The sequence below is a fragment of the Rhipicephalus microplus genome, chromosome 4 (genome assembly GCF_043290135.1).
Source record: "Rhipicephalus microplus isolate Deutch F79 chromosome 4, USDA_Rmic, whole genome shotgun sequence".
Taxonomy (NCBI): domain Eukaryota; kingdom Metazoa; phylum Arthropoda; class Arachnida; order Ixodida; family Ixodidae; genus Rhipicephalus; species Rhipicephalus microplus.
Genome location: NC_134703.1, coordinates 54,973,527 through 55,214,101, shown reverse-complemented (window position 1 = coordinate 55,214,101; position 240,575 = coordinate 54,973,527). Strand labels below are relative to the sequence as shown.

Here is a 240,575-nt window from a genome sequence, read left to right as displayed (position 1 = left end):
CGTCTTCTTTGCATTACAGTAAAGGCGTGCTGCGATGCCAGCTTGCGCACCAAAATTTTCGTATAATCTGCACGCCGACTTTAGCTTGCATATTTTGATCGTGTTATACGCGCGAAAATTCGTTCACTCAGTGTGCGGCCAGGTACGCTGCGGAGGGTGAAAGGGCGTCGCCAATTGGGTTATTTGTTCCCCGCTTGCGTGCGGTAGGGGTCCCGGCACGTGTGTTGCGGCTGTGCGGAAAGCGCGTAAAACGGCTCTTATCGAGAGCACAATGCACGCAGTTGCTGGAACGAAAGGATTAGTCACAATCATCAGATCTTACCAAATTTTGTAGTCTGTAGATCAAAATTCGCTACCACCAAATTCCGCGACAACGAATTCTTTCACATGTCCCGTCGATTTTGTTGTGGCGTGAATTGACTGTATGCATAGTGCTGAATTTGTTTCCGCAGAAAGTGCAGTGCATACTGATGTGCCCTTGATGATCAGTGCTGCTGCTCAACTCGTGTATTTCTACTACAGGTTTTTTCCCCCTTTCTTTTATGAAGAAACCTCAAGGATCAATACGTGGTTACTCATCTTCAAGCATTACTTTAATTGGAAATCATGATCTTTCATTTCGTAATTGACTGATATTTAATAAAGCAATATCATTTGAACTCTAAGCGAGTATCGGCATGAAAAAATATGTTCCAAGGCGAATTGGGATAAGGATTGGGGAAAGCGAATTGCGGGCAGCGTAGCTTCACTTTAACCAGCCAGGGCATTGCGGCAGCTTCCACGCCAGAATTCCTTTACAACGAAATCTGTATATAGCTAGATGAAACTAAAAACCACTGGCCACGAAAAACGATAACGGTGTTCATTGGCTGCTCCGTCAGTTACGTCATTATCTATACGTCGCACCAAAGCGAACGTGCCATTGGGATCGGCGTCAGCAGCATCTTTCATCACTTCGCAGCCTTGTCGCCATAGTTTCAACTTACAACTTCCACATGAGGAGGGCACGGATAGTAGAAACGCCGAAACAGCAGACAACTTTCCAATAACAATACCGACAACTTATACGTGAGAGAATTCATGTTTACCGGGCTCATGCATGGTAGTCCGGACACAAGAACAGGCCCCGGACTGCAGGTACGAAAGCGTGCGTAGCAATTGCGCACTGCGGATCCGGCAGCCTTCCGAGCTGAATGCGATCGACAACGGCGAGCCGAGGAAGTGGTGTTGCAGGTAAAGCAGCGTCAACGTGGCGAACGGCGGAAGCACGTTCGCCGGAACCGACGCCCACTTTTGGCGGGAGTTTTTCAAGGGGCACTTTCGGTTTGGCTGCGACGTCTGCTATCGCATGGGGCCACACGTTTCAGCTTCGCTGGTTAACCATCTGTACGGAGTGCTTGGGCGATGATGTTTGAGCCTCACTGAACAATTTAAAAGCAAGTATTCGACAGATAACTATAGCGCCGCGAGCTCGTACACATGTGGGAGAATCACCTACCAGCAGGTGTGTAGCCAACCCTTCTCCCCCGCGAAAAATTTCCATTTTGCTTGCGTATACACGTACATACAAAGTCATGCACGAACATAGATGAAGTGCCATTGAGACCTCCCTGCACCCCAAAAAAAATTTGGCGACGCCCCTCCCCATCTGAAATATGGAAAAGGTGCTTTACATCATATAAGAGAGGATGTGCAATTGGATAGGGAATCTGTGCCAATATTCTCTGTGTAGAACAGCGACTGCTGAGAGTAGTTTACATTTATCCTTAGGTTGTGACAAAATATTGGATAGCGCAAAAAGTGACTTGCGAGAAATCGCTTTCGACCACGATGCTGCCAGTGGGCTTACCGAGAGAACCCTGCCGGCGATACGTACCCCGTTGGTCCCGGTTTGTCACTTTCATGGAACTCCCTATCGGAAAAATTGCCATGGCGGATACTGGAAAACATAGTGGGCGTAGTGGAAATAATAGTGGGCATGGTGGAAATTATGATGGATATGGTGGGACGTAGTGGAAAATATGGTGGATATGCAGGGACATACTGGGTGGTATGGTGTACAGATGATGGGTAAAGTAGAAATGATGGTGGAAAGCAGAGGCTAGATAGTGGGCAATAATGGGACACTCTGCCCACCATTGCGATAATGCTGGGAAGCCCTAAGCATATGGTGGGTGGTGCTTATTATGGTGGGCTACATGGTGTACCAAGCTGAGAAACTCTTCCCACCATTGCGAAAATGCTGGGAAGCAGTAAGCAGATGATGGGTGGGCTTATAATGGTGGGTAATTTATATAGTGTACCAAGCTGAGATCTGTACACTACATGTTCTACCACCATGATTTCCACCAAAGGTTAGGCCTACTGACCGAGCCCGTACAATTGTGTTATCCGTGCTTCCGGGTTTCAGAATACACGATTTCGACGATTAATTATGACAATACAGCGCAGCCATGGCACCAATTAATTTAAATGAAGCATTTCTCATTGTGTATGAAGTCCGCTCGAGAAGCAACATCGATGCGACGCGATTAAAGCACTCCCAGAGAACGTGTCTTCTTACCGACAGCCGCCGGTCGCACTCGCCAGCACTTCTCTAGCTTTTGTAAGATAACTCAGACGTGGCAATTCGTATGCTTGGTGAAACAATATGATAGCGTAATGTTTCCAGCACACTGCATTCGTTTTGGCCAAGCCGTTATGTAGTTGTTGCTGCCCCGCCGCTGTGGTCTAGTGGCTAAGGTACTCGGCTGCTGACCCGCAGGGCGCGGGTTCGAATCCCGGCTGCGGCGGCTGCATTTCCGATGGAGGCGGAAATGTTGCAGGCCCGTGTGCTCAGATTTGGGTGCACGTTAAAGAACCCCAGGTGGTCTAAATTTCCGGAGCCCTCCACTACGGCGTCTCTCATAATCATATAGTGGTTTTGGGACGTTAAACCCCACATATCAATCAATGTAGTTGTTGCTTTAGCGAAAGAGCTACAGCATTGCGCTGGCACGACTGCCCTCTACATTGCGCGAAAAGCATCCCAATACTCAATCAAATAAATTAGGCGGGCGTATCTATGGAATGAGCCTAGAAGCGTCATAAAGCGTGAGCAGATGTCGCCCTTTAGAACGAGCGCGAAACGGATATTAAACTTGGCAGACCCGCCGGCAAACTGTTGCTGCTCCCTAGTCTACTTGGTTTTTTTCTTGAAGTTGTGAATTGTAAAAAAAAAAAAAATAGCACTAGTGCCATTAACACAGTGGCAATCGTTACAGGCCGCAGTTGCTTGTGTTTAATAAATGTGCAATTTTCAGTAGCAGGTGTAGATCTTGTCTATGTTGTGTAAACGACAAACATAACTTAAGTTGAACCGTAAGTTTGTATGCCAACTGAGTATTTAACACGCAATCAACGTCATGTTGGTATGGCGCAGTTTTGTCTTAAGCCGTGTAAAAAAAAATGGAGGTAACACCTGGACCGAAATCCCTTTTCTTTAAGTTGCACACTGGGACCTTGCCCGTGAAAACATGGATGCAAGAAAAAGGCTTATTCGTTCCTTGGGGTGTTGATTGCCTTCTCTGCAAAAAGCCGGAAACAATTGAACATGTTTTCCTGGACTGCTGGGATGCAGTCTTTTTCTGGGATGTTCTCCAAAGGACTTTGAAAAAGGATCTGCCTCTCGATGCCTATGGCATCAGATTTCTACCAGCATCAAATGAAGAAGGAATACCTTTCAACCTAGTTATGTTACTGGGCCTGCACGGTATATGGCAATCTAGAATGGCGGTGCGCCATGCTGATGTTAATGCACGTCCGGTTAGACAATATTTCTTTCAATCTGTCTGTTCGTTCGTGGAAACACAAAAGGTTCAACAAGAGGTGCCCGAATGGCTTCGTCAAATAGAAAGCCTTCTACAGATGAAGGAATTTCAAAAAGCCTGTTAAATATGATGCTTTTTACCTCCTTTTTTGTTTCATGTTTCTACTTTGTTTGATGTATATATGTTTGTGAATGTTGTATGTCAACAGGCAATAAAGAAAGAAAAAAAGGTATGGCGCAGTGTTTAGTGTCTTCGAATGGGAATCCGCAGGTTGCACGTTCGATCCTCCGTGGCGCCTTCTTTTTTTTTTTTAGGGAACGCGTGTTTTTTATACCAATTTTATAGAATTCTTTTTTATTTTTTGTGGCAGCTCGTCACGGTGATTCTGACTTCATTTCGCGCTCAAGCGTAGCCGGCACTGCAGCACCCACCATACCCACCATGCGCCATGATGGGCGTTTCCCACCATTCACCCACTACATTAATCCACTATAATGGTGGGTGGTTTACACCATGCCCACCATTCGTTTTTTTTTTCTGATAGGGAAGCTTAGTTAAGAGAAAATACTCGCGATCGGAGTTTTCCGGTGTAGTGCTTCCCAAGTTTTTCGCAAAGTAACTTGCCTCGGTGGGCGTGCGCCGCAAGGTCATCAGCGCGAAAACGCCCACGAGTTTAGCGAAATGCGAGCCTTCCGGCAACGTTTCGCTGATGTTATATACGCACGCAGATGCAACGCATGCAGAGTACCCATCCAACACGGGCGCGATCAGAATTTTTTATTTTACTCGTAAATAACGCAACCTTGCTTTTTTTTTTACTTTTCTGTTCCCGAGTTGCAGGCAGTAATTTTGCGTTGACCCATCCCCCCCCCCGCCCCGACTCACCAAAAGGTAGGCCACAGTTTGCCGCACTCGAGGCATATATTCATAGCACGCACGGCGCACATAAAAGACATACAAGCAATTTTAGTGGCGTCCTGCTTTGTTTAAAAAGACGATAGTCTTTCTTGGGGACCTCGACGCAGAAAATTTACTCTGTCTGTCTGTCTGTACATTTGTCTGTTTGTCCACTCTTACCGATATTCTAAACGGCACCAAATGATACTACAAACGGCCGAGCCTATCCGCAGCGCCCACCACTATTGCTCAAGCTTTAGCGTTCATACTTGTGCAATTGTCAATTAAAAAACAATTATTGCGCATATTTGACGCACCATAACAATACGTCAATATTCTGTATGTGTGTCTTTTTACTAGAAAAGACATGCGTAAGTAATTCTAAGGACCATAGCGCTCATCACGCTGCGCTCACGATGCAACGCTTGCACTAAAAGGCAATTGTTTCCAACGCTTTGCTAAGACGACACGGTGGTGGCATCTACCCGTCGCTTTGCGTTCTACATCTTATCACCACCGAGACGGGCGTGCACGCCGCACGCTTTGTTTTCCAAGATAACAGCCAGATAGCGCTCATGTCTGACGTGAGTTTGACGTGCCACGATGGTTTGTTCGCTTCCGCTGCACGCATCGAGGCACTCTAACGCAGCGCCTCCAGAATAGCATTCAGTGATTTTCTTGTGCAGAACATCAAATAAACGTTTTGCTCACTCTCTTCAGACGAAAGACTGCCGCCTTTCGACGATATTTGCAGTGTAACATGCAGATACGGGGCCCCCTCTTTTTTTTTTTTTTTGCCTAACGGAAAGCTTACACGTGAGAAAGTTTAATCACGGAATGCTAACTTGGAAAACGCCGTGAAACATTTGTAATCAAGATTTTTCTACCTGCGGCGAATATGAGGCCGCATGCACGAGTTACAATGCATGCTGCAAACAGTAACGCTCACACTGAGCATTTCGGCTGTCGAAAGCGTGCCGAATCCGATTCGCTGGTGGCGAGATCCGCCGAAAGGGCCCTCTGCTCCGATCGCTAGACTTAAACTAGGCTTAAACTAGGATGAATTTTCGCAGCGTCTGCCACCGGATCGGCTTGCGGCGAACCAATAGGAGGCGCTAGCCGAGGAATTTGAAAGAATGGTGGCCATTCTCGTTGAATTGGTGCGCAACCACCCCGTCCTATATACGATTAACGCCACGCCATAGCACAAGGACAACTTGCTCAAAAACGACTTGTGGAATAAATCAATGTCAAGGTCACGAGTGATTTACAGTAACACCGAACGATCACACTGCTTCACCCAATCATCATCACTCACTTCGTATATACACCAAGATTTATTTATTTTTTTGCCCTCGATATTAGGGCGTATATTTGTGACGGAAATACGTCAATGGAGCTGTGATGGGCCTCGGCATAAAACGTTATCGTGTTAAAAAAAATGCCACGTCAAATGCACGCTTGCGCATCGTATAATGCAGCACTCCTCAAACGTTCTGTGCGAGGAGACTACAATATTCGGCCGGATGTGCTGCCTCGGCAGGGTGGCGACGGTGGTGATGACCGTATCCGGTGATGCACGTTTTGTTGGCGGCAACACCAAGCGACAACCGCTGTGTCTCTACTTATCGTTCTCCTTAACAGTCGCAAGGGAAACATATCGTTTGTACGCGGAGCGTTAGAGAGTACAATCATGGAATTATGACGCGTTGGACACGTGAACGAGCCTGTGACATGGTATGTTTTTTTAAATATTGAGGGCATCTGCAATAAACATAAAACGAATAATTAACAAATATAAAGTTGGAAGGTGTTTCAGAAAGTGCTTAAAACGGCCGCGAGCGCGCTATGAGCTAACATGTAGTCATGTTTTACATGACACGCATGTCATGATTGTCACGTTTGGATGTGTCATTTACCTTCGCCGTCTATTCACGCCGAGTGGTACCAATTTTCGTATATGTGGAGCTAGCGAAACAGCCACGAGCGGGCTATGAGCGTAACATGTAGTCATGCTTTACAGAAGCAGAGTCATGGCCGCTTGCCACGCAAATCCGCTTGCCATGTAAATGACCAGGGGTCGGTCGATCCCCACTTGGACCCAAACATGTTTTACATCGCACGCATGTCATGACCATCATGTTTGGATGTGTCATTTACTTTCGTCGTCCATTCTCGTCATGTTATACCAAATTTGGTATATATCAAGCTAGCGAAACGGCCGTGAACTCATCATGAGCGCGGTATGTAGTCACGTTGTTACGTGACATGCATGTCATGATTATCGTGTGATATACCTTCGCCATATATTCACGTCACGTCATAACGAATTCGGTATATGTGAAGCTATCGAAACGACCATGAGCGCACCATGAGCGTATGACCTGTAATCATGACTTACATGACATGCATGCCATGATTTATACGTTTGGGTCTGTGAGTTATGTTCGCCATGCAGTCATGCCATACCATACCAGTTTTGCAACATGTGATGTGAACTAAAACACCGCAAGAGCAGCAAGACCATGAAAAGTAGATCGTGACGTAGATGTTATGATTTGATGCTGATGACCTCTGATGAATGGCGCTTACCCACAGAGGGGGATGGGCCAAGAACCGGGCGGCAGGATACTTAAATGAAACTAAAATGAAAACGAAGCCAATATGAAAAAGTAGTTTAAACATAATACTACCAAAAAACAAAAATGTTTTTGCAAGCGGTCAAACCAAAAAAAGCAAGCGGTCAAACCATCTCTTGTTTTTGATAGACATATCTACGAATTATAAACTAAAGATCCGAAAAGGTTAGGGTTCACTAGCACGGTAAACTTTTAGTTGCGTTGATGTAATCAAACACAGTGGAGCATATATCCCTGTGACAGTAACCAAATGAAGTTCCGCCAAGTGATAAAATTACTGGTAGATTTACTTGTATTCCTAGCTTTTGTAATGGGGCTACTAAAAATCTTTTTCTCGGATAACAATAACGATGACAGAATAAAAAAAAATGTTCAATTGTTTCAATTTCGTTGCACCAAATGCATAGCGGGGACGCCTTGAGCCGAGCTTTGTTAAGGTAATAATCTAGTTGTGGAACTGCACAGCGCAATCTTATAAGTGACCTCTAACTGGCGAGATACACACCACTGTTCATTCCAGCAATATCTCTAATGCTCGAAATCTTTAAATTTATCCAAATTACCTTTTCCCCATTGCAGGCAAGCATTTCGGAACCTTAGCGCTGTCACGTAAGCCGTATCTGGCAAAACTGGGATAGTGGGCCCACTCAGGGATACTGCTGCTAAAGAGTCCGCCATTTCGTTCAAATATAATCCGCGGTGGCCCGGTACCCATAGCAAATGCAGTTTTTTTACGTTTTTCGGTACTAAATGTCGAAGCGTATTCATCAGCTCTGCATTTACTGCCGCAGAAAGTGCATTACATACTGATAACGAATCTGTAATGATAACTGCTAATGATCCACTTGAGGGCAATTTGCGTAGGGCAAGAACAATGGCCAATAATTCTGGAAATAATACAGGGGTGTAGTCTGGGAGTCGAATCGAAAAGGACCAGTCCAGAGAAGGAGAGAAGATGCCAACCCCAGCCTTTTCTTTTGACACAGATGCATCAGTCGCAATGATATTGCTTATCTCTAGGTGAGCTAGATAATCTGCTAACTGTTCATTTAAGTACCTATGTGTCAATTGTTTCGTCTTATGAGGAAATATATCATCAAATTTTATGCTAAGCATTGACTTTAGGTTGTGTATTGGACCAATATGGTTAATTTTTACGTTCAGTTGCTGTAGTAGCGCTTGTGCAAATACTATTTGTGGGGTGTGTAGTCGCGACCAATGTGTTTCGAAAAATAAAGTCGGTTCTTGAATGAAATCGTAAAATGAGAGTCTTTGGTGTGAACTGTCTATCTTTAAGAATGCTTGCACAGTAAGAATTTTAAACCTATTTAGCAGAGAAGGTAGGCGAGCTTCCATATGCAACACGTTATTTGCAACAAATTTTGGTAGACCCAGACACAAACGCAACGCTTCTCTTTCCAGCAGTATTAGGGGTCTCATTTTATAAGCTGCGCTGCCAGAAAATAATACATATCCGAATTCCATGATGAGCCTCACATAAAGTTTATATATCATTATTAGCACATCTCTTCTTAAACCCGCTTAACGTTTTGCGAGCTTCCGTAGCCACCCCATGGCCCGTATTGCCTTGGAGTACACATCATCAGTGTGACTTCTCCAATTTAATGTGTCATTATATATGATGCCCAAATGTTTAAGGGAATTCGCCTGCGGAATGAGCTCATTACTGTTCATTAACAATATGTTGGTAGGCTGCAGAAAACAGAATGCAAGAAGCATACTTTTCTTTACGTTCAGGGTCATATGAATATTCTTAAGCCATCTTTCTATCATATTGAGATAATTTTGTAGACTCTGGTATAGGGATTGAAGGTCGGTATTACTTGCAAAGAAAGCGATATCGTCCGCGTACACATATAACTGAATATCCTTAGTTGATGGAATGGAGCTTAAGAAAATGTTAAATAAAACTGGCGACAGGACAGCCCCCTGTGGTACGCCACGTGTCTGCTTATATCTATTCGATGAGTACCCATCTTTAAAGCAGTAATATTCTCTCCCTCTTAAAAACTCCGACACCCACGCAGTGATGTAGTTGGGAAAGTGGTGATATTCCATCTGTTTTAATAAAATTGAATGCTCAACCCTATCGTACGCTTTAACCAAATCTAGAGTAACTAATGCACAGTATTGGTGCCGACGCCGAGCCAGTTGTATTTGGCTCTCTAAATCAACATGCGCACACCATATTGAGCAACCGGATCTAAAACCAATTTGACTTGGGTTTAATATTGCGTTATTATTAATATATTGCATTACCCGGGCATTCAAAACTCTTTCAATTAGCGTAACCAGATTTGACGTGAGTGATATCGGCCTTACATTGTCCAAGGCGAATCCTTTTTCCTGCTTTTTAAGAAGTGGAATCACTTTCGACAGCTTCCATTCCGCAGCTACCCAAGCTTTTGTCAAAGAAAAATTCACCAGATTAAGTACTTCAGTTGGAGAAATCTCGAATATTACTTTTATTGTTGCATTTGTTATCCCGTCTGGTCCAGGTGATGAAGGAGATAAGTCAGTGCCTTATTATTTCTGCCAGCTCATCTAAAGTAACCTCCTCAAGATCCTCGCCTGCCATTGGGTTCACAATGTGCAGTGGTATAGTTGACATAAATCGATCTTGGAGCCCTCTCGCAATATTTTCTACTAAATCAGAGAGTTCACGGAGGGAAAGAACAGAAGAGTCAATATTTTCAGCGGGCGGTAACATCTTTTGAGATCTTAAAAATCTGAAGAGCGCTTTTTTGTTTTAGCCCTATAAAGATAATCATGTCGTTTCATATTATAACCATCTTTTGCTGTACTTATTGTGCGTTTGAAGTCTGCTGCGGCGAATTTATAATCACACCAATTTTTCGGACATTGGTTGACCAGCAGTTGTTTTCATGCAGCTTTCCGTTTTCTATAGCTTTTCATGCACTCTTCAGTCCACCATGGACTAAAAGAACCTCTTGTGGCTGAGTTTAATTTAAAAGTTGCGTCTTTTACTGATCTTTTTAGCACTGCACACAGACTCATAGCCCTAATGTCACCTTGTATGTCCTTGCGGCGATCAGAAGTAGCCCTCAAGTCTTTTTCTAATTTTTATATTTCAGGAATGAGCGGGCCTTTTCGGCGAGGTGTATTCTTAGAAAGTTCAGTACAAAACTAATAGGCAAGTGGTCCCTGTTAGTAGCACAGTCTAAAGTTTGCCACGAACATATATTTAGAGATGAGCTTGAAAATGTCTAGTTAATTACAGATTTAGACAGACCTCGGACCAAAGTAGCAGATTGTGAATTTAAACAAGATAAATTCTTGTCAATAGCCCATTCCCACAAGCGTTTTCCGCTTAAATCTGTTTTAGAACCCCAAGCCACATGATGTGAATTGAAGTCTCCAGTGATTAATATATCCTTTCTGCAGGCAGAGAACATATCGTCTTGACTTCGTGTGTCTTGCACCCCGGCTGGGAAATAAGCATTTACAAACGAGAAGGGAGAACCGGCAGGTAATATTATGTCTACTATCAAAATTTCACAATCTGGAGTCACATAACAATGAGAGATCGTAGCTTTGTGACTAAACTTAGTTGCTATCAAGACAGCAAGCCCACCACCTCTGCTAGGTCGGTCCAATCGAAATAGCCGATAATTTTTTAGGTAAAACTTCTGGTTGGTTGAAAGCCAGGTTTCTGGCAGTGATATAATATCCGGAGAAAGTTGTGAAGAAAGGTATGATAGGTCTGTGGCTGCGGAAAATATAGATCTGCAATTCCACTGTAATATGGTTAGTGAACCTATTTTGACGACAGAACCGTCGCTGAAACTGCTTGGTCCAAAATGTCCTTTATCGAAAAGTCTTTCTTAGACATGTTCTCGAAGAATTCTTTTTTGGATAGATACTTTTTAGACTTCAAACTTTGCGAATAATTTTTAAGTGTGAATACACTTTATAAGCGACCCCAAACCATCCACCGCCGTCGGCGGCGTCCGCAGTCTTCTCTCTATCTTTAAAAGAAAGAGGACTTGGCGGGCCGCAGCGCGACGCTCTACCGAATAAGCCACGGACGCGACGCTGATATCGGTGTCAGTAACGCGCCTTATACCCCCTCCCCCTTCGCTCGCTCCTCCGCTCTCCTCGCTCGCTGCAGCTGCGCGCGCACCCCTCTCTCGCGCGCGCCCGCCTTCTCTCTCAGTCTCCCGTCGAGAGCGGGTCGTGAGGGAGAGTAAAGTTAAAATCCGTTGGCATTCACCCGTGAGTTAACGTAAACTCCCCCGTGTGATCAAATTGCGATTCCCAGGAACCATTACACCATAAAGACACCATAGTGTGAATAATAAATATAACAGTGCGAATTAATAAATACCCCTCATAGCATCACCCCATGTATTCGCACTTAACCATGTTCACCTTCGGGGAAATGCTTGGGAGTTTTTGTTTGATTAGGGAGATCGGGTTCGCTTCAGAGCCTTATGAGAGTCCATATCCATATCTGCAAATGCTCTCGAATTATCCGTAAGATCACCGTTTTCCGTTGTTTTGGAAGTCCCTGCCTCAGGAGAAACCGCTCGCTGACGTGTTGTCGCACTTTCTATTTCCGTACGCTGCGATACCGATGATGTCTGAGGATCCCAATCGTTCGTAGATGCTACACCTAGAATTTGAGATAGTTGATTGGAAACCAATTGTGCCAAGCTTTCAAAAAGGTTGTTTGCGAGGCGTTCCATTGCCTTTTCGTAGCCTTCTCTATGGCCTCTACGATAGATGTTGCGAGAGATGCATCCATGGCGGTGGTATTACGTGCTGCAACACCTGCATATCCTTTGGATCTCTCGTTCATTTCTGCAACGGCTTCTCTCCGAGAGCACCGCTTGCGTTCTACAATATCCAATATGGCAAGCTCGCTTTCTTTTGCTGCACAGTCTGCGGAGTCTGCAGGGTGCGCCCCATTACATAAGCAGCACCTCTCTTTCTCAGAGCTGCACTTGCGGCTGTCATGATTTTCACCACGCCGACGGCATGTAAGAACTGATCGGCACCCTCTGACGCTATGTCCATATTGCCAACATTTGAAACACTGCAGGTGTTTGGGGGAAAGTGGCTCTACCTTATAGATCAGTGGCTATGCCTTAATTTCGGAAGGTTGGACTGTTCCCAAAAAGGTCACTATCACCGATTCCGTTGGGGATTTTATGTTGTCAATTGTACGGGTGCACCTGTACAATGAAATTACACCCGCCACCAAAAACAAATCGAGCAATTCAGCAGGTGTCAGGCTTGTGTCTACGCCACGGACTAATCCTTTCGAGCATGCGAGGTGCGCCGGAATAAATGGGCTTACCGGATGCACTGCGAATTCGGAACATTGCAGGAGCTCACGAATGCATTCCTGATCTGCGGAACAGCACAGGATGCTTCCGCGACCAAACTGGCGGACCTCAGTGATCTCCTGGAAATGCGAAGTGGCTTTTCAAAGCTCCACTTGAATCGCCTTTGGGTTCTTCATCGGAATACTGCCCCCATCTGTAGGTACCAGCGCCACAGGGACACTTCTAGCACCACTACGTAACAAATAGTCTATCGGCCAATCCTTGGCGGGAGTGGAAGCTAATCAAGGGGAGTGCCCTTGGCCGGGGGAAGAAAATGACATCAAGATCGAATTACTTGCTTCAGCTGAGAAAGACCGATACAGTTACCGGAAAATAACGAACTCTCAAAGAACAATAAGGATACTGCCGCCCGATCCTGAGCCCGGGCAGCTTCTTCACAGTCGAGCCTCACAGTACAGGTCAGGCGTTAGGCTTGCCACGCTGTCCTCACGTTATGACTAGTCACTTACGCTTGCCATACAGTCATGTTATGCCACACCATTTTCGGTATCGATACCATTATCCAAATGGCCAGGAGAGCTAAAAGTCGTAGACGGTTAGATATAGAGATAGATTCACTAAATGTCGCCGAAGTTTGCTAAAAATGCTTCGCATTTAAGACGCCAGGACTGCGCTGAACGCGCAGCAGTGTCACAGCGAAAGCTGGAAGAGCGGCCTTACGGAGGCTCCTCTAATCACTCTTTGGGCAGCTGCTGCAAGTACACTTGCTGGGTACACACTGTGCCATATATAAGGAAGGAAGGAAAACAGTTTATTTTGATAGATAGATATGTGGGCTTTAACGTTTCAAAACGAACATATGATTAAAAACAACAACTTAATTTTGATATTTACAGATCATGAAGATCTGTAAATATAATCAAAATTAAGTGTGTGTGTGTGTGTGTGTGTGTGTGTGTGTGTGTGTGTGTGTGTGTGTGTGTGTGTGTGTGTGGCTCATACGCCATGTTTATTCCATAAGCATCTTCCTCATCTACTTCTCCTAATAATCCCTGCCTTCTTACGTCACAGGATTCCCCCTCCCCCCGAAAGATGGCACCGGTTACAAACTACAACAAATTGAAGAAGAGAGTAAACAAAACAATGGCCAAGTTCACAGTTTCCCGTCCCGACGGAGTTTCACAATCTCACTGAATCTTCAAGGCTGAGGGAGCAGTCCGGTGATTTCTATGACGACTCTGGTGGAGGAGCTTGACTGTTGCGTCCTGGATGGCATAACCACACCCTGTAAATCTGAACTGGTGATGACATCGGTTGAGTTTTTGTGAGGAACGGACAAGGTTGGGAGTGCCTGTAGCATTTGAAGTTCGGATGTCGTCGGGGTTGTATTTTTCGTCGTGAATGGTGCCATCCCAGTGCTTCTTGCTTTCGAGCATTTTGACAGACTGTGCATGACGAAGTGCCTGAGTGCTTGCGGTGTGCAAGCAGTGCTTCCGCGTCTTTCTCAGCGTTTTCTGTCGTGGTGCAGTCGGTGTAATAGCTGAGACAGGGAGTGTCTCTGGTGACTTTTCTTTGTGTGAAAGTGTCTGACGTCTTGAATTGGGTTTCGAGATCTTATTTTCCGATGTTCTTCAATTGGCGAGTGCACTTCCGTTGAATTTTGCGTTCTTCGATGCCCTCGTTGCAGTCTCTTTCGTTGTCTCCCGAGTTTGTGTACTTGGCTTTGCTTGCTTTGGTGGTGCTGCTCAGGAGATGGCTGTAGTGGCGCCCCTTCTGGAATTGGGCATTTATTTCCTTCAACGTTTGATGCGTCCTGTAGACAGCTGATGCATGGCGAAATGGTGTCTTGCTTATCGGGCATAGTTGGTAATGAGCCATAATTGCTAGCATGCTCTTCAAAAGCTTCGGTAAGGTGGTCCAGTATGAACGCTTCTGACAGACAGCTGCGAGCGAGGTTTGATGTATGTATTACTTCTGCATTGTTTCGGTTCTTGGAGCTGTGAACACTGGATGGGGATACCATAGGTGACGTGGCATTATTAGGTTCGGACTGCACAGCCTGCTGAGCCATAGAAATAAAGTCTTGTGATGAAAAACACCTTTTCGAGTCGTCATAGCGTGGTTGCGTATTTTCCCGATGCGTCGATGGTTCACCTATTGTGAACACGGTGTCCTTACGAGGCAGACGGTTAGCGTTACGAGCACCTGAGGAGTCACGTGATGTAAAAGCGGTTGGCGGCCCATGTATGCGAGACGAAGAATAGGGAGCATCAAGTGGTGGAGCAACGTCTTGTGTCATATGCTGAAGCGATGATTTTGGAAGTGCCGTCTTGCGTGTAAAACGGAGGCCCGCGCGATGGTTGTGGTTTTCCCGAAATACGCTTGGTCGCCTGTCAGTGTACTCATGTTCCACTTTGTGTTGTGGCAGTGGTCGATTCATGCTGGGCGTTCGTAAGCTTGAAGACTGCTTGTGAAATTGACAACCGAGTGCGACTGCCTGTAGATGGTTGGTTATAAGCGAGTATTTTTGAAATCGGATGGTCATTTCTTCTTTAATCTTTTTTCATGACTCGTCATATTGAAATATGTGAGTGAGGTAAAATTTGAAAGCCTCACCGGAGATGTAGTCGATAAAGTTGATGATCATCTCCCTTTCCGACCATGATGCAGCGGTAGCGTGGAGCTCGTACAGGTAGAACCAGTCCTGCACGGGTCCATCGTCCGCTGCTCCGGTGTACTTGGGGATGTCAAGATCGGCCGATGAACCTGTCATGGTGCTAGTCAGGGCGTCTTGTGGGGAACTGCGTCGATGATGAGCGACTGATGAAGGGGTAGGCAGGTCTCCATCCTGTCGACTCGTGTGACGCTATGATGAATGGGAGACGTGGCCTGGCTCATACGCCATGTTTATTCCATAAGCACTTCTTCCTTCCTCATCTACTTCTCCTAACCATCCCTGCCTTCGTACGACACACACATACACATACACACACACACACAATATATATATATATATATATATATATATATATATATATATATATATATATATATATATATATATATATATATATATATATATATATATATATATATATATATATATATATATATATGAAATAGCCAGCACAGCGACCCAAATTGGCATTTTGCGAACATATAGGGTCTATTCAAAAAGCAGTTCCAAGACCTGTCGTGGCTCTGTGGTAGAATACCTGATTGCCTCATGAAATGCTTGGATTCGATTCCTGCTGCGGCCCTGACATTTTATTTTGCAGTCGTCAGGTGAACGCTGCCAGTGTCGGTACTTTCTTGACGTTCTCGCGTTAAAATTACCAATGTCTATTATAGCCACACTAGTCTGGTGGGAAGGGTTTGACGATGTTCTCGACAGGATTGTCACATCATTAATGCCATACCTAGAGAGCCATATTCGACAAACCATCTTACCCTTCCTAATTGTGGTTTACCCCAAGTTAAGGGGTGATCACAAGAGCACGCAGACATAAGAATGAACACATAAACGCTTAAAAAGCTTGCAGTATGCAAAGAAATGCAACGCTTGAAAAATTCTATGCGTGTGTGTTCAGCTTTTAGTAGAACGTGCAAAGGTTCTATAGAAACTTCATTAAAACGTCCCTGTGCTTAGCGGTGGTCATATTTGTGCCCACCGGTACAAACATGACCCCGCCTTAATCCCAGTCACCGAGCTAACTGAAAACGGTGGCGGCCGAGATTCTCACCCGTAACCTTATAGTGTCAAAACCTTGACAAACACAGCGAGAAGTTTTTCCGCATGCAGACATGAGTCACTGTAAAGTACAAACTCAAACATAAGCACCCAGGCACGAAATTGTAACAGTGCCGCTTAGCGTCTCGAGTCACGCCAGCACGAAGCGACGATTAAAAAAAAAGAAAAAGCCGAGTAAATGGCGGGGGTTAAGCACCAAACCTCTCTTCCTGGCTACGCCCCAGGTTGGAGAGACCGATTTATCAATAGCTTGACTATCAATAAATTTTTGTGGCAAGAAAGCACTTCCTTGATGACACTAAACATTTTTATTTTTTTGCAATAACGGCAGGAGTTCCGCGAGAAAGCAGTCGAGGCCCATGTTAATTGCTCTTCCAGCATTTATTGCGAAATAAGTGACGAAAACAAAGTGTCACGGTAAAACTTTTACTCGCTCTCACACTCGCGTGTTCTTCGTAACAGGTGGCAATGTAAGGCACACACAGACACGAAAACTTTCTCTGGTGCTGAAAACAGCGCGATGTCACGGTTACACGCGATGCACACGGTTACACCAGTTGCTGTGCTCATGTGTAAAAGGCGTACATCCACACGGACACTTGTATAAATAAAAACTACAGGCATTGCATGCCTTTTTTTTTCGGTTAAAGCTTCAAGCTATCCCTGTTCCGGCTGCCGATAAATTATACACTATAAATGCTCGTGATAACTTAATAAAAGAAACAGCGGCAGCTAGTATACATGTATAAAAAGAACAATGGCGACTTCGAAGCCGTGACAGACGCTGGTATCACTGCATATAGATCACTTCAGCCACAAGATGCAGCGTGTCGTCATGTGCTGTTGATACAAAGGGTCTCTCTGCCGAATACAAGGTACGTTACAGACACTTCGCCAAAACTGCGAAGCGGTTGTACAAAATATTCCAAATAATTAGGCGTGAGGTAACTCCAACATATCAACGCCCCCACGAGCGCGAACTAAAACGGTCTGTGCGCCCGCGAAGAGAACAGCAAGAACGCCTGGTCAAAGAGAGTCCGAACTCCCCTTCGTTAAACTCTGTACATTTCAAACACAAGCACACTGTCAATATAATATATAGACTCTCAGCACATTTCATTTTTTTTTCTTTTTCTTCCATGCGTTCTCGAAACAACAGAGAAGAAACACAAGTGTTTACAGAAGGCACTTTTTTGGGACTCTTTCGATCGCGATTGGGGGAAATTTTGAGCTGCCCGCGCATGGCGATCAGCTGCCAGCGCCGCTCTGATAGGGGGAACTAGCGAGACTCGACGAGTTCCTCCTTGTGTCCACTTGCGCCGCTTCCGGGTCCGTTGTCAGGTTTGAGCTCCTTGCGAACCATGTAGCCCCGAAAGGCGGCCTGAATTTTGGTCGCCGCCACTTCCGTGTCTGACGGCTCGCTAGCACCGTTAGACGCCACCGCCGCCGACAGCTCCTCCTGGTTGGCATTGCCCGTCGCCTGCGAAGCCTCGCCTGCGAAAAGCAAGTGCAGCACAGTGAAAGGAGAATATCTTGCGAGGGCAGTTGACTAAACGATCCAGTGGCGTAAATCATAAGAGAGATGGGGGGAGGGAGGGGAAGGCGTTTAGGCTACAGGCCACTCGGTGGTGTTGCCACCTGTCCGATTTTACTCGGCCGGTCTTCTAGACAGCGGGCCGGTTTCCGGTCGATCCCCGCCGTCATTGGCCATTTTTTTTAAACACGAAAGTGTTTTATGCCGAGGTCCACCACGGCTCCGTTGACGTACTTCCGTCACGGATATGACGTTTTAAAATATGTACTGAAAGACTGCAAAGAAAGAAAAACGCAAATAAATGGTTTTGTTGCAGGGCGTCGAACAATCGAGACCTCAATCTGCAGCGCGCGGCGTTGACCTCTAGGCCACGAAGAATACGTTGTCACGAGGGCTAACGGCAAGCTATTTATATACACCACACACCGTTTAAAAATCCTCGGAGCTCCGCACTGTGATCAGTAGCAAGATGGCGCTAAGAACTCGCGCTGAGCGCGCTCTCAAGGTCGTCACCCCTAGCGTTTCTATCTGCGCCGCCTCCACGGAGCGTGGTCGCTCCCGCGCGCGAGCGTTAATCAAACTCGTGATTTGGGCGAGCACGAAGGTCACTTCGCTCGCTGCCGCGGCCGCGTTCACAGAAAGAGCACGCTACTTGTGCGTTCGTTTCGTGCGCGTTTTTTGTTTGTTTGAATAAGCACGCTTTAAATGTTTAGCTGCGACAGTGGTGAGCCTTTGCACGTCGTGTGTATACTCATCTCATGCGTGCTTTCTGTTTGATGTGCACGCTGCAAGTTTCGAGCTGGTTGTCGTTCTCCGCGTGACTTGGCAATATGTTGCTGTAACATTCACTCCTTTGTCACTGTGGCGAAACACTGCACAATAAACGTTTAATTACCTCGGTGAAGACACGTTTCACTATCGCGTTATGCCGCTTTCTATAGGAGAAGGAATCAGACACGTTTTCAGAGCAGTAAACGCCACGTCATTATAATCACGGGTATGTTCATGCTGCAGCAATTAGACTAGTTGGTACACTCAGACTGCCGTTTCTGTTTGTAAATCGGGTTTATTTGAGTCAAGAAAAGTAATGTTGCAATAAATGGAACTGCATGCCAAAGACCTGACTTGACGTCTTCTTCAACACTAATTTAATATTCTAGTAGCTCTAACCCCCTCCGTCCAAGGGCCGTTTTTTTTTTTTTTTTTGAGAAAAGGTGGCAACCTTAGGCCGCTGGGCAGCACAGGCTTGCGCATAAAAGGAGAGGGGAGGATAGGCGCCGCTCTAATCATCCAAGGCGGGGACCCTTACCTTTTCTCATGTTCATCGTTACCGATATGCATGTTCTTGCCTATAATGGCGGCGAATGATCCCTTAAGTTAAAATGAGAAAACCGCATTTGATATATTTATATGTGGAGTTTAACGCCCCAAAACCACCATATGATTATGAGAGACGCCGTAGTGGAGGGCTCCGGAAATTGAGACCACCCGGGGTTCTTTAACGTGCACCCAAGTCTGTGCACACGGGCCTACAACATTTCCGCCTCCATCGGAAATGCAGCCGCCGCATCCGGGATTCGATCCCACGACCTGCGGGTCAGCAGCCGAGTACCTTAGCCACCAGACCACCGCTGCGGGGCAAAAACCGCATTTCTCGCCTTTATTCTCGGAAAGCAGGGAACTTAAGGCAGCTCGTTCGATTTTAATGTTTTCATTCACACTCGCAAAGCTTGGCTAATTTAGGACTCGTGCAATTTTTTTTTTTGCAGGCGAAGGGCATTGCGGTGGAACTTTACCCCCCCCCCCCCGAGAACCTGCGCACGCTTACACCGGACACACGCACAGACACATACACGCACACACGTACGCAGACAGCAACAAATGTCCTCTCTTCTCTTGATATTTAACTTTACAGCATGCATATTTTGATCTCCTATATGGTCATAACTCGTACTGCACAGAACATTTAACATCCTGTTTTTCTGTAGTGGTAGCTGTGCTCAATACATTAAGTTCCGTGAACAATATTGAAAGAAACTGCCGTTCAACCAGTTTCCAAGAAGCCTCAATAGCACGATAAAATTACGTGATGTGTGAACATATACACGTTTTTATTTCAGAGCACGATTCAGAGCCGCTCAAAACAAACACACAGGTCAACGAAGGACTAATTTCAACGTATTCTGTACCTTCAATGCAAACTTTGCGGTATACGTCAAAAGGCGTACGAACTACCACCATCACGAAGCAAGAACGCGCGCGCACAGGCAACCCCACCCTGTAAGGCAAAGTACAGGTGCCAGAGCTAGGAGGATTGTGTGCATCGCAATGAGTGGGGCGACGACCCTTAAAGCGCGCCGTTCGCGCCATCTCGCTGTTGCTGATGAGAACACGCACCTCCGAGCTCTGCGTACCACCACAGAAAAATCCTGTATATAAATAGCTCGCCGTTCGTGTGATGAAGGACATACGCTCCGTGGCCGAGTTGTCCAACGCCATGCGCGGTGGAGTGCGGGTCGCAGGTTTGTATCCCCAAGTCACGCGCTCCGGAAAATTAATTTTTTTCTGAATTTTAGACTGAATGCAGCAGACTGATAATGCTAAGGCAACATAATGTGTGTCGTTCACACTGCGGTTCAGTAAGGCTTGCAAAAGGTCGAGTACCACCGACTGTATAAATCAACGCATTACCAAGTGTGCAGCAAGCTTTTGCCTGTAGATGCTACGGACGTGAAGCATATGCTACAGAACTTCTCTGTCTTTTGCAGCAAACCTCACCACCCTATCCACGCTGGTTGCCAACGCCGTCTAATTACACGTCAGTCATTTTTAGCACAGCACATGTATTTAAGAGAACCCCGGGGCCTTACCGTCATGTTGCGTCCGAGACAGCAGATTCTTTCTGGTGAGGTAACCCCGCACGCCAGCTTGAATTTTGACGACGGCCGACTCGATGTCTTCCGGCTTCGGGCTCGGACTTAACCTATCTCCGGGCGTCTCTCGCTGGGCGTCTACTTGGAGCAGCGGCACCTGTTCGCGGGGAACCTCGGGGACACTGCTGTCGTCACCAGTAGTGGTGGTCTCACCGCCGGACGGGACGTGCGACTTGTGCGTAATCAGCTGTGGAAGCTCCATGGCCTGCTCTTGTAGCGTGTGCATGCCGTGCTTCAGAGATTCGGCCGTGTCAGACGCCTTCGCCGTGACCTGTTCGGACAAGTCATGGGCCTTGCTCTTGGTGGCGTCGTATATTTCCGCCGACTTGGTCGCGACGGTAGTAGCTGCAGTCGAGACGGCGGAGCTGACGTCGCTCAGCAGATGATGGGCCTTCTCCTGGCACAAGGCAAACTCTTGCTGCGCCATCTCCTTGAGCTTTTGCAGCCGGTCCTTCTCGGAGTGAGCGGAGTCATCCGGGGAATGCTCCAACGACTCGGAGGCTCCAACAACGGACGATATCACCCGCTCGACCAGGAGCTCGGCTTCTGTCTTGGCCGAGTCGAGCACTTCCTGAGACACCGCCTTGGGCAACGTCTCGGTCGTCTCCTGTGGTCCGTCCTTGGCGGACTCGTTGAAGTTCAGCTCGCACATGGCGTCTCCCTCCTTGGCGTCGATCTTCATGGCGACCGTTTTAGCCGCGAGCACGCTCTCGCCGGCGGCGGCCGCGTTGACGTCGAGCACGGCAGTGAACACCGCGTGTTCCTTGCCGGCGTCGTGCGGCTTCGCTTCGGATCGCTTCGGCTCTTCGTGATGCGAGTGTTTCGAGTGCTTACTCGCAGATTCGGAGGGGGCGTGTCCCGAGGCGACGCCTTCGGTCGATTTTTTCTCCTCGCTCGATTCGCCGTGCTTGCCGTGGGGCCGAAGCGATTCAATTTTCTCCTTGCCCTTTTCGTGCACTTCCTTGGCGGTTTCCTTGATGAGCTCGGCCGCATGTTCGGACTTCTCCTTCAGCACTTCGGCAGCTTCCCGCGCTTTTTCCTTGGCCTTCTCCGTTCCCGGTTGCTCGTGAGAAGCCTTCTTTGCGTGCTCCGAGTGTTCGTCCTCGTGAGACTTGTGAGCACCCGAGTGCGCTTCGGATTTCGACTTGTGCGCGCCCTCCTCGTCTTTCTTCACCGATTCCGCCGACTTGTGCCCCCCATGAGTGTGCGACGACACCGCCTCCTCGGCTGCATGCTTGGCGGCTTCTTTAGCCTCGTGCGCCATCTGCTTGAACTCCTCGGCGGCTTCTTTACCGCCCTCCCCAGTCTTCTCGAGGAACTTCTCCTTGGCGGCTCCAACGTGCTTCTTCGCGGATTCCAGCGCGCTCATAGCGTCCTCCTTGGCGTGTTCCAGGGGCTTCTTCGAGTTGTCCTGGTCCGCATTCTTGGCGTTCTCACTCGTTGCAGCGCCACGCTCTGCTTCTTTACCGTGGGCACCTGCTTCATGCTTCGAGTGATGCTTCGCTTCTTCCTTAGCAGCCTGCAAGGACCAGAAAGGCAAGGCTTATTAGACGACTTCTTTCTTTTTTAGTGTGCGTAGCGTAATATCGGTACAAATACACAACTGGTATATGATCAATAATGCATTCATTTGCGCGACACATTATGGGGCTACCGAATGAAGACGACCTCATTCAATTAATTATACACCCAGACGCTTGATAACAGACAGCCGTCGCTTTTCACTCACGAGCTTCCCATTTGTGAGGGGACCCTATTTAGTTCGCATTCATGTGCAGTCGTGTAAGCAAGCGTCACTTTTGAGCAAACGTACCACACAGACACTTTTATTGTGAAAGCAATTATATGGACACTCTCGGCTGGATTTTGCCGCCGGCGTCAGCGTCGATGTCATGCACCGTATATGTATGCATGTCTATATATACGAAAACGCAAGGAAAAAAAAATTCAGACTCCGGCGCACGGTATCAAACGTGGGACCTTCAAGTCGTAAATGCGAGGCGTTAACCACTGAGCCACCGAGAGGCACCTCCTTCAACGCTCGAACGGCAAGCTATTTATATCTACCACTTACCGCTGTTGGCGGGCATCGTGGGGGAGGGGGGGGACTATCCTGTTTTCAGCATTATGAGCAAGATGGCGCAATAGCGCGCGGCGGCTCTCATCTCTCACACGTAATTTGGCCCACGGGGAGGAGGAAAGTGGGCCATCTCTCGCGTGCCCTTATCTCCCGGTGGGGAGGATCATACGTTCTGGCTGACGTTGGGGCACTGTAACAATTCTGTTGTAGTTACGGGGCGCACAAAAGTCACTGCAATCGTTGCACAGCCTTCGTTTGCGAAAAGGGCACTCTTTTCAGACACAGCGAAGTAACAACTGAGACGCTTATTCGCTTTCATCTGTACCTGTGAGTACGTTTCGTGCATAATTTGTGCGTGAGAAACACGGGGCACGTTTCGATCTACTTGCCATTCTGCGCGTGACCATCCAATTCGTTGCTATCGCGTTGAATGCTTCGCCTTTGCGGCAAAGCTGTGACTTCTTTTTTACTTCGCTTTGTTCAAAACGTTAGGTATCATCTGACATTCGATTTGGCTTTCAAGGTTTAGCTTCCTATAATAATTCCGTTCATTCGATGACGTGAATTCGAATTAATCTTAAGCACAGACGTTTTTCTAGAAGCAGCAGATGCAATTTTTGTTTTTAATTCTGGAGTTTTGCAGGATATAACCAACATATTCGTATGAGGCAGATCTTTGGAACCATTCTGACCACCTCGATCTTTACCGTGTGCGTAAATTTAAGAAAATAGCTGGTCTTGGATAAAGCAGTTGCTAAGAGCGGTTGCTGTAGCTGGGAATCGACCCTACAACCTCGCGCATTGTTTGGCAACGTCACAGCCATTGAAACCAAGACGGCGTGTAGAGGCTGGACTTTCAAACGCATACTGCAGTGGCTGCAGCGAACGATACTGGAGCATACCAAACAGACGCTCTAAGGGAGGACAAGTCACGCGATGTCAATGCAGGAATATAACCTACAAAACGGCTCGAGATGTACAGCCAGCCAAGTATTTACTTGCGTGCGCGGCCATCGACTTTTCTGTGCGCCAGCGTCATACGACGGTGGCTAGTCAAAAACAGGGCGAGGGTAAGCGCGTGCCCACAAAACACACTCATATGGACCCGTCGTCTGAATGACTGACGTGTGGGGTTTAACGTCCCAAAACCACCATATGATTATGAGAGACGCCGTAGTGGAGGGCTCCGGAAATTTCGACAACCTGGGGTTCTTTAACGTGCACCCAAATCTGAGCACACGAGCCTACAACATTTCCGCCTCCATCGGAAATGCAGCCGCCGCAGCCGGGATTCGATCCCACGACCTGCGGGTCAGCAGCCGAGTACCTTAGCCACTAGACCACCGCGGCGGGGCATCCCGTCGTCTGGTAGGCTGTTTCTTTTTTAGAAGACATCATCTAATGTCAGCGCATTTTAGGCTTATACGCACCATGATTAGGCGAATGGTTTTGTTCTTTTTTTGAAGTTACATTTGGGTGAGCGAGAGATAAGGATAAAACGTAATTCGTTTGCGGTGCGGCACTATGGGGTGACAGACGATGGGCCCAGCTGAGGGCGCTTTGTGTGCATGCGCTTACGCTCACCATAAAGGCCAGACCACACGTGCGCGTTACAGCGCTTCCGTGCGTGGTTTGCAGACGCGGCGCTACGCCCCTTCCCAAAGGTGAGAAAGGGCGCGCAACTTCGTGTAGCCGTCTACCCTCTCCCTTCATATGGGCGGAGGGCACGACGGCAAGTCTACACGTCATGGTTGGGCACGCTGCAACGCGTGCATGTAGTCAGGCCTTTATCTGGAACTTGGCTCCGTCGTATGGCCGGCGCTTATGCATAGGAAGTCACCGCTCGCGCACGCCAGTTCAAGATTTGAGCGGCTGTACAAGCCGTGGACAACTGTAGACTTCAAAGCTGCTCTAGAGTTTGTGCACAACGCTGCACAACACGGCATGCGATTTGTGTAGTGGAACTCGGCTGCACCATGGGCTGAACTGAAGTACAAAGAGAAAGCGGGAAAATTGGTAAGCACTGTGCTTCACACACACACTATCTTCTCAGGCCGTGCATGTTTATCGCTGCTGTCAGGTGATGGATTGATGACCCTGACATATAGCCTGACATCCGTTATTTTATAGATATTATGATATTCTGACAATGGTTTCTGAGCGAACACGTTGTCAGAATAGTGAAATTTTCGCTCACAAATGAACAATCTATACGGTCCTGTCAGTATTTCTTCGGGCCCTTTTTCCCGTGTACGGATAATGTTAGACGGTAACTGTACGGTACAGTCTATGCGATTTATTGAAATTAAAAAAAAAGCATAGCTCTTATGCGGGTAGCAAAGCTAAGATGACACCCAGCATACCAATTTCTCGTGCCTCCGTAAAAGCTGTGCTGCTTATTTCCACCACACATCCATATGAGGTGGAGCGCGTTTGGCAGACATTCTCAGAACATGAATGGTAGCGTACCCAAAGAAAATTGTATATAACAGTTGCATCTTACCGGTACTTAACTACGGAGCAGAAGCCTGCAGGCTTACGGAGAGGGTTCAACTGAGATGAGAACGACGACGCAAGAAATTGTAAGAATGGTAGGCATAACCTTAAGGGACATGAAGAGAGCAGAGAGGGTCAGGGAACATACTGGCGGTAACGACATCTTAGTCGAAATCGGGAAGAAATGCACATGCAGGGTGTGTAGTGCATAGGCTAGATAACCGCTGATCATTAAGAGTAACAGAGTTCCAAGAAAGACACGCGCACAAGGGGAAGGCGGAAAATCAGGTGGGCAGGCGAGATAACGAAGCCTGCGGGGGACAGCTTGGCCGCAGCAAGCATATGACCGCGTTGACTGGCGAAACATAGGCGAGGCCTTTGCCCCGCAGTAGGCGTAGTCAGGCTGATGACGATTATAATTATGATGATGTTTCTGTACAAACTGGCTCAAATGGTTGCCCTGTTCGAACAGCGTTTTCCGAAAGGCGAATGCGCCGCCATTGTCATCATCTCTCATTACTGTTATGGCGGCTTTAGAACCTTGCGTGCAACGACCTCGCATATGCTAGCACTACCACTACCCGCCGCGTGTCGTCTTCAAGCCTGGCCTCCGCAATAACGCACCGTTTCTCAGTCGGAGCTAATCTCGGAGGTCATGCCTCAGAGCGGATGCGTGTGTTGCTCACCGTAGGGGACGCTGCTCCTTTACGGCCTGCTTCCGCGGCAGCTCCTTCGGCGTCGGCGGGGGCATTCTGCGCACCTGCGGCAGCGGTACAAAGATGTGTTAGACGAACAGTAAAATCACTGTTATATTTAATTTCTCTCGACAAAATGGTTAAACCACGTTTTAGCAAAGGTATGCGTTGAATAAAGCTACAAGTTCAATGAGTGAAAAAGATTTCAAGAACATCAAAACTCTGGACAAGTTTTACCTTCGAAGGAGGCTTCACTGCAAGAACACACGCACTACCGTGAAGCAGCCACTTAAAGTGCTGCAGTGAAGCCACTTTGAAAGGAAAAAAATTAAGCAGCCAAAGCACCATTGCGGTGCTTCCCGTCTGCTGCGTCTGGTTCTCTTTACACACTTTCTGGTCGCTATTGTGTAACATTTAATGTCAAAATCAAATCACCAGTCTACTATCAAAGAAACGCACGGGGGATGAGAGACACGACAAACTCAATTCTAACTGCGCTGCGAATGTGATTCAAACCACTTGTGGTTCGTTATCGAGAACATAAATATGAGCACGCTAAAGTTATGGCGTTCCAAACCCGTCGGGAGTCGAACCAGTGGCCTTGGCACCACAGTATGACATATCACTGAAACACAAGAGTGAGTGGGTGAGAGGATCACATTTACTCTCTCAGCTTCTTCATTCACATGTACAACCAATCATTTTCAAGGCCTCCAAACTTTCATATTCCCCTTCAAGTGTAACACCGACTTGCCGGAACAAAATTTTACACGTATATTTTGACCACTACACGTATACAGGCTTACAGCCGCCTATTTACAAAGACTAATTGATTACAAATACATGCCTCTTACGGGTGATCTGCTGCCTGTATAGAAAGAAAAAAACTGAGCATTTGTTACAAGAACATGAGTCGAATTATTCCGTGCACGATTTTCCCACAGCAAGAACAGCACAAGCTGACCACAGTAATACGGAGCAACACGTCAAGCCCTTTGTCGAATCTGTTTGTGGACCTCTTAGTTGCTTCTGTTTTGCACTACTATACCTACGCTGCTCTTGATAAGCAGAAAGTTACCTTGCATCCACTTCCTCGTTTCACAGTTTTTTTATTGTCATTACTACTTGCACCGCTCAAAAGCATGGCTCGTCAGACGAGATTGAAAAAGTTAGGTTTCCATCTCTCTTGACTAGCTACGCCGAAAAGCCCCGAAAAACAGTTAGGAACACATGACTTCACGCAAAGTTAACGGTGTCGTCTATATGAACTAGAATATAGATCGCTAGTAGGGGGCGGCCAATTTTGGTAAGGCGCTGCGGGGTCTATTGGAATGAACGGCCGCAGCAACAACTAACCTATCCTTGACACATGCCTGCCACTGCAGCTCCTTGTCGCCAACAGCTGTGAAATAACAATACCCGCAGTTTCTGTGCTGGCCGCGCCGATAGATCCTAACTAGTACCAGGATTATTATGCTTAATGCCCTCTAAGAGCGGGTGCACACAAAGTCAGGCTTCGTGCCAGAAAAAATATATATTCGTACGAAAGTTTCCTGATTAGCTGATTCTTGAAAAAAAAAAGGGGGGGGGCAGGTCTACAGGCTATTACAGGATGATGTGAAACGACAATTGTATGGTTTTACGTCGCAGAACCACAATACAAAAGAATTGAAAAAACATTTTTTTAACCGAAATTCAGTATAAATTTCAGCAGTGTTTCAAGCTTTTCTTACAGTTCTGTCATGGATCCCATGCTGTGTGCAGTGCCCTGCTATTGTCTGAAGAGTTTTTTTTCTCGCGTAGTTTTTTACCAGTGTCAATTGTTGCGCAAAGTAAGCATTTCGTTCTTTGATGGCTTACAGTATAGGTTGCATCCTTTTTATGTACAGTTCGTCTTTTTCCTTGCATTGTCAGTCTCTTGCGAATACTTTTGTCATTGTATCTCCCTTCCTGTACGGGCCAACATATCGGCCTGCAGTGGCGATATGTTGGCATTGCACTGTTGGCACCATAACCTACTTAATTGGGCCATCGTGGCGGGGTGCTCACGTGGAGCGACAAGAAACACACAGACCAAGCCTTCACAGTATTCCGCCTCGCCATGCCTTCGAGAATTCGCCAGTGAAGGCGAAACGTGGAGCGCCCCTTGGGGGCTAATAATGTATCGCCGATGACGGCAAATAACCGGTTAAAGTGGCGCGCAAATAAAATAGGAAGAAAACAAATCACACGATGGCTCGCATCAAGATCAAGCAAATGAGCTTGGAGCCGCCGGAAGGAAGGATCACTGACGCTTCGGTGCACGGCATTATGCGCCGTGAGGGCAGCGATATTTATGTTTCAGTCTCAACAATGTGATACAATATATGAAAACGACCTCCCCTCCCTCAAATCTATAGGTATCACCTCCAATATACAAACGAGCAGTAAAACACATTATGTAATGAACATGGTTGAATGCGCCAGGGGCGCGAGAATTCTTTCGTCCTGGAGGAGTGGTGGGGGGTGGATTCTCACTCAACCTTTATGTGGGTTTGTGTGCGTTTTTTTTTTTTGCGCATGTGAATATAAACAAGCAAGACAATTTTGTGGAAGGTTTGAGCTCCCCCTTCAACCCTAGCTGCTCCAACAAAATTCACGGCAACGTATACCGTGCATAGAACAATGCTACCGAACATACCCCTACAAGATACCGCTCCCAACATAACCATGCACAGTTCGACAGTCGTGTTTTTTTTTTGTTTCTTCTAATCTACGGACGTATACACTATTCTATATTATTTAAAAAGGGGGTGTCATCAAATTTCGACACAGGCCTTTTGTAGGCTTTCCCTTTATGCCAGGACACTCCACACGAATGGTCGCACACGGCAAACGTTTAGAACAAATTTTAATTAATTTCCCAAGTGTGCCTAATGCTCATTCTCCCGATCGAAGTCCATCGCAAGCGCGTCCAGCACTGACGTAGCTCTACAGGGAGGGCAACTATGGTGTAAGGGCAACGAAAGTTGTAGCGACGTCCCATCAGATCTGTAGTGATCGTAGGCGTACGCAGATTTCCCTTTCACGGTGGTCGAAGTTTCATCACAGCGCTCCTCCTCCCTCCCCCCCTGAGTCGCAGCGCCCCCTTTTTGTGGTGTGGTGCTGACTTTGCGCCCCCACACTCCCCTCTCTTAAGGAGACTGCACAATATATGCTTGATATAGCTTGTATAATACAGTGTCGCATTAAAAATATCCTAGAGGTGCTCTTTATAATCAGAACACAAATTTAAAAAAAAAGCTCCGCTAACCTTTCTAGTTCGACAATTTTTCGTTAGGTCAACGCCAAAGCATAGTCACTTTTTTTTTTAGGAACAAGGGGCGGGGTTGAACTCCAGAACCAACTCTCCAATTGCGTGCACGGTCAACGTTATTGAAACGTTTAGATATAACTTACATGTAATTATAATGTTAGCGAAATACGTCATTTCATACGGCCCGCATTATTACTGACAGGTGGTTCTGCAATGACCTATGCAAAGCCACTGTAAAGATAGAAAAATCTGGAGCTGTGCCTCGATTTTAAATCTCGCGTTCTTTACCCATCATGACTAGTTCGGTACAAGATTATTCGTTTATTCCATATCTATAAAATAAAACACAAAATACTCCCCCCCTCCCCTCCCTAAAAAAAGACACCGCACTTAGAGAGCATGTTACGCAGATCAATGCAAAGAATGGCGTATTCCATAAGGAACAAACATACGATCTGTCATGTTTTGTCGATATGCAAGTCAAACAATTTTAAACAAGCGTCCAGAAAACAATATTGAAGAATCACCTTTCTATTCGTTTTTTTTTTTGTCATGAGTAAATAACTGGAAACGAAACAATCACACTAGTCCACTGCGTTTCTCGCCTAAGCCCGTATTCACTCACATTCACCGTGTCGACATTAAATATCCATAAAAAACCCAGGGGCAAACTTAACATAGCCGACACCAAGAAGAAACACATTGCAAAACGCAGCACGTATTCATCGACATAGCTGCAATTAAACTTTCTTTGCCCATAAACCTTGTTTTCTGTACGCAAGCTTGCTCAATGCAATGCTCCTTTGCAGATGTTCTTTCACGACTGCGCAGAATCACTTCCCACATGAAATATTTGCTGAGAGAAACAATTCAAACTTTTTCACGTACACAAGCCAGTTTTCGTAAAGCTACAGACGTTACAGGTGGTTACATGTACGTAATTATAATGAAACGAATGAAAATTAAAAAAAAAACGTTACGAAATGTTCAGTATAGTTGGCAAGCATATATGCCAAAATGCAGTAAATTATTACGTGCGCTCAACCAACTGAAAGGTTGACTGAGCACATGGAATAGTTCTATCATGTTTACTTTAATTACTTTTTTTTTCTGCAAACATACGTGAGGCTATGGGATGACCTGCCTGCTGATATTGTACCTTGATTACAGATATTCATGTATTGAAACTTAAATACATGGATGAAGAATTTCTCAAGTGAAATGTCATTTAACTAGCATAACTTTTGATGACCATGCCCTTCGGGTATATAACGTCTTCGTTACGAGAAATTTGACGCATCAAATAGGCAAATGATCAAATGATACGAGTACACGTGGTACTCTGTTTAAAAAAAAAAGAGGTTCCTGAGGTTTTACCAGCCATAAGTCAGATTGCAAGGTACGCGTCATTGAAAAAATGGGGGGGGGGGGGGGCTCAATTATAAAAACTCGGGGTTTGGTAACGCGCACCTAAATCTACAGGCACACGGGACGTTTTTGCGTGTTGCCCCATCGGAATACTGTCGCAGTGGTCGGAATCAAACCCAAGACTTCGATCTCGGCACTTAAGCAACAAACTGCAACTGCGGGTTTCGAAGTCCAAGAAATTGTAAATAAAAGATTCTAGATAGTAATGATGATATTCGTCGGGGTATTACGCACCAAAACAACGATAAGATTACGGGGGAGGCCATAGTTGGAGGACTCTGGAAATTTCGACCACCTATGTGGTGTTCTTTAACACTCAGCTAAATCAACGTACACGGGGCCTATAGCATATCACCTCGATCGAAACACGGTCGCCACGGGCGGCATTCGCTCCCTTGACCTTCGGGTCAGCAGTCAAGGCACAATCTAGAACACAAACTAAAGTGCATCGTACAACATCAACACATAGATACAACAGCCAACGAAAAGACAAACAACAAAGAAAATAACGCCGCGCTTCAATCGCGCAAACAAGTATGAGAAGGCAGGCACACACACGGAGAGAAGCAAAACTATCAGCAGGGGGGATCGCAACGGTTCTCAGCCAACTCACCGCCGCCCTCCCGGGTCAGATAGGAGCCCGAGTGGAAAGCCGAGGCGCAGCATCCCATGACACGAATCCGCCGCAACAGCAATCCGAGGCCGGATTATGCCGGCGCCGTGAACGGGCGGGGGTATTCAACGCGCTCGAGAAACCCAGATGGGGGCGTGAAGACCTTCGCACACCCGGGGACGGGCACTCGCACAGACAACACCGGCAAAACCAAGCACAAATCGCACGCACTAACACGTTCCACTATACGGCGGCGCGTTAAGACAAGACAAGAATAGGCAGCAAACAAGTGAGACGCAACAAAATGTCACAGGGGCACCACCACGTCCAAGGAGGTCGCGTGAAACACGGTCGACGACGAGAAAAACAGAGAACGAAAACAAAAAGAGGCAAAACGGCACAGCCCGTGCGAGCCGCGGTCGGCCAGGCACCGGGTTTTGGGTCCTCTTTCGAGCAACGGAACTGGAAGGGCGCGGAAGACGAAGAGCTATCAGCTCCTAGCGGAGTTTGCGGGGCGGAGAGAAGGGTCGAACGTCGGAAAGGAGGCGAGGAAGAGACGGTGCGAGCTCAAGGGGATCGAGACCGAATTAAAATATGTATAAAAAGGTCAAGGCGCACGCACAAACAGGCACGCGCAGCGTCTCCGTCGGGAGAGTCAATGTCATGGGGCCCTCGAAGACGTCAAGAGGCGGCAGACGGCATTAATAAAGCCGAGGCTTCAATTTCGCCTAGTCGGCCGCCGACCACACGCGGCACGCTTGAAGAAAGAGCGAGCGCTCAGAAGGGGGGCTCCGAAAACTGTATTTTCGGGGCGCACGCCCCCCTCAAGGCGCCATATTGGACCCAGACGTGAATGCGCTGCGGCCAAGGCGAGCCCGCCGAAAGCTGCGGCTTAGGCCGCAGTTTAGCGGCCCGAACCTTCGTGAACGAAAGAGAGGGAGATTGAGAGAGAGAGAGAGAAAGGTCTGCGTGCAATAAACACACGAGGGTAGGCGAAGAAGCAATTAAAAGAAGAGAATAGACAAGATGAGAAAAAAAAGAGGAGAGGGCTAAAAATAAGGCCGCCTCGTAGCTAGCGCAGGCCTGGCGGGCAGGCTTCTTCTGTCGGCGTGTGGTTCTCGAAGGCAGCAGCGGCGCAGCTGAGGCCTGGGCGCCTCTCTGCGTCCCTGGACAAGCTCAAGGCAGGCCCAACCGTCGGAGTGAAGGCGGTGCAAAACGGCCCAGCCGACGACGCAGTTCGGAGAGGAACAAACTGCCCGCGTGCGGAGGGAACCCTCCCGATGTGTACACAAGTTCGGGCCACGGCTTTACGGCGCACCATTACGACGTCGCCACAAGAGCACCACACAAGCCCTAAGCGCGATCGCCTTTCTCGTGGAATCTTGGCCGCAGGAAACTACCTTCCCACGAAGCGGCCCGTTCCTAAACCCATCGACAGCAATCGAACTTTGCGGTGGGACAAACAATGTGGCTCCGAGAGGGTGCCTGGTCTGGCAAGTCCTACCCCCCCCCCCTCCCGCCTTTTTTTTCGTGTACTTAAGCTAGTGCGCAGCTGGTAAATTATAATCACCAAGAGTGCCTTGCGTTGTGGGTTTATAACTGTTGCTCTTCGACAAAAGTTGTGGAATCTGAACGGCACATCAACATGCGCTCGGCTTTCGCTAATGCAGATGTGTACGCACGTCCACAAGTGGCTGTGGTCTGGACATGCTCGGACTATACGACTGTCCGTCGTTGCACAATTAAAGAGCAACATAGCGTATGATGTGCACACCCCTAAGCTTTTAATGTCATTTGCTCCGTACATAGGTATAGTCACGGTAGTAGAGCTGGGTGTTGAGATCCCCCAGAAAAAAATGTCCAGTTGTGCCCCTGTCACCACGTCACGTAACGTTTGCGATGTATCGGTTCAACTTGACTTTTCAAGCAATCGCAAGTGACCATCACCCTTTCATTTCGTCCATCTCGTCGCCTGCTGCACGCAATTACGCGCACGGCCTGGTAACCGCGTGGCATCTGGCTATAGCCGCAGCCAACGAACGAATGTTCCGTTCATGTTGTTTGCGCAGGGGAAACCCCTGCGCAATTAAAATGCCGGCGATTGCCGTCGCATTCACGCGCGACTCGGGCCAATTAAAAAGAGGCAGGCGTTGCTGCGGCATGCGCCGCTGTGAAAGAGAATCTCTTGACTCTCGTTTCCCTCGATGAAAAGCGCACCAAGCAGAGGAAACGCGCTACAAATGCGCTGGTCACCCGTCGGCACACGCTGTGACACGGATGGTTCGCGTGTTTGTCGAGCTGAAAAACAATGTCATCGCAGGCGCTAAAGATGACTCGCACCGATACCGGTGAAACATTCACGTTGGAATACCAACATGGCGAGAGGCGAAATTAGTGTGATGTCACGCTTAGTTTTATCAGTACATGGTATGCAGGTTACTTTGCTATTCGTGTACAGAGGCCAAATAACGTTCCAGCAACAGCGTCATCATCACACTGAAGCATGACAATGATTGATTTGTGGGGTTTAACGTCCCGAAACCACCGTATGATTATGAGAGAGGCCGTAGTGGAGGGCTCCGGAAATTTCGACCACCTGGGGTTCTTTAACGTGCGCCCAAATCTAAGGACACGGGCATAAAACATTTCCGCCTCCATCGGAAATGCAGCCGCCGCAGCCGGGATTCGATCACGCGACCTGCGGGTCAGCAGCGAAGCATGACAATCGTCATGTGATTATGCTGCTTTGACGTCACCTGACCCACTATGTTGGCGCCATGTGGTGCGTCCCTAACATCGCGTGCAAGCTGTCAATAGCTACTTGAAGGGACATTGAAGTGAAATCATAAATTAGTTTAGAATGATAGTTGATACTTTGACAACCATAGTTTCGTTGATTTCGCCATAACCGTATAGGCTTACTATTAGATACCAAAATTCAATGTCACTTTCAATTTTCCCCCGCCGAAATCTGCGGTGATCACGTCGCGGATATCAAATCTGCTTTTTTTTTCGTATTTTAGCCCCATTGCCACAACGACATTTCCTGAAGCTTGGTATGTTACGTACATGGCTTCCTAAAGACACGTGGTACTTCATCGTTAGCGATTAGGAAAGACGCAGGTCCTAGCAGACGCCGTCAAAATACACGCCACACACAGAAGACAACGAAGAGGGTCACCAGCCAGTCCGCTGTGCGTGCCGTTTTCGATCTAATATTGATGGAACGACCGAAAACGAATGCATAAACTTTTGTAGCAAGCATTCATTAATCTAGTTTTATCTTTAAAAGTCGCGTTCCACGTGATAACTGCGTCTGGAGGCACATGATTTTTTTAAGCAGGTAGAACTCGTTGATGCACGATCATTTGAGCGCCAACAGTTTCACATACCACAAAAGTCAATGCTAACACGAAAAAAAGTGACTTATTCATTTGTGTATCTAGTTAAACGAAGTGTTGTCTTTTTAACTTGACTTTCAGGCCACACCTTTGACGCGCTGAGATAACATCATTCAAAATCGAGGCACAAAACAAGAAGCAAGCTTCTCCTTAAAAATGTTCTTGCAGAAAAGCCAGCTTTTCGGATGCCTACTACGTGCGTGCAGACATGACCACATTCAAAATCAGGGCACAAAACAAGAAGCAAGATTCTCCTTACAAAGCCTCTTTTTGCAGAGAAGCCAGCTTTTAAGGTTGTACTACGTGCGTGCTTACAAGACCACTATCAAAATCGAGGCACAAAACAAAAAGCAAGCTTCACCTTACAAAGCTTCTTTTTGCAAAAAAGCCAGATTTTAAGGTGTGTACTACGTGCGTGCACACATGACCACATTCAAAATCAAGGCACAAAGCAAAAAAGCAACATTCTCCTTACCAAGCCTCTTCTTGCAGAGAAGCCAGCTTTAAAGGCGTTTACTACGTGCGTGCAGACATGACCACATTCAAAATCAAAGTTCACATTCAAATACGCTACTTACGCACACGAGAACTGTTCATAAAGCACAGCATATTAAAGCCCAACCAGATATACTTGTTTAAATTAATGAAGTATATACACAATAATAATGTCTTTAAAGAAAACAGTTATACTGAAGCGAAATTCTCCTTACAAAGCCCCTTCTTGCAGAGAAGCCAGCTTTTTAGGTGTGTACTACGTGCGTGCAGACATGACCATCTAAAGCAGCACTGATGTTGTTAACAATCATGCGTACGCGAGTGAACGCCACCCCGGAATTCGGCCGCTGCGAATTGAGTCGCAGGCCGGACTCCCAGCAGCGGCCGCATTCCTGAGTAGAAGCAATGCGAAACAGCCAGTTTTGCGCTGCTTCTACATTAAAATGCTAGCGTACATTTACGAACACGAAGTCCTTGTTCGCTAATTAAGTCCTGAAAAATTTTCAGGACGTACTGTACGAATTAATTATTTATTAAATATTGTGCGAATGTTATATGCTATAGAAAATGTTGCGCTGCGAGTGCAAATTCGAGTATAGTGACTGTAGCAATGGCGCTTTTGTGTTGCTACAAACAAGTGATCGCAACTCAGACTGCCAGCCAGTCACGCAGCTGTCATAAAAAAAAAATAATTCGGAACCCTCAACTTCAACACCGCTAAAACACTACTGGTTATCAACGCCATGTCATGCCCATATTCTATACGCTGTTGTGGTCTGTTTGCAAACCAAAAATTTAAAGAAGTAAATTCTGGGCCAAAACGACGACATAACAACGAGGCACGCCGTAAAGAGAGAGACTGGCATTTATCTCTTGTACTACATGAGTTTAGATTGATACAAATCTAGGTACACTAGTGTCTTCTTGCCCCGCCGCGGTCTTCTAGTGGTTGAAGTATACTCGGCTGCTGACCCTTAGGTAACGGGATCGAACTCCGGCTGCGGCGGCTGCGTTTTCGATGAAGGCGAACACGTTGAAGGCCCGCGCGCTGAGATTAGGGTGCTCGTTAAAGAATCCCAGGTGGTCGAAATTTCCGGAGCTCTCCACTATACGGCGTCTCTCATAATCACATGGTGATTTTCGGACGTTAAGCCCACATACCAGTCGATCAACACCTGTGTCCTTGCATTTCGCCCTCATCGAAATGCGGTCGCCGCCAGCGCGAATGAGCACCGCGCCTTTCAGACCAGCAGCTCAACGCAACACAACGCCTCTGACGCTAAGCCGCGACGGTGAATCCATTTGCAAACAGATAACTATTAAAGTGGATTGAATCGTAATGCTGTATGTTATACAGCCGGATGTCACTGACGTTTCGCCTCACCTTCGCTACAGTAGCCCACCACACAATAACAGTACAAGCCTTTTTTTTTTCTTTTACACAGAAACGTCGAAACAATGATTAGTGAGTTGCTGTAAGAATTAACAACAAAAAACAAGAATATCTGCGAATACGTACAAACGAATTCTTACCCATGTTTTCAATTTTATTTTCATCAGTATATTAGGTAGGGGAGTATTTTCATAGGCAAGCTGTATATGTCGAAGGTCTCGGCACAATGGGTGTGACGGAACGTGTATGCGCCATGTCGACACTTCTCCGCGCATTCATCGAGGAATTTCGCACCTCTATTCAAGCGATCAACAAGACTTCTCTACCCGTACTGCAACTAACGGTAAAACTTGGCTGTATCAATGGGACCTAGAAGTAAAACAGCAATCCATGCAGTAGAAGCACTCTGTTTCCCTTCACCCGAAAAGGTATGCACAATATCGACACTTCCTCGTCGAAGAATTTTGCACCTCAATTCTAGCAACCTACAAGAGTTTTCTACCCGTCTGGCGATGAGACGAGGCTGTATCAGTGGGACCCAGAAGCAAAGCAGCAATACATGCAGTACAAGCTTTAGGTGTCCCTTCCCCCGAAAAATTTTAACACCGAGCGCTCAAGGGGAAAATGGATGGCTTTTTTTTTTTTTCGGGGAGGGGGGGGGGGAGGCCACAGACCTGCTAAATTAGTGTGATCAAAACAGCAGGACACTGGCAGGCGAATACTACGCCAACGTTCTTCAAGAACGGCGATGTCATCGTGGGAAAACACCGAGGATTAGTGAAAATATTGTTAAGGTCGCTGTTTGGGCGAGTGGTTCAAACAGGGAAAGACAGCGCGAAATTCAGACATACACAATATGAAGAAAGCACGACATGAGCGCTGACTTTACTTTTTGACATGTGCGCACATATACTGTGTACCCGGGCAGTCAAAAAATATGCCGTGCCTTTTTCATCTTGTGTACATACGTCTGAACTTCGCACTGTTTTTTCCTTCTTTTTAGTGAAGAGAGGTGTCCTCATCTAGCACCAAAACACCTTCGCTCCCAGGTCTCCTTTCGCTAAGGCTGTCATTGGAAAGTAGTTTTACACTGCTGGACAACCCACCGTACAGTAACGACCTGCCCTCTATTGACTTATTTTATAATCTGAAAAAAAAAAAAATCAGGGAAGCGAAGTTTGATGAATTGAACAAGGCTGCCGCAGAATAATGACTAGGCAACCAGGAAGAAAGCTTCCTTTTTTCCCTTTTTGCAAAATTCCAGGAAAATTAAAGAAGTACATTAGTTTAAGGGAGATATGTTGTAAGATTATTTTTCCAATGTCTGGCAGTTTTTTCTTATGCGACTTCCAAAACTTCTTGATCTTTCCTCGTGCTAGGGTTGCGCCACACACACTGGAATGACGTGGCTGCTGTCACCGTCAACGCAACTGACATTGCCTACCCGTCCCTCCTTTCTCCCCGGGAAAGGTCATTGTGCTATGCCCTCCCCTGCGCGCTCTCCCTCCTAATATTTTTGCTTTCCATCTTTTCTCAAGGCACACCAGTTCCTATTGTAGTGGGTATACGCAAGACCTAGCTAGCGCCCTTAGATAGATTTTAAATAAGACACCTGAATATATCTTACACCCCGCTAGTTTCGATGTTACAGGCGGCTGCCGCTTTAAGCGATGACGTCAGGGATTCTCGAGAAGGCGAGCGGGTGCCCGGCCGTTAACTCGGGCCGCATCTTCGAGATGTTGGGGAGGAAAGCCAGCTTTGTAATGGGCCCGTCTTCTATTAGATAGCTCGCGCACACGTCTATAGCGCCACGCGGGGGCAAACTGGTAGAGCGGATAAAATAAACAGACTGAAAAAGAGGCGAACGAGGTCGTGGGTACGCGATGACGCAGCTATAGGCCACCCACTCCTCGGAAAGGCTTGAGTCAGCCGTCTGGAATCTCACGGCCCGCCGCGCAGTCTGGCACGGCGCCCACTGGCCTTCGGCTGACAATGGACTAGCAACGGTTTTTTTCGTTTAAATAAACAAAAAATACAGAACGGCGGACCACTGCGGATTGTTCTAGTAGGAACAAAGAAGAGAATTGGGGTATACAGGATAGCAAGGCGCGATACCCTTTCTCGATCTGTAAGATAGCCGTTTCCGACAGGAGTACGTTCGCAGCTAGAGTTTTTTTTTTTTCTCTCCTGTTTCCTGGTAGCGTAAACCTAAACATACCGAAAAATAAGAGTTCACCGTTTCTGCGCAATATATCTTTGACGGTGTGACCTAATAAAACTTGAGGGGACGTCCAAGTTTTAAGCGTACAACCAGGCGACGTAGTGGCTTATCGTTATCGCGGTATTAACTGTCCTAAACAAGCAAAAGCGACTGACGTTGCGGTAATGAGCGAAACTATACGCATACATTGTATCTATGGAAATCATCTTTCAATGTGACGGCAATGGGTCAAAGCAAAGCATTTCTTTAAAGGTTGTAGCAGCCACAAATACGGTCTCGAAGGCGCGAAAGAGTCAAATACGGCGCACTGCGAAACGTTACTTTTAATTTTTCAACAGGGCTCCGTTTTCTAACAGCCAAGCAACAGAGGGCCGGGGTGGCAACGGCATCGCTTTGTAATTTTACCTTTGTCTCCGGATATGCCCCGTATACGATTCCTCGGCGCTTGTGAATAGCGAGGTCTGAAACGTGGTGCGTTCAAGTTATTGTACGTCTACCCAGCAGCTTTTGAGTTACCTCTGCATTTAGGTACATTGCGTGACTCATTGCGTGACGAAGCTGCCGGAGCCACACATTTCATTCATGCAAACATTTGGATACGCTTGTACAATGAAATGTATCACTAACGCGTCATCTATCTATCTATCTATCTATCTATCTATATCTATCTATCTATCTATCTATCTATCTATCTATCTATCTATCTATCTATCTATCTATCTATCTATCTATCTATCTATCTATCTGTCTATCTGTCTATCTGTCTGTCTGTCTGTCTGTTTATCTGTCTGTCTGTCTGTCTGTCTGTCTCTCCGTCCGTCCGTCCGTCTGTCAGTCTATCCGTCTGTCAGTCTATCCGTCTGTCAGTCTATCCGTCCGTCCGTCCCTCCGTCTGTCTGTCTGTCTGTCTGTCTGTCTGTCTGTCTGTCTGTCTGTCTGTCTGTCTGTCTGTCCGTCTGTCAGTCTATCCGTCTGTCAGTCTATCCGTCCGTCCGTCCCTCCGTCAGTCTATCCGTCCGTCCGTCCCTCCGTCTGTCTGTCTGTCTGTCTGTCTGTCTGTCTATCACACACACACACACACACACACACACACACACACACACACACACACACACACACACACACACACACACACACACACACACACACACACACACACACACACACACACACACACACACCGAGAGAAAGAGAGAGAGAGAGAGAGGCTATGTTGTTGGCCTCTAGAGGGTATTCGCTTTCAATGCAATCGTGGTTTCAAAAGCAGCACGTGAGTTTAGTGCGATTCGGGTCCATTTCATCTGCAAGAAGTGTCAACTTCCTCATTACACCACCAAGAAGAAATACCAACAGAAACGCCGCTCTTGAATAGGCGTGTTCGTGAATCGGTCAAATGTTTTCTTCGCTACAATTCTGAAACGTTGACACGCCGTCTGCGCTGCGCTCGCGAGGTGCTATACAAACCTGTACTCGCTTCCTCAAGGACACTTTTCCTTGGAGCGGAGCCCGACAGGAACGTCGAGGACCACTTATAATAAACTATACGGCGCAACGGGGCGCAGTGGACCGCAGCAAAATATGAGGTCTATAAAGCCAAGGCTAAAACAATATTGCAACCACACCAGCGTTTTTTCTCATGAAATCGTAACGTGTAGAGAAAACATCAGCTATTTGTTGGCTCGCCGAGCAAGCAATGAGAGAGGATACGTATACTAAGCTTGTTCAATGTTTCTTTCCGGTAACTCTGAGCCCTCAACGTAAATGTCCGACTGGGCAACGTAGTTCCCGTGGAGCGATACGGCGGTACTACTAAACTGCGGAGGTAAATGCGCCATATGATCAAAATACATACATTTGTGCGCAAAGCTTGTAGTAGTTGTGCAGCTTTTAATTGCCTTATTCACAAAACTTTCACTCTACACAGATTCCACCAGGTATTCTAAAGCTGCTTTTTTTTTAAACGAGGCATTGCATGGGAAGCACGATAAACTTTTAACATCCCTCGGTCAACTATAGTAAGCATAGAAATATCCTGTTAAGAGTGGGAGGAAAATTTTTTAGTGACGTGGGGTACACACACTATCACAGTTATAATCAAGACGAAATATAAACACCAAATAATATTTAGACACGCTTACATTTTGCGTTAAGTATACCGTATTTACTCACATAATACCATTTTGGCCAGTATTGTGCAATGTTCACGATTTTTGGCTAGTACGCTAATTCCGACATCCGCCGCTACAGCGACGTGGTAAAACAATGCACGAGTACTTCAATGGGTACGATTCACTCCAGTGAATGAGTGAGACTATACGACAGTCCCTACTTATGAAATTCCAAGGGGTATACTGAAAGAGCGAAGAACCATTTTTTTTATTACCAAGAAAAAAGGCCAGTAATAGTGCCGCGCATAGAGCACTCCCGCATCGAAAGACAAATGCAGGGTACCGCAACGTTTAAAGCTCAATCGGTTTATAAGGGTGAAACAATTCTTAGTGTGAATAATCCAGATACACGGACTTCATCCACATATAATAATGGTAGTGCTAATGTCAGTACCACGAGCTCAAGAAGATAACCAAATAAATCCACCCCCCCCCCTGCTTTTTTTTCCCTTTATTGTAACACTCGGAGTGTTTAAGAGTTATTGTAAATACGTGCGTCGCCTATCGTCATAGAGCAGTCATAGAGCAGAACTCGTCATAGAGCAGAACTTCCGTCATATAGCAGAACTCGAAGCTAGCGACCAGTAATAAATGTAGGGCCAAAACCAGGATAACGTGTCAAAACCAGGATAATATTATGAGACGTTGTGTAGTGGAGGGCCCCGGAAATTGGGACCACCTGGGGTTCTTTAACGTCCCAAAATCTGCACCAAAATCTAATCACACTGATCTCAAACCACGTTGCGATTATCGAAGTACGGTCGCCGCGGCCATGGTTCGATCCTGCGACCTTCGGATCGGCAGTCGAGCCCCACATCTGGACCACCGTGGCGTGGCGCTGTGCAACGCACTGACAGGGTCAGTGTGCATAAGCCTTCGGCCGGGTTGACGAACAAAACCTGGCGCTGCAGCGGTTACCGGGGCGACCCAATCGTTCGTCAAGGGTGCACGGGTGAAACCGAGAGGTTCGTTGCGTGGGGCTGGTGACATTTATTCTAGACGGCCGCCAAGCTCGTGCCAAGGAGGCAGCGACGATTTCTCTTACGCTTGCAGCCGCATGCACGCCTCTTCGGGGACTGCCGGCTAAGTTTAGAATACCGGGGGAAGAAGAGTTGGTGGCGGCACGCATGGCGGCGAGGGGAATGCCGGAGCAACCACGCGTCCGATCGGAAGTGCCACAGTGCGCGAAGCCGGAACTTCGCGAGCTCCGGTGCGCGCAAAAAATCGTGCAATTTGTCAGCCTCGCGACAGCCACCCCGTGCACCTTCACTCCTGAAGCGCGTACGAAGACGTTCTACTCGGCCGAGCAAGACATCTACGCGGTGGTAAAGGACACATGCCTGCGACCCGAGATCATAAATCTCACGATGGAAGTCGTCCTCATCGTTAGCAGCCTGTCTTGCGTCCAGTGCAGGACAAAGGGCCCTCTCAATAATTTGCTGAACCATGTTCCGTGCGAGTTGATTGGTTGGTATACGTTCGTATCCTCTTATCTGTCCTTTTCATTACGTCATCAACCCAGGTCCATGCCCCCCCCCCCCCCCTTTTACTACCAACTAAGATATTGGCTATACCTCAGCCTGTTATCTAGTCATCGTCCCCGTTGCATGACGAAGGGTTTCTCCAGAGATCCGAGTTCCCACTTAGTCAACTGAGTTCTTTACCTTCGAAACCTATCATTTCTGGCGCGTCGGGATAATCGTCCAACACTTACTATACGTCAAAAGTTTACTGGAATAAATTTGTCGTGGACATTCGTGTAAGGCGGTGAAATTAATCATTACAATTTTCGCTAGCTTACGCTACCCCAGCCAGTAAACGCATAGCGACTATCTCGCGTTCACAGAAACTCGAAACACCATAGCGACTGAGTTTTACCACGGCGGGTGCGTGCATGCGACATAGCAAACAGGTCGTGGACACTATAAATATAGCGAAATTTCCAGGACGACGGTATATAGGTGCCCAATGTGTCTATTCCTGGCTACCATTATGCTCGAAAATCCTCAAAATATTAATAAGTAACCACTACAATACAACGAATTTTAAAAACAATAGATTACTTCGTGTTGCTTTTTAACTTTCTCGCATGAATTGCGAACAGGGCGCTAACCGCACGACCATACAGCAATCCCCACGCAGTCTGCGACTAAAGTTTGAGGACCGCGAGAGGCAAGCCGAGTACTCCCGCAGATTCGTTTGACAGCTTGACTGTAGATTTCCGGAATGTTCTAACCGAACTAATAACATATACTGCGCAGCTTGACCGAATACAGTTAATAATTGCTTGAAATTGATTTTTCCCCTTGCCAGTAGTGGTGACTAAGCTTTTAATGCCAACTGGACGTCGTTTGGGCGTTGCGGCACATGGATGGTGGCACGTGGCTTGCGAAATGCCGCATCCACGCGACCGTTTTAGCGATGGCGTCTTTAGGGATAAAGCGATAAGGACGCGTGCGTGAGATGTAGGGATCAGTCACCTCTGCACATGCTGAGGGGCCTGCCTGTTAGCAACTCGCACGGGGCGTTCGAGTTTTCTTTTCTGCCTTTTATTTTCCCGCACATTTACCGTGGCTATAAATTGTGCAGCGGTTACGAGAACCCGTCGTCGTTGGCAAACGTGCGCCCGCGGCGTCGCCTGGCCCTTGACGTCACGGCCTGTGCAAAAAAACGCGCGCGTGTCGACACTTCCGAGAGAGAGCCCGCGATTTCGGGAACGCGGGACGCCTTGCACGTGACACCGCCGCAGAGCGACAGCACCGCTTTTACCCGAAATTCTGTGCACCATGAACCAGCGCGCACTCAGTCACCACCCAAGCACTCTCGGAACAGATGGTCAACAAGAGAAGTTGTAACGTGCCGCCTCGAACCAGTGTTCGCCGCCTGTATGTTCCCTTGTTAATCTCTAGTGGACCAATGTGGCAAGTAGTGGGAATTGTCCAATTTGGTGGTGGTAGTGGTTAGAAGAGGAGAAAGCCACCTAATTTCCACAGCCCGGTCGGGAGCACGGTGGCACATACGCGCTAGAGCAGCACTACTATGCTCGTGGAGTGAGAGAAATACAGGGCGATAGAACGACTACGCAAAAAGAAAGGAAAAGAAAGAAAGAAAGAAAGAAAGAAAGAAAGAAAGAAAGAAAGAAAGAAAGAAAGAAAGAAAGAAAGAAAGACTAAGCGAAACGTTCTTATGGTAATACGGTCTACGTGAACGAGGAAGACGAGAGCAGATGCTCGCGCCCCATGCTCGCAGGAGCTGTCACGCCGAGGTCCTCAGGAAAGACGAGATATTAGTCCGTCAGCTGAGCAGTCTTAACACGCCCGCAGCAGGCGCACACTCCGAACCCGTCTTCTTGCGTCAGCCCAACGTCGAGCTCTCCGGCGCGTCTCTTATAATTGGAATAGCAAGCGCCCGCGGCTGTAGCTATAGGCCAGCATGGTACGCACGATTCGTTGCGCAGCAGCGGGCAGCATTGTTGGCGAACAACTATGCGTAGTCGGAGAGAAGGTAGAATAACGGGACCTTGTCAGTGTCTGGTCACATGAATGTGTAAAGCACGTGCTTGTTTCTCTTCGGTATTATACGAGTTCAGTGATGGTACATATAAAATACGGAAAAATCGCAATACCGTGGGGCAACTACACGCCAACCCAGGTGCACGCGGAAGTACGCCCTGGGGGAGAGGAGAGAACAGTAAGAGGGAGCCCACCTAGCGTCTGCAAGCCAACTTCCTCTGAGGCCGCTAGCTCCTTGTGTTCGTGTTAAACTTGCCGTGGTGCTCCTGTATCTATCTCTCTCTTTTTATAGCTTGGCTTCGAAATGCTCACCTGACGCTCCCGCTCAGTTTCTTTTACGGGCGAAGCTCCTTATGGTCTAGGGCAATCCTTCGTCCCTCCGGTGTACCTAGTAGAGTCTCTCTTATCATACAACAGATGGCGCTGTCCCATAGAGATGCATGTAAAGTGCCATTAAGTGACGACATATTAGATAGCGCTGTACGCATTATGTGTCGTAATCGCCATTTCTCGTCTAGTTTCCTAGATGGTGCAGTCTTATAGAGATGCGTGCAATGGCGGTTGGGTGAATGGACACTAGATTGCAATGGAGCTGCCACTGCTTTCAGATTAGCTGCTGCGCGGAGCTGCGCCAGCGCGCCCGTTATCTCTCATTCTCCTGGGTCGTCACCGTCGGATCGCGCTTGGTGGCTCGAGAGGCTGCCGCCAAGCGAGCGCGGCGCCGGGCGGATCTCAAGACGGTTCGCGCTATAAGAAAGCCGATACGGAACGTACGAGAAGCGGATCCCGATACGGTGCGTTCCAAGGAAGTTGCTGAGAAACGGGCCCAAGAAAAAGTGAACCTTGGAATGCGAGAGCAAGAAGCAGCGGCGAAGCACGCGCGGCACCGGGCGGACCCGGGTGCTGCTGCTCGGAAGATTCGCGGTATCACCGAAAAACCTCCGGAGCTTCGGCCACCTCGCCGAACGGCGGGCACTCATCGCTTTCCGGCTCCATCAGGGCCTTGACCACATGTAAGCGCTGCAACGCGATCGACAGCGCGTGGCGTGCCCTATCCAAGCTGCGCGCTATCTCCCTCCAAAGGAACGCGACGCCGAGTCAACGTGCTTGCACGTTGTAATGAGTACGTGCGTTTAGGGCTTCAGCGTGGAAGAACGCAGCGCTGGCTGCCTTCCGGTGAGCGGTGTGAGCAACACCACCATCTAAAGTCCCACTGCGCGCTTTTCAATCCTGGTTTCGGTTTAGCGCGAAAGTAAATTTATCGTTCTACACTTCCCCAAGAGATTGTACTTTTATTTCAGACTGGCCATTTCTGAATTTCATTTTATATACTTCACAATATATTGAGTATGATCATGTGTATGTATGTATGTATGTATGTATGTATGTATGTATGTATGTATGTATGTATGTATGTATGTATGTGTGCATGTATGTATGTGTGCATGTATGTATGTGTGCATGTATGTATGTGTGCATGTATGTATGTGTGTATGTATGTGTGCATGTATGTATGTGTGCATGTATGTATGTATGTGTGTATGTATGTATGTATGTATGTATGTATGTATGTATGTATGTATGTATGTATGTATGTATGTGTGTATGTATGTATGTGTGCATGTATGTATGTATGTGTGTATGTATGTATGTATGTGTGTATGTATGTATGTATGTATGTATGTATGTATGTATGTATGTATGCATGTATGTATGTATGTATGTATGTATGTATGTATGTATGTATGTATGTATGTATGTATGTATGTATGTATGTATGCATGCATGCATGTATGTATGTATGTATGTATGTATGTATGTATGTATGTATGTATGTATGTATGTATGTATGTATGTATGTATGTATGCATGTATGTATGTACTACATTATATCAAGCCTCAGTCAAAAGTACAGACAATATATAGTTCTTGCACAGTCGTTCTTTGCGGCTAAGCAGATTAATCGACGCTAACATTGGAGAGGGCTGTAAATGTGGAGGGTGATCGTGTCGTGACTTCAAACCTTGAGCACACATACACGTCTAATGAGAAAAAAAATGGCCACATAGCTGAAAATATTTCAAGGACAATGGGACGCAAGAAGTTTCGCGCACAGGGTGCGAGCGCCGTGTTTAGACGGGGCCACCGCTTGGGTAACAAATTACCTTTAAATTTTGTGCCAACAGCACCACCATCCGTCTTACTCTCCCTTTGAGCGCATGTCTTTCGGTGCACTCAAAACACAATTGCTTGCGGCATTGACACCGATAATGTCATCGTTCTACGTTCGATAAAGCATGCGTAATGAACCGGTGCGAAATCCGGGAGAATTCATACACGCACGCAATCGCAGTTCGCGTGTACGATATTCGCATTGCATCTACAGGCACATGACCGAGGCAGCATAGTGTATGAATAATCCAACTTCATACTTAATTCGGGGACATTACGTTCACAAACAAATATTACAATTACGAGGCGCACCGTAGGCAGCGGAGATCTCCGGATTCGTCTTATTTATATAGCGCTTTGTTGTGTATGTATGCTGTTTGTGTTCAGTCAATCAGTTACGCTATATAATCTACGATTAACCAACATATGTCCATGCAGTCTTCAGCCTTGCAGATGGCGTCATGGTCGCAGCTTCGTAACGTACTGGTTTACCAATATCGCGACTTTGAAGACGTAAAGGTAGCATAATCGCATCCAGTTTAACTTGTTTCAAAGGGATAACAATGCTGCCAGAACTTTATTGGCCTTTGTGCGACAATAAAGAGAGAACTTTATTGCAATGCAACGATATATATATCAATACGCGACGTCACAAACCTCGCATGTTCAATACGGTGCAACATGGCGGTTTCGCTGACGTCAGTGCGAGCAAGCTTCGTTTGAGTAACGCTATGACATGCGTTACGGCACGCCTAAATCTATAAGCACACGGGCTTTTCTACAATCTTCCCTCCCGTCGAAATACGGTCGCTGTGGCCGGGAGTCTTCCCCTAGCGCCTAAAGGCCGCGCCACACCGTAGCCGCAGAAATCGCAGCGAGTGAGGTGTGTGTGTGGTTGCAAAACAGTACGAACGCACAAGGATACCGCTGTAACACTAACAAACCGGCGTACTGTTTATTTTGTCCCCACGGTCGGCGAGTTTTTCGTTGCGCGGAATGTAAACGACTGACTTCATACGCGACGTCAATGGCGTATACGCACGCATTACAGCATAACTGATAACGCGAGTTAAATGGGGAAGGGTCGGGGCAGAGCGGCATAATACAGGGCGCGCGTTGTCGTACGTCATTGTACGGCCGAGCAATGACTCGTGGCCGCCATTAAACGAGTGCCGTGCATGGCTTTGCAGCCACGCGACAACAGATCGTACGTGCTGGAGCTCATGCACACACCGCACGTCACTGAAGCTGTAAACAACAATCGCCTGACTATAGAAGTATGTATACCATATACGATATACGACACAACTATACAATATACCCAACGAGGTAGCTCTTACATCAAGAGAGGCGACGGCCGGATAATTGTGTGGCCAATGAACATACGAACGCGTCAGTCAGGATCGAGAAATCGTTCTTGTCAAAATGACAGAAAACGAGGGAAAGAGAGAGAGAAAAAAAAACTTAATTTCTGGATATTTTCGTAAGATGCAGCGTTTGGATGATATGTCTGAACGTGAGTACAGGAGATTGTGTTTTAGGCTACCTGGAAAATAAATAAGTCCAGCCGCTTCTGTCGGAACCGCAAACATTGTGCTCAGTGTGATGCTTAGGTTAGGCTAGCGTACATTAGTAACGAAGGTTACCATTAGTAACCAATGCCATTCGTTTTTGCCATTAGTAACCAATGGCTTGCAAACGAGAAGCTTCGCGCAGCTCCTAAAAGCGCTGGGACATTTTGAGATCCCAGACACCTTTGCCTCGCGATAAGCGATCGAAGATCATGTCGCTACGAGCGTCTATCACGTCACTTTCACTAGTTTACTATCACAAGTGAGACGACGACAGTTGCTATAGCCTCGGGAACCGGTTCTGTAGTCAATAGTCAGGAGGTATCAACCAACTATAGTTATATGATGTCAAAGTTTCGATTTAAGCCAGTGCCGTTTAAACCCTGTCCGCATGTCTCCACTGTGATTCTTTCACGCACTACCACAACTTTTATAATCACCGCGGGTTTAGCTCTGCCCTCAACTCTGGAAGGTTCTCCATCGAGTGTCGCGATTTTGAGCCCTCATACACTTTATGCGAACACTGCACACATTTAGCAAGACGAGGAACGATACGCGCCTTGCTCGGCGACCCAGTGAGGAAGGAGACGCCAATGACGCCCGTTGGTTCCACGTGGACGGAGACGCGAGGGAAAACACGCCGGGCGCATTGCACGGCTCGGTGCACGCAATGCAAGCGCAGCCGCTCGCCCGAGAGGCCGGCCGTCATAACACTTCTGCACGGAAATTGTTGTTCCTCGGTAGCGCCGTAGCAAATCTTATCGCACACTCCTGCTATTTCTGAGTTCCTCTCTACTTTCTATCATTTTGCTCCCCTGCTATATGTTCCGTGGAAGAGAAAAGAAATAGCCATGTGCTCACTTATGGCCTGCACAAGATAGCGCCCCCTTTTTTGTTTCGCTTACAAAAACCACTGTATGGCCAGCAATGATCGACGAGCGGTGGTACCTATATCGAACTTATTCTGATGCTACCCGTATAGGCAGTAGCTAAAATGTTGGTTGCAGTGGCATACCCGCACTATTACAACGTGTACGCTAGAGTATTCGTCGACCATGCCGTTTACACATGTAGACAACCAAAGGGTAAACGAAAGTCGACAAAAAAATTGCAGAAAAAAAAGCGGCCCAACAGGCGATTTCATACATCATCGATTTAGTAATTTGTGGGCCTTAAGGGGAGATGCGGGTCAAAAAACGTGTTTTTTTTTTTTTCAAAATTACCGATTTTTTATTTTCGCCTGTTTTGATAAGATTAGTACCTCTACTGTTATGGAAAAAATAATACAGGTCCAGACTTAACCGGAAATGCTTTAAAATTGCATCCAAAGAGCACAAGGTGCCTGTTAAAAGGTCGAAAGTGTGCAGTCTTCGAGCACCTTGCCGCCGATAATGCGCCGCCGCTTGCCATTGTTGATCGCGTGAGTCGAAGAGTCGAGCCTCGCTCTACAAATAACAACAGTTTCTCTCGCTGATGCAGCACAAGAAATAATAAAAAAGAAGCACTCTTCTGCGCGTTTTTCGGGCGCCGCGACTGGCTTATCACGTCGTACGAATTGGGGACCGCCATTGGCCGCTGCGCGCCTGTGTGTGCTGTGAAACCTATTTGCGGGGTCCACTCCTTGTCGAGCAGCGCAGCTGAATAATGCTTTTGCTCGTGTAATTATCTCCGTTATGAATGAAAAAAGGCATTACTCGCAAATGAAAGCCGTTGTGCGGCCTATGCTCTGGTATGAATAGGCTACCAGCAGCTGGTCAGATTTGCAGCAGTTAATTTGTTGGCTTGCAAAAGCCAATGCGTCAAAAGTCATTCACACCCGTCAGCCGGAAAGTTCGTGATGCGGCAATGAATGAAGTCAGCGCCAATCTTGCCAGGTCGAAAGAGCTAGCAGTGAGAGAACTTATCAGGGACGGCATTACCATTATGTACGACAGCATGTGGCGCAAACATGGCTGCAAAATGGCATGACACTGGACTTAGTTTGGATTTCGCAGTCCTGTCGAACTTCTTCCTAGCTTGCAGTTGGCACAAGGCTCTGCCAGATGGAGCGGAAGTTTGGCAAGCGTTTGCGGCCCGGACGGGAGTACTGCGAACCAAGACATATCGGGCCAAATACGAAGGAGTAGACACAGTATGCAGTGCGTGTGGAGAGGAAGAAGAAACTGCCGAACACTTGATAATGTTCTGTAAAGGGCTTCACCCTATAGTTCAGGATGATGGCGCTGCGTTTTTCAAAGCACTGGGGTTTAGGGACCGGGAGGGCAAAATAGACTTTAAGCGGGTAGACTTATCTAGAAGGAGGTTATCTGATTGGTGGCTAAAGTCGAGGCACGAGTGAAAATTAAACTCTTCACTGCAAAGTACGAATCCTCAAACTCACTTTTTAAGAAAAAAATAAATAAATATAGTTTTTGGTTCATTAGGTATTACGGCTTGGTGGCGCTAGCCACCGCCCGATCTAAAGGGTACAGCCATATCCATCCATCCATCGTTTCATGGCCCTGTCTGTGAGCGAAATGTCTGTGAGAAGTCGGCTCGAAAAAGCCGAGAGGGACAAACTCAAGGTGCTGGCGTATTTTAGTCGCAGTGGCAGCTACAAGAAGGATTGTTCTTTTTGGTGTGCAAATTTCATTTGATTTAATGATATCTTTCATAAATAAAAACTCAATTTTAACTTTAAAACTCGTTTGTCTCAAAACACAAATTTTGCCATTTTTTCCTATGTGCTCCTCCTTTTTCGAGCACCTCTAGTGCTCGTATCTGCATGAAATTTTGCCCAATTTTTTTCCAAAGTGTGACAAATGCAATTATCTAGTTTAAATCTCAATATTTTATTGTATAATAAAAATAGTATGTATACTTTTACTAGGGTAAGTGAAATATGGACTTTTTACCTCTATTATTTTTCACGTGTATTACATATTTTGTATGTGCTTCCTATTCAGTTATTTGCACTCTACACTTTATTTGAGGTATTATGAGCTATAAATGGTAAAAAATTACAGAAGTTTAGGGATGAAAAAAAGGGGGAAGGCAAAAGGGTTAAGGTTTTCACTTTGTCATGTTGAAAAGCTAAAAGTATGTAACTTGCAAGAAAACTAATTACATACTTGAAATCAGCATAGAACGTTCCATAAACAACTTAAGTTTCATTGCTCTAGGGTGATTATTAAAAAAAAAGGTGTCTTCGTGTAGCATCTTCCCTTGAAGTCCGAAAGACATGTGACACGTTTTAGCAGAGGACTCCGTAAAAATTCAACACCTGGGGGCCTGTAGGATTTTTTTTTTCTTTCATGGAAACGCGGCCGCCGCAGCCGGCATTCGATCCCGCAACCTTATGACCAGCAGTCGAGCCCTTAAGCCCTATCCATCGAGGCGAGTAAGCGTCGCTTAAGACGTGAACTAATTTGCGGGAAAGAAAAAAAAAACAGATAAATCACAGTGGAAGCGACTGGTGGCTGGCTTGGCGGTTGTGCGTGTGACGTCACACGCGTGACGTCAAGCTCAAACGCACCGACTCGACTGGCGCGCGAAATGTGCGATCGTGTACGGCTCTTTCATGGCGCCTCAATTTTAGAATACCGCCGCTGCCTCGAGGTCGGCAAACTAAGAGTGGCAACTTGAAACGGGAAGAACCGAGCTGCACCTCCTCTTCATCATCGTATAGAAGGGCAGGCTCACGGCATGCGCGTGCCTTGCCGTCCATTCAGGAACCATTAAGGACGAGTGCGACCCTCGCGCGGCGAGCAGCAACAGTTGCGCCGGGAGCGACGACCCACGCAGGCGCGTCCACGCAACGTCTGCCCTCTTTCGCGCTCAGCGAGGCCCCAGTGACTTTTAACAATGGCGCCGCGCCAATGGGTAGTCTACTACGAGGGGCACACGCTCCACGCGTAGACGAAATTGAAAAAGGAAAAAAATAAACACGAAGGAACAAATCAAGCGGAAACTCGTCCGCGAATATCAGTATTGACTGAGACTGAATGAAGACAACGTAGCTCAGCGGGTGATAAACACTAGCCGACATTATAATCACAACTAAGCCAACATTAGCGTAAGCCAACACTTAGCTAAAGCTAGTGGTAACATTACCCAAAATTACACCAGTCATTTAGCGGTGTGAGTTCCCATGGTAGTTTGCGCCAGGATAAAAGGGACAAACAAAAACAAACATGTTTTTTTTCTTCGTTGCTTACACTGTTGTACTACGCTGCTTACACTTAGATGACACCAGCCAGAACTAGTGATAAATTAACCAACATCAACCAGCACCAGTCTGCGCTGGTTGTGTGCGAGTAATTGCGGAATGAACCAGGACAAACCGCTTGCAGTGTATCGTTCTCAAATCTAGACTATGCACTCGCACAATAAAGCTAGTAAGGCAACGAAGGCAAGCAGGCGGTGGCACCGAATGAAGAAGAAGGATGAACGATGAGCACAGGGAGTCTGACCCTCGCAGCGCAGCTCGCTGCCTCTCCCTGTGCCGTGGATGTGGTCGGGACAACCGAAGGGTGAATATCGAAAATAACCGACCATCGCACGCAGAGATCTCACGGGCCGGACGCGACGAAGCAACTGGTACGCCTCAAAAGCAAACCCCGATACCGGATCGACCAGTTGTTTTTATTAGGTGCGGTTACGTGGTGTAACGCACCATACATCCCCGAGTAGCGGTCATCTCGCTGATCAAGGTATGTCTAAACATCTCTGTTGTTGCGAGGGAGGACAACGAAACGGAATAAGAGAGCGAGACCACGAAGGAAACCAAAGGCACAGCGGCGAGGCAGAAAGATTAATATAAACGAAAGAGATATACGCCACTGAACAGCTTAAAGATGTGGGGAGATATTCTGGAATGTAGCCAAGGCTGATACGCAGCGTCATTCAAGAGTCAAGACGTGTAACTATCGATGGCTGAGGTCTTTTTCACATCAATCGGTATATACGAACCGCTTTCACAACTTTTTCACAGAAGCTTAAATTTTGTAATACAGACAATGCGTATACAAACTGAACTCTTCGAAAGGTTAGAAAAAGTAAGCATGATTTATACTAAACACCACAATACCAGGTATATGAAAACGAAGTCCCCTGCTTAGAATTTTACCTCTTCAATGTTACAGTGGACACGTGCCGGAGAAACTAAGAACTTCGAAAAGAACAGATTTACCAAGAAGCTGTCATGCGAAATACATATCAAGCCGACGGTTCGCCCCTTATCTCGTGGCAGAGCTATCAGGGTTGATTAAGAGGTCACCACGGTTAACGTCTCGACTGTCTTGCTTACATTGCAAGCTCACTTCCGTTGAAAAGGCGATGTTACAGTAAATAATACGCACGATCAGCAACTGCCCCGGCATGCATTTTTTCAGACGCATTTTTTTCTTTTCTTGTAGTTAAGCCTTCCCGGTTTGCACGTGGTCCTCCAGCTATTTGGCAAGGGCAAGCTGCAAGAGCCGGTAGGAGCCAATGAAGGTACTCGCTCTTATTCTTTTTAATGGCCCCGTTTAACGGAGTGTGTTCGGAAGGGAGCAGTAAAACGTGTTCGCAGTTGCACCGGCCCCGCTCTGCAGAAGCCGAAGTTTTCGAAGCTGTTCTTTACAACCAGGCTCCCCCTTCAAGGGGCCACAGATGTTTCGCAGGTTACGTCACCGGCGGTGCAAGTCGAACTCGTGAACACCGCCGAAATGCGCAGTTGGATGGGGATCAAGAGGAGCAGGGACGCGTCTTTAGCACATCCCTCAGAAAGTAGCTAGCCAGGCATGTGCTTTCCGCGAAAAAAAAAAAAAAGAAGAAGGCAGCTTCATCCGACGCCTCGCGCGCGAGCTCGACCGCCTTTCACGCCACTTTTCACGACAACGCGCCAGAACGAAAAAAAGAATAAGTGGAAAGGTGCGCCGTCTCTGGGAGCGTAGGCTGCGGCACGTCCGGCTGTCGTCCCGCGCCTGCAAAAAATACTTCGCAAAAGCGAACGCGATGCCAGATGTGAGCGCGCACGGCTGGGCACAAAAGGCCGTGCCGTGCACCGCGCTTTGCGGCGCAGGCCGGAGGGGACCAGCTGCAGTAAAGCGCACTTGCCGAGGGTTACGGGAAATTCCCGCTTTCACCGAATGACAGTGCCGAAACCGGGAGCCGCAGAAAGGACGAAGTGCCGTTGCGAGAAAAGCCCGCATTCGAAGCTCAGCGAAAAGTGCCGATGCATCGCGATAAAGTCCTCATCCGCTAGGGCGAAACTCCTCTGTAAGACCCGCGACACGCCTTCTAGACGACGTGCAAACTCGAGTGACGAGCACGCGCGAGAAAGGTGGGCGAAGGAATCGAACGTCTCACCTGGCTCGGTCGACTTGGCTCCCCGGCCTAACAGCCTGGACGCGACTCCGCCCATGGTAGCGACTCGAAGCGCGCACCCAGCTTTTTGCGGGTCTCTCCGGGGCGACCGAGTTTGAACGGCGGCGGCGGCGTCGACGTCACGGGCGGCGCAGCGCCGGCAGCAGGGGCGCTGGTGTAGCGGCGACGCGGGCACCACCGTCGACAGCAGCGAGAGAACCGGTGCGAGACCCCGCCCCCGCGCGGCGATGGAGCAGAACGCCCCCTGGGAAAAGAATACGATTTCCAAAAGACAGTAGTGCCCCATGAGTCGACGATGATGATGTTCCTCAGATAAAGGCTTGCAGCAACACTGGGGATTCGACGATAATTGGACGTTTAACCTTTAATAAAAAAACCATTTGAGATTTTACAAACGATACAATATAAGCAAAAGAAGAGACAAAATACAACTGAGAGGTGTGGTAGGTTGAAATAGCTGGGAACGGTTTGTTGCGCAGCAGCGCTAAAGAGAACAAAGCACGAAAAATCAGAGAGAGAAGGAAACACGGGCTTGTTTGTGTCTCTTTCTCGTCGTTGGTATTTTCTCTTTCTCTCTCTCTCTCTCTATCTGTTTTTCCGCTTTTCATTACTTTTCGTTTACAACACCGCTACCTTAAAAATAGGGGCTGTAGCAAGGTGGAGTTGACATCAGTACACACCAAAACAGGAATGCAATAAAATAAAACAAAGCTTCAAGAGGATTCGGTACACGATTAGTAGGACAACAATAAAAACTCAAAGTAATAAAAACAAAGTATATCAGGAAAAATATTTCACGCACTTCTTTCAATTAGAAAAATTACTGTGCACAAATCTTGTAACAATATCCAAAAAATATGAAGTGCTATAGAACAATATTTTCGTCTCCTTACCAGGGAGCATCAAAGTAAAAACTACACTTTTACTAACTAGCTTGACAACGGTTGCGTGCCGTAACTATTTTACATCTATTACTCTAAAGCCACCACCATCACGCAATGTCCGGGATAATCATTTTCATTATATATATTGAGCCGCGTATGTCAAATGAATTAGGTGGAGACGATCCCTATGATACACACACCGTACTGATGTATTCAACGAGAAAAACACAACCCCAACCTATGACATCACAGTAGGTGTTATATTATTATGTTTATATTACCGGCAACGGCACATTGCGAAATCAATGTATGCATTTCTTTCCTTTAAAAATTGCGTGCTTGTTTTCAATGGAGTGTATAACGTTCTTCCGTCACTCAAGGGACAGGTACATGTCAAAAACCGCCATTCTTCTGTCTAAGTTTGAAAAGCTGTCTGTGTATACGCTCTTTCTTTCATTTAAAATGCTTCAGTCGTGCTACGCTTACAGGCCCTCTACTGAAAACGGAAAGCGAGTAAAAACGAAAAGCATACAATTTATGTCATGTTACAAGTTTGCTTTTTTGACACTTTACAAGTGGTTCGTACCAATCTATCATCTAGAGATTATACAGGGTGCCCCAGCTATCTTTAGCCAGAGTATAAAAATATATATATATACATATGCAGACACGCGCAATTACGACGCGACCAACTAAGGTACTGAGCTGCTGACCCGCAAATAGCGGGATCGAATCTCGGCGGCAGCGGCTGCGTTTCCGATGGAGGCGAAAATGCTGTAAGTCCGTGTGCTCAGATTTGGGTGCGTGTTAAAGAACGCCAGGTGGTCAAAATTTCCAGAGACCACCTCTACGGTGTCTTTCATAATAATACGGTGGTTTTGGGACGTTAAACCCCACATAATCATTAAAATACGATGCGACCAAATGCATGTTGCTGACCGTTGTCTGGAGTGAATCAGATCAATTTTTTTGTTCTGATCAATTGTTTTGTTAGACACATTTAACTAACTTTTGAAGGAACAAATATGCGTCAAAAATAATATTTTAATGAGAAAGTTGTAAATCAGTTTGCAAAATGTCTGATTAACAGTTTCGAACTTTATATCTGTTAATTACCAATGTTTTTCTGCTAACCACATATGCCCGCGAAACGGCACGTGACAAACCCACTGGCATGCTTACACGCGCCATGATCCTGGTGTTCCCTAACGTTCCGCGTACGAACGATACGCTTCCTTCGCAACGGTTCATGACAGTGGTAAACAGTACCAGCGGTTATCGTTTTTGTTGCCTATAGAGAAACGTGTTCATCGCAAAGTCACCACCATCTTTGCGGCCCTATCGAGACAGCAAAATGATGCGAACCGATGGAAGAAGAAGAAGAAGTGGATCTGTTCAGTCGCTGTTTCTGTGCACTGTTTAATTTCTGCTCTTTTCTTGGACTATCACGCTGACATCCATTTCTTCGCGGTGTGCCAACAAGACGTCGGGTGAAGACTTCGAAGGCTCGGCGCCCTACAGGTACGAGGTTCCTTTATCAAAGACTTGGCTAGTACGCGACCACCACGGTGGTTGGTAGCCATCGCCACGAGCCTTATGCTCGTCCAAGTGCCCTAAACTACATGAGTGATACTGCAGGACACAATGAAAAGCCTAGGGGCTTACAGGTGCGCCCAAGCATCATAAAGCGGGCACGTTTGCAAATTCACAACCGCGAAATGGCTCCAGCGAGCACAGCAGCAATGGAAGACGATGAAGCTGAGAGCAAGAAGCTTCGCTTAGAAGAGAATCCTCTCGACGATAAAACGTCAACTTATTACCTAAGTGATGAAGAAGACATGGGCGAAGATGAGCCATTTACGTTGGTTACTTATAAAAAGAAACGAGCAGAGGGTATCCCAGTCGTCTTTCGTCCAACAGCTAAAGGTGCTAGCTTCTGGAAAGTGAACCCCAATCGAGTGTCAGCTGAAGTAGTTTCCGCTGCTAAAGAAAAAGTCATTCAGAACGACCAGAGATGGAAGCTTCAGTGTCAGCGTTGCTTCCTTAAGTTCAGCCAAGCGTCTTCTGATGCTTTCAAATGTAGGTGGCCTGGAAGTTAAGCCTTTCATCCCAGAGTCATACACTCGGAACGTTGGGAAAGTAAAACATGTTCCTCTGCAGTATTCAGATGAACAACTCCTAGAGTACTTGAGAGATGCAGGGGTTATATCGGCGCGACGGCAAATAAAATGCTACCACCAGGAAGATGGAGGAGTAACGTCGCGTCCACTTCACTCAGTGATCCTGACTTTTCGAGATGACCGCCCGATTCCAGGAAGAATCTACTTAGGATTCACCAGTCACCCTGTGGAAGAATATCTTGGTCCAGCACTTCGGTGCTATAACTGCCAGCGATTCGGACACACGGCGAAAAGTTGCCGTAACACACGCCGGTGTAAGATCTCCTCAGAAGAACACCATCATAAGGAGTGCAAGTCTGTTCTTCAGCCTAAGTGTGCAAACTTTGCAGGTAATCACGCTGCCTCATATTCAGGCTGCCCGCAAAGTAAAGCTGCTGCAAAAATGCGTCGGCATGAGCTCATCCATGGAAGAAAACCGCGCCCCAATGAACCATCTCCAAACCTTGAGATTGTTCATCCTGTACGTGATCCACCTCAGCAGCCACCGCAACAACAGCCGACAAGCACGCCAAGAGAACCGCCAAGAGAGCCGCCAAGAGCACACCCGAGAGACCACTCACGAGAAGTACCTTCAAGTAACCCAACCTGCGCGTCAAAGCTGCAAACGCCCACGCGACCTCTGCCGGAAAGTAGCAAAACCGACAGTGCCAGTGTTTGCCCCAACTACAACATCGAAACGTCACGTCATTCTCAACAGGCCTCAGAAAATCAACCATTCAATGGAGACCGTGCCTCTGCATCAGTCATGCAATTGATTCTGCCAATGCTTTTCGCAGCACTTAAGGCAATCCTGTCTGCTCTACCGGAAGCAAACAACCTGCCAGAAGTAAAAGCCCTGCTGCCTCTGGAAGCACTACTGTGTCAACAGTCCGGGTCAAACCTGCGACAAGTAACATATGAATAAGCGCTACAAAGATGTCTCCATATACTAGTGGAATGCCAATGGTCTTCGAAGGAAGTGTGCTGACTTCCGTAAACTCCTTCTGCAGTATCATTTTCCAATACTTTGCATCCAAGAGGCAGGAATGAATGATGATTTCCGCCTCTCCAACTACGTAATATATAAGTCATCTCGTCAAAGTGGTCCTAGCAGAGTGCATTTGTGCGTCAGAAAGGACCTACCTTCTCACCAAGTTCACTCAAGTGATTCGGACTTCCCGGAATTCGCGCTTCAATTTTTACCTACAACATTCAATTCAATTTTAATTTTTCATTCAATTCAATTTTCATTCAAATTCAATTTTTACCTACAACCTTCAAGCCGCATTTCGGTGGAAGAGCTAACAAATATCTTCAACATTTCTAATTCATATACGTTTATATGCGGAGACTTTAATGCGCACAACATAATCCGGGGTAGTGATCGATGTGATGCACGTGGGAACATTGTTGAGTGTGCCGCAGACAAATGCAATTTGACAATTTTAAATGACGGCTCCCCAACTTTTATCCGAGGGCATAATTACTCTAGTTGCATCGATGTAACCTTGTGTTCCCAAGATCTAGTGAATGGTGTGGTATGGACAACGGGTGTAGAAACACGTGGGAGTGACCATTTTCCCATTCCAATAAATCACCCCTACTTGCGAAAAGACGACACCAGACGCTACAGCAAACTGACGAACTGGAAGCTTTTCGTTACCACCTAACAAACCAAAATAGTGAACTCACGACAGTTGAAAGCTTTACTAAATTTCTGCAAGATAATGCGAATAAATGTACAAAGTCCCGATTCCAAAAGACTATGCTGCATTCGATGGAGAGTATGCACATCCAAGAGCCATCAGACGACGTTCAGAAAGGGCATATCGACGCAGCGGAAGTTTAGAAGCATACAAAAATGCACAGAAAATCCACAGTGTAATGCGCAGACGGCTAGAAAATTTAGGTAAACGACGCTGGCGTGATTTCTGTGGCACGCTCTCTCCCCACACACCTGTTCCAAGAATTTGGCTTGTAATTCGAGCACTTAGTGGCCCTGTATCACAGAGCTTCCCATTTCGTGCTCTTGCTGTAGCCTTGGACAAACCGGAAGCTGTGGTTGCAGATGAATTTTGTCAACTTATCAGTAGGCCCGCCGCATCACAATGTGTCTTATTTGATAATTCTGTCGCGTTAGCCAGCCAGAAAATTAATGCTTGCTTTTGGGCCCAGCATCCTCAACTAGCTCCCTGTATTTACGTTAAGAGAGCTGCATTGTGCTATAGCATCATGTCGTCAAAAATCAGCCTCTGGACCGGACGGCATTACGTACAATATGCTAAAGAACCTTGGGTCCACAGGCACAACTATTCTCTTAGATATTTACAATAATCTATGGACGCAAGAAATTGTAAACGAGTCTTGGAAGTCTGCTCGCATCATTCTGATCTTAAAACCGGCTAAGACGCCCTTGAACCTTGAATCCTTCCGTCCAATCAGTCTCACAAGCTGTCTATGTAAGGTAATGGAAAAAATGATTGATGCGCGACTTCAATGGTGGTGCAACAGAACTGGTGTATTCTCCAACTGCTTGACAGGTTTTATGAAACAGAGATGCACAATTGATGCAATACTGGACTTAGTAACGTATGTGGAGCATGAACGCGCCTGTGGTAGTTTGACGGTCGCAGTGTTCTTGGACATCAAAAGGGCATTTGACACAGTCAGTCACACTCATGTTCTGCTGAGTATGTTGGAACTCGGACTGTCCGGCAGGTCTTTGCGGTGGGTATCCAAATTTTTATCAGGTCGTAAACGAGCGAAGGAAAAAGTGCAGAACACGACGTCAGACAGGAAGTGCCACAAGGAAGCGTACTCAGCCCTCTTCTTTTCAACTGTGTTATGGATGATTTAGCTAAAAGACTGCCTTCCAGGTTGAAATACTCCTTATATGCAGATGATGTGTGCATTTGGGCATCTGGCACGGACATACGGTTAATTCAGATTGCATTGCAAGACAGAATAAATATTATCAACAACTTTTTAAAAGAAACAGGAATGATTCTATCGCACGCAAAGACAGCTGTATTGCCCTTCACCCGTAAGGAGTTAAAGAACTTCAATCTCAATTTAGAAGAAGAACCACTAATGATTGTGACACAGCATCGGTTTCTCGGAGTAATACTTGATAGGCAGCTATCATGGGCACCTCACATAAAGAAACTCGAAAACGAGGTGAATACACTAGTGAATATACTCCGCAGAATTGCTGGGACATCATGGGGCGGATCTGTATCATCCATGCTCGCTGTTCACAATGCTTTAATACGACCAAAAGTTGCATATTCTGCAGCAGTGTTACACGGCCTTTCCCGCACTTCAGAGGAGCGACTTCAAAGACTATTAGCTAGGGGACTGCGCGTCTGCATAGGTGTTCCACGAGCGACTTCCAGCAGCCTTGTCATAGCAGAGACTCGACAACCACCCTTTCCAGTCATGAGAACAATTGAAACATGCCGCCATTTTTTTCGCTTACAGACGCAACACAAGCACCACCCATTGGCACTGGAGATTTTACTAAGAGTTAAAGCAATGCTCATAACGATGTACAGAGTAATGTACATATATTACCCACAAATGAATTTTGGAGCTCTGAAATGGACTATCCTCCATGGCTGCTTGTAATACCAAGCATTGAATTCTCAGTAGATGGCATTATCAGAAAGAGAGACATGTTCATCCAAGCTGCTCAACAACTAGCGCTTTATCAGATACACATGCGGTATCCAGGGTACATACATATTTACACAGATGGCTCAAGTACTACAACGTCTTCAACATCGGCATTTATCATACCACAGCTCAATATTCAGGAATCGTTTAAATTATGTCGCATGACGTCATCTACTACATCTGAGCTCTAAAGTTTATAAACTCGGTAGCAGACGCTAGAAAATGGGTACTTTTCAGTGACTCACAGGCCGCATTGAGATCACTCTCCAGTACAAACAGGACAGTAATAAGTGATAGTATGACATACGAAACGTTGAAGGAGCTCACCAACGCAAAGAAGGCGCAACATGAGATCAAATTCCAGTGGATACCTGGCCACTACAACATTCCTGGAAACACAGCTGCCGATGAAGCAGCACGACAAGCACATCTTAAAGACGTTACTGTTTCTTTACCAATTTCGAAAAATGAATTGCGTAGTATTATAAAGAATACAACTTTCAGAATGAGCAAAACTGCTTGGTTTCACCAAAGTACAAAGAGCTGCGATTTATATCACATCGATCCATTTATTGAATTCAAAGTTACGCTGGCATTAGATAGAAGGATGGAAACTCTAATTCACCGATTGAGGCTAGGCACCGCATACGCAAAACATTTTTTGCACAGAACCGGCAGAGCTGAAACTCCCGAATGCGAATGTGGATTTATAGATGAAGACGTCTGTCACCTTCTCATAGACTGTCCACATCATCACACGCCGAGACGCCGTCTTAAGTCCGAACTGTTCGCATTGGACCGCAGACCATTTAGCATGAAAAAACTTCTGGGCCCGTGGCCAACTGGATTTTTACAGTCCCACGCTTTAAAAGCATTAACACGTTTTTTACAAGACAGCGGGATTGCTGACAACTATTAACAAAGAACAAACTTTCATTTGTAACACATGTACTTATTATGTACAGTTTCATGTGACACCCATCACGTGTGTGTTGTGAAATGAATGACGTGTCGACTATTATGTATATACGAGCGAATGCATCTTTATAAGGACCAGACGTGTGCTTTGCTGTTTTGTGCTGGTGGACCGAATATTAACGAGGGACATTTCCAGAGACTTCTTCCATTGACCTCCGAACATTTACTTACCATTGTGATATGTGCGTATAAGTGTGTCTTTGCATGTCTGTGCCCGAGTTTTCTGTTTTCCTTGCACTGCTTTGTATGTTTTGCTTCAAGATACGTGTACAAGTTTCAATCAACGGCTAAGGAGTAGCCGGCGCCATAATGGTGCGCCAACATCTCCTTATATATCATATCAATAAAAAAAATGCGAACCGATGAACTACTTTATCATTGTAATGTACGGCCCATTTTAGTTGCTTAAAAAGTCAGTTAATAAAACTGACCTAATTAGGCAATTAATAATAACACAAAGAATAGTCTGACTAACTGCAGGCAGCAGTCAGGAACATGCATTTGATCACATCGTCAAAATTTTAAAATCTGGCTAAAGATGGGGTACTACATATATATATATATATATATATATATATATATATATATATATATATATATATATATATATATATATATATATATATATATATATTGAATGCATGATGGCTAGAAGAGAGCTGAAAGATAGGGCCAGCATCTCGAGAGCCAGGTCGGGCATTGGTAATGGGTAACCGATGGTCCCAGAAATGGAGCCAAGTTAGTCTCAAAAAGGCGGCCTATACTTTCCACTGTATTCGATTTTCGAGACGAAAGCCTTTGATGCTTCACCAAATGTCATAATTTATTATCGGTGGCGTCGGCGTCAACGCAAGTAATGCGAAAAAAAACATAACATCGCGTTATGACTCCACATATCGTCTAAATTTGTGACGTCACAGTGACGTCACATAACGTGATATAATGCGTGCACCGAGTGATGTAATTACGTCACATAACGTCACATCATCACATTGTCAAAGATGGGCCAATCTCGGAGGCAGTGTAAAATTATGGGAGGTGTAGAAAGCTCGTAGTGCCTCCAATCGCGCAGGCAAGGCATTTTCGATGGAGGCGCAAATGCTGTAGGCCCGTGTGCTCAGATTTGGGCGCACGTTAAAGAACCCTAGGTGGCCAAATTTTCGCGGAGCCCTCCACTACGGCGTCTCTATTAATCATTTGGTGATTTTGGAACGTTAAACCCCGCATATCAATTCCGCAGGCAATGCAAAAACACGTTAGGAGCAGGAAGCTTTCGGAGAGTGGTGTGGGAGGATCAAGGAAAGGAATATGATCACTTTAGCCATCGAGTTGTCTAAGGTGAATTCCTTAGAGCCTCTTGACGCGCTATCCGCACAGCCACACCGCACGTGGCGGGACACCTGCCGCATGCAAGCGGATACGCTTGCGTTTTCTCGACACCTACGGGAACTTCGCCTTTCCTCCCTCTGCTGGCGGCTTCCTCGATGCGGAGGCAGTCGAGGAATTAACGAGGCAATCGGGCAAACTTACAGCTGCCTTCACGCTAGTGCAAGAAAAAACCGTGGGAAGATTGGAGGGAGGCAAGTGCACGCGATGAATTATTGGCGAGAACCATGCCACCTCCGCCACTGGCTACACACGCGATATATGAGTCATACACTTAGACAAGGAATTATGCGAAAACAAATACGAGCAGTCGATGTTGTGTGACTAGATACAGATACCTTTACTACGTGCGCCTTCTCCATAGCGATTTTGTAACTGTGGATTTGTGCACAATAGCGGATTATCTTGAATATTACGATACTCAACATAAACAAACATTGAACGTAGCGTTAGCTGTAAAGACAAGTCTAATAGGTTGAGCAAAAGAGTGAAATGGGAGGGGGCTGGGAGTTAGGAAGGTTGGCAGGAAATAGTTGGTAAGACAATACAGTAAGCTCAATTGATAAGAGAGCATCAGTGCACGTCACTCAATTCCTGTGCTAGTAAATGGGCAATACAAAAAGGCGACCATAATTTTCTTGGGTTCACGCTCTGAAACCACAATATATCAGACACTTTAGAGTGGGGGATGAATTTCGGGGGGGGGGGGGGGGGCTACCCAGCTAGGGCATGCACCTAAATATAGCACAGAGGCGCTTGAATTGCGCAGCAGCAGATAACGGCATGCGATACTGCTGTCAAAGCAGACATGCCGTATTCCAGAACGTCCCTACACTCAACGCTTCACCTAGACTTGAAAAAGTCGATGGGAGCGCAGTCTAATGGCAGCTAGAGCAAGTCACTGCATATCGGCGATAATCTCCTGCGATTCTTGAGAAGCGTATAGCATCAATTTCAGTCTAGCAGCGCCGCAGTGCTCACCTCAGTCAAGTGAAGGACGAAATTTGAGTCGAGAAGCGTTTGTGAATACGGGGGATAATCGGTCTGTGATGGTCGTTTACTCAGCGGCCCCTGCATATATACTGGTTCCTATATACTCACTCGAAACAAGCAGTTTAGAATGAGCTGCACGAAGGTAATCGTGATATAAACCGGCGCAAGGCGAAATCCAGAGATTTGTTGCGGTGGCTGGACATCGCAAGAAACCGTGGCAGCCGGACGCGAAAAAGGTGCAGCTGGCATAAATGCAGCAGCGTCCTTACTTCTTCAGCAGATGGTCAAACCATTTATTTTGTATGGATCCCTTACGCATCAAAAACTAAACAGTTTTATTCGTTGTGCAAAACCGTGCTCTAATTTCCCTGGAGTTACTGCCCTACAATTGTCAATAACCGCTTCTGAGATCGCTGAGGTACCTAGGAGCATATACTTATTTGCTCGACATGGTAATCAGGAAGTTGTGAGGCAACACAATGACGCTACATTTTTCTCTGGTGAACCAAAAGGTTTCCAAATGCCCGTGCATTCACCATCGCCAACAGCAACACACACTTTCATCGCGGGAATGCTGAAATGGCGGGTCGAATAGTGAATGAGCTGCTTGGTGAATCGAGCGAGCAACTGGTTTATTACTATAAGCTATACATAAGGGCCCTACATAAGGGCCTATACATAAGGGCCACACTATTCATAATGGGCAGAGTAATTCACATTCGCATACTGTCACAAAGGACTCCAATTTTCGGAGCATCCGCGGGCCCCACCTACCAAGGAAGGGCGCTTTTGTGTTGGGGGACGACATCCGGCGACTATAACGACCCAGCGTGGCGCCGGCTCGTCTTCCCTCCACCGGTACCGGAAGGGGCACCGCCGATCTAAACAAGGAAAATTTCTCCCAGATGAGACGACGGGAGCACGTGTACGCCCCTGAGGCGGTTTGAACTGCATCGGAAGAGCAGTTGACGTACAGACAGCAACAAGTGCGGTCGTCGGTGTCGCGAGTCTCGCGTAGGCGGCGAGCACGGAGTGACCCGCGCAACGTATTGAGACGGCTGCAATTCCGGGCACCCTCGTCGTCTACCAAGCCGGCGAGACCTTCAGCGGCACCCGTCAACTCCCCTACGTGCACCAAGAGCTGGCCTGGTCCGTACGGAACTTTTTATTGTGACTTTTTTTAAACTGTTAAATTATTTTAACCAGCCTTTTTTTTTTAATATTTGTAGGGTGCGCTGCGTCGCACGTTGAAATTCAAAAGCGCCACCATGAGCATTTTGTAATTATTTCCTTGTAACCCTCTTTTACGATTTCCATCTTGTTGTTATTTTATTAATGTTCCGCATATTTGTCTTTAGCCTGTATCTTTTGTAGTGTTTTTAGCACATTTTGTTATGTAGCTGTTCTTTCTATCACGCGTATCAGTTTTCCTCCTTTGTTATTTTTGTAATCTCCTGCCTTTGCCCCTGCTTTAATTAAATGCTTGTTTATGTGTAATCAAACTCCGTGTCTGCTCTATGAGTGCGTCGGTCAGGCCCACACATCACCACACGTGCAACCCCGCACGGGTCGGCCAACCCGCAAATAAATTCGAAATGTGCCACTTCGAGGCCTTTCAGGCGTCGCAGGCCGAAGCGTAAAGTGGAAGCCTGCGAGTCTGCCGCACGTCGGTGTTGGATCGGCGGGGCCTCACCCGAAGTGTGTGACACATACCGAATATGAAACAACTGACGCACCTAATAGGAGAAAATTGAAAGCATCTTACACTGGCGTCGTTAAGGCACCGCCTGTACCAGAGGAATGGATTTATTTAATTATTTATTTATTTATTTATTTATTTATTTATTTATTTATATGTAGGTTTTAACGTAACAAGCCACTATGTGATTTTGAGAGACGCGGCACAGACGCCGTAGTGAAGGGCTCCGGAAATTTAGATCAACGTGCTCCCAAATCTGAGCACACGGGCCTACGGCATTTTCGCCTCCATCGAAATGGCAGCCGCCGTAGCCGGGATTCGATCCCACGACATGCGCGTCAGCAGTCAAGTACTTTAGCCATTAAACCAATGCGGCGGTGCACCAGAGAAATAGAAAGCGTTGCCAGTTTCAACTTCGAAGAGTTCGAGCTGCTGTGTTGAGTCAGTACCAGCGACGCGTTTCTGCAGATTAGACTGCAGTCATCAGAGGCGCTGCCCTGAGTTGAGAATCAGATGCTGCTGTCAATTCCGAAGATGGCAGTATTGAACCTGTCTGATCCAAGAAATCGCTGAAACCACCACACGAAGATTTCACCAATAATAATAATAATAATAATAATAATAATAATAATAATAATAATAATAATAATAATAATAATAATAATAATAATAATAATAATAATAATAATAATAATAATAATAATAATAATAATAATCTTGTTCATTTTTTTCTCCGTGTGTGTGTGTGCGTGTGCGTGTGTATGTGTGTGTGTGTGTACTCACTCTTCGATTCAATATTTCCATCTTTCCTTCCTTTTTCGCCTCTCTAATTTTCGCTTCCTTTTCATCCCTTTCCCTATTTTTCTTTCAATTTGTTCTTTCTGATTCTCTACTTGCCCTCTTTTTTGCCACTCTCTTGTTGTCTGTTGTTCACATCATGCTCTGTTTATCCTTTTCTGCATTTTTCTTTTACCTCTATGGGTACTCATTCTTCCGCTCATCATCTCACACCGGACTGATCGGCGCACGTGCTCTGAGAGCAAAGCCGAAGAGGACAAAGAAAGAAAGTGCCAGTTCATTATTATGAGCCGTGAACGTAGTTTTCTCTTCGCGGACTAACAGTGAGCCGTTGAAAAAATGCAAAATGCAGTCATGACCCTGGCCCTCTCCGCAACAAAACTTGGCCCGCCACCGCCGGGCAGCGCCGGAATCACACACGCGCATGGCCAGTGCTAGCCGTGCGTCACCCGTGCCTCACTCTGAGCGGAGCTTGGCGATGGATCCCATAAAGTTACGCCGCAAGTTTTTAAGCGAAAGATGCGTTGCACTTATATTGACTATGTTTCCACCAGTGTGCCATTTGCGCCGCCTGAGTCGGGTCCAGGATTATGTAGCAGTATATGGGTGCCCCAGGTATACCTATATATAGCCGCGGAGTTTCAAGATATGCTGACGTGCTCTATGACGGCCCAACCAAATACATTTCGCTCGTTATTGCATGATGTATGTCAAACTTTTTTTGTGTTCTGCTAGATTTTTTTAATTAAGATCGACTAGCGTTTAAAGCAATGAACCTGAGCCAAAAGTTCCGATCAAAAGGTTGCAGATCGATTTGCAAAACATTCGGTTAGAGAGTTTCTAACTTTCCATCAAGTGCTATATCGTTTCTCGGCACACTTTAGGTGCCCACTAAATACAAAATTAAATATGTAACATTTGGTGCATATCGTTTGTACACAAAACATTATGTAGATAGCACTGCGATACGGTGCGCAAGCGGGCGAACGCGTGTTTTAGGGGCGAAGCTCCTTATAGCGTGGCTTGTGCGTCCCTCGTCGTGCGTAACCACCAGTGCACATACCCGAGAGAGTAGTCCTAAGAATGGCCGCTGGATGGCGGTACTTCTATATGATGAACACATTATGAAAAGATGTGAGAAGGCGGTACTTGTAGTGTTCACTAGATAGACGGACGGATGGACATACAGATGGACGGACGGACTGACGGGCGCACGGACGGACAGACAGAGGGACGACCGCACGAACATACGCGTGGACGGATGGATGGATGGACAGACAGATAGATCGACTAACGAACGGACGGACGCATCGACGGACACACGGACGGGCGCATGAACGGACGGAAGCAAGAACGAATGAACGGAATGCTTCGCCCCACCAATCATTCACTGCGTGGATATGCTGTGATTTTTTTTTCATGGGCATTTGCAGTAACCGAAAAAACACGAACATTTAATAAATTCAAGGCTCAAAACTGTCCACAAGAATGTTTGCAAACCGATATACAAATTTCTAGTGGGAATTTCTTACCCGGCTTAATGGCTTTAGAATGTAATTAACCACTATTAACTAATTAAGCAATTAGGCGCAACACAAAAACTGCGTGACACTATATGCAATGCTGAGCAATACGCATTTGATCGCGTCGTCATAAATGTATAAATTCTGCATATATTTAGCCATGGCGCCCTGCATAGTATAAAGTATACTTGATGTTACCACGCTTAAGTGAAGCGCATCTCTGGCTGTTATGCAGCGTTCAAATTGCTTAAAAACTCGGCCCTACTCCGAACCACAGACGTCAGAATGCTGCTGCTATGCAATCTCGCACTATAATGGTATCATCGGTAGCTTATTGTTTATCCAATTAGAGGCCTATTCCCCACAGTGGGTGGGAACCAACAGTTCGAACGATTGTCGAGCACGCACCATCATCGACATCGATCAGCAGCCTAAGGAGCACGAGCACGGTCATGCAAGGGCGGGCGTAGGTCGATGATGCCGCGAAAACAGCCTCGGGTCAGGGAAGTGTACGGCGCTTTCAAGCTATTACTTTTCGTGCTGGTTAGAGTAGGGCTGAATGCCATACCCACTACAACGTTACTGGCCGTCTTTGCCCAGGCGTGCGTCTATCTACGGCTCTTCAATCTGCCTTGGTCCAACACAGAGGACGTCTGTATCGGCGTCAACGGCGTGCTGTTCAAGAGGGAATGGCAACGCATCTTCTACGGTGCAGTTGAGCACAACGACAGTCTGCACCTCTACTACAACATGGTGAGCTTCATCTGGAAGGGCATCAACATTGAGGAACACGTCGGCGCTCTGCAGTTCGCCTGGATCATCTTCGTGTTGACCGTGCTCACGGGCGTTCTCATCGTAGGCCTCTACTACTTGCTAGGCACCTACGTCGACGCTATATTTTACCAGGTCTGCGGCATCGGTTTCTCCGGCGTAATTTTCGCGCTCAAGGTGCTCGACAACGTAGTGTATCCGACGCAAAACCGAAATGTGCTGGGCTTCCATGTAGACCTGCCTTCGGGATACATAGTCTGGCTCGAGCTATTTCTGGTCCAGATCATGACGGGCAACAACTGCGGCTTCATCGGTCACTTGGCCGGGGTCCTGGCAGGATTTGTTTACATCGGCGCGATTACGCCCATCTTCAACGCCTTGCGCCAAGTCCTGATAGAGGCCCCCAAGGGCGCAGTGCGATATTTACTGCCTTTCTTGCTGCCGGTTCCGTTCGGTGCCATCCTGCTATCGGCCGCATTGCTGGCCGCGAACACGGACCTCCTGCCGACCTCAGAACTTGAGCAGCAAGCTGCAGTAGGCAGGCCGAGTCAGCCCGCCTCAGTGACCAGCGAAGGGCAATGGCATCTCTTGCTCGCACCGGTGCTTCGCTGTTCGGGGCTCCTCCATCTTGTCTACACGGTGGCGACATCCCTCGGACTCGGTTACCGAGTGGAGCGAAAAGTGGGCACCGTTCGCTTCCTGGTCGACATGGCGACTCTGGCGGTCGTCACGAACGTTGCCTTCTGCCTGACGACTAACCACGTGCTGCCCCACTTCATCAAGGTCGCTGCTGCGAGCTCGGGTCAGATGAGGCAGTCAAGTTTTGCGGCACCGACGGCTATCTTGCTCGCCCTGAAGTCTTTCTACGGCAGCGGTCGCTGGCTGAGAAAATACGCGCTGCTATTTCTTGCCGTGCCGATGCCGAGATACGTGGGCGCCATAATCGAAATTGGCCTTCTCCAATTCGTACTCCAACATTTATCGATAGTCGAACACACAGTGGGTTTCCTTGCCGGACTAACGATGTCCTTTGCGCTGCCACAGCCCCAGTTACAAACATAATTTATACTTCTACGCGAATGTTCTACGTGTACCAAGTTGCACATGTAGTTTCGCAATTTCCAAATTTATTTTTTTCGTATTTTTAAAAGTATTTTGACGACGCTGATAGATTCCCCGTTCGATGCACCAGATTAAGATAAATGGTGGTCAAAACATTCCATCAATATTTTGCCCCGTGTTTCTAGTCTAGTATTTGTACCCACTGTCGAACCGCTCTTTCAATGAACAGCTAATTAGTTCTGAAAATATAGGTACACGCAGTGGATGCGATACTTCATATTTCGTGTTAGTACATAATCGAACGGCCACGTGATTTGGGAACGGTAACGAGTAATATGGCACCCGCATCTTGTACATGCGATGTCGAACGGCCACGTGATTTGGGAACGGTAACGAGTAATATGGCACCCGCATCTTGTACATGCGATGCGAATTCGTATATAGAACGAAAGTATAGAGAGTAGTGTCACTTAATAAAGGCCTTAGAGCGCATATCCATCCGTGAGCAAAAGTATCTGGACCACGAGAGCGCGTGCCATGGGCTTCAGCAGGAGGGGTGCAAAAGGGGCCCTAGCCCTTTCGTAACACTTACCCTCACTCAAGCTGCAACACTGCTTCCCCTTTCCTCAGCTGCGATGCAACGTTGGTTTGCGATCCCCAAGAAAAAAAATGGCCCCGTATCTGCATGTTACACTGCAAATGTCGTCGAAAGACGATAGTCTTGCGTCTGGAGAGAGTGAACAAAGCGTTTATTTGATGCTCTGCGCAAGAAAATCAGTTAGTGGTATTCTAGAGGCGCTCCGTTAGAGTGCCTGGAGCGTGCAGCGGAGGTGAACGAGCGCATCAAGTCACGTCACACGTGAGACACTAGCCCTATCTGGTAGTTATCCTGGAAAACGAAGCGCGCGGCGTGCGCGGCCGTCTATGAGGTGATAAGGTGTAGAATGCAAGAAGACATGTAGGTGCCATCCCCGTGTCGTCTTAGCAAAGCGCTGAAAACACTTGCCCTTTCGTGCAAGCGTTGCATGGTCAGCGCAGCGTGATAAGCGCTACGGTCCTTAGAATTACTTATGTATGCCTTTTCTAGTAAAAAAGACACATACAGAATATTGACGTGTTGTTATGGTGCCTCAGATATGCACCATAATTGCTTTTTAATTGACAATCGCACAAGTATGAACGCTGAACCTTGAGCAATATTGGTGGGCACTGCGGATGTGGTCGGCCGTTTGGAGTATATTGTTTGGTCACTTTGACGCTGTTTAGGGTAACGTTAAGGGTGGACAAACAGACAAATGTGCAGACAGACAGACAGGCAGACCAAAATTTTTGCGTCAAAGGTACCCAAGAAAGACTATAGTCTTTAAAAAATCCGAACGATGACCATGGCGCATGCTAAAATAAGGTGTCTCGGTGCGTGCGCCTCTGTTTCCAGGGTCTTCCACCCACACCGCACCTCTTCGTGAGGAGCCACATTGGTTCAAGTGTCAGGCGGAGTGCACTCGCTAGCGCAGGGACAGTGCGACAAACGCATTGGTGTTTAGGTTTACTATATCAGTTCTTTGACCACTATGACATTTTGTTTATTCCATCTTCTTTTTCCTCTCTGCAGCGGCCACCGAGCGCGTGCCGTTGCACAGCGCTGTAGTCGCCTTATACAAAAAACTTCACGGACTTGATGCATACTTATATCTACATTAGGAAAAAAATGAGACGTAAGGAATCTGGGTGCTTCGATGGATATACCTAATGTCGCTAGAGTACGCTACCAGTTCTTCACATTTTGAACAAACCTGTCCCGGCATGTTGCGTCATTGATTTGGCGCGATGCCTGTAGTGGCGCGGTGATCGCGCATCGTACCGCCTTTCGAAGAGAAGAAGAATCCATCATTGGCGCAACTATAAGGTCCAATCCCCCTTGTGGGTATGAGCCAAGATCTAGGCGACAACACAAGACTCGGCCAATCCCCTGCACTGGGTAAAAGCCATGGGAAGAGGGGAAAAAGAATAAGAAGAAGACGGCTGTAATTTAACCGTGCTGATTCCTATTCAAGGTAATGAATATATGTCTTATCTGAACGAGTGAAAAACAACTATTGCACTCCTTTTGTTCTGCCTAGGGTGTCTCTTCTTTTTTCTTTCTTTTTTTTCCGGTGGGTAGTTTCGATATTGAAAAAACAAAATCTTACTGAATTAAGTCATCGATTCTTGGCCGATTCCCCTGAGTGGGTACGAGCCATGGCTGTGGAATCATCATCATCGTCGTCGTCGTCGAAAGCGCATCAACCTGAATAACGGTGGCGATCTTGTAGTTCACATTGGACACGGTACTTTAGAAAGGCACCTAGGCTAGCCGTGATGCAACATCTACATGCAAGGGAGGCGATCGGGGCGTTGCTGCTCCTTCTTCACGCGCTGGCCAGCGTGGGCCTGGATTCCATTCCTCCAGCAACCTTCTTGAACGCCTTCGCCTAGGTGTGCGCGTATCTACGGCTCTTCAGTCTGCCCTGGTCCGACGTGGACGACGCCTGTATCGGTGTCATGCCAGTCCTGTTCAAGGAGGAATGGCAACACATTTTCTACGACGCGATTGAGCACATGGACAGCCTTCACCTCTACTACAACATGGTGAGCTTCAGCTGGAAAGGCATCAACCTCGAAGAAAAGGTCGGTACGGTGTAGTTCGTCTAGATTATCTTCGTCCTGATCGCTCTCACAGGCGTCCTGATCGTCGTCCTTTACTACTTGCTGGCCATCTACGTCGACGCCATATTTTACAAGCCCTGCGCGGCATCGGTTTCTCCGACGTCATTTTCACGCTCAAGGTGCTAAACAACGTCAAATATCTGGGACAGAGTATAAATATGTTCGGCGTCATTGTAACCCTGCCATCGGGGTTCTTAGTCTTGTTCGAGCCCCTTCTGGCCCACCTCATCACCGGCAATGGTTCCTTCGTCAGCTACTTCACCTGGGCCCTCGCAGGCTTGATTTACCTCGTCATGCTCAAACCGATGTTGAACGTCGCGTGGATAGAGCTGGTAGACGCACCCAGGGGCGCGGTGAGATATCTCTGCCCTTGCTTGCTGCCGTTCCCGTACGGTGCCATCCTGCTGTCCACCGCATTACTGGCCACGAACGCAGATTTCCTGCCCACTTCAGAGTTAAGGCTGGAGGACGTAGCCCCACCGAGTTCGAGCTCCCATCTGGTGGTCGGCGAAGGGCAATAGCATATCTTGCTAGCGCCGGTTCTTCGCTGTTCGGGACGGCTGAATGTTGGCTACGAAATGGCTACTTTGCTCGATCTTGGTTATCGACTGGAGCGAAAAGTGGGCACCGTTCGCTTTCTGGTCGACGCCGCGATTCTGGCTATCGTCACGAACGCCGCCTACTGCCTGACAGCTCACAATGTTCTCCTCAAGCGCGTTGAAATCGCTGGTACGAGTCCTGCCCAGATGAGCAACAAGTGTGTCGTGGGACCGACGGCCATCTTGCTCGCTGTGAAGGCGCTCTACGGCGGCGGTCACTGGCTGAGAAAATACCCGCTGCTGTTTCTTTCCATTCCGCTACTGAGTTTCGTGGGCGCCATACTCGAAATCGGCCTCCTCGAATACGTGCTCCCCGACTCATCGGCAGCCGGTCACACAGTGGGTTTCTTTGTCGGACTGATGATGTCCTATGTGCTACCACAACCCTTACAAACATAAATTTGTATTTCTAGAGGCTTTTTTCTGAATGAAACTACTGCGCTCTGAACTTGGTGAGTTCCCTTCATACGTTCGTAGATGCTGTAAATCAAAAGCAATAGTTGTGACAGGTTATCCCAATATTTCGCCGCGCGTAGCTTCGAGTCTAACACTTGTTCCTATTGTCCAACAGGCTCCAACCAACCATCCTTTCACGAGACTGTTGACTTTGGCACGTACGCGTAGCTAGCACAGGCGATGTCTTTTTTCTGTCGTGTTGTGTACAAAAGCGGAAGGCACTATGATTTTGAAAATGTAACAGAACAACTTGCAAGCGCCCTCTCGCAAACTGCGAACTCATTCCGAGAAGTAGTCTTCTCCGCAGGTGTACCGTTACTGCGAAGAAGCAAGCTTTGGCGAACAATATGTGTCAACGTTATAAACAAAAATTGCTCTAGGATCTTGCTAGCGTAAAAGAAATTCAAGGTTTGATTTAATCCTGTCCGAACGCTGGATTAAGGGTGCCAGACAATGAGGTAAGAAAGCGTAGCCGCAAGGGGTTACGTTTAAGTGAAGTGTAGTGTTGACACCAAATGTTTAATATGTGCGCAAAAAAAAAAAATAACTTGGCGCAGCTGCGAATGTGTGCTCGCTGCGAAGGTAATAGGCACATTTTGCAAAAATGCGATGTTCTTATTTCCAAAATACAGACTTTACGACACAACGCTAAAGCATTTCGTTATCATAAATTCATTTGAAAAAAAATCTGCCGAATTTCACCGACTCGTCGCGTGCGTAGAATTTCATGCAGCGAAGCAGACGCGCATTGGCAGACAACCAATATTTCATTACATTGTTACAAGTGCGCGCATAAAAACATTATCGAACTATCAGCTAATAACTTTAACCAACATTACTAAGATCTAGCATTAGTCCATGAAGTGTACTAGGCTTAGCAAAATCTGCGCCAATTCTTTTTCATTGTAATATCGTAACGAGTATTTCATCCTAATTACTTGTAAATGTGTACGCTAGACAACCAGGCGCGTCCTTGGTTAACCTTCTTCCTTCCATTTAGCTTCTCTCTCTCTTCTTGCATAATTTTACCTCGAAAAAAAAAATAGTTGTTTAATGCTGAGTCCCCCCTCTCTCATTCTTTCTAAAACTCACAACTAATGTGCCGTACTTAACTTGAGATAAGTTGAAGAACTTTCACAGACACTTGCCATGATACGTCAGCTAACCTGTTGAACACAGTAGCAAATGCGGACTTCGGATAACACGTGCGAAGCTCTACCAACTGAGCTGCAGCGGTGGTCATCCCCCCGTCCACTTTGTGTTAAAGCTGGGACTATTAGTCCGCGCCGCTAATAGACATGAAAGCAAGTATGGAACAATCTTTTTCCTTTTACTGGCGTCACGAAGCACGTGTTTCTTTTTTCTTAAATTTTTAATTAGCTGGCAGATGACCAATAGTCTCTCGTATGCTACCTCAAGGCATTCGGCCAACCAGAACGAGACCCTCGCTATGAATGAGCGAAGGGGGGGGGGGGGTCAATTTTAAGGGCTCGTTTTAAACAGACAAGAAAGCCAAGGAAATAACAGGGAATTTTATTTCATAGTGATTACGATGTTAAAGGTAAGATGACGAATTGTTGAGAGCTTGATGGAAATGCTCGGCATAACGAGAGTTATGAAAAATGTGTGCCTTGATTCTTGTGCTTTCGAGAATGTTTTCTACACGCACCCGTTGTATGAAGTGGTGCTTTATCGTGTTTATTGTACCTATTTGACAATAATATTCCAATTACGGTTACGTGAATGCTAATATAGGACACGTAATTTTGCTTCGCTACATCAACAAAGCTGCCAGCACACAGTGAGCTAAATCTGCGCATTCTGTCGTATGTCGCGAACGAGCTGGGTCAATAGCAGGTCACGGATCTACCCGGTACTTAACAGCCCACACCATTTCGGGCTGACCAACGAAAACGACACAAAGGTTTACGACCGACGTAGAACTCACAGCTACGCTGTAAAGCAGTACTGGAAGCTTGCCAGCACACTAGTTTGTATGTATATGTAAGGGCGTGAGCAAATCAAAATAGCAAACGAAAAAAAAAAAAAAAACACCAGGCCTGCGCGGAACGCGCAGCACAGTCACAGCGAAAGCTGCAAGAGCGGCCCTTCTAGAGCCTTTTTAAACACTCTTATTGACAACCACTGCAAGCGCACTTGAATGTTCAAAACGAAACTCCTTTCGTTTCATTTAAGGGAATGGTACATAAGTGCTAAGTACTACCACTCGAGGACGCGGGCTCGATTCCCTGCTAAGGAGCTCTCATTTCTAAATGACGAAGTGCAAGACGCTCACGTACTTATAATTAGAAAACTGAGGCAGAAAAAAAAAAAAATCATCTGGTGCGTTCCAGTCAGGGGTGTCTCATGATATCGTGCTTCACGAACACTCGTTTAACTGGAGACCGTAGGGACCAGCTTTGTCAGTAAAAGCCGTCAACATACATTCATTAGAAAAGCTTCAAATGCTTTAATTTTGCCCCAGTGAACAAACTACAAGCACCGGCGTGGCTCTGTGGTGGTGAACAAACTAAACTTCTTTGTGCCCTGTCTCGAATATGATCGCCCTCGCGAGAGGTCCTTTATTGCGCGATATATAATTTCAACGCCGATATGCTATTTTGTCTTTCGAAATGAAGCGTGCGGAAACAATATTTTCGCTGCACGTACGCTTGAACATGATTGGCCTACAGGGACAATACCTTTTCCATTTGTTTGCCTTGAGCAGTACTTCAGCCGTATCCGGTGCCCACTTCTGAACACAAGATGTGTCGCGTATCCACTACGTCCACCAATGAGCCCATGATGAGCACAGCGACCACTTCACGCTCTCGGACTGTGAACGGTTGTAGCAGCCAGCTGCGGTTTTTGCCTTTTTGGTCTTGGCGGCTGGATTATGGCTGGATTCTCTTGGCTGTTTACCGGCCAGCAGCGTTTCACATGGTTGCCGGACTCTTTACGGTTTGTACGCAGCCGTCTCAGGGTAGGGACGGTCTCAGGGTCATACTTTCGGTTAATTTTGTTTAGCCGTACTTCACAAGGAGAAGGCTCCCTTGCCTATGAACGGCCCACTAAAGCTGGTATTGTACAGATTCACCAGCATGTCTGTATGAGCAGCTTTGGCTTATATCCGTATAACGCTGACGTTGCATAAACTCTGCCACCTGCTTCTGGAAGGCCGTGTTGACCAGCTCAGACCCAGTCGTCCAGTTAAGGGTCGTGGAGTGGGCCACACAGGTCGCCGCCAACCTTGGGTTGATGGCCATTTAACACGGAATCATCCTCAGTTGCTTTCTGACGAAATAAAGTTTTTCCATCCATCCATGCCACCTGCTTCTCTGCCATGCCAAAAAAGGGTATCATTTATTAAATACTACAGGCGTGCGCCCATTTAACTTATTATCGTTCAATATACTTAATATGGGAGAAGGGTTGCAGTAGCATAAATTGTGATTGTCAAAGCACTGTTCTTAATCATATTTCGTAGAAAGATTGCATACTTGGTCTTAATATAAAGCTGACAAATTACCCACCTAGGATGAATGGAAAACAGGATAACGTAGCCTTTGTTTATTAGCGATCGAGCTAGTTGCTACCAAATCGCCAAGGCGATCATGCATCTTGCAACTTGTTCTTGCACCTGAAACTTGGCGTGAGAGGGAATTGGCGAGTTCTGTGAGGACAACACAGAGAAGTACTCCCACTGGTATGTGTGTGTTGAATCATGCTGTCTGGTTCCTTCAGTACAACAGAAATTGTCCACTTTGAGTTTCACAAAGCATGACATGTTTTATTTACAGTGAAAAACATTGTGCTGAGGCAACATCACAACTTCGACAGAAAGGAACAAAGGCACTGTGGTACAGACTGCAATGCTTGTTCGCACATTCACAAAAATAGAGAGAGCAAAGTATCATAAGGCACTGCATAGTTTCACGTTCAAAGTCTTGAAAGCAACAGGTTCAACACTCTCTTTGATAACTAGAAATGAATTATATTGCAGAACCATACATAAAAGGAGCTCCTGGCAGAGAATTAAAACTTACTTTCGCTATCCGTGGGCCACGGGCGTGCCAAAAAGCGTCTGTACAACGAGCATCAAACAATGCTCAAAACTAAAAACTTCGATCGTGTCCAAAGTTTTCATGGCTCCACAACACCATATTCTACATGTCGGTCAAACGTCTTGAGTATCCAGTGAATTCTTCGAAACTATTCAAAGTTGCACCATGAGCACGTTGAGTGCCATCAGTATTGAAAGTTCCCCAAGTCGAAGTTTTAAATTAATAGACCAGCGTAATACTTTTTTACAGAAAACATCTTGCAAAAAAAGTGACGTTCGCAACTGCTAATATGGAAAGATAAAGCAAATTGAACTCTTATGTCTTTTCAGTAAAGTGAGGCACAGTTATATGCGAATGTTTATAAAAGCAATCTCAAATGTTCAAACAAGTACCCCGAAGACATCATGCAAATGATCAAACAATTGTGAAAATTCTGTATGGCAGCAAGAAATGAGATATCCCTCATAATGAGAGCTCTCCGTAGGGTAAAAAATGTGGGCAAGTGTATTGATCACCTTTCTGCAAAGACTCACTACATACATTTTTTACAGCAAACTTCTTGTTTGCTTAAGTAGTTCAACAAAGATGCGGAAGGGGCAGACATCTGCACAAACACATAATTCTTTGCACTTTTTGTTCAGGAAGTGCTATTCTTGTGAAACACTCCCTTATGTGCCCACTTTGTACCTTACGCATCGGCAACGATGAGACACACTGAGTAAGGATCAAAATTGTAAACGACGACACATGTACAAACGTGCCACACTCTTCTGCGAGTTTGTTAAAACAACAAAGAGGGATTATGTACAGAAACAGGAGACAAGCAAATGTAATGCACTAGCAGGGTCTTTGAAATGGCTAGTGCTGTGATGTACAGCTGACAAGGATTAAACACTACCAAGGAACCACACAGTATCGGAAAAAAAAATCACCATTACGCTGTAGCAGCAGTAGGGCGTGAAACTGAAACATTATATAAAGTACTCATAGAATTTGTCCATATACGTGAGACGAGTACAGAAGTACCCAGAAGGCATTTGTTGAACATGAGACAGCTTCAAAACAACACCTGCATTAGGATGAGACGAACAAGACTGTCACTGTTACCTTGGCGCTGTCCAATTTGTGACCAGTGGTACCTATGAGTGACTCAACATAATTAAACACACCATCAAAAGAAACAAAACAAACTGAACACTGTCTAAACTAAGGTAGGATGTTAAGTAGTTTACCAGTTTTTGTGCATGTTCCTACAAATATTGCAAGGGAGTACCAAGATCATGATGATAAATTAGGTATAGTACACACAAAAAATCGCCGCATGACAAGATAAAAACATTTTGCAGTGGAATCTCATTGATCAGATACCCCATAATAGATTTTTGGTGATAACGTGCCTGAGCATGCTTTCTTATGCTTTTTGAGCTTGCTCTGGAGGACACTATTTTCAGATTTTATTCCTCTACATTTTATTTCCAGTCACCGTGAAGACTGTGCCAATGAGGTTCCACTGCATATATTTATGATGCAACATTATGCCTCTTACAGGGATGCTGAGTGTAAAACGGATTACACTTCTTGTGCAAGACAAGGTGTTAGGCAAGATTCACTGGCAAGTCTGGCAAGTTCATGAAAATTTGCTTAGAACTTTGATTACTTAAATTATGTGCACTTTGAGATCTTTTCCCCTTAGAGTCTCGCTGTAACCTTCAGCAACAGATGATTAACTTGTCATAAACATGAACAGAAAAAAAGGTTTTGCTTGAAGCAAGCGACCCCGACTACCAAGACCAATAATTATGGGCTTGATATGTCTGCATAGCCAAAGCAGTACTGCAGATAGCGAAGCAAGGCTTATAATGAACGGCACAGTGTGGCACGATATAAGAAACAACACCTGTCACAATGAGCAGAAGTATGTAATGCTTGCTGTGAAATCGACATTTTTGTTGGAACTAAAACCGATGTCGTTCGAAATTTAATGGACTGCCTCTGCCATAAGTAACTTAATGCTTTAATTTGAGCTGTTAGCATGTTTACACTGTGTTTCTTACCAGATCTTACACTGAGCAAAACTGCAAAACGTGAAACTGTTGAGAACTATTTTTCAGGGATTAGACTTCCACAAGTGAACCTACCTGGTTTCATTAGGGTAATGACGTTCTGAACAGACACTGTGCCAAGGTTGAGAATGCAAGGAAATGAGAGCCCGGCATGTACGATGTACTTGCGCCATGTTATTGATAAATTTGTAAAAACAACCGTACACGATCCGGCCTAGCGGTGCATGTCAAGAGGCTTGGGCTGCTTAGTTATATGATGATGATCGAATAAGTGAAACAGATGATGCTAGATTTGCTGGGCTTCCTTAATGAACAAGAACATTAAAGAAAGTGTTCCTGTGTAACGTAAGTGAGCACCGGTTCAAGCTTGATGACTGCTGTATACAATAGTTCAGAAGCAGTTCCGCAAGCAAAATGAAGCAACAGCTTTAGTATCTAGCTCACTTGTTTTCACAATAACAAATATGATCAGTAAATATGGTTTTTCTGTATTCATAGAAAAAAAAAAGAACTGCTGAGTGAAGATTAATGCAACAAGTGGGATAATGTCGGCTAATGGTTGGCTAACTTTCATGTTGCAATAAAAATGTTATCAGCTTGAGCTCCCCGAAATTTCCGAGCTTTTTCCGAGTATGAGAGTTATAACAGTGTTTTGATATTTATAGAAAAAAAAAAAAACAATCCAGCGCAAGCCAACAAAAGTTGAGCGGCAAGAAGTTTGGCCCCCATAAAAATGTCTTGCACAGGTGCTGCCCAACAGCACATCTCTTATAATGCAGCACCCTAAACATGAGAACAAAAAGGTCAATCACGAGCGAGCAACTACAGCAAACAATGCTGACAATCAAGGCACAAATAACACTCACTTTGAGCAAAAAAACCAAGAGCATAAGAGGCACAGCCAGAGTTCTAACATCAGTTTTCTTGCAGTCACTGTGTAGTGCACGTCACTTCTTCGACCATAAATGTGCTCGCGACAGCATGGATGCGGCCATTCTATCAAACTCAACAGCCACAAACATGCTGCGAATGGGCAAAGCCCGTCACGAGGTGCCATGTAGTGTTCTTGCACTTGCATTTTCCTTGCTAGCACTGCAGCACACTTAGATGCGCTGTAGTGTGAAGTCTGGCCCTAATGAACTAGGTGCATTCAAGACCTTAAATATTGCCACGCTCTTGGGCTAAACGTTTGCAAACATGCTGTGAGGGGGCCAAAGCCTATCACAAGCTGCAGGCAAATGTTCTGGCTCTTGCATTCCTCTTGCTAACGCTGCACACTTGTAGGCATTGAAGTGTCTTGAAGTGTGAAGGCCGATCCTTACGGGCTGGTTTCTAGATGCATCAAAGACGATTACACCTCTAGGTTGCCTCCATTCTTTCTTTCGTGACTCTCGAAGCACGTCTGCTGCCGATGACCAGTCTTTTTTTTTTCGCACCGTACAGCCACATGCACACACACACACGCACACACTGCATTGTTTTCCAGGCACATCGCAAAGTCTGTCAGATGCCAAGAACTGTGCAGCTGACTCTGCGAGCGCTCCTCTGTGCGTTCGCAAATGTTCGGCTACAACAGAACAGTCCTCCAAGCCGCGTTCAAGCTCACACGATTATCTCTCGCACGATGCGTCGGTTCCTCGAGTTCGGAGTGGAGTAGCCGGATTCGAGACTTTCATCAAATGACAATGAGATCTGCGGGTTCTTGTCTTCATCACCCATGGTGGCATAGGGATCGGGAAGCCCACTGACGTCGTAGTAGGGGGAATCTGAAAGGGGCAAAGAGACAAGCAGTTGACGATTTGAATCAACTTTTACTATGCTCATCAGATTCCAAACAAAAGTCTCAAGCAGCTATATTTGTATATTTGTAAAGATACCAACTTGCACCAATATATTCCACTTCTTGAACCCCTTTATAAGAGACACTGATGTAAGAGAAAAATGGGTATAAGAGGCACCAGTGTGCCAACGTTGACATAGGTGTTTCACTTTCACTTTATTTCCTTAAAGGCCCAATGTAGGGGGCATTACATAAGAGGTGGGACATGACACTTGACCGTTCAATGAAAAATGAACTCTTGCAGCTTCAGTGAAAGCTTCTGGGTTGGTGATGGTAACAATAACGTGGGAAAGGCTGTTCCGGCGTACAATGGTGCGTGGAAAAAAAGAAGACGAGAAGGTGACAGTGCAGGTTTGGGGGCGAGCTATACTCAAGGAATTGCTCGTACGAAGAGATACAAAAGCTGGTGGTGAAAGGTAAGGGGTCCGATTGAGTGAGCTGTGGTACATCTTGTGTAGTAGAGATAGGCTGGCAATGCGACGGCGATGGGAAAGGAGGGGGCAGGCCTGATTCCGCCTTTAATGAGGATACGCTTACGTTGTATGAATATGATGAGTGATTGAACCTGAGTGAATAAGGAAATGAATACATGGTACTCTGCTCATAAGAGACGCCTCATGTAAGAGGCAAGAATTGCTCCCCAGTGCATGTCTCTTATAAAGGAGTTTAACTGCATACTGAAACAAGCTCTCGATTTGCTGTAAAAATTGTTTTTTTAATGGCCATAATGCGAGTTCCCAGCAGCGCACACTTTTAACAAAATTTAGAAAACTTGGGAAGCTCTTTGTCATAACTCCTATACAAAGGGCATCAATGCTGAGAGTGATACTTCCACCGAATACATGATTTTACCGAGACACCTCATTTGGAACACTTAATAACAGTCATTAGTAGGCTACTGTGAATGGTGAATTTCAGGTTCGGAGCGAACAGTAATATTAGTCAAATAATTTGGAATTAAATTCGAATAGTATATATCCTGTATTATAAAGAATAATGGGTATATTTGTCATCACCTTAACTAACCTGCACATTATTTTTTAATTGAAACAGCACCTGCGAAAATGGCAATTTTTCGGTTCAAAGAAGAGAAAACAACATTAAATAGTAAAATAAATTGACTTTTGGTAGAATGCAAGTAATAATCTCCAAAATAAGATACGTTTCAAAAATTACTATGCTTAGAGCATATAAGCCGGTATAACACGCTCGAAGTTAATTATATTTTAACCTTCAAGTGATGATTTGCCTCAGTGCAGATTTTTCCTGAATAGGTGTTTTCACGGTTTAGCATTTCTTTGTTGCAGTGAAACCACCTTTACAAAAAGCTGCAAGCGGATTAATGCACATTCAAATAAATGCTTTCACGGCTTAGCACACCTTCATTGGAGCAAAAACACCTTTACAAGGGGATTGCATGCGAATTAGTGCACTTATTCATTTTGAATACGGGGGCAGCACCAGGATTATTTTACAGGAAGGGGGGGCACCCATAATATGGGGGAGGGTGATAATTCGGAGGGGGGGGGGGGGGGGGGCTCCAGCCCCCTACCCCTTTCTATGTCCACCTCTGGCACCGCCCTTGTTCAAATACTTCAGTAAAATTTTCTATTATTTAAATTTGATTTGGAGCAAATTTGAAGATTGTAATGTAATGTTCGATTCAAAGCAAATTTGAAGATTGTAATGTTTATTAAATATTCGCACAAGCCTAGTCATTAGTCATAAGATTACACTGTACTGCATGTGACATAGTGCTTACAATTGCATTGCATTTACTGCAAAGACAGCATAACGGTTTTTAGGGTCCTTAGGGTGAGATTTGCTCTAACAAAAAGGAAAATATTCTGGTATGACACCTTCTATGTCACGCACCATGTATCACATGCACAGAGTGCAAGCATTTTTCTGTTTTCTTCATCAAAGCCTGGCAGAGCAGGTAGTGATCGCGTCCGAGGGAATACTCACGCAAATGCTCCCTGTTCTTGAGGTTCATGACGTCCTCGTTGAGCCCCTGGTAATCGTCCTGGTAGTAGTACCCAGATGGCATGCGGGCGTCGTAGGGCTGATAGGATGCTTCTGGAGGAGTAGACATCTCTCCCTGCCCTCCCTTTACCCAGAGGTCACCGGCACCGTCGCTGCCGTTGCCACCATGCACTCCGTCCAACATGTCTGCTGATCCATAAAGCATACCTGCAATGCACAAATATGCTATTAAGCCTAAGGCTTCATAAAGATAAGCTAAGGAGGCAAACACAGTGCACGACACTAAATATGGCTTTATTTGATTCATTACTAGTCATTTTCAAATAACAGCGTTCATTTTGACTACGTTCAGCTAACATTCGCACATGCAAGGTTCCTAAAGTCTATATAAGCCCTCTTCTCGCCAATGTAACGGTTGTCTCACTTATGCTGTCTCAAAAGGAGCACCACCCATACAATTCCTAATCCTAATAGTGCATTCAGAAGCCTCAGCTGCTGAAAGCTTGTGCTCCTGTAGTACCGAGTTGTGTTATGCAGATATAATATGCTTTGGTTCTGTACTGCCGTGGCGATATTCATATCGAAATACTGAGACATTTCATAAAGCGCATAAATTACTTGCATTTCAAAATGTTTGACACCAAAAACAATGCCTCATCAGACAAATCATCAAGGTAGCTTTTACCAGTATAGTTTAGTAGAGCAGAGTTCTCCAGCATCCCAAATGACGGAATGTTGGAATGAATAAGTTTAAAGTTTCAAAGTTATAAACCAAAGCTAATGTCAATGGCACACAGCCTAGAAGATGTGTGCATCTTACAAGAATGTCGGAAGTATATATAGTACAGCGAAATAACCAGGTAAAGGGGCCAGAATGTCAAATAAGTAACACAGTGGGAAACTGCAAGAATTAACTGTTAAAGACAATGAGGCAGAACTAGCAGCAGCATCGACACATAACAGAGGCTGCAAACCAGTTGCCATACTGCAGACAAACAAGGCCATGACAAGCAGATAACAAAGAACAAAAGCGTCCCGGGCTTTGACACGCTCACTCACCATTGGACGTTATCTGGTTTCCGACGTGTCCATTGGCCATGTGTGGTGAGCTACCAATGCTGCCGGCATAGATGGTGTGCTTGTTCATGTCGTCAACATTTGTGTCCAACCCCTTGCCCACATCGTCGTGATAATAAGGTCCACTGATAACCTTCGGTCTTGCACTGCAGCACACAAAAGCAACTTATTGTGAGCTAGACAAACTTACAGAACATTGTCAGTGACGGTGACACACACAAAGTTCTTCAAGATACACCTAACAGCCCAAGTGACTTTTCTGATTCGGATAAGTATAAGCAACTGGTGTCTACACAAATCAACAGCCATCTGCTGGTCATTCAAAACAAAAAATAATGTAGTTAAAACAATAATAATGGCCTGCTATCTTTACATTGGCATCTAAACTGTGTCGTTGCCAAGAAAGACTGCCTGGTGCAAAGTCAACGTTCTATAAACATTTACGATGGCTAGGACATAAATGTATAAATGCTCCAGACAAGAATAACGTATTTACTCGCGTAATGAATGCACTTGCATAATAAAGGCGACCCCAACTTCAGTTGTTCGAATTAGTATTTTTTTCGCTACCGCGCATTAAATGCACCCCTTACACTGATCCGCTGCTGTCGCGCTAACTGACACCTTGCGACTCCTTGCCCGTTGGATCTCTTCAATTTTTATTATGCCGACCACCCTCGGCCACCTCTACTCGCTCCCTCCCCCCCTTCCTTCCGCCTCTCTTTCTTCAATTATCTGTGCCCCACAACCGGTCTCACGAATGATGTGAGTGTAGAGACATCGCAGCTGACAAGCACACAGCGAGCGAAGGTCACGAAACTGCCCGCACTAAGCGACGGTCACTTCCTGCAAATACAAAACTTAAAGGCACAACCACATGCACGCCATTTTCGGGCGACGATGACGGAATTTGCTGTCGCCACGGCTACCATGGCTGTTGTGAAGGGTCATTCATCCCCATCACGCTGCAAGTTTCTAGAAAACGAGAAAAAATCGCTTGTTGCCCCAAAAAAATAATGATGATGTCTACTATCCCGCGTACATTAAGGAATGCAAGATATAGGCTACCTTTTCCACAATAACTTCTCATGTGGACAGCGAGGTAGCAGCCGTAATTTGACGTTAATCCTGTTATTGGCGGCTTGTTTTGATGCTTCGATAGTAGGTTGCTACAATGTCAATGGCGGCGGCGCGGTCGTCGTGCGAGATCGCCATGAAGTTGGCAAAGTACGGCGTAGCGTGCGCTCCTGTCCGCCCCTCAAGACAGCAGATACTACTGTTCCAATTAAACGATTGCGAGAAAAGAAAGCCGCAAAACGCTTTCATGGAATGCGCGGGCGGCGCAGAGACAGCTTGCAGAACATAGCTCCTTCAACCACAGAAGATGAGTGAATTGCAACAAAGAAGCTGTTTTCAAACAGTGTACGCGTATTTTAATTGCGAAAGACTAAGCGACCTGACTATTCTTTTTGGACTACCCCATTTTTTGTTCATCCTGAAAAAGTTTTCATACAACTTGCTCCGCATAATAAGCGTGCGCCCAACTTTGCTACAATATTTAAAGGAAAAAAGTGCGTTCATTACGCGAGTAAATACGGTATTGATATGATGCATGCTTCATGAACTACATCATTATATTTAGCTGATACGACCATTTTCTTATTCGTAAATGCTAAACAGGATGTCATATTGACTTATTAAATTAGGAATACCGAAGACCACCTAAATGAGTTTATGCTGATAATTGTAGGCCAGCATTGTGAAGTCAGGAAAAGAAATTAATTTAACATGCGTACTAATAAAGTGCTATAACAAGATTTTTGAACTGAAAAAACAATGTTGCAGCAATTTACAATGTTATAGCAATTTGCATAAATTGTTACTCTGCAATATTTTGCAATGTTGTAAACAGCGCATTATGTGCTAGAAGGCATGCAAATAAGTAGCCAGCTTACTTTTGGACTTCGGATTCATAATCCTTCTTGTTTACTGCAAAGCAAGAAAAGAAATCACATCAGTCATCTGTTGTGCACACAACAAAAACTAAGAGTGAAACAAAAATTTATTAGGAAGTGCACACATTATGAACATAATGGCACAGCAAGAGTGTGCTGGGGTAACTAACATGAATGGAGCGCCAGTTCATTGTATACTATGAATGATGTTGTAGGAGATTACTGTGCGAATACCCAACCAAGCAGGAACACACGAATGCTTCGTATGCTGGTCAGCTTTAGCCTTTCAGTGTCTCAAAAACTTTAGTTAAGTGCTACACAGAGCAAGTAGACAGTAGGTATACATCACTATTGTAGCATAGTTATTATTTTTAGACTGTTTATTACGGATCATAATGAAGAGTCCGTTCTCTCTAGTGACTCTTCTTGTTTAGAAAGCATATTGCACTGCTTACATATACATATGGCACTGATTACTAACTATGCCTGGCATCGCGCCAGTTAGGTGGGTTGTACTGGTGTTGGCCGAGTCTCTTGCTCCTATCCACCAATGTGCAGTAGAAAATCTGAGGTGCATTTCACTATCAAATCGCTTCGTCTTTTTCAGGCTAGTTTTTCATGGTATCACAGGAGGCATACCTCTAATTGAAAATTCACTATCAGAAATTATGTCGTATGACAACAAATTAGTAAATACGGAAGCATGAGACACAAGGTGTCAATGAGGGGCATCTCAAGAATTTCTACACGAATTTGTCCTTATTCTGCTTCTAGAATGAACAGCAATATCAATATCCCGCAGTATTGATTAACTGTGATTTACAATTTTGTTGACTGCATTTCACACCCTTCATTCAAGTTCCAAATGCCAATAATAATGCAGACTTTTCCAGCTGCAATAAAAGTATCAATCGTGTGAAGAATTAACTGGCATGAAAGAAATTTCGTACAACCCATTTGTGACTGACAGGAGAAACCTCTTTGAGCACCGATACACTGCGCACCAATAGTAACATTTGGTGAAGCATTTGGTTAAGGTGCCGCTAGCATACTTTAACAGAGTTCTTATGGTAAGCATGTCACGGTCGTTCTCTCTCATGTCGCAGACATTGTTTAATCACCTTTGCTGGCTTTCCTCTTCCAGCAGCAGCAGACAAATACAACCACAAGGAGGAAGAAGAGCCCCGCAGCCACTGCTACAATGATGACGACGTTCATGGTCTTGATGGTCACAGGAGCACCCACTGGATGAAGACTGTTCTCGGTTGTCATGGTAAACTCTGTGCAGGGGCAGAAAAATGCGGCAAATCAGCAACAGACATCACATTTGTTTTAAGTAAGTCATTTTGTTACACAATTCACTGTCAATGACACTTTTTGAGCACAATACAAAGACTGAAAACATAGTGTGAATAATTAGAATCTGGCATTCACTTCCCTATTTCAACCTTTAATTGTCAATGGCTTGTTTGTATGTGCATTATGAGATTCCCAACATCCGGTGTGAAACAAAGCCCCATGCAAAGATAAGTAAGACCAACGTACATGCAATGTGAATGCATTGAACTTTTATAAAAATGTGCCTCTCGAGTGCCCAAAATGTTGAAATTCAGGGTTCTGCAGGGTGGAACAGCTGACACTCACTGAATATCTCTTGAATTGTGCACGTAATTACCTATACAATAGGTATATGCACATGTGCATGCACAGAACTTGCACCGACCCTCGGAAAAACCTCATTTTTCTGGTTCACATTATCGTTACGTCTGAAATTGCTCTGCCTCACCGTTCCGGATGATTTATTGAGTTGGTAGAAACTTATAATGACAAAACTTCAAGAAATAATCGCCAGCCTTCAGTTTGTCTGCTTTCCTGATAGATTTCGCTAACAATACACCATTGTACTTTGATGAGACAAACTCTAAAACTGGCATAAAATTCCTCTGGGCAACACTGACAAGTAATAAGTATGTGCTTTCAAGAACTACCAAACAGATATCGAAGGGACTTTCGTGTCAGACACTATGAGGAGAATTAACAGTGTCAATATCATTTGTGCCAAAAGTTGGCAAAGGTGTTGCCATTGCGAAAAAATTGAAATGATGCTTGGTCTGGCAACGCAATTTCTTGAAGAGTTGTCTTCGTTGACCTTACTGCGCATACTTTTGAAGTGCAAAACTATGACTCTCCAGCTGCACGGCCGAGCTTTGCGACAGCTAAACATTACCTCAAGCAGCACTTACCATCAAAAGGCTCGGCCAGGCGCTCGTCTCCGCACCACGAAGCGTTGCTCTGGAGGCAGAGCAGCACACGGATGTCCACGAGGTCAGCGGCATTGGCAACTTCCAGGGAAATCTGGGGACGCTCGACCTCCACCTCAGCCAGGGCCACCCACTGCTCCTGGCCACGGGCACGACCTTCGACCCTCGCCAAAAGCCTCTCCGCAGTTTGTTCGACGGTGAAGTACACCCGGCCTGTCTCTTGGTCGAATTGGGCAGACAGCGGCCGTGGCATGTCTGAAGTGCCAGGAGAATATTTCGCAATGATGAGTCCGCTTGCAATGACACACGAGGCAGTATGCGAAACAGTTTGCTGTGATAGTCAAAACACTGAACTTTGATGCAATTTTTTTTTCTAAACAGAAACAGTAAGAATGCTGTAGTTGCAGCGTTCTTACTGACCCATCTTCTTTATGTGTCTGAAGGTGTTTTTTTTTACTATTTAGCTAAAACCCTGAAAAAGCATCAAAGCCACACAAAGAAGTTTGAATATTCAACCACATTTGTTTTCAACTGATACGAAAAAAAAGCTTGCCTGTAAGAAACAGAACTATCAAACAGAAATTTTTTGGTGGGCTAAATTTCAGTGGCATATCACAGAAAATAAATATCTGACGAAGCAATGGCTGGTGCCACAAACAAGGCATCACTGTAATGCTAGTTTTTTTCCAAGCTCCATTTTTTTTGTTACGCAAAGTTTGAAAATATTGACCATGCAGCTACTTGTGTTTGTGCTTTTTGATACAAAATAATGTCCATGAAAAATACTGATGCTAATGTGACACCAATGTAGCTACCTAGCCATAAGTGTTTTCAGTATAATCTTAAAATTTGGGTTGTGCAAGGTGTGCACAATAACAAAATGTCAAGTCACATTAGGTTACGCAAGTATTTCTTTCTTGTACTGCAGGCAAAGGGTGTTGAACAATTGTAAAACTACTAATGCACAAAACAAAAGCAGTTTATAACAACTAGTATGTACATCACTGAAAGACTGAGAAATGTTTGAGGCCCTTACCTTTGAGGTTAACCTTTGTTTGCACTGTAATCTCTTCGGAGTACGAGCTGAATCCTCTTGCGTTAACAGCCACAACCTTCATTACATACTCCGACTTAGGCTCCAGACCTGCAAGACATCAGGCAATTACAAAATTTTAAAAACTGGCAGTGTACATGGAAGACCTCAAATGCACTGCAGCAGTATATGAAACATTAACCAATGTTAATGCACAAGAGGATTCATTGATTATTTCCAACTTCAGCTCCACGCGCAAAAAAAATGAAGGTTATGCGGGCCAGTTATGCGGGACAGAGGTGTAAAATTCAATAGAAGCAAGAAACTTTTATGAGGGGCAATCGGCTTAAAACTTCCTCACCAGTTATGGTGCACGGGTTGTGGGATCGGCAGGACTCATTCTTTGTTTGCCCACTGGCAACGTTGGAGTAAGTGACGACAAATTCCGTGTTGCTGAAGCCTCCATTGAAACCTTCGGTCCACTGCAATGTGACCTTGTCGGAGTCGCTGCTCACAGCTACAAGACGACCCGGTGGGTCAGGTGCACCTGAAACAGGCACAATGTGCACATTGCATCAGAACACAAACTACCTATGCATGCACTGTGCAATTGATAACACTGTACTGATTGATACAAACACAGCAATCAGCTGAACAGGAATTTAAGCACAAGGAAATGCGGTTTACTTGGCGACGTAAATCGTGCAGCGCAAGATGTAGTAGGACGCGGTGGTTTTGATTTGTCACTTGAAAAGGGTGTGATTAAGATGACTGCACAGAATAGAATAACACAGGACAACGTGCCAGTAGCAACTTCCATATTTTACTGAAGAAAGCACTTACTTATAACCAAGGAAGTCGGGTGGCCTTTCTCAGATGGCACGTGAAGTGATTGTACTGAGTGTTGGTGTCGTTCTATCCTTCTCTCTCTCTTTTTTTTACTTGCTCGGGTAATTGGGATTACTTGCATTATAAATATTTTTGTAAAGAAAATGTGTCAGTTGCTAGCAGCACATTGTCCTGCATTCCTCTCTTCAGTGTAGTCGTCTTAATCGCACCTTTCCATCCCATGGACATAGTTTGAGCTTTTGAGAAGACTAATTTTCGTTTACTTAATAGTAGCACATATATAACACTAATGAAAGCAGCATTAGAACACAATGCAGATGCAAAGCTTTAGTTTTAAAGAAGACTATCACGCTGTTGAATACATCATATTGTAACAGACGGTGAGTGGGTCACTAAGCTTGATGCCCCAAGTAATGAGGCAAGTCAGAAAAGAAGCCATGTGCCATTTACAAAGAATATGTTCGCCTTCCTGGTTGTGTGGTAGTTTTCTTTCAGAATCACAAATCTTCAGAAACAAAAGTGCCAACAGCACATAGAGATAATCAGCAAAGAATTGAACGCAGTTTATTCGAACTATCCCTCAGTTAGTTCTTACGTTCACACTTTCATAGTTTTGAAGTACATTGAACCTACCAAATGCCAAGTGAAGGACAACACAATATACTCACTCTTTCTGACGAGCTTCAGTATTGTACGCTGCACATCGCCGACTTGGTTCCAGGCACGGCAGGTGTAGTCACCGTAGTCGCTTTCCTTCACGTCTGCCACCGACAAGGCACCAGTGTAGAGGTCATCTCCGTCGTCAGTCACGTTGGTGGCGTAGTTGGCGTAGCGTTCGAGAATGCGACCTTTGTATACCCATTCGAAAGTAGGCTCGGGGTAGGCCTGCATCTGACAGCGCAGCACAGCCATGTCTCCAGGGTCAAAGGCCACTCGATTGTAGGTGTGCCTCACTTGAGGAGGGTCTGCGGGACGCAAAATCCACGAGTCTTCATTGCACAGTGTAAATGAAAATGCTTTCCGTTATCTAAGGAGAGCGCTGGTAGCTTTTTAATCCATTACACAAAAGCTCCAGTGACTAGGCAGCATAAAACTTAACTAAGGTAGGTCATTTCCTCCTCAGTGCTGTGAAGGATTTAAACTATACGTAGCTGCTACATGACTTAACCATCATTTACACGTAACATGGTTCTAATAACTTCTGCACAGAAATCAACCTTCATGATGTCAAGACAACTCTCGTTTAGACATTGAACATTCATGCTCTAAGGACTGATTGAATATGTATCACATATGATTTTAAAGTCTTGCATCTGTACAAAGCAAAACAAATAAAAGGTGAACGAATGTGTCAATCAAGTTTACTGACTTTTGTCTTATGATACATGTTTACAGTGTCACACATCAGACAAGTGACTGCAAACATAGAAAACAGCTAGTCAACAAAAGCAAAAGGGTTGATAGGTGGGACATTTGATAGTCAACGGAAGAACTTACGTTCAATCCTAAGCATCATCTCCGATTTGGCAGCACCGCCAAAGCCATTGTCGAACAGGCAGGCATATTTTCCTCGGTCTTCAGGGGTGAGAGCTCGCTGAAAGGTCAGGGTGCTCTGAACCGAGAACACTTCATTGTCCTCAATGTTCTCGATGGTCTTGATTTCAAAGCCGGACTCGGGGCTCATCTGTAGTTCCTTGTCTCGGTGGGTCCAGTGCACTTGTGGCTTAGGCTTCCCACGGGCACGGCATGTCACGGACTGGCTTTGATCACCCGCTTTGCGGATGATTTGGGGCCTCAGGGGCACTATGATGGTAGCCGCTTCTGCAAGTCCAAGCAACAGGACACAGTCAGTTTGAATTCTGTGGGTTTCATCAAAGCCAACTGAATTTAGAGAAATCTGTGTCAGGGAAGCCAATGTAGTGCTACAATTACAGGTATTATGGCACATGAGATAGTGATGCAAGGTGAAGCAATGAACAATTTTACAAACTGTTCTATTTTAAGAAACACCTAAGAGCTTACATAGAACTTAACACATAGCGATGAGGTCAACAGAAACGCATCTCTGATTTTAAAAATGCTCTAAAGCTAGAATCCTTGTGTAACTGCTGATGCTAACAAGTGGCTTTAAGGTCTAGGAAACAGAGAAGCAACCCGCCTATCTAGCTGTAGAAAGGCTGAAGGCAGAAAAATGCAGCATTAAAAACTGTTCTCACCATTGACTGCCAGGTAGACCGATGCAATGGACCCCTTTCCTAATGCATTGTGCGGTTGGCAATAGTATCGTCCCTCGTGGCTGCTGTGCACGGAGAGAAAGCTGTGGTTGGACCGGTGGCCGAGGTCGATGTGCTCCTGTCCCTCACGCCACCAGCGATATTCGGGACGTGGCCAGCCGGGAGGACGAGCACCACACGTCAGCACAAAAGGGCGGCCGGCCACAGCTGTAGGGCCTTGTGGAGTGATCTCTGCCTCTCCAGGTTTGTCTGCAAAGGAACACAAAATGGTGCTATTCTGCAGTTCACTTTTTTTTTTGCAAATACTAATATCAAGGTGACTGGAAATCTTGAAAATTATTCAAAGATTTCATGCTAGTCTCGAATTCATTCTCAATGGTGCAAATATTGAGATTTAACTACGGTAGTATTGAGCCTTTGTGCACCATGTCAGCTTTGTTAACAACTAGACCCACTGTTCAGTAATACTAGTTGTATGTTGGAAAGATGCAGAGTTCATCAGTATGTGCTCAGGAAAAAATTATTAGCCTTACTTATCAAGTAACTCACAAACAGAACATAACTGCTCATCTTTAAAAATCTCCGAAGCACGAAAAAATAGTTAAAAGCCCCTCCACTCACGTCGCACGTGCAGCACAACGGAGTCGTTGCCGACCACTTCTGTATGGATGGCAGTAGCAGAAGGTCGCATGATGACTGTGGCCTGGCATATGTAAGTTCCAGCGTCCTCAGCCGTGACACGGTCCAAACGTAGTGTGTCGCCCTGCAGTGCAAACTGGCCGTCCCCTTGTTTCGTCCACAATATGGACTGTGGTTCAGGGTTCGAGGCAACATTACACTTGATGGCCACATTCTCTCCTTGGGCAGCTTCCTGCTCTGGCAGCACATTCACACGTGGTCCATCTTAGAGAACGAAGAAAAAGGGCAGTGCATCAAAGGCTTGTTGAAAAAGAATAGTAATAGAATATGGAAGTGCATGCATGACAAAGTCTAGTAAACACGCGTCATGTTGATATTCATTTTTACAGGTTACCATGACTAATTTCGAAATAACTTAGCCCAACTGATTTAAAGTGAAGCAAGCTACATGCCTGCCCGAAGTCTGGACCATAGTCTTTTACAGTCAGCCACTAATACCTTGCACAATCTACAGCCTCTTCAACATTCTACATTTTCAAAAAAGGAGGGCTCAACTAACATCAGTAAAATATTGACGATGATACAAAGGAAATGCAGTAAAAATGCATTATTAAAACACCATAAATGGTATCCAAGCCACCTCCATGACAAAAATCAGCCAGAATGATATAAGAAGAAACCAGGCACATTTACCATGGTAAATGCTGCAGATAAGAAGTTGGTAGCACATGAATTAGTACTGGTTCCACCAATCACACTGACTTTTTGACATTTTTTCTTCAGCCCAGCAATGAATACAGAGTGCAGAATGCTTGACATGAGATTTCTCTGTGCATGCGTTGGTTCAACATACATGTGCTCAGAAATGGCATGAGTACTTACACAGCACACTAAGATGCAGCTCCACTTGTGAAGGCTGCAGGATTCCATTGTCAGCAACACAAGCATAGTTTCCACTATCTTCAGGAGTTACAGATGGAATGGTGTGGTTGTAAGTGTTCGACAGTAGCTGGCCTCGCTTCATCCACCGCACGGATCGCACAGGAGGATTGGCCAGCACGGAACAGGTCAACGTGGCATCGGTGCCCACCATCACGTTCAATGGGTTGTGGGGACCAACCGTGATCTTGGGTGCATCTTCAAAAAAAAAAAAAAAACACACACACACACACACACAGCTTTTATTATTGCAAAGTGAAATCATTAGCACATAAGTGGCATAGAGATCAATGAACAACGAGTGTCATGTTCCAAGTGCACAAATGTAAGCGCACAGTGAAGAGCACCAAACAATTGAAAAACAAGTCTTATGAAAAACTTGACCAGCACACTATTTTTGTTCACAAAATATTTTGTAAAATAACAATTCACTTGTATAGGGAAACAATGCCCGCCCTCATGATGAATTGTTTCCTCTGCTTGATCTTAATTTCTATCACATTAATGAAGAGAGTATGTTCTGCTTACTCGTGGCCATGTAGAGTAAGTGTACGCCACTCACAAGTACACTCTGAAAACTGTTTCTCCCTCTCAGCTCTGCTCTTGTCCTGAAACAATCCTCATGACCTCAGTTTATTACATTTCCTTCCTGAATTCGGACACTACTGCCGCTACCTTCCTGGCAAAAATGCTTTGTCGCATTGATAGTAGGTGCGATTTTTGTGACCAGAGAGTACCTGGGGCAGCAGCATTGATGCAAGGAAATTTAAGGTACACAATATAGATGACAATCATTGTTGTGTTACTTACAGACATACAAAAGTTAATGTCCCAAAGGGTGTCAACTGTTTTAGGGTGCATGCAGAATTGCCTACGAATGACATGGAACTGTGTATACCACAGCGATTTCCAAAAAAGTGTTCCCAGTACTTTCTCAATTGGCTCTTTCCTGCACAACAATGGCTGCCAGCTATTCAGTAACATCATATTCCTCTACCCCCACCCCCCCTTCATCTTCTTCTACGCCGTACTTCGCGCAGGGCAAGAAGGGCACTCACAGTGGACGCGGATCGTGGTGCGCGCCTCGTACGCGCTTCCCTGCGGCATGGCGCGGTTTGTGATGCGGCATCGGAACTCGGCGCCGTCATCCTCCCGTCCGGGGGTCAGCGTCAGCACCGCGGCCGTGGGCCGGTCGCGGGCTCCTCCCCGGGTCAACGCCGACGGCAGCCGTTCGTCTCCGCGGAACCACTCGACGTCGGGGTCCGGACTGCCACCCTCGCTGGCGCAAGTCAGCGCCAGGGGCTCGCCCTCGAGTGCCGTCGGGCTGGACGGCGTGATGCGAGGCTCGCCCGGCGCGATGAGCACTGTCACGTCGTACGCGGCGTTGTGGACGTCGGCGCCGCTGCCGCTCTCCTTGAGCTTGCACTCGTAGTGGCCGTTGTCCTTGTCGTACTGGGCGCGCGAGATGAGCAGGGCGTAGCGGCCCTCGGCCGGGTTGTACTCCACGCTGTAGTGAGGGTCGAGCGCGCTACCGCTGATGGCCGCGTTCTCCTTGCCGTGTCGGTTGGTGCGGAACCAGAAGTAGAGCAGGTTGCGGCTCGCCAACGCCGGGTTGAAGTTGCACGAGAGCCGCAGGCTCTCGCCTTCGACCACGTCACGTCCTTCGGGTTCCAGGGGCGTGCTCCTGCTCGACCGCGCCGCCAGCAGCACAGCCAGAACTGTGGGAGAGACGAAATATGCGAGTGATATGAAGCAAATATCAAGCAGCTATAACAGGAACAGGCAACATAAAGGTAATGAACTGGAAAAGCACCGATTCGCAAGTGACATATTAAAAGTCCTCTGCATTCTTTCCTCGGTCCTAATTGCTTATGACCCAGGATGATAGTCAAATTGAGTCAGAAATTCATTTGCATTTTTATATAGTATATTGTAAATAAACACACTTCGCGCAAAGACGGCGATGATGATGACGACTAATACTTGCCATATCCAGAAGCAGCTCTGTTTCTGCCCCTATAGTTTCAATATATTTGTCACCATGGTCACCAGCCAAATGTAGTGCTCTGTTTCTCAGCTTTTCACGACAGACCTTCGTGACAAACGCGATGAATGTGATTGTATTTCACCTCATGTAATGTCGAAAGGGCACTATTATTTAACTTCTAGGATGTGAAGCTCCAGCTCTCAATGCATCCTAGTATACAAGCCCGAGGTATCCGTAAAAACGTTGTACAGCCACAGTGTGAAAGCGAAGATATTGTAGGACTGACGGTACATCACGTACCGGGAAGATGTTGTTGATGGTATGACATGCCCTAAACTTACATTTGCATATTTAAGCTAGCTCCGGCGAATAGACTAGCAGAAAACAAAAACGCGCAACGGACATCGTACATAATGGCGCACTTAAGTATGGCGTCACCTTGATTGCAGTTCGGCCATAATAATAAAAGAAACTCTCTGCTGCATAAACGCTCGCTCACTCGACAGACCCCGGTGGGTGGTCCTGTAGTTTCGCGGGTCACTGACGCCGCGGGCATAACGAGGCGACCACCTAAGGACAAGCTGAGATTCGCGGCGAAACACGTCGAAGCGTTCATGCCGCAATGACGACACCGTGAAGTGCCACCAGCGGACGTCTTTTCAATCAGAACACGTGTCAACGCGCAACCCCCGGCAATACTCGCCAGCGCGCAGCGGGATAAGACAAAAGCGGCGCGAGCGTCATTGCCGAAATAAATGGCGGGAACCGTGTGGAAACGCGCCAAAAAGAAAACGCGTTCGCGCGCCGTGAGGGATGCACCTGCCAGCGACGCCGATCAACACCCCCGAGCCGAGCATTTAATTTCGCCCCAAGGGTAACAGAGCAGTTGGGAGAGAAGGGAGGATACCCAGCCAAGCAGGCAAGCATTGTTTCAAGCAACGGCTATGCCCTCCACACTCCCTCGTGAGTTCGGAAGGAGGGAGGGGGTTCGAAGGCACGTTCGCTGTGTCTGAGAGATCGGGGCAGCAAGAAGAGAACAAGAGGGGCAACGTGCTTCATCAAGGTCGCTCCTGGAAGCAGCACGCCGAAGGTGGGGGTTTGAGAAAGCCCGCGCTCGTCGTGAGGTGGGGAAAAAGTAATCACGGGGGGCAGAACACGGCGAGATCCGCCCGTTCCACCACCACCCGAAGAGCGCTGGCGCATCAGCAGGAGAGCGACGACGTCTCTTGGACTAGTCCCGTAGCCAGCTGCTGCCTCAAGATCGGTGGTACACCCCCTCTCCCTCCTTTCTTTTTCTCAGCGGTGGGGTAGATCTGTAGCCACGGGCAGGGTAGGCCTTCCCCCCAACGCCGACTACACCCCACCACCACCGCTGCCATCACTAAATTCTGCCAGCTTTCTTGCGCGCAGGTCGCCCCTCTTAATGACAACCGCTCCGGGAAAGGAGCACGAGATTGAAGCCCGTGCATGCGAGGTGATGTCGGGCGGAATCCATTTGGATGAGAGAGGAGGGAGGAATGAAAATGCAAGGGCAAGGACGGCCGTCGTTGTGAGGGGCACGAGAGCTCCTGCCATCGTCTCGAATAAGACGTCTCTATCAGCGAGGTCCGGGCCTCCAACATCTGCCCCGGAGAAGGACGCCCCCCAGTGAAGGCACAGTCACCACCAAGTGCCAATTTCGGGGGCACGCAGCGGCGCTTCTGCTTGCCCCCCCTTCCCCCTCTCTCAGCTGTTCTTTCTTTTAACGTTGTTCCGAGTTGCTCTCGTACATGCTGCAGTTATTGTTTCTTAGCTTTTCTTGAGTTTCTGCCCTCATTGTCGAGAGGCACGCGCACCGCAGCCCCAAGCGGCGTTCCAGGGAATTGAACAAAATGTTATTCGCCATTCATTGTTTCCATGACGCTTTGCGCATCAGTATATTATGCAGCACGGCAAATAAAGCGACCAGTGCAGAGTGTCAAGTAAATGTTGTGCACCACTAGTTAATGAGCGGAGTGAACCAAACAAGTTCAATCTTTGCTCTTAGCTGCCGCGGTACCCGGCCTCGCGCCCTTTGTCTATCAAGTGCCATCAGCAAATACTCAGCAAAAAACAATTTCGTGATGATGTTGTTGTTCGTGTTGTAAATCTAGCAGTGTAACGTCTTGGAAACTGCGGCCAAGGTAAACAATTGGCGTTAACAAGCACGGATACTTAAAAAGACGAAAATACTTCCGCTGAAAATCACTCAAAAGGGAGAGGCGCACTGGAATTTTGTCGTCTGCTGGTCGTTGCGTGTGGCTTCTTTCAAAGACTTCTCGCAAAATGGCGTCCAGCAATGTCCGGTTTCTAAAATGACCTCTAGCGATGCATGGCATAGAGAAGCACTCTATAACACACGACTTAAAACATTCTCCCACTGCATTCTCATGTGATGCAGCGTTCTGACGCAAAGTGCAACTACACTGCACTATACAGCAACAACACGCTATGATGTCACAAACTTGGCGGTGCCATTAGAGAAGCCCTTGTTTGGCCAAGTGAAATCAGGTCACTGCCGTAATCTCCGCAATCATGGAAGCGCCTTTAACAAATAAACTGCTAAAGTCACTCCATTGGTTACTCATTTGAGCCATTATGCAAGATCTGCGTTAATCCCGCCTATCATATGATTCCATTGCGCCTCCTTCAGAACTACACAGACACTAAACGTTCACGCGCCATACCAAGCGTATTGTTGTGGGGTTTCAAAGGCCCTGCAGATAAGTGAGGTGACTCCACACAAGAATGGCTAAACTCCGGAAAGACGCAGGTCCAAGCTTCGATTCCCAGAGCGGAACCCATTTTGTTTTTCTTGGATGAACTCTATAATATGTTTCCCGAGAAACCCACGTGATTTCCCAATGCCGCTCCTTACCACTCGAATGCCAATAATCATCATTCACTTGGTGAAGTATCCACGCTTAAGGGCAAGATTACAAGTGTCATACCATCCTTGATTTATTCGCAGGTCTAACGAGCTTGCACCATAGACAGGACAGCGCATATAACACCAGGGTCTTCTTTTAGTCTGAAGGACCGTGGTAGTACGTAGAGGCAAGACGAAAGTATTGACGTGTATTGTTTCACGTTGTTTCTTTTATTAATATGAGTGCTCACCGAACACACCTTCTTCTTCAGGTGTATTTACTTATTTCGCTGTTTCACAGATTCTTTTTCTTTTTCTCACTGTTGGTTCACACAACAGGAAACACTGCTGAACCAGATTCGTCCGGGCATGGTGAATAAAGGTGTCCGTGTCGACACGCGGGAAGCCGCTGCTGGCTGTTCTCCTAGTGCAGGCTACGGCCAGCAGGCGGCATTGCCTTCCCGAACGTTCGCCGCCTCGCGCAACCTTCGCCATCGCATTGCATCGGCATCAGCTCCTCCCCGCTCGATTGGCTAGTGCAGCAGCAGCAGCAAGCCAACCAGCCTACCTCCAAGGAGGGGGGGGGGGGCGACCGCGTTGCTGTGTCCCCATTGCGCATGCAGAGCACGGGCCGCGTCTCTCTTGCTCGCGCGCGCACTGTAGTGACGCCAGCCGCGGAAAGGAGAAGAGAACCGGAAAATGGAACCCGTCGGACAGGTGGCCCCGCGAGGTCGACAGCGCGCCTCGGGGGCTGACAGCGCGAGGCACAGCTCCTCCTACCGGGGCTCTCCTTCAGCACGCGCTGCTACGGCACAGACTGCGTCGTGTTTCTTCGTATTCTTTTACTATATATGCGTTTTACCGCTTCGCTTCTGGCGCTGCGGTGCCTCCGCGGGGCTCTTTTGCATAGCAAAATTTATTATACGATACGCTGCCGCAATGCAGGCGCAACTCGCATGTTTCTCCTCCCGTCAGCTCCGACGATATTTCCTGCGCACTGTGCTCGCTGCGATCGCCTCATCTCCTTCTTTAGCCTCCCTCGGCTGTACAGCTTCACCGTACAGACGACGGCGTGTGGTGTGTTTTTTAATATTTGCCCCGTCTCCCTCGACGGCCGCGGAGGCAGTCACGGTTTTGTGTTTTACTTCGTCCCCGGCGAATTACGGCGCGTGCGTCGGTCTGGTTAAGTATACATTTACGTTAATGCCGATAGCGTTTTCAGTATGTGCAGGGGTCCGGTCATTAACAGCGTTCTTGGCGAACGCGCATGCAGGCTCGACGTGCACGGAAGCTGCCGTCACGTTCTTGGCGGTATTCCTTTTAACTCGTCGGAAAACTACCGCGGCGTTACGTGTATACCCGCCGATTTCGCAACCTGTGCTCCTCTTAGGTTACGCCGCGCAAATCGGTTCGCTATGCCAGTGAGTGTTTTGCCATTTCCTGCACGCGACCAGCGGAATGATGTTGTTGGCTTGCTCAGTTCTACAGCTCGCTTCGAACGAAGATGCAAATTTTCTCGCGCTAAGGGCAGACGTGAGCCCTCCCTTGCCCACGAGCGGCGTGTCTTTGTTTAGAAATGAATAGGAACTGTCACTGTAGCAATCTGAACAGACGAGAAGAGAGAAAAGAGACGCAAAGCGGAAGAAAAATATCAAGCCATATCCTTAAATGGAGAGAGTTAGAGATGGAGGGGGGGGGGGGGGGTAGTGACAATAGTGTATGCAAAGCTGAGCAAATATCTATGTATTCAGGTACAACTCTACGTACTTATTTTAAGTCATGGACAGACAATATGCGTGTATGTGTGTATACGTACAGTCGCGAGCAAAAGTTCAGAGACCAGTGGTTCCCGAATATTTCTTTCCCCTGAGCCCCCCGAGTGGGCCGGTTAAAGTCGAATGACGCAGCCTAAGTGCGCATGTTTTGCCGGTGCAATACATAAGGCAATCCTATCCCACGAAACTCTGCCAGGAGAGATTTTTTTTATGGTGCCGCGGTCTTCAAAATTTTATTCGCGACTGACGCATGTAATACACCTTATGCGATATGATCCGTTTCGTTATGCTATACGTTAGATGTAGAACAAGCTTAATCAATGCGAGAGCGAGTATTTTCTGTCCCGACAATGCCCCGACCATCCGAGCACTACACAACAGATGTGGACAAATGATTATTCTAGACAGCGTGCAAATCCCCTATAGGACTGCTTGCACACAGACACGAGTGCTTTAACAGTAGACTTCGTAGAGACAGAATAAGAATGGGGAGTAGGTGGAGAAGGGAACGAGATCTCACCGCAAGGCGATTTAAACTTACTAAGTTCCACAAGTGGCTCCACAGTCGCATAGCAGGTGCGTGATGCAGCAACTGCATCATGACCCAGGCTAAAAATCTCGACACCGTGTGTTAGTTGCACCGGCCATGACATCACCGCTACAGGCTGACTTCAGCAGCGAATCAGCGCCCGTCAGACGCGTTTTAAAGAGTCGACACGTTTACGCTGAGTCACGTTTAATGAAATCACTCGCGGAATGGTCTCCCTTTACCGCGCCAGAATCGCCGGTTGCACAACGAGCCGGCAAGAGGACGACGAATCACCCGGTATTGAAATACAAAGCGCTACGATGCGTGTGTAAACGATAACCCTATATTTACAAAAAGGAAAACAAATCCGAACTCGCCGCCAAGCATTCTAACGAGGAGGAGGAGGAGGAGGGGAGTCAGAATGCAAATTGTAGCGAGACGAGGCGAGCGAGCGAGCTCGAAGAAAGGAGGAAGGAAGTAGGTCAAAATAAAGTAGTAAACGATAAAGACTAAACCGCAGAGTGAAATAAGACAGCGACGCGCTGCGTGCTGTCCTTGAAGCTCCGCCGGAAGCTTATATGCCCAAAACCCTCGTGGGCGTTCGAGGTATTCTTCGGCGTCGTGCGAGCCAAAAAATGCCTAACACGCGAGCCTGCAAGACCAACGCAGCCACATGGCGTAGCATAGTAGACACGCTGAGGAATGTAATCCGTGCTTTTTTTTTCACGTTACACTCGAGCCAAAGCGGCGCTTGAATCGAAACGCGCGAGAAGCTCGCCTGTCCGTCGTACGTGCCGTCATTGCCGAACAACGATATAAGCTCGCCTACACGCCGTCGTCTATTCGCTTTAATTACACGTTTACGCCGCACACGCTGCCGGAGGGCACTTCTCCTGCCAGTCATCTCTCATCGCCTGCGGCTTCGGGGAAGAATGGTGTTTTATTTTATATTTACCGGTATTATATACCCGTGCACGGCTCGTGATGGCCGCAACTTGGTAGCAATAACAACCCGTACGGAAATTCTAGCAGCACACACGTTAACACCCTTCCATCACGCGCCGTAAGTGAAACACGAACGGTCCAGCGAGTTAAAGCATCACTCGTGCTATGTAATATTTACCAACTGCTACACTATTGGTATGTAGTAACCAACTCAATCAGCACGTAGCACGGAGGCGGGATTAAGGGCAGGGCCACATGTTCAGAGCAGGGCGTAGTACCCATTGTGAAACTTGTAAACGGACGAGGCTTCTACACAAATGTTTGTTTTGTGTCATTTGGCGACAAGATTTGCACAACGGTAACAGAAATAGTTCCGATTTTTAACGATCACTGCTATGTGAGATTTTTTTTTATGCGCTTCGCCGCAAGGTTAGGTGGCTTGCGGCGAAGCATCATACGTTTCTCCGAGGTAGTTGGTATCTTCGGTTGCTCGCAATGATTTTCGGCGTTTGCCCGTCAATATCTCGTTTTATAAGCATCATTTTTTTTCGCGACGTTAATTTAATTCGTTTGTTAGTCCATGATAGAACAGCCGTGAGTATGAAGCTTAACAAAGCTAGCGTGGCAAGGCGGAACACGATTACATTTAGAAAGTTGTAACTGTAATTAGCGAGATTGGCCCTGGACGCTTTGACACCTACAGTACAAAACTTACCAAAAAAAACTATCTGATCACTCATGGAACCAAAATCATGCCCAACAGTGTCACAAAAATGCGTTTCCCGGCTGTTTTCAGCGACGAAGCAAGTACAAAAATCCAGGGAACAAGTATCTCACAGCATACGTAACAGTCGTGAATGTCCGCGAGCAAAAAAAAAAAAAGAAAAAAAAACTAAACGTCTATAGTTCTTCCCCTATCTTGCTAGTCAGGGTCGATCTCGCACAGGCTTTTCGCACTTTCTAAAGGTATCGCAAACCCGTGGGCGACCGACCATGAGCTACGTCGCGCGCAGTCCGATCGAGAGAGACCAACGCTATCCGATCGGCCACAGCTCCCACTTTGCTAGCTGTCCTCCTTCGGCCGCGACGCAAGACGGACGGCCCCCAGTCCTTGGCTCAGCTATGTACAACACCGCGTCGATCTCGAAGTTCGCAACAGCAGCTGCCGACCGCTTCGATGAGGCCGGGCCTCCGGTGGGGAAAGGAATAAGTATACCGCCGACACCACGCATATTGGAGAAGCTGTGGAACGGTACAGACGCCCAGCGCGATATCGAGGGCAACAGTTCGCATCCTTATGTGGCCGCGTTGAGGCCGACCTGCACTTCGAGTGCCCGAGGCGGCGTACTTTGCGTGAAGCGTGTATATACACATACATGCACGCGGTGCGCGCGAGCATAGACGGGCAAGGCGAAGCGGCACCTTGCGGGAACGAGGTTTCCAAGCCGCAAATGGGGTCGGCGAGGGCTACACCGTACAAACCGGGCGCGTTCATCGGCGATAAACGAACAGTCGCGTGCCGCACGGTGGTATACGTTCGTTGGAGGACGGTCGCGGAGAACACGCTTCGACAAAAAGTTAAGATGCCTTCTCAAGCATACTTGGTCCGATCGCAATGGCCGCTCTGGATTCAACGACAAACAGTTCCGCTGCTTCGCTCGCGATACAGAATACGACTACCTAGAACTAGAGAAAGAATAAATAGTTCCAGATACGATTTTGCTTTTAATGTTATGCAGCTAATAGCCGCAGCCAAGTTCTCCGAAGTAAGCGAAGAAAAAAAATAGAGCGAGATTATTTTGTTTTTAATCAGACATTGTCGTTAAATGATCGGCGTACTGAACCTAAGAATAATGTAGCACGGGTTCAATACCCGGCTATACGATAAAGACGGGCTGCAAGGACGCGCGTGTACAGTGATATTATTTTCAGTACACTTCAAAAAACCCTAAAGGTGGTTAAAAATAACCTGTGAAGTCTTCTTCCATGCGTATAAGAATGCCGGCTTTCGGGAGTTTGGGACTATACCAATTCGTTTACGGTTATGGTTTGAGCAATTAGACTTATCCATTGTTTGGTCGATAATTGTTTGTTTTCGATGCATATTGAAGCTCGTTTGTAAAGATGAGGACTATCAAGCCAGAAGCTAGCAGTGAAACATCACTCTGTTTCGCAATCAGCGGCCGATCGAAACACGTGTAAATCCGTTTACGACGAACCGTAAATCGCGCATGTATGCATATGGCCCTTCTTCGTCAGCTTATATTCACCAAAACGAGCGCCACGGACGGACTTTGAAGAAGCACCTGTAGTAACGCGGCCTTGGCCGATGTCTCACGCCATCGATGCACAGTGGACCGTGGAAGACGAACCGCCTTTGTGGTACGCGCGTAAAGGACCGGCAACCTCGAATCGGTGCCGGCCCCCATCACCAATTAAACAAGCGACCAATAAAAAGGGACGGGAATCAAAAGAGGCACGTATTCACGATACTCGAGGCTAACCGCAGGCCTTTACGTTTACACACAAGTTGGCCGACAATGGAGAGCCGCCCATCGCGTACTCAAGAGAGAGGACGTGTCCATGGGAAAGAAATACCGGAGCGCGCGCTCCCAATCGAAGATTCGCGCCGCCTTTGGGGCCCGTGTTAACTTATTTTTCACGCCCCGCTGCTGCGATAAAAGGAGGCGGCGAGTAGATGCGCACAACGAGCCATCCGCGCGTATGACGGCGCACTTATTGAGGGACAGACCAATGTTAAGTTGTCGTTTGCTGGAAGCTTTCCACAGTTTTTGTTCAGTGTATACACGACCACGGATTGGTTGCCCAGCCAGGACACTTGGTCCAATCTTCAGTTACAATGCAAGCTTCGCTTTGCTGCGGGGGGGGGGGGGGGGGGGCACAACACCTATTGGAATGAGCTAATTTATAAAATTTCAGAAATGGAGACCTCAAACCGACTTGCTTTAACGCACTTAATGGCGTGATAAAGCAGTGCGTGACAATGACGCCGGGTGAAATTATGACACAGTGAACTCAGCGTCCTGTGCGAACGGGTATGTCTAGAGTATAAATGCAACGTTTTCGGTAATTTTCCTTTGCCCGCTTCTTCAGCAGCCCATAGCATCGATTAGTATAACGAGAATCGGCGAGTCAGGAAATGTATCTCGCTATAAAGGAATACGATAGAGCAAAACGAATCGCTGAACATTATACCTCGCCTCTTGGCGTAAAGGTAAACGCAGATTTGTATTCAAGAGGCGAAACACGACCACGATGTACAGCGAGGCCACATGTAATCAAGAACGAAGTGTCAAACGCCTGACGTGCGACACACAGGATGGTGGTGTAATGAAGAACGTTTCATCCCCAGCCATGTGTCACGACAAGCCGCGACACGGCCAGTATATATATATATATATATATATATATATATATATATATATATATATATATATATATATATATATATATATATATATATATATATATATATATATATATATATATATATATATATATATATATAGCGGTATCTCTAGACACGTCAACTAATCGCGAACGTTCGACAGTGGCTGTTATTAAAGCTACGCGAAGAAGAGGTCACGCGTTTGATGTTAGGAAATGAAGGAAGCACGCCTGGCCCCGGGCATTTCTCCGATATCCGAGACATTAGCGAGGATGCCTTGATGTAAAGGCATTCGAGAGAACACAAGCGTTACATTACTCAAAGGAAGACTAAGAAAGACGAATGGAGAGAGAGAATATGAGAAGAAGCAAGGCTTCAATTAAACGCCGGGTCAAGAGAGAGGAGGTGTGCGATCGTTAAGAAAGCACTAGATGGAGGCAGGAGCAACGAGAAAGACAGCAGGAAAGAGAGAGAGAGAGGGGGGGCGCATCTAGTTTAGGCTTACAGGTGGTCCACGCCCGACGAAACTGCTCCCGGGCGATCCGTTGCCAGAGTGGCACGGCGACCTCGCCGCTGCTGCAGTCGACCGCACAGGGCGGTCGCCGGAGGAATCGGGGTCCCCCCCCCCCTGGGGCCCACCCGACGTCCACTGCCGCGTTAATTTTCTTGCCTCCTTCATCAACCCAGGTTCACAACTTGCTTTTGCATTCAGCAGCGCGAGTGCGCGCTCCTAGTGACCCTTATCAAGATTACGACGCGAATTGCGCGCGCGCGCCTGCGGCGAGAACTCGCGCCGACTAGTCTCGTATACGACAACCGATTACTGAGAAATCGACTCGGGATATCGCAAGGAAATGAGGTTCTAGTGTCTCTTTGCTTGCAGCTACCGTTACGCTTTTCGATTCAGGTTGCGGGCCAGATCGCATAAAACCAAGAACGTGTCTGTGATGCTTGAGCATGTCTCCAATATTCACCGCTTTTCTTATTCATATCTATAAAGTGCGTGATGAATACCTCAAACCTCTAATAGGGTAACTGAAAAAAAAAAAGAAAGTTACTGCGGCCTAGAAATGTGATGTAGCCTTCATATATGAAGTCACAACTCTGTGTATAAATACTTAGCGTCGTCTCGCGATTTCCCAAACGCGAAATTTCATTTTCGGGCGCACGCCTTTTGCGGCAAAGCATTCTCAATGCTTCGGTAATCGAGCACCTCACGCCATAAAGCGCGCTTCGTATACTCTATCGCTCTGCCCTTATAGTAAGCCTCAAGAAAGAAGAGAGGAAATTCCGCAAGAACACTCGATTCCTCCGTGCTTCCCTGCAGGAACCTACGGTGACGCGTGCATGCCCATAACGCGTATAACCGGGCGCATGCGCCGTATAACAGCCACACACAAAACCGCCACCTCAAAGCAAGAAGGTCACGGGGGCGAAACGGCGCAGCCGTGGGGGGGGTAACAGGTCTCGCACGGCGGGGCACATATCATCGACGACCGCCAAGATGACGTTCGCGCCAGAATGACGCCAAAGGAAGAAACGTTGGCGCGCGTGCACACAAAGGCACAGTGACACACCGCCACTTCTGTGTACGGCGCCCCTGCAGGCCTCTGGGTGCTCGTGGTCTGCACGACGCGCCACATCGTTGCGCCCCGGAATGCCATCTTCGTCCCCTCGTAACACGCCTGCGTGGGGAGGAAGGGGAGGGGGGCGTGTGAGGTCAACGCATACGTGTGCGTATGTAAAGGCTTATGAGGACTGCATGTAAGGCCAGGCACTATGCGTTGCCGCGATGACGTGAGGTCTCTGTGCTCTCGAAGACAGTCGCAGCTGGCGCGTTGTTGTTGCGCGCGGTGTTGACGGAACCCAGGCGTTCAGGGTCAGTTCCAGATGAATGGAGAGCGGAAGACCCAGATGACGGTTCTCGCAACAGCAGTGCAGTAACGGAACCGAAGTGCGGAGGAGTGGGGGCTGAACGGGTCCACGGCGTCTGTTAATTCTTAGAGAAAGACGTTGGCGCTGTGAACTAGTACGGCACTGTCTTCAGCGATATGTAAAAGGTTACATGAGACGGATGCCAAGACTTCGAGGGAAGACTTGAAGAACTGTGTCGTTCTGGATGAAGACAGAAACTTGACGCTGTTTTTCGCAACCCTTTTCCGAGCACGACTCGGGGCCAAAGAGGAAGCGGAGATGGGTTGAACAGAGCAACGCTGTTACGAACGAATCTTCTCATACACTCCATTTGGAACCAAGGACCCAGTACAGCAGCCACAAAATATTAGCTACGCAAAAAGCGGGTGTCTTAAGTGGCAGCTCGTAAGCGCTCTAACAGAATACATATGCACGGGTGACGTTGGCATCTGTTGCTACCCGATCTTCTTTCAGTCAAATCAAAGGCACCTCATTTAAAGCCGGAACTGCGGATAGAAACGCACTTTCCTGACCTGGCACCCCTCCGTTGAGCCTCCGTTGGTCCTCCGACATAAAAATGTCGAATAAGGAAAGGAGGGTGTACGAGTCGCTGATATACGTTTATTCGGCAAGCCGCCATTTTGCGAACAACGATGTACGTACGGCATGTGTCGCAATGCAAGAGCCCAGCCGACATTCAGATATGGAGCAAGCCCAGACGCTTCTGACAAGCCTAGCTCCCAGAGAAGATAATAATGCACCCCGACTGTTCGCGTCAAGGAACGAGTTATCAGAAACTGAGAAGGGGCAGCCAGGGGTGAGCTTTTGCCTGCTGTACGGATACCTCTGTTTCAAATATCTATGACCAACGCTTCCGGCACCAAGTCGGTTACTAAACAGACGCTTTTCTCTCTCTCTCCCTCACCCCAACTCAATGTCGGAGTGCTATGTTTCGCCCTCACCAGCTGTGGAGTATAAGGGTGGACAAGAGCGAGAAGCACAAAGAGAAAGAGAGACGAAAGCCGCCACATTGGGACGACCCGGCTGCCCCGAGCGAGTCATTCGGCCAGCAAGCAGCCCTCTGGCAGGAATATTACACGATTCAAGCATGCATCGGAGCGAGTTGACGAGGCACTCGGGAAAAGAGCAAGTCGGCTGGCCGCCTACGGACCTGCGATTTTGACAGCTGCTCTCCCGGGCCGGAACGAGCGGGCGCCGCCCATTTAAAAACTCGCGAGGCTCCGGTGCGCTCTTTTGTTTCCAGTCGTCCTATAATCGACAGAAAAATCCTGAAGCGTGCCACGTCCTTCGTCTAGTTTTGTAGCGAACAACCGTAACCTTCGAGACAGTCTTGATCAGCGCTGTCACACACACCGAGCGAAGTTTCGTTTTTATCGAAATCCTGTCTAGTCTGTAGCCCGTATCGTAATCGTCGCGATTCCTGAGCGGCAGTTATAGAGTCAACGTAAAGGAAAGATGGACTGCTTCGGGTCAGTGTCAGATGTGGACCAATTCAGTGGTCGATGTCAGGGAAGCTAGGCTGTCATGGGTGACATTCGAGGTCATTGAGTGACTGTTTTCCATTGTTACTGCGTATATTAGTCAGCAGCTCGACGCAAGATTGAGTGCGTACTGCTTGAGGCACAGCAAGCACAAAGAGAATATGCGGATGAAGTGGCAGCAGGTGGTACGCTTTCCACTTTCATCGCTCACTTTCTAGATTACAAATTCACGATGTTTTCTTCACTTGGCGGGAGACATCCGTAATAGCATGTCTCCCCTCAAGAGGATAAGGACGATCATCTTGAAATAACGAACAGACCGGGATCAAAAAATAAATAACTAAATGGTTCGGAGAAAGGCAGACTGGATGAATGCCGACTGCGAGGTTCACATTCTGGCGAAGGTACGCCTGCATACTACGCCGCAGACACGAAACAAAAGACGCTACAAGTCGTTTAGTATCGTCGCCGCCACCACTCAAGACGATTCCTAACGCCTGCGAAAGGATGTATACTCCATCCGCTCGCGCGAAAACGAAAGCAGCCTCGGGGGGCGCGGCGCGCCTCAGAAATCGACAGCAACGGCGCGCACACACAGGCACCGCAGAAGCGCTTCTCACGTCAACTCACCAACCACGCACACACGCACACAGACGTACGAGGGAAGACTGCGCGCACCGAGAACGATGAACCGTACAAAACGCCGGGCTTCAAGAAGTCAGCCTCTCTTTTTTTTCAAAGACAATAAGTTGGCAAAGGGGGGAGGGGAGACGCGGCGGTAATGGCCTTTAGAGAGCTACGGGGACGAGATGTTGCTTCTACCGTACCTACCTACTACTACTACTACTATTGTGGCACCCCAGACGACAAAAGAGCGTCCAGCGGTCGAGCTTATAATTGCGCCGTCATTCGTCACGCTTCGCTGACCGGACCTGGACGAAGAAGAGTGCCCGTACAGGTGGCCCCCGCGGAGCACAAGAGGACCTGTCCCTCTCTCACATGTCAGAGGGAGAGCGAGCACAAAACGCGACGGCGTAAGTACACGACGTCGAAGAAGACTGCTGTGACTTCTTCGCGCTCATGGTTATACCAGGACCGTGGGAAACAAAGAAATGGAGGATCGCTCGTCGACTGGTGTGCAAGAACACCGCTGCGCGCGCCTCCCGAGGGGCGCCAGCAACTATTGAGTCTGCGCTATATAAACGGTATACGGATGAGATGTAAAAGCTGCTGGGAGTGGGGTGTGGATGTCCTTTTAACCTTTGGTGTCGGCAGCGGCACTGCCAGGATTTTCGCGCCACACGCACGCACTGCCGTTTACGGGCCTGCGTCACCGCGAGCATCGCCGCGTACAGCACCCGGGTCATGACCTTTCCTCAAAGTGTACGCTTGAAAAATGGCCCCAACGAAAAGGCTTCTCTGGAAACCCCTCCGTCATTAACGGTTTAGAGCTGTCTAAGACGCTGCAAGCAACTGGAGCTGTGATTGCTGCCCAGGACGACTGTGGGTATTAATATATTCCAGAAAGACTGACTGCAGCATTCGTTGATAATGCGTCGGAAGACAAAATATTCGTGAAAAGAATTGTTTCTCGTAGACGCTGTGTCACTAGCAGGAATATTTCTCTAATGACACCTTCGATTACCTCAGTGGTGTGTCACCAATATCAGTATGCATTGATGCAAAAAAAAAAAAAGTTACGCTGTCGTAAAATATCACGCAAAATCTGACGGATTGCGCAACACGCACGTTGCATATATTTGCAATTAAAATCTCCGTCGGAGGCACCGACGAACCAAGAAACAAGCTCCCAATGCCACTGCAAAGAACAAGCTTAAAGCTACGACGGTAACACAACGACGGTCCACGGGGACCGAGTTCGAATCACGAGCGGGAAATTAAGAACTGATTTTTTTTTTCTGGTGACACTCTCGTGCATTGACGCCATCATGACAGTTTCCCGACGCATCACGAACAAGAACAGCCAACAGTAAAAAAGGATCCGTAAACAGCTACCGCTGCCAAACGGCTAAATAGGCCCCCATGACTCACTCTCTGACGGGACGTCCGGGTATTCGCCCCCCAATCGTCATCCAGGGCACGGACACAAAAAAGCCCGGGCGCGATATCGACGCCCGGGGAGCTGTGGCGACTGCGCCTTTCTTCGTCGCCGTCAAAAACGAGAGCACCCGACCCCTGGACTCATTGTCAAAAGAGAAAACCCGGGGCTGTTTTTCAACAAAGCGAGTTCATCGCGACGGGGCGGAATAAAGAAGCCAAACGACGGCGTTAAAAGGGAAGTCGCCCCAATCCATCCGTCCACACATGGCGCCAGCGTGCCTTATCGTCACTTTTCATTCCTTCCTATTTTCTTTCTTTAGTGCAGGCGTCCCGCTTCTCCGCGGCCCTCCGGAGACTCTTCAAAAAACTTTCACGTCGGGTCCCGCATCACCACAATAGGGCTCGAATGGCGACAGATTCGGGCCACCCAAACGGCTCGCGCGGAGATAAAGGCGAATTTCTTACAAAGAGAAGAACAAACAGGGGCTCCCTTTGCGAAGACAGAAGCGTAAAAGACCATTTAGACAAGAGCCCTTGCGGGCCAGGTCATGCTGGAGGGAGTGCGCTAGCATTAGGTTAAAATACGAAGTGTCACCGCCACCCTCCCCACAAAAAGTGAAACGCCAAGCGTATGAGGAAACTGTGAAAAGAATGGAACGTCGTGGAGCGCGCGCACACTTAGCTCTGGCCAGGAAGCATCTATATAATAGAGCTGCATACCCAGTTAAACAAACTTCACGTAAACTGGACGCCCATTTAACGCTTCATTTCCGGCGCCGCATCACGCCGTATTTGGTAACACCCAAGTGCGTCGTGACCCGTACGCTCAATTCAACCCTCCCCCTCTCCCCCCTTTACCTCCCTCCCTCCTGACCAACTGTCGGGCGCGAGGGAGGCATGTGCAAAAAGTGCGCAAACACAAGTGCACCGCATGCAGTTGCGCATTTATGTGCGAATTTGTGTATGTGTTACGAGTGCCGAGCTCAGGTATGGCGGGCAACGCGCGCGATTCAAAAGTCAACGGAAGCGACGCTCGCACGCTCGGACGTGTAACGGGCAACAACAGCGCCCTCCCGCACTGAGCGGGGAAAAGAAGTCACGGCTACATTCCGCGACGACGCCACCACGCCGTGAGGTGTAGCGACGGAGGAAGTAAGAAAAAAAAGTGTGTTCTCGGGGCGAGTGCTGATGGTTCTCTCACATTTTGCGTAATCGCTGCTGTGACTAAAAAGAAAGAAACATGGGAGAAGAGAAACCGTAGACTTGAAAACAAAATGCGGAGGAGCGTCGTGGGAGTACGTCAGAAATTCCACCGCCCCTTTCGTCGGCGTGCACATAGACTCCCACTCTCTCCTCTTGATTGCCAAGTTGGCGTACCTACACGGCGGAGAGAGCGAGGCCCGCCACGGGCTTTCGTGGACGGTATTTCAGTGGAACAGGGCAATCCAGGTACACGGCAAAGTGAGCATTCCGGAACTATGCATTGTTCGGTACGGCGAACTTTCACCTCGCCTAAAAAAGCGCACACGCGGTGAGAAAGAGCGAAAATAACCGTTTTGCCACAGTATGTACAACGCGATGTTGTTCGTGAACATTAAAGTAATTAAAGTAGTTCGAGCAGACTAAGATGGACCAGTAGGCGGGAAACACGGCGAGATGACGTAAGATCGGAGCAAGCCCGATAATTGAGCACGGCGCGGCCTGGAGATCGGTTTCTGGGAACGCTCACGTATAGGGGAGCACGTCATCACCCGTGCCTCGGGGGAGCGGAACGGTTCCCGCCTCTTCTTCTACGAGAAGCGCGCCTTGTACACCGAGGAATGCCGGTCCCACGACCGACGACAATCTAGGCTAATCCGCGACGGTCTCTTGTCTACCCGCCGAACCGGACATATGCAAGACAGGACGCAACGTCCTGCCTTCTTTCGCTATGTATACTTATTTCTTCTATTTCGACTTCTCTCCTGTTTCTTATGCGCCGTTAAGGAGTATCTGTCGATGTCACGATCCGGGTCCTCTATACGGCCGAACGCTCTTACGCAACGTTGTACAGTCCGCTTCCGCTTTGCACACCGTATCCTGTTGCACACACGCACAACCATATGCTCAATGAAGTTGTGGCTTGCTAAACTCCCACGTTGCACGCGAACATACACTTAGATCTTTCGTCGTCTTGTTGTGGTCTTTTCTAAGAAGTACCCGCAAATTACATACAGAGCACTATTAACTTGCCGTAACCAATCGGTATTGTACGCTCCATGCAGGGTGTTAGTTTCCCGTTCCGAGTCTGTTCGAGGTACACGGAGGCGGAACCGCACGGGGTTTAAAGAACGCCATGACCCACACGCAAAGGTATACCCGGACTTGAGGCCCTTCAATTTAGCGTATTCGCGCATAATTAGTCAGGCAATATCTACCGACGCGAACACGCAAAAGCACGATTTAAAGCGAAGCACTGCCAAAGACTGGGAAAAAAAAAGTGAAGACAGAGCCAGATTCGCAAGTCCCTCGACTAAAAACGGGCACGCACGTTTGCGGTGACAAAAGATGAAGATATATATAACTGCATATACGAAGCCAGATGCACGCATGCAGACACGAAACGCGCATGCTCGAACGCTCGCGCTAACTCGCGGTCTCCCTGGTGGGTTTAAGGACGCTGTTCGTTTCGGACAGGGGGGCGAGCTAAGCTGACCGGCCAGTGGACAACGTGATATAGCCGCCCACGACAGCCGGCCAACGGCCGGCATCGCTTCCGCCAGAGAACCGCCATTTTGAGCGTCATGGTCACGCCATACGGTTCCGACGGTGCGACCATCCTAATATATACGTGAGCGTCGGGTGTGTGCCAACTCTCTCTCTCTCTCTCTTTCTTTCTTTCTACGAAGAACAGTGTAGGGGACAGAGAGGCCAGTCGAAAGCACGAGAGTGGTCACCGGCAGCGCAAGACGACGGGCGTGACAGCTATGCCTCGAATAGTGCACGGCACGCACTCGGTCACGGTTCCTTGCGAGCTGCATGGATACGCGGACCGCTGACAAGATAACCACGGGGAGACACTACAATTTGTCAGCGGGAGAAGCGCAATACACAGCACGCAGATATTCGTATATACGCCCGTATGCACAGCTATAGAGCTCGGCCGAGGTACATGAGGCCGCGCTCTATACGAGCGTTATCAACAATGAAATTCCGGTTCCAGCCAGAACAAAAAAAAAAAAAGAAAGAGAAAAATCTGTTTTTGCAATCGGTAGGAACGTCACAATGGTCATTGAGAAGAGTGAAAGAAACAAAAAAAAAAGATGAACCGATATCGACATCCGCAGTACCATCCAAGAGAACGAGGTATACGAGGGGAGGTTAGTGGGTCACGTGGGCCTTCCTTCCGCGTTTGAGATTGCGCGCTGTGGTGCCCGGGAAAAACAAATGCCTCTGGCCGCTGAGCATTTCGATCTCCTTCGATGACACCACAGATTGCGTAACTGTCGGATCGGTATAGATTTGAAGAAAAAAAAAAGAACTGGCGAGCAGTTGGTGGTGTAACAGACAAGTAGAAATTAAGATCGATAGCGTAAAGAGGCGGACCTCTATATCGCTCTGACCATGCTTTGATTCTGCAAAGGCAACGCCGAACGTGTTGTTACAGAATGTAAACTTGGCGCTGATCTTTCATTCCCCCCCCCCACACACACACACGCACACACACACACACACACACACACACATATATATATATATATATATATATATATATATATATATATATATATATATATATATATATATATATATATATATATATATACCTTTTACCTATGTACCCGACTTCCATTGGACACCCCCTACACACTGTCTACAAAGCTCTCATGTACAAAAAACAATTAGAAAAACTCTTCGTGCTCGCAACACTTAACACTTATGTAATAGCGAGCTGGCAGTCTTCTGCGCATTTATGATCGAAGAAGCATAGCTCACAAGCCGAAAGGAGTTTAGGGTCATCCGTTACGTCATAGAAATGTGCGAATGTAACTGCCCTGCGCTTCTAAAACACAAATGCTATTTCGAGTTGGCACAGCGGTGTAGTCGGTATTAGCAGGAGCACCCCCTTTAAGCTGGCTTCAACAGCAAGGGTAACACCGTTTTAAGCCCCACCATAAAGTCTCCGTTACATAGCCTGGGAACGCACCCATGTGAACAGCTATGCGAACTGCCACGGTTCATCTGCTTCGAGTGCGCGCCCGACAGAAGGTGCTCCGACCGCGAGTCCTTGCACCTGTGCGGGTGGCGCACCCGAACCGACCAAGCGTGCGGCATGCGATAAGGTGCGCAGTTCGGGCGCGGAGTCGACGACCAATCGTGAGAAAGGGTGCACAGATGGCGTGGGCCCGTGCACCGAGCGATGCAAGCACAGGAGCGGTACACTTGGCTTTCTCGGCACCTGTAAACTCGGTTTTCCTTCTTTTGTTAGGCACGCACCCATTCGAGAGGATGCAGGTTACTCGGAACTTCTTTGTGCTCAAAAGGGGTTCTCGCAATTCCTTTTCAATTCGTGCTCCTTTTTACATGCTTGTCTGCACTACTACACAACCTTCTTAACGGAGCTCTAAAAGCACTGAAAGCCTTGTTCAGTTTACTCAACATTATAAGGCTGCATTGGGGGCTAGAGTAGGCGGCACCTCATCTCGTAACACGCTGCCTGAAATTGACAAATTTCTGGCCGCGATGATTTGGCGCGTGTAAGTTAAAATGACGTACAATGACGCACAAAAGCGTTACTGCTATGTTTAGGAGAAACGACTTTCAGCGCGGTCAGAATAACGCCGTAGAACACGAGGTCTACTCCACACGGGGCAACGATCAGCGCAATAAAGGTTACAACAGAGAAAGTGAGAGGCGTGAGGCGCCCTGATGCACCGAATATCGTGCCGTTTTACATCGACTGGCCCAATGGGCCCACTCCACCGCGATTGAGAAGCGCTTGAACCACGACTGCAAGAAGCACGAAAAAGGCTGTTGGCACACAAAGAAGTGACGGCTAGAATAGAAAGCGTAATATAAGAGCACTAGCACGAAGAATCTTCTTGGCGTCATCGAAAATTTGGTCCTGTGCATATCATACACAAGACGCAAAGTTTGCCACACAACTGTACAACATGCGAATGACAAACAAAAACAACACTGAGCGTGCTACGGAGAAGCGAAGAAAATGAACCATGTTGGAAGCGATTCGCTGGTTCATGCGTTTTCAAAACTTTCGACCGCCGCACCCACGGCGCGCGCATTCAATATAAAGAAGCAAACAAGCGAACCGCATGCGCATCCACAACGCACATGAGGGCCTATTCAATCGACGCAATTTCAAATGCTTCCGTAGAAAAGTAGCACTCTGCATAGCGTGCGCGCTGACGGCAGGAAGCGCGCGAGGAGGAGACAAGAAACGAGCCTATATACTAAAACTCCGACAGGGTTCAGCGTCCGGACGCTTACACGAGCGGATTGATAAACAGGCGCCGTTATTATTATTTTTTTTTCTCGCGTCTTCTCTTCCATATGCGGATCAAGAGGAAAAAAAAGTACGAGGATAAGCTAAAGGCTTGCTAACCCTCCATTCCCCTAAACTTTTTTTTCATACGGGCATACATAACTCAGAGCGCAAATAACGCGTCCTCTAGTTTTCAACGGAAACAAGGCTCCACCTCTCACTCTCTACTATGAATGCATTAAACAGTTCTGCGGAACGGAAGAAGAAAAAAAATTGAAAGAGAAGAAGGAGACGCAAACAGCTCGGAGGGGCAGCAACCCGCAACAGTAGCGGGGACACACCAGGTGCTGCCAATGGGGAGCGAAGAAAGCCTAAGGAACGAGCGCACTTTCTTGAGGCTCGATGTATTTTTATTTTTTTTATTTTCCTAATTTAAAGTTTTCGTGTATATTTTTTTAATCTACGGCACACCACACACAAGTTAGGTTGCTTGCGTAAGCCAAACAAACTCGAATAAAGAGAACTGGCACGAAAAAAAAAGAGAAAGAAAGAAAATAGGAGATAGACTGTTGGTGGAGGGAGGCAGAAGGGGAGTCGAACGGATGTGCCTCTTTCCTCCTCTCCTTTCCGGCCACTCCAAGCCGAGTCAAGCGCGGCGGCAGCGCCGACACGGTGGTTCCCACCAGGCGTGGCGGCGAAGCCTACCTCTCTGTCAGCAGGGGCTCGAGGACTCCCCGCCATCCCTTCGCGTCGCAGTGCACGCACTCGCAACCAGCGGTCTCACTGGCCCAGTGAGCACGCAGACCCTCGGTCGACGAAGAAAGCGAACGCGCCACTGAACTTGGCGCTTGTGTTTTCGTCTGGGCGTTCGAGGGACGCCCCGCTCAGACAGCGGAACATAACGAGTCTTCCGAAACCTGCGTCAAGCCGAGCCTCCCCCCCCCCCCCCTTCTTCCTTCACCCGCTGCCTTTTTTCATCTCCTCAAACGTCCGAGTCTTTTGCGGAGTCAGCGAAGCGGTCACGATGAGGCTCGAAATTGCGTGAAGCGCGGAGAAAGATGCAACCGAAAGAGAAATGAGAACGAGAAAATAAAAGAGCGGTAGAAGAAAGCAAGGAGAGGCCAAGGAAGCCAAGGCGAACAGCCTCTTGGAAGGAGAAAGTGCAATTACGCCAGAAGAAGGGCTACGCGCGAGTGACGTTGATTGCCGACGAGTGGTCTCGAAAGGAAACGAGAGAGCTCGGAGGAATATATATATATACGCCAAATAGATGCACTGTAAGCATGCTGATTTGTCGAAGGGGGCCGTCTACTACCGCCACGCTTCCCTCGTTTTCTGTTTCGCGGCGGGCAGCCAAGCGCCAAACGGCTTCGGACGCCGCCAGGTCAAAGACACGGCCGTTGGATCCGTATTGCGACGCCGAGGAGACGTCCCCTATTCACGGTTGACAATGAGGCCCTCGGGAATACAAAACGGAACGAGCGCTAAGTGACGGCAGTCCGTGGTCGCGGCGACAAAGCGCGGCTCCTTTTATGCCCCCCGATTTGAAACGACACGTCAGCGCGTCATCGTAGAAGAACGCACCACGTGTTGACGGGGACGCAAGAGAAAGTGGAAACACAAACGTCGCTATTTAGCTCCCTGTGTCCGTGTCTGAACGCCTTTGATTCCTGTATACGACGTATCCCCTACAAAGTATCCCCTACTTTCTCTCGTTCCACACATCCGAGCGTCAACTGCCGCATGGTTTGACGCAGACGCTGAGTGATCTCATTGCATCTCCATTTCACAATTTTTTTTTTCATTCCTCTTCTAAACATCGCCTATTGGAGTGAATGACGCATACGTAAGAAATGAGGACAGCAAATGCGACGAGTGTCCGCAAGAAAGCCGTCTGTGAATAGACATCCAGTACCAGTCAATGCTGAATCCAGCGCATGGTTTTGCACTGGCCAATCTCCGTTCGCATACCCGATGCGATGCACCAAAGATGTGGGTGCGTCTGCAGTTATGAGCCAGGCAAGATCCAGTTCCGCGGACGACGAACACCACAAACACTGCCTGCACCCGATTCGTGAGGGGATGAAGTTGTCTAAACTACACTGACAAGGCAAAATCACGCTTGAAACAGACTCGCTTGAATAGGCCGGACCATAACAGCGATCTCGAATCCGCGACGCAGTAGCAAACGTTCGATCGACCAGTCAATCGGGAGCGTAATCGCTGCAAGCAATGCCTGCGGTTCCCCGCTCTGGCTACAGAGGACACACGCATTCTCTAACCACACATATATCCTCCGCACATCACAAGAGCCCATTCTTCGTTGCTGATCATACATAGACCAACCAATTTAGCACTCCCATCAAAGAAGAAAAGCGTTGACATGTAGTGTTACCGCCAACATGCAAGATTGCCGTTTATACAGAGGTACACGGAACAATGGACCGACTCTGCCGACTGCACTGAACTGCCGAAAATTCGGTCCCTAAATCGCCGGCGCCCCGAACAAAAAAAATAGACGAAAAAAGAACGACTTCAGCGTACACGGTCAGCGCCAATGGTTTCATTTCTAGGCGAGGCTCGTACTTTGGTCAACGCCCGCCTGACTGCGAGAAGATGCGGCGCTAACGACTTTTCTTTTTGCATTTGTTGTGGAACTCGTCCTTTCAAGTCCTTCGCGAACAGTTCTGAGAGCAATAACCGTTGCTTCGAGAAGCCACCACAACCTAGTAGCGGGAAGGCACAACGAAAAAAAAAAAAAAAAGAAAGACTGCGAATAGGGGGCGCAGTCGACAAATCGAATGGGCCTGGTCCATCGGACAACGAACGAGAGCTCGAGCATACGCACAGTAGCACGCGAAGAAAGAAAAAAAAAAAAGCAAACACGACCAAAATGCGATGAAATAGAGGAAGGTAGAAACGAAAGAACCGAAAAAGTCGCGGCGGTGCGCTCGCGAAGAGCGGTGCAGGAGGCGATCAACCTCGTTGCCTAGAGACCCAGTTTGAAGAGCGCAGAGAAAGCGCTGGGGCGGGGACACTCGTCGAAAGAACAGCGACGTCTGCGCGTGCGCAAAGGCAATGCCCCCCTTTCTCCTCGAAACGCGAGTGGCTCCTTCGATCCGAAAAAAAAAAAAATGCAGTCACTCAAGGTGTTGAAGACTGCAAAGTATAACCTGTCGCCAAGCGATAAAAGTTTTGGGATACAGAGAAGCCCTGGTCAAGCTAAAATGCACCGGCGTTGTAACCTATACATGTATATGAGGAACCCGTTATTCGACCAAGCATACACAGGCGCAGTCGAAGAAGCGAGTGAACCGGACAGGTGCGCTGATTATAACGTAATGCAGTGCACGACACTACGTACAAACGCGTTCGACCACTCCTAACTGCATAAGCAAGTCTCTTACATCATAATCGCCCACAGTTATGACATAAGCCTCATCAGACGCGTCGGCGTCTCGCATCCCGTGGCGTCGCGTGACGTCATATGACGTCACGTGACGTAACGTCTCATGGCGATATCACATCATACCGAAGCTTAGTCAAAAATATCACGGAGCCCACGTAAAACCAGGAGAGGTGCCTCCGATCTTGGAGGCAGTGCTAAACCACGTTGGGTGCATTAAGCTTTCGAAGGGTGGCAGGACGGCATCACTATACATCGGCTGAAAGGATAAGTCATCCTAAAAGTCAACGCAAAAGGGAGCCTGTTGGTTAGCTGATCTCCATTATATTACATACAAAACGCGGAGCGCAAATTCAGAAAGAGAACATTGATAGAGTTGCCTTTGTAGGTGCACGATTGAGGGCATAAAAAAACGCGGAACCATGAGCCGAGTCTGTCGACCGAACTGAACAGGAATTAGATCTGGAACTCCGGTCAGAACTGCGAACGAGAATCAAGAATTAGGCGCCAAGTACCAGAGACTAAAGGTGCGAAATGTGGACTCGCGGTGGACAAGAAATTAGTTGCATTATGGCTGGTCAGGCTCGTTTTTTCAAGGTGGTGAACAGCGCATGTGAGTAATATACACGTATCTATACGCGACGTTGGTTACGCTCTAAAAAAGGCCAAGCTTTCACCGAGCGGAGCGCGCCGGTCGTGGTGCTCCACATGACGCAAGCAGAGCGAAACATCAATGATCCGAAATGACCGAGTCAGACCATGCAAGAGAACACGTCTATACGACGCGCATGTCGTCACAACTTGACCCTGGACCTCGTGAACTTGGTGAACGTTACGTACATTCAAACCTAACGACTGCGCCAGTTGGGCAAACCAACACGTGCAAGAGGTCCACAACGAATTGTCGTCTAGATGGAGAACGAGCAGGAAGGCCACCGTTTATGCGAGACGCCGAGACTCTCTCCTCGTGACAGCCGCGCGTCACACGATTAGGAGACATCCTGCTCTCGAAAAAATCGGGCCAACTGCGTGCCTGCACAGTCTACCAACGGTTGCCGTTGTGCAATAATCAACGGCATGCACTCCCCGGCCAATTGTATCCATCCTCGATTTCGGGAGCAGGCATGCACACAGACAACACGCATTCGTGCCTGGGCATTATCCTACGCTTCACAACAACGAGTCTTGCCTGCAGCTCATGGAACCGCAATGATCCGTGACTAGATTGGCTCCGTGGCAAGCAGGCAGCGAAGGCACACGGAGGAAAGAGTTGGTGCGAATCAGCGGCGACAGCTCAAGGCCCTGCCTCGTGATTTCGCTAGCGGTGGCAGTCGGCGTGCGACGGCATCGCGCTAAGAAGTTTCGCACGTGCTGGGGGGCGAAAAGGGCTCTGCGGATCGAGGTGACAAGAGAGCTGTTGACCCGCGCACGCGCCTGTGTGTCTGTATACGCGCGACGGCCTTGTATAAGCGCGGACCCGACGGGGCGTTTTTTTGTGGACACGCCCCGTTTCGAACACAGCCGCCACACCCGGGAGCAGCTCGAGGTGGAGAGCCGCGCCTAGCAGCTCTTTCCGGTCACACTGCCCCGGTGAGATATATGTTGCCCATGTGGGTATCACACCGCACAACACGCCCTGCGAGTCTCAAACGCCGTCAAGCGGCTTAAAATGCCTGCACGAGCGTTAATTTTCTTTTTTTTTATGTTTTAGGCTGTATATGTTTAAGGCTAAAAAATATGTTTAAGGCTGTATTTACAAAACTTCTTTTTCCTAAGCGCGTATTCTCATTGGTCAGCCGGCTTCACTGACGATATGCCTCGAATCGTGATTTGATGAAATAACAAAAGTTTTATGGTAAGATGTTTTGTGAATACGGTCCCTTATTGGGAATAGAAAACTCTATAGTCGATCTTGATGCTGGCCATGCTATAAGTTACTAGCGAAGCGAGCCAATTCATGACATAGGAAGAATTCGGCCCCGGGACTTTCTCAGTTTTTCGTCAATGCCCTGAAGGGCAAACCAATCCTCGCTGCATCTCCTGGTCCAAACGTTGCCTCTACCAAAATCATCTTGTTAGAAAGCAGCTGATTCATGAGCAGTGATCATCAAAATTGGTGCCCGAGATGAGCACGGAAGATTGGCAACAGTTAGCATCCGAAAGTCAACGAGCTTTCTCGAGAATTACGCGCGGACGTGGTTTCCACTCGTCGAATTAGGTGAGCAAGCACCGCAAGTGAACACATTCCCGCGGTGGTATTTGATGATGATCGACACTGGAGAGCGCACTTATGTGTTCGTGGCTCACCGATATGACACGATGATGCACCAAAATACCACCGGTGCTAGTTCATATGGATGGGAATACTTCACTTTCTTTTCTTTTTTCTTTAGCGAGCAGCCTTTAATGCTCGTTCCCAACTGGCTGCATGTAAGCTTGTGCGCGCGGAGCCATACGTATCAGTCGAGCTAACTTTGGCCGACACTCGAGTGAGCTGAGGAACGATCGCAACAGCGATCGCGTACAAGCTCGGAGATCCGATCACACCGATGCATGTAATACACGTGCGAAGCCACACAAGAGGAGCCGTGAGCTATGCGTTCCGTTTCCGGCTGCTCGCCACCGGTATTGCTGTAATGACCACTAACCGGAAGAACGGGCAGGCGGCGGCACAAGGTAGCAAGCGGCAACAGTAGCATGCTCGTATAAACGGGTCGAACCTATTCGAAACTGCGTGCAGCACGCAATGCGTCGCGGCCTATCATGGGAGAGCGTCGCCTACACTCGCGCTAGTACCGTGCAATGTAGTGAAATGGCCACGGCCGACGTAAGCGTTTTACCCCGTAGATCCCTAGCGGATGCAGCAAAACGCCTGTCGAAGCCGTTTACCTACAACAAAGGACACATAGTCCGTCCAGTGCTCGCGAGAAGTTTACCAGAAAGTATGTTTCTCGTTAGATTACGCCACTTTTGGGAAGTGGTTGCTGTATTGCGCACCGTGCATCGCAAATGATTGCAACGACACCCCTGACGCGAAAGCGCTTACGATACCAAGGACCGCAATTAAAGCGCTATAGTCGAAAAGCAGTCAAGGACCACAACCAAGTCTCTGCAGTCTTTCGCGATGCTGTACGGTATAAATGGTTTCGCGACGCTGTGGGCATCTACTGACAGCCCCCCCCCCCCCCCCCCTCCCATTCCCCCGCCCCACGTCCTACGCTTTATAATGGTTCGTACGCCTCGGCAACACAGCGGCAACAGCAGCAAGCCTCGCGCTCGAAAGACGGGCCAATTGCTACCGAGCTTTATTTTCGAGACTGTATACTAAACACTCCCGGCGGACTGCAGCTCGAAAAGAATCGAAAGGGGAGGAAGCAGCGTCGGCGCAAGCCATCGGGGCAGGGGCGTATAATTACGAAGTGGCTAAGCGATCGGGCCACGCAGTAATTGGCCTCGCTCGCTGATTGGCGCGCGTTAGAGTGCCAAAATGTTAAAAGAAGGTACTCGCATCACAACGGCGTGATCCTTTTCTTCTTCTTCGCTTCTTTTGTTTCTCGGCTCACAGCAAGTTGGCGAGTGCAACAGTTGTATACATCCACACAGACATCAGAAGAATGTGGACGCGTAATTGTCTTCGACACACGAAGCTGCGAACAATTAAGTCGATTGTCGAACTCGTGGTAAAAAAAACGCGAAGCATGTACCCACAATATTTCTACTACATGCGTGTGAAAAGCCCTTCACCTAAGCCTATACAACGTCAGAATAAATTTTTCGCTCAGGAGATACGTCTTTTTTTCGAGGTAAAAGACGAAAAATGGCGACGTTCCCATAATTCGGGCTTCAACGTAGTCGCGTCAGTAACATTACCACGCCAATGTTAATTGAATGTTAATTACATCGTAGCACAGCGCGAATGCTCGTCATAAGTAAAAACACGAACGCCGGGGGACAGAGTTCTCGATAAGTTCTCGATATGCACCGATGAATTCTGCTGATGATGTGCTGTAACACCTCTTTTGAGTGTGAATACGGGCGTGAACGGTTAACGTACTACATATATATCCTTGACATAACACTGCGAATTCGGTGCACAGCCCGTACACTGCCCGCGGGCCTTCAGCACCCGGACGGACGACTCATGTCTCGCACATTCCGCCATCAAAAAGAGCAAAGCGACTTTGTACCCGAAAAGGACATACTACAAACGGCGCCACTGCGGAGGGTCGACGGGGTTCGTGCCATCAGCTTCACGTCACGGGGTCCCAGCTCCACACAGGGTGCGCCCCGACGTCTGGCTGTCTCCCGGACAAGCAGGCTTCGGCTGTTTCCCGAAGACAGCCAAGGTGGACGACGCTCCCTCGCTTGAAAAATAGGCGACAAGCTAACGGCTGGATGCCGGGGAGCCAATCCATCTGCGCCTGGCCGTCTTGGGAAGCACGCCGTTCGAATCCCCACTTTGTCCGCACATCCCCTCTCACCGGTGCCGCTGACGGAGCACGGGCTCATTTCTCTTCGACGCCATCCGTCACACGGGTCCTCGCTTCCCCAGGCTACGCTTCAACGGGAATGTAGCTGTACACCGCTCCCGCCTTCCCCGTTATATCGCGCGTCTGGAACCTCGCGGCACGGGTTGACGCCCAGCCGCAAGCCTGACCTTCGCACATCAACGTTGAGCGACGCTTCGTTATCGAAAAAAAAAAAAAGAATAGAGAGAAATACACTCGTGACACTGAGGGTATGTAGTTCCTATTCTGGCTCCTTTGTCGCGTTTTCACGTTAGCACAGATCACGAAGAAACACGAGGTTTCATCGAAGACTCTTCGTGTAGACTAATATAAAGAGGGGACAGGATGCGTTAGGAATCTGACACTCTGGATCATAACGCTGCGTCGTTGAGGCGGGAAGGACATCGCAAGGAACCGCAAGAAACTGCGCACAGTGTATATCTTGTAACTGCATCAGTGTCAACGACCTCTATAAACTCACATATTGGTGACGATTTTACTTCGAAGTGGGTAATTTCTGTGCACCCGTGTGTATGTGAGATTCCGTCACGCTTAAACGCAGTATATGAGAAATAGATTCAGAGAGGCACGTCTCATAATGTATACAGCAGTTGTGGAAAAGCGATAACGCCGCAATTAAAGTTTGTCAGAACGATGAAATGACACAAGTCAGCGAAGCACTACGTAGCCAGTTTTAAAGTTGCATGCAGAAAAATGGAAATCGAATAGAAAGCTAGGCATGGTAAAATACCAGTCAGACATTACGCCACAGCCGTTGCCACTAGACGCATTTATTCAACAGTGCGCGAACCCCCTGCTGGAGAACGAGCCGCGTACTTAAGACAAACGTTAAAAGAAAAAAAAAAGAATAAAACAACAGCTGACACGCAGTAAAGTTGCCACCACTACGGGGCCCCAGAGGTTGAATAGAAGCAGCATAATGAAAAGCTGTCGTTGCTTTGAGATAGAGCGCAAGTATAAATAAAAAGGAAGGGAGGAGGGAAAACCACGCCCTTTCAATGCGGTGCCTATATCAGTAGTTTCATCTATTGCGCCAACAGAGCCACAGTCAAGGCGCTGTTTAAGAACAAAAACAAAACAAGCATTAACAGGCTCGGAGGCGCTAACCGCACCTGCAGAGCGACACCCAAGCGTCGACCTTAATTCTGCCAGTACTCGGGCTTGCCAAGGCCGGAGCCCGCTTCTGTCTCCGCCGATCAGCAAACAGGGACGGCTAAGGCTTCTCGCCGTAGGGACTATTAACCGACCTCTGACCGGTCTCGACCCGATCTGTACACCAACAGAGAGACGCCTTCTTTTTGTACGCACTCCCGCAGCAGCTGCAATGTCAACGGAGAAAGCGCCGCCGCAGAGCGCCCGCGAAGCCGTCGGCAAATAGAGAACGGCCTGCAATCCGTTCCAAGGTTTTATTTGCAACCAGACTGAGCCTCGTTAAGAGCGAGGTAAACAGAACGGTATAAGAGAAGAGAGTCTACTCGGGCAGGTCGCGCAGCGTGCAGTCTTGTGAATACAAGGCGCGTTCCAGGGCCAGACGACAGCGCAAACGGACTATCGGTTGCGCCAGAGAGCCCGACCCCTTCGCATGAGCCCGTCATCACCAGGCACCTAAGCAATCGCACCCCTTCGTTCTCTCCATTGCACTCTATACGCCTATACTAACTTGGCTGCAGCCACGGCAACTGCGTCCCAGGCGAGAACAATGACTCCGCGACCCCTTCCTAGCCGCAAAGTGTCCCATGTAGAGACCACAATGGGCTCTGTCGCACCGCGGACCCCATGAAACAGGCACCGCGCCGCCGTTGCCCATGATTCCGATAGCAGAAAAGCTGCGGGAGCGAGTGGGCGGGGAGGTTACGTATCTGGGGAGAAAGAAGAAATGGCGGAGCGCAGTCATCCACCCACCTTTGTGACGTCTTACTCAACGCTACATCTTTCGCTTTCGCCAGAATCGGGTCCACGCCGCCGAGCGCACCAAAAGAACGGGCATCATTCCTTCCTTCCTGCATCGTCGTTTGTTTATACCCCCCAGTAGCACCCGCGCAAACTGCGCGCAACGCCACGTGGCTTTTCTTTCATCACACGCGGCCCGCAGATCGTACACAGCGCGCATGTCGAAGATTACAGAGGAGAGCACCCGCGCTCTGCAGAACCCCGGCGGGACACAGTGTACGGTATAGGGGGCACCCAATCCACGTGAGAATGAGGCGGTGCTGAGCGGCGAATGCGTTCCGCTACGCTGGCTGGACGCGTGCTATATAACAGCGCGCAGGCCTTCCCGACATATTCCGCAGTGAATAGGGCCTATACGCAACAGCAGCGTGCTCGGCGAAATTCGGCATGAGCGAAAGAGACATCCAAAATGAAAGGGGCCGTCAATGCGACACAGATTGAGGGGACCGTGCTATAATAGTTCCCGAGATTCGAAGGGCGTCGTCCAGAACACAACGCTCGCGGTCACGGCATCAGGAAAGAAGAAGAAAACGATACAACCAATATAGTTCTCGGAAGGCGCTCAGTATGCCCGACAGCTGCGGGTGTCGTGAGAATCGACGACGTTACAGACGCAAGACACGCCGTGATGAACGCCGATTTCCGGTCGAGTGCGTTTCATTGCTGCTCCAGTGAATCGGAGGAGGCGATAATGAGTGGAACCCCGGAGCTAGCTCCCGAATGTTCTCGACGCGCCAAAACAGAAAGACTATTATACGGGCAACAATAAACAAGAATAGAAGAAGGATACGCGAAACAACTGCGACAGCCGGTCGATGCTTCGTGTGAGAACGCCCGCGGACTCGCGTTACCGTACGTACGCCGGCCGCCAAGATGCAGGTCGCTGGGAGTTCGCCTCCGGCAAATGCGTTGATCCAGGAAAGCGACCGCAAACCGCGCGCGGTTTACCCCCCCTCCTTGCCTATTCGCACGAGCGCCCTCGTACTGTACGTTATCGTGATACGCTCTCATGACGGCATTGCATGCGATACAATTTCTCCAAGCCCCGTTCCTATCGCTAATTGCGGCGTAACCCGGCCGTTCTGCCTCTTGACGAAAGGCGTGGTGAAGCGCGGTTGCACGCACGGGTATAACGGGATCATTCGTTTGCCCTGACAACCCTTCGTCACAGACAATGGCTAAACGCATTACCAGATAGTTAGGGGCTGTCTGGCAGATCAACATATAAAGCGAGCCTAGCGGCAGCGTCTTTCCGTAAAGGTCGTTGTTGTTTACTCGGGACAAAGGGATAAAGTCCGGCAGTCACGAAAGTGCAGTCGGGCGGTGCGACCGCGATCTGATTTGGGCATGTGTGTTTGCGGCCGTGGGAAAGGCAGGCACTGTTCTTTCGCTGGAGAGACCCCCGCGGCCAGATTGTGTGAGTTTGTCAGACGTCGTGCTATATACTGCGACACATGGACTGCAGCTCGAGCGGGAGTACATACAAAGAAGCGAGTGGCCACGGAGTTGTCTGTGTACACAACGTATCACAGGTACACTATATCGTCACGTGCGTGTATTCGACCTGTCTTTTCCTGGCCGGCCCACAAAACAACGCCCCAATCGACCCATTTCAATTATCCTGCGCGAAACTTCTGACGAATGCGTGTTGAGCACGACTGACCGGAGGACCAATTCAGGCGATTTAGAGCAGTGAATGCATCTCATCCGTCACTCTCGGGCGGCCAAAGCGTGGGTCAGTTCCGCCCCACTTACGTGGCTTGAATATCAAAACCCCTAATTAGGGATGCAAGAGTCGGTGTGCCCCTAAATAACGAGCGCGCTCATCGATTAAGAGTCGTCGCCGATTGCAAAGAGCGACGTGCGCAGTGTTTAGCGTCTTGCGTAGTCACGAATTCAACTGGTGGAAGTTTTACAACAGAACATGACCTCCGAGATTCGGCACGCACTCTCGGAGGCGTTGTAACCTCGAACGAGGCAGTCGCCACCTGGCGTAGATTAGAGCAGACTGCTCGCGCATACTGCGGAGACCTGAACGGGCCCTGCGTGTTACGTAAGAGCCGACTTTGGAGACAGCACACTCAGTGGGGCGTTGCCGATTTTATTAGCCAATCTGCGAGCTTCGGTGATCAGATAACACAGGTATATAGTATACCTGGAATAACGAAAGAGTGATGTGGTTCCCCGCCTTGTTCGTCAGGTTACGCCAATACCGAAATGCGTCGTGATGCGGGCGTATACCTCTACGCCGGCCAATACGTGCTCGCACACATTGGGGTGCATTGCGTACAACACCGGATAATAACAGTAATCTTCGTAACCGGTGCACGCTTGCCCACCACGTTGAGAGACTGGACTTCCGGACGTGCACTTACCCGCACCACTGGGTTTCAATCACATCCATTTCTTAATAGCGTCGCAAATACCCTCGCGTTCACGTCAAAACTGCGCACACGCCCGTACTTACGCAGGCTCGAGAAACGCTTGCCAGCTCGCATAATCACAGTGGCGTGCCTACGCATCACGTATAGTCAACTTTGCAAGCACTTGCTCAACCAATGCTATACGTGCTGAAGCTTTTCAGATGCAAAAGCAGCGCCATACGGCGTCTAGTGGCTAAAAGGAGCGAAATTGGGTGTCTGGAATAACAATTTTCTTCGAACCAGGATCTATTCGCAAGAGAAAAAAAAATCATAGCATATCCACGGAGCGAATGATGATGAGTGGGGCGAAGCACCGGAGGGTTTCATCGCTAAACCGCGAATCATCCGGGAATATCACCCACTACGTCGTCAAAGACGTGGCAAACACTGTATATATTTATAATTTTTTGTATTCGTACGTGGTAGCTATACGTCGCTTCCGTTCCCTCTTAATTATCAACTGTTTAATGGTCGGTGAAGTGGTGGATCGGTGATGGGACGTAGTGGGATGTTTGCAAGGACGAAGAAGTTGACAGTTTGCGAAGGTAAAACTATAGGCGGTCACGTAAAACAAAGGATGGACACAGTGGTATAATTTGTGGTTCTTTAACGCGCACCTGAATACGAGTACACGATCATCTTGCATTTCATATCGGCTACTTCTCAACAGTATTTGCTTTATGAAGTGGTGGATCGGTGATTGGGCGTAGTGGGATGTTTGCAAGGACGAAGTATAGTGGGCAGTTGGCAAAGTTGGAACTACAGGCGGTCACGTACGTATATACAAGGGATGGACAGACCCACGCTTTCAGAAGCTTCGCCCCCAAAAATACCACCAATCAGAAAATGTCCACTAGTGTATTCAACCTTAGATAAACTGTGAACTTAGCTTGTGCGTGTACCGTTCTTAACGTAGCCCCAATTCCCTGGTATAGCGGCCGATTTTCTCAAAACAGGGTGTGTAAACTAGTAAAATAAACGAGAGTTGCGTAGCACCCACTGGCCAACGCACAGTGCCGCGTACATGTAGCGTGTGAGACACGCCGACGCATTTCGCAATGCGGTGAAACCGAGCCGACGTCGCGCAGGCGTTGCAAAACACTGGCGCGGCAGGTATTAATGGACGCATATGCAGCCAAGCCGAGTTGGTGGCGAATAGAAGTCCGTAGGAACAAAACCTGCTTGCATATAGACGCCCAAGGACATCACTATACGTGTATACCATGTCGGCAGTGCTTTGCAACATGCGAGCAGCAGTGCGACTGCAGCAGCAAAGCAGGACTCCTTACATAAACGCAAGCGTGTGCTTCTGAAAGAGCCCTTTGCTGCTCTGTGCTAAAAGTTTTATGTATGCAGAGGCATGTGTGTGGAGACGTCGGGTGAAAGAGAGATCGTGGCTGCTCTTTCCAGCGCTGAACGCGTTTACAAAATCAAGCTGGTTATATAAGATGCAGTTACGTTTAACGCTTCGTTAATTGATGAAACACAGAACCACGTTTCCAGTAAAGAGAGCTAGGAGAAACTATAGAAACTGTAAGCTTAATGCAGAACTGTACGAAATGTGACACGAAGTCACGCCTGCCACACGAATTATAACGTGTTCAGTCTTCTTTTAATATGTTTGTTTCGTTTGTTTCAAGCGAATTCACCATCGCGAAAATTATGCTCTCCACAAACGTTGTTCAAATGGTTGGCCGAAGTGACACGACAGAAACTTGAATAACATTTGTTTTACAAGCACCAGTTTTCTAAATGGTAGCGAATTCAGACAGTGCTTCGGGTGACGGAGGAGAAAGGGAGGGGTGGGGGGGGGTTAGTTTTTAATGTGCGACAGTGAACGTGCCCGTTGTCATGGAAACATTCAGCAGCGAACGATAGAATGCGTGGACGAAACGCAGTGTTCGCGCTACGCGTAGCACCCATAACGGTACGTAGTTTACCGTAAAGAGAAATAAAAAAAAAGAAGAAAGATGTAGAAGTACACGGGGCGCTTAATCAACTACAGCGCACTGCCGCAGGTTATTCAACACGAGGACAGCCCTTCGCTCGAACACAGCAATTCAACGGTCATGCCACGCTTATTTTTTTTTTTTTACAACACTATCGACAATATAGCATTCGCTTCGGCTCTTCGCACCAACAGGTTGTGCGGCGACTATGTACCGGTTTTGGTACCTTGTTAATTATTTATGGTTATTTTCAACGGCAGAGCAAGCACGTTTCGGACACCTCCAACTAACCGCTTGGGGGCGGCCGAAATGGCGGAAGCCGACGGCCGTTAGCGAGCGTTAGCGGCGGTACCCGGTAGTTACGCGTTTAAGGTAGCCAACCCGCGACTGCAGCCACGCGACCGGTTGCCCCGTAACCTGTTACATCCCCGCTCGGGATCCGGTCCGACAACGCTATCGTGCATGCCAACAAAGCGATCGTTAAAGGAAACACGAGGAAGAGGAATAGCGACAACACTCGTGGACGAGACGTACGCAGATATGATACACAGGAATCGCAGTGCCAGCGCGCCAGACCACAGAGGAGCTATGGCACGTGCTCTGCGGACCAAAAATGACGTGCGCCAGCCCCCGCCGGAGAACTTGTTTTCACCGAGAGTGCACACGCAACGCGACGGACTTGTGTATCAGTTCTGCCGCATAACTTCCTTCATTCGCTCAGAACATAAAAGATAGGAGGGTTTCGCGCTATAGCACTCGCCCACCGGGGAGGGAGACTCTCGAGAGGAGGAGTCCGAAACGTATATCCATCCGAGGTGCAGTCCGATTTCCGCGTCGCCAAGCCGTCTTATCAACCCCGTGTTTCAAGGGCCTCAGTGCAAAAGCGGGCTGATACAAGATGAAGTAACCTGGATGATAAGAAGTTTTATAAGACGGGCGACACACGCTACGGAGAGCAAGCAGACAACGAAGGGGCGAGCTACAAGCTCGAAGCGGGTTTCTTATTCCGATATAAAGTGCGGGTCGAGCGAGTGTTCTGACCTCTCCCGGTCACCACCCCCGATACCGAAAACGACCGCGGCGCGGTCCTCCCATTCGAGGATGCCCGCTGGCTTGGCCGGACAGCTATTTAAAATTCGAATCAGAGCGCCGAGCCGAGCCGAGCTACGTCAGCTCCTCCTCTTTCATCTCGATCTTCCGCATCGCAGTTTTCTGCTGTTCGTTGGATCTGCGCCCGCGCGTGTTTCGGTGTACCGTCGACAGGTGAAGAAGCGAGCTCCTGCAACAGTCGCATAAACAAAGGGAGCAAGGAAGCGGGGCAGAACCCCTCCTCCTCTGAAGACCAGGAGGGGAGGGGTGGGGGCATCTTTCAGGCTAACGTGGCTAACGCAGCGGCCCTCTACACAAGGAAGGGCGTATGGAGAGGGAAAACTCTCCGAGGGGGCGTAGCCGGTGGGGGCTCGCACCCGGAGCGCCGCTTTCAAATGGAGGGGATGTACGGCGTATCGCACTAGCGCGCCTGTTCACAAGGCTCAACCACGGTTTTGTTCAACAAGCATGTATGACAAAAGAAACTGAAACTTGTCGTAGTGACTGATGCCGTACTCGAACGAGGAAGACCGATGCCGTACTCGAACTATCTAGAAATCACACTCTGGTGCCTCCAGCTTCTAAAGTTAGACAACCATCTCAAGCAAACACGCGGCGAAGGTTCAATAATGGCATCCCAACGCCGGCATACTCACTGCTGCTCTTACATATTGCCACTTCATCGCTGTTGCTGTTCACTTCCACACACCTTTTGTCACAACGCAATTATGTCGGTAATAGAGATCAACCGCTGTTGCTGACAACCATAGCGGCACGTCGCATCACCCGTTGAATCGGCTCCATGCGTTTCCTAGTTTTGCGAGATTTCACGATGAGCCGAATACAGGAGGACATTTCATCCCCATCCCCCCCCCCCCCTTTTTTTTAGCTTGTTACTTGACTTCTCGCCGTTGGTCGGAAGCGTCGGCTAAAGATTGGTGGAAACGTGCCCCTATGAACATTCCTGGAGTAAGAATGTATAGAAAATACGGGCACAGCTTTTATGAACATAGCAAGAGGGGAAGGCTGACACACATTGCGCACCGGCGACACTTGTGGTCAGGACCATACATCCGCGCCTCGCAAGTGCGTGCATCCACCGATCCCCCAGAGCGCGATCGTCCGTCGCAAGACAGCGGGCGTCCGCGAGTTTCTTGAACCGAAGTTGGCCGCAAACAGGTTTTGTACAGCGCCGGAGAACGACCGGTACTCCTCCCTTCCCTGACTCGTCGCTGCTGGTTGCTTGCGAAGAGGCGGAGGGGGAAGAGACAGCGTCCTGCCTCGAAGCACAGCAGCAGCGGCGGTCGAAGAAGCGGTGACGACGACCATTGCGCCAGAGGTCGGTCGATCGACGTCCAGAAGTCCGGGACAGAGAGAAGAACTGCGCGACTACGGTTTCCGAGGGTCGTTTTACGAGGCAACAGCTTTCCATTCACGTCAGCTCAGGGCGAGGAAGGTTCTGTGATGCTGGTATCGGACAAAAGACATCTCGTAGCGACGAGATTAGTTATGAGAAGTATTCACGTGAACGGCGTTTGCAGTGAAGCACACGCGAGACAGATCGATCTAGCGCAGGTACTGGTCAGCGAGCCTCTGTGTAGCTGGAATGGCAGCCTCCTTCAAAACGCGCAACAGAAATTATTATTAAAGACAAAAATTATTAAATCATTAAACACTAAACTTACAGGGTCCGTCGTTGCGTTCGCCTACGATGACTCAATGGCGATAGCGATCCAGTGTGACTATTTTATCGTGCAATTTATCACAAACGCCGCTTTTGTTGTTGCTTTTAGCTTTCGCAGAGGAACCATTTCAAGACTCTCTCCTCAATAACGAATCTCGCTAGCTCTCTCTATTGAATAATACTCGACTCACGTTCAAGTGACACACTCTTCGAACCAGTAAAATCGAGTTTCATCCAGCACACTTTTTCCAGCGGGGAATTCCCCCTCAGTATTCAAGACCATCCTCGCTCATCTTCGTCCCACGCAATATGACCTTTGGAATATCAGCTAAGACTCCCTCCGTTCTCGCTAAATAATGGGGGACGTTAACCAACGCAAGACCACTTGATCGCTTCGTTCTTTTCTCATTGCGTTTCGCAGAGCAATGCGACCACGGCGCTAAGCGATGCAAAGCACGTCGCCGTTCGTTGTACACATACCGGAAGGGGTCGCAGGGAACCAGGGATCCGATAGCACGTTCCGATACCACCTAGCTAAGTGGACGAGAGCGCCCACCCATGCGGTACCGGTTGCAATGCAGGGCGTGTGGGTGGCCTCAAAAAGATCGCGCTTCGGGAAAGGTGGGGTTTGCTCGCCAACTATAAAGTGACTTGCATCTGCCTTTTACGAACTTCGAAGGTACCATAAGCTTTAAATGGTGCATGACGCCACAAATGAGACTTGATTCCTTCGTACGCTTCGTGAATGCGTTATGAAGACACATGCTGAAAGAGATGCGTGTGGCATGACTCGTGAGGCCTGCTTCGCGGGTGTCGTACATCAACGCACAAGTTACGATGCGAGAAGAAAAGAGAAAATCTATAGTAGTAACAACCTAAGGAAGATTGCCAGCTATACAGCCATCACAGCCCCTCCCACAGTGAATTTGCATCCAATCACGCTGGGCCATTCTCGTGACGTCAATAACTTCACGAATGATTCAGATGGATATTTCTGCACGGAGACTCAGACTTGAGTCGCTGATTTTAGATCAGAAATCTGAACGTCCCGGTGAGTTTCGCCAGAGATACTGACGTCACTGCTGGAAACAAACGTGGTGTTTTAGGTATTGACGACGAACCTGTAGTTCTTAATGTGTGTAATGTTGAGATTCGCAGAGAAAAAAATACTTAAAGTTCGAGCAGGAACCATTTTGCGCGACTATATATCTTTCACAGGTGAAAAGGAAGGCGCATTACTGTTCTGTGGGCGAAGCTTACTTTTGTTTTGTTTTTTTGTTCTTGCCTTCGGTTATATATTATAGATTTACACAGACCACGTTGCGGAGAGGCCTCGAGCTCATCTATACGAGACAGTCTCGATAAGTGATGAGTTTATTACAAGCTGCTGAGGCAACAATAATCGGGTGCTGAGAGGACATCGTGGGTCGAACGCAGAGAGGGAATAATGGGAAACATCGTGGGAGGGATAATCGTCGATCGACGTGATCCTTGTTTCACGACATGCGCTCACAGCTTTCCGTTCATACATTTAAGAAGATCAAAAATAGCGCTACTGAATAAAGAAAAAATGGGAAGAGAATTGCGACGCATGGTAACTGCACTCTATGTACATAAAATCACTAATGTAAGGAATGGAAAAACAACGCGCAACACAAGCAAAGAAGCACGCGCGTATTAAACCTTCGACCGCCCGGCCGATCTTCGTCCTGCCCGGACTCATTTAAACGGAAAGTAAAAACAGAAGCTTCGCACTCATTACAGGCCCAGCTTGCATATCCACAGGAGCGCGCCATCAAACATAGCGATCGCAGCCCACCAACAAAGTTGCCCCTGTTGCCGCTACGGGGCAGGCCGATCGGGAACGACGTTTTTTTTCCTCCACGCGTACGAACAGCTTCGTGTGCTCGTCGTCACCATAATTATCATCATCGTAGCTCCAAACAACAGCGGTTTAAGACGAAGAAGAAGCAAAGACAACAAGAAAAAGGACCACAGAAGGAACATATCGCCTGATTGCGCGCGCTCTCGAATGAAGAAAACGGAGAGCGCCGCGATTAGGGTCATCTATAGAAGGCGGGTGGAGTCGGGGGCCGGATCCACAGCGATACGTGCAATAAATGCAGCGGGCCATTTATTTCTAGCTCGATCACAGTATTCTGCGCATGCTCACGCACGAAGCCAGTCATGTGAAGCAAGTCTGCAAAAAAAAAAATAAAAGAATTAACGACATTGATAGCAAAAAGAAGCACGTCCAGCGCGGGTGTGCCGGTGTGGAGAACTCGGTCGTTTTCGCGTCGTGAAGATCATGCACTCACTTGCAATGACGCATCTGAGAGTTTTAACCAAATTTCCGCAGTAGCGTGAAATCGTTTGATTTTCGTTCCACTTTATATGTATACACCACACGGACACCCGAGACAAAATCACTTTACTGCGATTTACGCTTTATATAAATGTTAATAATCCTTAGTCGATTAAGAATATAGAGGAATGACACTTATTGTTGCTGCGGCGCAAGTGAACACACGAGGCGCCTATTTCCGAATCGTTGTATTGGCGCGGGAGAAAATGGAGCTTATTTTACGCGACGGACATTGGGGCATGCAGCCCATCGGGATTTCCCATTTGGTTCGCCTATCTCAAACCGTGTGGCTTCGCTTTATACAAACCCCACCTCAACGTCAAACGTTAACGTGAAGAAAACAATTGAATTTAAAATAAGAGAGGAGCAAGACAATTTCAACAGGCAAATGGGACACCCTGCTCTGGATGCCTTTCAAGACTTCAGGAAAAAAAAAAAGAACGCGGCTTTGGAAGCACATCTATACGCTATATATATAAACACACATATGTGTCGGCGCGCAGTCGTGCGTCTCTCGGCCCAGTTGCATCCCGGTCCCCATCCTGCAAACCGCGGAATATTATTTGCTCTTCCATTGTGCGTCCCTTCTCTCTCTCTCACCTGTCGGTGTGACTCGGCGTGCGTTCTGTGCAAGCGCTCACGCCCGTCTACGGCACGGGCGAGCCTTTTTCCCGGAACCGCGCATCTTCTTCCTTTGTTGCGCTGCTCGTGCCGCCCGCACTCTCGTTTTTTTTTTTTTTTTGTTCCTTACTTTCGTGTTGCTGGCTTTCTTTACGTTCTCGGCCGTTATTGCGCATGCGCCACGGTCCATTCCGCGCGCACGATTGGACGGGACGGCCACTGCTCCGATCTCGTGACGTGCACGTCCTGTGTCTGCGGTTCGCGGTATAGAACTCACCTACCCCTAAAACCCCCCTCCCACTCACTACTGACGCCTCGATCGTGTCAATACTGCGGCGTCGCCTCAATTGTGCCCACGTTGCGCGTCAGTGCGCGTTCTAATGCGATTGGCGTCGCCCGTACAACATCCGTGCTCGCAAGAGATGTGTGCGTGCGTGTATATGTTTGAGGGTGGGTGCGTGAGGGAGAGGGAAACAGAGATGGAATCGTACCAAGGGTGCGAGAACGACCGAGTGCGGGAAAAAAACAAATGCGCGTCGAAACTAGGCTAGTGGGGACGTTGCGAAGGTGAGCAACAGCAAGCAGAATGCATTTCGCCGAAAATGATTCACCTCATGCGATCATTTTATTGATTTTTTTTTACGCCGCTCTCCGCGCTTTCCGGGGGTCACAGAGCGATCGCACTGTTTTGTTGCGCATAGTTTCGTAATCTCGGGAGAACAAAACAGAAAAAGAAAAAAAAACACCGTGACAACTTTCCGGAGAAACCTTGACATAACAAGTACATATGTATGAAATTGGTAGGCAATTCGATTAGCGGAAATATAAAAGTACGTTTAGATGTCCGGTCGACTAGAAATTCACGCCCACTTGACGCTGAAACGACCAGCCTTGTATAGGTTTTTTTTTTTGTTTTATTTTTTTAAACTTTAGTGACGTGGCTGCACTGCGGCTAGAATTTGCTCTGGCAACTTGCACGTGCTGACATTTCTACAAGGAAGAAAGAAGACAGCATCGATACGTAAAAAAAAAAAAAAAAACTCGCGCAGCTAGGGGAATCAATCGAGATGCCTGGAGCCCTTATATGAGTTAGAGACGAATAATTGATTAATTGATTGATTGTTTGATTTGTGGGGTTTAACGTCCCAGAACCACCATATGATTATGAGAGACGCCGTAGTGGAGGGCTCCGGAAATTTCGACCACCTGAGGTTCTTTAACGTGCACCCAAATCTGAGCACACGGACCTACAGCATTTCCGCCTCCATCGGAAATGCAGCCGCCGCAGCCGGGAATCGAACCCGCGACCTGCGGGTCAGCAGCCGAGTAGCTTAGCCACTAGACCACCGCGGCGGGGCGGAGAGAAACGAATAATGCAACCGTTAAAGGAAGATGAGAAAAGAAGAAGAAGGAAGGAGGAAAACCAACATAGAAGAAATTACAAAGAAGACACTCACGCACCACTGCAAACACACGACAGGCGTCACTACGAAATACCCAAGAAACACGGATAAAAAAAAACAAAAGCTACAGAGTTGTGTAAAGTAAGACAGAGAGGGGGGATAGGGAGAACCGAACGTTTCTCGGCCAAACAACTCGTGTAGTGGATGCGACTGCAGCCACACGGTGAGGCGCGCGAGTCACGGAATTCCAGTAGCCGCTGGCGAGATGACCCCGTTGTGCAACGGCCACCTCACCACCGCTAGTATAGCAGCGCGTCGCCAATGCTGGCAGGAGGAGGGACGATGCGAAAGAAAAGGAGAAAGAGAGAAGGGAAAAAAATGCAAGTGTAACTGCAGAAACGCAGAAACCCAAACGCAGACCGCAACGCTGCGACCGCACGTGCCCGCCCACATTTCACGCCGAGCGTGATCGTGAACTCCGATTCCGCAACTATATACTGCAGGCACAACGAAGTTTCACCCGGCGGCGGATGAACGATATAACAACCGACTAAACGCACGCCGCACCGTTCGCATCTTCTCGTGTCTCCGCCCAGTCCTACTTGTGCGTAGAGTACCATTTTACTTGGAACAACGGTCGCGTATAGAATGGATGTTAAAGGAAACACTCGAATATGAGCACTCTTGCTGGCCTCTGTTCGTGCACAGCTCCAGTTTGCCTAAGAGAGTCGTAACTATATCTAACCAGTATAGTGCTATGAGCATTCCGGCCACTGTGTACATTTCCAAGTGAACAAAGTCCGAAAATGCCACGCACGCAAGCGTTCAGTATAACAATGTAACCGATCGTATAAGCGTACGAATTCCGTTGCTGTCTTTCTCCTGGCCCTTTCTACTCGTTGAGTACAAGTATTACGTTGAGATGCAGGTAGACACCGTGTAGATGCACTTTCGCGAGGAGTTAAACACACACACACACACACACACACACACACACACACACACACACACACACACACACACACACACACACACACAAACGCGCGCTACTTCCGTTTCGTTTTTGTTTTTTCGCCGAAAGTTCGTAGAACTTAGCACGCGCGACCGCTTTGAAAGTTGCTTGTTTGTATATGCCTGCATATACGTATAGGGCGCGGTATATATGCACTACCAGGAACAGCACCAACCTATCCGAGGTTCGGATTGGGGATCCGACAGCACGACCCGGTTCCTTGTCTTTCATGTATCCATGCATCTCGACACACTTCTTTCTTCCCCGCTCGAGTGACCCCGTAGAGCTACGGTGCAGAACGAACGGTCGATGGCTCGGAGGCCGGCTCGTAACGACCACCTGCGCATTTATTATACGATCGCGACAAACCAATATACCCGTACACGTCCGAGGAGTATACATATCACGTATCCACTGCAGCTATGGTTCGTTGATCCACGATGCATGTTTGTTTCGTTTATCGTTTTAGGGGCGAAGCTCCTTAGGGCGTGGGCTGTGCGTCCCCTGTAGCCTGTATGTAGCCACCTCTAGTTTAGTTCTTGCAGTGTTCACTAGATGGCGGTACCGTCCCCTGTATGTAGCCACCTCTAGTTTAGTTCTTGCAGTGTTCACTAGGTGGCGGTACCGTCTCCTGTATGTAGCCACCTCTCGTTTAGTTCTTGTAGTGTTTACTAGATGGTGGTACTTGTAGCTGATGATGAAAAGATGCAAGATGTTATAAACTAGAAAGCGGTACTTGTAGTTGATGAAAGACGCGAGTTCTTATAAAATAGGAATGATGTCACATATGGCGCGTGTCATTGGTTGAAGGCAATCGTTCGATTTAGTGCGGCGACGTACGCTAGGGGGAGCGATGTAATAAAATCGAGTGGGCAAAATGTACAGAGGATTCATGGTTTACCAGGTTTACCTCCGGAGCTTCGCCCACTCATCATCATTCACTTCGTGGATATGGCGGAATTTTTTTATCTTCCGCAGTGAAGCTATAGTTGTTAGTGAGTGAAGACGCAGCACGAGTATGTAGCCTGCATGCGTGTGCATATATTTAGAAGACGGACGACGACTCCATCTTCGTTGTGTACTGTATACATGACGCGCAATTAAGGAGTGTCGTGCGCCCTTCGCTTCGCAAGTTAGCCGCACGATCGGTCAGACGGGCGCCCTCTGTCAAGAGTGGTAGAAGAGGCCACACCACGCGCGCCCTCGCGCGGTCGAGTCATGCGACGAGAGCACGCGGCACACAAGGCCTTACATAAGAACGCCGAAGGGTAACGGTAGTAATTTCCTCCAACATTCATTTATTTATTTATTCACATGTTTCACATAGATGATAGCAGCACCTGTAATGCCCACACGCACGAAAGAAGACGTGCGAGAGTTATGCCTAGTGGAGAGGGACATATCTTAGTAGTGAGCTTGACAACATACTCTCCACTCTGTTTCGAACATCATGTGCAGAACTGTGGAAGCTGCAGTAAGTTCTGTCAGCAAAAAACGTATCACTCCGCGCGTCTCCGTTGTCGATGCTCGCGTGAGCCGGGCACGATGCAAACTCCAGGCGACGCCCGTAACATGCAGCCGTGCAGTAAGAACCGTATAACGGGGTTTGTATACTTGTAAAATAAAAGACACGCTCACTTAATACTGAGCCTAAGAGCGAAAAGGGAAATATATTTTGGGATGTAATTTACAACTTTGAACTAGTTCCTAATGCGAACCCGACTGTATGAAGTGTCGCGACTAGTTTCCATAGCGTTGCACGTGATGTGTGCTACGGAGTAAAATGCTATGGAACAAGTGTCGATACTGATAACGTTACCACTACGTGTAAGAAGATGGACTTGTGATTTCTTAAAAAAAAAAAAACTGTGGGCGCGAAAAAGGGGAAAAAAAAGGACGGTATACTCGAACAGAAAAAAAAAAGCCAACACAAAACCATTATTTCTGCCTACCATTTTCAGCCCACCGCAGCTGCGGTCGTCGAGTAATTTGCGTCTGCATGAAACGCAAGATGTGCTGGGTTATGGCCGCCATGAACCAAGAAGATTTTCTAATTGTGCGAAAGGTGTCCTTACGCTCGGTTTTGTGTGTACTCGTTTCTCGAGATGTCCCTCTCCTCTGTCCTTTCACTCTCATTCACACACACCCCACCCCTCCTCACCCCGTCATATATGAGTCATGCTCCCAGATCATGGGTTGCAGAATTCTTTTGTTGTTGTTATCGTGAAACTCTAGGCCACGAACAAAGTGCATATCAATACAAATATAAACTAAAACGTGAGCTAAAAGTAAAATTCCCGGTGGCGATTGCAAGGCTTGTCAATTCGTTTCCAGCGTACTATGCCCTCTATATACATACCCGCTATCATGGTGGCTGTTTCTTTCAAACTGCGCAAGAGCAAAGCCCGGGCAATTCAAGGAAATAAGCGCGGCGGGGGGCCACCGCGAGTAGCTTGCGAAAGAAAGCCAACAAGCGGAATAAAGTTATATAAATATTAAAGAAGAAGCACTTCCGGCCGGCAGTGCGACACCCAGTGGTTATTAGAGGCGACGGTTAAATACACACCGAGGGCCCGGTTCGGGCAGGTCATGGCAGAAGTTGACACACTCGAAAGCGGCCAAACCTTAAAGCAGTCACGCACGTACGTCTCCGACGGGGCTAGCACAGGACGTAAGGAATAACGACACGAAATAGTGACAAAAATAGAAGAAGACGACAAGGGTGAGCGTATTCTATCTTCCTCTGTTTATATAGCTCCAGAAGCGAACGGGAGAGAATGATGGCTAACGCTTGAAACTGCTAAATGTCGACCATATATGGTGACGTCACACCTTCCCCGCTTGGTGGCTGTAGACGTGCTGATGGCCACAAATACACGCACAATGGTTCCGATCTGTTTTCTTCTACTTCTTGCCTTTTTTTTTTTTGCTCCACTACTCCCTTCGTTGTATAGCTGAGCCATGCATGCTTCCTTATGGTTTGCGGAAAATATCACCACTTTTTTTTTTTAATTCCTAACACTCAACACTTCACTCGTAAGTCACACTGAGTCACTGAGTAAGGCCATGCACTTAGAGACTGCACTCGACACCAGTGTGTCGAATATGATCGAGAAGAAACAAGTGTCGTGTAAGGACTAACAGAGATAGATGGATGCAGAAAGAGGTAATCGGGGGACGGGGACGAAAAAGACTGTAAAACGGTGAATACATTCACAAGGACTTATCGTGGAATAACGCCGTGACAGAAGACACGCAGAATGAATTATGAGTTCCCGGCAAACCTTGGAAGATACTCAGTCAAGCTTATAGTCCGTCAGTCTCTTACGCGGGCTTCCGTCCATATATACGCCTACGTTCTCGACAAAGCACACGCATCCTTATTCGATACATCATTAGCTAATAGATGTGATTCTCTTCACCCGAAGCGCGCACACACACACACACACACACACACACACACACACACACACACACACACACACACACACACACACACACACACACACTTACTATAGTGGAGGCCAATGCGAGAGAAGTAAAGCATGGAGGGTCCTTGTCTCTGCTGTAGGGAGAGAGGTATAGCCAGACGAAAAGCTTCTGCGCATGCTCAGCATGGCCGTGGCTACACTATAAAGAACTACTGAGAGCCGAGGCAGGGCGGCTACGTGACTCGCGCGCAACCAGCAGCCGTTTCATAAATATGCATCGACGGCGGCCTGCCGGTAAAACGCACCGGGCAAGAAAAGAAGGGGTGGTGGCGTGCACACCGGGCCATAGCCAGACCCGACGCTGCTGCATGAAGCGAGCCGCGGAGGAAGGGCCAGTTTGGCCGGAAAAGCAAAGGTTAAAAAACAAACAAACAGCGGCCAACCGGCGCGCGGAAGTCAATGTGCGTAATGACCGATGGCGACTGGCGGCGCGAGCCCGCTCCCATGCACGCGCTTGCGTAACGCGGCGTATTACTCGGGAACTCTTCTTCTTATTCCTCCCCTTCCGAGTTCCACCCCTCATCTTCGCAATTTCGCCATACGCGGAATATACATGTAGCCAATTCTGAACTCCACTCCTCTGTATATTTTTTACTGTCCTTTTTTTCCCTTTCTTCCAGCGCAAGGTGCGCGAACCAGCCAGACAACCAGTTTCGTTCGTCTTAATCCTTACGTCCCACTGGTGTTTCCTGTTAGCTTCAACGACTGTTTCCACATTTTATGAGTGGACCGTGTCTGTTATATATACGTATACCTATTTTTCAAGGTTCTGGCATCTGGGTGCACGTTAAAGAACCCCAGGTGGACGAAATTTCCGGAGCGCTCCACTATACGGCGTCTCTCACAATCATATGGTGGTTTTGGGACGTTAAACCCCACAAATCAATCAGTCAAGGTTCTCGCATCTACACTCATTCACACGCACACATGTACACGCACTTTCAAACTTGCAGCTTTCATAGACTTCCTTGCCCATCTATATATATTCGTCAATCTGTAAACTTAGCTGCCCCGATACGACAGACTATAACGACTTTGAGAACGACAAAAAAAAAAAAGAGGGAAAGAAAGGAACAGAAAAACTCGCTGCGTTATGAATGAAGGATCAGTCCCAGAGCAAGAAAAAGCCAATGTCGTCAAGTGAAGCGCGGCCACGTCCAGACGCAAAACGAAACCGCACATCACGTGATGGGTCGCCCCCGTTGCAGTGTTATTATCCGGGCGGACGTCCGTTGGGACGAAGAGGGCGAATGAAGGGATCCAATGACCAGTTGCCGCCGATCGTGCAGGCAGGCACTGCATGTCTGAGCCACGTGTGAGTACACAAGCGGAGAACGCGTATGTAATGCGGTATGTGATGCGCTGCTCGCTCGCTCGCTAGCGCGGGTGTTTTCCATCGACAATGGCGCCATTCAGGGATCCAGTTCCTGCAGATCGATTCTTCTCGAGGACGATTAGGACGGGGCGATTGCAGGGAGTGACGCGCAAGCCAGACACGGCTCGGCAGACAGGAAGTGCAAGGCTATGTGAATCGTGCATCAGGGGGCCGGCGTGAGCGCGGTTATGCAAAACGTTCTATAAAAACTGATGCGGCAACAATGATGATCCGGGAGGAGGGAGCGGAGAAGGGGCATCGAGCGGTCAGTACTGCTGGGCTCGGTTCATCTTCCTTTTTTTTTTTCCTCTCCAGCGGGAACAGCGATTTCCGAGGAAAAATAGACGTGGGCTCCTCCCGTCACTGCCCTCTCATTACGTCCGATAGAACGATCGGTTCACAGTACACAGACGAAGTGTGGTACTTCTTTCTTCCTTTTTAAGTATATCTCCCCCGGAACCATGGTTCAGTTTAGGGCTATAGTATACAGCCGCAATCAACCGAACCGCCTCCGATGAGTTCATGCTCTCGGAACGCTATAACCCGCGTCACCGAAAAAGCAAGAGTCGATACATGAATTTAGCTGTCCTGCATAGTCACCACTATAAAGCAAAACAAACTTTGCAAATGCCCTTTCATGCGCAGTGGCCCCAGTGACGCATTTACTTAAGGTATTGCTTCTTATATTATTTGTAGTGACCTTTACATTAACTAACATTGATTTTATAGATGGTCATACATATATCTCCTTGTGTATGAGCAATAAGCACTAGACGAGTACTCGAGTGTTTAGCGCGGGTATACAAAGCGCATGGGCGGCCGCTGTTCTTTACGTTACTTTTAAGCATATCATGGCGTATAGAACTCTTCAACGCTTCCGAAGACGATTGGATTATGATAGATTGTGCCTACACCCAGACAGTTCTCCTTGGAGAGGTGCATCGTGGAAGCCGACCCGTACGCCATTCAAATCTCTAACTCAGTCCCGCCAATTTCTGCAACCAATTTCATTAATTTTATTTCGCACATTCCACAGCAGCGCCCCATGTTCCAGCGGTGTCACTTATTTGTTGTAGATCCCTTGAAAGAATGATTTCTCCTAACAAAGAGGGAAACGAACAGAACGTCATTTTCGCGACCGCGGCATGTCCTTGATTTCACTACTGCGACGACGGGGCGGGCATGCGTACAGCCGAAAACCAACTGGACGCTTCGACGCGCCGCTTCGCGCGGTCGCTCTCACAAGAGACCGTCCGTGACCCTCCGGAGAAGCAGCCGAACTCCACGGTATCTGCGGAGTCCCCCGAAACGAAACAGCATGCGACGAAAGCGTTCGCGCCTATACGACGGCGTCGCAGTGGTCGGCCCTCTCGTAGTCCGCAACAGCTCGGCATCGGACGCATGCAGTGTTCCCGGCTTCGTCCGGGCCGGCGCTCTCGATCGCCTCCCAAGCGTGTCGGTCTCTACGCCACGGGCACAATGGCTCCGCACCGACACGGGACGACGCCTCCGACCAGGCCCCGAATCCCGCGACTTCCTCGCTAATGGGACACCTAATTAATTCCGAAGACGTCGTACACCAACAACAGCCTTCCTCCTCTTGGCTGCAGCCTCTCGCCCAGTGACCGCTAGTTCGGGACCAACGGCGTATATTGCGGATGCGCTTCGGTGCCCCCACATGGGTCCTTACCCTTTTGTACCTTTGACAAGCGGACGAACGCAGCTACGGACGCACACGCATGAAAGCGGTTTGGTATGGTGCATTCAACGTCTCGCGGCATCGATTTTCGTCTCTATATATAGGAATAAGAAAACATTCCTTTAACTACTGCCAATGTGGTTTACATGAAATTACGTATATGTATACACATATTAAAGACACAAACCTCGCCCTCCGACACATCATTCGGTATGTATTTACGCTCAGCGTTCTCCAGAGCCGTAGATCGACGGGTATACGTTATACGCGAGGTGGTGGCGCAACGCCATCGATCAAGCGATCTCCGCCGCCACGTGATGCTTCGGTCGTCTCTAAATTTTTTTTCTTTCCGAGGTCTTTCCTGTTCGCGATGCAGGCGGTCCTTCATCGCGTCCGGATTTATGGCCGTTCACAAACGTACTCGAAGTATATAGCAGCACCCCCATGCGGGCATGCATTACTCAAACCTAACTGCTGGAGGCGGTGGTGGTTTTAAGTCGCGAAGCGGCGGGTGGTCGACGTTACGTGTTGTACGCAACTTAACCACACTGTAATCCATCACGATGCCACTCGAAGGATCAGGAAGATTGCGCCCGCGCTTTTACACGAAATACGCGTTCGAGAGCTTCGTCGTGTATATATATATACGTCGTCTTACAACAACGCAATCAACACGGGGATATTTTTTTTTCTTTCCCCGCGGCCATCAGAGAGGGCGATCTAAAGCCGTGTCCCGTGAATTGATGCGTTGTACCAGCAGGAAGCAGACGGATGGAACATAACAAAAGTAACATTGCGTAATGCCTATAAAAATACGTGCTTCGACTTGTAAGTTTTGTGGCTGAGATTGATTGCAGCTGGCACGAAAGGTATAACCAACGCAAGTGGTGACTCCACAGTTTCATTTAAGTACTGGAGAGACAACATGGTAACCACATTTCTTTGTCACCGCAAGCTCTGTAATGTATACGATCCTGCTTCCCTTTTTGAAAAGGCGAAGAATGTATCATACTTCCGCATCAAATTAACAGAAAACGAAACAAATATTATGGATTTTGTTTCTTTTCTTGTGAAGAGGATGCCAATTTTGCGTTTGACGGACCTTCCGCCCCCTTGAGGGCGAAGGACTGACTTTCCATGTGCTGTCCTTTAAATTAAAATGTAATGAATCGACGCGATTGACTCAAGCTCGTCGAAAACAGACCGCGGCGTAGAGCTAAGTGCCACTTCCGTAAATCTGTAAACCGATGTGCGCAGTGCCACCTCAGACTCGAGCGCGTCATCATGTTGCTTGCACGAACGGCAGATGACTCAGCGGCTCTCAGACCTGCGGTGTGCGTGCACACGTTTGCGTTCTCCGTGAAAGACACTGCGTAAGAGTGCGTGACAGGACGTGAGCTCACGTGAAGAGAAACCAAAGACCAGCAGCAAGCCCGACAAAGACGTTCAAGCCGGCACTCAGCCCCAGCCTTTTGTTCCGTCTTCATGCTTGCTCGATATTACTACTTGACTTCATGAGGGAATAAAGGCAAAGGGAAAAAAGTGCGGATAATGACACTATTAACTATATATATTATACGTCCAACATGGAATGGAAAGCTTTCAATACATCTACGCACACTGTCCTATCAAAAAAAAAAAAGTAAGAACGGGATACAAACTTCACAACAACTGACACATTGGTGCCTCGATCGAGAATGAGCGGTGTAAAAATACTGATGACCCCCATAATTTTTGTCGTATACAGCGCATAGTGAAAGACTATGTCACCCCGCAATTCCAGCCTCCCCCCCCCCCCCCCCCCAACGTCCATCCATTTATTTCAAGAGCCCATGGCATGAGGCCATAGATACCACTGACCGTTTTCGTCCAATAAAGCTTCTTAAAGTAACTGGCACTTTCAATACCAGTCACCATTTGTTCACACACTCGAGGTTTGCTTCAGAAATTACTACTCTCACTCGCGTGAATAAAAAAATGACAATAACAAAATAAAAACGAACTGTTAAATCTGATTAGCCGGACTGGTGTCATAGTATCACCACAGCCGACAGGGGACGTTGACCGCAGTTTCCGACAGCGCAGCGCGAGAAAGGCGAGGGTGATAAGCGAAGCGGGCGGGAGAGCAAAGCGACGCTTCTTCGCCGCATCATTGGACTCTGAAGAGGAGACGGGCGTCCAATCGGGACTCCTCCTCATCCTCTACCATCGCTATTGTGACGAACAGCGCGCCACTGATTCGGAGACAATCGGAGTTCTCTCCTCTCCCGCAGCTCATCAACGCCCGCCGAACTCTCCCAGCGTCAGACGTAAGCCAGCGCTCTGGCTGACTGGTGCCGCGTGCGACAGATTGCAGCACAGCGACGACCCAGAGAAGAGGGGGGGGGGGGAGGCACGCGGAAGTGCGGCAGCAATGAAAGTGGCTGCTGCTGTCACCCTCCTCCAAGGGGATACACCCTCTCTCGATCTCGCCACGGTGATCCGCACCGGATGCGGGAGACAACGGTCCCCTTGAGAGTGGACGTGCCATATAACGTCGCACGGGTCATAGCGGCAATGTAACGACGCGTCTATGCGTGCAATACGTGCCTGTCCCGTGTCTTGCGAGAAAGAACGAGTACGCGATGGGCGAGGAGGTGTGTCCATGAAAGCATCGTAGGGGAGAGGGGGGTCCTCGCTGTATACGCTTGCTTGCGAGGAGCCGTGCGACTGCCGGACAAACTAACACGCAACGACGTATTATGTAGCGATCTAACCCCGCAGCGTTCGCACGGTAGAAATTACACTTAGTTACAATAAGCACTCGAAAAGACATTTAGCCTTAAGGATAAATGTCGACGCTGCAGAACGCGCTGCGTACGACACAGAGGCCAGTGGGGGCTATTTGGATTCATTCACTCTGTATAACCTTAACATATATACATGCATCCACTCAAGCTGGGGCACACTGATGAGACAAACGAATCTGGCATCGACGCTGGGAGACGTAGCTGTGCCTCGTCGTTAAGGCGAAGACACTCCGCTCATTAGTCGTCCTGCGCTCGGACTTGAATGGCTCGCAGCACGCAACACCTGCGGCGGTGCGCGGGTCCCCAACACTGCGACGCATCGCTGCGTGCCGAACGAACAACTAAGGGCAGCTACAAGCTTATCCTAGTGCTGCGACAACGCCATTCACACCGGTTACCTGCTTGTATCAGCCCCTAAAGGCGACGTAAGAGCCGGCTTGCTCTACAACGCGACGACACAGAGATACACCGGCGAACGGGCGAAACAAAGGGAAGCAGCCCCGGTACTGCAAGTTGCGAAGCAAAGCCGGTCGGGCCAAACGCACGCGGCATAACTATAGCGACACAGATTTTGCAACGGCGTGCCAGCAGACCGGTGTTGCCTATAGAAACGGCGAATTCGTAATCAAGCGAGGACGCTCCGCGGAAAAGGGGTGAGGTCGCGATGGACGGCGCGCTCGGTTGGCCACGGACTGCTTGCGCAACCGCATGCTGCGGCAGCATAAAATGAGAATGTCCAGATGGGACAAAGAAGAAACTCGAGCAGCGGTAGTACAGCAGGCTGGCAAGCTTGCCGCCGCGACGTATAGTGCGTAGGCGTGTCCACGCCTCCACGTCGGTGAGACTGGTCACGTTCGACGCAGTTCTCCTCCACCTCTCCGCGCGGGACAGATCGGAAACGAGCTCGGGCCGTGTTCGAGGAGGGAAAATACACAGCCGGCTGCTGTTCTTCACGCCGCAGGAACAAAGAGCATCCGGTGTGTATGACAGCAGACACACTGCCATGTTGCCCTCCACCTCGAAGTCCTCTCCCGCCTCCCCAGACACTATACGCCTATAGAATCGACTGTCGCGCTAGGGCAGTTGACGACGACAAACACGGCGTGGCGTCGTTGATGATCGCGACAACTCAGGCGAGACCAGCAGGCGAGGTCGTCAGCGACAACTGAGGAGTGAAGTCGCGGCTTCAAAAGATGCACGCTGCGAGGTATATGAGCAATGGCTTCGTTCCTTTGAGCCCCTCTTGAGAAGACTAGCCTGAAAAATGGTTTGGCAGACGAATACGAAAGCGCGGATAACGAATGGACGCATGAACGCAACGTCCATTTCCTCCTTTCCTTGCTTCTTTCTCCCCCTACTTGTAATCTGTCTATGGGCCCTTCGCGGCGGTTTCGTGCGACTCGCAAGCTCGGTCTTTGCGTGTGCGTGTAATGAAAAGCGGCGCTAAACGAGGCACGGCCCTTTCCACAAAGAGGAAAAAAAAAAGTCATTTAGGAGAACGGGCAACGCCAAAAACAAAAAAAAAAATATAGGAAGGCGCGAGTCTTTTGTATGCGCATGCAAAACAACCGCGGTGTCGGTTGTCCTGCGAGTCTAATCACGCGCTTGCAGGCAGAAACCGGCAGCAGCATTGGAAGTGCGCACAATGCGCTGCCAGGCACACCGTGAGACTGGTTCGTTGACGATCGCACGAAGATCGCGAACATTCACGAGAGTAATCACAGGTTGTCGCTGCTTAAAATTTTAAAAATATATATAGAAACTTCATTTTTTCTTGGTCGTGCTGTTCTTCCACGCGCGGAGATAGGTGGCCACCCTATATAGTTCCAAGTAGCGGCGAGCTTTAGCTGGTATCCTCTAGCCCTCCACGAGCTGTAAAGCTAGCCTTCGAGATTCGTGCTCGACAGCTGCGCCTCCCACTAACGCTGTAGGTTGGTGACTGAATAGGCGCTGTTTGTGAATTCTTGTTACATTCCAGGTCATACGGTGCAGTTTGTGTTGGGTTATTTGCAAGACTTGCATGCAGACTCTACCATATGTTTCAGGATATACATCACATGCAGCAGAGTGTCGTAAATTATATAGGAATATATGTGGTACATCTGTCCCAAACGGCCACCTCTTCAATGCGACAAGCGCAGGGTAAAAGGGGGAGACAGTAAAATAAGCAAAAATTACCGCCCAAACACTCCGTACAAATAGTTAACCAGCGAAAGCTAAAACATACGGCCCCGGTGTTTAGCAGTGGGCTGAACCCGACGCTGCACTGATGCTTTTCACAACTATTGGTTACATGTCCGTGCTTCTTAATAAGGTCAGACACACGTCTGGCTTGGGTTTAGCACAGTGTTTATTTCACATGCCGCACATTGTGCTTCACATGATCATGGTCATGGAGAAGTGTAATGAGCGGTTAAATGCATTTCGCGATGCGTTAATCACAGTGGTTGTTCTTCGAACCACAGGCGGTGACAGGCATGGCAGCCGAAGCCAAAGTGTCGCTGAAGAAACTCCCACCGAAAGCGGGCGCTCGCCCCGGCGAACGCGCAGTCATCACGTTGACGCCGCAACACCCCTTGTTCGGCGTAGGCGCTGCGCCGTGTCGCCTCTAGGGCAAACGAAATTAGGCGTTTTCCTTTTTTCTTTTTTCAAGAAGTACGCATTCATTATTCATCGCGACGTTGTTGCAAGCATTTTACATCGCGAGCTAACTCGGCGGCGTGGTTTGCAGGTTCCGCCTGCCCCCGGCGCTTGCATTGCCGTTCGCGATTTAGCACGGCTTGGAAGGCTGCCGGATCATCGGTACGCAGTTGCTGTCGGCACTCAGCATCCCGGGTCTGTTTTGGCGCCAAGACTGCAGCATCGGCCCGGCGAATGCGAGCTCTCTCGCATTTCCGCTGTCGGCGCTCTTATAGAGTTGTCCGTGCCATATGAGAAGCGCCGTGCTTTCTTAACTGCAGAAATTGTGCGTCTTATTCTTTCTCTAACCGCCACCACCACCACCCACCACCATGAGAAGGCAGCGCCGAGGAGGCACTGGAGAAGGCGCTGCGACGCCGAGAATGACGTAACTGATAAGACAGCCAATGGAGATCACTCGTGATCACTCGTGAGATCACTCGTGGGGTCGTCTCGTTTGACAGCTTTCGCTGTCAAACGAGACGACCCCACGAGCGCTCGAAGGGTTCACTCCTGTGTACTTGCGATTTCGTTTCGTCTGCCTCCTGCGTCACACCTGTATATACACAGCCACGCGAAAGAACACACGTTGCGTGACCATTTCGTTCATTACGCAATAAAAAGCTACACAGCGAAATAAAAAAACAGAAAGCGCGGAAGGAAGGGGTGGCGGGGAAAGGAGCTTCATCCACGACTCCGTTACTTTTCGCAACATTGTCAACGGGGGGGCTTCGTTGCAGGACAGGCATGCCGGCGGCGGCGTGCCAGATTCGCTGCGACAAAACGTGTCTTCCTCAGCTGTCACCGCAGTCGCGTGACCGCAACGCCGGCGCCCGCAACAGCTCACGGCTTTCGTTCCAGCAACTCTTCTGCGGAGCGCATGCGCACTCTCGCTACCCATCTCCGCTTCTTCCCGACTTCTCGAAAGAAAGTCCCGTCACGCGCCGGTTGCATTTCTGTTTCTTTGTCTTTTTTTGTTCATTTGAAAGCGAAAAGGGTAATTTGCGCCGGAATGAAAGAAGCCCGCGATAATGTCTCGGCAAGGGTGGAAAGGGGGAAGCAGGCAATGTTTTGGGACAACGCACACGGACCATCTCCAAAGGAGTTGAATGCGCGGTGTACGTCCCTTTTGTCCCGCGAGACGCGAAACACGCGCGTCGCACGTGAAGGTCGCATTTGCGACAACGACGTCCAGGAGGACCGAGGCCTCCGTCGGCACGAATGCCCAAAAAGAAACGCGCCGTGTAATCGCGCCGCGCCACCACGCCCATCACACCTCTCGGTTTCATAACACGCGCGTTTGCGTGTACACGCGGAATTGATGGATATTCCGGCGTGTTTCCGGCGGCACACGTTTCTCTAAGGAGCGAAGGCAGGACTCGCGGAACGTAACTCCTTTCAGAATTCAAAATCTTCGCTATTTTGTGACTGCAAAACTGGGACAGCAGGTGATGGCGACGTGTATTCGTGTATATATATATATATATATATATATATATATATATATATATATATATATATATATATATATATATATATATATATATATATATATATACATATATATATATATATATACATATATATATATATATATATATATATATATATATATATATATATATATATATATATATATATATAATGTGTGTGTGTGTGTGTGTGTGCGCGCGCACTATTTGGTGCGACGGTTTTGGTTTCGTTAGGTAAATTGGTCAGATTGTGTCTCTCCGGCAGTGATTCCCAGTGGCCGCTTCTGGAAGGGCTTGAATTCGCCCATTTTACTCGGCCGCCTATTACCACTGTTTAAAGTTAATTGTGTGAATTTTTTTTATGATTACTGCCGTAATTAATGTTTGTACGCCTCTGAAGATGCCTTCTGCCAAAGGAAGTCCAAAGCGGCAAGTAGCACGCAGATACCTCATTTCTGTCATTTTTTTTTTTTTAGGAATATCGGACACATTTCTTGGAAACGCCCTGTATATAGTCGCGTATACGTTCTCAGCGCGACCTCCCACATTCGTTGGGGGAGTCGATCCTCCGAGCAACCGTTAAAGAAAAAAAGAAAGCATTGTTCGGTATCTACCCGGATAAAACAATGAATTACAAACAAAAGGCCAGCGAAAAAAAGAAAAGGAGTCCCGTTCGCCGAGAGTCCCACTTCTGGAAAAGGCTCGGAAAAAGAAACGGTACGCGCGGCGGCCTCTGACCACACGCACCAGCGCCCCTCTCGATGACCCCACGAGATAGGCAGCACAAAACGCCTCCATAGTTGGGTTGATTGCGAAAGCGGGAAAGGGGGGGGGGGGGGGGGGTATAGGGCACAGTGAGGGTGCCGGCAGTATCACCTCCCCTGGCGGTGGTGGCGCCACCTTTCTGCGTTGGCGAGCATTATGCAGATATATCGGGAAGCAACCAAAATAACAAAGGCCTCCCACGCAGGTCACGGTTATCGCCTCCCTCCCTTGGACAGTAAAGAAAACAATAACAATGTAAAAAAGCGAAACGCGAGTACCGGACCAACGGACGCGGTGTGAAGGGACTCGGGGCGAGACAAAGGGTGTCTCCTTAGCGGCTCGCTCCTAACGACTTCCTGCTCATCCCCGATTGACGGAGGGTGTAATTAAGCGATCGCTTAACAGCGCCGCTACACCGGCTACATGATGCCAGCACGGCGCACATATGTGTACAGTGTACGGAGCGTATTTTAGGCATACGCGCACCTATGTTGCACCGTTGACCGCGTTGATGTTTGACATATATGCACGTGCACCCACGAGTGTGGCAGCGCACCTGTCGTCGCAGTATTCGTGGTAGAGGGCACAACCACGAGCTAAACATTTCATGATCCAAGACAGCGCGTTTTCTTTCTTCTTTTTCTTTAAACGTTTTTACACGCAAGCTTTAATCGAAGGATCCCGTACTGCTTTTTCGTGAAATATACACAGGTCATAAACCCTGCGGCAGCACCCGTCGACGGGTTGTGAGATGCAACTTTTCTCTCCGTACCAATCCTGCCTGGTTCTGCGACCAATCTTGAATAAATAATCAAATAAATATTAAATAAATAAAATAAATAAATAAACACAGATCTTTCCTGTAGAATTAAAGCGCTTCCAGATTCAACAAGAAACAGCACTGGTGTGCTGGAGGTGGGAAGTTCCGACGAGAACAAAAAACAAACAAAAATATTTCGTGAATATTCTTCCTTCCCTCTTCAAGAATATATGTAAAGTGCAGTGGTTGGCTAATTCGACTTTTTCCCTACACACCTGTGTATTGCGCGAACGCCGTTTCCCCGGCCACTTGTGACTACAGGGCGCCAGCGTTACGGGAGGCGCGTATTTGATCGTTCCACTTAACGGGTACATGGAGCGCACTGTACTACCTCGAAATGAAAACGCAAATTACAGTGCTCGTACGCAACACAGCCGTGATGCGTGGAGCGCTCGTAACGTGCCACGATTCCGATTCTCCACAACATATGACTCCAGGTGAAAATGACCTGCACTACTCATCTCTCTGAACGTGTCATGCTTCAATACCATCAAAGGCCCCCCGTGACTGTTTCTAATGCCGTCACTGGCCGCTGGAGCGCACATTTTACATCACCAACCAACGTGATGTATGCAAAGCGCAGCGACCGTTCTAAAGCTGCAGAGCCGAGACGGGCGAGACAATGGATATACGCACGGACGGCAAGAGCACGCGTTCGCCTGCAGCTAGAAGAACTGTGCCCGCCAAGGTATGCAAAGAACACAGATATCAAGAACGAAAAACCGCACTGGAAAAGTAGGGGTTAGCAGTCGGCACGATGCCGCACCGTATAGAAAGCTAGGAGACCTGAGGGAAAGAAGACCTCCGCACCTAACTCTGCCACGCGATAGCCCGGAGTGGAGTCTCTGACCCGAGCGGCCTCATGCACGGCAAGCAGGCAGTCAGTCCAACCATGAGCCCACAACGTCACGAAGAAGGAGACTCGGCGAGAAAGCTCAAAACGAGCGCTAGGCACGCAAACACCTCGGCCAGCTAGGATCGCATCCTCTCGAGATGAGCGTGCCCCTCCCGCGGCTCGCAACGCAGCACGCGACGTCTTTCCAGGCCGCCGACAACGCGCTTCAATCAAATTACGCACACAAAAAAAGAGTCCCGCGAGATCGTACCGAATGATGGCAGCGGCAGCCACGCGGGCGCTCCGAGGCGTGAAGAAAGGACGGGCTCTTTGGTCGTCCCAAGCTCGGTCCAAGTCCAAAGTTCACCGCGCGGCGTTTGCCCTCAGATGTACCTTTGTTTTCAGGCCTTATCCATCGTCCCTCCTCAAGCTGTCCTGTGCAGCACGCAAAGGCACTGTATGAACAACGAACTAAGAAATTAACCTCGTCGTCTCTTATGCAGATGCATTCGTGCGGCCATGTCGGTATATATAGTCCACAATGTGTAAAGTAGCGACTGCAGCGAAGAAACCACGTGCGAGTGAATCGAGTATGAGAAAACACGGTCACTCAGCACGAACGGCGTAACGTGAGCACATTAGATTAAGAACTCACGGGAACCAAGCTCGGCAGGACGATGGGACGCATACTATATATGTGACGTTCGGCATTATCGAGGTAAGTCACGCCACATTGCTTTTGGCAAGCGGGAGGGGGACAGAATTATAGAATCGGTTGCGGCGGGAATGGAAAAACATGATGCGACGACTAGAAAGGTTGGAGGCAAAGAGAACGTAATTGAGTCGTGAGGAGGACGACGATTAGTGCCGACAGCATCTTGCCTCCCTGAAACATCGCCGTTATATGTATATCCGGATTTCGTCATTCTACAATGCGAACTTGCCCTCACGGCAAGACCACCGCCGAGGCGGACTTCTCGGTTTTTCTTCGCAAGCTGCGCGCGCAGCAGAAAGCGAAAGCCGCGGCAATCAAAAGAGCCAGGTTTATAAAAGAAGAAATCGGCATCTAGGCAGACTTCCCATGGACTGGAAGGGGCGGTCTTGCGAGCCATCTTAAGGGAATTGGTCATTCGTTTGGGAAGCGTTCAACCCGGCGAAAATGACCAGCGAGCTTTTTTGTCTTTTCTTTTTCTCCCTTCTGTCTCTCACTAACGAAGTGCTTCACGCTGCCTAGCAAAGCAGACGAGGCGCCAAGTCGCATATACACAGAGTCCAGAGACGAAGAACGAACGCGCGCGCGCGAAGAGCACAGAATGACGGTTCTTCTCCTTCATATTCCTCGTCTCCTTCTCGCTCCTTCTTCCTGCCTTTGTTTCCGCGAGCCGCGTCGACCGGGGAGGGGTCAGGAGACAAAGGTCTCGGCTTTGTGTCGGCCGGTGGCACCTGGGACAATCACCCCAGAGAGGTCTCCTTCTGGCCTCCCCTTCCTCTCCGACACAAGGGCCTGCCTCCGCACGGCGGGCACACAGCAGCGACTCGCCGGCCACTTGCAGAGTGGCGACCGTGTTTTCGGGCAATTAGCAACGGCTCTTGGGACGCCGGTTGTCGAATTACGCGGCCCGCCGAGCCACCTCCACGCCGCTTGCCACTGGACCGACGTCCATGGGAAAAAAAGAACTCATGCGCCGTCCGAGAGGGAGGCTCAGGCCTGGAACGGAGCGGCGCGCGGTCTGCATGTGCACCGTACACTATAGGCTCGCGACACACATAAATACATACAAACATACTGCACATGCACGGGCGGCGCGCAGTAATCGGAGCGCCGCATGCGCCTAATTCGTTATATCAGATTGCCTCCGTCGCGTTATGCGCGCGCGCTTTAAAGGGAAACCTCTCGAAAGGGGCCACGTGCATAATTGGCCGCCGTGTGACATGCAGGGCGCGCTGCCGGGTCGAGCGGCGCCCCCTTACCAGCACGTTTGTCATCGCGGCCGAACAACAGTTGTCCCCGCCACATGACTTCGAGGCCATTCGCCACAGATGTCCTCAGAAATTGGAGCACGATTTTCGAATCCATTATTTCGCTGCGAATGTCAAGAACAGTACCGGAAGATGTAATTGGAGAAAAAAAAACTGCGTGTAGAACGAACCGCAGAGCATTGCAAAACGTCCTAATCGCGGCCTCGCGTTTTTTTTTTTAAACATCAGTTTCAAAGGTGTCCTAAAAGCAGTATCCCAATTTACGAGGAATCAAACAAGAAATGACACAAGGGCACGTGCCTGCAGCCTTATCTCAGTTTACAACGTGGTGAATCGCTCTCGTTCTTTTATTGGTACAGGAACTATTAGGCAGTCGGCGTTCACCTTAATTCGTCCAGGAAATGGGGGGGGGGGGGGGGGGGCATATTTGCATTGTCGCACCGAGGGCGAATATGGGTTACTGCAAGGCAGTTCTGCCATATTGTGTGTAATTAGCATAAAATACCGAAGGAATTACGATATATGCAGGCCCCTCTGCACTGTGATTCGCTGTTGCGAATAGCTGTCTTGCCCACTCTTCCCTTCGGCGATAGGGACTTCACTCGGATGCCGTTAAGCTCGTTCACTAGCCCTTATTTGTCTATTCGATTGACCACAGCTTCCACGCGCGATACACTCGGTGTCACGAAGTTCCTGCAAACCACCGTTCCCTTTCTCCTCCGGTTTCAATTGACGATGCACAGTTTCAACTCACGCAATACAAGCGGCGCCAGCAATCCAGTCGGCGGCCAACCAAACCGCATCTGCAAGGCGTTGCCCGCACAGCCACGCTTCCTCCTCGTTCTACTTCCTCGGCCCAAGCTCGCCAGTTCCGCGAGGCTCGCACGTCCGTCCGGAAGGTATATCGTGGTCGTGCCGACGAGAAACAGGTGGGAAAGTTGTGCGAGCCCACTTCCAGCTCGTTAATTAGCGGCTGCCCAGCGAGCGCGATTAGGTGCTCGACTTTGGGAGCGAGAGAGATCCTCCGGCGTTTCCTACCTCCGCGCCCCGCGTGCTCAGAATGCGATATTAACGCGTGCAAGCCGCACCTTTCGATTGTTCGATCATTTCAAGACACTTATCTTACGATAGTTATAGCGCGAGAACAAAACGAAGACACAGAGACAAGAAGGACACGAAACTGTGTCTTCGTTTTGTTCTCGCGCTATAACTATCGTCATGCCATACCAACTAGCCCAAGCTGCCACACTTCTAACTTATCTTACCGTTCGAGAGTGGCACTTCGTAAAGTTCACTAGCCGCTCTCGCAACCTTCACCAGCGCTGTGTCCTCTTTCTGTCTTCCATGCGTTGCCACGCCGAACCCCACCCGCAAGGGTCGAAAAGTAACCCGCCGCCAGGTACACTGACTATTTCGTTGACGTATATGTTGACCAACTCGCGTAGTGATCGGCGTTATATTAGTGGCTTCGCTTTCAGCACTATAGAGGAAGCAGTCGAGGATTCGAAAAAATATGGCTAGCGCGCGCTGACCGAACAGGAAGTTCCGCTTCCGGTCAGGAAACGCAGCCGGTATGTGGACACACCCCCATTCTCCGCGTTACCGATATAATCGGTTCTGGACAGACGTGACTACTGCCTCTGTGCGAGGCCCGATGCGAAATTGCACACGACGGCTGGTCGTGAATGTTGACTAGACCACCAAGGGCTTCACGACTTTATGCGGTAACATGCAAGAAAACGTTGGTTTGGGCAGCGCCTCCTCTATTGCTGGTTTGGGTTATATACAGTGTGAGAGGGCTACGCAAAAAAAAAAAAACCGACGAATAAAAAATAAGTTAACAAGGTGGTAGCAAATGCCTGAGTCACGGCGTTGGCTTCATCGCGGAGCTTCACACGTTTATGTTATTATTACACAGCGGGACATCTTTAGGAATGCTCCACAAAAGAAATCACCCAGTCCCGGTCGGTATAAAGTCTTGCTCCTCGCCCCTTCCGCCGCGCAAGTAGCAGTTCGCAACAGCAAACTCCGCGGTGGTCGCCATCCATATGGGAGTATACATAGCATCACCCACGTCGAAGCTGATTCAGCGCCACATCAACCAACACGGCAAACCGCCGCCCAACGCTCGCCCGCGGCCGTTACCACGGCATCCTATGGGTGGTCTAGCGGCGGCGGCGTCTGCAGCGTTCGAGGCATCTACGCGGACGCAACGCAACCTACCGCCGAGCACAAAATCGCGTCGTCGGCTCGCCCGTGCAGCCGCCGCCACTAAAAAAAGCGGCGCGTTGCGGCGAGTGGCTACGAGCTGTACAGAGCAGCCAGGGCTGCATCGAGCCCGAGGGCTCTCATTAGACCGTCATCCGAAATCCTCGCCCCGGGAGGACAGCCTGGGCTCGCCGCGGGGAAAAACCGAAGCGCCACCACACACGAGACCTTCTCTCACTCTCCGAGAGGACGAAAGAGGGAGAGGGTGCGTCGAGTGTATACGCCAGACGACTAGGTAGCATCATAGTAATCACGGCCTTCCACGGACACTGCAGTTCACCACCGCATCCCATCGGGATGGTCTTCTGTAAACACGCGCGTTAAATAAAACAATAATAACCATAAAAGAGAAGGGAGAGGGTGGAGCAGAAATGCGGGGAATGAGACGGGCGGAGGGGGAATTCGGCAAGATGGGAAGAAGAGATGCGAAGGATATGCCAGAGCAATTTTACCTTCCTTTGCCGCTTTTTTTTTTATTTAGTCTCTCCTCTCCGTCAAGAACTCGGTGGCTCTATTTTCTTTGCTTTCGACTCTTCCTGGGGCAGAGATGTGGGTTGGGCTCGGCCCCCGTAGCAAGCACCTCACGACGCAAGAAACACGGCGATCAGACGGCGGAAGAGGAGGGAAGAGAGAAAGCAAAGAATTAAGGGGAAAAAATACAGATGAGAGGGGGGAGAGCGAACCACAGAAAGAGCAGAGACAAAAGAAGGGAATCATGAAGAAGCGTGATCCACAGCTCGCAACATGAAGAGGGGAGGAGGAATAGCACTTCACCCACAAGAGAAAAGCGGTGAGGGAAAGCGAAAGGAGACGACGTCCCGACGCACTTGTACATGTTAAAGGACTCAAAATGATCCGGAGGGGAGAAGGGAGAGAAAGGAGAGAGATACAGGTAGGGCGCTTGTAAAAAAATAAAAAAATAAAAACACCAGTGGAATTCGGCAAATGAAAATTCCGAGGAAGAGAAAGGGAACAGAAGTGGTAGTGAGGGAGAGAGGCAGATGGACCATGGGCGAAAATGCAGCAACTACACACACACAAAAAAAAAGGTGAAATAAATAAAAACTATCGAAAGGAAGCGATGAAGCCGTCCGATCGGAACAAGGTCCACCTCCGCGTAATACCACACGAGGGACACAACGAAGCGTTTTTGGGAGAACCTTGACCACTGCACCGCACGTTCCATCGCCCCCCTTCCTACTTTCCACTTCTCCCTCTCACCTCTTATCTCTTCTCCGGTCTGAGCGCGGTGCTTTGTTTTCTGCGCGCTCCCCGCAACTTAGAGCTCCTCCTTCTCCCCCTCCTTTCTTTAAGCTATCTCCAATCTCGGTTCCATAGAAAGAGAGAGAGATACACCCTTCTCAAACAGCGCCAGTTCCGGCGCACAGTAATAAGAAAAAAAACTATATGACATGTGCGCATCGTGGCGCGTTCGTATAAATGCACGATTCCGAGGCGCCATGCCAGGCGCGAAATAAAGCTTCCGAACGAGCTGCGGCGGCCCGCCCGGCGCGAAAACAGCATCAACTTGACGGAAGGCGCAACAGCAACAAAAGCAACGCGCTGGTGCATCAAAAAAAACAAAACGACGAGCGAAGACGCGGCAGTAGCGCCCTCTTGCAGCCTGAAAAGGCTGCACACTGCCAAATGACGTTAAACCCACCGTGATTCTTCTTTTCCGCTTGTTTCCAACTTACCTTTCAGACCTTGATAAACGCCGCTCATCGTATATGGCCGATGCACGGGCCTGATGCACACACACAAATACGCACGATACGGGAGGGGCACGCGAAACTAGCACTTCGTGAAAGCACTTTCGCCGATACATTATGGGCGCTAGAAGAGCGCGATAAGATCTCTCGTGTATTGCACCAGACACGAGAGATAAACGTGCGCGAGAAGATGCGGCCTAAGTTATAGTTCATAAAAGCCCAGTTAGGAGCCTCGTGGCGGAGGCGCGTGACCTAAATAGACGAGACAAAGATGGCGCCAAGATCGAAACGTTTGCAGTAAAATTCTAGTCACGACGGTGTACGAGACAATGCATGAATACTGCCTAGTCGGACTGATATTTTTTTTTACGGGTCATTGTGTCCATACGAAAGTGCGCCCTGCCACACATGTACACGCAAGCCTTTGCTCCTCTTTAAGCTATGATTTAGAGTTTTTCGTTAGTTGACCCGCTATAAATTGCGACCACTCGGGCTTATGTATTATGCACATGCACCACCCACATCGATAGATGCTAGCAAACACATCGCACCAGCACAACTATATAAAACGACGAACGAAAAAACCCGATAATATGCAGGCGCATTCGTATGGTGTCAACCGCCATAACCGATACGCAATAGCCCTTCTAACCAACGGAGCATAATCCAATTACATATCACCCGCATACTCTTTTAGTGCTGTCGGCGCGCCTCACACGATTGGATTTAAGCCCTGCCGCGATGTCCTGCAGCTTTCCTCTTCGGGACTGGCTGCATGGGCCCGTATTTAATGGTGCACTCGCATGCGAGCCAGATGAATATGTGGGCGCCGCGGCTGTTCCCGTGATTCTAGCTCGGCCACTCCGCTGTACCCGCCCACCGGCTTGTAGAGAAAAGAAGAAGAAGAACAGAGCGTTGGGCAAGCAACGTCATCGCTAATTGAAGCCTGCTCGGCGGTACACGAGTATACGACCAAGGCGTGCTTTCGTCAGTCGCCGCGCATCCCTGCCGTGGTCCTGTTTCACGTACACGCGGGACAGATCGCACGAGGCTTGCCGTAGGGAAGTACAGAAGATGGCATGCCGCGTTTTCGCGAGTACACAACGCGCGATCCCCCCACGTGCTTCAGTCGATGAACAACCAGGCGTTCTGAAACGTCCCTTCACACTTTCGAAAAAACAATAAAGGTTACCAGTTGCTATTTTTAACGAATCCTGATTTGCCACGAATATAACTGCCATTTTAAAGGTACTAAATGACGCCCTTTCGGAGACTCGTTACGCTTTCTGCGACTCTCAAAGGAGTGTAATGATATTCAATAGAGAGCTAACGCGTATTTTTGAAGAACGTTACGTGCGGTGCAAGTCAGAAATCACCAAAAATAGAAATACGTAATGTTGTCTTTCTTATGTTAATTTGTTTTTCTTCTAGCGTACACTCGGCCGCTCGTTTACAACTTCAGCGTTATGTTTCATTCACCTCGCAGGATAAGGCACATTGTGTTATGATTTATGCTTTGTGTTCCTGCATGTTCAAGTTCTTGGCGCCTAGTAAATTTACTACACACTAAGGTTGCACGACGGGCTTGTTGGTTATTCATGTTGCTCGAGGTATAGCGCATCCAGGACGGGACAGAGAAGAAGACATAGAACACATAGACGACGGTAACTTTGAACAATCTGTTGAAAGTTAGCGCCGTTTATGTGATCCGTGTATTCTTCTCCGTCCCGACCTGGATGCGCTATACCTCGAACAACATTACTACACACGCAGAACATGCACGAACATATCCCAACAGCGAGCACCGCGATTGATGTTCTCTTTCTCTCATAGTCGAGTTTCGTGTAGCTCATTCATTACAACAGTATAAGAGGCTTATGTGCTCGAAACTAGGCAAGATGATGATGCCACACCGCTTTGGTGAAGGGATCCCCCCCGGCTGCTGGAGTGGAAGCTCCCGCAATGCCTTGCCAGCAGAAGGGAAGCCAGCTTTTGCCACTGCCGAGATGGCTGAAACATGCTCTTTTCTGATAGTGCCCACTCGAAAATCAAGTTGCTTTGATATGTTATGTAAATGCTACGTTAGTTCTATATTAAAAGATAGTTGTTCCTGACGAAATAACAAAAAGAAACGAGTATGGATGACTGAATCTTCAAAGAACTTTGACTCCTATTAGAGGCTCACTAAGGAAAACTAGTAACTGTAACACGCACCTTCAGCACTATGTGACCCGAAAAAAAGTTTCCGCATTAAACTCGTTGGGCGTTCGAGGGAAACGCTTCGGAAATAGATTCATATGTACACATATCTTTTTGTAACAACTTTTGGTGTGTCTGTGGATGTTGTGTTCTGTCGCAATGTTGTGTTGGATTGTAATTGATGTTCACTGTCTATGAGAATAAATTCCTCTAAACAGATTCGAATCGTTTCAGTCGCCCCCGGGACGGCTTTTGTGCTCTGCCATGGTAGAGTACCTATAGAGTATACTGAATCGTTAACCACTTTTTCTAAACACACATAATCACTGAACGGTGATACCTTATCATGCCCCTAGTAAGATGGCCGCCATCTTGCCAGAGGAACAGCTTCACTTCTGCGCAATCATTTCCACTCCAGCAATTTCTTTAATTCCCCCCCGTTCGGCACCGACGGTGGCCATCGATATCACGATCACGCACGCACGGTCACGCGGTCGCCCCCATCGCCGTTCATCCGACAAGGAGACCCGAACTAGGCTTTGCGTGCGCCGTGGATGGGACGCCACGAAGCGTTCGTTCGCCGCCATCGTCGCGACGACGAGAAGGCGCACAGAGCCGCGTCTTGTGCGCGTCCGGCGTGAGAACGGTGCGGCCTCGCGCGCCAATTGGGTTGGTTAGACGGGCTGGATTTTAATGACGACTGTTTTGTTTTGTTTTGAAAGCGAACAGTTCGTGCAATGTGCGCGACACGTACTGGCCGGTGGTCTCTAAGCGGTGGTCTGAGATCAGCTTCGATTTATTAGTATAATCGTGCCCCGCTCTTCTGGGGGAACGAAGGTTTAACGGCGGCCAATCGTGACAGGAACAAACGACTCGACGAATAATAATAATAATAATAATAATAATAATAATAATAATAATAATAATAATCCTTGTTACGATTTTCCGGTCACCAAACCACGATTATATACGTCATGTAGTAGAGGACTCCGGCAATATTGATCACTTAAAGTAACGTGCACCTAAATTTCAAATCTAACGAGCACACGGCTCTCCAACATTTCACAGCCATCGAGAAGCAGCCACCGCTACCGAGATTCGATCCCATAAATGACTAAATAAATATATAACAAAAGAATCCCTGTTACAGACTACCTTATTAGCCTATGTATAAACTCGAGATACTACGCGGATATAATACAATCGGCCGAGTGCTTGGTATAGCATTATACGGCCGCTCCGTATGCGAGACTTCTTTCTGCGATTGGTCAAACCACGCCTGTGCAGGAACGCGGCCCGCCAGAGAAAAAAATGGCCGGGGGTCGAACCCGCGACTCAAGGTTTCATTGTCTCAGATTTCGGACCGACAGGGCGAACCGACTATAGACTTAGTCGGGTTCGTGCAAAAGTGCACACCGTACACAGGCCTCGTCCCCCCTGATTGGCAGTATGCCTACCACCATTCAGGTGTCACCCTCATTTTCTTTCCTTCGCGTCCCTCGACAAGCGAGACCGGTTCGTTAAGCGCACTTGAGACAAGCGCTACAGCTGTGCAGTAAGGGTGTTGTTCGCACAAAGGTTAACGCGTGTTCGTTTCTTTCCTGCGTGACAAAACGGCATGTCGACGTAGGAGAACGCCAACCTCATGCGACGCAAATCACGCAGAAGAAAGGTGGACAGTTTACCTTGGAGCAGCAAAGGAACACGCTCCGCCGAAACGGCGGCAAGAATTCTTGACAGGGCTTACCTGCAAAGACAGAAAAAAAAGGAAGAAGAAAAGAAGTTAAAGAACCTGTCACAACCGAAACAGCAAGTTCTATAGACTTTCGCATAAGCGACACGTAATTACACAGCAGCCATCCTCCAAACACGGCGCCAGAAGCAGGCCGCGACGAGTGCGCCAGCACTGAACCTATAATTGGCGCCTTCCCACTTCCCCCGTACGCGTCAAAAAGCGCGAAGCAGGAGGCGCGGTCACGCAGCCACTTGCCAGGGGCAGGGAACAAGGGGTTACGCAGCATTTGCGTATACACTGAATTGTTCACTCACGAAGAGGAATACCGTGAAAAGTGTTTCCTGGAACAAATAAAGAAATGAAAAGACGCAATTACAAACCCGTAACGTTGTTTGGTTCAGTAAAGTTGCACCTCTCCGCTAAAGCCAGGCGCTTAAAAGTTGGGCCTCTTGCTTCCCAGCTGTCAATCGCCACCTAATTCAACTAAGCGTGACAAGTTTGAAGGGGACGAGCACAGAGAGAAAGTGGAGCGGTAGCCAAGTTTCGGTTTGTAGCGTCTACCAGCAAATCAGTAGCAAAACACCATGATCACGTGTACTACAAAATAGCGAGGGGGGAGGGGAGGTAGCAAATCTGCGATCTAGAACCCTGCCCCAGAACTGAATGTATATCTACAGTTTTCTTTTTCCGATGCACGTCCCGCATAAAATATTGAACTTTGGAAGCTGAGATTCCTTTCAAGAGACTGTCTTACAACATTTACATGTCCATCACCCCGCGACGACATGCTCAAACATCACGGAGACGTCGAAAGTCACTCGCACTCCAAGCCGAGCTCACTGATTTTCTCCCATATGCAATCGCTTCCATGCAGTAATGGCACGTACACACTCCTTATCACAGTTATCTTACTGTATAACGCTCCCGCACAGCTTTTACAAATGGCCGCCGACAGACACATCCAGGCCGCCAGGCCCAGTAATTACGAGTGGCACGCGTTATGCTGTGTGCCCCCACAACAGCCAGCTCTTCTCTTCACCTGCAGCCACTGCCTTCCCACATAGGTGGCGTTGCCAAGCGCGATAGATGCAACACACGGCAACAGAAGCAAACTCATGCTCGCATCCCTCTAGTACGAATATAAAGAGGGAGATTGCGTGAAGCAGCCGTGCCCGGAGGCCGTAGCACAAGAAGTAAGACAGGCCCATCCCAAATACCCAGCCCCCAGCGCCCTCTTTTTTTTTTTTTTTCGTGCTCACGTCTAAGTTGCGCAAACAAAACGTGCAAAAGGAAGTCCCAGGGAGATCATCGTACAACGAGGGAGAGAGCATCTACAATCAAAGAAAGAAAAAAAGCGGGGCGCTGGGCGGGGAACACTCCGATCAGTGTTCGGCAAGGCCGCGCTTCGACCCTGCATCTATGGTCCCTATACTGCATCGGCAAGCCCCTGTAGCACACGCTCTCTCCTTCCCCCATTCGAAAGCAGCCATGATGGTCAAGTGCAAGGGAAGAAGATCATGGCGCTTGTGAGAAGAGGAACACCGGAGAAAACGCCGCCCCGCGCGCGAGCATTGCAAGCTCGGGGGCCATCATGCAGGGCCGAGCACGGACGGAGGCGTGATACGAGCTTCGCGGGACCGGGAGCCGACGCTCATATGCATTAGCGCCGCCTTGATCTATCTACGGGGGCGCCACACTCTTGGAGCGCCGATGTATCGGCGTACCGTACGAAAATCGGCGCAGCTTCAGAAGGCCGTGTGCGTCAGTCAATTAGCGAGTGTCTAATCTCGCAATACGGAAGGATCTCCTTGGATGTGGGTCGTACTAGAACCGAGGAAGGAGCAGAGATAAGAGCTGGAACCTTATGGGCATATTATGTATACCGCGCGGGCCATCACTCAAGCCGCGATAAGCGGCTATAGAAGTCGGCCAATGAGCTCGACGTAGGAGCGCCGACTTAATGCGTGACTCGAGGTGAGGAAAGTAGTTCTTGTTTTTGGGGGTTCCCAAGTTATAAATACCCACCTCCGTACGTGAAATAACTCACAAAACAGGAAAAAATGGGGCCGGGGAGGAGGAGGGGAGGGGGGCGATACTTGTGCAGACGATCGACCGCTATGGCCGTCACGGTCAACGTTTTTTTAGTGTGAAATGCACCTGACCAGAACAGCTTCAGGCAAACTGTATAGACCAAAGATTGTAGAACAGACACATCAACCCTGCATCACAAGGTGATTTCAGTTGGCTGCTCCAAAGGAGCTATACCCCGAGGAACTCACAGTGATGTATGAAACCAGCGCTCAAAACGCGGCGTGACGCCTGAAATACGTCGCAAATACGCGCCATGTGGGTTGCCGCTCTTCACAGAGGCGATCATCCATCAAGCGAGCTTTTCTCTCTTTGTAAGGTGCGCGTGAGGCAACTGCGTCAGCGTCGCCAAACGGGCAACATCGCGCAATATAAAGGTCGTAAAACGGCACGTCCCAGGTTTTGGGAGAAGGGCTGCTGAAAAGGTAGTACCTGACCAGCTAGAAAGCAAGACCGAATCTGCGGGCAAAGAAAGGAAAGGACGCTCGCGGCGGCACGAACCGTGACTTCAGGCGCGCCGAGGTTCGCCAGAAACCGCTAATCCTGAAATCGGGCAACCGGCTTTGCCAGGTCTCTCCTCCTTCCAAGTATATGTTCGGCCATGGAAACAACTATATGGCCAGGACGTGCGGTACACACATACGGCACGCTCTGCGAAGCGAAAAGCTTGCGCCTCCGACAGCATAAAGAGCAGACCGCAAGTGCGTGCATATATACTGGGCTAGAAAATAATGAAAAAGAATGACTGCACCGAAAGAGAACAGCTCGACTCGATTAGAATGCAAAGCGCGTTCCCGGCACCACGAAATGGACGAAGCTCAGAGCCTGGTGAAGGATAGAGTCAGGCAGAGAGAGAGAGGGGGGAATGGGATCATGAATAAAACAAGCGGTCTATAGGATTGAAGGAGAAAGAAAAAAAGGTGCGCTGCATGTTTTGCCGGTTGTGCGGGCGCAAGATTTGCGGGGCTCCCTCTGGAAGAGGCGAGAGAGGCAGTGGCCGCCAAACCCGAGAGATAGCACGAAGGTATACATCCCGAACGAAACCTCGCCCGATATTTCCGGTTCTCGCTCGGAGGAATTGAATCGCAACCTCGAAAAGCGACCGGATTCGGTCGTTTTCTGCTTCGTTCTCGGCTCCGTTGCTGCTGCGGTTGGCCGCGGCGAGCGTATAATACCCGTATGCCAGCCGCGATGACGGATCGCGCACGCTCGCCACGTGAAAGATGCCGAGGATAAGAGGAGGAGCCGGAGTTCTTGATTAAGCTCAGGGATGAAGACACACAATGAAACCACGGCGCCGATTAAGCGGCCTCGCTATAAACCATTAACGAATGCAAATTCAGCTTCAGCCGAAACATTGGGATTAGCTAAAAGCAATGATAATAATAAAGGAGGCGACATTTTGTCGACCTCGTCTAGCTTGCTGCGATTACTGGTGCAATATGAAATGTCAGAGGCCTTATCGGTGCGGCACGTAGCGCTCGTATGGGGACGCAGTATTTGATATCGATGTCTAAATCTACATTACCGATTGATTAATATAAAAAAAAAACGACGGGGTCAAATAGCACGGGACTCGTTGTACGCGTAAATACCGATAAACGAACCGTTTTCGCCTACTAACAGCGCGACTTTGGCATGCAGCTCTTTGCATTGATTGTTTAGATATGTGTCAAGACGGCTCGGTAAGGGAGACAAAGAATTGGGGCGGAGGCGGCTTATAGCTTATCTGCAAAAACTGAACCAACAGGAATGTGGACGTTACGAAACCCAACTTCTGTTGTGCTTGTCTTTTACGCAAAGATGACATCGATAACATTCGTTAAACTTAGGATCCGCCATCATTGGACGCCCTCGAAAGATGCAAGGTTGGCTTTGAAACAGGTATTTATAACGGTTTTCGACGCAGCTTATTAAACTATTATATATAGTGCGCAGCGTCGGGGCATAAAGTTTCCCATATATTCACTAGAGTGAACTCTGAAGCTAGTGCTTATGGGAGCTACAACTCATGGCACGAATAGTACACGGATTTGTCTAAATCTTCGTACTTTTTGCTCCGTGTGTGTTCGTGTGGCTTGGAGAAGTTCTCTCACGAGGCAAAAATGAGCGAATGTACAGCGGTTGCGCTTCACCACCTGAATCTTTTAGACTTAACATTTCAAATCGGGCCACAAAGTTCAAAAGCGTTCGTTCTTTCTTTCAAAACAAAACCTAAAAACAGCAATAAACGAAGCCACAAGTGCGATTCGGCACCCGCAAGTACGAAGACTATATAGGCAAATCATTGTACTATACCCATGATTGTCATGGTCGGTAAACGATCGCAGAGTCCCCTCTGGTTGATTTTAGAAAACTCTATGCGTCAGGAGAACGGTTCTCCTTTTTTTGTTGTTGTTGTTGTTTCTGGCGCGCATAGAAGTGATGAAAAAAAAGCAACTTAGTTTGGACTCTGGCTTGCTGGACAGAGCAAGGCAAGCAAGAAAAACATAGGGCAAAAAAAAAAAAAAACAACCTCGCTCACGCTGCTGCCCGCTAGAACTGTCAGTCAGTGCTCCCCATGAATGTATACGTTGTCAAATTAAAAGCACTGCACATTACTTTCGCTTACCGAAGCATGTCATGATGTGTGTCCAAGTCAGACTCGAAATGCGATGCGAAGCATCGCGTCGGGAGCGATAAAGTAAACTCGCGTTGAACATACATACAAAGTTTGTATTCAGAGCAAGCTGTGCTATCGACATTGGCACGAGGAAACTTCCCTGGTTCCGAGCACGCTTCCCCCTTCCCACTCAACCTAACGACGAGCAGTCTAGCACAGTTGTGTTTATGTAGCGCATGAAACGCGGTCAGTGCGTACGCCGTAGAGCTCTGTATGATCTGCTGCACGGAGCGCGCATCCATCGACACAGATACCTACCGCCGACTCACACCCTTTGACGAGTTCGCTAAAACTCATCGCGCCGTTTCACCTTCCTGAAGGAAAAGAGTTTCAGGCGTGAAGCTTAAGCGAGGCGCTCCTTCGTTCTCGCCTCCGTTTTTGTTTGTTTGACTTTTCTTTTGTGTTCTGGACCCCATTTCGAGCCACACAGCATGCAAGAGCACAGCCCGAAAGTAATATGGCGCGTTCATGGTTTGACGCGCGAAGCGGAATACTCGCAGTAAAGTACGCAACGCGCGAAGTGGTTCGGCACAAAAGAAGAGCGTCGGCGAGGCTGCCGCGCTACGCTGCACTCTGCCCACGCTATAAGCGGCCACAAAATGAACAGAAGTCACACGCGCGGGAGTAAAATCGTCCTGCGCGGAAGATGTGCCATAACGCGTGCGCACGAGCTCGGACGTCCGCAGTGTCGTTCGACAGCAGCTGACCACACACGTAAAGCCATATATTTCGGCACAACGATATATCTTGGAGCTATAATATCAGCACATGCTACTTAGAGCGCGCTACGTGATAGTGAATTAACACATGACGATCGAGGGAAGGGCACCGGATTGTCACCAGAGCACGTTACTCGGAGAGAGCAATGCTTCCTTAAAAAGCCCTTGGTCTTCCCTATATATCCACGTACTAGGGAAAGAGTAACATTATATACAGCTAATCAGGCGTTATTCTGAGTGACTTCCGAAAGAGGGCTTCAAACACTAGCAATAAGTGCAGCACAAAGCGCAAGCCACCCTCTAAAATGGCTTTGGAATGAAGCGTGACTAAGCGATGCTAGGAGAACGACGCTCATTGTGACTTGCTGTACAGGTAGAACGACTCACACAAAAGGCGCAACCCATTCTTCCACAGGTTTGATGAGGAGCTAAGAAATATTGCAGTTTATGTGCAAATATTTCCGTGGAGGTGAGGGAGATGAAGAGAAGATGATGATGATGACGATGAGGAGGAGGAGAAGGAGGAAAGAAGTAAGCTGAAGGACAGGGAGGTTAGTCAGTTCTTAGACCGGCTAGCTACCCTGTGCAGGTGAAAAGGGTGAGAGGAATAAAATATTGATAAAAAAGAGATGTTACAAAGAAAGAGCGAGAGAAAAGACAAAAAACAGCGAAAAAAAGAGCAAAATTGAAAAGAATACGACACTAAAGTTTGTCTGGTCTAGTCCTTCTTCAGCCCAGAAGGCTTTGAAAACTTTATTACGTTTCGTGCGGACAACTGGTCTGTGGAATGCCCTGTATACCCAAAAGGTCACTAACGCCAACTTTCGTCCAACGAATTTAATATACCAAGCGTGACAAACGCAACGAAACCCAAAAGCACTATCATCCACGATATGCCAACTTTATCATTTCCTAACAAATATGAAATATTACATCCCACAGCACTCTGGAAGGACCGATCGATTAGACCTTCAGTTGACGCGACAGCGTACAATGCGGACATGATTGAGGGCTCTCCAGCTAGCAAAAAAACGCGAGACGACGTAACATTGCCGGCGAATCCCGAAACAAAACAGCCATTGCATAAATTTTGTAAACAGCGAGCAAATTTTAATATTAAATAGCTGGCAGCGCAGACATGGCAAATCCATTTCACCTGCACTAAGGTCTGTGTGCATACGATTATACGTCAACGCGTCTCTCTAGCTTTTTTTCCTATTTTTTTTTTCACGGACGTGTACCAAAGATGCGACACTCCCAAACAACCGGTAACAGTTAGGGGTAGGTGGGGGCAGTACACTCCCGGGCACTCAGCACAAACTACAAGGCCGTAAACATTGATACCTTATGCGCAGACATCGCGACACTGCACGAAGGCCAGACGGCATGCAAGCAGCGCGCATAGTAACATTACACGAGGAACGCGAGACATCTCTTTTATTTGTTCAAGTCGCTCGCTCGCGGCGAAACATGCAGAGAGAGGGGGTTACGATCTTTTACGAGAGTCTCAAAACAAAAACACGAGGGCCCACGTGATGTAAGACATGCGTGTGGACACTTTGCAAAAAAACCCACGCGTCCCATCGAGGACGGCGCGGGCGAGAAGGAAGTTAAAGAGGGGGGGTTACGAATACAGCCTGTATTCATCCTACGCGGTGTCGCGGATGGTGATGGCCGCCGGAATGCATACGGTGCCGGTGCCACGTCGCGACGACAGCGAGTCGCATATGCGTCGTCGCGTTGCTCGCTACCGCGACACGTTGACAAAGTGCAGCCGCGCGAAGAGGGGACTGCGCGGTGCGAAAGAGGTATAGCGGAGTGCGTATATAGGTGTCGCGTTTATTATACGCCCAACGCACGAGTTATTTTTTTCTTTTTCGTTCCCACGTCATCTCTTATTTTTGGTTTACTCGTCGCGAGACGCACGCGGTTAAATTACGAGCTCGCAACATGAGCGCGGCGTCGGCACGGCTCGGGCAAAGTGCGGCGCGCAGTCGGAGAGAGAGCCATCTGGTGAACGGCGCATAAGGTGCAGCCGAAGCCATGAAAAAGGAGTCACGCCACGTCTATTTCGCGCTGGTGTGTTTTTACCGTGCAGCGCGTCGGAAATCCGGAGTCGCACACGATCAGCGGCTGAGTATCAAAAACGCGGCAAGGTCGTCAAAGCGGTCCAATAAAGGCCGTCGCGATTGGCTAACCCACAATGTTTGATTGACCGCCACGATACAGGTTTAAGCTCATGCACAGTAGGATTACATGAAAAACATCGCAATGTCGACCGGTGATTACGCAGTGCCATAGCTCCGTAGCTTCTAGTACACGCTGCACCGATTTAAGAGTAACGTTTTATACATATACGGTATACGAGGACGCCTCGGAAAGGCAGTGGTGGCAGAAGAGGGGTTAGTTGCAACAGAGACACGGTTGACAGCACCGGGTGCGCGATGTATGCGTGCTGGGTAACGTGTGTGTGTGTGTGTGTGTGAGAGAGAGAGAGAGAAAGAGAGAGAGAGAGAGAGAGAGAGGGGGGGGGTTTACGGGGCAAGCCAGGGTGACAGGTCGCAGGTTGACGCGGCACCCTGCGGCGTCGCATATTAGGCACGTGACATCCCAGACGGGTCGCGCGAGTGCGACAAAATTGCACCCAAGGGGCACCGCAACCCTCTGCAACCGCAGCCTGTCATCGGGGGGTCGTCCCTGCAAAAGCAGCCATCATTTTCCAGGAGACATCTCCCGTTAATTCTATGTGTTGCGCAGTTCCCAGTAAGGGTCAACTAAGCGGACGCCGGCGTCTCTATCCCCGACGTCAGAGTTAAAACATCTGTGCGTCAAACTCGCTTCGCGCGCGATGTTCCAAAAAAACAAGCGTGACGCAAAGTGCCAGCTACACTTAAAGGCCATTCTCACCACATTTATGTGACCACGGGAGGTACAGGTGACCGCTCTCAAGCGTGCACACATCAACCCCGAAGACGATGTCCATCACGATCACTTGCTCGAGTGAGTGGTGTGCGTATGCAGACGATATTTTAAGCGGCAGCTGTACAGCGCGACAGCCTGCTGTCGCAACAACCGCGGCTTGAATTATATAGACGCTTGAATGAAAAAAATAATAATAATACCAATAATAATAATGACGCAGAGGGTGTCCGCATCACAGCATGCATGCCGTACCACGCGCCTTGATCGTTGTCATACGAAGGGTGTCAATGAGTGTGCAGCGCTTCGCGAAATTTAATAAACGGTTGTGTCACTTGTAGACGCTTGCCATAGATATCCGAGGCCAGCGACCCCCTCGTGGTATACACAGACACCAATATTTCCGCGGTTGCGTATCCACGCATGCCCGGAGGATAAGTAAGAAGCGCGACCTCACGATCAAGGCGCTCATAATTTTTCTATTCGCGCAACAACGTTCCGTGCTCGAGCGTGTGGCAAAAAAAAAGAGTAAATTTTCTCATGTATATTCGGAAGCTGCGCTACTGATAAAACGGGTACATTTCAGGCGACCCGCCAAAAGCTCGTGTGCCATGTATACATCTCTCGAGCTCCGAGGCAACGATTCTCGGTATTCGGGCGGACACGATTTTTCTGGGACGCACACGCGTTAAGGCGAGACACATTCGAAAAGGAAGCAATGTTGAAGGAAAGAGACTGTCCGTGCAGCACGCACTTATGCAAAGATATTCGTCAGGCTTGAAATATACTACGCGTATATACCGAAGAAAAAAAAGAAAGAAAATCGCCGCGATATGCGAGCTTCTGGGCGGCAACGCGTGGAGCAAACAGGCTGCACGAGGTGGTGCGCAACGCCCCGGGTCGAGGCGGGCACACCTTCTCGGAAAAGCGCGCGCCGGCCGGCCGCGAAGGTTGCCAGCAAAACTGCGCGTCCAGGAGCGGCGGAAGGTGGGCAACCCGGAATCGCATTCCGCACGCCCATGTTTCCGCCAGCCACGGTGATGCCTCCTTCGCGAATGCATGCCACGCACGCCGTTGTTGTTCCTTTTTTTTTGTTATTTCTTTTTTTTTGGCATCGACCCCTTCAATTTGCCGCGCATAGTTATTATAGAGAAATGAAGGCACACAGTGCTCGCGCGCATTGAACGAGCTCAGAGCACATGGCGATTTAAAAAAGACGCATAAAAACATGGGACGAGGCGAAAAACGACAGGACAAGCGCAGGGTCCGATAGCTTTCTTCACCTTGTGCAGTATTTCTCTAGCACTCTTCTTAAACTTTACTAGCATTACCAACTCCCCCGCCGCGGTGGTCTAGTGACTAAGGTACTCAACTACACTGACCCGCAGGTCGCGGGTTCGAATCCCGGCTGCGCAGGCTGCATTTCCGATGGAGGCGGAAATGGTGTATAGGCCCGTGTGCTCAGACTTGCGTGCACGTTAAAGAACCCCAGGTGGTCGAAATCTCCGGAGCCCTCCACTACGGCGTCTCTCATAGTCATATGGTGGTTTCGGGACGTTAACCCCCACATATCAATCAATCATGCATTACTAACTCACCCAATATTCGATTCTAAGCTCGCAGTACACGCGGTAATTAATCTGCACGGCCGCTTCAACTGACGACGCGGACCACCACTGCGTTACTGCAAAACGATAGAGCTATAATATGAAATGGAACACCATACTTTGTTGTAAAGCGAATGTTGATCGTGACGTGAGAATCTCGGCCTGTATTCACGAAAACGTCTTATAAGCTCGGATTATACATTTCAGCCGATACTGCAGTTCGGCACGTTAGCGAGACGAGCTGGCGATTGCAGCGAGCATTTACGAGCGAGATTTGTGATCAAGGCGCTATAGAATCACATCGTCCCGAGAATGCATGCAATTTATCGACGTGCTCAGACTGTGATATAAGTACGTACGTGTGTTTCAAGGTAAACATAAGATAGAGGAAAACGAGGGATTTCCGTTACCTCGAGATTACACGGTTCGCGTATATTCGAAAGGCCATGGGAAGGATGTACATGCAAAGAGCGGCAATAAAAGCTGCACGTGTAGGAACGGAACACCGCCTAGCCGACAGGGCTTCCATACTTGGATCGCAGTTCTTCGCGGAGCTAAGCGCCAGTGGGGACTTCCTCGCAATCTTTATTTTGGGGATGGCGCCGCCATTCTTTTATACAGCAATGCGACCGTTCCTTGATTCCAAGCGGGGTCGGGGTGACATAAGACGCACGTGTCCGGAAAAGAAAGCCCGTTCTGAGCAAACAACGGAGCCCCCAACGAAGGAGCTTCGGTAAAATAAAAGTAGGAACAGTCAAGGAAATGCACAATCGGAGCTCAATCTCAAAAAGGAGCCACATAAAAAAAAAAGAATGTCACTCTTGGGGGGTTTTAAATTGCGCGGGAGCAAAAACGTACCAAGCAAGCCAAGAGATCGCAGCGTAAGAAAGCAAACCCCGAGAAGAAGAGACGTGCCCGACAAAGGACCCTTCCTACCCCTCACCTTTTCCACCGATAGCTAAAGGGGGCACGCCAACAAGCAAGAAGAGGAAGAAGAAGAGGACGAAAGCAGGACCCGATTCCTCTAAAATGGCGACACAAAGCGGTCCGCCGCTGAGCACGTCTCTTCCGGGCCATGCGCAGGATTTGTTTTCTTTTTTCTATCGCTCATTTATTTCTTTAAAACTCTCATCTTCCTCCTCAGGGTGCAGCACTCATCGAAAAAGGCGTCGAGCTCCGAACCCGGCCCTTTATGGAAGCGAATTACAAAACACGTGCTGAATGCGACAACAAAGAAAAAAAAGAAAGAAAGGGAGACGTCTTAGGTAACGGATCGCTCGGCCGAGGTCCGTAGAAGGAGGTGGAAGGTAGGAATCGAGGAAAAGGTTTCCGTGCAGTGCAGCCAACGAACGAGATGGGGCAGCGAGTGGGAGAACCCCGAGCGGAACTCGACATATGCGCATGCGCGGTACGAGAGGGGGTGTTCGAACTCCAGACACGGAGGGAGGGGAAAAGAAGGATCCACGGGAGACCCCTTTGTGAAACTTCCCGTACGTCTCCCTCACAATGCGAAGAAACGACGGCCTTGAGCCTCACCTTCATTCTAGTCCCGAGAGGGCGTACCTTTTTTTTTTTTTTTTGCCATCTCTGCAAGGGGAGTCTCGGAGCCATAACCCCGGGTTCGAAGGACGGCCAGAGGACACAGACATATGGAAGGGCGCAGCCTCCACCTGGCCTGTGGTCAACGTCCCACATATTCCATTGTTCCCGCTCCTCCCTAACTTTTTTCTTATTATTCCAACAAAAGCGCAGGTTCGCGTGCGACACAGTTCAAAGGCAAAAGGATGGAACACCGTTGCTATAGAAGTACTGCGCTGTAAACACAGTGCGTGGAAGGATTTACGATGTAATGGAACATGGGTGTCGATAGATGTCGGGATTTCCACGTGCTCCTGCATGCTGTTCTCTTCAGAAGCACACATATGCTATAGGGTGGTTAAATGAGCTACATGTGCGTGGACAAATGCGCCTTCGAGTCTGCGTGTCTTGATCCGTCGCTGTAGTATAGCGGTATATACGGTGCTCGCCTGCTGACCCGAAGGTCAAGGGTTGGCCACGGCGGTTGCATTTCGATGGATGCAAAATGCCGAAGGTCCGGTCACGGTGTGATAAGTGTGTACGTTAAACAACAACAGGTGGTCCAAATTTCCTCATGATCATATGGTGGTTTTGGGACGTTAAGACCCACATGTCGTGTCTATACTACGGGAGTGCCTCATAATCACCTTGTGGTTTCGACCCATGAAACCTCAAGAATTATTAAGACTATTTTCCGAGTCCTCGTTCTTGCTTGCGCTGAATACAACTGAAAGCAGGAGATGCAGAGAGTGCTATAGACGAAAAAGGTGTATCGTTATACGTGACATACGAACATACATATGAAGGCCTCTTCGAAATAATGAGCATTAAGTTTGGAAACGCTATAGGGCTAGCCAATATATAGTAGGGAACCAAAGCGACTTCAGTTTTCAGCGGCCTTACAGTGCCGTTGTGCTACCTCTTGGATGCACTAAGACCTCTCTACAGCGTATACTAAAGCCATCTGCTTTTTCTGCCTCTGAATTTAACCGCTGAATGCCCCATTCCGGCCATACGTATACCGAGATATTCGACGGAGATCTGTCACAAGCGCTGCACGTACGATGCTCCGCCCCTGCGTGGTCAGATTCCTCTAGAGTGACATTCCTGAACTGCTTGCCACTCGGTTGTGTTATTCCCACGGGCATGACACACACGGTCCTCCCAACTTCCGAGATGGCGGAAGTTGGGAGGACCGACACATTCGTTTAGAACACGGCAGTCTCATTCTTGTTCCTACCGTTAGGGGACGCATGGTGCGCGCGAGCACAAAGAACACCGCCGCCCGTTCTTGCGCAACAGGGCGCGCCAAGCGCCACGACAAGCGAATCTCCCTTTGTCGGCACCACTTAGTCGCTGACAATATACCACACCTTACAAAGTAAAGCGAGGCAATGTGCATATGTACGAACAAAAGCGTCGACCAAGCTATAGTTTAGAGCCGAGGCCAAAACGGGTTACGACCATTTAGAAACGAGTTCGCGTCGTCCCGTGGAGAATTTGGATTGCGATTTGCTTACTTCGCCTCCAAGAGCCACTGTATAAAACTCACTGGAGAGTAAGGCGATTTGACAGGAAACTAGGCGCGCGACTTTTTTTGTTTGCAAATAACCTGTCCCGACTTGATTTCGATTCACTCCCCACTATCTTCGTTTCGTATACATCTCCAACAACGTAGCCACAGCGCAACCTGTTGGAAGACCAACTATAATTCTACCAGCTTTATTAACTCCCATGCAATCACTAGGCGGCTGCCGCATCTTCATTTCGAACTAGATGTTACGTACAGATTAATTTCTAAGGCTCCCGATTTGCCGTTTAAGTGCTCTAACTGCCCGATGATCATCTGGTTTTGCTGTTTCTACAGAAGTAGTCCGGTGGAGTGTGGATGAGCACTATAACCGCAATAATTTCCTCCGGACACTTACGACATTTCAGCAAAAGTGTAACAGTACATACGCGCATCTCGAATATTCTCCTTCAGCAGCTTTGAGAACAAACAAACTCACAACGGAAATAAATCAGTTAATGCACGCACTTCACACTGTACGTGCTTGTATGTTTTCTTCGCGAGTCAGCCCTTGGTAACGCAAACAGTCATGAAGTCATACCAACTTGGGCACCTGTAGCAGCTTTACCTTCGCAAGCACAACAGTCAACCGAAGCAAGCGAAGGCGGCTTGCATTATTTCGGAGTGGCTGTAAAACGTACCGCCGGTAGACCCTTTGCTCTGCCAAATAAAGAGACCTCTCTTCCGCACACTTAAGGCCCTCGCAACCAGGTATACATAAGGGCATTGAAGCTCATAAGAAAAGCAGAAGAAAAAAAAAAGCAAAGGAAACGAACTCTGGGAGAAATGAAAACAGCTGTATACATGCGTCATTTCGCCTTCCCTTTCTTCGCAACACATGCCATTCACTTGTAATTTCCGTGAGAAACATCACCGTCCTTCCGGGGGCTTTACTATGTAGCCGTCGTAATAGTGCACGCAGAGACAGAGGTTCCTGACACAACAACAAGCTAGCGAGAAAGAAAGAAAGAAAGAAAGAAAGAAAGAAAGAAAGAAAGAAAGAAAGAAAGAAAGAAAGAAAGAAAGAAAGAAAGAAAGAAAGAAAGAAAGAAAGAAAGAAAGAAAGAAAGAAAGAAAGAAAGAAAGAAAGAAAGAAAGAAAGTTTAGAGCGCTCGCGAAGACACAGCAGTGGTACTGTCTTCTCCACGTTCACTCGCGAGCTTTCGTGCTCATCCAACCGATGAGAAAGGAAACAAAAAGAAATAATCGCTGTCGCAAATGCACACGAGGCCCCATAGGGCATGTGCCGCATGCATATACTTGCCCTGAAAGGTCCCAACGACTCGCTGCGAATCCGAGCAACGTAAGGTTGTTACGAAGGCATATTTTTAAAACAGCCGACAATCAACCGTGAGGGGCGTTAGAAACGCGCTTCCCCTTGACGGCGCACGCTGTCACGTCAGTACGCACTTTCCCATTCGCTCCGAGACAGCGTCAGCGGCGTATTCTTCAGCTCCCTCGACGTCAGTCACGAGTGCAGAGCCGGGAGTCGAGCTACCAACCTACAGAGTTACTGTATGCGGTTAAAGGTAGCGTGTACAGAAACCCTATCCACGCAGCTCCCTCCAATCGCGCGTCTCGCGACAGAGAACAGTCTGCTTCCTCAAAGGCGTCAAGGAGTTCACCGCTTTTTCCTCGACCTCACTGGTTGCTACATTGTCCTCATTCGTCTTCTCACGGTCACTTCGGTACACAGCAGGACGGACGAGTGAGAGCCCTGGCGACGTTTCCAAGCTGCAGGTCGCCCTGATATCGCCTATTTCGGCGTGGCGTATATAGCCGCGAGCATGCGCAGTGATGTTTCCTTTCTTGCCCCCCCCCCCCCCCACCCCTCCCACCTTTCCTTGCTACCGATAGCTTAAAGACGCTCGCTCGGAGCCGAGGACTCGAAACAAAGGAACCAAAAAGGGCACCGCTGGCGACTGCATTGTTTGTTTGCGCTCTGTCTACAGGAGAGACAATGCGTCTTCCTCGATTGCCTCGCAAACACGAGAGAAAGTATACCACGCCGCGAGCGACAGGACGATAAAATATTGAAGAGAGCGCATGCAGGTCGAGTTCGGTGGTGGGATGAGAACGTCTCTTCAAAAGGGCGGAGCGTCCTCAGCCTGAGCGATAGATGCACAGGCGTCAGGGAAGTCCGCAAGACGCGAATGCCCTATAGCGTCGCGTATGCGCCCGCAATCCAGTGCGTGCATAGTGGCGGCGAAAAGACGACGTCGACTCCGAACTGGGCCACACGAGGCGACCGTGCGTGATCGATGAAGCGGAGATCGTGGCGTTGTGGGAAGCGTGCCCTTGAAGCAGCGAATGGTGATTGAAAAGTGACGCGTGTGTGTGTGTGTGTGTGTGTGTGTGTGTGTGTGTGTGTGTGTGTGTGTGTGTGTGTGTGTGTGTGTGTGTGTGTGTGTGTGTGTGTGTGTGTGTGTGTGTGTGTGTGTGTGTGTGTGTGTGTGTGTGTGTGTGTGTAGGAAAAAATCGGGCGAGCTATCACGAAATAGAGCTTGCCGGCGCTTCACGCCTGTTATGCTTGCTGTACATTCAGGAAAAATATATTACGAAGGGGCGTGCTCTTCATGCAAATGCAACTTATAAGAAAGTATCCAAAATGCGATCTCGAAAGAAAAAAAAAAAGACGCGCGGGCAAGCGAAGTGTGCCGCACGTCAAGAAGACGGATGCAGCCCGCGCCAAAATTTTACGAAACCACGAGGCACGAGAAAAATGCCTGCTTTCTTTGGCTGCCAGCGTTGAATTTAGATTACCGGTCCGTTGTAAAGCGTGCCAGCATGTATAACGCGCGGTACGACGGTATACTGTCGCAGGTTGCTGGGAAATTTCACGTTTTAAAAGACATAGTAGTTTCTTAAAACTTTCAGAGCCTACTGAACAAAAAAAAAAGCTCGCCCACCGCGAAACTGGCGAAGAAAGGGAATACAAAGCGATACAAAGAATACAAAGTAATAAAAGAAGCAGTGTCCCGGCTGAGGAAATTAACGGAGAATGAAAAGATGCCCCGTGAAGCTCTTATGAAGAATCGAAACCTCGTCAGCGGAAACACCCACGGCGCTCATTAAGAAGAATGGACAGTCCTTTTGAAGCGAAGAAAAGGAATAACCTGTGGCCACCCGGTCGAAGTTGAAGCGTTATGGCAGTGCGCGCTTTTTCCTCAAGAGAATGCTTTGAAAAGAAAAAAAACTATTTCTAACCGGATTGGAACGAACAAAGACAGCAAAGAAGAGGGCGGAAGAGGCATAACGTCGAACAGTTGCAGCGGCTGAGCGATTGAAGACCACGCGAACCCTGTGGGCTCTTCTGAACTGGCTTTGCTTTTGAGGAAAGCGCACTGTACAGGTAGGTAGGCGTGCAGGTGTACGGCGGGCCAGCGCAGTTCCTCTTTGTTTTGTGGTTCTTTCAAGGCGGAGCCTCAGCGTATTTTTGTGCCTGGTGTTAGTGTATAAGCATCGTCTATAAAACGAAAAAAGAAAACGCGAAACCACAGCGGCGCCGCAAAATGCGGAGGCGTCAGAAGTGGGCCATAAAAACGCGTTAAGAAGGGCGGATGAGAAGCTTTTCTTTTACGCCCGCGGTATGGCGCTTCTTAAAAGGCCGTGTTTCACCCTTGCGAGTCTCGAGCGAAATGATCGGCTCACAGCGCAATAGGAGACGCCACTTGTCCACCGCTCTTTTTTGTTTAGTTTTCCAGGATTTCACGCTTTTTCTTTTTTATTTTTGCCAGGTACTTCGCCTTTTCTTTTCCGTTTAGGAACTTTTTTTTACCTGCTGCTTGCAACGCTTTTTTTCTTTTCTTTTCTCTTCCTCAAGTTCTGGGCTAATAAACGACCGAAAAGCTTAAGGCAGACCTCTAAAACGCCGGAAAACGTGCTTATATGCTCAAAGAACGGATAGCACAGTCCCTTCTCCGCATGCGTCCGACTGTGGCGAGAGTGGTACTAAGATACGACCAGTTGCCGTGACAGCGCTTAAAGCTCTTAAAGGTTCGAATGTTTTAAGTCGCTGGACCTGAGCCGTCCAAAAGCGAGCCGGTCACCTTGGCAGACTCTCTCCTGAAGTCGTAAAGAAAGCTGCAGCCACAGCCGGTCCACCGCCCACCGCACGACGAAACGAAACCTTTGGCCCACGCATTTGCCGATGGTACAGCCGAAGGTGACGCCCTGCGCAAACCACTCAACCGGGCCGACATAGAGAAACGCTACATTTCATGCAACCGTTCTTTTATTTGCCGCCTCCGAGCCGGCCGGCCGACCGACCGACCTGTTCAAGTGACTCGGAGTCGTCGCGTGTTTGCCCACGATGTTTCAGAAGTGCTCTCGAGAGGGCGCCACAAAAGACGACTCTATATATATAAACTCTCGATGCAGACAGGAGGCTCGACTACGGAACGGTATAAATGCGCCCGCATTCGTGGGCTATTTGCGCGTTTATCTTTTTCTTTCGCGCTAATGGTAACACGTGGCGTTGGCGTTCCACTCCCCTCCCCCCCCCCCCCCCGCACCACCTCTGATCTGAATTCGCATAATTAAAAAATTATAACGATAAACGCGAAACCCTTCTCTAGCAGGAAGAACTCCAAGCAATGTTCGAGAACAATGGGGAGAACTCAAAGGTTCGGCGCCTCTTCAGGCCGCTCTTTGCGGCGATTAGTCTCAGCGGTGGGTCGTCCTTTAAACACACACACAAACACACACACGCGCGCGCACACACATACACATGCACCACCAGCTGTCGTCAGTGCACTTGCGACTAACAACAAAAGAGGCGCGAGAGAAAGAAATAAACATCCCCTCGAAATCAAATCGGCGCCAGGCCGACTAAGAGGTCGTCGGGTAAAAGAGAGCGCGAGTTTGGACCACCTTCCTTCTATATGATGCACGCAGGAATCAGGGCGGCGGAAAGATAGACAAAAGAAAAAGTTTGGGACGCTCGCGAGCGTTTCAGCGCGGGCGGAGGACAAGCTCACGATGGTTTCTTAGGAGTCGGGAAGGCTTTTTTTTTGTTTGTTTGTTTCAGGCCTATCTCAAAGGTATTCGCGCTGATGGAAAGTCCCGAACAAAAGAGAAACACTAATAAGCAGCGATGCATCTTGATCGAGAAGGCATGTCCTAAGCCCCGTCAATAATAATCGCTGCGCTTTTGCGCTGAAAGAACCCAAGCGGACGACAGAGGGCACACGCGGTCGCCTTGCTGAAAAAGAAGACGGCACGTCCGATACAAGCGACCGATACGAACCGAAGACGAAAATTGAAAAGGAACGCCGAGAGAATGCGCACAGGTCCGCTCGATGGCGAGCATCAGACAAAAAAAAAAACGCATTTATGAGGTTTTTAAGGGGCGACACGAGAAAAGCAGGTCGCGCGTATCGAAAAGATCCCGAGAAAGAACTCCGGGAAAATCCGACTGCCAAGACGGATGGAGCTTCGGCCCGGTCACGAAGCGCTGTGGTCACGTCCCTTCCTCACTCTCCGTTTTTCTCCTCTCGTAAGGCACGCATTACGTACAGGCAGCTCGGTTTTCGTCGGTCATCGAAGCGTTTCTAGACGCCCTACAAAAGATGGGGAGAAACGTAAAGTGAGAGAGAGAGAGATCGAAGGGCGTCGGCCGACGACGAGGGATTACCGCGGTCGGCGGCGTTGTGGTCGCGCGCCCGCGAGACCCTTGGGCACACACCGCGGATTACACGCCGGATTCACCACGCGTGCGCCTAGTCAAGCGTTTGTCTCGAGTTTGCGCTCCAAGCGCCGCCACGCGAGCGGGCGGCCCCTTTTAATGCGCGCCAAGCGGAACGAACCGGACAGTCTTGCCTTCTTTCTCTTTCATAGCTCGATGCATCGTACCGCGCTCCAAACAAATGCATGCGATCGCCGCAGAAAAATAGCGTCGCTTATTCCATACCTCAGCACACACACACTCCCTCGACAATATGCATGCAAGGGCCAGAAAAGGACCGCAGTAAAAGCCACCCCAGCAACGACCGAAAAGCATCAACGCGTGCCGCAGTCTGCAAGGGACAGTGCGTCCCGGAGGGCGACCGTTTTCAGGCAGGCCTGCTGGAGCCCGAAAAGATGTTCAGAGAACCACACCTTCCGAGCAACTCTCTCTCTCTCACTCGATGCTTTTGTTGTGATGCACGCGTGCGGGATGCAGCGAATGCCAGAGAACAAAAGCGCGAACAGGTCGGACCGGAGAGCACAAGTCGACAGGCGTGTCCGCGATTGCAGGGCTAGGGGTTGGCGGAAATAAATAGCAAAGCGAGCACAGTCGTTCTGCGGAGCCACGCCCAGCCAGAGGAGAGAGAGCCGGATAGGATGTGGCACGCAAGTGTTGGTCGTTCTTCCGCCACTGAGGATCTAGTGTGACTGCGGAGGATCCTGAAACCCGCAGCACGGCACCCCCGAAATGACATTCACGCCAACCAGCTCCTGTACCAGGCAGCGTAAGGCGAAGACACAGTTGGGGAAAGGCACATCCTGAGGACCACCCTGACAGTCTATCATAAGGCGGCATCCAAAAGCATTAACGGTGTCGTCGAGTATGCGGTTCAAAGAACATTGCAGATCGCGTGCCTCTGACGCACGGCGTGCCCCTTGGTAGAGATACTTGAGCCAAAGGTAAATTAATCGCACGCTCGAGATCTGGGAAACACACACACACACACACACACACACACACACACACACACACAGCATCATCTCTCACCACAGGTTTCCGTGAATTGAGAGAAGTACAACTTTTCGGGCGGAAAATCGCAACGTCATGTTCGAGGCAGATGGACAGAAAACAACCGGTATACAATTCGACGTATAATACGAACTGCTATGCGATGGCCTCTCATAGTTGTCGCAAGGTTGGATCCACCAGCTCGCATAAAAAATAAATAAAAACCCAAGTCTGACCATGAGGCAGGGCAGCCGAAAGACGGACAGCGGAACTGGCTGGCCGCGCCACACCCACGCATGTGCAAATCGCGTTAGTCACGGCTCGGCGTTTCTTTCCTCTCACTCGCCTGCGCGCCAGAGACCTTAGCTGGACTACACGACCGAAGGCAAAGAAGGCCGGCAGGCGCAACACGCAGACGCCACGACTATCCCTTCGGCGAGTGACCTAAACGCTTCTCCGAAGTCGCGGGATACCTGCGAAAGATTCGAGCCCCGCCCGAGACGGTGACGACGACCGGGCGAGCAGACTGCGCGTGAACAACATTCACGCAGAGATGTGCGAGCGCTTTCTCAAGCGCGTTGTGTTGGGAGTCGCGAGACCGACCGGGGCGCCGCACAACGGCGTCAACATGATACTGCAGCAACAGGCTCTATTGGTTCTTTCCTGCTGTTCTTTCCTTGATATGTCTGGTAATCCGCTTCCAGGTGAATGCGTCATGAGCTTGATGCTAATCCCTGCTGGCAAGAAAGAGACTACGTGCCCCTGACAGCTAGAAATAGGTAATGGCAGCAAATGTGGTGGCGAGGAGGCTGTTTAGATTGAAAAGCATCGCGTGCCTGGGGTGCACGCTTTTGGAGCACAAAAGCCGCCAAAGTTGAGCGAGTGCTTGTTGCGAAGACCTCGTACATACGTCTTCTCGAAGGCGTGGCTACATAACCGTAGTGCATCTGCTCTTTCAAAGGCGTGTTCCGACGTTTCTAAAGAGGGTGGTGGTTCAGCGAAAGAAGAAAAAAAAAGAGGTCGAGAATGACGTAAATGGACTGAAGTAGCAGCAGAAGCACCGCCTTAGCACGTTCTCTTAGGATGAACAGGGGACACACGAAAACACACCCGTGACTGCCTGCAGATGTTATCCGCTGCGACGCACGCGATGTGAGGGGATTTGTAACGAAAGAGCTTTCGAAACACGTGGCTGCGATCTCTCTAGACTATCCGATGCGTCCTCGTGTATCAAGTGATCTTCCGCGCCGATTAAATAGCGCGTCCATCAAAAAGAGGGTGGAACCAAAGCAGTGACACGTGCATCTGTACAGGTGAAAAAAACAGCGACAAATATTTCTTGGCCATATCCTCTCGCGAAAGACAGCGTGAGCAGTGTGCCCAGATAAGGTATTAGTACAACACAAGCAATCTTGATTAGTGATTCAGGGATGCTAACCAGTCTAGATGGACCAGTATGCAACCCAACACAGGGAAAAGGGCTGTGGGAGTTTGAAAAGATGGAGGAATGCACAACGTTAGACTTCAAGCTTCTCAAGAACTCATACCATCTGCCTGGCACCCCTTTGTCATATGCACCCGAGCCCATTCCTCATCAACAGCACGTACAAATCGTCAACTGCAACCCAAACGGAAAGCCAGCGCTTTTAGAATTAGGTCCATTATGTCCAAAGCCCAGCTGCGTTGGAAAAAAAAAAAAGATGAAACACTGTGCATAGCCCAAAACGAAGCTCCACTCTTCGCTGTCTCAAGAGTGTCGAGAAACAAAATTCATTGGCACTTCAGTTTGAAGCTGGTACACAAACAACACAGCGCGAACGACGAAGTTGTGCCGATAGACGAGTGCTTCCGCTCCCCCCCGCTGTTTGGTTGATGCGATCTCTCCTCTCTCGCCCTTGGAGGAGCCCTGCCACGCCTCGGCAAGATGAAGAAGAAAATACGATAAGAACGACTGCGGGGCAGAACCCCGCGCGACAGCTGCAAGGTCGACGGTGGCCATACACAAACAGCCGCCACGACAGGGGCGACAGGTGGCGGTGCGCTGCCAGGAGGCACCTCCCTCGCTTTCCTTCTTGGGGCTGCGGACAAACAGCGCCACGAGACGACGCCAGGCCGCTGTCCAAGTTGCGTCTGTACTAACTAGACTGGCAGTGCGCTGATTAGCTGTGCCAGATTTCTTCAGCACTACTTCATTTTGGCCCAGTTGAAAGCCATACGTGAAAGTAATCTACACGCCTTGGCGAAGCTCCTATAAGAACAGAACCACTCAACAGTGAAAAGTCTCTACGATCAATGTCTTTCATCTACTTGGTTCAGCTATGAAACCTACAAAGCCCACACGAGGGCTTCAGCAAACGTGCTCGCCCAATCCAGTTGACGCGAACGAAACCACAGGACCACCACTCCACGTCAAAGAATATCAAACCCTCCCCAGTTCGTGCTTTCCTCTCTTCAGGCAGGCCAACCGGGGCAAATAGCGAGAGGGGCACTCTCGGCAACCGCCTGGCGTTTTGCGAGACGCGACACGGCAATGCCAGTAGTTGCCCGCAAGTCTTATGGAAGGCACAGCTAGCTCTCGTTCCGATACTAGGTCAAACCAACAGGTGAAGCTCTAAGACTCTCCTAAAATGGAGGGCAACGGTCAACTCTGATGACACGGTCGTGCCGGCGAAGGCAGGGTGAGGGTCGACAGACGCACCATAGATAACGTCGTGATAACCAAGTGCTGACTGCCTACTCACTGTTCGCGTCTATAAGTGGGAACGAAACAACAATGCATCGTCAAGCTTGCAAATCAGGGGCAGCAAAAGTACTACATTTGATCGTGCGCGCTCATGTGTGAACTGGCAACATACCCACACAACCGTGGGTAAAGCCCTCAGTTGTGCCTCCTCTACATCGTTAATAATTCCCGACTGAGGCACTTCACCGCGTAATTACATAAACAAATCTAAATATTTAGACACATCCCCTCGTAGCAAATCAAGCAAATGAGAAATACCATCATTCAAGTGGGAAGCGGGCAGCGGAATGCACCCTATAATCTAGAAGACGACGCAACACGACCGCTGTGCCTTCTTAAAACTCGACAGACCAGGACCTGCTTATACTGTAGAGCCTTTCCGTGGCGACGGAGTCCACATTCCTTGTACTTCAAGGACTCCAAGACGGGATCAACCAGGCGCAGCATACACAATCAGAAACGCCAACCCGTTCGAAGCCGAAGCGACGGCAAACTTTCTCGAGAGCATCCACCCATGCTCATATGGTTTGGCGTTTTCAATGCGGAGCGCATTCATCGGCTCAGCCATCGAACGTTTAAAATCTCGAAAGAGCAATTGCAATCGAGCAGCCGTCCCGTCCTAATACAGTTCCCGTCCTCAACCGAGAGCGATATCGGCTCTGCCTCGCGGGCTTCAGAAACTTCGCTCAAACGAAAGATCTCCATCGAGATAGCTTGCTTCGAAAGCAGCTGCTGACTATACGACAGGAGATGCAACAGCCCAGAGCATCTTTCTTTTTTTTTTTTTTTTTGTGCGTACACATTTAAATAATTTATTGCTGCCGTCTGGCGCTTATCGCTCAGAAGGTGCACTACGACGAAGCTCATTCACTCAAACAAGTTTCTGTACTCAAATATAACAAAAAAAAAAGAAAAAAGAGACACAGCTGCGCACACGCACACACAAGAAGAAGAACGCCTGACGTACACAGACAATGCAATCATTTGACACTTCGCCATGCGGCTTTTCCTGTTTCTTCCTTTTCTTTTTTTCGCAACTGGAGACACCTGTCGCGGCCGGGAGCGTCGTGGTGGTGATGTTAATGGCGACGGCCGCGAGGGGGTGGAAGGGGATGCGAGCGCAAAGAAGGGAAGTAGACGGAGGCGAGGTTGTGGAACCGACAGACGGGCGAATAAGGAATAAAACAATTTGGACACCGGCAAAGAAGAGGTGCGGCGATCCGGAAGCAGACAAAGAGAAGGAGTCGCAATGCGTGCAGACAGTGGAGGACTGCAGAAGCCGAACTTGATGGTAAAGACGAGTCACGTTGGCGGCGGCGCCAGAAAACAATGGCAGGGGAGCCCCCAAGTGCATGTCGTCCAGAGACAAAGGACTGATGGCCACCTTACACGACGTCGGCGGAAAGAAGTCGGCGAGAGAGAGGGTGGCTTCGGGGTACCAGGTGGGGTTGACAGAGGGATGCGGTGGAGCTGCCTATGACAGGGGGCTGGTGCGTGGCTCGCGAGGGACCGTGCATGAATCACACCGAGCAGTGAACTGCTATGGGGCTGGGCTGGTGAGTGGACAGAGCGACGACGCGGCGGTGTATACACCGGTCGGCAAGCTGCATCTATACATATAACACGACAAACATTGCTTTGAAATCTTGGAAGGAGAAACCAAATCCGACCAAGGGCTGCGAAAGTCTAGCCAAGCTATAGACACGCCCGCGTCCCTTCACCCCGTAGAGACGCCATTGTTTTCCGTACTCTGTACTCGCCTTGAAGTGATCAACGCCATCCTCGTGGATGCCTGCCCCGCGGCTCCTTATAACAAAAGCATTTCGCTCTGTCGGCCTCCGATCGAACTCGCAAAGCTTATTGTTAGCGAGTATTGTTTTGTCATTGACCGTCATTGACTATAGCAATGTTTGCAATTTGAATTCGTTTTCTGTAAACTATGAGCTACTATACGAAATCTGTTTCTGCGTGTGAACGAATTTGTGATTGCGGTCTGAGGGTACTTCTTACTACACATGGCACCACAACTTCTCAGTATACACAGGGCACGGCGTCACAATCACTACAGAGCTTGTCAATCAACGGCATAGCGCATCGAAATGTCCGGGATGCTTGTAGCCTCATTGGAAGGGACGTGCATGCAGTACATCCAACACGTAACACACTCGCCAACCCCTCCACGAAACACGCCTGGCCCGGGTCGGCCCCGAGGCCCCGTCATGATCCAGCCGCCCTCTCTGAGTAATAAAACCGAGTCCAAAGAACTCTCCGCTGGTAATCAAGCAAAGCGCGGAAAGGGGAGGGGAGTCTCCTCCGGCATCCGAGATGGCGTCGAAAAGAAAGCAGGCGACGCCTGCATAATGGCGGCCTCACTGCCAGCGCAAATTCTACGACGCGAGGGCGCAACCCTTCTACCACTGGGACCGTAGGCCTGGGGCGCTTGAGAAGGACAAACAAAAGAGCCAAGTCTGACGCTTCTGCGAGACCGCGCGTGTGCGTGCGGGGGCGTGACGTGAAATAGCGGCGGTCTCGTGGGCGTACGGGAAAATGCAGGCTTCTGCCCCTTTTTTTTCCGTTGAAGACGCGAGGCGGCGACGACGGCCGTGGCATTCGGTCGGACGCGCCCTGCGCGGCTTCTACATTGCTTGCCGGTGCCGACGCCCGACGACCTAAGTGATCCCCGCCCGAGGACTCATTATTCGTAAACTACTTCGCTGCGTCTTGGAATATTCTTCAACGATATGAAATATAAAAGAACCGTCTCAAATCACTTCAGAGCTTCTGCCTACGAGATGAAAGAGCACAAGAGAAAGCTCGCATTCCAGACATCCACTATGGAATACGAACAGCGCGATATTCTACATGGCGACACACTAAAAAGAAACAACACAAACAAGCGCTGTGTAGAAGATCACGCTGTTTGTATTTCATAATGCAAGAACAACTAGGCCAAAGCTTCACTTAACTAAGTTATATCCGGACACAAAAAAGAAAGAAGAAAAAATACGTGGCTCAAAATTTCACATGACAAAAGTTGTCCTTTGTCCCTTCTTTACTATCCCTTTGACCCCTCACGAATTGAAATGCAGATAGGAAAAAACGTGCGTACGCATACTCATACGTCCTCGTAGCAAAGCCTACACAAGCGAAAACAACTAAGGCGATAATGAGAGTATTCATACTGTCACTGATTAGAGCACAGCACTTGCCCTCTTCTTCGCCAAGGAGATAACCTTCCCAGCTCCCGAAAGACGCTCCACGTCCTGTTTCAAGTTAAAACGAAAACATACGCACTCCCTTAATTCCCTTTATCGCTTTACCGGACGTGAAAATGTGACCTCGATCTGTAGCTACAAACTGAATCCACGGTGACTGAATCGTCGCTTAGCCGTTGCGGAGCCTTGTGACGCTGCCACATCGAAGCCGAAACGCGCGACCTCCATTTCACACAGTGAACATGCGCAAATATCCTGTCCACTCACGTGAACGACTCGAATAAACGCGAGAGGGAGAGAGAGAGAGAGACAATAATGCACTCCACATTTTTGTTTCTTTTTTTCACCGACTTTCTTTTCCGAGAGCTGATGTCACCGCGCCTCGATCGCTATTCCGGAGGGTTGGCTATAAGAAAGGGTCGGTCAGCTTTGCGGATGCGCGGCCGGCTCTGACCCCATTGCAAGCGGCTCTCGCTCACGACACCGCACGCGTCAAGGAGGCCCGCGCCGTATCGCCGCGGAGATTTCTTCGCTCACCTCTCACCTCGCGTCTTCTTCGTTTGACCCCCGCGCACGTCCGAAGACGAGCGAGCGCGCTTGCGCACGTACGCTTCGACGACGCTGCCAAGCGGCAGCGAGCGCATAATCCACGCCGCGAAGGCCACGCGCGCTTCATTAACGACTCCCGTCAGTCAGTGACACCGTGCTCAAATGCGCGCCTACGTTAAAGAGCGCGAGACGGCGTCGGAACGTATTACAGAGGGGATGTCGAATGACAGCCCCGAACGCGAGAGCCAGCGCAGCCACGTCGCCTGACAGTAACGAACGATCATTGAGGCCTCGCGTCTCAAAAACCACGGCCTGAGAGACGCCGTAGTGGAGGACTCCGAAAATGTTTAACTCCGGGACTTCCCGTAGGTAGCCATGCTACATCTAAGCACACTGGCCTCTTATCTAGTATAACGCCTTCATCGAAATGCGGTCGCCGCGGCTGGAATTCGATCCCGCGACCTCCGGGCCAGCAGTCGAAAGACAATCGCTAAAATGTTCTAGTTCGCACACAAGTGTTCGTAATTGGCCCCGTGCATCTTTCGCAAGTATTGCAATCGGCGGCGCGCGTTGCTCGCAACCAACAATTAACAAATTGATGGTGGCGGTAATTTCTTTGCAACGAGTGATTTGCGAACAGGCACTGCAAAGTTTGGACCCAAAGGCGGTCGAGAAACAACAAAGAGATCCACGGCTATAGGGCTCCATGGAGCATGTTTGCTCCATAATGCTCTCCACGTATACAAATTGGATAGTCGCCGCTTCGTAGTGGTGCGCAGCGTATACGTGAAATAATGAGTGTTGTTTCAAACGAGTGCAACTATAATGACTTACATAATGTGTGACAGAGAAGTGTTTTTGCCCCACGTGTGGGCCATCTAAATCGCGCAATCACTGCGAAAAAAAGAAAAGTTCGTGAGCTTTATTTCTTGCTTTCCAGCACCCTCAACAAGTTTTCTTACAGGGCGTCCCCCGGGCCTTCGATTCTCACTCAGTGCGAGTTAGTGAGTGCGCGCGAAAGTTGGATAAAGCGAGTCGTGACGTTCGATCTCTCCGAGAAGCACGATTGGCCATCGACTTTCATGCTGGAAGAAGACAGCGTCACGAAGTAAGAAGAGAAAAAGTGTCAATCGATGCGTTCGCGAACGATCCGTGACAGCGGCGCGTAGCCAATACTTGCAGTCAAACCTGTAGCACCCAAGCAAACAAGCAAGCGCGAGAGCAATGAGCACGACAACGGCAGTCGAACGGGGACGACACGGCGATTTCGTCATCTATGGAAGTGACAGAGCCGCAGCTTTCTCCGCTGCATCGAAGGAGGCCACGCTACTCGCGATGTTCGACGCTACACGACAGAGACGTCAGGCCCCAATCAAACGGGGTGGCTGGCAGCGCGCACCGACAATGACCGGCCGGTGCAGCCAACACGTCACGACGCCCTGCAAGCTGGCCTCTTCTCACTCTCTCGACCGTGGCACAGCTGTGCAAAGACACCAGCCCACTCGGGCAGAGCGCGTGATTGCGCTCTACGCATTAGACACGATCAAGCCCCAATAACCTGCGCGCGCGTCTCTCTTCGTTATATAGTACTTCGTAAGCACGACCTCTTAACGTTAGCGAAGCCCCCCCGACTGTTAAGTTCGTTTCTTGGCTTCGCACAGTAGCTCCGCTTTCACGACGGGAGAGTAAAAACGGCTGTTCTCGCTCGCTCGTGATGAAGAAGTCACTGCTCGTCCATTTCGAACGAGAAACATCTGGAAGTTCGTTCCGGAGAACGGAGAAGCGGCTTGCTTTTCCTAAAGAAGAACTGTTGCCAATCGGCAAGACCGGATCGACCTCTGAACCCCGGCCGCCACGCGCCCGGCACTCATCTGTCGTCGTCTGACCGTCTGCCGCCACCACTGGGCCTTCGCCTCATTTTTTTGTTATGTGATTCCGTTTCTTCGCCAAGAACTCTGTTTACTTCAAAAGAGCACGCGCACGGGTAGATAGAACGCAAGCCACGCGAGAAAGCACCGGTCCGGGTGCACGATGCTTCGCGAGGTATATGAAAGAAACAAAAGCGGAAACAGCGAAGACAAACTAAGAAAAAAAAAGCACGAGATGTCTGCTCTCTTTTTCCAGGGCATGTTGTTTATTTCTTGCACAGGGTCAGAAATAAAGAAAAGTAAAGTTCACTCCACCCCACCCCACCCCCCTTCTTCCACCACCCCACTTCAGAGTACACAGCTGAACAGCAGACCTTCAGGCAACCACCACACGCGAGCAGCCTCGGGAAAGCCCCGCCAGAGATAAGCGCCGCTCAGAGAAGATGAAAATTGAGTGCGTCCAGACACCCAACAAGAGGATGCACGCATGGGGTGGTGCCGGCCCCTCCGTAGTAGCAGCCACGCCAACCGCGGCAGATGGTCTCGCAGGCAGCTCCGAAATCTCAAAAGTGGGAGAAAGAGGAGGAGGTGGAGGAGGAGGAGGCGCGCACTATGGTCGGTTGGCCGACCGGCCGGCCAGGAAAAAAAAATCGTGGAAGACGCAGAAATCCGAGCGACGTGCTCCGCACGACCATCCATACGCACCTCTCTTCCCCACCCGCTACGGCATCTTACGGCTCGCCTTACCTATAGCACCACCGGCTGCTTCTAGGCAACACTACAGGCGCAGTTCCTCCTTCATTTCCCCCCGTCAATTTTCGTTCTTGCTTCGTTCTGCTCGATATATTAGAAGCAAGGAAAGGTGGCGAAAGCGAGAAGAAAGAGCTCCTCCAAGAAAGCAGCAAGCGGTGGTTCGGGGCAGCTGCGTCTTCGACTCCGAGGAAGAAAGGAGGAGCTGCGCCCCCAACTGTTGCTTGGAAGAAGCGGGGGGCGGTCCGCATGTTACATACGGCGTTTCCAGCATATGTTGTCCCCCAATACGGGACATACAATACTATACCGGCACTCGCGGGGTGGCACCGGAACACCGCGTACTAGAACACTATGCGGAAAGGGGTCCCGCCGGAGCCCTGCGCTCTGCAGTGTACTAGAATCTCAAATTCTCAATACAGAACCTATAGGAACAGCCGCACGCGGGACGACACCACGTACCGGAACACTAATCCACACGGAGGTCCCGCAGAGCTCGTCCCGCAGAGCCAGAGAGAACTCCGGTCTCCCCCCCACCTCCCACTTCTCTTCCTAGGCCTCGTCTTCCTAGGCCGGCATTGTGAGACGCCCGCGTCTCAAGAGGAGATTCGCGATAGGAAACGCGGGTCTCCTTTTCACGACGGTTGTTTGTTGGATGCTGAGCCCCTCGGGAGGGCTGCATGCTGCGGGATGTGTGTAGGGCTACCGGGCCACGGAAGAACGCGTGCCGGAATCGAGAAGAAAGACGGACAGCCGGCCGGTGTGGCCGGCACGGGCATATCGGTCGCCTGCCTTCTTCACCCTCCGGTCGCGCGTGCCAGCTGGTGCCCCGAGGGTTCAAAAGAGAGGAGCCGCCCGCACCTTCCACGTTGTGTGAGGACCCTGAGCCGGAAATCCATGGTGGCGGCCAGCGACTGCTTCTTCCTTCTTCACCATGACCGTCTACACCAGCGTTTTCGAGAGACCGCGGAGAACTCTGTGCTTGCTGGTCAGCGTTTGTTGAAAACGGGGCAACTTTCTACTTATGAGAAACACATCTGCCGCGTGCTATACTGCATATTGTGATAGAGGCGACTGGTATAACGCGATCCACAAGACACGCACGACCAAGGGTACAATTAAATCAGTTTACGCAATTGAACTACCGCGAGATTCTCGTAAATATTTACAGATATTCAAGCGTCTTAGGGATGTGCTAAGCTGGTCGTACAGCAAGCGATTATTTCTTTAGCTGCTCCTAAAGTGATAATAACCACGACATAGAGAAGGACAGATTGTCCAAGTGTATGGGGAAATGCGTAGAATGCCACGTCGTGTTAGCTATGCCGACATCGATTGATTGAATTATTGATTGATTAATTGATTGATTGATTGATTGATTGTATTCCTATGTGGGGTCTCAAAACCATCGTGTGATTATGGGAGACGCCGTAGTGGAGGGCTCCCGAAATTTCGACCACCTGTGGTTTTTTAACATGCACCCAAATCTGAGCACACTGGCCTACAAGATTTTTGCCTCCATCGAAAATGCAGCTGCCGCAGCCGGGAGCTATGGCGACATTAAAAATTCACGAAGCTTTGTATATTTATTCAAGTCCAGGGCAGGATTTACGCAACTTTTCCTTCCTAAAGACTGTTTTGCAACCGAGCGACGACGTCGCTTATAACCTCCACATCCCTATGTCTGGAATCTTCTATTATGAACTGTTCAAGCGTAAGACTATAGAAGATACATAACCGATTATTGTACCGGGCTTGTGTTATGCATTGCCGTTCACTAAACTGCACTTAGCGCCCTCATCGAGGCCATCTACAGCAAAGTATTTTACTTTTACTTTTTTTCTCCTGACTCGATACAGACGTTGAGCACGGGCGACGAACGTATCAAGTCCCTCCGAGACAAAGAGCGTACAACGATAATTGCAGCAACATTTGTAAGACAGGGAAAATTAAGAGGGCTATAACATCCGCCGCCAACGACGTGGTAAACGTCGGAATGGCCTTGCCGTTTCTCTACTGCAAACTGCGCAGTCCGAGAGAAACAAAGGAAGGTCATTCTTTTCGCTCTGACAATATCATATAGCCGTGAGCAAGCAGCTGGATGCGTTCACCACAAAGAAGACGCTGCTGCCTTAGATGAGTGACGCACAGACTGCACTCTTGTATACCCAATAAACTATACCGAATCGAGCTACGAAGCTGAACAGCGTTCGTGCACGGTTGTACGTGAGACCTTCCTTTGACAAGATATTTTTACCACTTTTTTTAAAGAGAAATACGGAAGGAGTTCCCAGCCAAGTCGCCCCGCATCCATCAAACTCGTCTCCGGAATGCTTTCCCTTCACCGCCGAGCAATACATCACCCGTTATCGCGAGCGACGAAACATTCCTTGTTGATAACGACAACATTCTTATTTTTCAACCCTCTCGAGTTGACTGATAGCGAATCCGAAGAGGGAAATTACACAAAACCAGTGCAAGGTTCCAAATTAGGAGGGGGAAAGCAAAGTTTTATCGCAACTCTCAGCGCCATCCCCCCCTCCCCCCCCCCCCCGCCCTTTGAAGGATATTGTGCTTCTTCTGCCATCGTTACCAACAATTTATAACTCTGTTCTTTAAGGGACGACGTCACACATCAGATTAATTAAAACTATGGGGCAGACTTTACACCTCCCTTAGGTAACCGGGAGGGGGGAGGGCGTCTGTTAGGGCCCTCCCCCGTGCGCACGCCTAGCAAGAATAGGGAGTTTTAGTGCTGGGTACGCAGGCGGCTTGCGTACGTAGGACGATGGGGCGGCGGTATTGCGCATGCGCGAAGCCCCAAAGAGATGCGTCGCAAGATCGCTGGGGCGATGCGTCTGTGCGGCCATAAACAACGCTGCCACCACTGGCCTCCTAGCGGAGATAAGCTGCCGTGGCACACATGCTGGCGCATCATGTTACCTTGACGGCGAGCAAAGCTGAGGCTGGCCTGAGCCACCACTTTGACTTTTAAGTTTTAAGCGCAAATATTATAGTGGCTAGCCACTATACGAATAGCATGGCACAAAGTCGCGAAATCTCGGACAGCATGGATCGGCCGCCTTGTAAGGTCCACCTTCGCGAAACTTCACGGTATCTGCACTGCGGATACTCTTGCCGTCGAGTTAAAATAAGCCAAAGTGCGAGCACTTATAGCGATTACACGGTTTCAGCCAGATTTCCACAGCTAGAATGGCCTGGAACATAGAACTAAAAATTTGCCATCTCCCGACCAGCTGACTAGGTGGCGCCATCTAGCGAGGTCATAGTGAAACAGACAACCACACTTTTGTTATTGCAGAAACATTGTGCATGGTACATCTGGTGCAAAAACTGCGCACCGACAATATTACAAATGAGTAACGATTTTATTCATTTTCACCTCAGAAACATTACGCGTAAGCTAACATGTTCATGATTGTGGTTGCACGAAGTGTCACAAGATGTCGACACTGCCGTTACATTAACCTTGTCTTTTCATTTTTTTGCGTATACCAGGATACTGTACACAATAAAAAGTGTCCTGATCACTATGTATGTTCAATTTAACATTTTAAATCATAAAAATACCTAAATATTACTTACGCGACAAGACGCTATGGCGCTGCGAGCGCGTGTGACCTTCGTGCGGCTTGCGTTTGCGTGCGTGCCACCGTGGTGCCAACTAAAAGGAATTCCGGTTGGGTATGGGTTGGGCACGCAACGCCGCACGCTCCCAAGCCCGCAAGGCCCCAAGAGAATGCGTACCCAGCACTAAAACTCCCTAATAATGCACAAGGCCCGGGCGCCAGCGACTCACGTTACGCTACTCAAATCAGAGCAGACCAGGAGACGAAGCCCGCGAACGCACGCAGTTGGAGATGGAATCCGTTGCTCGCGAGGAAAAGCCCCAATGCGAGTCGGTGCAGCTGCCGAGAGCTGAGCGGACACGTGGCGTTCGTTTGGCGCTGGGCTAATGACGCTGTCGAGAAGCATTCCGTGAACAGCTTCTCCGTGTCCCCCCGGAGGCCCCTTCACAACCCCGAGGTCGCGGAGGACGCACAAGCCGGCCGCCTTGTCCCAAACCGTGGACCGCCCAGGGGCTCATCTTTCAAAGCGGACAGGCCGCGCCGTTCCGTCGCCACGGGAGGAGTCCCCAAATGCGAAGTCGGAGTGGTTTGACGACTATGGCAATCACTGTCGCCACCACTACACGAAGTAGAAAGGGGTGGCAGTCGCGACAGCCGTTAGCGATTCGAATAGTTTCGATATGCCTAGACATGCACAGCATTTCCTCCGACGTGCGTTTTACAATGGCGTCAGGATTCACTTAATGCTCTAGCGTTAAAATTGTTCCTAAGCTAGTATTTCACGTGTACATATAACGAATGAAATCGGTCAAACAATGTCAAAAAGCTCTTATGAAAAAGTTTCGTGCCATGATCTGTAAGGATCAAACAAACAATTGGCCCCCAGATACCTGCAAGCGAGCATTCTATAGCTATAGTAGGTGCAAAAAAAAAAAGGTGGGGGGGGGGGACTGGCGTTACAATTTTCATTGACTGGTTTCTATAAAAGTAAGGAAAGAGAAAGAAAACGCTACGGGAGACTGTGACGAACCTAGGTGTGGCTACTGCCCATGTAATTTAGATAACCGCAGCAACGACCACAAATATATAACCAAGTATTTTTAAGGTCATATGAAAGCGGGGAAACGTCACTGTTTTGCGCAGAACATTTTCAACACAACAGTGTAACAACAAAAAGTGTATCGTATACTTTGTTAGCGCAGTATTTGAGAGACGAACGCAACGCGGGAAAACGGAAAACTCTGCATGGCTGACGAAGACCGGCTGTGGAAGTCGCTGCGGAAGCGGAATGGAGGCTGAACTGCTGAACACGGCCCTTCCCATATCTGCTGTCGAGTTCTCGAAAGGACAGCTCAAAAGAGATACGGGAGCGGCGCTTCGCCTCACGATGCTTCCCTGGCTTCCTTCGCTGTCAAGGCACCGCTACAGAGAAGAAAGCGAGTGACTTACACGATGCCGCGACCACTAAAGGAGTCCGTGCTCCCGATAAAGTGTGGGAGATGACGCGAGTGCGACGACCCCAGACTGAGGAGCGATAGGCGGTTCGTGCGAGATGATCCGCTACGTCACGTTAATGATCACTAATAGGAGTGCTTTGAAAGAGTGATACCCGGTGCGCTACTGAAGGTCTGTGGTGATACTGAAGAAACAGGGACAGTGTAAGGGGCTCGTGTGTGTATACAGCTCACACTGACAGTTCGGACGGGATTCAGTGATTTGCGATGGAGCCGGAAGACTGCCCGGCCAACAGCCGTAATTTGTGTCCCTCCGGCGATCTCACAACGCTATTAAAGCACTGGTCACCACGCTGTCCCGGGTATCACGTTTCAATCGCCGAGCACTGAACATTATGCTAAAGCGTTGATAGATATGTGGGGTTTAACGTCCCAAGACCGTGATTATGAGAGACGCCGTATTGGAGGGCTCCATAAATTACGACCACCCGGAGTTATTTAACATGCACCCAAATCTGTGCACACGGGCATACAGCATTTCCACCTCCATCGGAAATGCAGTCGCCGCAGCCGAAATTTCGATCCCACAACCTGCAGGTCAGCAGCCGAGTATCTTAGCCACTAGACCATCGCGGTGAAGCATTATGCTAAAGCATGACTGCAGTACCTTCGTTCCAGCGTTCTGCCCCCCCCCCCCCCCCCTATTTTTTAGCCGAAATTCGATCCCACAACCTGCAGGTCAGCAGCCGAGTACCTTAGACACTAGACCATCGCGGTGGGGCATTATGCTAAAGCATGACTGCAGTACCTTCGTCCCAGCGTTCTCTCCACCCCCCCCCTTTTTTTTTCAGTTCCAGGCCACTGTGGTCAATGCATTAAGACTGCAATAGTTATTTGCAACTATTGTAGGCTCCAACCGTTATAGCAACTGCAACCGAAGTGTCGCCAAGAGCACGTAAGTTGTCCATGGTTTAATTGCTCCTCTCAATGAAATACTCAGAGAAAAATATCGAACTTTGTGTCGGCACTTCGCTTTCACTTAACTATGGCCTCCGAGATCTCCTGCGCTGATAAAAATGATTTGTGCACCGTTTCAAAAACGAGGGCTGTATAGGGGGATATACATGGAAGAAATAGCTTGTGTATGTATCTCATATATCCCTACTTTTTCAAATGATGTGCGCCTGGACCGTGAATTGTTACAGCCCACCCAAACCTGTCACCCATTTGTATACACGCTCGGCTGCGTTCCGTGAGCGTATAATAAACCAATCACGATGTGAAAACGGAAAGCGCCAAACGACAGAACCCATTCAGACCCCGAAACAAGGTCACCGTAGAGCGTCATTCTGGCTGCGGGGAAACATTCTTCGTCTATACAGGAAGCCAATAGCAGCGGTGGCCACCGTATACACAGTTCCTGTCAATGGGATGGCCGCCCCTGCTTTCCCATTGGAAACCGCAGCAGCACTTGACTGGAGAGATGTAAGCGAATGCGACGGCAACAAGAGATTGAAACATCTCAAGGAGCGCCGAGGAAACGAACGAGCGACAAATCCCCGCTCGCAGCGTTTTTGGCAGCCACAGGCGGAAGACGCTGAACAGTGAGTAGTGCGCTCAGGAAGCGCGCTGTTTGTGTTACTACAAACGGGCGCTTCTCCACACAGCTCGAGGGACTTCGCGGAGAAGCATGCTGGAAGAGACGACGGCCTATCCAAACATCGAGGCCCGAAAAACCGACCGGTGACGACGTGACGCGAAGCAGAGCGCACTTGCTTGCGGCTACAGAAGGAAGAAGCATGCTGGTGGTGTACACAAACACGCAAGTCTGCAGTACACACGCGCTACAGCCTCGGCGATGGACGCAGGCGGCGCTCGCCCAGGGAGTTGACCTCGAATGTGCGTGCGTATAGCAGCAACACCGCTGACGGTCGCACATGCGCACTCTATAGATAGAGGCTGGGCTCTCTCTATACATACAGGCACGACAACCGCGCCGCCGACTTTGGCCTCGACGTGCTCGGCGGCTTTTCCAATTCAGGCGCCGCGAGTGCGTGCACGGGCTGCCGCGCCGCTCCTTTTGTTTTCCGGCGCAACGCAGCTGACCGCATTTTCAGGGGCACTCCGAGAGACCCTTGTGTGCGCGGCGCCTAGGCCGTGGGGGACTCCCTGCTGCGTCGTTCATTGGTGGTTCAAGTATACACGTACACACGGTCAGGCAACCCGCACAGGATGACCGGGAACAAGCGAAGTAGAGAGAGATTAAGAACGCAAAGCGACGAAATAAATACAGTAAAGAAACACGTTGAGAACGCAATCAAGAAGCGCCGATGCGGAAGAAGAAACGGCTGACACTAGCGCGGAGCATCGTCTTGAATGAGGACACCAGAAGTAACGATGGCGACCCGACAAGTGCGGCATCTCGATATTTCAACCGAACTGCAAAGCAGGGACGCAAAGAAAGAAACCTATCCGCGAGAAGTGCTGTTCAGAAACGCGTTCGCGAACAGCGGTGCGCACGCTAGAAAGACCGGCCGCAAACGTGTGCGCCCGCTTGGGAGGCGTGTCCCTGCGAGCAGTGTGGTGCCCTTCGCCGCAGCAACTGCGTGCAGCAGGAAGGAGCCAACGTGCGTTGCCGTCGCGCGACCGCTGATGGCGGTGGCTGCTCCATCGATCCAGGGGAGGGACCGTCCCGCTGCTCCTTGCACCGAGTTTAGCAGCACGCTGCTGCTGCTCGGGCGATCAACGAAGACCCCCGGTCGTGGCAGCGGCCACGCCCCCTTCGCCCAGGTCGCCCATACATAACGCCGGTGGTCCCGGACTACAACAATGGCGACTCTGCGTTGTCGGCCGGTCGACGATGAGGTGTGTGCGACAGTGTAGCCGTGCTCCAACCGGCTCCCGAAGCCTTTCAGTTCGAGGCCAACAGCGAAGCGCGCGCGGAAGGGTCAGGAGACGAGAGCCACGCTTGCTTGTTGTCAGGGCTGCCATCGCCTTCTCTGGCAAGCACGTACCTGACAACGAAATTAAATCTTCACTAACGTATTAGGATGTTGTGGGTAGCCGGCGGATCTAGTCTTGCATAATTTGCAGGCATTAGCCCCACCCGGTTTCCTCAATGCTTATCTAATGTCCTTTCGCTTGTTTGTTTTTTAACTGAGCACAAGCAGGCTCAAAAAAAAAAAAATCGCGCATAGCGCGACGTAAGCCTGCATAAGCCGGCGGCCTCTGTGCTATTCCACATGCAGCATATTGTACCGGTATTCTATCTCGCTGCACCATAGCCCAAACATAATTGTCACTCATCACCAGTCACGTGCGAGGTCTGTAGCATTCAAAAACTTCAAAAGAATTCGCGACACCTGTTTTTTAGAGATCAAGTGACCACGCGGAAACATATCAGTCACGCTGTCACATGGCGAGCCTAAACGTTGCAGTTCCTGAAATAAACTTTGCCGTTCCTTCTTAAGCTCACGACACTTAAACAAATACGTCGGTCACAAGGGCGTCGAGGAGAGTCTGATCTTGTGGAGCCATGCTGGTGTACGCGCTGATCCCGTTCAGATGCGATGAAGCAAGCAGACCTCTTCCCTTGATAGCCCCTTTTGTAGGCGCGACTCGTTTGAGCGAAGGAATAGTTTTCAAGCGCGGGTGTTGAGAACTGGTCGCGAGATAGAAGTTCTCAATGCTATATACAAGGTTCGCTAACATCTAACTGAAAGAGGGATCACTTCTCCGCGTCCAAGGGCTACAGATACCAGAACCTATAATTTATTCGGTAATTATTCACGAAAACGTCCCACATATATACGCTAAAAGTATCCCTTAAGAGAATATTTCAGCCAACCCCAACGCGGCGCATATCACTTGCGAAGCCGGCTGACTAATGGAAAAATACACTTACGAAGCAGAGGTGTTGTGAATAATACGTTTCTGAGCCACAAATGGAAGAGCCACCACTGTATTTGACATGTGTGAAGGAGAGGGCTACAGCTAACGGCTGTTGTGGTTTCTTTGCTATACTCCAAGCAGCGGACGCGGTATACTTGCTCAACGCATGTTCACTTATACGATAACCTAGCTCCTAAAAAGGTGTCCAGAATACAGGAAACTGCCATATCGAGACGCGAGAACGACCCCAAACGCGTGACGACCCGAAACGACGCTGCAGCCAGTTCTGATTATGCTCTCGCTCTCTCTTGATTCGCGCAAAGGTGAACCACCTTGACCACTGCCTGCCCATGCCGCCTGCGCCATCACGCGTGATCGCTGCGCGACCTCTCGGCCACCGCATACGAGATGAAACCCGCAGATGTATGCACAGCGCACTCTCTCGGAGCAAAGCGCGCCGAAAACGATTCGTGTATATACGACACAGGTCTGCAGCGGCGCTAGGGAAGCGCACGTATGTATACGCACAACACATACTGCTGACTATGCACTTCCACGTGTCCGGCCAAGCATTAGCATACGTAATACGCGGAACCACCGCCGTCGACGATATAGGTCGCTCGGCGCGCCTAGCGGGCGCGGACCGTTTAACCGCTTTGCGGCGCCCTTGAGAAAGCAGCGCGGAGAAAAGAAAACTGTGCTCGGGTTCTGTTGCGCGTGTGTGAGCCGCGCACTAAGCCGGCGGCGGCGGCCGTGGCGCGCCCACGCCCAGCCCGCTCATTGGTGGATGCCGCCGCGCTGACCTCTGAGCGCGCGAAAGAAATCTTTGGCGCTGCGTTGGTTGTAAGTGTGTACTTAAAGCTAGTCGGCCGTTTTGCCTTTAGGTTCTTGCCAGCGAGACCTCGCGGGGACAATTAAGAGCGCCATCGCAGAGCCCCTCGCGGTGTCGCCTACATGGTGCAGCGTTGCGACAGCTTCTTCTAATGACGCAAAGACGAACGCTCACGTGACAATTCGTCCGCACGCTGCCCAGAGTGGCTCGCCACTTTTTAGTGACAGTGAACGCCTTAACTAACCTGACGAAACAGCCTCCAAATATTCACTCACTCACAAACATTTGTCGCGATGTTCCTAAACTTCCTGACAGTTCACGCTGTGTATATTCGTTACACGTCCCTGCAGACATTCCAAATACGCATCAACAATCATCTCCCTTAACATTAAGGTCGGCCCCGAATCTATAGCTTTTCTGTACGCTGCACCGTCTTGCGAGGCGGCCGAATATAGCCGGAGGCAATGCAAGAGAGAGCTGCGAGGTGTCTTGGCAAAAACAGCACCACTCAAGGGCCGTACGCAAACATATAACGCCATCCACACGCTGCTGCGTACTGCCCGCGGTGACGAGCGCGCGCAGTATAAACAACGCGGCTGCCGGCGTCCAGTTTCGTTGTCCTCACGATGCCTATCGGGACCGCGACAGAATCAAGAGCGAACGTGGGCGCGGTTGTTAATAGAGAGACGCCGTTTACGTGTACGCGGTTGTCGCTTGCCCGCGACCCGCTTATCCCACGTCTATACCGCATACATTGCGGTTTATTTTCACCCGGCCGTCGCGAGATATACCCTTGCGCTGTCCAGCCGCACGTGAGAGCTCGCAAGCGTTTGCGAGCGGCCAAGGTGACGCGGACCGCGCGATGTGAAAACCGCCTCAGGGGCTTTTCACTCAAATATACATATAGGGGCGACGAAAGTGTGCCTCGTAATTACGTGCGGCATTTCGTGCTGCGAACGTTCTATCAATCTATACGCTCACATAATGTTTCTATAAAAAAAGATAGTGACCACGTAAAACGCTCGAAGGTACGTGTGTGTGTTCTCATATGTCGATGTCTTCGTTTCAAGCGTTTTACATTGTCAGTATGTCCCACCAACAAGTCGAACATCAACATTGGTCAAATTTATTTATTGAACAGCTGAGGGGGCGTGGAGGGTGGAGTAGGGACAATATGAATGATTTAAATCCCTAATCATGGCCAAGAAAAACACCTTTCCAGTGCGAGCACAAGCATGCCTCAGCATACTTTGTACTTATTATTATTATTATTATTATTATTATTATTGTTGTTGTTGTTGTTGTTGTTGTTGTTGTTGTTGTTGTTGTTGTTGTTGTTGTTGTTGTTGTTGTTGTTGTTGTTGTTAAACAGTAACGAGGAGAGCAAGGATATTATTCATTCTGGGGAAGCTAGATATTAATCTGATTACCCCTCCCCCCTCCACATATACACAAGTCGCCACGATGTCAAATCGACTTCTCTTACAAAGCCAGAGACGACGCAGAGACGGTTGTGGTGCGTTAGTAAGAGGGCTACGCTACCCGCTATCCAACAAACTCCACTCTTTCTTTATTGCGCACAACCACCACGAGCCAATCTGTAGAATAGTCAGTAGAAGATCGACAGTGACGCAATGCATGCACACCTCAGCCGAAGATAGCGCCTGTTAAATAAAGCCCAGACAGTAGCTCTTCCATCAAAACGGCCGAACAGCCTCCGCATAGACGAGCGAGGCTGCAGACCGAAGCGGCACGCACGAAGAGAAGACGACTGCGAACTGGAAGCTATATTCGGACTCGAAAGGCGTGCTTGAACTTTGGACGAAGAACCCGTTTCTGCCATCAAAATCTCGCTTCGGGACTCTATATACAGTGCGCGCTTCGCTGCCTCCCAGCGTCGTCATTCCGTATTCTGAATAAATAAAACTAAGAGAAGAACGGCGGCTGCGTGCACAGGAACGGCCGGGAGCAAACAAAGCGTGCCCACGGCAGTCCACATACGCTGCATGGAAATGGCCCACGCGTGCGCCGCGCATTACAAAGAAAGCGAAACGCCGCCATTGCGAAAAAAAGGAGGAAGAAGAACAGGGCCAGAGTAAACATGCAAGAACCATCGAGAGACGGCCGACCTGTCCAGCGTACGTACACATTGAGGGAGAGCAGTCGCGGTAATCGAAACGTCTCGCTCTGGCAGCTCGCCCCGAATAACGAGGCAGCGTCCACAGTCGACGTTAGGCTTAACGCGAAGCAGCGAGAGTGGATTGTATGTGTACCGTCGTTCCGTCTCACCGCGCCAAGCTGACGGCTCGCCCGATCATACTGTGTGCATGGTTCATCCACAGTGCACGATCAGAGCCCCGTGGTACGGTACAGACTCGCTTCGCAAGCCGCCGCCGCCACACATAATTTGTAGACACCGAGTTATTCTGAGCGAAGGTAAGTTATATAGCTGGTTTCGCTTGAGGTGCTAATGATGTTCAGGCGGCTATCAGCAAGCAACACTGAGAATTACTGCCCGATAAGACGCGCCAAGTTGCGACTAAGGCAAACCACGATAGTTATTGGAATGCCATAGTCGAGATATGTATACAGTTGTTCAGTTGGCTGCGCAAAGAAAGGAATATCGCGTACCATTGCTCAGCATACAAAGCGAGCGAAAGAGATAAGCAATAATATATATATATATATATATATATATATATATATATATATATATATATATATATATATATATATATATATATATGTGTGTGTGTGTGTGTGTGTGTGTGTGTGTATTGCACAATTCTATTACGATCATTTACAGCAAAACGAACTAATTGCTTTGAGCGCACACAAACGAACAGAGAAAGCTAAACTTCCACGAGCCTATAAAGATTTAATCAGGTCATCCCCTTATCCACATCACAATCCTCTACGTTCTTGCTTCCCGAATTGTGCTCCTCCTGTATGACTGAAAAAGAGGGATTTGTTTTTATTTGTCTTCAGCCCCATCTGTCTCAACACACATTAAAGCATACAGGTGGGGGAGGGGGGGGGGGAGGCAGTGCCAGGTTCCCAGGCCATACGATAAACACAGCCAATCAAAAGTTCCAGGCCACTATCCGATGTATTCTTATGGGAGCGTGGCCTGCGAACCTGAGACTCCCCCCCCCCCCCCCCCGTACATTCTTATCACCGCCACAGTTGCCGAATGCGAATCTCAAACTATCGCACTTCGAAACGCGACGGCGAAGGAGGACTGCGCCGACTAGACCCGTGCGCAAACGCCAGTGTCCGCGATAAAGCCCACCTGCACTCGCGAAGTGCAGACCAACGAGAACTTTGAGGCTACAAAACGGTGGGTGCATTAGCGAGCTTGCACGTGCGCTGTCTAATAAAAGAGCCTGCGCACAGACAGCCGGCTCCTCAGCCTTGGAGAAGAAACACAGATATCGCAAACCGCATCTTCGCTAAAGACCTGCCCGCAGGGCCTCAGCAACCTCCACAGACGCCTGCAGACGAAGGAGGCGCGGGTGTGAAAGGCTGAACAAATGCTTCGGCGCGCCTGCCAAACTTCGGATGAGGGCAAACGAAACGCATCGCTGAACTTGGCGGGGCCGTTGTTAGCGATTTAATCTCCCGAGCTCACACCTTGTTGCTCGCGCACGCTTCGTCTTGCGGTTGAAGCGAGCTTTAGCGAATAAATAAAATAGAAAAAAGCAAAGAGAACTGAATCAACGGACCGCAAACTAACCACGAAAACCGCTCACAAGGGTGATGGAGCTAGGGACCCCGTCACGAAGAGGAGGTTTGCACGACAAACACTTCTCGTGCGCGCGCGGTCGTCGGGTCACCACTGCGTACTTGCGCAAATCGGCCTCCAGGTTTCGCACGTGGTTCACCAATAGGACTTAGGATTTCGCTGTCACTGAAAATAATAATAATAATAATAAGACACGAAGATTTGGAGGGATAAAGAACAAGTTCAAACGGTCGAGGCTCTTCTGCCTGCTCTAATGTTCCTTTTTTGTGTTCTTTACACTTCTTCCTTTACAGCAAAAAGAGGCATGCTCCGGAGACGTTCTCTTCCTCTTTAATTCTTCGGAAACGAAAGCAAACGCGCGTACCGGGGCTGCAGAGCTTAAGTAAACACGACAGGTTCGCAAACTAAAGCGCCCGTCGCCGAAACACGCCGGACCGGGGGGAAAAAATAGTCGCCCGCCCCAGCGGAGAGCACCAACCTCGCCATATACAAACAAAAGCAAGCCAGCCGGCCGGCCGCTCGCGACGAGCGATGTCCCGCAGGCAACAGCGGGCGGGCACCCCGTTCCCGTTTCTGTCAGCGTTGGGCACTAACCCCTGCCACGCTTGCTCTCGGTGCGGGCCTCTTTCTCGTTCGCCAGCCGCATTCCCTTGTCCGCCAGACAGTGTCACCTGCACTGCAGATGGGCGACGAGATCTTCGAAAGTCGTAAACACAGGCGGCTTCCGCGAAATAGCCGGAACTACCAAAGGAACGAGCAAGCACACGTGCAAGAACAACAAGGTTCTTCTGCGTGCATTTTTGGCAACGTTATTGCTTAACCAAATGGAGAGAGGCAGTGAGGGAGGGAGAGACAATAAACGCCTTCATGTGCGACGATAGCTCAGGAGAGGCGTTCTTATCCAGGAAGGACGCCAAGAGCTTGGGCCTCGTCCTGCGCCTTTGCGACACCAGCCTTCGCTGATCACCGAGTTTAGAAATGGCAGAAGAGAGAGAGAGAGAGATAAAGATGCAAGCAAAGGTAAGGAGGTTAACCACACACATTCGGTTTGCTACCCTGCACTGGGGAAGGGATAAAGAGGAGAAAAGAGGTTGCTGAGAGATAAGAAACGTACACACAATCACGAGCGCACTTGGGGGAGCACACAGAGTCTACAGGGCGGTCGTTCAGGTTTGTTGTTTTCAAGTAATGTAGGAGTGCTTTGGTCGCTTTCTGGGCAATTGAGGCAGACGCCCAAGGTCCCAGAATCTCCTGCACAGAGAATGGTCTAGAGTCCAGTTGGTTCAAAACCATCCGGAGCTGGCATCGCTGTGTGTCGTAGCAAGCGCAGCTGCACAGGACGTGTTCGATGGTCTCTTCAGTTCCACAGGAGTCGCATGTAGAGGTGTCTGCCATACTGATGCGAAAGAAGTACACCTTTGTGAATGTGAACCTAACCAAAGCGGCATAAATGTCGCATCGGAGCCGGAAAGTTGTGGTGGTAGCTGTATCTTGAGCGAAGAATCCAGTTCATATAAGTGACACTTTTGGAAGCTGGTAGACGACCAGAACGTGCGTGTGAGATCTCGAGCCAACAAGTAAAGTTGTCTTGCTGCATCAGTCCCTGATAGAGGAATAGGGACGTGTTCCTTCGTCGGTTGAGCAGGCTGCATCATCGGCTAATTAGAAAGGGCAGAAAGTGTTCTATGAAAGCCGCGGAATGACTATGGGGTACCCCGAAGTAGTAACACTTTGTATTAGTTTTGACTAGATGGTGTTTTTCGGGGGATGCTTGTAAATCACAGTGCGAGGCTATGTTGAGCTTCGCAGCTCAACACATCCTACACTGCTACAGAGCGAGAACAAAACGACGACACAGAGACAAGAAGGACAGGAAAGACGCGAGCGCTCTTGTCTCTGTGTCGTCGTTTCGTGCTCGCGCTATAACTATCGTCATGCCATACCAACTAGCCCAAGCTGCCACACTTCTATGCGAGAGAAGCTTCGGGGCTGCGGTGTTGAGCTTGGCAGCTCAACACCACAGCCCCTAAGCCTCTTAAGCATTACGCCTCCGCTCTTTAATGGAAGAAAGCCATGTCTAACTTGACTAGCGCTGCTCGCACAAGTGGCTCTTACGAACGAATCAAAGAGTTCGCAGCTGCTTCGGCCTACAGTGGCGCACGTGCCCGAGTGTTTGTTCAGTAGATAATAAAAGACGCTAAAAACAGAAAATACATTAAGATGGCAGACCAACGCGGGTGCGGAGAGACTGCGGCCCCTTATCACATCCGCACTCGAGGCCCTTCTTTAGTGTTGTTGCAGCAGTGCCACGCGAGCGTAGTTTTGGAGACGCTGTGCCCACACCATCAGCAGCAACCAGCTGAGAGAGAGACCTTGTTCTTCTTCCGGCACGGTCGTCGCCCGACCGGTCTTCTCATCGGCTGCCACGACGGCGCTTGCGGCTTTGCACAAGCGAGGAGGGAACCGCTCCAATTCGACGCACCGCGCCGGCCCCCGATGATCGCGGTGCGGCCAGTGACCGCCGCCGCGCTGCTAGGAGAGCATGCGTCCCCCTCAACCTCACTACATCCCCGCTATCGAACAGACCTCGTCGCGCAACCGATGAAAACCAGTTCCAGGGGCGGCGGCGGCAGCCACAGACATCGTAGGAGACGCCGCCCTGCTTCGGGCCTCGCGAGGCTTGTACCTCCCCTCCCCCTTCTCATCTCTTTCTCTCAGTCTTGAAAGCCACGGCGGAGATGATGCGGAGGCTGCTTTTCTCAGCGCACCGCAACATCTCCGATGCGCGTGCTCGTGCCTCAGCGTCTTCCGCAGCATCGGAAGCCTTCCTCCCCGCCGAGCATCGTCTCCTTTCTCTCCGCTGATATCACCCTTTTGGGGCTGTAATCGTCGTCATATCCGCGCTACCAAGGCAGACAGAGCACGCCAGAGACGAACGAGAAAGAGGCCGGACAAGGCGAAAAAAAGAGAGATAAGGTCGAGTGTTCTCGTATTTGTGACGGCGGAAAGAACAAAAGAGCGGAGAAGCGAGCGGCGACTTGGCTACCGCGCGTTGGAATCGCGACAGCGGAAAAGGAGGAGATAGAAGATGGACGCGGAGATTAGGGAAACCGTGAGTCGGAAAAGACACACGTCAAAGTGACCGCGGAGAGAAGTATTTTCTCCGCTCTCCCCCGCCCACGTGTCCACTTTTACGTTCCCGCCCATCAACTACCACGCGAGTCATCCATCGAAGAAATAAGCGTCCAAACGCACGTTCTCGGGAATCGATGCCAGAGCGAGATTGAGAGGACTGCAGGGAGGAGGCGGCCATCTAATCACCACTACTGTCAGACGCCGGTCTTTTAAGCACTGTTCATTTCAGCCCCGGACCCGTCTCTTTTCTATTCTTTCCGCCCTGTTCAACACAAGGCGAATCAGGCATTCAGAAGACAAGCCCAGCGACCGGGTTTGTGTGTGAGGCAAATTTTGAGTAAAAAAACAGCTTTGCTGGAAGGAGCGGCTGTACCAACAGAATTTACTTGAAACAAAGGACAAATTTGCAGGGAACGAGCAAGTGATACAGACGACGTGAGGTGGCCGACTGCGATGTCACATATTTGAAACGTTGTTTGAAACGCGCACCACGGAATCATCTCCTAAAGGGTTGCTCCACATCTGCAGGAAAAGGATACCTTCTTGAGGAAACGCCCCGTCTCTGCATTTGTTAAGAACGAATAAGCACGACACGTATCCAAGGGAACATAATCGCAGTGTTTTCATACAAAACATCTATGAACGGTAACAAGTGCTCTCTCTCTTACGTTTGGCGCAATGGTGCGGATACTGGCGCGTTGAACACGGCACGGAGTCAGCGTGAGCACGAAAGCTTACCAAGCTCGGCGTTAAATGTACGGCAATTAGTGTACATGAAAATAAACTTCATTCTCAAAAACGTTTGAAATTAAGCAAAAGAGGCGGGGGGGGGGGGTTACGCTCGTTTAGATATATACATAAATCAGCGTAAACCCCACTTTTTTTCGCCGCCTGTTTTGGTCGATATATTTAACCGGGTCGAGCACACACAACAGTCCGCTAATCGTCTGCGCAAATTGCAGTGCTCCTTTGTAACTCATCACAGCTTTTGTCAAAGGACGGCTGGACCTTTTGTGAAGTGGCCTTTGAAGCACCCGGCGAACTTGCGTGACCGTTCAGTGCAAGTGAGTTCACTGTGTGCACAGCCTAATGCACCTTTATGCGTCCGTCGTTTCATCCTGTACTACATGCAACAAAGACGTCGTTCTCTCTCTCTCTCCCCTCCCACCCTCCTTTTCTGGCTTGCGTAGCTGGACGCATTTGGTGTGCACGTCTTCATCCTTGTTCTGTTGTACCGCAGATGTGCGTGTGCTTTGTGTTGAGCTTATCACACTTGGAGTTAGCGTTCTGTGACGGCTACGGTAAGTCATATATTGGTAGCAAATAATGTAGCCATTGCTTTTACATAGAGATCTGGAGAACGTTTTGGAGTGGTGCTTCAGAAGACATCTGTGCAGCGAGCGCTCTCTAGTTTATGTCATATACTTGCTCTAACTTGCGAATAAACCTTGACTTTTGATCACTACTTCTCGGTGAGGTACTACTCGTCACCGCCGCCTGAAAAACATTTTCCTGGTCTGAACGCGAACCCTAAACACGGCAAATAGCGACAGCGGGGATGGCACAATTGAGCTTCACGAAAGATTCTTAAACGCTCCTTGTACATTTTCCGCTAATTATGATGATGATGATGATTACCTATGCATGGATCACACACACTCGGGGGGGGGTGACAAAGAAAAAATAATTAGGCATTTTGTATCGCACATGAATTGTCTATATACTAAATTATAAATGTTTACAACAAATTAACGACCACTAATTTGGCTTAACGTCATCGTCTTCCGACCTTTCCCCGCAGATAGCGCGGAAGGCGGTAGCACATACATCTTCAATATTAAAATATTTAGGGTTTTACTAGCCAGAACCAAGATATCATTATTAAGATGCCTTTTAGGCAATTTAGACAGAGCGGCTTTTTTAAAAATAACATTGCACAGTAGGCATATGCATTTACAAGATCGCCCAGTCGACGATTTTGCGACTAAAGCACAGGAACATCCGGCATCATGCAAACGCCTATGCGATCTTTTTTTATATTTCAATTGCATACCGACACGACGTTCTTCGACAACGCAGTAAACAGGAATACAGAGTCGCACATACTAGCCACTCAATCCGCGTCACCTTAAGCTATAGGGCGGCTCGCTAGGACCGAATGAAAACATGTCGCCGCCGGCGCTGAGCGGAACAGGCAGCTGAGGGCGTCCGTTATTAAGATCAAAGGCGGCGCGCGCACTTCGCAGTAACAGGGAGAAACCTCGATCTTGATCTACGGCGCCACCCTCCACAGAACGAGCGGCGTCGGCACCGCGACGAATCCCATCGTCCACGGCGTCGGCAACCGGGCACAGCCCGGGAGGATTGCAGCGCAAATCCCGCGTAAGCCTCACTGGCAGTGGGATAGAGGGATTAGCCGAGACCATTCCCTTCAAAAAAACAAGAAGAAAAAAAATCAATAAATTTATCTTGCTCGTTAACTCCACCCACGAAATAATATTAACAGAACAAAGCTGAATAGGTTTCTCGCAAGACCCGAGTTTCGTGTCAAAAGGAGGCCGCTTGTCGTAAAAATAACGATAATCGCAATAAACTCGACTCCTGAGACACGTATTCGACGCGTGCTTATTGTTCTGTCCCTCGCCTAATCCGCCTCTGATCCGCGCACCTGCCGGACAACAAGACGCTGACGGAGTCAAGACCCAGCACGTGCTGCTCTATGCGGCTTTTCTTGTGACCCGGCGGTGAAAATCCGTGAGGAGAGTCATAAACCCCGATAGAGAGATGAAATCTCATGCATGCGAGGATATGGGGCCTGCGAAAGTTTTCCTAACAAGAGCTGAGGTATGACGCTGTTGGGCATTCCCCTTATTCGTAGGACTCATACGGATGACGTCATACGGATGACGTCATATAGACTTATTTCGTGTTTGCCAACAGCGGTAGGCGCCGTCGACATACTGAGGCACTTGTAGCGAGGTCACGGAGGCTCCGCCCAGCCCAAAGCTCGCCAACGTCCTCTATTGCCTCGTGACAAATGACACAGCAGCTGCAAAATTGCCTCCGAGCACGGCGCGACGGAAAGCCTGCTGCGGACGCGCCACGACGTCGCTACAAGCACCTCGCCTACCACTGATCACAGACATGGAAAATGTCTTCAACAAGTTCACAATGGCTTGCACGAGTGAAACAAGCCATAAAAAGCCAACAAGAGCCTATTATACGCCAAGCTAGTACAGTGTAAAGCTAGCATGACATCTACAGATATGTGAGCTACGCCTTCTTCACAATGATCCCCCACCTCTGTTTTCGTTATTTTATCTAAGACTTCTGATATAGGCACCCGACAGTGGACCAGAGGGCGCGACGAAGCTCTTTGGACCACCTCAGCATCGTTGGTACCGACCGCCAGGGATACTAAGAAAATGGAACGCTCGCTGAACACAGTGAAGTGTCACGCTGAAGTGTCAGTGCCCTTTTTGGCACGTTTTCAGAGAACGCTTCCTGGGCGCTTACATAATCAGCCCTGACCACCTTGCTCACAACTAAAGAAGAAAATGATATGCACGTGCAAGTTCGGTTTTGCTGCGCCTGCTGATAAAAGTGAAGTACATTGTGATTTGTGAGTGCCATGGACCTAGAACACGAAATTTCAGATAATTTCTCGCTATAGGCTGTGTGTTCTGGCGCTACCATCATATTTCGTAAACTGCATTGCCGGGTGCCTATAAGCACTATACGCAACATGTACTTCTCAGTATTGAATGTACACAACCTTAAAAAAAAAGGCATTCAATATGGGGAGAACAAGAAAAGCTAAAGAAAGAAGTGTCAAGGAATCTCGATACAAGAGAAGAGTGTTTCAAGGCAGCCTTCCACAATCAACCAGGAAGGCCTAATTGCACGCGTGCTGCCCGCGCGTGCACTTACGGCTACTCTCCGGAGTTATGCAATCCTGAAAAACTTAAAAAAAAACAACTTCAATACAATAATGTGTTGCAGACTGTTCGATGGTACCACACAACTTACCGAAGGAGATTTGAAAAGGCACGAAGGACTCACCACCATCTCATCGTCTCACCACCATAAAAAAGAAAAAAAAGAAACGAACAAAAGCGAAAAGATAGCAGGCTTGTGGGCGTAAGATGAAGACGCCGAATCGGGTAGGAAAGCTTCTGGTGTACGTAAGGAGGGTTTATGATACGCTCGGTCACCGTCACTAATTATATTCACGCGCTCGCTGCCTCGCCTCAGGTGTCACAACTGTATAGGCTCCCAGCCACTAATCTTGCGCCGTCTCTCAGTGCTGCCGAGGAATGCCGTCGCACATACGAAAGTGAGCGGTGAAATATAAAGCCATCGGAATTTCTTCCATGGACCAGAATATTATTCAGGGACTTTAGGAGCGGCTGGCGAGACGGGCGTGGAGATCCGTTAAAAGTGATGGGCGACACGAGGCGCGGTGTCTTCCCAAAAAAAAAAAAAAGTTTTTTAAAAAGTAATACGAAGAACACATCGCACAAGAAAAAGAAAGTTGACATTCCGAGTGCAATCAGTTACGGATTTTATTTTCCGGATTTGCCACGCAACGAACGGCACCGGACGCAAAGGGGGAGAGAAAAGAAACAGGTATGTCGATCGGGGCGTCATCGTTCAAGGCGCGCCACTTACTAATCCCCGCTTGAAAAGGACGGCGTGGCACTACTGTTGTATACGAAATCCGCGGCTTTTACGAAGAGAGACGCGCGCCTGCTTCGACATGTCCGCGACCAGCGCCTCACCTTCAAAGCATGAGCGTCGTCGTCACACACACAAACGCTGGTGTGCATGAAGAACGGCCACCGACATTGCCGTGGCTCGTGGAAACTCCCTGACGAAGCTCGGCAAGACCGTCGGAGAGTGGTGGTGGTAGGGGTTAGAAGAGGAAAGGAGGCGCTGATGCCCGGTTGGGAGTAAAGCCCCTAGGTCTTTAGTTGGGAGCATGGCGCAGCGTGAGTCGCCACCGCTGCGCATGCCAATGTCCACCTCTTCCACTCTCCGCTCGCTTCGCTCCCGAGATAGCTGCGACGACTGCACCTGCCGTCCTTGAAGCAAGTTGCGCGAGTCTAGTGAAGAACGCCAGGTGTTACACGATTTTGCCAAGTTTAAGGGTAGGGTGGGCTGCAGAACCTGTAATGAGCCTTCGTTTACCTGGGGTTGCAGAACCTGTAAAGAACCTTCGTCTACCTGTTTATCGTTTTTCGCGCCGTATTATCTGTAGTATACCAATAGTTATACCGTAATGACTTCCCCATAACGATCGCGACAGTTTCGCACGTATATATAGCGCACGGAATTCGCGAGTGCGGCGGCGATCCAATCTCAGAGCGAGGGAGGGCCGCGCAGAAAAGCCTTTGTCCATTCTCGTGCGCGCGTATATGACTTCTCGGACTCAATTACTCGTCGAAACGGCCCGCCACACATCAGCAAGAAAGAAGTCGAGCTGCTCCCTCCCGCAAACGTCCATTTTCACTCCGGCAAAGCGACACCTTCTAACGGTTTCGCATTAGCGGGCACCTCCCGACAGAGCCTTTAATTTTTCTCTTTTAAAGAGTTCGCTGATCGTCGAGAAACGATAGCTCTCGGTGCGCTGACCTTGCCCTCAATGCTCCCGCGCGTGCCGCCACGATGCACAGACCGCGAGCCATTGTCGCGTCGAACTTCCTTTGTCTTCTCCGAAGGCAGAACGGCGCGGGCGAGCACACCAACACAACAGGACCGCGGTATGTGGTCGAGCTAAGCATGCGGAGGTAGTGATCTTCACTCGAGAAACGAGAGCTCCGATCATGACGCTGGGCATGTAGGACACTGAAAACGATCGCCACACATCCACGTGCATGTTGAAAGGGAACGAGTAATGGGTACGAAAGGCAACTTGAGAAATAATTAGTCATTAAACACTCAAATTTCGCAAGTGCATAATGTATCAGAGTGCGGTTCCGTTGTACGAGCGAGAGCGCTCGTACAACGGAACATATTTTCCTTTCTTTGTTCTGAACAAAATCATGTATTTTTTTCTAGTTTTGCCTTCATTATAATACGTTGTACTTGTTCTTGGATCATGTGGAAATTCACTCTATGACCATCTTGTTACGGTAATGACGGCCAATAGTATTTCAAAATAAATGAATAAATAAATATTCTACCGTTCATCTTTGTTGTTGCGTTGTTGCTGTTTTTGTTGTTCGAGATATGAGCTCATCATCCTGCGTCATCCCTACCGGCTCCTAGAAGATGCCGGATCCACGAACGGCACAACTGTCTGGACCCGTATGCCCAGAATGAAGGTTACTAAGCTATAACGCCAACTTACCGAGATGCTAGTCATGTTGACGAAGTCGGCGTTGTAAATAGCACTTGAGAACAAACAGCTTCGAGAACGTTACCTAAAAATTTATAATCATTTTGAAGCATCTACCTTTGCCTTGAACTTCTGTCTTCTTCAAAATTAATAGTCGTCGATTATACAGTATAGGTCACTGTTAAAAGAAACACTCGAATGCACTCCATCAATATTCCTGGCCCTCTATAAGAGCAAGTGGATTAAGAAACAATCTTCATGCAAGTCGATAGTCTGTCAAGAGGAGTCGGAACTTTTAACCACCAGTAGTCTTAAGCACACCTAAGCCGCTATAGTTCCGTAAGGTAGCGAAATCTAAACATGCTGCTCATGTAGGTGAGCCCTTTAACAGTGGACCCGTCTGCCTGCGCCTACCTCAAATAAATCTTACGCAAGATTAAAGCGCTGGGTCACACTCATTAACGGAACAGCGTTCTTCACCGATCAGCGAACGCCTCCCAGAGAGCCGAGGAACTTCGTTTACAAATGCGAGGCTTTTGGTCCTTGCCGTCGAGTTGGCATCGCGCGGACAAGCGCTATACACGCTGGCAACGTCCGAGCCGCTTGACCTTCTCGGAAGATGCGCTGGCTTCTTCAAGCCTATAATTACACCACGTGACGTGTACACTCCGGTGTCTCTCTCTCCTTGAGAAACGTGGCTTTCCTCTGCCACCGCGACGTGGCACGCAGTGGCACAAACGAACCCACACGGGTTGAATGAAAACACGCAAGGGAGCTTCAGATGTGCGGTGTGCCAAGAAACGTACCAAGCCAAGTCAAACAATACACCACATACGCGCGAGGCCTTACGATTTGTGCCAATAGAGAAGTTTGGCATGCTGTAAACGCTCAATATTATATATAGCGCGGTGGCACATCGGATATACTTATTCGGGAAGAGCAGCGCATACATCGGATGATCTATGGGCGTCTTGTGACGCCGTATACTCACCCACAACACGATAGACAGCTCACTTGGCTGCGGATTTTTTTTTCCTCTTTGAAAAACAAAACGAGATGACAAATACATCGCTGCCCTTAGTTTCGCGCCAGTTAACGCCACAAGCGAAACGCACTACGCTTGAAACACAAGACACGGTCGCATAAATTTTGCGCGTCTTGCTTAAGCATCATGACGCAAAAATCATCCACGTTTATGCAGTGCACTATACAAACATGAGGCTGCATTAAAACCGGGCGAATGCTTTAGATCCAACCACGGCACGGGGAATACGCAGCACGGCTTCTTAGATAACGAGCGCAAGGCTACAAGCATGCGACCGAAGCAAGCAGTAACGGTAAGATAGAAAGTTCTGTACGCTAAAACCCCGTATTGTGAGGTGACAGTGATGATAAGCTTTCTTAACTATAAGGCGTAAACAAAAAAGAAATTATTTACGAGGCCACGAACGCAAGTCAGCGCTTGTGTTTGCGATGCACCCGTTTTCAACGACAAGGTAAGCAGCGGCAACGGTGCAGAATAAGCCAAAAAAAGAAATGACAGAAAACTATGACCGTGAGGAAACGTGCAGCGCCTGTGTTTTTTGTTTTGTTTTGTTTTTTAGCGCTGCTGTACACGGAAAAAAGAGCCGCCAGCGGCAACTGTCGCACGGTCGCGCTAACGATCTTCCTCGCCTCGAGGCACAACTGATGCCAGTTCGTGAAACGGGCAACATCGGCGTATCTATATATGTGGTAATGACGCGAACACTTAACGCCAAAGGTAGGGATAACATCGCAGTAGATTACGATGAAAAAGATTCATCCCGTAAGGGCGTCAGAGTGTTTTACACGAAACAAAGGCACCCCGAAGGAAAGATGCATAAGAGAAGACGAAAACTAATTATTCCTGCTTTGAGATTGTACAGCTGCGGTGCTCGGTCATATTCTCCTGCTCCTCCCGATAATGTTAAAACCCACTAATCACCGCCGAGTATAGCCGATAATTAAAACAAAACAGTTTAATCAAGTTGGGAACGTTGAAGGGATCGTTGAAGTATTAAGGTATTGTTCAAGTTGAAATACCACCTGCCTGTTGAGCGACTGCCCGTATACTTATTCATTAAGTGCGACCACGTGGGAAACCTGCACTCAGCTGTTTAAAGGGAGCACACGATCGAGCTTTGAGAATGGACGAATTTCTTCGTATAGCCTCTCAAATGATGCGCACATTTTCTCGGGTGTAGTCCGAGCCCTGCGCCGCCAGAAACTACCTGCACGCAGGATCCTGTGAAAAAAATCTTTTCTCTCTCTCTCTCAACGAATGACCTGTGACTTAGTGCGCTGCCACCTTTCTTACAAACTTTGTTAGGCGCTTCGGGCGACGTTCGCAGCTATAGCTAGAATCCTACAGCGAAGTCAGAGCTGCGCAACTTAGTAGCGTTCCCTTTAAGATTGTACCGCACTGTACAGTCGCGGTCACGCCTGTGTAGAGCATGCGAACAGCCGGTTTTTTCGCTCTGCGGGGCGAAACCTTGGGGCAGTATCAGGCTATGACGTGGTCAGCCTGACAACTATAGGCCGTGCATGCTCCTCATACACCACTTCAGAGTCCGAAACTGCCTCAAGGTTTCGGCCCGCAGAGCGAAAAAGGGCTGCTCGAGTGCTCTACACAAACGCGGCTGTACGAGCGACGCGTCATAGAAAGAGGAAGATCTCGGCGCGGCACAGGAATCCCGTCTGGCTTCGGGGGAATCGATTGCTCGCGATGGCCTGACCTCGGCAAGAAAAGAAGGTGCCAGCCGCCACCGAACCTCCGTGCAGGGAGCAGCAGCAACAGGTCGTAGCGGCGCATGCCTTTAGGCGAAACAGCGGAGAGAAGAAAACAGCTCCCGGCAGGCGCACCGCCGCAAGGCATCGCGGCCTGCCCGAAAAAGTCTGCGCGCCGTCCGACAGGTCGGCAAAGGATAGCACATGCGGCGTATTGCATGCGCGCCAACGTCGAATCGTCTCCCCGCCGCTGAACGCTGGGTATTGTGACCTATACGTGGACGACGAAGTCCCCAAGAAGAAGTACATAATCTATATACTTTGGACCTTGAGCACGACATTCAGGACGTTTTGTGAACAAGCATACGCGGACAGCCTTTAAGGACGACTATCGTTGATGGAGAAAAGGCAGATATGTTGAAGAAGACGACGACGATTTGGAGGCTGTTTTGTACCACTGTCTTCCAAGTGATCCAGAACTTTCTTCAAAATACTGCCTCTTTTCGCGTAATATACTGGTGTATGTGCACCTAATTTATTAATATTCACAGTATAATTATAGTTGAACGAAGCTCTCCTTGGAGAGGAGAGGGGGAGCGCTGTCGCCGTTGTCTGCTCAGTAAGTTCCACCGGAGATAGGGAGGGTGGGAACGACAAATGGGGAAGGAAAGGGCGGTTGGAGCTTACAGTGGCCATGGAAGCGGGCGGAATGAATCAGTGCATAATGGATGGGCACTCGCGGGCTTCCTGTCCTCGGAAAACTGTCCTGTATGTCAAGTGCTGCTCCACGGGGAAGCTCAGGTGAAGAGGCGGCTTCGAAACCAGCCGCAAAGGGATCGTTGGCGGAAGAAAGCCGCGTCGAATCCGGGAACCAGACGAGGCTCCGAAGTGCCGGAACAATGAAGGGAATAACAATAACATGACGAAGACTTCTCTTCCCGCCTCGTTCGGGTTCTCATCTCACCTTAAAAGCCGCGGCCTCCTCCGCCATCGACGTTGGCCAATTGAGAGCCGACTCGTGGTGCGGTAGTCCAGTCGACGCCGGTGCCGTTGTCAGAAGTCCAGTCGACGCCGGTCCAGCCACATGATGTACCACGTATTTGCAGAGTTCGAGCAATACTTTTGAGCCGGTTATTTCGCCGACCGAGTTGAGCCTCGCTTTCGAAGGAGGACGGGAAAAAAACTATTTGAAGGAACTAGATTTCGTCGACTGCTCGCATTGGTACTGGATGAGATCATAAAAGGATGTTCCCGAAAAGGAAACAACCTCTTCTGCTCCGAAAGGCTCCGTGGTCATATCGCTTTGTTCCCAGAGGAGATCACCATTCAGTCAGGGAGAGCCACGGTCATACGAGGAATCCTTCCGAGAATAAGAAATGCGCAGCGGTCTTACCCTTTCGTCTCTTTTCGTGGATAAACGATCACAGCAACAGAGTGTTTCAACTAGGCTTCGCAAGCAGGCAGACCTCGATTTGAATGCACTCCTCAGTTATGCAGAGGATAGCACGGCGTTACAACCTTACCCCTGAAGACATAACATTGTTACAACGAAGATTAGCTTCATGAAAGATGTACACATTCAGTCCAGCACGCATTCCATGAGCGTGCTACGAAAATATGCGACACTGAAGGCCACTTGCATAGTCTTGAGTGCAGTAACATAATCTTGAACATTATCGTTATAACATCCGTGCTTAGTGGTATCTGGACGATTAGGTGTGACTGAAGTCTATACATTAATCCTTCTCCTTTGCAGCACAAAGGTCTCACGAAGGTTGCTAGATATATAAACAGAAATGCATGAAGTCCACCTTTGTGTAGAAACGGACCTCCGAATAGCTTGCTCATAAAGCGACGTTTGCGGTGACCGAATGCGGCGCCTCCAGCTATCGCGACTATACTCTGTGGTGTTCCAAGTATAAGATTCGAGACATCGGACAAGCCTTTCGTAATCTGGAGGTGCTCGCGGAATCGGCCATCACAGCAGCGGCAAGTTACGAAACCACGGGTTCGTCTACCTCGCCGTCCGCCGCGGTCTGCGAGTTGAAAAGCGAGCTCCCTATCTAAATCAGCTACGCCCTCCAGAATACGCATGGTGGAGAGAGAGAAAAAAGCGCTACGTTAAATAAAAAACTGCGGCCATAATCACAAATTTCGAACGTCGCCGCCGCGACAAGCGTTCTCTTCTTTTGTAGCTGCCGAAAGTGCTTTCACCCGTGTCATATAGCGAGAGTCCCGTCGTACATCGGGCGACAAAAAAACCCACGCGCCAGCCGCCGCCTCGGGGCAGCACTGCCGAGGCTCCACACTTTACAGCCACGTCGCTATCTCGAGCCAGGAGATTGCTCGCGTCCTGCGCGTGGGCTTCAAGACCGGACTCGAGGCAATGACGGAAGGGAGGAGACCGAGGGAAGAACGACAGCACCACATGCGTGGAAGGTGACGGCTAAAATGTAAGGAGGGGGGGACACTCGACGTGACCCCCGTGCTGAGCCAGGTGTACCACGATAAGGGGACAGGTGGCGCCGTCGCAAGCACGACGCGCTGCTCGTGTCAACGCGGTGCAGCAGGGTTTCTCCTGTCCGTCATGGGTCTGTGTGCAGCATGGTGTGCAGCATGTTGTGCAGCATGGTGTGCAGCATGGTGTGCAGCATGGTGTGCAGCATGGTGTGCAGTACGCAGCCAGCCGGCCGTTAAGCGAACGCAATGTCTTTCGTTGCAACCCGATATCACGTCGCTATTCCAAGAAACAGCTCAGCGGTCGTTTTAGTGAACGCCCTTTCATTAAAGGAACACATTACGTACGAAGTTGAGGAATCAGGCGGTTCCGTTACAAAGGCTTTAGTAAATGCCTCCCCGTCGACTCGAACACGGTTTTGATTAGCTTATATTTCGTTTAGGGGACATTTCGCGGTCTCTTGTGTATGGTAGAATCTCAACAGGGAAAGTAGAGGCAAAATTTACCACGAGCATTTTCACGCAACAGGACACTCTCCAGCGCGTTAAGTACAGCTTGACCAGCAGCCAGATACATACAAGTTTTATACAACCCAGTTATTAGTGTGCCCAGATATGTGTGGGGCATCAAATTAAGTCGAAGTATTTTCGAAATGTCTGGAACTTTTTTTTTTCAACTGTCACGGTCTTTATTTGAGTACATGTAGGGTGGCGTACCCAGTATGAATACGACAACCCGATGTAAAAGTTTCAAAAGACTAGCATACGTAGGAATGTACATCGCGGTCGGGCATGCTGGCAGTGATTCAAAAGTTGAGTGGACGTTCTCCATCCTCTTGACTCATTTCACAACCCGAGGGCAACAGTGATGCGCAAACGGTCACTAGCGAACGGGAACCAAACAAGACCAGCGCCGGCAAACTAACACCGACACATTTAGTTTCCACAGCACATAGGCGCCCCGAAGCAGGGGAAATGTTTTACAAGTGAAGGCTGTCCAAGATGTCCGTGATTGTGGCTCACCAACCGCAAGCTACGTGCCGATGCCGTGACGTGCTGCTGTACGAAGCGCTGCGCGAGGCCCTAAGCTGATGCTTATCTTATAATCTTTCTGCCTCGCATACAGAGCCCCTTCTTCGCACTAAAATGACAAGGCAACCCATTCCGCACGTCGCTGTGCTATAAGAGAAACACTGGCAAAAGGTTGCTGAAAGACCTGACGTGCATGCAATTGTCGAAGGAAAAAAGAATGACGAAGGCAGTGAATGAGAAATAGACTGAAGATATCATATGCATTCGGATCTCGTACGATGGATCACCGGGAGCACGACTTAGTTCGTTATATCCGATATTCGTTGTAACAGTATGGAGATTAATGGGATCTAACAAATCGGCAAACTGGATTCCACAAAAATCCTAGATGAAAACCGTATAATTTCAGGCTTCAGACCTGCTCAAAGCGAGGTAATTCTCACTTACTTTCTTGTGGCATTTCAAATAAATTTAAAAATAAGTAAAACTAAACCAACCAGAACATGAGACTGCGCAATTATAATAGAATAAACTTCATTTGACAAAAAAGACCCGTGTTAATACTTATCTGACGACGGCTGTAATCTACTTCTCGTGGTTATGTATTGTATGACCATTTATCTCACTTTTTAAGCTACCTCTGGAAATTTGAGCCTTGCTCAAACCAAACATCTTTTCGTTGCCGCCCATATCGCAGCGGCTCTCACGTTTTCGGTTTCGTTACAAGTAGCAATAAAACAAAGCATGGCCAACCAAATGCGGCATTAAATTCGCAACCATTAGTTCACAATATCAGCGTTCGTTGATAAAGAGGTCTAACTATAGTTATGTGCAGCAAAAGACACACACGAGCCGGAAACGGTCAGGTGAGCGGGAAGTAAAGGAACGCCTTGTGGCAAGCGCTGCAGGAACTAAAATGCACGGTTCCGGGGACCACCCCCGTTCCCTTTGTACGAGCGCCAGAAATTGAAGTAGTTTTCAAAAAAAAAGAAACGCGTACACCGTAGGGGGAAGCCTTGCGGCGACACAGCAAGACAACCAGTGCACCACCGAGACTTCGGAATGCGCCCAAGCGGCGCTTTCTGGTGACTTCAGACGACGTTCTGCAATGCTACGGCGCTCTGCAATGCTGGCCCATCTCGCGTGTATTGTCACTTCCCTTCCGGAGACGTCCCAGTCTTCCCCTTCCTAAGACGGTAAAGAAGGAGGGGATCTCCGGGTAGACGAAAAAAGGGACGCCATTTGTCCCCCGGAAGCGGCGGGCGACCAGGTAAACGCAAAGTACTTTCAGGCAGAAGCGACAGAAAAGATTCCAACGAAAAACCGCGATAACAAGAATAGGAAGGGAGGTAAAATGCACGGCAGAGGAGCACACCGCCTAATGAGAGGTACGGCGCCGGGAGTAAAGCAGCTCGGGATTGGGGGAGCGTTTCTCGGGAAGATGGCCTGGGCCACACAAACGCGCCCTGGAAACTACCTCGGACCAGACGATCACATGGGTTTTGCACTGTAAAAAGAAGGAATGTGGCGGCGGCAACTGAGGGAAAGAACGTTCACCCAAGAAAAAAAAAACTGCGCGCAGAACATTTTTTTTTTTTTTTGAAAATGTTGTTTAAGCCCTGTAATCACAAACTATCATCCTTATCTCGTGTTTTTCTGATTGGTTTGGTGGATCTAGTGCGCTCGACAAATCATGTAGGCCAGTTTTCGAAAAACCAATCTTTTATATCCTTTACCCTATTACCATTCTTGTGAGCTTACGACACTCGTACGATGCGTAAACAAACTCAAGAAGACGCGTGTCAGCTACCAACCACCTGCTGTTTTGTCGTATTAACTAGTGCGCTACCTAACAGTAACCTCTCCAAATTACAAAAAAAGGTGAATATCTGAACCATAAGGCTCGCGCGGTGACGGCAACACAAAATGAATGTAAAATGAGGACACCTCTCCAGAAGCTTTTGAAATCACGACGACGGAAATATGTACTTCCATGGGCAAAATGCGTAAATGTTCAGCTCATGGGAATCTTTGTTGTGCGTTTGTACAAAGGGCTCTAGTTGTGTTGTTCGCCATGTACTTCAAAACAATACCACTAAAGGGAAAAAAAAAGCTTTGGGCTGTAGTTTCCAAATCCAGCAACGCCAAGAAAATGCACTTTGTCTTTACATCTACTCCTTTAAAGCGTTTAATGCTATGCAACAGAGGGACGGACTGATGTTTCTCCTTAAGCACGCCCACAAACGCTTGCGCATTTTAAAAAATGGCAGTCTCAGCTCTTGAGTGTAATCACCACAGAGGGCGAAGAGATACGTTCGCGTTCGTTGCCCCAGCATGCGCTCAAGCCTCTCACCGGTTGGGACTACCACCGAAGGTGCTGCGATGGCAACCGATACAATTCGTAAATCAAGGGGTCCCCTGCAATGCGTTTTTTCAATCGGATGCTCTCGTCACATTACGCATTGCCTTCGTACATTCTGCAACTTACGTCGTTCAGTAGAAAGAACGGTTAGCTCTGTTGTGCGCATTCGCAAATGAAGGAGTGAACCATAGGAGCGACGACACGGTCATTTCTTCAGAGAAAGGTTTCCACGACTCTCGTCAAGGGGGCCCATCAACCACTCGGTAGGTTGTTTTCAACAGCGCGTACCACTATACAGCCACCACCAGAGCACCACCTTGAAACGCGGGCCATAAGCATGTTTCCGTCTGCGTCTCTCCCGTGCCACAACAAAAGCGACAGAGTCGGGAGAGCGATCGCAAAAGGCAATTTGCCAGGCTATGCATGGCCATCCCGGAAGCTAATGAAGCAAGACAAGTCGCTGCGCAGGTACGCACGACGGTAATATTCAAGGCCTCGCGTCGGAAAGCAACTCGATACGCAGCAAACAAGTGCTGGTTTTCGTCGGTTCTCCGTATGGTATACGCTTCGCCGTAAACACTGTTAACTGAGACTGGTGTACCTGCGCTTTAGACGGTAACAGGACACAAAAGCCCCTGTTGCTTGGCGTCAAAACAGCCTGATAACGCACAATGGGACAGCAGCACAATTACGTGCTTGCAGAGGTTACCAGCTAATAGGAGTTTAAAATGAGGCCCATAAGGCTTTGCATTACCGTGTCATCACTGCACATGCGCCGTATGGTTGTACGCTCGTTTATAGCTTAGCCACGTTCAGTGATGGAAATAGCGTTTGTACGCAACGAACGCTGTCTTCGCGTATCCTACAGTGAAACTATCGCAGAACAACGCTATCCAGGCTCTCCGCAGCAGATGCCACTGCGCTGTCCTCCCAAATTCTCGTCCAGACACACGTAAAAACTATACATATTAAATAGCCCAACACACGTACTTTTGGACAACAATGGTAAACACAACGTGAGCGCAAGCGATTCTTAAGGGCAGAAGGAATGAATAGCAGCGCGAGAATCCGTTTGAACAGTGCTGCAAGGCAGCAGTCGCGCCTACGAGCGGCGCGCACGCAGTTCACCATGCGGAACGGCGCCTCTTTTGAAGGTGTTCCTAACGGCCGTTAAAACAGGAAACTTTCAGCTACATGTTCCTTCATAGGCTAAAGTTCTTCAAGATGCAGTTTAAGACTGCGGCGCAAGTAAGCTTCGACTATGATCGCCGCAGCGGGCACACGCTTTGCCATTAAGCACGCACAAACACTGCGACCACCTGCGCGAAGAAGCGCCTTCCGGCTACCTGACAAAAACGAAACTTCCAGACACGGCCGAAAAAGATAATCTGTTGGAACATTCATTTTCTCTCATCTACGCGCACTTTCGATGGTCCAGCACTAGGCCTCACCTGTGAAGAGATGCCACCGGGAGAACAGTCCAGCGTACTTGACTCGATGCATGGTGCCCGTTGGGAATCAACGGAGTTTGCACACTTGGCCAAAGCACCGCGTCAACGCACACGAGAAGCAATCCTTCGGCAGTGTCAATCCACGCGTATTCCTCGAGGGGCTGACACAGGCGCGCGCGCGCTGGCAGTCACGACGCGTAGGCTGCCATCGCCGAAGCAGCAGCAACCACCACCAACACACGCGCACCGTCGACCTGGGCGAGCCGAGCCGACTGGTTCTTCGGTCGCCGTCGCCCCTCACACCGTCCACCAATCCCGCAGAAAACAGCAGCAACAACGGCAACTCTCAACGGCCCGCCGAAAGCATACACAACTGGTGCTGCCACCGTTCGCCATCTCTCGCAACCACGAGCCGGCGGCGGAAGGAGATGGAACGCCTTCTCACGTCGTCAAAGTAGCGAGGCGAAAAAGAGTCCGCGCCAATATGGTAACAAGCTTCCTTAATACTGTATATGAAAACTAGTAACAATTTGTAAATTTTTATTGTGTTTTTCAACACATTACGTACAGTGTTTCTAATTTGTTTTTAGGTGAAACATTCAGAACCTTGAAGCGGACTATTTGAACTCGGCTGTGGGCACTGTTTAGGCTCAGTTCCGGCCAGCGTAATACAGAGAGTTACCTGGCGTTCCTAATTATTCTAAGGCATAATTTACGTATTCACTATGCATGCACGCGCCAAGGTTGCCATAAATGAAACACATTCGTTCGGGCAACCTTTCAGTACAATGGTGCGTACGCAGTAGCACCGATGGCGGAACTTGTAAGACAGCTGTGTGGCGCCAATAATCAAGTAAGCAACCGTCGAAAAAATTAATGTTGGGTCATTCGTAAGGCATTAGGAGAGAACATTCATTCTGTGCTTACGACAAGAATCATACGGACATTTATTGCTCATCTCAACTAATAAGAAATATGGTCCGCCATACCACGGACACTTTTCGATTGCAATCAGACCCCGCTTAGATTCAACCTCATCCTGGTGCAGCGCTGCTATCGATGTTCAATTCTAAACGCACGCTAAAAGATAACCACTCAGTCAGTTAGTTAATACGGTTATGTTCGTTTACTTCGCCCTCATGCGTTCCTTGCGATATGGCAGAAAACGGCCAAGCTATCATTTTTTTTTTTTTGGATTTCGCACTAATACTTCTGCTCCTGATTGTAATTGCGGTGCCATAGATTACAGATTATTATTATTATTAATATTATTATTATTATTTTATTATTCAATTTGTAGTTCTTACTAGAGGCCGATTTTCTGAAATCTCTAAGCGGCAATGGGTTTCTTGCATTAAGAACTTCGATTTTTCCACGTTCATGGCCACCAGTTAAAAATGTAATTAATTTCACTTTCCTAATTAACACACAAAATGATGTCGTTAACCGCTTTAAAATAGCGGCCGCTACAGCAAAAAAAAAAGCAACTGTGATGACAGCGAGCAAATGGCGTCTTTTGCTGATTTTTTAAACAATATTGAACACACAATATATATATATATATATGAAATAGATAATCAGAGTTTCTTCCGGCTACCGTAATAAAAGTTATAAACTTCGAAAATAGTGCAGTACAGGAAACAAAACAATAGAATATTTATTTAATCCTAACAGTTTCGGCTGGTGGACCAGCCTTCTTCGGAGGAGCTAAGTGAAATGGTACAAGTTCCCGTAGCAGAGGGTCACCCTCACAGTTTGAAGACCCTCCAAAACGATCAAAAAAAAAAAAACGGGCGAACGAGGTAGCAACAGACAACAAGAAGCAGAAGAAGGAGAGGAACTAGAAAGGAGTGACGGAGAGCCACCGGGAACGAGCGGGTAATTCTGGCATTGTTACTCGGTATAGGTAAGACGCGCCGCTAGCGGAGGCGACCAAGAAAAACGGAAAAATGTGGAACATGTTGCCGCTTACTCGCATCCCACACATGGATCGAGTTTAAGTTCACGTGGTTTGGCGGCTGGCCCGCGGCATCGGGCCACACACACACACACACACAAGAAGCAGACGACCCGCTCCAGCTTTCGAAATATAATGGCCACGTTGGAAAGCTAATGTGCCCTCTCCCCCTCCCTCCACCTGCCCTCTCTTGAAGAAAAATGTACAACCAGTCATACTGAAAATAAATGAATGGGTATTCTTGTAAAGGATGAAAACGTAAACAAAAATATATAAAAATAAATAATACTAAAAAAGTACTCAGAAATGAAAATAAAGTCTCATAATACTAACACACGCCGTTTGGTTCACGTAGCATCGAATTCGTTTAGTTTCACGCGCTATATTGACCACCTTGCGTGTGCGACTTCCCGTATGTATAAATAAATTAATTGAGTAATTCAATTTCTGTGTTTCACGAAACGTCGCGGAGGCACGTCAGTCGCCCAGGGCTCTCGTTGATTCCGTGGGTAAGTGATCTGAATTTCTTTATGCACTATGACTCCCGCTGTTCGCGCTCCCGTGTGTTCTGGAAGCCGGATTGTAGGAGTATGACACGCGTTCGAAAGAGCGACCAGGAAGATTGATATGTTTGGAGAACGGCAAATTGGGGAGGCCCTTTACGTGTGCCCTGTGGTTGTTGAAACGCAAACGGAACGCGGTTTCCGTGTGTCCAATATATTCCTGTTTGCACACCTCACAGCGAATTTTGTATACCACATTGGCTGAGTCACAGTTAAGGTCGTCTTTAATTTTGTACACATAGTCTGAACAGGAGGCTTCGGCCGTATCTGTGGTCACCATGTGTGTGCACACCCTGCAGCGAGGTTTCCCGCACGATCTACAGCCCTGATGGTGGTCGGATTTGTGTGTTTTCGCCCTGCCAAGTAAGTCTCTCAGGTTTTTATTTCTTCGGTAAACCACCTTGGGCGGAGAGTCTGAAAAACGGCAGAGAGGCGACTACTCTGTTTAAGTATGTTGAAGTGGCGGGTTAGTATAGAATTCACCCGAGGGGCGGCGGCGCAGTATGTGAGGATTGAATTTGCCCCTGAAGTTATATCATCTTTATTCCCGCCTTTTTCTCCCACTGTTGATTCTCCGTCCAAAGAGCGAGCGCGCTCAATTGCATTGTCAATTATTTTTTCGGGGTACTTCCACGCAAGAAGGCTGCTCTCAATTCATGTGCGTGGGTGTCAAATTGCGTGATTTCAGAGCAAATTCTTCTGTATCTGTGGGCTTGAGAGTAAGGAACACCTATTTTGCAGTGATGGGGGTGACTGCTATGGAAATGCAGATACTGTTGGCGGTCAGTTACTTTTTTATACAGGGAAGTAGATATGGTGGTGCCACTGAGTGATATAGTGTCATCCAGAAAGTGAACACTCTTCTGCGAATACGTGTGCGTGAATGTTATCGAAGGATGCAGGGAGCTGAAACCGGAAATGAATTTGGAAAGATTATGTTCACTATCGGCCCACACGAAGAATATATCATCGAGGAAGCGTCGGTAAAATATAGGTTTGAATGGAGAATTTTCGAGGAAAGGAATCTCCAAAGAGGCCATGAAAATATTTGCGTAATTTGGGGCCATTTTGGTTCCCATGGAAGTTCCGTTTACTTGCAGATAATGGTTTTGGTCGAATTCAAAGTTATTATGTTTAAGTACCAGATTTAGGAGCACCTCTAAAGCGCTTTCGTCGAATTCACTCGTCGATTTACTTTTTCCATAGGCGGCGACTGTGGCGGCGATTCCTTCGGTGTGGGGAATGTTTGTGTACAGTGATGAGACATCCGTGGTGACCAAATAGCACTCTAGAGGTACCACAAGTTTTGAGACTTCTCGAAGGAAGTGGCTGGTATCTTTGATGTATGATGGAAATGATTGTGGGAAGTGCCTAATCAGAGAGTCAATGGAAATAGAGATTTTTTCAGTAGCAGTACCGTTGCTGGAAACTATGGGTCGGCCGGGATTGTTAATCTTGTGAATTTTGGGTAGTAAATAGAAACGCCCGGGAGACGATTTGCCAGGTGACATCATTTTAAGCATAGGGTAGGTTATCTTACCACTTTTACGTAATGATATTAGTGAGGCCTTAATAGTACTTTCATACTCCTCTGTCGGATCACAAGGGAGTTGTTTATAGAAATTTTCATCTGCCAGTTGGCTAAGCCCTTCTTTGATGTAGTCAGTCCGGTCGAGTACAACCACAGCACCACCCTTATCAGCTGGTTTAATAACGATGCTCTGGCTGTCACTTAAACTGCGCAAAGCCTCCCGCTCCTCTTTGGACAGATTGTTGCGAATGGGTCGGTGCTTTTCATATTCCCTGATTATATCACCTTGGACGGCTGAAATGTACATGTCTCGTTGAAATGTATTTTTGTCTCGTTGTTCACCTGGATTTCAAGATTTATCTGAAAAATGATTTTGTTGCGTGCTGCTTCGATCATGAAAATATTCTTTTAGACGCATGGTTCTGGCAAAGTTGTCCAAATCTTGGTAAAGTTTAAACTCATCAATTTTGCCAGAGGCGGGGCAGAAGGTTAGACCTTTTGATAGCAGCTTTGTTTGCGCAGGTGTCAAAGATTTGCTGGAAAGGTGAACCACATTGGTGACATCGGTGCTCTTTTGTGGAGATTGACGAGAGGTAACAGTTTGATCTGTATACGTTGTGGGAGGATTGCTGGCGGAATATTTTGAAGTCGGCCACGCACCGTCTCGCCTCAATTTCCTGTCCTTCTTGCCCTGAATTGTCAATCTCTTTTTTCCTTCGTATTTGGCCAGCTCTTGTGTTTCTGACTGCGTCGAGCTTGACTGTTTTAGTCACGCCTTTTCTTCCTCTTTAAGTTCCGCGGCCTTACGTGTACTGTGTTGTATTACAACCTGTGTAAGCCTAATAGATGCATCTTCTAAGATATTGCTCCACTGCCGCTGCTCATTTTTGTTGAAGTTATTCATTGCGGGTTGCAGTTGAACAGTGAGACCCTTTGGTGCGAATCCCGATGAAATATATGTTTTAAGGTTTGAAGCATGCATTTCAAACCTCACGCGCTTATCAACATTCTTTCTTACCAGCCGAAACTGTTAGAATTAAATAAATATTTTATTGTTTTTTTTTCCTATACTGCACTATCTCGAAGTTTATAACTATATATATATATATATATATATATATATATATATATATATATATATATATATATATATATATATATATATATATATATATATATATATATATATATATATATATATATATGCAGCCTGCCTACGCCCACTGCAGCGCAAAGGCCCCTTCCATGATCCGCCAAACCACCCCATCTTGTGCTTTCCGTTGCCACGTTATACCTGCGAACTTTTTAATCTCATCGGCTCACCTAACTTTTTATCTCCATTTTGTACGTTTTCTTTCTCTGGGAATCCAGTCAGTTACCCTTAATGACCAGCGGTTATCCTGCCTACGTGCTAAGTGCCCGGCCCATGTCCATTTCTTCTTGATTTCAACTATGGCATCCTTAACTCCTCTTTGTAATCTCCAGGTTTCTGCTCCATAGCTAAGTACCGGCAAGATGAAGCTGTTATATACATTACTCTTGAGGGATAGTGGCAATCTACCTGTCATGACTTGAGAGTGCTTGCCAAATGTGCCCCACCCCATTCTTATTCTTCTAGTTATTTCAATCTCGTGGTTAGGCTATGCAGTTATCACCTGCCCTAAGTAGACATAGTCTTTTACAACTTGAAGTGCACTATTACCTATCTCGAAGCGCTGCTCCCTTCCAAGGTTGCTGTAACATTACTTTCGTTTTTTGCAGATTCATTTTAAGACCCATCTTTCTGCTACCCTTGTCTAACTCCGTAATCATGAGTTGCAATTCGTCCCCTGAGTTACTCAGCAATGCAATGTCATCGGCGAAGCGCTGGTTACTAAGGTACTCTCCATTAACTCTTATCCCTAACTGTTCCCAATCTAAACCTCTGGAAATCTGCAGTAAGCACGCGGTAAACAGCATTGGCGAGATTGTATCCCCCTGCCTTATACCCTTCTTGATGGGTATTCTGTTGCTTTCTTTATGAAGCAATATGGTAGCAGTTGATCCCCTGTAGATTTCTTCCAGGATGTCTTTGTATACTTCATCGACGCCCTGATTCCGCAGTGTCTGCATAACTGCTGATATTTCTACTGAATCAAACGCCTTCTCGTAATCTATGAAAACTATGTATAGTGGTTGACTATATTCTGAGCATTTTTCTTTTACCTTATTGATAGTATGAATGTGGTCGATTGTTGAGTAGTCTATTCGAAATCCTGCTTGTTCCTTTGGTTGACTGAATTCTAATGTTTTCTTAATTCTGTTAGCAATTACCTTTGTGAATAGCTTGTATACTACGGAGAACAAGCTGATCGGCCTGTAATTCTTCAAGTCCTTGTCATCTCCTTTCTTATGTATTAAGATGATGTTAGCATTCTTCCAAGACTCTGGTACTCTTCCCGTCAGGAGGCACCTCGTAAACAGGGTGGCTAGTTTTCCTAACACAATCTGTCCCCCATCCTTCAGCAGATCTGATGTTACCTGGTCCTCACCAGCAGCTTTACCTCTTTGCATGCTCTCCAAGGCTTTTCTGACTTCATCTATCATTACTGGCGGGGTGTCATCTGGGTTACTGCTTGTTCTTATAGTATTAAGGTCGGGGTTGTCCCGGCTGGTGTACAGGTCTCCGTAAAACTCCTCCGCTATTTAAACTATACTATCCATATTGGTTGTTATGTTGCCTTCTTTGTCCCTTAGTGCATACATCCGATTTCTGCCTATCCCAAGTTTCCTCTTCACTGCTTTCACGCTTCCTCCGTTTTTCAGAGCGTGTTCAATTCTCTCCATGTTATAGCTTCTTACATCGGATACCTTACGCTTATTAATCAACTTAGAAAGCTCGGCGAGTTCTATTTTGTCTGTTGTACTAGAGACTTTCATGCTTTGATGCTTTTTATTAAGGTTCTTCGTTTCCTGGGACAGCTTGCCAGTGTCCTGTCTAAGTACCGTACCTCCAACTTCCACTGCACACTCCGTAATGATACTCGGCAGATTATTATTCATTGCATTAACGCTAAAGCTGGTTTGGCAGCTTAAATTGAGGACGACGCAGCGAGCAATAGAAAGAAGAATGGTAGGTGTAACCTTCAGAGACAAGAAGAAAGCAGAGTTGATTAGGGAACAAACGGGGAGGATACTACAGTTAAAATCAAGAAGAGGAAATGGACATGGGCCGGGAATGTAGCGCGTAGACAGGATAACCGCTGGTCATTAAGGGTAAATCACGCAGAAGAAAGATTTATGGCTCTGAGCTCAATTTTACCAGTTTCTGACCGGCGAAAACAAACCCACAAGAAATTTTTCCCACCTTATGACCAAATGGGGGCCGCCATCTTGTGTGGGACCAAGCCACTTTGAGGACAACGAGTCATATCTCGGCTTCTACACACCCCAGGACGACAAATCAGGTCTCAATTGAGTCGTTGAAATCCGGACATAGCCGTAGAAAAAACCACGACCGCCCAATTCAACTGAGAGCGTCAAAAGAGACTTGATCAGAAGACACACTCAGTGTTGCCGGACTGCTGTCACTGCTTGAGCGGGGTTTGGCGAAACAGCTTCCACAGCGAATTAAGCCCACCGGAACTGCTCCTCCACCTCTTAGCTAATAAGCACAGATTATTCCAACTGCGGGAGCGGGAGCGACCGCGTCAACAGCACGGGTAAGTGAGCTCTGCACATATCTACCTATAACTTTAGCAATTTTGGTCCTAGGGGGGTCAGAGTGGTGTCTATTTGTTCGTGAAGATACAGGGAGTTCAACCGCTACAAATACAGCTATTACAAACGAAAATTTAAATTTTGGGACCGGAAAACAGTGTGAATCTGTGAAAACAACAACAGTCGGACCACGTGCCCGGGGCCGCGCAGTTCCCAACCGGAAAAAAAAAACAAAACCGCGAGTTGATGGAACTGCATTAAGAGGCCTGAGGTGTGGCCTCACCGGTAACCACCGCCGGGAACGCACTCCCTCACCAGAGAAGGATTGGCCACCCTGGTGCAGTATCTGGCCACTACCTCCCACATGTATACGCCAAATAACTCACGGCCCTCAGTCCTCAGCAGCTGCGAAGCAACAGACCACGGCGGCGGTCAGATGTGCAACGCAGCAGAGGGTGCTAAGAATCTTTGGACTACAGGCCGCCATGGGAACCTGAACTGTGCAACGTTTAACGCTAGAACCTTATCTAGTGAGGGAAGTCTAGCTGTACTGTTCGAGGAGCTAGAAGGTGTGTAATGGGATATAATAGGGCTCAGTGAGGTTAGGAGGACAGATGAGGCCTATAGGGTGCTACAGAATGGGCACGTTCTTTGCTATCGGGGCTTGGCAGACAGAAGAGAACTGGGAGTGGGGTTCCTAATTCACAGAAACATAGCTGGCAACATAGAGGAATATTATAGCATCAATGAAAGGTTGGTAGGTATTGTAATTAAACTGAATAAAAGATACAAGATGAAGGTAGTACAGGCTTACGCGCCTACATCCAGCCATGATGACGCTTCAGTTGAAAGTTTCTATGAAGACGTGGAACCGGCAATGAGTAAGGTAAAAAACACAGTATACTATAGTGATGGGCGACTTTAATGCAAAGGTAGGGAAGAAGCAGGCTGGAGACCAGGCAGTAGGAGATTATGGCATCGGCACTAGAAATGCCAGAGGAGAGCTACTAGAAGAATTCGCAGAACGCAATAATTTGCGGATTTTGAATACCTTCTACCGAAAACGGGAAAACCGCAAGTGGACATGGAGGAGCCCTAATGGCGAAAATAAGAACGAAATAGACTTTATAATGACTGCACACCCAGGAATCGTGCAGGATGTGGAAGTGGTTGGCAAGGTACGATGCAGTGACCATAGAATGGTACGGTCTCGAATTCGCCTAGACTTGAAGAAGGAACGACAGAAACTGATACGCAAGAAGCCAATCAATGAGCTAGCACTGAGAGGGAAAGTACAGGAATTCAGAGTGTCGCTGCAGAACAGGTACTCGGCCCTTAGTGAGAAAACCAACCTTAGCATAGATACAATGAATTATAATCTGACGAGTATCATTACGGAGTGTGCAGTGGAAGTTGGAGGCAGGGTAGTTAGACACGACACTGGCAAGCTTTCCCAGGAAACGAAGAACCTAATTAAGAAGCGTCAAATCATGAAAGTGTCAAGTACAACAGACGAAATAGAACTGGCAGAGCTTTCGAAGTTGATTAATAGACGTAAAGTATGCGATGTAAAAAGGTATAACATGGAGAGAATTGAACACGCTCTGAAAAACGGAGGAAGCTTCAAAGCATTGAAGAGGAAACTTGGGATAGGCAAAAGTCGGATGTATGCACTAAGGGACAAAGAAGGCAAAATAACTACCAATATGGATAGGATAGTCAAAATAGCGGAGGAGTTTTACAGAAATCTGTACAGTAGCCGAGACAGCCACGACCTTAATACGATAAGAACTAGCAGTAACCCAGATGACACACCACCAGTAATGATAGAAGAAGTCAGAAAAGCTTTGGAGAGCATGCAAAGAGACAAAGCTGCTGGTGAGGATCAGGTAACATCAGATCTGCTGAAAAATGGAGGACAGATTGTGTTAGAAAAACTAGCCACCCTGTTTACGAGGTGTCTCCTGACGGGAAGGGTACCAGAGTCTTCGAAGAACGCAAACATCATCTTAATACATAAGAAAGGAGATGACAAGGACTTGAAGAATTACAGGCCGATCAGCTTGCTCTCTGTAGTGTACAAGCTATTTACAAAGGTAATTGCTAACAGAGTAAAGAAAACATTAGAATTCAATCAACCAAAAGAACAAGCAGGATTTCGAACAGGCTACTCAACAATTGACCACATTCATACTATCAATCAGGTAATACAGAAATGCTCAGAGTATAACCAACCACTATACATAGCCTTCATAGATTACGAAAAGGCGTTTGATTCAGTAGAAATATTAGCCGTCATGCAGACACTGCGGAATCAGGGCGTAGATGAAGTATATATAAACATTCTGGAAGAAATCTACTGGGGATCAACTGCTATTATAGTGCTTCATAAAGAAAGCAACAGAATACCAATCAAGAAGGGTGTAAGGCAGGGGGACACAGTCTCCCCAATACTATTTACCGCGTGCTTACAGGAGGTTTTCAGAAGCCTAGAATGGGAACAATTAGGGATAAGAGTTAATGGAGAATACCTTAGTAACCTGCGCTTCGCCGATGACATTGCATTGCTGAGTAACTCAGGGGACGAATTGCAACTCATGATTACGGAGTTACACAAGGAGAGCAGAAAGGTGGGTCTTAAAATTAATCTTCAGAAAACGAAAGTAATGTACAACAACCTCGGAAAGGAACAGCGCTTCGAGATAGGTAATAGTGCACTTGAAGTTGTGAAAGACTATGTCTACTTAGGGCAGGTAATAACCGCAGAGCCTAACCACGAGAATGAAGTAACTAGAAGAATAAGAATGGGGTGGAGCACATTCGGCAAGCACTCTCAAATTATGACAGGTAGATATCCATTATTCCTTAAGAGGAGGGTATATAACAGCTTCATCTTGCCGGTACTTAGCTACGGAGCAGAAACCTGGAGACTCACAAAGAGGGTTCAGCTTAAATTGAGGACGACGCAGCGAGAAATGGAAAGAAAAATGGTAGGTGTAACCTTGAGAGACAAGAAGAGAGTGGAATGGATTAGGGGACAAACGGGGGTTAAGGATATCAAAGTTGAAATAAAGAAGAGGAAATGGATATGGGCCGGACATGTAGCGCGTAGACAGGATAACCGCTGGTCATTAAGAGTAACTAACTGGATTCCTAGAGAAGGAAAGCGGGTTAGGGGGAGACAGAAGGTTAGGTGGGCAGATGAAATTAAGAAGTTTGCGAGTATAAATTGGCAGCAGCAAGCACAGGACCGGGTTAACTGGCGGAGCATGGGAGAGGCCTTTGTCCTGCAGTGGACGTAGCCAGGCTGATGATGATGATGATGATGATGATGATGATGATGATGATTAAGGGTAACTAACTGGATTCCCAGAGAAGGCAAGTGGGTTAGGGGGAGACAGAAGGTTAGGTGGGCAGATAAGATTAAGAAGTTTGCGGGTATAAATTGGCAGCAGCAAGCAAAGGACCGAGTTGACTGGCGGAACATGGGAGAGGCCTTTGTCCTGCAGTGGACGTAGTCAGGCTGGTGATAATGACGATGTGTGCACTAAGAAACAAGGAAGGCAATGTCATAATTAATATGGATAGGATAGTCAAGACGGCGGAGGAGTTCTGCAGATATCTGTACAGTAGCCGAGACAACCACGACCTTAATACTATAAGAACTAGCAGTAACCCAGATGACACCCCACCAGTAATGATAGAAGAAGTCAGAAAAGCCTTGGAGAGCATGCAAAGAGGCAAAGATGCTGGTGAGCATCAGGTAACATCAGGTCTGCTGACAGATGGAGGACAGATTATGTTAGAAAAACTAGCCACCATGTTTACGAGGTGTCTCCTGACGGGAAGAGTACCAGAGTCTTGGATGAATGCTAACATCATCTTAATAGATAAGAAAGGAGATGGCAAGGACTTGAAGAATTACAGGCCGATCAGCTTGCTGCCAGTAGTATACAAGCTATTTACAAAGGTGATTGCTAACAGAGTGTCACAAACGAGCGCTCGAAAAAGAGCACGCCGCTGAATTCTGGCGACCAAGCGCCTGACAGAAGCTTCAAGGTCAACGATAAATAAAAAAACAAGCATCCAAAGGCTCCCCGGGCGCGCCCTCTCCCCCCTCGGAAGCGTAGTTTCGCCGATTAACCTCCTCACATCGGCGGTCCAGCAAGCCCTGGAAGGTTCTCGAAGGAAAGGGGCGTGGTGATGCAGAGTTGCGTCACGCCGCGGACGGCCCTCGAAACGTCTCGCTCTTTCCCCAGCCTAGGCTGTGCATCGCGCTGACTAAACGATGAGAGTTTTCTGGAATCTAGCGCGAAAGGTATTTAAGCGAGCAGCGAAGAGGGAAAACAGGAGAAGAACGTTTGCGCGAGGGTGAGTAGGGTGTTCGGCCTTGTCAGCGAAGGCTTCTGTCCTCAGTGAAAAAGCAGGTAATGAAGAGGATTTCCACCTGAGGGGTGAAGACTCGTGCTACAAGCAAAAGAGAGTGTCTACCGCCAGCGAGCGAAGATGCGTTGCAACAGCTGCGTGTGGGAAGCCGACGTGTTACCGGCGAAGAAGTTTGGTGCTTGGAGAGCGGCCAATTGAAGACGCGAGGTTTCCTGGAAGAGAAACTTCGGGGGCAGGGGAATGACAACAGCGCTGGACATTAAGTGAGTGATTCTTGGAAAAGTATCATTCAGACGTTGTTCCA

At 48.6% G+C, this 240,575-nt stretch overlaps 3 protein-coding genes across 4 annotated transcripts; 1 reads left to right on the top strand and 2 right to left on the bottom strand.

Moving 5' to 3' along the window:
• Nucleotides 1–16,791: 16,791 nt before the first annotated feature.
• LOC119172656 (uncharacterized) lies at nucleotides 16,792–77,324 on the bottom strand. Of its 2 annotated transcripts, XM_075892769.1 has the most exons (5): nucleotides 77,176–77,324; nucleotides 54,767–55,028; nucleotides 26,159–26,232; nucleotides 20,834–22,415; nucleotides 16,792–17,923 (listed from the first exon to the last, which is right to left on the bottom strand). In XM_075892769.1, the coding sequence occupies exons 1-5, from the start codon at nucleotides 77,182–77,184 to the stop codon at nucleotides 17,709–17,711; spliced, it is 2,142 nt and encodes a 713-aa protein (XP_075748884.1). In that variant the 5' UTR covers nucleotides 77,185–77,324; the 3' UTR covers nucleotides 16,792–17,708. The 2 variants fall into 2 exon arrangements, with proteins under 2 accessions (XP_075748884.1, XP_075748885.1); XM_075892770.1 differs by lacking the exons at nucleotides 54,767–55,028; nucleotides 77,176–77,324 and adding an exon at nucleotides 31,504–32,364.
• LOC142813915 (uncharacterized) lies at nucleotides 69,320–71,069 on the top strand. The gene has a single exon (XM_075891868.1). The coding sequence runs from the start codon at nucleotides 69,354–69,356 to the stop codon at nucleotides 70,710–70,712; it is 1,359 nt and encodes a 452-aa protein (XP_075747983.1). The 5' UTR covers nucleotides 69,320–69,353; the 3' UTR covers nucleotides 70,713–71,069.
• Nucleotides 77,325–82,075: 4,751 nt separating the features above from the next.
• ed (hemicentin protein echinoid) lies at nucleotides 82,076–228,440 on the bottom strand. Its single transcript, XM_037422889.2, has 15 exons — nucleotides 228,136–228,440; nucleotides 96,472–97,131; nucleotides 95,357–95,611; nucleotides 94,457–94,738; nucleotides 93,818–94,084; nucleotides 93,099–93,422; nucleotides 92,270–92,566; nucleotides 91,114–91,299; nucleotides 90,756–90,863; nucleotides 89,702–89,974; nucleotides 88,580–88,738; nucleotides 87,459–87,492; nucleotides 85,486–85,649; nucleotides 84,409–84,633; nucleotides 82,076–82,366 (listed from the first exon to the last, which is right to left on the bottom strand). The coding sequence occupies exons 1-15, from the start codon at nucleotides 228,185–228,187 to the stop codon at nucleotides 82,203–82,205; spliced, it is 3,450 nt and encodes a 1,149-aa protein (XP_037278786.2). The 5' UTR covers nucleotides 228,188–228,440; the 3' UTR covers nucleotides 82,076–82,202.
• Between the last annotated feature and the right edge of the window lie 12,135 nt (nucleotides 228,441–240,575).

Excerpts from the sequence above, each read along its gene's own strand:
- LOC142813915 (XM_075891868.1), top strand. The coding sequence starts at position 69,354 with ATGATGCCGCGAAAACAGCCTCGGGTCAGGGAAGTGTACGGCGCTTTC.
- LOC119172656 (XM_075892769.1), bottom strand. Across the intron at positions 26,233-54,766 it reads AGCCAAGTCGACCGAGCCAG|GTGCGCAGAATGCCCCCGCC; the intron begins GTGAGACGTTCG and ends CCGCTGCCGCAG. Across the intron at positions 17,924-20,833 it reads GTCTCGGACGCAACATGACG|GCGAGGCTTCGCAGGCGACG; the intron begins GTAAGGCCCCGG and ends TGCTTTTCGCAG.
- ed (XM_037422889.2), bottom strand. The coding sequence starts at position 228,187 with ATGCATCGAGTCAAGTACGCTGGACTGTTCTCCCGGTGGCATCTCTTC. Across the intron at positions 94,739-95,356 it reads GCTGCATCTTAGTGTGCTGT|ATGGACCACGTGTGAATGTG; the intron begins GTAAGTACTCAT and ends TCGTTCTCTAAG. Across the intron at positions 88,739-89,701 it reads CCTGGCCGAGCCTTTTGATG|AGTTTACCATGACAACCGAG; the intron begins GTAAGTGCTGCT and ends GCCCCTGCACAG.